The sequence below is a fragment of the Myxine glutinosa genome, chromosome 11 (genome assembly GCF_964187855.1).
Source record: "Myxine glutinosa chromosome 11, kmMyxGlut1.1, whole genome shotgun sequence".
NCBI lineage: Eukaryota > Metazoa > Chordata > Myxini > Myxiniformes > Myxinidae > Myxine > Myxine glutinosa.
In genome coordinates, this window is record NC_136271.1 from 49251268 (window position 1) to 49539625 (window position 288358).

Sequence of the window (288358 nt, forward strand, 5' to 3'; positions counted from 1 at the left end):
CTAGTTGTATACATAGAATGAGTACAACAGCTTGACATTTGATCACCAATTTAGAGTCAACATTATACTCTCCCCATCATGGAAAAATTGATGAACCATGTGAGCAGCCATCGGGGTTTATACACACGCACCGTCACCTCTCAAGATAGCTAACTCGGAAAAGCTATTGCTTTGATAATTTAAACAATACAGTACGGTACGAGAGTGTGCTGTCTCAAAAAAGAGTGGAACCCCAAACCAGCTCATTTCAAGCCACCACAAGACCAAGGCCTCCCGTACCTCCTGATGAGGGGGTGTTTGGCATAAATCAACACACTTACAAAAGTGCAGGTTGGTAAGAGCAAGCATCATGGGAATCAAACCCATGGCTCGAGCACAGAAAGAAACAAGTCTTGGAGAGAAAGGCCACAACCTCCCCTCCCATACACTCCAGAAATTAAATAAACGTCAGCAGCCCAAACTATTCACACATTATTTTGGGGTCAGCCTGGGAATGTTTTTAGACCGAGTCTTTTGCGAACCAACTGGCCAAGCGTGATGTTCAACTGGAGTCGATTTGGCCAGGAATTTGTAATTTGTCCATTGTGCCAGCGATAACTCGCCTAATCTTCGTAAAGGACACTGTGAGATCTTTAATGTCCAACTGATGTTAGCAAATGGGACGCCCAGCTTAACGTCCATCCGAGGGACGGCACACCGAGGCCTTGCTCTGCAATGTAAAACACCAGCACGACGGTTTATAGTCTGGTCAGGAATCAAACCCACACCGGACAGCTCAAAGGTAAGTGTGTGTCATCTCAACATCCCGTCTGCAACATCTCATCAAGATGAAAATTCTCGTCACAAATGCAAATAAACAAGACCGGTCTAACAACGGTGTAGCCTGAGTTGTTTGATACTTTAGTTGAAGAGGATATATGATCTGGGTGGGGATACCAGTTAGCAGGTAGCAAATAATGTGAGTATTAAATTTGTTTGACTTCAGGCATGGACAGCTGGTTCGTGAATGACTTGGGGGGAAAATGGCAAACGATGAACCAATAAATTCCACGTTCCTGTGCCACCTTTAGTCGAACGTCAGGCATTGACAGCACATTCTCTATATTTTCATTCCAAACAGCATCATTCATCATTCCGATTACAAATTAATACTATAGCGTTAACATATCAAAATATAATATTAAATCACGATTGTATCGAGATATTATCAAACCAGTGAACCATTGTCATCTGCTCACTTCCGGATTCGAAAGCAAGATCCATGTGGATCGCATTTCAAAATCATAATTGTATCGAGGAATTTCTGAAATCTCCCTGCCTTACGACACCCGCTGGGACCACAAAACGTTCCACGGAAGGCTAATATATTTCCTTTTCGTAAAATATGCAGCTGTGATGGTTACTAAACGTGTGCCTCTGTCATGTGACCAGATCCCCAGCTCTGATTGGTGTATGTTTGTGGTGACATATGGACAGACAAACGCTGTTCTAGACGACATAGCCCTAAGGAATACGCCTCAAAAAACCCACAAAACGGTGTCATGTTACACAGGTTTATTAACTTTTTGTTGTATTGCTGTATTATAAGGAAGCATTAATAAATTAAGGATATTTTGGGATTTCTTTGGGGCTGAAAGAGTACTTAAGACTGCAATGTGCCATGTAAGTTTGACAAACATCGTACAGAGCAGAAACAATCGCCGCCATTTCTAACCCTCAAAGAGATGGCTTAAAAGGCAAGTGCTGGGTAATTCCACAGTACAGTTAACACAAAAATCCAAAGGCCCTAATCCCCCAGTGCATCCAACCACGAGGTGCAGTAGTTGGGGTGGGGGAGGGAGAAGGTCTTTGTCATACAAACAGAGCATCGAGACAATACTTTCATGCTTTTGCCAACACATGAGTAAAATACAATTTGGACAACACAACAACCTTGCCTGCAATTATATAAATATGTCCGGAGAGACAACTAAAGGACACACCAAGGTGAGAAATGTACACAGTGCTAAGTACATAGTACAAAACAAATGACTACATTCAGGTTGCTCGAATGCAACGAAACGGCAAAGATTAAAAAAAAAAAATCCTCATTCTGGGAGGACGATATATGTGTTACACAGAACACAACATAGGGGCTAGTGCTGGCATGATGATAGTTATACAAGTGTTCGAATAGAAAGAATGTTTAACACTCAATTTCAAGTTAAGTGAAATCGGACACAATACGTGGCACCGAACGATTACGCGTGGCAATATTCTAAAAATCAACCGTAAAAGAGGTTCAAAGGATAACCCGCATTACCAATGGAGATTTGCACCCCAGACCCGACGGTGTATCGCTCGAGTACCCGCACTGGCCGAGCGCATGGCTCGGAAGTGGTCTCGGTTCACCAAACCGTAACCGCCGAGCTTGGAGTGAAACCACAAGGTCACAGAGTCGATCAATCGTCACGAATGATCAAAATTCGTCACCGAGAGGGCTTAACAGTACTTGCCTGGAGCATGCATGCTGGTAACGAGGTCTGTGACAATGTTACATTTCAGTAGGGAAGGGCAACACACCCGAAATGTGAACACATATGGAGAAACATAAATATTCGGGGCACACCATGGATATTGCAATGTGTAACACTGAAGTCATATTGTTCGAGTTGGAAGGTACAATATGGTACTACAATGAGTTGTGGCAAAGCTTCGCACAGCTAGCACAACAACAAATTCAAGGGACGATAATATAATGGAATTGGTTTAAGATCTTTACCTCAAGCTTGGATGAAAGACGTTTTATATCAGCATCGACTTCATAACACAAGAAGACGTCAAAAGTGAGGATGTCAGATGGTACATGGCGACAAGATCATAATCAGACCTTGGTGCCATATGCCAACGGGTTTCGCCGCATTGGATGAGGCGAGTTGTAACGAAAGTTTATGTGTGAACGAGATACAACCCTGAGGTCCAGTTCCGTGCGCAGTGCACGGCGGTAAAGCTCATATGAGCGAACCATGGCCTCCAACTCACGCATAAACAACAGCAGCAGTAGGTTTTGATAAGTATCCAGCTCTGGCAACCGGAACAGCTCCCAGCGAAGCTTATAGTCAAACCTAGAGAAGGACCAAACAAACAACATAAAATTTTGATTTGGAAAGTCGTATATTGTCCAAAGAGCTATCATCTTATCAGAATTATTAATACAGACATCCCAGTAAGGACTAAGAGGAATAAAGAAGAAGAAGAAGACGAAAGAAGAAAATGCAAAATAAAAAAGAAGAGCTACATTCTAAGTACACCACCCCCATACCAAATAAATTAATAACATACCCTCCAGTGCGCGACATTGCCGGGATGCCTTCAGTGCCTGGCAATGCCACAGTGCAGCACATGAAGACAGAATTGGGAGGGAGCGGTGTACAATAATTGATTTATTAATTGTGTAGTTAAAGAAAAAAAAATCATAAAATAATTAATTTCTTAAGCAATTGGCTAATAGCATACCTAAACCTCATCCCAATCTGTAACGTTTTGAAAATTAATCAAGTAATTAATCGAGTAATTGAATAAATAATCGATTAATTGATTAATCAATAAATCAAGAATACCCTTTACAGCAAAATCACTTGGTCACTGTCGTGTTCAAAATTCAGCTTCCGAGCTCAAAAGGTGCCTGAGATATTGCCCAAATGAGAAAGGAAATAAATAAATACTAAATAAATCGATAATAATTCAGTAATTAATTGATTAATCAAAAATACTGTATTTGCGAAAGCACATGCTCACAATTGTGCCCAAATTTCAGCTTCCGAGGTCAAAGGATGGCTGAGATATCGCCCTGACAAACAAACAGGAACTAGAATGGCACTCAGTAGAGAGCATACCTCCGCCTGGTGAACAGTTTATGTTTTGGATCTCAGAATAGACTAGAGAATCACAATACAGAATTTATCTAATGTTTTTCAAATTATCTAATGTTTAAATTATCTAATTAATATCTAATGTTTTTTTCAATTGCACTTTTTTCAAATAATTCAAATAGTTCAATTTAAACTCTAAAAATAAGTTGAAAATGACAAAAGTATTTGGTCTCCATATTTCTTTATTTCACTGTTAATATTACAGAACCTTTGTTTTTGATTCAGAACTTAATATATCCTTTTAAATCAGAAAATAAAAAGAAATGGCATTGACAAAATTATTGACACCCGAGAATTGATATTTGGTAGCACAGCCTTTGGACAAAATAACTTCAGTCAAACGATTCCTATAGCCATGAATGAGCTTCCTCCACCTCCCGACTGGCAGTTTGGCCCACTCTTCTGGTGGAAACTGCTCCATTTTCCCCAGATTTGATGGGTGCCTTCTCCCAACTGCTGTTTTCAGATCTCCCGACAGGTGCACAATGGGATTTATATCTGGACTCATTGCTGGCCACTTCAGAACAGGTCAACGTTTTGTCTTGAACCATTCCTGGGTGCTTTTTGAAGTGTTTGGGGTCATTGTCCTGCTGCAAGACCCAAGACCTTCGACGGAGACCCAGCTTTCTGACACTGGGTTGAACATTGCACTCCAAAATGCCTTGGTAATCTCCTGATTTCACAATGCCATGCACAAATTGAAGGCACCCAGTGCCAGAGGCAGCACAGCAACCCCAAAACATCACTGAACCTCCTCCATGTTTGACTGTAGGAAAGGTGTTCTTTTCTTTGAAGGCTTCATTTTGTTTTCTGTAAACATAGAGATGAGGTGCTTTACCAAAAGCTCTAATTTGGTCTCATCTGTCCACAGGACATTCTCCCAGAAGGATTTTGGCAAACCCCAGTCGTGCTTTCTTATGTCTCTCTCTCAGCAGTGGGGTCGTCAATAGAACCCCCTTTCATCGAGTTGGCGACGGATGTTGCGAGTTGAAACTGTCGTACCTTGTGTCTGAAGGTCAGCTTGAATCTGTTTGGCAGTTGATCGAGATGCTTTCTCCACCATTCGAACAATCCTTTGCTGCGATCTTAAATCGAGTTTTCTCTTGCGGCCACGTCCAGGGAGGTAGGCTGAAGTACCAGGGGCTTTAAAACTTCCTGAGAACATTGCGTATGGTGGACACATTAACATCAAGGTCTCTGAAGATGGACCTGCAGCCTTGAGATTGTTCATGTTTGGCTACAATCTTGTGTCTGACCTCCTCAGACAATTCTCTGGTTTTCTTTCTTTTCTCCATGCTCATTGTGGTACACACAGTGACACAAAACAGCAGAATGACTCCTTTTCTCCATTCAAACTGGTTGCATGAGTGACTTTTATATTGCAGGCACCTGCAACTCACCATAGGGGAGTTGAATTCCAAAGTAAAGGAGAATCACCTGCTTGAAATGTAATTCTTTCTAACAACTTCTAAAAGGTGCCAATAATATTGTCCGGGCTATTTTAGGATTTCTGTGTGGAATAAGCTAAGTTTTAGTAATTTTTTCAGCTTTTTTTGTTTTGTTCCACTGCAATGCAAAGAAATACATATGTGGATTCCAAAATATTTTTTAATTTCAACAATTTTCTGGAAGAAATGGTGCATTATTTGAAAAAAGGGCAAGGCTGCCAATATTTTTGGCCACGACTGCATGTATCGTTTTTGGCCATATCTCCCAATGGTGAAGAATTACTTAAAAAACTAAATAATTTTCATATCCAAATCCATGTTCAGATTTTCACCAAAATCGAATCGATTCTTGGCTTGATCCAGTTGGCTGCGACACGCTTTAGGCCTCCATTAATCGCTAAGGTTTAAATAGGCTGATCTGGTTGGCCTAGATGTGATGTCCGCCATTCACCCGCATGGATCCATATCATGGCGACATGGGCAACAAACACGGAGCTTGCGAAACACCCTCGGCCAAACACAGATGTCCCTGCATGTTGGCATAGGGACACCGACACACACAACCTGTCCACAAGGTTTCGTCGAAATCCGTCCAAAATTTTTGAGATATCCTGCTATGTATCATTTTTGGCCCCATCTCCCAATTGTGAAGAATCACTTTAAAATTCTAGTAGCCGGATCTAAATCTGGATATTCACCAAAATCTAATCATTTCGTCCTTGTCGCATACGCTGCATCTCTGCCAAATATCGTCCAAATCCGTCCACAACTTTTTGAGATATGATGCTATACTATATATTGTTAGCCTTATATTAATGGTGAAGAATCACTTAAAACATTGTCACATCCCAATCTTCACCAAAATTGAACTGATTGATCCTAGTCAAACGCACAACCTATTCACCAAGTTTTGTCCGGATCCATCCATAACTTTTTGAGCTATCGTGCTATATAATTGGCTTTAGCCCTATCACGGAATGATGAAGAATCACTTTAAAAATTCTCTGATCCAGATCCAAATTATAATCTTCACCAAAATTGGATCAATTCTTCCTTGTCACAACCAACCTGTCCACCAAATTTTGTCCGAATCCGTCCACAACTTTTTGAGATATCCTGTTCACAATCAAACAAACAGAGACAGACAGACAAACAGACAGACAGGCGTGAAAACATAACCTCCATTCACCTTCAGTGGCGGAGGTAAAGAGCAGAGTCGGTCTCAGTCAACGTACAACTTGTGATCCCACAAGCTTTGCGGTGATGCCGATACTTTTCATTCTACTATATTTACTCGTAGTAAGGTTGCTTATAGGAAATATTGTTACAGGCCGGACATTTCTTGAGGGTAGTAATTTTTTTTTTTTTTTTTTTTTTTTTGTATACAAGATCGAGGCTCGTGAAAGAGCGAACATTAATCACACATGAAAGACAAACAGACACATAAAACAAATAACATCGGGAGCGGTAGACAAGATGGGGAGAGAGGGGGAAGGACACAAACACAACATTTGAGACCAGGGACCGAGAGACATGGAGACATCGAGAGATCTGTGGGAGGGAGAGGGCTTTGGGGGGGAGGCATGTGAAGGGGGGGAGGCATGTGAAGGGGGGGGGGGGTGGGAGAGGTATAAACATATGGACACTGCCAGGATTTCCAGGAAAGAAGTTTAGTATGATTAATTTCAGAAGGTTAGCCATCAAAAATGGGAAATAAATAATTTCCAGAAAATGATACTGCTCGTAATTGTATGTGACGAGCTGAAGTACCCGAAGTTGCCTGGGTAGGGGGGAGGTGACGGGGTGGGGGGAGGGAGGGGTGGGGGAGGAGGATGGTGAGTGAGGAGGAGAGAGGAAGGAGGGAGGGGAGAGGAGGGGTGAGAGGAATGGAGGAGAGGAATGGAGGAGAGGAATGGGGGAGAATGGGGGAGAATGGCAGAAGAATGGCAGAAGAATGGGGGAAGAATGGGGGGGAATGGGGGGGAATGGGGGAGGAAAGGGGGAGGAAAGGGGGAGGAAAGGGGGAGGAAAGGGGGAGGAAAGGGGGAGGAAAGGGGGAGGAAAGGGGGAGGAAAGGGGAAGGAAAGGGGAAGGAAAGGGGGAGGAGGGAAGGGAGGGAAAGGGGTGAGGGAAAAGGGACAGGGGGGCGATGGAAGAGAGGTGGATCGGGGGTCAGGGGGATGGGGGGTGGGAAGGGAGAGAGGAGGAGGCCAAATTTAACCATGCAGAGTGCCTTAAACTCAGCGTTGTCCAGGTAAAAAAGGAAATGGTAATATGGTGGCGCTACACGGTACACATTTACAGAGAACTTACCACCACCCCCCCCCCCCCCCCCCCCCCCCTCAGCCCACAACATGCCCACGTGAGGCCATGGTCACATAGCCTATGTTATATCCCCAAGACAAAGTTGTATTTGTACCCCGAGTTTGGAGTTTGTAACTTAAAAGATGTAGCCACGCCTCAAACACATACAAACAAAGCGAGAGAGAGAGATGTTTTTGCCTTTTATAGGTATAGATTTATTGTTTCTATATGATTACTTCATACATATTATAAATTACATAGTTATTACTAAAGGTCCAAAATTTGCCCAAGATAATTGAAATATTGAAGAGCAAGTATGAATAAAACTGTCCAAAACATTAAGACTACAAGTTGTTATACTATCGGTCTTGTATTCCAATAACTGTTGTTATAAAAAGACCTACTGAGGACATGTGTCATATCTGTGGATATATAATATCGTATGTTGAATTTCAGTATAAAACCACCGTTTAGAGGCCATTTTTCCCCGCAAAGCGGGGATTGGCCTTTTCGGGGACCGTGGTAGTTGTTGTTTTTTTGGTCCCCTTTTTGAAGCAATGTTTTACGGCCGGATGCCCTTCCTGACGCCAACCCTTTTTGCCGCCTTCAACGACAAACAGGGAATTACCAGTGAACTGGTACTCAATTAGCCGACCTCGGAAGGATGACAGGCTGAGTCAACCCCCCTGGCGTTAATTCGGCGATCGACCGGGATTCGAACCCAGGATCCTAGGATCCTAAGCCGGCACCCTAGCCGCTAGCCCAACACCAGGGATTGAATTTCAGTATGCCCTACTGAAATCTCGATGTACTATTTCTGGGCGGCTACCCTTCTGAAATTAATCAATATGACGTGAGGAACACATTCATGGAAAATTTGCCACTTTTGTCCACCAGGTAACGGTATTTCCACCAAATTTTGGTGGAAATACCGTATCGGTGGAAATACCATACGGTGGAAAATATAATATGGTGGAAATACAATATCCCGGTGCGGTGGAAATACAATATCCCGGTGTAGCTCTGAATATACACACTACGTACATTCATGGAAAATTTGTTACTTTTGTCCACCAGGTAACGGTATTTCCAAAATATTTTATTAAGCCACATTACTAATCACAGAGAAATGGCGTATTTTAGAATGAGGTTTACAACTTCCGGGAGGTTGATTTCTTGTTTTTCAAATTATTCTGTCCAGCGGTGCACGCTGGAGTGCATTGGCATGTATGATAATTGACACATTTATGATGTCTTTGGTTTTATGACAATTCCCCACTTTCACACAAAAGTAAAAACACAAGTTGGGGGTGGCCATCTCAGCTTAATAGAACATTCCAATACACACCCTAATGAAAACTACCATGTTTCAACACATTCATCCCACAAACGAACAAACAAAGACGTGCAAGTTTCAATGCATTCCCCCTACATCCATGATGACTATAGTTTTCATTGTACTATAACAGAGAATTGGCGTATTTTACAATGACCTAGGACTTGCAATACACTCTTCCACCGTGAGTGGCGCTCCATGATACACCTTTACGGAGAAAATTTGCATCCAGACCTCCTCCCCTCACGCCCCATCCTCTCCTTCTTGACGACAATTTTTTGTTAATGCCTAAAACCCCTCTGGATACACCCCAAGTAAAACCACCGAATATCAACTCATTCTGTCTCATGGTTTAGAAATGCATACAAAAGGCAACACCAAACAAAACAATCAAACCATCTCATCCGAAACGGGTGTGGCTAACAATAATAATAATTTTGTGAGTATTCAAAGTTGTTGGAGAAAAGAAAGAAAGAGGAAGCCTAACAAAATAAAAGAGCACAAAGATATTTAAAGAAAATTAAACATAAGATAAAACTCTTACTGGCAAGGTGCTTGTGCATAGACGCGGAGCCACTCAGGTGGAGACACGCCACGGTAAGGGTTTGCAGGGACAATAGGCGCATGTACAGCCCTGCCAGGCAGTGCTGCAGCATCAGCCGTGGACCTGGGAGGCTGTGCAGCATGGGATTTGTCACAGTGCACAATGCTGGATGAAGAAAATGAGGAAAATGCATGCTAAATATCATGGATATCAATATCAGAGCCAATAGTCGGGTAAAAATGTCCATGGTGGTACCTGTGTTTACAAGCAGGCATTCTACGATCCCCATGGTCAGCTCGCTCGTGATCTCTTACGTGCCCATCCCATCCAGCCCAGCATGCATCTCTCGCCAGCGGATGCGTCCAGTGTGTCGTGTTGGTATTGTGGTCAACATAATATCGCCGCCCACGCTCCGTCCATGCTAGAGACCAACCAGAAGGTAGAGGGGGCTCATCTGTGTTGAAAGAAGTGGAACGCAATGGGCGGGGAGTAGGAGGACGACCTGGAAAAGCAATGGTAAAGCGGTGAAAGGGCAAAATAGGATGCGTAAGGGGCAATCGACACACTACGTACCATTTTTTTTTTTACTCCATGTAGGAGACAGCACAGTCTCATTGAACACACAGCATAGTTGTCATTGCCATCTAGGTATGTATCAGAGCAGGAATTGAAATTTTGCCTGGGTACCAGCACACAATGGCCGACTCAAAAGAAAGGTACCATGGGATCTCAAACATGTGTGAGTATATGCTATGGTCGGCTTCATATCGTCTCGAAAAGGACAATGTACTCATATGATATGATATTGGAATGGTCGCTGGTCGTTCCAGTTGCCAGGTTTGAATGTGTAGGGTTACGTCAAAGTAACCGCAACAGTCGACCGCTTCAAAGGCTTCCTTGTGTCTAAAAGCCATGAGACCATGCAAATTGGAAGCCCCAAAGCAGTCCAGCGTCATGCCGATAGGCTCCACACGTGACTGGATCTAATCTCAGGCCGAGCAACCTGAGTCACGTGACGCACACCGCGACCAATTATCCCTTCACGGGTCTTTATAAAACCATGAAATGAACCTGTACCTCAAGGCCAAACGAATGCTAAAAGAGGACATTTATGACGGTTTCCAAAGGGTAGCACATTAAAAAAAAAATAGCCAAAAGTGGGCTGACGGTCATCTCTTGAGGTTGTAGTTCAGATCTCCACTGATTTTTGGGGACACCCGGTATGAAATCGAAAAAGCGAAGCCTGAGCAATTGTGCAGGCCATCGAGTAGAAGGGCTGTATCTGGTTTTAGAGCAATTGGTTTATAAACAAGAGATATCCATTTTTAAAATATTTTCGTTTAATTAACAATATCTGCCAAACCACGTGACCCATCGCAAATTCCAAAAGGACATTTTAGTAGATTGACATGCTGAACAGATCTGTGAAGTTTCCCCTCGATTGGATCAAAAATGAGGGAGGAACTCGGTTTTAAAGGTTCATGCCTAAAAACGTCATAACTCTGAAACCATGTAACGCATGACATCATGTTCTGTGACTTTTTTGTTCGTCATGGGTATGCGATTCTGCCTGCAAAGTTTGGCCTCGATCTGTTCAGTCGTTGCAGAGAAAAAGGGGTTTTCGTGTTTTCACGAAAAACAATATGGCGGCCGAACCACGTGACCTGTGACGTCATAATTACCATTAAAATATTCTGCAGATCGAGTCCCCCCTACGGTGAAAATTTGATCTCAATCGGTCCAATTATTGCAGAGAAAATCTTTTTTTAAAGGAAATTAAAACTTAAAATGGTACTGAGTTAAGGATCATCAGAATTATCAGAATTACCAAAGTTCAAAGTGCCATAACTTTGTCAAAAATTATTGAAACGTCGTGAAGTTCGAACTTGATCTGTAACTTATCATGAGGAAACCATGTACCAAGTTTGAAATCATTAGCATTAAGAGTTTAGAAAAAAAGTCCGGAAAACTGTTCTTTGCGTGATGGACTGACGGACAGACGGACAGACGGAGGGACGGAGTGCAAGCCTATAGTCCCCTCCGGTGGACGGACAGACGGAGGGACGGAGTGCAAGCCTATAGTCCCCTCCGGTGTACACCGGTAGGGGACTAATAAGGGATGGGTAGGGATCAGAATTTTGAAGAGTGACCACCACTCTCCTCCCTCCTCCGCCCCCCCACCCCCACCCCCTTATTAGTCAAGTTATTCCGTCATAAATCAAATGTGGACTTGACAACCCAAATGGTGTACAACAGAAATAAACATGCTCTCCATTGTAATAGTACTCAAAATTAAAACTGCACTCAGTACCCATGGATGTTAAATCGACCGACTTAAAGCGTGAGCACACCTGAACTCTGCCACTTCGAGCGTCCATCTCCACATCCAAATTCTTGGTTCAAGACAGGATCTGGTATCTCTTGTCCAGGAACATCATACACTGGTAAAAGTAGTGAGGTAGGAAGACATGCATCGATAACATTGAGGAACAGGGGACAAGTCACAGAGAAATGAGGACAAGTTACAAACACTTATGTACAGCTTTACGCAGAGTAAACTGGAACGGCACTCGGTGGAGCGCATACCTCCGCCAGGCTGAACAGATTACGTTTTGTATCCCACTGATGGGCCGGATCTGCATCCAAATCTTCACCAAAATCTAATCAATTCATCCTTGTCACACACCCAACATGCCCACCAAGTTTCGTCCAAATCCGTCCACAACGTTTTGAGATATCCTGCTCACAGACAGACAGACAAACAGACAAACAAACAAACAAAATAGACAGACAGGGGTAAAAACATAGCCTCCGCCCATCTTCGGTGGCGGAGGTAGCAAGGTGCAAGACAATGACATTGGGGAACAACAGTATATGAGGGGGTTTCAAAAAGTAATGGGATGCTGCTGATAAAGGCCAAATAATTATCAAGTCTCTGTTTGTGACACCCTCATACTTTACATGTAAACTACAAGCTCATTAACAGAGCATCAACAAAGTTACCTAATCCCACATCACAAAGTGAAAATTCAAAGCAATTCATCCTACCCTATGCCAAAAGGTCACCATTATATCAACCAGAATCAATGTTATCATGTTGAGATGTTTGCGAAAGACTACCAACCCAATACCATACATAGAGCATGCAAACAGAGGACGAATTATCCGATTAGATAAATGCAACATGGATGATTTCCTGTCCTTACCATCCCCAGACCTTCCCACCCCTATTCCTGACCCGATTAACCCAGCGTACCTTGCCCGTGGCAATACGTCCTTGATGGGCCGTGCCGTGGACAAGCACCACGCCTTTCACGCCGAACCAGATCATGTCTCAGCCCCGAGACCAAGTGACCTCCTCCGGTCTTGTTCTCCGCAGATACTGGTCTGCAAGTCTGAGCGGTAGCTTGAGGAGCCGCCGCCACAGATCGACGAGGAGCACATACGCTGGGCCGAATGAATGAGGGGACGAGAGCTGAACAAGAAAATGATGGATAAACATGAGAGGGAAGCATGTCCGACAAAAAGCAATACAAGCGAACAAACTTACAAACTACAACAGCACTCGGTAGCGAGAATACCTCGGCCAGGATGAACAGTTTACGTGATGTATCTCACTGACAGATTTGCATCTGGACCTTAACCAAAATCGAATTGGCTTGGTCTCGTCACCTACCCAACTCAACCACCTATTTTTGTCATAATCCCTCCACAACGTTTTTAGATATCGTGCTATACATCATTTTTGGTCCTATCTCTCTCAATGGTGAACAATCACTTTAAAATTATAGTATCCGGATCCGGATCTTCACCAAAATCTAATCAATTCGTCCTTGTCGCTCAATTTGTCAACCAAATTGTCCAAATTTGTCCGCAACTCTTCAAGAGATATCTTGCTCACAGACAGACAGGCAAATGGATGAAAACATAACCTCCGTCCACCTTCGGTGGTGGAGGTAACAAGAACTGAGATTTCATTTTTAAGCTTAGGGCGTGTTGGGAGAAGGAAGACAAACCTGTGATTGGTGGGTTTTTACCTGAAAAAATAAGTGGGAAGTGTTTCAAGGAAGTGCATTGAAAGCTGCAGCAGAGGTTAAAGAAAAGGAAGGTAGACGACATTCAGACTGGCTCCAAGAGAGTATAGGATTGTTGGAGAAATGTGGTTTTGGGAGTTACGTGAATATTAAGGAATGCATGATGGGCCGGAAATGATGAGGCGTAACCGGTAGTGATGTGGGAGAAGACGTGGTGAGGAGATGGAAGAGAGACGCCATTGAACGGTTGAGCTGAGGAACCTGTGCGTCTGCTGCCTTACTATACACCAAGAAGCTAATCCAGAAGCGTAATATCCTTAATCCCGATTGGTTAATATCACACCAACTAACATCCACCACTAACTAATGCTGGCAGACAGGACACCCTGCTTAACGCGTATCCGAGAGACGGCACACACAATGATGAATCACCCCGACGAGGAAACACCAGGATGACATTTTATAGCTGGAGGTGGTTTCCAACCCAGGCTAGACAGCTCATCATAGGCGATTGTGCACAACTTTAGCTTTAGGATATCCTGCCAACCCTCAACGCTGCAGCAACAACTTAAACGTTTGCCACAACTCAGGTCAAGCCACCTGTAATTTCAAACCCTGTGACGTCATGACATTCCCTTTGACTTGTGAACCCAGACATCCACATTAAAGAGGGGCTCGTGCCCCAAACATCCCTTCCCTTTCTTTCTCATTACGGTTATCGTACCTCTCTCAAAATTGTTTTGAGAACATTAATTGCCCTCATTTTAGTCTATACAGACTGACTGTAGTCTCAAACACAAGACACTTAGAGGAGTACTTTAACCTAGGTTGTGCAACATGAGTGTTGTGAAGTTTGACATAACATCCCCGACATCATAAATCATCCGTAATGAGTACCACTTTAAAAGACGATCGCAAACAGTCCGCTAAACAAGGTTAATGTTATTTGTGCTACAACCAGAGTTGGAATTCTAGGGTCTGGAGTTGAGGTGACCCCCCACCATTAGGACCAGTTGAGGTAAACCACACAAGGACCGGTTGAGGTGACCCTCAACGAGGAACGCTTGAGGTGACCCCCACAGCGAGGACCAGTTGAGATGACCTCCACAACGAGGACCAGTTGAGGTGACCCCCACGAGGACCGTTTGAGGTGACCCCCAAAGCGAGGACCGGTTAAGGTGACCCCCACAGTGAGGACCGGTTAAGGTGCCCCCAACAGTGAGGAACGGTTGAGGTGACCCCCACAGTGAGGACCGGTTGAGGTGACCCCCACAGCGAGGACCGGTTGAGGTGACCCCTACAATGAGGACCGGTTGAGGTAACCCCCACAGCAGGGACCGGTTGAGGTGACCCCCCACGAGGATCGGTTGAGGTGACCCCCACGAGGACTGGTTGAGGTGATCCCCACAGCAAGGACCGGTTAAGGTGACCCCCACAGCGAGGACCGGTTGAGGTGACCACCATAATTAGGACCGGTTTCGGTAACACCCATAACGAGGACCGGTTTCAGTAACACCCATAACGAGGACCGGTTTAGGTGGCCCCCATAATGAGGACCGGTTTATGTGACACCTACAACGAGGACCGGTTGAGGTGACCACCATAATGAGGACCGGTTTCGGTAACCCCCATAACGAGGACCGGTTTAGCTGACCCCCCATAACGAGGACCGGTTTAGCTGACCCCCCATAACGAGGACCGGTTTACGTGACCCCCATAATGAGGACCGGTTTAGGTGACCCCCATAACGAGGATCGGTTGAGGTGACCACCATAACGAGGACTGGTTTGGGTGACCACCATAACGAGGATCGGTTGAGGTGACCACCATAACGAGGAACGGTTTAGGTGATCCCCATAACGACGACCGGTTAAGGTGACCCCCACAGCGAGGACTGGTTGAGGTGATCCCCATAACGAGGACTGGTTTAGGTGATCCCCATAACGAGGACCGGTTTAGGTGATCCCCATAACGAGGACCGGTTTAGGTGACCACCATAACGAGGACCGGTTTAGGTGATCCCCATAACGAGGACCAGTTTTGGTGAACCCCATAATGAGGATCGGTTGAGGTGATTCCCATAACGAGGACCGGTTTAGTTGACCCCAATAACGAGGATCGGTTTCGGTGATCTCCATAACGAGGACCGGTTTCCGTTTAGTTGACCCCCATAACGAGGATCAGTTGAGGTGACCACAGGCACAATAAGGAGGACTGGTTTAGTTGACCCCCATAACAAGGACTGGTTTAGTTGAACCACATAACGAGGATCAGTTGAGGTGACCACCATAACAAGGACTGGTTTAGTTGACCCCCATAACGAGGACTGGTTTAGTTGACACACATAACGAGGACTGGTTTAGTTGCCCCACATAAAGAGGATCGGTTGAGGTGACCACCATAACTAGGACTGGTTTAGTTGACCCCCATAACGAGGACTGGTTTAGTTGACCCTCATAACGAGGATCGGTTGAGGTGACCACCATAACGAGGACTGGTTTAGGTGATCCCCATAATGACGACCGGTTAAGATGACCCCCAAAGCGAGGACCGGTTGAGGTGATCCCCATAACGAGGACCGGTTTAGGTGATCCCCATAACGAGGACCGGTTTAGGTGATCCCCATAACGAGGACCGGTTTAGGTGATCCCCATAACGAGGACCGGTTTAGGTGATCCCCATAACGAGGACCGGTTTAGGTGACCACCATAACGAGGACCGGTTTAGGTGATCCGCATAACGAGGACCGGTTTCCGTTTAGTTGACCCCCATAACGAGGATCAGTTGAGGTGACCACCATAACGAGGACTGGTTTAGTTGACCCCCATAACGAGGACTGGTTTAGTTGACCCCCATAAGGAGGATCGGTTGAGGTGACCACAATAACGAGGACTGGTTTAGTTGACCCCCATAACGAGGACTGGTTTAGTTGACCCACATAACGAGGATCAGTTGAGGTGACCACCATAACGAGGACTGGTTTAGTTGACCCCCATAACGAGGACTGGTTTAGTTGACCCCCATAACGAGGACTGGTTTAGTTGACCCACATAACGAGGATCGGTTGAGGTGACCACCATAACTAGGACTGGTTTAGTTGACCCCCATAACGAGGACTGGTTTAGTTGACCCTCATAACGAGGATCGGTTGAGGTGACCAAGATAACGAGGACTGGTTTAGGTGATTCTCATAACGAGGACCGGTGTCGGTGACCCCCAGCCCCACTGCAGGTATCCTCACCCTTCAGGAACGGCTGTGGCTCCTTCTTCAGAAATCTTCCCCGCACTTCCCCTTCCCGCGTCGCATCTGCCTTGCTCTTCCTCCGCGACAGCATTGTACTGTACGTTGATGTTTAAATACAGTGTAGTGCATATACTATCATTGTTACCGCGAAAACACAATCAATAGCGCACTAACCCTGACGCAGCCATGACTGCATTTAAAAAAAAATCTGTTCCCACTTTTTTAAGATGACTGGGAAATAATATCTTTCCATCCTTTTTTTTCGTTCGTAACATATATTAATAAGCATTTTAATCAAAGGTGTCAGAAGCTCGTAAGCGCGCCGCCAAATCGCTTGCTCGCCGCCACAAGACGCGCACACCGACACCATGGGATTGTAATAAATCCTTCACTTGTTCATCAAAAGGATAAATGCGAACTGTTTACACTCCCAATATGTAAAAGGTGTCACGTTCTTTCGGGTACAAAATCGTGGGATTAAAGGGTCATTTTTATTAAACTACATTATATTGGCCTATTTCTTCATTTAAACCCCCAAAAAGGTCATTCATATCAACAGGGGAAATTGTGAAATTTTATTTGAGGACTTCCTCTATAAATTATTTTGTTGATAACAAAAAGATCGCAAATTACCATCGAATGCAAACGGCAGTTTGTAAAAAAGTGAAAAAGAGAAAACGCTCACCGAGCTACTTCAACGTAATATACACCAACCAAAGGAGTTGCACCAAAGTGTAAATTCACCATAGCATAGCATTACATGTAAGCAAGCTACAGTGGAAGCCTCAAAACTGTAGAGGAGAAAACGATCCATGAATTGTACAGCACAGTAATTATAAGAGGACCAGTCAATAAGTAACCTTAAAATGGCGATATAAATTCGAGAATGTAATGTGGGTAGTTGTAGACGACATACCGTATGTTATATCTTTGGGTAAGAGTCATGTTTTGCCTGTTTTAGATCTGGAAACATTGAGCATGTGACGTCACGTCAGGAGGGAGTTCCAAGATGGCGGCTCCCTTAGAAGCATGCACCAGGGAGGAGCAACATTCTGTCATCCGTTTCTTGGGAAGTGAGGGTGTGAATCCCAGTGAAATCCATCGCAGAATGAACATGCAATATGATGACATGTTTATCACTGCAGCAGGTGTACGACTGGGACAGGAAGTTTAAAAGTTGAGGCCGGCCCGAGCGAGTGTCTGCCACACGGAAGCCTCTCCTCAGTGAAAGACACATGAAAGCCCGCTTGGAGTTTGCAAAAAAGCACCTAAAGGACTCTCAGACTTTGAAAAACAAGATTCTGTGGTCTGATGAAACCAAGATTGAACTGTTTGGCTTCCGTCTGGCCACTCTGCCATAAAGCCCATATCGGTGGGGTGTTGCAGTGATGGTTGTCCTTCTGGAAGTTTCTCCCATCTCCACACAGGATCTCTGGAGCCCAGCCAGTGACCATCGCGTTCTTGGTCACCTCTCTTATCAATGCCCTTCTCCCCCGATTGCTCAGTTTGGCCATGCGGCCAGCTATAGGAAGAGTCCTGGTTGTTCCAAACTTCTTCCATTTAAGAATAATGGAGGCCACTGTGGTCTTGGGAACCTTCAATGCAGCAGAAATGTTTTTGTAGGCTTCCCCAGATCTGTGCCTCGACACAATCCTGTCTCCGAGCTCTGCAGGCAGTTCCTTCGACCTCATGGCTTGGTTTTTGCTCTGATATGCATTGTCAGCTGTGAGACCTTATATAGACAGGTGTGTGCCTTTCAAAATCATGTCCAATCAATTGAATTTACCACAGGTGGACTCCAATCAAGGTGTAGAAACATCTCAAAGATGATCAAGAGAAATGGGAGGCACCTGAGCTAAATTTCAAGCGTCACAGCAAAGGGTCTGAATACTTATGTCAGTGATATTTCAGTTTTTTATTTTTAATAAATTTGCAAAACTTTCTAAAATCCTGTTTTCTCTTTGTCATTATGGGGTATTGAGTGCAGATTGATGAGGGAAAAAATGAATTTAAACGATTTTAGCATATTATACCTCTCCCCCCCCCCCCCCCCCCCACTCCCCTTCCCACGCCTCCTGCCCCCAAGCCCTCTCCCTCCCAACACTTTTCCCTGCTCTCAAATGTTGTGGTTGTGTGCTTCCCCTTCTCTCCCCATCTTGTCTTCCACTCCCTCTTTTTGTATATTTTGTTTGTTTGGTTGATTTGTTTGTGAAATAAATGTTAGCTCTTTCACGAGCCTCGATTCAGTATACAAAAAAAAGAAAAAAAAAAGGCCGCAACATAAAATGTGAAGGGGTCTGAATACTTTCTGAATACACTGTATGTGTGCAAGATAAGGATCGTTACCTAGAATGGCTCACAAAGCTTCTAAAAGAACTCAAAAATACTTGGAAAATTATCTGAGAGAAAGGGGTGTGCCTCTCAATCAGTGTGTGAAATTAACACCAGCCCGACAGCCCGTGGCTGGTAACTTTTGTCCCGGGCTGGTATCTTTATTGAGTTGCCAGCCCGGTGGTCTGGATAGATTTTGCCCTACACTTTCCTGTGTGCCCCAACATCCTGGCAGTCATTGACCTGATATTGACACTGCCAGCCAGCTCGGCCGAATGTGAGTGAGGATTCTCACAAATGAAGATCATGAAGAATGATCTCAGGAACAGGCTCAAGTCAACAACAATGTCGGATTTGCTCTGCATCCAACTAGAATCTGCGGACATCACCGACTTTGAGCCTAAGCCAGCAATCAACTTCTGGAACAGCTGTTCCAAGAGAACGAGAAGGCCCAACTTCACCCGGAGCGGAGCAGGGGCCAGCTTGTTGCCAGAGCTGGTGCGGGATCAGGTCACGGAGATAGATGCTGCTGCTGTTGCAGGTGGTGAACCTGAGGGAGCTGGTCTGCCGGAGCCAATATCAGCAGCTGACAAACAGTCGGATTATGAGTCCGGCCTTGACACTGACTGCGAAGACGTGGTTCTGGATGACATTGAGGACTTACAGGCTGCCGTGGAAGATATGTAAAACTAACAAGAAGTGTGATAGATCATAGACCGACTACTAGACCACAAGTTTTTCTCAACTTTGTATTACTTTAACTCACCATCAAGTTATCAACTGTGACTGTCCTGCACATGTTGATCGATCTATGCACAAACATTTTATAAAATTTCCTCTTTTCTGACAATAAAACGTATTTGGTGTCATGAAAATATTATTCACTGGTGTTTTTGTATTTAATTATTCGAGAAGACCTATAGTTGCTATTAGGTTTTTAGGGAGTTTATTCCTGAACACTCCTAAAATGCACCAATTTGAGTCCTTATTTTCATCTGTTCTTCGGGCTGGTAACTTTTTCTTCGGGCTGGTAACTCTCAAAAGTTACCAGCCCAAATGGCTGGTAACTATATGCCCCAATTTCAGACACTGCTCTCAATTGCCCGAACTGCAGACTCTCAACAATGTAACAATGTGGTCAGGTGCAAGGCTCGAAGAACTGTGGATGGGCGTGCTCTACCCAAACCCTCGACCATCGCTACCAGTGAATGAACGATGAACCTTGCGTGAGTGCCTCCTGTGAACATGGGAGGCTTGGTGGTTTAATTAATGGACGTCGGCCAATTGGAACGACAATGCCGTGCGTCATTTCTAACAAGTAATGGTTACCAACTCTCTGACAAAGGGCATCTTCGCAACGTGGAAATACAGAGCTTTGCCAACTATACCAGGTAGACTTCCCTGAGGGAGACGCCGTATCTGTAACAGCAATGGGAAGGTCATATGTGGGGTTTGTGAATGCATAGGGGGGCAACGTATGGAATTGGGTTCCCATGTTAATTTCACATTAAGTTCTGGCAACCATTATAAATGCATTTTTACGACTCCTAAATTGAAAACTGCTGTTGCCATTTTTTATAATCAATTTTTGGTGAACTTGGCCTGAGATCAAAGGTCATGGGTAATTCTTCGTTTGGGTGACAATTTTAATCAAAACCAGCATATAATGCATTTGCTTGTGAGCTTCTTCATTGTAATAAATCTTTTATAAATGTATTCATGCTTTTTGCAGGAAAACAGAGTGAGGTGGTTTCTTGTGGTGAGGGTTGATACAGGATGGAATCTTCAGTCATGTCCCCAGTCTTTAATTCAGCTCTCATTTCTTACCATCCGACATCCCTTAAAAAAGTGTACAAACAAAAATTAGAATATTTATAATTAAAACCTGCTGGAAACCTTCAGAGATTTTGTTTTGTTTGTGACATCCATTTCTGTATTTTATGGTTTATGTAGAGATTGGAAAACCTCTATGGCCAAAATCCTCAAAAAATAGAAGAACCAAATACATCTGGTGCAACCAAGTTAGGAAGACGAGACTCAAATTTCAAGCTCTGCATAAAAAGCCAACATTCAGATCGTAGAAGACTCGTCACCAAGCCATCGTTAGACGTTTATACAAAATTTCTGACTTTCATTCAGAAACTATGGCAGTATGGCGATGGTGTCTTTCCAGAGAGCAGCTGCCGACTGGGTCAAGTGACAGATACCAAGCTGTGCTTCTTCTGCCAGGCAGACACCCTTGGCCAAGATAGACACGAGATGTCCAGCTTAAATGCAGGTGATCAGCTTCAAGAGAAAGAGAGAGATATCACAATGAAACATGGAAGGTTAAAGGTTCACCTCAGTGCAGCCATCAGCGCAAATGATGCTCATGCCATTGATATCAAGTACTGCTGAGTAAAGCATGGACAGCGTGCACCAAAGAGAGGCACGGAGGATACTGGACAGTCTCATTTGGCAGAAACAAACATTGGCGTTATTGCATTAGACATTGAGTTTATTACCTCTGCCAGTGAAGGTGGATGGAGGATATGTTTTCACCCCTGTCTGCTTGTTTGTCTGTTTGTGAACAGAATATCTAAAAATGTGGATGGATCCGGACGAAATTTGGTGGAGAGGTTGGGTATGGAACATGGACGAAATGATTAGATTTTGGTGAAGACCCAGGTACGGATCTGGGGATTTTATGAGCGATTCTTCAACATTGAGTGACACGGCCAAAAACGATGTTGCATGTTGTTTCAAAAAGTTGTGGATGACTTATGACAAAATTTGGTGGATGAGATGGGGTCAGTCACAAGAAGAAGCCGATTAGATTTTGGTTCATGTCGGATCCAGATCTGACCTAACAGTGGGATACAAACGGTAAACTGTTCAGCCTGGCGGAGGTATGCTCTCTAGTAAGTGCCGCTCTAATATTTCCTATATTTTTATGAGTCTGATTTGCATCTGGGAACGCAATTATGGTTATCCATTTTGAAATTGCCACTCTTTCATCGAAATAATGAAAATTGTGTTTAAAAGACTATTTCATTGAGATGTTGCCCAAGCTACGGTAGGTTAAAAGCACCCTGCTCGCCGAAGTGAGTCGCTGAAAATGCGCTCACAGCCCATGTGTGAAAGGCATCGTTTGCGTTCAAACGTCATTCTGAAAGTCCCGTATTGCTGCCATGTTTTCACATCGCAAACAAATATGTGGAACAAAAAGCAGTAAATGGAGACAAGGTAATACAGAGCGACTGTTATCACGTGTTATAATGCTTAAAAACCTCCTTCCTCCATTATACAGATGCCTTTGACAAGCAATCACCAACATGCTGAAGAGAAAATAACTTGGAAATCTTTAAACGTTATGTTTTCACACATTAGAAGTTGCACATTTAATCTACCTTCTTTATCATCCCACTTACCACAATTTTGATTTCCAGCACGTGCACCAAAACAGGAAACAGGTATCTGGGTATCAGTTGCAAACAATATGGGCTGACAGGATGGCCTCGGGGTGCGCATATTAGCCTCTAATCTGTCTAGCTTGGGTTTGATTCCTGACCAGCTATAACCCGTCAGTCCAGTTTTTCAATGACGGGCAGGGTGAATCATCAATGTGTGTACCCTCTTTCAAATTGACATTAAACGGGCGTCCCATCTGCCGACATTCGTCGGTGTATGTTAAAGATCCTATGGTCTTCTTTGTGAAGAGTAAGAGCTATCGCCGGCACCAGGGGCAAATTCCAAATTCATGCCCTACCTAGTCAAATGTCAGGCCTGGCCAGCCGGTTTGTGAAGACTCTGGCCAAGCTTCCCCCGGCAGACTCCACAAAAAGGTGGGATAATGGTCGCCTTTAAAAAAAAGAAGAAGAATCACAAACAAAATAAAAATTTCCTCTCAAATGGTTTGGATACATCACTCAAATGTTTTGATTATTTTTAACAAGTAAAAGTCTTGGTCAAATTTGAAAGCCAACCCAACAACTCCATCAGCCAAAACAAAACTGTAAAATACAAGAAGCCACGTTCTCTTTGCAGCAATGTAGACAATCTGACCATCCAGCTGTCATCATTCTGAAAATTGCATGTTTTAAACTTTAAAGAACAAAAAAATTGCTCCAAGATGACAAACGACAAATCAAATCAATAATTGCTGTTTACTGATGAACAAACATGTAATATACAAAATAAAAAACCCGATCCATAGAAATGAACCCGAGGCAGAAGGGGAAATTAAAAAGTATACAAATTAAACACTAAAACGCGGAAGAACTTGAGCTGGATGGAGCAGGAATGCTCGAATGGACACGACTGAAGAAGCTTGCAGCGATCTACACAAGATCAGCAACTGTAAGAGATGGCAGGGCACAAACGAGCAGGTTACATAGGTTCAGCAATTTGAGTCTGTCAACCACTCACTTTGCTTTCACAGCGACTCAGGCCATACAGAAATGTTCAAGGATGTGGAAAGTTCAAGAAGCAGGATAAATTAAAGTTGGGGGAAAGGGGTTAAAACAGTGAGAGAAAAAAACAAACATTGAGGGGACAAGTACCATTCATGGGCATTTCATCGATCTGTGTGGAATAGTATTGCTCAATGTCACGCAGAATGCGGATGTCATCGTTTTTCACGAAGTTGATGGCAACACCCTTGCGACCGTAGCGACCCGAACGGCCAATTCTGAGAATGGAATCAGTACAGAAAACAACGTGAAAATAAGGGCACAAATATGGATTTGATTCAATCACAAGTACATACCATGGGCATGGGCATGTATCAAAACAAAAAAGAAAACATTTGATGGGATGGCAGATATCTATGACTGCAAACTTGTTAATATGAAGTGCTGTGGCAGATCTCAACATGCATTTTGATCAAGTAGTGTCATGTCAGAATATTCAAAATGCTTAAATAAAATAAACAATCAAGAATAAGAAATAGATATGCAGTATACATATAAATATATCAATGTGCGAGGCAAGTTGTGGGTACCCCCACTCCCCTTGTATTGTAAATAATGTGTTTGTATATCTACTTGGGGAATTATACATACGTGGTCCAAATATTAATTGAAAGACTGTTAGTCACGTTCACTATGTCAATAAATTATATTTCCTTCAAAATCATGGTAGATTAGCAAACCTATACATGTTTGGAAAGGTTATAGCATAAGGAAACTAAAAATCAATGTTTACATTTGGAGAGATACCTGTATGGCGGCCATTTTGGATTTTCAAAATGGCCACTGTAAAATACATATTTTGTTCTATTTCTGCCTCTAATTACCCTAAAAACTTTTAAAAATATACTAAACCTATATTTTCAGGGACAAGGAATCCAATGAAAGTATCAAATTAGTGCTATGGGGAATGGTAAGACAAAGGTTTTGAATTGCAAAATACTGTCTTTATATTCGCGATAAGTTGCATAATCAAATACATGTTATCATTTTGTACAGGCAGTTAATAACATAAAAATGTGTCACAATAATTCATATCACCAACATACACAGGCAGTCAGTATAACTTTACATCTACACAGGCAGTCAATGACAAAATATACACAGGCAGTCAATGGCATCAAACGTACACGATTACAGAATATGCCATTTAGAGTTCGTCATCACTGTCCTGTGTGTCGTATCCGACAATATAGTCCGCATCGTTTTCACAGTCCGTTCCACACAAGCAAAGGTCGGTCAAATTGATTGGCAAATCGAATTGGTCGAATGGTCGATCAAATCGAATTCGATGAATCGAATCGAATCGAATCGATCGAATTGGTCGAACGAAGCGATTGGTCGAATGGGTCGAATGGAATTGGTCGGAATTGGCAAATGCAAACATTGATTTTCAGATTTTCCATGTAATAACGTTTCCAAAAATGTATAGGTTTGCTAATCTACCATGATTTTGAACGAAAAAAACATAGTGAACCTGACTATGTTTAGCTTTGTGGCCACATTTGTCCCATAGATCCCATTTACCGTATACACTATATCCTATTAATCGTACTGCCCGGTTATGTTATACACAATCGTGAATCTCGATCGGGTCAGCTCTCGCTCCCGAACGTCCCGCTTATCAGCACCAGTGGTCATGCACGATCAGACTACTTGCACCTAAACCGAAGAACACCCCTACTTATAAAGACGGTGACCCGAATTACAATTCAGTGTAGTTGGGAGAGTTCCCCAAAGCAGTTTTAATGGCAGTCAAAAGTTGAGAGTTGAGCTGAGCTGCAGACAAATGGGAAGAGTGCAAGCTGGAGATTGTACCAGTGAGATTTCCATCACACTGAGGGGGAAGTGGTCAGCCCACGTGAGGTACGTGATGGCGGCGAAAGTACCGCCCCATCACAGTCACCGGACAGGCTCGTTACACCCGGTGGTGATCAACACTAACTTTTGTTATCCTCACTAATACATCGCCCAGGCATCGATTTGTTCCATTGCTTCTCCCACCATCATTCCCAACCAAACTCAGTCAGATATTTGGATCTGTGGCCCAGGTGAGGAACTTAATTTTATTGTTTAATAGGTAAGTATTCTGTATGGTCTGCTGTTGAAACTCCATCCGGATTTATGCCTCATGTCTCTCCTAGTTGCGCAGTATTATGTGCTATTTATTCCTTCTCGTTCATTTTTGTCGTCACCATTATTTTTTTACCAAATCATTAATAGTTGCATGAGGTTGCTATTTTTATTTTCCACTTGGGCATGGAGATCTGTCAGCATAGCAAATGTTAGGATTTCTGCAGCTTTCAGATTCAAAATGCTACATTTTAGGGCGCTGTCTTTGTAAAGGAAATAGACGTATGGTTCCAAACACCAACTTCATCCAATTTTCACATTAAACTCGCCTAAGCCTCAATATGTCTACCAAGTTTCATGACATCTGGCATTCATCAAATCAGCAAAACTAATAAGGCAGCAAAGTTTTCATCCCTGGCAGATCCCATCAGAGGTTAAGTGCTATGTGCCGGGCTGCGTACTGTAGTGCGAAACAAAGATTACCTGTGTATGTACAACTCTCTGTTGTTGGGAAGATCATAGTTTATGATGAGGGAAACTTGAGGCACATCCAGACCACGAGCCCACATGTCTGTAGATATGAGGACACGACTGTGGGGAAGTGAAACACCCAACTGAGATCCTTTTAATTATGTAAAATTGTAAAGGCAAAAGAAAATAATAACAATAAACAGTCATTAACCCCTAAACTCCTGGGCAAAGCAAGCAGCAAGGACATGAAGCCTTTACCTTGAACCAGAGCGGAATTCTTTCATTATACTCTCACGTTCTTTCTGGGGCAGGTCTCCATGCATTGACGACACGGTGAAGTTTGCCTCCTGCATCTTTTCAGTGAGCCAGTCCACCTGGCAGCCAAAAGGGCAATACGACCAAACTTAAAGATCCCAACAAACGATTATATTAGCAAGAGAATTCAAAGGAAAAGGACGTTTGGCTTATCATGCATTTCAACACAGTCAAACCTGTATAGAAAGACTGCTCAAGGGAGAGAGATAAATGGCCTTTATAGACAGGTGGTATTTTGTACAGGTTTGCGGCCCCCATTGTTCTGCAGTACAGTGACGGTATTCAAGCACAAGTACGGAAATGTATACAGTAAGCAAACTTTCCCTGGTGACCTTTATCACCTCCACCACCAAAGGTGGACAGAGGTTATGTTTTCACCCATCTGTCTGTCTGTCTACAGGATATCTCAAAAAGTTATGGATGGATTTGGATGAAACGTGGTGGACAGGTTGGGTGAGTGACAAGGACAAATTAATTAGATTTTGGTGAAGATATGGATCTGGATTCAATAATTTTTTCAGGTGATTTAAGAGATAAAAATGACAAATGACAAAGCACTATAACCTCAAAAAAGTTGTGGACGGATTCAGCTGAAATTTGGTGGACAGGTTGGATGGGTGACAAGGAAAAATCGATTCAATTTTGGTGAAGATGCAAATCTGGATCCAAGAATTGTTTTAACTGATTCACCATTGAGTGTTAGGGTCAAAAACAATATGTAGAATTAAATTTCAAAAAGTTATGTACAGATCATGACAAAAACTAGGTGGATGTGTTGGTTAGGCGACTTGAACAAGCGGCTTATATTTTGGTTCAGGTCCGGATCCATATCTGACCCATTAGTGGAATACAAAACAAACTGTTCACCCTGGCAGACGAATGCACTCCACAGAGTGCCGTTCTCATTTACTCTTTTAATTATTTTCTCAAATGATTAATTAATATCTCACTCGTTCAAATTTAAAGTTTTTTTTATCACACTGAAAACCGAGTCAAATTTGGAGATTGTAACCTCAATCCAAATCAGAGCAGACAATAGTATTGAGCGTGCAGAATTGATGAATGATAAAACGTAAATGCAATGAAACATGGAACTCGGAAGTTCTATTCGGCTCACCAAAACACTTTTTTTTTTTAAAGATCTATGGCTCGTAATGGAGCTGCCACTCACACATCTTACACACATGGACATACAGACAAGACATGACAAAGGACTTTTAAACAAGACATAAGCCATTGAGCTTCGAGAAAGTGACGTGACTTCGTGACTGTGATTTCGAGAAAATGTCCTAAGATACTCGGGATACCAGCGACGTCAACAATGATGCAACTTTTCCCACCGGTTATACTGGGTGGTTTGCCATTGCCTTCCCAGCGGTGGTTGTCTGTGCTCTATCCTTTTAACTGCTGATAATCAAGCAAGGGAGCAGCACGTACCATTTTTTAGGTTTTTAGTATGACAGCCTGGTTTTTAACTACCGACTGCCCAGACACTCCAACCATTACACCACAGAGTTTGGTATCGTCCCCGATATGGAGCGGACACTCAAGTAACCATTACACACCCGAGTGTGATATCTCTTGCAGAGATCTGTAAGAGATACGTCGGTGTGTTTTGTGTGTAAACTGTGTTATGCATGGAAAGATGACCGAGTTTACAGAGTTACAATGGAATCAATGAGCATTATATGCAGGTTTGAGCTTACGAAGGGGAGCAATCGGGTGGTCGACGGTTGCGTTAGATAGATGATTGTTCTGTATAGTTTGACACGTTTTATCTGCGGGGGAAATTGAAGTGGTCGCTATGAACAGGTGGTCGCTCTGCAAAGGTGGTTGCTGAAGGCAGGTTTGACTGTACTTTCATTTATGTATACAAAACATTTTTCACCCATCAGTTCATTAATCAAAAATGTTGGAACCTGGGATTTTGATCCATGACCTCTTGGTTGCCACAGTCATACTCAAATTTATATGCCTTGAACCTCCCGTACCTAATCACATAATCACAAACGCGCTCCACAATTAAATTTATGATAATGTTAAACTCCAGGCTTGAACAATTATTAACACCAAGAGACACAAGGACGGGAATTCTGATGCATCACCTTGCGCTTTGTGTTGCAGAATATGACCGCTTGTGTGATGGTCAGGGTATCGTAGAGGTCACAGAGTGTGTCAAACTTCCACTCCTCACGTTCCACTGCCACAAAGAACTGCTTGATTCCCTCCAAGGTCAATTCATCACTGTAGAGGAGACAATGCTATTCCTCTGGTTTCCATATCAGCAAGGCAAAAAGGCTGAACAAAATACCTTTACATGCATCAAGACTATAAACGAGCAATATCAAATCGTCGTAATCATCAATTATTAGTGCACAATTAGCTATGAACTAGGCCTCAATCTTTTTTTTCAAAAATCGTTAACGGATATACACTTTATTTATACGAGGTAAAATGGAATAATTACTGCATATAAAATAGCAACATGGCCACAAAAAAAACCACGCAAGTCAAAAAAATGTAGTTGATAATTCCAGCAAAAGAACTAGCGCATTGGCATCACAATCTAATAAAAACATGATAATACTAGAGAGTTCATCGAACACCTTGCCCCACGCAATGTTCACGTATATAATGAAATTGAAATAAAATGATGATTTAAATTGAAAAGGTCATATAGAAAAAAAAGAATGCGGAAGTTTATCGCCGTTGAAGCAGTCTTTTTCACCGCCTTATTTAACATGTCCAAGTACTGCAAAACTGCAGGTTTTTGGAAGCGGTAGGAAGGTGATTTGTATTCTACAGCGTTCAACTATATAATTGAATTGTAATAAAATAAAGATTGTGAAGGTTCTACAGAAAAATTATTTCGGAAGTTTACCGCCATTGATGCAGTGGCTATTTATTACATCACCTTATTTACCTTGTCCAAGTACTGCAAAACTGGAGGTTTTTGGAAGCGACAAGAAGGCGATATGTGTAAGTATGTAACTCAAACGAAATAAAATAAGATTGTAAAAGACATTTAAAAAAATTATTCCAGATGTTTACCGCCATTGATACAGTGGTTATTATTACACCACCTTACCCAACACGTTACATTAGTTCTTCATGCCTGTTGCTTTTTTATGACGTCCTCAAAAACAGCAAGTTTCCTGTTGGAAATGATTTTCAATCTTGTTTCATTGCCAGACAGGCAGACAGAGTAAAAATATTATCTCAGTCCCCTCTACACATGTGTGATCGGGACAAATTCAGAGCCAAAATGCTATTAAACGGCAGGTTTGTTTTCTGATTATTCTTCAAAATATAACAAGTTAAATAAGTTGTTCTTCAATCATAAACTGTTGTTTGTGGTTGGACAGACAGAAGTGAACCTATTGCTTAACCCCACCCCCAGAGAAGGAAATGGATTGAAAAGACAGAAAAAGGATAAGGAATGAGTGTTTGTTAGTTCTAGTACACCCGCTCATGTATGGGCGCGGCAGGAAGGGTCATTCCTCTTTGGGGTATATCAATGACAGTCGATCTATGGTCAGGTCTCAAGAACATTGGGTGTGTTCATTTTCCAAGTTTCTGATGGAGAGATCGCCAAGTGGTTTAAGGATTTGAGCAAGCACTGCATTCAAAACCGTCAAGGAACGGCTAGCTTGGCAAGCGCTGGCTAGCTGCTTGGTAAATGAGCATAACCCGGGCTTCCTTCCTTTCAGTTTCGTGTAAGACAGCAGGAATAGTGGGTTTAATTAGTGGTTTTCAAAACAAAACCTTAATTGGTGAGTTTCAAAAGGCCGCTACGAAAAACGGCACTTTAGCGGCAGGAAGGGTCATGTTATTTTTACCCAACCCTTGTGGGGTATATAGATTACAGTAGATATTCGCTCAGGAATGGGCATTGAAGAAGTTAGGAGTGGAGGAATGGTTGATCAGAGTAGTGATGGCAATGGACAAAAGAGCGCGCACAGCTGTAAGGACGAAGGACGGGAACAGTGGCGAGTTTGAGGTGAAGGTGGGAGTGCATCAGGGGTCGGTACTAAGTCCACTACTATTTGTAGCTGTGATGGAGGTGCTGGCTCAGAACGTAAAGGAGGGTTTACCGTGGGAGTTGTTGTATGCAGATGATCTGGTGTTGATTGCGGAAAGTATGGATGGACTGAAGGAAAAGATGAACAAGTGGAAGGAATGTATGGAGACAAAAGGTCTGAAGGTGAATATCGGAAAGACGAAGGTGATGGCAAGTGTTAAGCATGTGGTGAGGTGGAAAGAACTGGGAAGTGGCCATGTGCTGTGTGCAGGAAGGGTTTCGGAGTGAACTCCATTCAATGTACAATGTGCGCTGAGTGGGTTCATCAAAAATGCAGTGGTCTGAGAGGGTCATTAACCAGTGTGGCAGCTACATTCAAATATAAGGTGTGCACAGAGGGAGCTGCAGATGAAGGAAATGTTGAGTTGGATCTTGGAGACGGCGTGAAGCTGGAAGGTGTGAACACATTTTGCTACCTCGGAGACATGCTGAATGGAGAAGGTGGATCAGACTCGGCAACGGTTGCTAGAGTGAGATGTGCATGGAAGAAGTTTCGGGAACTGAGTGGCGTGCTGATGAGGAGGGGAGTGTCGTTGAAGGTGAAGGGAAAGGTGTATGCTGCATGTGTGAGAAGTGTTATGATTTATGGGAGCGAGACATGGGTAATGAACGTAGAGCAGCAACGAAGGTTGGAAGGGGTGGAAATGCGAATGGTTCGGTGGATGTGCGGAGTATCATTGAGAGAGAGGAAGACAAATGATGAATTGCGAAAGATGATGGGAATAGAGCCTGTGATGGATGCTGTGAAGAGGAACAGGTTGAGATGGTTTGGTCATGTGTTGAGGAAGGATTAAAGTGACTGGTTGAGAAGAGTGATGGAAATGAATGAAGAAGGAAGTAGAGGACGGGGAAGACCGAGAAAGACTTGGCTAAAGATGGTGGAAGAAGAAATGTGGGCAAGGGGGTTAACAAGGAGAGATGCAGAAAATAGGGCAAAATGGAGAAGACAGTCATGGGGACCACAAGGCTAACCCCCGCTATAGCAGGGAAAATGGCCTTAAAATGCATGTTGTTGTTGTTGTTGTTGTTGTTGTTGTATTTGCTCAGTTCTGCAAGTAAAACTTACCTCACGGATGTCAGGATTCCTCCAAATTTCTTTGTTTAATGTTATAAGCAGCATTGACGACTGGTTAAAAATCGAAGCATATGTGTTTGTGGCTTATAATATTTTTACTTCTGGTAGAGGCCGTTGCTCCTCCGAAAATGCCATGATTAGCCATTTATAAATGTTATGCTATGATCATTCGCTTTGGAAAAACGTCACGATAAAGCTAGCTTAACATGAATATACACCTCAACACACAACCCCATTGGCAGCAATGGTGGGGAAAACCCGCTCGGGGAGAAAACCCTTTGGGGAGGGGGGCAAATGAATGCGCTACAACGTTCATTGTGGAACCATAAGTCATCCTGTCAAGTTTGGTTGAGATTGGATAGGTAATGACGGAATGTATCACGGTCAAAAAATCAAAACAGACAGACGCAAAATTGCATATTTTAGTATGATGACAGTAAAGGTCCACCGCAAAAAAAATAAATCAAATGTGACTATTAATTTTGAAGCAATAAACAAGTAACTGAATGTGGTTTTTAATTGCAATAGTTTTTTGAGGTGCTACAGTTTAAAAAAGCAAACCAATCAGGTACCTCCCCTAAAAATAGCGATTGTCATGATGTGATCTGTGTGAGGTAATCAAAGGCAAGGTTGTCTCAGCACGCAAAGGATAATGGCTGCACAACTTTCTTCAGACTCGTCAGAAAGTGAATTTGACGAAGATTTTTCTGATCTAAAATGCTCTGTGTTACGTGCTCCTCCCCAAACTCCGGTCACGGTGTACCTCCGAGCCCCGAGAGGAGCCACAGCAGAAAGATGTGTTATTCTGTATGTCAAAGATCAATGGTGAAACCACACCAATTGTTACCAACAAACAAGTATTATATTAAGATCACACAAGAATAACAGTACAACAACAATAGTAATCAATTGTACAACCAATATATATTTCCTATGATGGTACCATCAGGTTCGTACAATATAACTCACTGTGCTCCAAGTGAGCGAAAAGAAGAACATTCCCAATGTCTCTTTCCCGGCTTCCAGCCAAAGTTGATTCCGGCTTCAAGCCAAAGTCGATCCACTCCAGTGATCGTCCGTACGATGTCGTATCGAGACCAGAATCCCGTTGGGTTGGCAGTTACACTGCCAAAGATGGGCGAAGGTGTCCTCGAGAAGCGAATGGGAAATCACACCTTCAGGTATGGACGTTTGACGGCTCTCAATCGGCGAACCACAGATTTCCCACTCAAAAGCCACGTTACACACACACACACCAAATTAACGTCTGGATGCGGTGAGAATGGTTGAAGCGAAGTGAAAAACCTTGAGCGATGCGCAAAGCGCACGAGTCAAAATGGCCGACGGCCCGTTCTCGTGGCGTAACGGCACTCCGATGATTCTCGTCTGAATCAACCGCAAAACCTGTCACGCAGGTTTATCTGTCACAGCGATAACAACTCTGTCGCAGGAATCCCTTTCCCAGGAAACCCAAAGTTGACACGTGACCCTCGTTCGCCAACGTTCGCTCAGGACCTTGAAGCAGCTCGGCTTCTTGTCCGACTCACTCGCTCTGCCTTCTTTTCCTCCTCTTCCTCTTCGTTGTCATCCGGTTCCGGTTTCATTTACAACATTAACTTTTTTACCTTTTGAAAATAGTAATCTCTATTGTCCTTAAACGACAACAATAATAGTACATGGAATCAAAAATGTTTACAGTGGATGAAAACCACAACAACGGAAGAAAACCACAACAACGGAAGTGACGAATCCGTAGCATCTGATAGTCAAAATCATTATAAAAACTACCAGCAGCAAAAAACATTCTCGAGATGACCTAGTGGGTCACACGGGTAATCACATCACCTTTTTAGGGGGGGGGGGCAGGGTCAATCGAGCATAAAAGGACACCGAAAAACATCAATATCTTCTTTCCACGATATTTATTCAAAAAAAAAGAACAATTAAGTGTCAAATGATGATGATTATGATGATGACCACTCCTATTGCGTGCAGAGGGCTACCGAAGCAGTTTCCTTGGCTATTGGGCACAATCCTGGACGCGTCGCCACTCCGACGCAGGATACTTGAATGGCTCATTAATCCCAGCAAGATGGCACTCATTTTGCCGAATGACGTGACAGGCCAAGTCAACCCCTCTAGGTGTTAATCCAACGACATGGCAGGGGCTTGAACTCAGGACCTTGCGATCTCAAGCCGGCAACCTTAACCCTTAAGTCAACAACAGGCTTCCAAGTGTCAAGTGAAGCAATATCTATCAATTAAACCAAAAAATGATTTTCTGTGTCTGTGTCCCTTTAACAGAAAGACAACGTTTCATTCAAGCCGTTTGGTGCTATGTTCTGAGTTTGTTGATGAAATGCTGTTCTTTGAGTTTCCGGGAGTCATTGCTGTCGTGCAATTGCGTCAAACCACAAACACATGACGGATAGAGCGTTCTGCAAGGTTACAATAAGGGACCGGTTTACGATGTCATTGTTGTTAGATCTGACATCTGCAAGTCGTCAGGAAGTTTCAATAATATAAAGTTTATTGCAAAATGAACGTGAAATGCAGTACGTTACGTTGGAGGAGGTGTAGGTAAAATGATCGGTAATACTGATTTTGTGATTCGGTCCTGACATTAATGTCGAAGGATTGATAGTCACAGGTATGTAGTTGACTTTATCTTTATCAACCCCAGGACACATCATGACACTCACCGTATTCGAATAAGCATTGCTCACCTCTAGCATGTCAATGGTGAATGATTGGTGAAGTCACACACCCCATATCAACCACTTCTTGTTTGCAGCCCCTCTCTTTTGCTTCGACGAAGGGTAAAGGCCCAAAATGTAAACAACTTACGAACCTTCCCAGCAGATAACTTTTAACAATTTTTTTCAGTTTTTAAGTCTAATAAAGGTTGGACAATTAGTGTACCCATCTGAAGCCCTGCTTCCGATATCCGATACACATTTGTCCATTGTCTACTAATCCCCTTGCAATTTAGGGTAAAAAGTCCACTGATATCTACTAAAGTCTGTTCTGCAGGCTGCATGTGATATGTGTACTCGTTCCTTAAACCAGTACAATAAATAAAATAAATAAAAAGCATTCGACAGCTGGTTCAACAAACTATATTATATCCTGTTCACCACTCTGGTCAATAAACAGCTTCACACATATACACTGTCTTCGATTACAGGATTATGAGACTCTTTTTTGTTGTCGTCTAATAATTCTGTGCGTGTCGAATAATAATCCTTTGATTTGTTGTTGTTCCATTTCTGCTTCTGCCCAAGTTTTCCTTGTATTGTTCCTCATCTGTGATTGAAAATTTGCACCTGTACACAGCTTGTTCACCCCATATCCTCCCACTCTCCTTGCTCTCATTCATCCCAGTGACCTTTCTTCTTCCAGGTCTCCTTCTATCCTGCCTTCCCATCTGCACCCCCCCCCCCCCCCCAATTCCCACTGTTTGTTCTGTTATGTTCTGGGTCCGCTCTGTGTTCCAGCTCCTCCACGACACTCGACTCGTATATGCCTTGTGCAATGAAAACCAGGTTTGTGGGATTTTACCAGAAACTCGATAGTCCACGCCGATCATTTCATGCAGTTTGTACTTTTAGGGAACTTCACGAGAAAAATACAGAACTCAGCATGTGACACTTGCACATGTTTGCATATGCGATCTGGCAACCTTTCAGTAATGACGGCAATTTTCAAAGCTCGAAAAGCGAGTGCACTACTCACTTTTGTTTCAGAACAAACACGATAGCAATACAGCAATGACATCATACGATGCTGACTTTTGATGTGACTGTTCCAACAGGCCTTTTGGTTAAATTATGAATGTTCTGTATGGGGTTTGCATGCAATTCCAGCGACTGTACACCATTAAAACCGAGCACTTATGTGGTGTGGTGTAAATCCCCGAGTCAAATGGCGACATTCAAACCCGAAACAAACAATCACCGCATAAAAGGTGTTATACGGCCATCATCTTACCGCTTCACAAGGATGCGAATGGGATCCGTCATGAATTTGTTGGTCATCTCAAGGATCTCATGAGGCAATGTGGCACTGATGAGGACTACTTGAGTAGCAGGTGGAAGGTAGCGGTACACATCATAAATCTGCTCCTTGAAACCTGGAAGTCAGCATCATAGCAATAACAAGTGAGCCCAATGCATCCTTTGCGTGTTGTATATTCAGGTCAAATGGTGGGTACACAATCCTTGTTACACAAACATATTCATGATTGATGTTTCTCTATCACCCTTCACTCACCCCAGGAGGAGTAAATAATAATAATAATAATAATAATAATAATAATAATAAAAAATTTATTGACACAAAAATCTATTTTCCCAGGCTTAATCCCCTTTTTTATATATCTATTTTTATTTTTTACAAATCCGACATGGGGAGAATTATTTTTTTACCTTTGTTTAGCATTTCATCAGCTTCATCCAGCACCAACATTTTTATAGCACGAGTACGCAGGTTTCTCCGACGGATCATGTCTTGGAGGAAAATGTAAGCACAATAAGATAGAGCAAATAATTAACGTCATGAAAACATGTAAGGGTTGGATAGGAGAGTTGAAAGGAGACATGAGGGAGGGGTAGAGAGAAAATAGGAAAAGGGTTAGAAAGTGGACAAGGTATATGAATGTGTGCACATTTAAGATGCAATGGCAATGCACAAGGCGACATTCAAACCCTAAACAAACAATCACCGCATAAAAGGTGTTATACGGCCAAATGTTATATAGGTTACCAAAGACTCGGCCTGGCGTGCCAGAAACAACATGCTGTCCATAGTCCAGCTTGCGGATATCCTCTCCAACATTGGTTCCACCTATACACGCGTGGCACTGTACACTCATGTAGTCTCCAAGAGCTTTCAATACCTGCACACACATTACCCAAATCATACCACCAACTCAAACCTGAAAACAAAACCAGCAACTGGCACACAAAGCTTCTGCTTAACAAGTGACGTATGAAAACTAGAATTATGTTTGTTTAATACTTACCTACCGTATATTCACTGCTAAAATTAAAAATATTGTTATGTTTGTGGGGGTATAAACGCATCGGAAAGTTAGGAATGCGCAAGTTTTAGTATAGACAGTGTGACACGATGAAGAAGCCCACCTCGACGTAACTAAGTAGGGAATCTGTATAGAATAAGATCGTATAGATGTCGCCATATGGAGGGTGGTTTGTGCTAATAAATTATAGGGTCTGTAAGGTTAAATTCCCCTGTACATGATTGCCTCCCTGTGATTTTTCCCTCATGTACGAATGACATTCGGTCAGCCAGGGAAATAGAGGGCTCAGTAAAACAACAACAACGATAACAAATGGACTCGTGCACTCACGGCGCCGTCAGGGCCGACAGGGACAGCATTTGCCAATCGGCAAGGGAACAATGTCATCTGAACATTCCCGGACGACGACGAGACTCCGCTCCCAGACGACTAGACTCCGCTCCCAGACGACTAGACTGCGCTCCCAGACGACTAGACTGCGCTCCCCGACGACTAGACTGCGCTCCCCGACGACTAGACTGCGCTCCCCGACGACTAGACTGCGCTCCCCGACGACTAGACTCCGCTCCCCGACGACTAGACTCCGCTCCCCGACGACTAGACTCCGCTCCCCGACGACTAGACTCCGCTCCCCGACGACTAGACTCCGCTCCCCGACGACTAGACTCCGCTCCCCGACGACTAGACTCCGCTCCCCGACGACTCGACTCCGCTCCCCGACGACTCGACTCCGCTCCCCGACGACTCGACTCCGCTCGGCTCCCTGACGACTCGTAACGGAGAGGCCACGCCCCGGACTTCGTGATTGAGTAGCGCTCGATGATTGGACAGAGTGTGACGTCAGCAGTCGAACATTCGAGAGCTGGAGGAAAAAAGAAAGAAAGACGTCTCTCGCCATATTTGCTCTCTTGGGTGCTGGCGGTTGTTGGAGGCGGTCAATTGGTTGTTTTGCATGGGAGGACGATGGGTGCTTGTCTGTGTGCGCCAGAGAGATCAGCGGAGCCATGTTAGTAGCAAAGAAGGATCCTGCCTGCTTGCATCATGCCGGCGGCTGGCTACGGGCACAATTACGTGCCATCTTGTGCGTTTCTCACGCGGTGGTTCAAGGCGACAATGAGCAAGCCTTACCAGCCATTTGAGGACGCAAAGCTAAGTGCCGGCACTATTAAAAGGCCATTATTTATTTACTTTTACTTTTGTTTCCCCTCTTGTTTGTATACGAGTCTGAGTGGAGACGTCTCAATTTAGGAAATAGTTTTTTACCTCAACATTTTAATTGTCTTTTACATTACTGTAAATAAATTTATATTTATTGAATTTTACTTCGTCTTCATGTTTTGTGGGATCGGATTAACTCTGTGTGTTACTGATTAGATAAGGCTCGGGCCTTTCCCCCGCGTGCCAAAGACAATCCCGCCAAATTTGAAATACGCCTCAAAGTTAAAGTTCGTTTCGGTCATTCTTCCTCTTGGGGTCTTAACCCCGGGGACATGACAATGTTTTTTTTGGAAACTTAAACAATGTGAACTTTCCATATTTGAGGAATTAGAAAAACTTAATTTCCCACTCATCTCAGCAAGAGTACATTCAACATGGCATGGATTATAATACATTACCCATGTGGTATTGATGGGATTCTGATGTATTATCGACATGGCATGGATTCTGACATACATGTCGATTTTCTTTGCCACTTCTGAGACACCTCTGGCTCTCTATTACTCCCTCATCATGTCACTCTCCGCCTTGCGGCTGGTGTGGGGCACTGTCAGTCATCCCTTTTCACAGTCAATTAACCATGCTGTTCTGCACCAGCCTTGCATACCAGTAATACTTCGCTTAGCGTTCAGGATGCATTCCTGGAGAGGAGAGCGTTAAACGAAGAAGCGCTAAAAGGGGTCATTAAACCATTGTTTATATTGAGATGCGTTTCCAACACATTATTTCTTACACATGTGCTTGCGGTATACGAGGACATAATTGGGGAATTGATAATTGCGCTAATAATAATATAGAAGGTAAACATATTTTATAAATAACATACTGCAATAAAGATGGTAAATAACAGCTCGGATAATTCAAGGGCTGCCCTGGTTGTCAGCCCTCACAGCGTCGCCACTGATACGTATGCTGTGCAAGTGACTGCGGTGCTTAAACCTGTTGAACCAAGCTTAACCGGCTCTCAATGTTCTCCAACAAACTACTCCTTCAACGAGTTAACTTTGTTTTAGTTTAACAAAGTGGTGGACTGGGCCGAAGCTTTTATCTTGCCTGCATTGAGAATTGTTCTAATGGTCGACATAGCCAAATCTAACACACGAGCCATTTCCACCTGGCCCAGAGTGTGTGCATACACGTTTACTCTATGAGAGCTGCGTGTTACGGGTTTTGTTACTTTATTTAGTAAAAAGGTTCTCCATGACAAAGCTTTTATAATGAATCAGCATTCTACTGAGTAGTGCCTAGCAAGGTATTACTGCGCTTTTCCCATTTAGAATTACTTCTATTTCGCTGGAGTACTACGGTAAAGATGATTCTCACCATGCTCCAAGGTTTGGAAAATATTCATCTATGCAACCAACATCTGTTTTACCTCTGTTCAAAGCAGGTTTGACAACAAAGCCCTTAAATTAATCTCAATCTCAACTTAGTTTTGCAAAGCATTCTCCCACCTCACATTTTAAAACCAGAAGATCTCACCACACACCTTTTGAATCTGAACAGCAAGTTCTCTTGTTGGAGACAGGATGAGGGCTTGGGTTTCACGAACCTATAGAAACAACACAAACAACAAAACAAATTTTGCACTATTCATGACATAAACCTCGAATTGAAGGCACAGTATTTCAACTATCCTCAAAATGGCTCTGACGATCAAGAAAATTACATGAACAATTCCCTCTGTAATGGTACATTAAAGTCATCCCATGACCTCCCCACAATTAAGCATCTGTTAATGTGCTTCAACATACCAGAGGAGCCTGGAAAAAAACTCAGAACCTAAAACAACCATTTACTTTTTGTGAAAGTTACATTTTGTTAATGAAATCCCAGAATAATGCAGATTGTGATGATTTTCCTGGAAACGTCCCGTAAACACGCACATTGGGGTCTAACAAGACCCCGAGAAGTGTGGTAACATTTACCCCCGCAGACGAAATGAGCGGTAATAAAACCGAATTTCTGAAGGGTTTATAAAGAAATACAAAAAAAAGAAGGATTTATTAAGAAATAATAGGAAAGTAAGCACAGCAATGAACAAAAACGAGAAGTCAGCAGAGCATGATACTTGCAAAATCCACCCCTCCCCAAAATAAAAGGTGCCATGGATACATCAAATTGTCCACCAGATTCACCAGAAGAATGCACACAGATAAAGAACGAGGGAAGACAAAGAAGAGAATTAAAAAAAAAAAATGGCAGGGAAAAACCCAGCCGCCTACTGATTGCACAAACGGTGGCATGGAGAACTTGGGGAAGCTGACAGATATCGTTGCTTGGAACTCAGGCGATGTCAAGATGCCCCACCTCAAATTCCAATTCTTCGGTGCACATCCTGATGACGTGTTTCTGTGTGTGCCTCTGCCAGACCACTAAGGCAGCCTTCACAAATTGCCTCATGGCAAAACCCTATCTACCTCCATTGGATCGATATATGCTGGCACAGACTGAAAGCATTTACAACATTCTGCCACACAATACAATTCATGACTTCTTATTGGTCCAGCACACTGCTCACCCATACCACTTGATCGGCAACAACGTAGCATTCAAAAACGAACAATCGGAACGTGGCCAAAAGCTCAATGACATCAAGAGGCTTGCATCACCGGTGAATGAGGGGAGTAAAAACAAATAATCAGATAAATTGTAAAGGGATGAGAGGAATAACTAAAATCTGCGAGACACCTGGTCATTGGTACACAAAAAGGAAGTTGGCATAACAGCTATTTGAAGCACATAATAAAGATATAACTGACTACCACAACTACTTGTCTGACCCTACGGGCATTTTCATTACAATATATGTATGTACATTGTACGTATAAAACAGACAAGGACTGGTACATACATACCTCGAGTCAAAACGTATACATATAAAGTACTGTGCAAAAACTTGGGTTTTCCCATTGATATTCATACTTTCAAGTAAATTCATCAAATTATCAGTGATAAGTCATAATAATAATAATAATAATAATTCATTTATTTTGTATAGCGCTTTTCAAGAAGCCCAAAGGCGCTTAAATCATATGTGTTTATTCTTGTAAATGAACAGCCTTTATAAATGAGAATGAAAACAAACTGCTGAAATAAATAACAAGAACAGTGTCATTTTATAGTATCAATCAATACTTTGTGTGTCCACCCTTTGCCTTCTTGAGTGCAATCACTCTTTTACCCATACTTCCTGTATACAACTGAAGCACTTTTATAGTTCGGGAAGGTTAGTTGGGTGTTCTTGTTCTTCCCTGTTTCCAGGTGATCCCCTATGGCCTTAATGGGACTCATGCCCAGACTCTGAGATGGCCATTCTAACACTTGGGAGCACACCAGCTGTTACCCTGTTCTACAAATACTGTTTCACTCTATTGAAAGTGTGTTTTGGATCATTATCTTGTTGGAAAATGAATCCTCTTCCGATGAAACCATCTCCATGACGGAACTGCATGGTGATGCAGTATCTGCTTGAACTTCTCTTTTGTTAACATCCCATTGATTTTAACAAGTTTTCCGACACCAAAAGCTGATATACAACCCCAGACAGTCACAGATACAACCCCAGACAGTCACAGATATAACCCCCATGTCTAACATTAGGCTGCAAACGGTGTGTTGTAGCGTTCTCCAGTTTTTCAGCCAACAAACTGGCATCTCTTAGATCCAAAAAGTTCAAACATCGATTCATCAGACCAGAGTAGCTGATTCAATTGTTCTGACACCCAAACTTGGTGTTGCCTTGAAAATTTCAGTCTTTTCACCTTATCCTGTGGTCTCACAGTTGTTTATTTGCTGTAACTCTGCCATGGGGACCTGCTGCAAAGCAATCAGCCTCCTGCACACAGTGCTGCACAAGACGTTGATGCTCAGGCCTGCTCTCATTTCATTTATCAGCTGCTAATTTGACTTTCTTCTATCACGCAAGCTGAGCAACTTCAAGTGTCTTGCCTTGGGGAGGTTCTTCTCGGCCTCCATGGTCTTTTCTTGTCTTGTACCGCCAGTTTCTGTAGAGCCAGTTGCAGAGCAAGATCCTTTCAGGCATTGCAAAGTCTATCTCACACCAGTGGAGGAGATCTTCAGCCTTTCTGCTATTTTATTCATAGTGTTCCCTTCTTGCAAGTTTGGATATTCACAAGCTGTTCTGTTGAAAGTTGAAAGATTCCTTGGTGCCATTATGAATGCACCAAGCTGATAAAAAAACTGATTTCACATATTCATTAATTTAAAACTTTTATTGAGGTTTCTTGTAATTTGCATTAATGTAACTGGTGTTGATTACTTCAGTAAATTATTTATATTATTTACTGTACAAAAATCCACAAACTGTTACATGCATGTTTTCTTTGTTGGAAATGGATATTAATGGCATAAAAAAAATATATATATATATAATATGCATATGCTATATGCATATATGCATATGCAGCATATGATAATATAATATGCATCTCAAAAATATAACCGTTTCAATTTTCTAATTTATTTTATATACTTAAAAAACGTAATTGTGATATTAAATTGACGTTCAGATATTTTACTACTTATTATGAACCTTTATTGCACACTTCAAAATGCCCACAAATCTTTAATGGAGAATAGCATCACAAAAGTGAAAATAACCCAAAAGTTTGCACAGCACCATATATTGGTATACTAGCAAATGTACCCGGCGTTGCCGGGTAACAACGAGTTGCTTCCTGATGGGAATATAACATACGCAATCTGGGTCCATCATCGAGAGGGAATTTAAAAAACAGATCTCAAGTACAGTGGAGCAGTGGGCGTATCGAGGAAACAGGGACAATACCCCTGGTGCTCACCTGGTAGAATTTAAACAGTATACTGCACTGACGAAAGGTATTTTAAACCAATTTCAATGGTTGCTAGAAGACAGGGCAGCATGTAGAATCATACAAACATAATCCATAAAACTTTAAACAAACAAACAAACAAACAGTCCCTCAGCTCTGATTGGTATACATTTGAGGGGACATACATACATACATACATACATACGGACAAACTGTTCTAGATGGTTCTGCCCAATGGGCTATGCCGTAAATATCATTTTGGGGGGCAAGCCCTCCCCTCCCAACCTGTGTACCTCCTCAGACCCCAATCTTCCCAATGCCTTGAACAAACGTTGGTACATCACAGATGATGAAGGTTGTGGTGAAGTTTCATCGAAAGTGTGTGCAGGTTCTGAGAATAAAGCAAATACCTCTTTAAGGGGGGGAAGCCACGTCATCCTCCCCCCCCCCCCCGCCCCCCAGCCCCCTTTAGACCACCATAGACCTGATTTTTTAAATGCCGGAAACAAACTTTCGTACAACACGGGTGATGAAGATTGTGGTCAAGTTTCATCAGAATTGCATGTGTAGTTTCTGAGAAAAAAGCAAATACCTACCTACTTTGGGGGGCAACCCCACGTACACCCTCTCAGGGCCTGATTTTTTTGTTAATGCCGTGAACAAACCTTGGGTCATCACAGGTGGTGAAGGTTGTGGTGAAGTTTCATCGAAATAGTGTGTGTAGTTTCAGAGAAGAAAGCAAATATCTATTTTGAGGGGTCAAACCTGGACACACTTTGACCCCCCCATAGACACCCTCAGACTTCGATTTTCTCCGTGTCGTGAACAATCTTTGTTACATCACAGGTGATGACAAATTAAACCCAGGTTTCTTAATACAGTGATATCATTTCAGTTGTATCGTTTTCATAATAATAATAATATTATAGTAAATATAACCATAACACTTTAATCCCAATGTCGTGAATGGAAAATTGATGGATTGAAGTGGTGTAACCGCGGAAGTAAGGAATTCACCTCGGTTTTTAAAAAATAATATAATTTTCGTAATAATAACGTAACGTTATTATTATAGTAAATCTAATCATAACACTAATCCCTTTGTAGTGACTGCAAACGTACTGGAGGTTAAATATATATCTTATATATATTAAAGTAGCGGCAGTTTTGTGCCCGGCCATCATGCTACGTCATTAAGTATATGATGTCATTACGGTATAAGCACCCGCTCACTTCGAGAGCAGCAGGAAAGGTCATTCCTCTTTGGGGTATATAGATTACAGTCTCTCTTTGGTCAGGTCTCAAAAACATTGGACGTGTGTTCATTTACCAAGTTTCTTGTGGAGAGATCGCCAAGTGGTTAAAGCATTCGAGCAAGCACTCCATTCAAAACCCTTAATGAACGGCTGGCTTGGCAAGTGCTAGCTAGTTGCTTGTTAAATGAGCACACCTCCAACCCTTGTGGGGTATATAGATTACAGTATATCTTACCTCATGGATGTCGGGATTCCTCCAAATTTCTTTCTTTAATGTCACAAACAGCATTAGCGACTGTTTAAAAAGCTAATCATGTGTGTTTGTGGTTTATAATATTTTTCAAGCCTGGCGACGCCGCTTAGACTTTTGGTCTTGTTTTCTTATGAGCACCTTGTCAATAATCTTCAAAAAGGATGTTATAACACACCCAAACACCCAGTTTTCATCCTTGCAATTTGTTGGAGGTCCAGGTGTATGCATGGAAAGTTTGGGGCCGGTTGGTTTCATATTTTGGAGTTATGGAGGAGACAGATGGACAGAAGGACGGACGGACACTGCCTTTTATTATTATAGATGTACAGGGGTTGCATTTGCAATTGCAAAATTTGACCAAAAATGGTGGTGATTTGTGTTTGAGATTAAACGATATTAAAAGTGAATTTCCAATGTACAATCAATTAGGCCAATCTCCAATCAGTTCATGCTCTCACATCCATATCTGTATCCTGTTAGCATCTAATTAAAATGCAAAAGATAATTTATTGGTCTTGATTTGGCAACAAGCAGATTTCTCATTTGCCTCAATTCAGCAACAAGTGTAATTAATTCCATAACACAGGTTCCCCTAAAATATTTTTTCCAATGGATAAACTTTTTTGCATTCACCCACAAGTCCATGAGATTTTCACATCTTTTACCACCCACACATTGTCAGTGACCAAATTAATTCTCTCAATGGGATGGCAGAGTAAACTGTTAGAAAAGTATGACATCAATCAAAATGCTATATCTGGCTTATTTGAAGGTACAAATTCCAAACCTACTAATGGATTGCTCCAATTAAAAAGACCCCTGTTGCCAAGTGGAGAGGAAATTGAAAACGAGAGGAAGAAATCCAATAAAAAAAAAATTATGGTGAATATGAAGCTCGTTTGGTAAACATTTAAAAACTAGAACGGCACTCAGTAGAGAGCATACCTCCCTCCGCCAGGTGAACAGTTTACGTTTTGTGTCCTAGAGTAGACCAGAAAATCACAATACAGAATCACATTTAATCAAAATCATCCATCCACAACTTTGAGATGTCCTGCTTTGTATCATTTTTGGCCCTATCTCCCAATGGTGAAGAATCACTTTAAAAATTCTAATAGCTGGATCCGGATCCGAATCTTCACCAAAATTGAATCGATTCTTCCTTGTCATACACACAACCTGTCCACCAAGTTTAGTCCAAATCCATCCATAACTTTTTGAGATATCCTGCTATGTATCGTTTTTGGCCCCATCTCCCAATGGTGAAGAAGCACTTCAAAAAATTATAGTAGCCGGATCCGAATCCGGATCTTCACGAAAATCGAATCATGTTGTCCTCGTCACATACGCTACATCTCTGCCAAATTCGTTTGATCCGTCCACAACTTTTTGAGATATATTGTTCACAAACAAACAAACGGACAGACAAAACACACAGGGGTGAAAACATAACCTCCATCCACCTTTGGTGGTGGAGGTAACTAGTTGGCTGGAATTATTTTTCCAGTGCAACCCATAAGTCCAAAGTGTGTCATACGAGGGTGAGTGCATGTGAATCAATCATGGGTCTACCCGGTCCCAAAATTTAAGGACAAATACTTGTTGCAATGCTTGCCTTTGCCCTAAAAGAGCGCATATGAGTCTTGCTTAGACAAGTAAACAATAGTCACTGTTTTTCAAGATACCAAAGGTTTTTTAGGTAGCCTCAAGGTATACACGCACCTGAGTATCCAAGCACTGCAGCACTGAGACACAAAAGGTGGCAGTCTTTCCAGTTCCGGACTGTGACCTGCGAATGTCAATGCGAGATGGAGAACAGAGTGTAATTAGGGAACTACACAATTTTATCTGTTAGGAAAAGTATGAAGTCATTGCAAATAAAAAGTAAAAACATTCAGGAGGGAATCAATCATAAATCAGAATACTAATAATAATAAAACAAAAAGGTGAACGGTGCGTTGCGATGCATTAGCCACCAAGTGTACGGTCAAGCTTTTCTTTCCATTCAAATAATATGGGAGCAAGAAAATCTTCCAACCATATTTGTTTGGCCTTTTAACCATTTCCAATACTTTTAACAAACAAATGCAATTTTACAAAACCTTCTCACGACTAAATACAATGAGTTCACTAAATGGTGCATCTGTATGGAGTTTCAATTGAACAGGAAAAATAGTTCGGAGTATTTCCACGTCGATCACGCAATCACCCCAATGCGCGCAGGGCTGGTAACTCTTCACAAGACAAGCTCAGGTTAACTGAAAAAAGCGGGGCACTCGATCGTGCGTCAAGTATAATCTACATTGTACAACGTTGATTAATCGTATTGATTAGCAAAGTGCAGAATCAATTATTAATCGGATTACAGTAATCATGGGGAAGTATAAAAGGTGCACCAGCATTTTTTTTGGGGGGGGGGGAGGGGGGCAAAACTGGACCCACTTTGACTCGCCCCCCCCCCCCCCCCCATGGACCCCTTTAGACGTCCATTTTCTTAGTGCCGTGAACAAACTTCGGTACATCATGGGTGATGAAGTTTGTGGTCAAGTTTCATCAAAATAGTGTTTGTAGTTTCATCCACCTTGACCCCTGGTAGACCCCGACTTTTTTAATGCCATGAACAAACTTTAGTCACAACACAACAAATATAATTTGTGCCAAGTTTGTTCACAAAACAATCAGCGTTTTCGGACTGATGGACTGGCGGACGGACGACGCGCCATCGCTTAAGCTCCCCTGAACTTCGTTCCAGGTGAGCAAAAGAACCGAAGAAAGAACCAAATCAAAGTAGATATCTGCGACCACAAAGCGGTCGCCAAGGGTAAGCCTCCCCAGCTGTGGAAAAGGTCCTCGTTCATTGGCAGAAAAAAAAGGGAGAAAATCTAACTGGTGGTTTAATCCTTCCGGAGGTGTAAGATCTTGACCCTTAACCCGGAGGTGTTTGATGTAAAGTAAGCTTAACTTTGGCTTGCTCTAGGGCCGAGGCTATCTAATTAGTCGAGTTATGGTGCAAAATGTTAAAATGTCTATAATTAGGTGATGACGTTAGAATTAGGCCAAGGCAAAAAAAAAAGTATGCCTCCACCTACAAAGTCGCCGAAGGCATTATGTTTTCGGGTTGTCCGTCCGTCCATACGTGCTAAACCTCGTTTTTCTCAGGAACCATATGTCCGATTGAGACGAAACTTTCAGCGTAGGAGTGACACCCATGCAGAATGTTTTTATGATAAATGTGACGTCATAGGTCATGTGGTATGGCAGCAATCTTGGATTAAAAGCAAATAATTAAAAAAATTATTTCTCGCAAACCGCTGAATGGAAGAAATTGAAACTTGGCACATTGTAAAGTACTCCCAATGGGGAATAAAAGCATGACAATGATGACATCATAGGTGAAGTGGTATACCAGCCAAAAATGTTTCAATACAATTCCTTATTCTAAAAATCTGAAATTTCATGCACATGATCTATGACCCATTTGTATTGAAATATTAAATTTATGACATCATAGGTCACATGGTTTGGCAGCCATATTGGATTGAAGGAAAATATTAAATAATTATATCTCTGAAACCGCTCAACCGATCAATGCGAAATTTTACAAATATCATCTAACAGCGCTGTTGCACATTGTTTGAAAATGATGTCATAGGTCATGTGGTTTGGCAGCCATCTTGGATAGAAAAACGAACCTTGTCTGATCAACACGAAACTTCACAAACGTGATCCCCTAAGGCCTAAACCATACATATGCAGAGTGATGGCATCTACCCGTTGTGGGATTATACGGAGGCATATTGGAGACAGAGTCGCATTGTTCTAGTTTTTAGATCAACCCTGCCTACGATGTATTCATATTATTGATGCAAAATTTAATTCCGAAAGTCCCAGCTGGCTCCGAGATACAGCTTGGAAATTTGGAGTGTTTAAGAGTGCAGGAAGATTTTTTTTTCTTTTTCTAAATGGTAGTTTAGTACTCCTAGGGGGCTCCAGTAACTCTGCGATACTATAAAAATGTGATATAGTTGTTTCTAACTCTATACTATAAGACTGATACTATAAAAATTGAGAACGCCAATTGTAGAAACAACCCGTACAAAAGATGAAAAGATACAAACAGGAATAGCATATGGTTCATTTAAATTGCCAACAGACGGTGCCAATGCCAACGTGAGCACTTACTGTGCTATGACATCCCGTCCTTTGATTATCTGCTTGATAGCCCGCTGCTGGATAGCGGAAGGCTTCTCAAAACCTGGAAAGAGCACGTAGGCAGAATAGCATATGTACAAACATTATTGATCAACAATGCAATATCCTCGTGTTACACAAGGTCCTTCTCCAATGGCAAAAATACCAAAGGAAGACAGTGATGGATGAAATTTGAATGACGAAGAGGAAAACAGACATGGTCAGAGACTCAAGAATATTCCTTGTGTGATGTGGGGCTCTCCACACAATGCGAGTGGAACAGCTCACACCAATAAGTGTCAACACGAGTTATACTATTCCATTTCAAAAAGGATATACAACACATGCAATAAAGGGAAATGCATGGAATGGACGATACATACAAAGAGAGAAATGAACATGTAGTTTACTTTGCAGATCTTTGAGATCCTGTAAAGCTTGTTGGACAAGACATTTTAAGGGCAAAATATGAACAAGTCAGCTGTTTGGTTTGCCAGTTTTCAGTTTTGTCCACCAATTACTTCTGTTTTGTAACCCTTTTGTAGTGTGGCATTGTTAATATGTGCGTCTGCATTGTGTCCGTGTGAGTGTGCCCGCCTGCCTGCATCCCTTTGCATGCCTGCCTGCCTCCCTTCGCATGCCTGCCTGCGTCCGTCCGTCCGTCCGTCCATCCGTCCGTCCATCCATCCATCCATCCATCCATCCATCCATCCATCCATCCGGAGGGGCAAACGTTCGTTCACATGCCCGCCTGCGTTCACCCGTCTATGTGTGCCCGCCCGAATCCATCAGTCTACGTGTGTCCGTGTACCAGTCTACGTGTGTCTGCCTGCGTCCACCCATCTGCCTGCGTCCGCCCGTCTGCCTGCGTCCGCCCGTCTGCCTGCGTCCGTCCGTCCGTCTACGTGCCCGCCTGCGTCCGTCCGTCGACGTGTGCCCGCCTGCGTCCGTCCGTCGACGTGTGCCCGCCTGCATCCATCCGTTCATCCTTCCGCCCACGTGTGCACACCTGCATATGTCCATTGTGTGCCCGCCCGTGTCCGTCCGTCCGTCTACGTGTGCCCGTTCGCGTCCGTCCGTCTACGTGTGCCCGTTCGCGTCCGTCCGTCTACGTGTGCCCGTTCGCGTCCGTCCGTCCACGTGTGCCCGCCTGCGTCCGTCCGTCCGTCCACGTGTGCCCGCCTGCATCCGTCCACGTGTGCCCGCCTGCGTCCGTCCGTCTACGTGTGCGTCCGTCCGTCCGTCTACGTGTGCCCGCCTGCGTCCGTCCGTCCGTCTACGTGTGCCCGCCTGCGTCCGTCCGTCCGTCTACGTGTGCCCGCCTGCGTCCGTCCGTCCGTCTACGTGTGCCCGCCTGCGTCCGTCCGTCCGTCTACGTGTGCCCGCCTGCGTCCGTCCGTCCGTCTACGTGTGACCGCCTGCGTTCGTCCGTCCACGTGTGACCGCCTGCGTCCGTCCGTCCATGTGTGACCGCCTGCGTCCGTCCGTCCGTCCACGTGTGACCGTTTGCGTCCGTCCGTCCACGTGTGACCGCCTGCGTCCGTCCGTCCGTGTGTGACCGCCTGCGTCCGTCCGTCCGTCCACGTGTGACCGCCTGCGTCCGTCCGTCCACGTGTGACCGCCTGCGTCCGTCCGTCCACGTGTGACCGCCTGCGTCCGTCCGTCCACGTGTGACCGCCTGCGTCCGTCCGTCCACGTGTGACCGCCTGCGCCCGTCCGTCCACGTGTGACCGCCTGCGTCCGTCCGTCCACGTGTGCAAACCTGCATATGTCCATTGTGTGCCCGCCCGCCCGTCGACGTGTGCCCACGAGTGTGTGTGTGTGTGTGTGTGTGTGTGTGTGTGTGTGTGTGTGTGTGTGTGTGTGTGTGTGTGTGTGTGTGTGTGTGTGTGTGTGTGTGTGTGTGTGTGTGAAATCGGATCACAGTGCTGCTTTTAGAGCTATTCAGACTCTAATGTTTATATCAATATGGCTATCGGAAAGACAGAATAATTTTGATCAAATTACTATCAGTATCAATTCATTCACAGAAAATTTTGAAAACCAGGAATACAAAACGCGTCCACTCAAAGTCAAAGCACTCTTCACACATTTAAAGAAAAAATATACATCAAAGAAACCAAGAAAGAAAAAGGAAAACGTCCTTTGTAATAAGAGCACGACATCTCATTAAATAAAGCAAAAAACGTCTTGTGCTTTAGTTTGAGCCGAGGGGCAGGTGTACGGGACACGCACCGTACGCGTAGATGCCGCGTAGCAGATCTTCCCGGAGCCCCATGGAGTCAAAGGTCGGGGTCACATCGACCTCCTCACTAGTCTCAAAATCTACCTTCGAAAAATCTTCCTCCACCAACAACCGCTTCACACGTAAGCTTTGCGGCCCACCACCAGCACCAACAGTAGTTACAGTTGCCATGTTTCCTAGGCCCAAGAGGAAGAATGTTAGCGTACCTACGCATAACTATTACACGCAAACGTTTTTCGATTCTTCTTCCTTATTACTTATAAAATAGTGTTTACAGACTCAAACAATGTATATCCAGCAAATCATACCATTAGTAAGGAAAAACACAATCTGAGAAAATCTTCACAATACCGGCGCGAACGATAGCGTCATGGCCAATACCTAGTGTTGAGAATGCGGATATTCGACCAAAAGAGGTAATTTGGCCCATCATGCCTGTGTCCACTCAACGCCATGTATGAATCCAATGTATTAGTTCATCCACTTAATTTCACTGGGGCAGGCACAGCTGGGGGCATCACCAGATTTTGTTGGGAGGGGATATAATCCACTAGAATAACATAGGATACCGTAGGGCAATCTATTTATGATGGTACTGTGGCGGGCACAACTATCAATAATCCCGCGCACCAGTGGGTGGCGCGAGCCGCTAGGCATGGAACTGGATTACATGCCCCGCCCTTCGGCCGACCGACCACGCCCGGGGGCAAGGCGTGGCCTCGGGACATATACGCGGGCTCTAAGCTCGAGCCCGCCCAGTGCTGATGTGCGAGCTTGTAATAAAGACTATTGTTTGTATCCACGCGTTGTGGCCTACCTCTCTGGCAATCGAGTCGTGTGTGCACAGCACCACACTGGTGACCCCGATTGGTTCAGCCGTTGCTGACCCCCGAACACGCCATGGCTACCAACGCCGTCGCAATCAAACTCCCGGAGTTTTGGGAAGCGTGAGCCGACGTTTGGTTTGTGCAGGCCGAAGCTCAATTCCAACTCCGGGGCATCACGGCGGACGAGACCAGGTACTACCACGTGGTCGCCGCCCTCGGGCCCGGCACTGCCACCCGCATCGTGTCCATCCTTCGGCGCCCGCCAGGCGACCACAAGTACGAGGCACTCAAACGTCTCCTCCTCGCCACGTTTGGGCTCACGGAGGTCGAACGCGCCGACCGCCTCCTGGACCTTCCCGCCCTCGGCGACACACGACCATCCGTCCGGATGGATTTCATGCTGTCCCTGCTTGGAGACCAGCGCCCGGATTTCTTATTCCGAGCACTTTTCCTATGCCAGCTACCTGTACAGGTGTGCCTCGCGCTGGTCGGTTCTAAAATAACGGAACCCCGCGCCCTGGCTGGAGAGGCCGACAAGTATTTCGCGGCCTGCGACACGCGGTCGGTTTACGGTGCTGCCGTAGTGGATCCCGGTGCGGAGGCTACAGCGCCCCCGGCTTCCCTCATGGCCGCTGCTACGCCCCGCCCACTACCGCCGCAAACCTGGTGCTACTACCATGCCAGGCTCGACCGCAAGGCTAAAACGTGCCGCCCGCCATGTTCTTTTGATGGGTCGGGCCGGCGCTCACTTGCGGCCATGAGCGTCGGCCATTCCGGCAGCCTCCTGTTCATCACGGACACCTCGTCCGGGCGCCGTTTTCTTTGCGACATGGGAGCGCAGGTAAGCGTCCTCCCTGCCTCCGCGTCCGACAAGCAATCCGCGGGCCGGGGCCCCACTTTGCTTGCCGCCAACGGTACACCCATCTGCACATTCGGGAAGCGTTGCCTCTCACTGCGGTTCGGAGGGCAGCGCTTCCCATGGTCGTTCGTCACCACCAGCGTGCCAATGGCCCTGCTCGGTGCGGACTTCCTATGTGCGCATGGGCTGTTGGTCGACGTTAAGCGCAGACGTCTCGTCCAGGCCGAAACCTTCAGCTCGCTCGCTTGTTCGCTGAGCGGCTCGTTGAGCAGCTCGCTGAGTGGCTCACCGAGCGGCTTGTCAAGCGGCTTGCTGAAAGGTTCCGTCCCGGCGAGATTAGTTTGTACGCTTCCGGCAGCGGACGAGTTTACCCGCCTCCTCGCCAGTTTCCCGGCCCTCACGCGGCCCACCTTTTTCACCCGGTGGCCGGAGGCCGTGCCCTTGGCGGCGACGACTGCGGCTGACATCGCACACGCTTTCATCGCCACGTGGGTTGCCCGGTTTGGTGCCCCCTCGGACATCTCGTCCGATCACGGCCCCCAGTTCACCTCGGAGCTCTGGGGCGCGGTGGCGCAAGGGCTCGGCGTCAAACTGCACCACACCATGGCCTACCACCCCCAGGCCAATGGCCTGTGCGAGCGCTTTCATCGCTCCATGAAGGCCTCACTCCGGGCCAGCCTCCACGACGGCAGCTGGGCCGACAGGCTCCCCTGGGTCCTGCTGGGCCTCAGGACGGCGCCCAAGGACGACCTGCGCGCGTCCTCGGCGGAGCTGGTCTTCGGACAGCCACTGCAGGTGCCAGGCGAGTTTATCCCCGACTCCACGGCTCCTTGGTCCGTGGCGCAACAGCGCTCCACCCTGCAGGAGGCCGCCAGGAGGTTCGCCCCGGTGCCCACGGCACACCACGGTTGCCCGCCCTCCAACGTCGCCCCGAGCTTTGCACGGCGGAGTATGTTTTCATCCGACACGACGCCCACCGGGCACCGCTGCGGCCCCCGTACGACGGGCCTTTCCGCGTGCTGGAGACCGGGGACAAACATTTCACTGTGGACATCGGCGGTGCTCCGGAGTGTATCTCCGTGGACCGCCTCAAGCCGGCCCACCTCGATCTTGACCACCCCCCGCAAGCAGCTCTGCCTCCGCGTCGAGGCCGCCCCCCGGCGGTCAGACCCCCGGCACCCCCCAGCCCCGCCGTCCCGCTACCCCCCAGCCCTGCACGCATCGCCAGAGGGCGTTTCGGCCGGGTCATCCGGCTTCCCCACAAGCTCACCCTTCAGGTGCGCGGGAATTCTGGGGGGGTGCGTGTGGCGGGCACAACTATCAATAATCCCGCGCACCAGTGGGTGGCGCGAGCGGCCAGGCGTGGAACTGGAATACATGCCCCGCCCTTCGGCCGACCGACCACGCCCGGGGGCAAGGCGTGGCCTCGGGACATATACGCGGCTCTAAGCTCGAGCCCGCCCAGTGCTGATATGCGAGCTTGTAATAAAGACTCTTGTTTGTATCCACGCGTTGTGGCCTACCTCTCTGGCAATCGATTCGTGTATGCACAGCACCACAGTACCATATATATTATTATGTTGTGGCCATTGTTGCTTCTCGGGGTTAGAAGAGTGCATCTATAGTAAAACGAAATAGTTATTTCAAAGTATCTGTTTAGATAAGTAGGTAAGCATATTGAAATGCATGTGGATAAATATCCATTACAGAAATATATATGTGATTGGCAAGGACTTGGACCAATCCATGACGTGAACCGTCCCCAACGGAACTTAACGGTTAACATAACACTCAACGCCTCTGAGGAAGAGAACTAGTTTGTTCTCGAAACGTCAGGCTATGAACAAATAAATTTTAATTATTTTTACTGCTCAGTGTGCTATCATTTACAATACGGTATGTATATATAATTATATATACACACACACACACAACATAATCTAATTTCAAAACACACATGTGTGCCTCACTGACCACAAGTGTGCCTTACTGACCGGGTCCTCAGTCGAGGTCCTCAGCATCATCCCGTTTCGGCCCTTCAACCTCGATACAGTCAGCGAAGGTGGGCCAGCAGGGGCACATATGCCTCCACATGCAGCAGCTGCACCTGGATGCATACATACCCCCACCCCCAGCCAGTGAGACCACAGACTACAACAACAAAACCACCTCCACTCCCAGAATCCACAGTCCCTAATCCACTAACTCACACGCTAAAAAAACAAAAAGCATCCGACCACCTACCCTTTTGTATGCAGTTTTGAGGCTTTTGTATGCAGTTTTGAGGCTTTTGTATGCAGTTTTGAGGCTTTTGTATGCAGTTTTGAGGCTTTTGTATGCAGTTTTGAGGCTTTTGTATGCAGTTTTGAGGCTTTGTGTGCAGTTTTGAGGCTTTTGTATGCAGTTTTGAGGCTTTGTGTGCAGTTTTGAGGCTTTTGTATGCAGTTTTGAGGCTTTTGTATGCAGTTTTGAGGCTTTTGTATGCAGTTTTGAGGCTTTTGTATGCAGTTTTGAGGCTTTTGTATGCAGTTTTGAGGCTTTTGTATGCAGTTTTGAGGCTTTTGTATGCAGTTTTGAGGCTTTTGTATGCAGTTTTGAGGCTTTTGTATGCAGTTTTGAGGCTTTTGTATGCAGTTTTGAGGCTTTTGTATGCAGTTTTGAGGTTTTTGTGTGCAGTTTTGAGGCTGTTGTATGCAGTTTTGAGGCTTTTGTATGCAGTTTTGAGGCTTTTGTATGCAGTTTTGAGGCTGTTGTATGCAGTTTTGAGGCTTTTGTATGCAGTTTTGAGGCTTTTGTATGCAGTTTTGAGGCTTTTGTATACAGTGTTGAGGCTTTTGTATACAGTTTTGAGGCTTTTGTATGCAGTGTTGAGGCTTTTGTATGCAGTGTTGAGGCTTTTCTATGCAGTTTTGAGGCTTTTCTATGCAGTTTTGAGGCTTTTCTATGCAGTGTTGAGGCTTTTCTATGCAGTTTTGAGGCTTTTCTATGCAGTTTTGAGGCTTTTCTATGCAGTTTTGAGGCTTTTCTATGCAGTTTTGAGGCTTTTGTATGCAGTTTTGAGGCTTTTGTATGCAGTTTTGAGGCTTTTGTATGCAGTTTTGAGGCTTTTCTATGCAGTTTTGAGGCTTTTCTATGCCGTTTTGAGGCTTTTGTATGAAGTTTTGAGGCTTTTCTATGCAGTTTTGAGGCTTTTCTATGCAGTTTTGAGGCTTTTGTATGCAGTTTTGAGGCTTTTGTATGCAGTTTTGAGGCTTTTGTATGCAGTTTTGAGGCTTTTGTATGCAGTTTTGAGGCTTTTGTATGCAGTTTTGAGGCTTTTGTATGCAGTTTTGAGGCTTTTGTATGCAGTTTTGAGGCTTTTGTATGCAGTTTTGAGGCTTTTGTGTGCAGTTTTGAGGGTTTTGTATGCAGTTTTGAGGCTTTTGTATGCAGTTTTGAGGCTTTTGTATGCAGTTTTGAGGCTTTTGTATGCAGTTTTAAGGCTTTTGTGTGCAGTTTTGAGGGTTTTGTATGCAGTTTTGAGGCTTTTGTATGCAGTTTTGAGGCTTTTGTATGCAGTTTTGAGGCTTTTGTATGCAGTTTTGAGGCTTTTGTATGCAGTTTTGAGGCTTTTGTATGCAGTTTTGAGGCTTTTGTATGCAGTTTTGAGGCTTTTGTATGCAGTTTTGAGGCTTTTGTATGCAGTTTTGAGGCTTTTGTATGCAGTTTTGAGGCTTTTGTATGCAGTTTTGAGGCTTTTGTATGCAGTTTTGAGGCTTTTGTATGCAGTTTTGAGGCTTTTGTATGCAGTTTTGAGGCTTTTGTATGCAGTTTTGAGGCTTTTGTATGCAGTTTTGAGGCTTTTGTATGCAGTTTTGAGGCTTTTGTATGCAGTTTGTGGCTTTGGTATGCAGTTTGTGGCTTTTGTATGCAGTTTGTGGCTTTTGTATGCAGTTTTGAGGCTTTTGTATGCAGTTTGTGGCTTTTGTATGCAGTTTTGAGGCTTTTGTATGCAGTTTTGAGGCTTTTGTATGCAGTTTTGAGGCTTTTGTATGCAGTTTTGAGGCTTTTGTGTGCAGTTTTGAGGCTTTTGTGTGCAGTTTTGAGGCTTTTGTGTGCAGTTTTGAGGTTTTTGTATGCAGTTTTGAGGCTTTTGTGTGCAGTTTTGAGGCTTTTGTGTGCAGTTTTGAGGTTTTTGTATGCAGTTTTGAGGCTTTTGTATGCAGTTTTGAGGCTTTTGTATGCAGTTTTGAGGCTTTTGTATGCAGTTTTGAGGCTTTTGTATGTAGTTTTGAGGCTTTTGTATGCAGTTTTGAGGCTTTTGTATGCAGTTTTGAGGCTTTTGTATGCAGTTATGAGGCTTTTGTATGCAGTTATGAGGCTTTTGTCTGCAGTTTTGAGGCTTTTGTATGCAGTTTTGAGGCTTTTGTATGCAGTTGAGGCTTTGGTATGCAGTTGAGGCTTTGGTATGCAGTTGAGGCTTTGGTATGCAGTTTTGAGGCTTTTGTATGCAGTTTTGAGACTTTTGTATGCAGTTGAGGCTTTGGTATGCAGTTGAGGCTTTGGTATGCAGTTTTGAGGCTTTTGTATGCAGTTTTGAGGCTTTTGTATGCAGTTTTGAGGCTTTTGTATGCAGTTTTGAGGCTTTTGTATGGAGTTTTGAGGCTTTTGTATGCAGTTTTGAGGCTTTTGTATGCAGTTTTGAGGCTTTTGTATGCAGTTTTGAGGCTTTTGTATGCAGTTTTGAGGCTTTTGTATGCAGTTTTGAGGCTTTTGTATGCAGTTTTGAGGCTTTTGTATGCAGTTTTGAGGCTTTTGTATGCAGTTTTGAGGCTTTTGTATGCAGTTTTGAGACTTCTGTATGCAGTTTTGAGGCTTTTGTATGCAGTTTTGAGGCTTTTGTATGCAGTTTTGAGACTTTTGTATGCAGTTTTGAGGCTTTTGTATGCAGTTTTGAGGCTTTTGTATGCAGTTTTGAGGCTTTTGTATGCAGTTTTGAGGCTTTTGTATGCAGTTTTGAGGCTTTGTATGCAGTTTTGAGGCTTTTGAATGCAGTTTTGAGGCTTTTGTATGAAGTTTTGAGGCTTTTGTGTGCAGTTTTGAGGCTTTTGTATGCAGTTTTGAGGCTGTTGTATGCAGTTTTGAGGCTTTTGTATGCAGTTTTGAGGCTTTTGTATGCAGTTTTGAGGCTTTTGTATACAGTGTTGAGGCTTTTGTATACAGTTTTGAGGCTTTTGTATGCAGTGTTGAGGCTTTTGTATGCAGTGTTGAGGCTTTTCTATGCAGTTTTGAGGCTTTTCTATGCAGTGTTGAGGCTTTTCTATGCAGTTTTGAGGCTTTTCTATGCAGTTTTGAGGCTTTTCTATGCAGTTTTGAGACTTTTGCATGCAGTTTTGAGGCTTTTGTATGCAGTTGAGGCTTTGGTATGCAGTTGAGGCTTTGGTATGCAGTTGAGGCTTTGGTATGCAGTTTTGAGGCTTTTGTATGCAGTTTTGAGACTTTTGTATGCAGTTGAGGCTTTGGTATGCAGTTGAGGCTTTGGTATGCAGTTTTGAGGCTTTTGTATGCAGTTTTGAGGCTTTTGTATGCAGTTTTGAGGCTTTTGTATGCAGTTTTGAGCCTTTTGTATGCAGTTTTGAGGCTTTTGTATGCAGTTTTGAGGCTTTTGTATGCAGTTTTGAGGCTTTTGTATGCAGTTTTGAGGCTTTTGTATGCAGTTTTGAGGCTTTTGTATGCAGTTTTGAGGCTTTTGTATGCAGTTTTGAGGCTTTTGTATGCAGTTTTGAGGCTTTTGTATGCAGTTTTGAGGCTTTTGTATGCAGTTTTGAGGCTTTTGTATGCAGTTTTGAGACTTTTGTATGCAGTTTTGAGGCTTTTGTATGCAGTTTTGAGGCTTTTGTATGCAGTTTTGAGGCTTTTCTATGCAGTTTTGAGGCTTTTGTATGCAGTTTTGAGGCTTTTCTATGCCGTTTTGAGGCTTTTCTATGCCGTTTTGAGGCTTTTGTATGCAGTTTTGAGGCTTTTCTATGCCGTTTTGAGGCTTTTCTATGCCGTTTTGAGGCTTTTGTATGCAGTTTTGAGGCTTTTGTATGCAGTTTTGAGGCTTTTGTATGCAGTTTTGAGGCTTTTGTATGCAGTTTTGAGGCTTTTGTATGCAGTTTTGAGGCTTTTGTATGCAGTTTTGGGGCTTTTGTATGCAGTTTTGAGGCTTTTGTATGCAGTTTTGAGGCTTTTGTATGCAGTTTTGGGGCTTTTGTATGCAGTTTTGAGGCTTTTGTGTGCAGTTTTGAGGGTTTTGTATGCAGTTTTGAGGCTTTTGTATGCAGTTTTGAGGCTTTTGTATGCAGTTTTGAGGCTTTTGTATGCAGTTTTGAGGCTTTTGTATGCAGTTTTGAGGCTTTTGTATGCAGTTTTGAGGCTTTTGTATGCAGTTTTGAGGCTTTTGTATGCAGTTTTGAGGCTTTTGTATGCAGTTTTGAGGCTTTTGTATGCAGTTTTGAGGCTTTTGTATGCAGTTTTGAGGCTTTTGTATGCAGTTTTGAGGCTTTTGTATGCAGTTTTGAGGCTTTTGTATGCAGTTTTGAGGCTTTTGTATGCAGTTTTGAGGCTTTTGTATGCAGTTTTGAGGCTTTTGTATGCAGTTTTGAGGCTTTTGTATGCAGTTTTGAGGCTTTTGTATGCAGTTTGTGGCTTTTGTATGCAGTTTGTGGCTTTTGTATGCAGTTTGTGGCTTTTGTATGCAGTTTTGAGGCTTTTGTATGCAGTTTTGAGGCTTTTGTATGCAGTTTTGAGGCTTTTGTATGCAGTTTTGAGGCTTTTGTGTGCAGTTTTGAGGCTTTTGTGTGCAGTTTTGAGGCTTTTGTGTGCAGTTTTGAGGTTTTTGTATGCAGTTTTGAGGCTTTTGTATGCAGTTTTGAGGCTTTTGTATGCAGTTTTGAGGCTTTTGTGTGCAGTTTTGAGGCTTTTGTGTGCAGTTTTGAGGCTTTTGTATGCAGTTTTGAGGCTTTTGTATGCAGTTTTGAGGCTTTTGTATGCAGTTTTGAGGCTTTTGTATGCAGTTTTGAGGCTTTTGTATGCAGTTTTGAGGCTTTTGTATGCAGTTTTGAGGCTTTTGTCTGCAGTTTTGAGGCTTTTGTATGCAGTTTTGAGGCTTTTGTATGCAGTTGAGGCTTTGGTATGCAGTTGAGGCTTTGGTATGCAGTTTTGAGGCTTTTGTATGCGGTTTTGAGACTTTTGTATGCAGTTTTGAGGCTTTTGTATGCAGTTTTGAGACTTTTGTATGCAGTTTTGAGGCTTTTGTATGCAGTTTTGAGGCTTTTGTATGCAGTTTTGAGGCTTTTGTATGCAGTTTTGAGGCTTTTGTATGCAGTTTTGAGGCTTTTGTATGCAGTTTTGAGGCTTTTGTATGCAGTTTTGAGGCTTTTGTATGCAGTTTTGAGGCTTTTGTATGCAGTTTTGAGGCTTTTGTATGCAGTTTTGAGGCTTTTGTATGCAGTTTTGAGGCTTTTGTATGCAGTTTTGAGGCTTTTGTATGCAGTTTTGAGACTTTTGTATGCAGTTTTGAGACTTTTGTATGCAGTTTTGAGGCTTTTGTATGCAGTTTTGAGGCTTTTGTATGCAGTTTTGAGACTTTTGTATGCAGTTTTGAGACTTTGTATGCAGTTTTGAGGCTTTTGTATGCAGTTTTGAGACTTTTGTATGCAGTTTTGAGGCTTTTGTATGCAGTTTTGAGGCTTTTGTATGCAGTTTTGAGGCTTTGTATGCAGTTTTGAGGCTTTTGTATGCAGTTTTGAGGCTTTTGTGTGCAGTTTTGAGGCTTTTGTGTGCAGTTTTGAGGCTTTTGTGTGCAGTTTTGAGGTTTTTGTATGCAGTTTTGAGGCTTTTGTATGCAGTTTTGAGGCTTTTGTATGCAGTTTTGAGGCTTTTGTGTGCAGTTTTGAGGCTTTTGTGTGCAGTTTTGAGGCTTTTGTATGCAGTTTTGAGGCTTTTGTATGCAGTTTTGAGGCTTTTGTATGCAGTTTTGAGGCTTTTGTATGCAGTTTTGAGGCTTTTGTATGCAGTTTTGAGGCTTTTGTATGCAGTTTTGAGGCTTTTGTCTGCAGTTTTGAGGCTTTTGTATGCAGTTTTGAGGCTTTTGTATGCAGTTGAGGCTTTGGTATGCAGTTGAGGCTTTGGTATGCAGTTTTGAGGCTTTTGTATGCGGTTTTGAGACTTTTGTATGCAGTTTTGAGGCTTTTGTATGCAGTTTTGAGACTTTTGTATGCAGTTTTGAGGCTTTTGTATGCAGTTTTGAGGCTTTTGTATGCAGTTTTGAGGCTTTTGTATGCAGTTTTGAGGCTTTTGTATGCAGTTTTGAGGCTTTTGTATGCAGTTTTGAGGCTTTTGTATGCAGTTTTGAGGCTTTTGTATGCAGTTTTGAGGCTTTTGTATGCAGTTTTGAGGCTTTTGTATGCAGTTTTGAGGCTTTTGTATGCAGTTTTGAGGCTTTTGTATGCAGTTTTGAGGCTTTTGTATGCAGTTTTGAGGCTTTTGTATGCAGTTTTGAGACTTTTGTATGCAGTTTTGAGGCTTTTGTATGCAGTTTTGAGGTTTTTGTATGCAGTTTTGAGGCTTTTGTATGCAGTTTTGAGGCTTTTGTATGCAGTTTTGAGGCTTTTGTGTGCAGTTTTGAGGCTTTTGTGTGCAGTTTTGAGGCTTTTGTATGCAGTTTTGAGGCTTTTGTATGCAGTTTTGAGGCTTTTGTATGCAGTTTTGAGGCTTTTGTATGCAGTTTTGAGGCTTTTGTATGCAGTTTTGAGGCTTTTGTATGCAGTTTTGAGGCTTTTGTCTGCAGTTTTGAGGCTTTTGTATGCAGTTTTGAGGCTTTTGTATGCAGTTGAGGCTTTGGTATGCAGTTGAGGCTTTGGTATGCAGTTTTGAGGCTTTTGTATGCGGTTTTGAGACTTTTGTATGCAGTTTTGAGGCTTTTGTATGCAGTTTTGAGACTTTTGTATGCAGTTTTGAGGCTTTTGTATGCAGTTTTGAGGCTTTTGTATGCAGTTTTGAGGCTTTTGTATGCAGTTTTGAGGCTTTTGTATGCAGTTTTGAGGCTTTTGTATGCAGTTTTGAGGCTTTTGTATGCAGTTTTGAGGCTTTTGTATGCAGTTTTGAGGCTTTTGTATGCAGTTTTGAGGCTTTTGTATGCAGTTTTGAGGCTTTTGTATGCAGTTTTGAGGCTTTTGTATGCAGTTTTGAGGCTTTTGTATGCAGTTTTGAGACTTTTGTATGCAGTTTTGAGACTTTTGTATGCAGTTTTGAGGCTTTTGTATGCAGTTTTGAGGCTTTTGTATGCAGTTTTGAGACTTTTGTATGCAGTTTTGAGACTTTGTATGCAGTTTTGAGGCTTTTGTATGCAGTTTTGAGACTTTTGTATGCAGTTTTGAGGCTTTTGTATGCAGTTTTGAGGCTTTTGTATGCAGTTTTGAGGCTTTGTATGCAGTTTTGAGGCTTTTGAATGCAGTTTTGAGGCTTTGTATGCAGTTTTGAGGCTTTTGAATGCAGTTTTGAGGCTTTTGTATGAAGTTTTGAGGCTTTTGTGTGCAGTTTTGAGGCTTTTGTGTGCAGTTTTGAGGCTTTTGTGTGCAGTTTTGAGGCTTTTGTGTGCAGTTTTGAGGCTTTTGTGTGCAGTTTTGAGGCTTTTGTATGCAGTTTTGAGGCTTTTGTATGCAGTTTTGAGGCTTTTGTATGCAGTTTTGAGGCTTTTGTATGCAGTTTTGAGGCTTTTGTATGCAGTTTTGAGGCTTTGTATGCAGTTTTGAGGCTTTTGTATGCAGTTTTGAGGCTTTTGCATGCAGTTTTGAGGCTTTTGTGTGCAGTTTTGAGGCTTTTGCATGCAGTTTTGAGGCTTTTGTGTGCAGTTTTGAGGCTTTTGTATGCAGTTTTGAGGCTTTTGCATGCAGTTTTGAGGCTTTTGTATGCAGTTTTGAGGCTTTTGTATGCAGTTGTGAGACTTTTGTATGCAGTTTTGAGGCTTTTGTATGCAGTTTTGAGGCTTTTGTATGCAGTTTTGAGGCTTTTGTATGCAGTTTTGAGGCTTTTGTATGCAGTTTTGAGACTTTTGTATGCAGTTTTGAGGCTTTTGTATGCAGTTTTGAGACTTTTGTATGCAGTTTTGAGGCTTTTGTATGCAGTTTTGAGACTTTTGTATGCAGTTTTGAGGCTTTTGTATGCAGTTTTGAGACTTTTGTATGCAGTTTTGAGGCTTTTGTATGCAGTTTTGAGGCTTTTGTATGCAGTTTTGAGGCTTTTGTATGCAGTTTTGAGGCTTTTGTATGCAGTTTTGAGGCTTTGTATGCAGTTTTGAGGCTTTTGTGTGCAGTTTTGAGGCTTTTGTATGAAGTTTTGAGGCTTTGTATGCAGTTTTGAGGCTTTTGTGTGCAGTTTTGAGGCTTTTGTATGAAGTTTTGAGGCTTTTGTGTGCAGTTTTGAGGCTTTTGTATGCAGTTTTGAGGCTTTTCTATGCAGTTTTGAGGCTTTTGTATGCAGTTTTGAGGCTTTTGTATGCAGTTTTGAGGCTTTTCTATGCAGTTTTGAGGCTTTTCTATGCCGTTTTGAGGCTTTTGTATGCAGTTTTGAGGCTTTTCTATGCAGTTTTGAGGCTTTTGTATGCAGTTTTGAGGCTTTTGTATGCAGTTTTGAGGCTTTTGTATGCAGTTTTGAGGCTTTTGTATGCAGTTTTGAGGCTTTTGTATGCAGTTTTGAGGCTTTTGTATGCAGTTTTGAGGCTTTTGTATGCAGTTTTGGGGCTTTTGTATGCAGTTTTGAGGCTTTTGTGTGCAGTTTTGAGGGTTTTGTATGCAGTTTTGAGGGTTTTGTATGCAGTTTTGAGGCTTTTGTATGCAGTTTTGAGGCTTTTGTATGCAGTTTTGAGGCTTTTGTATGCAGTTTTGAGGCTTTTGTATGCAGTTTTGAGGCTTTTGTATGCAGTTTTGAGGCTTTTGTATGCAGTTTTGAGGCTTTTGTATGCAGTTTTGAGGCTTTTGTATGCAGTTTTGAGGCTTTTGTATGCAGTTTTGAGGCTTTTGTATGCAGTTTTGAGGCTTTTGTATGCAGTTTTGAGGCTTTTGTATGCAGTTTTGAGGCTTTTGTATGCAGTTTTGAGGCTTTTGTATGCAGTTTTGAGGCTTTTGTATGCAGTTTTGAGGCTTTTGTATGCAGTTTGTGGCTTTGGTATGCAGTTTGTGGCTTTGGTATGCAGTTTGTGGCTTTTGTATGCAGTTTGTGGCTTTTGTATGCAGTTTTGAGGCTTTTGTATGCAGTTTTGAGGCTTTTGTATGCAGTTTTGAGGCTTTTGTATGCAGTTTTGAGGCTTTTGTGTGCAGTTTTGAGGCTTTTGTATGCAGTTTTGAGGCTTTTGTGTGCAGTTTTGAGGCTTTTGTGTGCAGTTTTGAGGCTTTTGTGTGCAGTTTTGAGGCTTTTGTATGCAGTTTTGAGGCTTTTGTGTGCAGTTTTGAGGCTTTTGTGTGCAGTTTTGAGGCTTTTGTGTGCAGTTTTGAGGCTTTTGTATGCAGTTTTGAGGCTTTTGTATGCAGTTTTGAGGCTTTTGTATGCAGTTTTGAGGCTTTTGTATGCAGTTTTGAGGCTTTTGTATGCAGTTTTGAGGCTTTTGTATGCAGTTTTGAGGCTTTTGTCTGCAGTTTTGAGGCTTTTGTATGCAGTTTTGAGGCTTTTGTATGCAGTTGAGGCTTTGGTATGCAGTTGAGGCTTTGGTATGCAGTTTTGAGGCTTTTGTATGCGGTTTTGAGACTTTTGTATGCAGTTTTGAGGCTTTTGTATGCAGTTTTGAGACTTTTGTATGCAGTTTTGAGGCTTTTGTATGCAGTTTTGAGGCTTTTGTATGCAGTTTTGAGGCTTTTGTATGCAGTTTTGAGGCTTTTGTATGCAGTTTTGAGGCTTTTGTATGCAGTTTTGAGGCTTTTGTATGCAGTTTTGAGGCTTTTGTATGCAGTTTTGAGGCTTTTGTATGCAGTTTTGAGGCTTTTGTATGCAGTTTTGAGGCTTTTGTATGCAGTTTTGAGGCTTTTGTATGCAGTTTTGAGGCTTTTGTATGCAGTTTTGAGGCTTTTGTATGCAGTTTTGAGGCTTTTGTATGCAGTTTTGAGGCTTTTGTATGCAGTTTTGAGGCTTTTGTATGCAGTTTTGAGACTTTTGTATGCAGTTTTGAGACTTTTGTATGCAGTTTTGAGGCTTTTGTATGCAGTTTTGAGACTTTTGTATGCAGTTTTGAGGCTTTTGTATGCAGTTTTGAGGCTTTTGTATGCAGTTTTGAGGCTTTGTATGCAGTTTTGAGGCTTTTGAATGCAGTTTTGAGGCTTTGTATGCAGTTTTGAGGCTTTTGAATGCAGTTTTGAGGCTTTTGTATGAAGTTTTGAGGCTTTTGTGTGCAGTTTTGAGGCTTTTGTGTGCAGTTTTGAGGCTTTTGTGTGCAGTTTTGAGGCTTTTGTGTGCAGTTTTGAGGCTTTTGTATGCAGTTTTGAGGCTTTTGTATGCAGTTTTGAGGCTTTTGTATGCAGTTTTGAGGCTTTTGTATGCAGTTTTGAGGCTTTTGTATGCAGTTTTGAGGCTTTGTATGCAGTTTTGAGGCTTTTGTATGCAGTTTTGAGGCTTTTGCATGCAGTTTTGAGGCTTTTGTGTGCAGTTTTGAGGCTTTTGCATGCAGTTTTGAGGCTTTTGTGTGCAGTTTTGAGGCTTTTGCATGCAGTTTTGAGGCTTTTGCATGCAGTTTTGAGGCTTTTGTATGCAGTTTTGAGGCTTTTGTATGCAGTTTTGAGGCTTTTGTATGCAGTTTTGAGGCTTTTGTATGCAGTTTTGAGGCTTTTGTATGCAGTTTTGAGGCTTTTGTATGCAGTTGTGAGACTTTTGTATGCAGTTTTGAGGCTTTTGTATGCAGTTTTGAGGCTTTTGTATGCAGTTTTGAGGCTTTTGTATGCAGTTTTGAGGCTTTTGTATGCAGTTTTGAGACTTTTGTATGCAGTTTTGAGGCTTTTGTATGCAGTTTTGAGACTTTTGTATGCAGTTTTGAGGCTTTTGTATGCAGTTTTGAGGCTTTTGTATGCAGTTTTGAGGCTTTTGTATGCAGTTTTGAGGCTTTTGTATGCAGTTTTGAGGCTTTGTATGCAGTTTTGAGGCTTTTGAATGCAGTTTTGAGGCTTTTGTATGAAGTTTTGAGGCTTTGTATGCAGTTTTGAGGCTTTTGTGTGCAGTTTTGAGGCTTTTGTATGAAGTTTTGAGGCTTTTGTGTGCAGTTTTGAGGCTTTTGTATGCAGTTTTGAGGCTTTTGTGTGCAGTTTTGAGGCTTTTGTATGCAGTTTTGAGGCTTTTGTATGCAGTTTTGAGGCTTTTGTATGCAGTTTTGAGGCTTTTGTATGCAGTTTTGAGGCTTTTGTATGCAGTTTTGAGGCTTTTGTATGCAGTTTTGAGGCTTTTGTATGCAGTTTTGAGGCTTTTGTGTGCAGTTTTGAGGCTTTTGTGTGCAGTTTTGAGGCTTTTGCATGCAGTTTTGAGGCTTTTGCGTGCAGTTTTGAGGCTTTTGCATGCAGTTTTGAGGCTTTTGCATGCAGTTTTGAGGCTTTTGTATGCAGTTTTGAGGCTTTTGTATGCAGTTTTGAGGCTTTTGTATGCAGTTTTGAGGCTTTTGTATGCAGTTTTGAGGCTTTTGTATGCAGTTTTGAGGCTTTTGTATGCAGTTTTGAGGCTTGAGGCTTTTGTACGCAGTTTTGAGGCTTGAGGCTTTTGTACGCAGTGTTGAGGCTTTTGTACGCAGTTTTGAGGCTAGAGGCTTTTGTACGCAGTGTTGAGGCTTTTGTATGCAGTGTTGAGGCTTTTGTATGCAGTTTTGAGGCTTTTGTATGCAGTTTTGAGGCTTTTGTGTGCAGTTTTGAGGCTTTTGTATGCAGTTTTGAGGCTTTTGTATGCAGTTTTGAGGCTTTTGTATGCAGTTTTGAGGCTTTTGTATGCAGTTTTGAGGCTTTTGTATGCAGTTTTGAGGCTTTTGTATGCAGTTTTGAGGCTTTTGTATGCAGTTTTGAGGCTTTTGTGTGCAGTTTTGAGGCTTTTGTGTGCAGTTTTGAGGCTTTTGTGTGCAGTTTTGAGGCTTTTGTATGCAGTTTTGAGGCTTTTGTATGCAGTTTTGAGGCTTTTGTATGCAGTTTTGAGGCTTTTGTATGCAGTTTTGAGGCTTTTGTATGTAGTTTTGAGGCTTTTGTATGCAGTTTTGAGGCTTTTGTATGCAGTTTTGAGGCTTTTGTGTGCAATTTTGAGGCTTTTGTATGCAGTTTTGAGGCTTTTGTATGCAGTTTTGAGGCTTTTGTATGCAGTTTTGAGGCTTTTGTGTGCAATTTTGAGGCTTTTGTGTGCAATTTTGAGGCTTTTGTATGCAGTTTTGAGGCTTTTGTATGCAGTTTTGAGGGGCTATACCACATAATACAGTACCACTACTTTCGAAGCATAATACCACTATAGTACCAACTTTGAAGAGACATACCACTACCAGATTGTCACTGACCGCTCGCTCACTCACTGGCTATTCACTAATTCACTTCTGTCCACCTGCAGTGCCTTCAGAAAGTATTCACACTCCTTGAATTTTTTCACATTTTGTTGTGTTGCAGCTTGAATTAAAAATGGATTAAATTTAGATTTTTTTTTGTCACTGATCATAGTGTTTGTTCATATAGAGCACATTCACAGTTCACACATTATAACCCATAATGTCAAAGTGGAATTTTATTTTTAGAATTTCTTAGAATTATTAGAAATTCATATTCGACGTATCTTTGGTCATAACAGAATGATTCATAAGTGATGAATCCTGACTGATATAAGATCGGGACATATGCAAGGGGTCAAAGGTCTTGAATTCCTTTGCTCTATATGAACACGTTCTTAAAACACTATAATCTTGTTTATAAAATTGGCTGCCTTGTATGATCAGGAAAAGGCTGTGTTACTATCTCGTTACCAAGAAGGGCTTCTTGATCAGTTTCGGGTGATGTTAAATCGTTCTTACATGGTAGATTCTGCATGATATGAGATTGGAGGATATTTTGTCCTGAATTTCATGCTTGGGCTCAAAAGTCTAATTAGACCGCTAATTTGGACCACTAGCGTGACTCGGCGCGCTCCGTGTGCCTCACCACACGTCGTTTCAGAGGGGTAGGCATCTTTGACCATTTCGGTGTCTTTTGGGTCTTCATGGTGTTTTGGGTCTTCGGGGCCATTTGGGTCTTCAGGGTCTTTTGGATCCTCTGGGCTTTTAAGGGTATTTTGGGTCTTTGAGGTGTTTTGGGTCTTCAGGGTCTTTTGGGTCTTTGGTGTCTTCAGAGGTTTTTGGTTCTTAAGGGTCTTCGGTGTCTTTTGGGTCTTCAGGGGCTTTTGGGTCTTAAGGGTCTTTTGGTTCTTCTTGGTCTTTAAGTGTCTTTGGGTCTTTTTGGGTCTTCAGGGTCTTTTGGGTCTTCGGGGTCTTCGGGGTGTTTTGGGTCTAGGGGTGTTTTGGGTCTTCGGGGTGTTTTGGGTCTTCAGGGTGTTTTGGGTGTTCAGGGTGTTTTTGGTCATCGTGGTGTTTTGGGTCTTCAAGGTGGTTTGGTTCTTTGTGGTGTTTTGGGTCTTCAGGGTGTTTTGGGTGTTTTGGGTCTTTGGGGTGTTTTGGGTCTTCGGGGTGTTTTGGGTCTTCGGGGTGTTTTGGGTGTTCCGGGTGTTTTGGGTCTTCGTGGTGTTTTGGGTCTTCGGGGTGTTTTGGGTCTTTGTGGTGTTTTGGGTCTTCAGGGTGTTTTGGGTCTTCGGGGTGTTTTGGGTCTTCGGGATGTTTTGGGTCGTTGGGGCGTTTTGGGTCTTCGGGGTGTTTTGGGTATTCGGGGTGTTTTGGGTTTTCTGGGTTTTCGGGGTGTTTTGGGTATTCGGGGTGTTTTGGGTGTTCGGGGTGTTTTGGGTATTCGGGGTGTTTTGGGTCTTCGGGGTGTTTTGGGTCTTCAGTGTGTTTTGGGTCTTCGGGGTGTTTTGGGTCTTCGGGGTGTTTTGGGTCTTTGGGGTGTTTTGGGTCTTCGGGGTGTTTTCGGTCTTCAGGTATTCAGGGTCTTTTTGAGCCTCAGGGCCTTGAAGGGTATTTTGGGTCTTTTGGGTCTTTGGGGGTCTTCAGGGTATTTTGGTTCTTCAGGGGTCTTGGTGGTCTGAAGGATCTTGGGGGAATTAAAGGGTCGGCAAAGGTCTGAGGGGTCTCAGCAGTCTTAACGCAATTAAGAGGGTTAATTAAGAGGGTGGTAATTTTCTTTGACGAAGAAGAAGACGTTTTCGTCGCATATAAACATAGCGATAAACATAGCGGCATAACCATATACGTTTGCTCTATTATAATAAGATAATAAGATATGATACGATATGAATAAGGCTTACGATATCGTGTCATCCCTTGAACACGATCAATGGACTCCCCAATATGAATATTCGCTGTGTTCACGGTTTGAATTACGCTGAGGTAATGTGGAGGCGTTTCATGGATACGAATAAGGCTTACGATATAGTGTCAGTGTACCCAGAGGTAAAATGTCAAGTGTACCCAGAGGTAAAATGTCAAGTGTACCCAGAGGTAAAATGTCTAGTGTACCCAGAGGTAAAATGTCAAGTGTACCCAGAGGTAAAATGTCAAGTGTACCCAGAGGTAAAATGTCAAGTGTACCCCGAAGTGATGTGAACCGAGTCGGCAAGCACGATATGTTCCTGGGTGTCATGAGTTATCCACCGATTGCGTTTCACGTCACAACCAGTGAGGTCGAAAGAAAACGAAGCGTATCCAAAGGTGTGCGACAATAACGTTAGACTGGAGACCAAAGCTGAAATTGGAAAAACAATATAGCCTATTTTACTCCAGGGGGTCCCAGGAATACCCACCCAAAATTTCGTTGCGATCGGTTCAGCCGTTTTTGCGGTACCTGGGAATGGACGGATGGACAGACAGACAGACATTTGGTGAATTATAGTAAGATTCTTGAACCCCTTCGATCTACAGTAATACATTCTTATGACACTTAATTTCTAACCTGACGTCAAGATCTATCATGTGGTGAGAACTATATCCTTGTGCACGAAACACTATTTAGCATCGTTTTCGGTGCCGCTTTGTCAAGCTTTTGTCAAGACCCCTTGAGTGTCAAGACCCTCCTGACATACAAGAATCCACATTTTTGCATTGGACAATCACCATTTATACCCTGGGTAGGTCAAGCTTTTTGTGCGCAAGAGTCTAATTAAAAGCCTGTGTGCTCTCGGACTATTGATTGTAGAGTGCAGATCAATGGAGCCTTCTTGCAGTCTCTCTATGTTGTACAGCTCAGTTGATGTTTGGCCACGTGACTTTGTTGCAGTCATGTCCTTGGTTACCTTCTGAATCACAATTACACCAGAGGAAATGTGTAGGAGATGCTGGCTGGTTTCTTCGAATGGGTTAATCATGCTCTCTATAGTGTCACAGACAGCTTGCACATGTTCATCATCCTTCTTTACGCAGGAGACTTGCAGGTCTTTATTTTTAATAAAAAAAATTCTGATTTCTTTTTAAGCAATTTTGGGCAAGGTTTTAAATATTTTGACATCGAGTGCAAGAAGTATGCATGGCAATAAGTCATTATTATCAACATCTACATTTGAAAAAGAGGTGGTTTGCCTTGGTGACCTACGAAAATGAACATGTTGATTGGGTCAAGTGGGTTAAGACATCCCTTAGTCTCATACTCTAGTAGGTCGAGTTTGCAAATTACTTGCTGAGAAAAAGTATAGTCTGTGTTTTTCAAAAAGACAATAGATGTTAGCGTGGTGTGCGCTTAAAAAGTTATAGATGGTTTAAAGGGTATGTTACAATAGTAGTTAGTGTCTAAGGGTCGAAAGGGTCTCAAAAGGTCCAAGTGGTCTAAAGCTCTAAGTCTAAATGGTCAAGGGTTCAAGCTGTCTCATCTGTCTGAAGAGTATAAGGGGTCTAAATGGTGTTTAGGTTAACAGGGTCTAAAGGGACTTAAGGGGTGTCAAAGTCTATAGGTTCTAGGGATTTAAAGGATATAAAAGGTCGAAAGAGTGAAAGGAACTAAGGTGTCAACATGGTCTTAAAGGAAAAAGGGGTCTTAATGACCCCTTTGGAGATCTCGCGAGATCTTTGTCGGCGAGTCACGTCTTTTCGAAGATGTCCACGCTCTCACGCTTTCGAAGTTAAGTAATTGTTCCCAATTGTGTTTTTGTCGAAACTGTATTTATCTTTCGGTCGGTGTGTGTACCTATAGTGTGTCCTTAGGAATATTCTCGGTGTTAATCTTTCATACCTGTATAGAAAATCGTCGGTTAATTCGTGTCGCGTCTTTTGAGGCATTGTAGACTACCGTGTCCTACCTTGAGGCTTTGTTTTTCTCCAAGCGGTCCGTCGATTGTGCTCCAACTACTTTCGTTCTCTGTTTTTCCCAGTCTTTTCACCCCATACGTCCTTGTTTAAAATCTCAGCTCAAAAAAAAATAAAACCAAACAAAAATATCCTTCTTTATTCTTATTCGTTGATCTTATTCGTTTATTCGTTGTTCTTATTCGTTCATTCGTTCTTCGATCACGTGTTTCACCTCCATTTCCCCAGATAGTTTTCACTGTTAAATTTTAAAATGTTTAAACTTTCCCCTGAAGTACTGTATTCTGTCGTATATTATAACACCTTTTTCTTCTTCTTCTTTAGGAGGGTGGTTTCGACTTGCTCACCAAATCTATTCATTCCAAAAAAAAAATCCATCTCTTACAGTTCCTCTTTCCTACATTCCCTAAACTTACCTGCACTCCATCCCCCCTCCAGCGTCCTTAAACATATTTTTGACTCGAAGGTCACAAGAAACTCATTTTGCAAAAAATGTTCTTTCCCATAAATCGTACACTTTCTAAAATCCAATCTCACCTCTCCCCTTCTAATCTTCCCCATCACCCCTCCCCTCCAAAACTTCCCCATCACCCCTCCCCTCCAAATCTCCCCCCTCGCCCCTCCCCTCCTAGACTCCCCCCTCCCCTCCAAATCTCCCCCATCTTCCATCCCTTTCAAATCCCTCCCACTTGTCCCATCCCTCCTAAACTCCCCCCTATCCCCTCCCCTTCAAATCTCCCCACCCTAATTTCTTCTCCATTTCCCCCCTCTCACCCATCCTCCTCAAAGCGTCCTCCCCACTTCTTCCCCCCTTCCAACTCTCACTTCCATCTCCCCCAACCTTTTGCCTCACTCTTCCCCCTCCTCAAATAACACCTCACAATGCCTCACCCAATCACCATCAAACCTTTTGTCCACCCCATCCTTCCCTTTCTCTGAGCTATTCTGAAATCTCTGACACACCTTCAACAGCTCTCCCTACCTCTTCCTCCTCTTCCACATCTTACCCTCCCCCTGTTCTGTATCCGATGCTCCCCCTTCCTCTTCATTAACGGTATGGACCTCAAACATCCAGGGCCTTCGCTCAAACTTGACTGATATCTCCATACAGGTTGCTTCTGACAAACCAGGCATGATCTGCTTAACAGAAACTTTCCTCGTTCATGATGTCTCCGATTCCTTAGTATCTCTCCCGGGTTACTCCCTCCTCCGGTATGATAGACCTGAGCCTCGTCCTGGAAGTGGGGTTGCTATCTTTATCAAAAACTCTCTTCCTCACTCGCCCTGCACTGCCCTCTCTCCACCGCTTTACACAAAAAAGGTGCAAGAACAGATCCTTGCAACTACAGCCCAATGAGCCTTCTCCCAATTATCAGCAAAGTCATGGAATCCATCATTGCTTCGGATGTGAAATCTTTCCTCTTCTCCAATGGCTTGATCTCTGATCATCAATTTGGTTTCAGACCAGGTCACTCTACTCTGGACATGCTGCTTCTGCTGTCTCAACAATGGATGGAGGTCTTCAATGCCAAACAGGAAATTAGAGCTGTCTCCCTTGACATATCACATGCCTTCGATACGGTCTGGCACCCCGCTCTGCTCACCAAACTCTCCTCCTTTGGTATCCATGGAAATCTCCATGCATGGCTGGCGGACTTCCTCTCTAGTTGCAGCCAACGTGTGGCCCTGAATGGGTTTCTCTCATCTCCTCTTCCTGTACAGGCTGGAGTTCCCCAAGGCAGTGTTCTGGGCCCTGTGCTTTTTCTGGTCTTCATCAATGATCTCTCTGACTCTCTTGAAAATCCTCTCTATCTCTTTGTTGATGACTCCACTCTCTGCCGCTCCATATGGAGTTCTTTACAATGAGCCACGTTAAAAAAAAATTCCATAGAGCGGTTTTGAAAATATATAGAGGTGCAACGTTTTTCGGTTTTTCTAAGATGGCGCCTGTACCGCATGACCTATGACGTCATGATTATCATTAAAATATTCTAAAGGGAGAGGCGCTCCTGTGGTGAAATTTTCGTGTCCATCAGACCAACAGTTGCTGAAGTTTTGAAAATAATGATCGGATGGATGTGTTGTATTTGTCGAATTATGACGTCATAACGAAGGCACCGATGACATCATCATTAACATATCTTATTCCCCATGGGGAGTAGTTCACAATGAGCCAGGTCTCAATTTTTTTCCATGGAGTGGTTTCAGAGATAGAGGTGCGAAGTTTTTCCAAGATGGCGCCTGTACCACGTGACCAATGATGTCATAATAATGATTAAAATATTCCACAGGAGAAGGCCCTCCTTTGGTGAAAATTTCATGGTAATCGGACCAACGGTTGCCAAGAAAATGATTTTTTTTAAATGCAGACACGCACGGCACACGACACGTACGCAAATGAATGCTTAAGACACACTCCCACCCGCAACCTCCGCTCTGCTGGCACCAACCTTCCCCCCCCCCCCCCCTCCATCTGGACCAAATTCAGATCCTGGGGGGACAGGGCCTTCTCCATCGCTGCTCCCACCCTCTGGAACTCACTACCTCACACCATCAGAGACTCCTCCTCACTCACCACATTCAAAACATCAGTCAAGACCCACCTGTTCAACACTGCATTTAACATTTAACCCACAGCATTTAACCCCTGACTATCTCTTCTCCTTCTCCTTCCTTTGATTATTTACCTATTTATTTTTGTCTTTTTGCACTTGTTTTTTGTACTCTGTCAAAGCGTCTTTGGGCTTCTTGAAAAGCGCTATATAAAATAAATGTATTATTATTATTAACTCCGCTTTTTGCTTCGCGAGCGCAGGGTAACAACGAGAGAGAGATAGAGAGATAGAGATAGAGATAGAGATAGAGAGAGAGAGAGAGAGAGAGGGAGAGAGAGAGACACACACACTTGACATTTCGTTCTCTTTATTACTGAGAAGTCAGTGTACATGATGAAAAGTCATACGACACATTTCATATAAATAAAGATGGGGGTTACATGAGAGAAAGGACTAGAATTTACAAATGAACTTGGAGGACACCATCAACCAAGCTGCAAAGGGATTCCTTCACACACCATCGCTGTGAGAAAAGTGTACATTCAATGAATTCAAGCTCCAGATCTAAACGAGACGTAACTAGACCTTTGAAAATCATAAAAACATCATCATCAGATCAAAGTAGTGCACAAATGGTTTGCATTTTGTGCTTTCTTGATAAATAAATAGCAAGTTTTGCCTCCGCAAACAGATAGTTGGCTAAAATACATTCCTCTTTACACCGGTAAGAAATATTAAAGCCAAATATAAAAACACAATGTGTGAAAACCAAGCTTAGCCCTTCAATCACACGTGATAAAACTGAAAAAAGAGGAGCCAACCTCGTACATTCAATAAAAGCATGAAAAACAGTTTCAGGGACATCGCAGAAGGGATACATTTCCGAGTTGTCAGGGCATATGCGGTGAGATAAAACGTTTGAAGATAAAATATAATGTGCCAGTCGCCATTGCAGGTCCCCAGTGCGTTTGACAATGGGTGCCCTATACATGGTGAGCCATTTGATTCTTGTGGCAGCACCAATTTGGAGCATAGGTCTCCAGTGTGTTTGTGGTTCTGTCGGTTTACAGGGAACAAGAATTCCAACACACATGGAATAAACAGAGGATTTCTCCATTGTATTAAAAGGAATAAGACATTGGAAAGAAATTAAAAGTTTTGGAAAGGGGCATTGGGACAAAGGAGGGTTAGCTTCCACCAGTGTGTCCCATTTTAGCCCGGTTTGTTTAAAAAGGTGTAAAATCAGAGAGAAGATCCTCCCAATGACTGATAGAACGAACACCAGTAGCCACAGCAACGTCAGCTGCTGACTTCCATTTATGGAGAAAAGGGTCTCGAAAGTTTTTGACCTTAGTGCAATCAATATCAATGAATTTTTGCATAAAAGATCGGTCACTACAGACCCCTTTTAAAACTGGGTTTAAAAAGACTGGCTCATTTAAAAACATTGGGAGGGAATAATCACATGTATCACGCTGAAACTGAATCGCCTGCCATGCTTCCAGCATGCTCCTGTAGAACAGGGGGACCAAAGTTAAATCAACGCTCTTGATGTTGATGAGAAAGAGTTGCTGGTCAAAACCAAGTTTCCCGGCTTGCCTAAGTAGGCAGTGAGCAAAAGCTTTCCACGGGACATCCGTGTACAGAAGCCAGCGTAGTGAGAGGAGGCGAAAAGCCATCACCTTACTGTTGACATCGACCAACCCCTGTCCACCTTCAGCAACGGGCAGGCTTAGCACGCCTGACCGGAGCCAGTGTTTCCTCCCTCCCCCCCCCCCAAAAGTCAATAAAAACACGAGAGTTTTTTAAGAATAAAAGCTGGGGCTTGTAGTGCCTTAAGCTTATGCCACAGCATTGATGCCGCAAGATTGTTTATTATCAGGGTGCGACCCCGATAAGAGAGCTGATTCAGTAAACCTTTCCATTTTAGAAGCCGCTGCTCAGTTTTAGTTATGAGTGTTTCCCAGTTCTTCGAGACGAAGTCCGGAGTGCCAAGAGAGACCCCGAGATAATGTATCCCGTCTCGTGCCCACACAAGCTGGCCGGGCAAGGTTGGAGGAGGGGTGTCACTTTGCGGACCCAAGTAGAGAGCATTGCTCTTGAGCCAGTTGATTTTTGCAGAGCTTGCTGAGCTAAACTCCTGGACACAATGAACCAAGAAAGAAACATCTTCATCAGAGCGAACAATTACGCACAGGTCATCTGCGTAAGCAATTGTCTTGACCGGGTTTACTGCTGGAAGGGGGGCGAAACCAAGAAGGCGCGCACGCATTTGAATAAGCAAAGGCTAAACTGAAAGGGAGTACAAAAGACCAGACAAGGGGCACCCTTGGCGAATTCCTCTACAAACAGAGAAAGGCTGGCATAAGATATTTACTTTTAACAAACTAAAAGTATTATTATACAATAATTTAGTGTAAGAGATAAAAAAAATTCCCCGATACCAAAGCCCCGTAAAACAGAAAAGAGATAAAAATGATCAATTGCATCAAAAGCTTTTTCCTTGTCGAGGAAAACCAAACAAACATTCCTTTGTTCAATGGTACAAATATCGATAATGTCGCGAACGATAAAAAATACTATCATGTATAGTCCTTTTGGGAATGCAGTAGGATTGGTTGGGGTGTACAATCTCCCCAATCACCGGCTTGAGGCGGTTTGCAAGAGCTTTGGAAAATATTTTATAGTCAGTACAAAGTAACGAGATTGGACGCCAGTTTTTCAAGTTCTGAAGGTCTCCTTTCTTGGGAATGAGGGCGAGTACAGCCCTGCGACAACTGAGGGGTAGCGAGCCAGATCGCAAGCTGTCGTTTAAAAGACCAAGTAGTTCAGGACCCAAAAGGTTCCAAAAGGCCCGGTAGAGTTCCATTGGGATCCCATCTAAGCCTGACGCCTTGCCAGTGGGTAAAGTTTGCAATGCGGAAAAAAGTTCTTCCAAAGTAACTTCCACATCTAACTGTAGGCGTGCCGTTTCGGACAAGGTGGGCAAAGAGGCAACCAGAGAGTCAATCATTCCGTGATCAATGTTCTTGGTACGGTACAAGTCAGAGAAGTATTCCTTGGCGGAACCTCTGATACATTTTTGATCGTATGTCACTCTCCCTTCTTTTGTCCGAAGCGAGGTTAGTTGCTGGCTTCCTTTGGTTCGGGTTTCCAATCCAAAGAAGAACTTGGAAGAGGTATCTAGAAAACACAAATTTTCCATTCGGAGCCGGACCAAAGCTCCTCTAGCTCGCTTTACACACAATTCAGCAAGAAGGGCCTTTTTCTTAGCCAACAAAAGGTTAGTCCGTTCAGCATTAGAAGCTGAGAGGTTGGATTGTAAAGTTAGAATCTCCTTGGTAAGCAGGGATTGAAGAGCAACATCATTCTTGGTATGAAAGGACCCGTACTGCTGGCAAAACATTTTTATCTGAGCTTTTGCATTGTCCCACCACTGTCCGAGGAGAGGGAAGGAAGCTTTCCGCAGGAGTAAAGTCTCCCATTTTAAAAGCATCAATAAAACATTTGTCTTCCAGAAGACTAACATTGAATGTCCAATAAACAGCACCACGATTACAAATCGGGGAGAAAGTGCGAAACACAACCATGTGGTGATCTGAGAAACCACTCGGGACAATACCAGTATGGGTCACAATATTTTAAAAATCACTATTAATATAAAACCGGTCTAACCTTGCGAGGGACAGGCGGCCATTTAAACACCGACACCATGTATACTGGCGTGTGGATGGATTTCGAGTTCTCCAGATGTCAACAAGGGAGAAGGTTGTCAAAGTCCTAGTCAGAGGCACAATACTTGCTGGATGAGGATCATTCCCATTGCGATCAATGGTAGAGTCCATCGTACAGTTAAAATCCCCTCCTAAACAAACAAATCCATTAAAATCAAAACGTGCAAGAGAAGTTTCTAACTGTGTGAAAAAGGCAAAAAAATCCGTGCTGTCACTGGATGCATAGATGTTCAGTATCGTGTGTTTAAAACCATTAAGAGTGAAAGTGAGAGAGATTAAGTACCCTTTAATTATTTCATTAAAATCAACAATGAGATTACAGAGAGAAGGATGCAAATAGATGGCTACCCCAGCCCGAGGACACTCTAAGCTACTGAAGAGCCACCTTCCTTTCATTATTCTTTCCCATTCACTCATACAGGAGGAACTACATCTGGTTTCTTGTAAGAGTAAGATATTGTTACAGACGCGGTTTTAGATGTTATTTTACCGAGCGGTTTGGTATTACCGCGTCCGAACAGTTACTCCCCGATTAGAACCCGATCCCGCCCAAACGTTGGCCGGATCGCACCGCAGCTGCTCAATGAGGGAAAAGACTAAAACGACGCAATGCAAAGAGGAAAACGAAGGCAAAGAAAGGTTTGGAAATACTACTGAATTTATTGACTATTTACACACATAAGCAAAAAGAAAGCAGTCACGTTTATTTACAAGCACATAAGACGCAGGTGACACAGTGAAATCTTTAGCTTACCTACACAAGCTTAATTAACCCAGGACAGAACAAACTCACGTACACAAGAAGGGTGGAAAGGCAGGAGGTGGATGGCTGGAGGGAGAGGGAGGTCCAAGGGGGTCCCGCAGCACAACCGGCGCGTTTAGCAGCCACCGTTCAGGCCCCACGCTGCTGTTTTGGCTGCTGTGGACGTCGCGTGCTTTGCCAGGCCTCGTCGGACGCGTCTGGTCCAAACCCTCCACTCGTTCTTGGTCCACTCACTCTTTACCACCGACTCCTCACCGCAACCAACGCAACCAACTGACCACCACCACCGACTCCTCACCGCAACCAACGCAACCAACTGACCACCGACTCCACTGACTGACTCCTCACGACTCTCTTGGCGACCAACTCACTTGCTTCTTGCGTGCGTGCCTTTTATAGCGCCTCCGGCGATTAAGCCGCCGGCCTTTTGGACACGCCCATCGGGGTGCTCACCTCGGCCCTGGTTGGTCGCGCGACCCTCTGGCTCCGCCCTTGATGACGACGGGCGGGCACGCCTTTCTTCTCCGATTCGAGCACATGTTCAATGGCGGTTATTGGAGGGGAGGTAATTCGGCAATCGAGGCCCGGCAATGACGGAAGGGGGTGTAAAAGGAAATGGAGATTTTGGGGATGGGAAGGAAAGGGGATCTATTCTCTTTCACTGGTGCAATGGAGTACTTTAATTAATAGGAGACACAGCCTTACCCTAAAACACAGAATAAGAGATAACTATCAAACAGGGGTTTTCTATTGTTTGGCTGATGTGTATGCTTGTGGACTAATTATGGGATGCCCTTTCACCTTTACACAGCTCCGGAGGTAGGGGGGCGCAGAATAAACAATAATAATAATAGTACAGCACACAATCAAAAAATATACAGTCCTCATCTCCGCAACACTGCACCCTCCTCCTCTTAGGCACGTCCCGGGCCTACAACTTTTACTTTTAGTGTGACACGTAGGTGTAGTTCCCTCTACTTTTAACCTGACCCTCAGTGCGACAGTTTTAAAACATAAATAAATGTGTCCCGCTGCTCCATTGCACCCTGCCTAACAGACTTACGCCCACAGTTAACCGAATTGCGGAATGGTCTTCAAACTATACACTGACGGTGGGAAGCATTATTTACAATGACGCTATTTTTATTTACAAAACTAACCCAGGACCTGTGATTGTTCTTTCTGGGGGGGAGACAGTCTGCTCTGCATCAATGCACCATGAAAGCACCCAAAACCGCACCAATACACACCCAAGCACCAATCGGTGCAGTCACCATTGTTCAAGAGTGCTCAACAAAAATAAATTCAACAACCCCTAACCCTGCAGGTGGTCTCTTGCTCTTCGGCTCCCTCTGCTGGTTATTATTATTTTCCTGGTGTTGTCATCTTCCCTTGCTGGCGGCCTATTTGCAATAAAAGAATGCACCTAACGTGTCCGTTTTTATTTTATTTATGGCCCACAGGGGCCGACTACGTGTGGTTCACCTGTGTGGCATCGGTGCCCTGTGGCCAAGGTCCGCCAGCAAGATTTCGGGCCCTCATGGCCGGTTCCAGCAGAGGGGCCATGCCCCAACCCATGGGGTCCATAAGTGGTGCTCGGCCACAGACATGTGGTCCATAATGTGGTGCATCGATGCAGACAGCTGGTTCTGGGAATTTCGGGCGCACAATGGCCGACCCACGCACGCTCCCCTCGGCGCCCAACGGCGCACAGGTCATGTGGGAGACAAAAGGGGAAAGACAAATGAGCGAGGGGTAAGGTCACAAGGGTACACATCAATAAGGCAATGCAAGGCGAAATGGTACGGAGAGCGAAATGAGAAAGCTCGTCCCTACCGTACGTCACCCCCCTGTCACCTACACTACCCTTGCCCTTACCCCATATTTACAAAATCTACACATTACCAATCCGTCGCTACTGTCACGTCTTCCCCATATTTCCTCTATACCAAATTCGTCACCACAATCCCTCTACTTCAAAATTTGCCATCACCAAATTCATCATCAATCCTCATAAGGAGGAAGAGATGGAACAACAAAGCACAATGTCACACCCACGTCATGATGCGTCTCACAATCCAACATTTGCATCATAAAAAATAATCAAAACATGGCATGGTGTGGAGTACCTGTCACCTCAGGTGAGTGGATGCAGATGGTGCGAGGAGACTTCATCCTAACTACTTCCTAAATGACATTAACACACTTTACACTACCCGGGGTCTCTCCCTGCCAATCCATTGGCCAACTTACACTATGGGTTCTAAAAACCAATTCCCATTGACCAAACTGTGGTGCTTCTCAATTTGGGGTCTCACTCCCCCGATTCATCTCCCGGTGCCCTCGCACAATTTCTGGGCTGTGACGTGTAGCTCTCCCAGCAGGTCTACCCACCTGCACACCTCCACCACTGCAGTTGCCACCCGAGCTTACCTAGCTCCTCACCCTAACCTAACTAACTGGGGAAGGCCCTCTCCTGGCTCTGTCACCCCCTGGTGCCCTCTGGCACTGGGCTACCCGGGTCCGTCCTCCGGATCCTCGGGCCCCATCCACAACTACCGGCTCCCAGAGCCCACCTGCGGCCTCACCTGGCCAACATCCTCACAGTGGTGGAGTGCCCAACCAACTACACACACTAACAGGCTACACGCCCAGCCATTTCCACAACACTAATGCACCCATCCAAAGACCATTCTTTCACCCGCACCACAGATGCCAATATCCAACCACAATTTACCTGTACCCTCTACCTAACACTTACACTACCCGCCCCGGGTATCCGTGATGGGGGTCCACTCTTCCCCCATTCACACCTTCGCACCATCCACTCCACTCCACAATTTCCACCATACTCACTCCACGACCATCCATTCCAATACTCCATTTATTCCACACTACCATTTATTCCACACAGCCACATACACCTGTTGTCGCACACCTGTGCAATCACCTGGTGCCACCTGCACCCTCCTCCTCTTCCTGGACCATTGGGTCAGCACAATACACAATCACCTTCACTCACTCATACCCTGCTCCACACACCTGTTCAGTTGCACACCTGTGCAATCACAACTGTTCAATCACACCTGTTCAATCTTCAAACACACGGCATCATCTCAGCTAACTACTCCCCTCTGAAACTTGCGCTTCCCAGTCGTCCCTTTAAACTATTGCGCTCCCTCGTCATTATAATCCACACTAATCTACCTGCGTCCCCACTACAGGTATCAGTCACTAACTAACCTTAACGTCACCTAATGTCATCTTCGCTAGATCCCTACACACGATATATCCTAACCCACCCGGGCTAGTTTTCACTGCCATCACCCCATAAGCTATAGCGCATTTGCCCCCACCTTACTGTGAGGGATGGTGGATTTGCCATCCCTCCACATCGGGGAGGTCCCACTATCAATTTTGCACATCCAAATTCCACAAATCAAAAATTTTCCATTTACTGCCAATTCTACCCACTATTATAAATTTCGTATCAAATCACTACTATCATCATCACAGTCCACTATATCCTAGCCTCGGTGCGTCGTGACATCATTAAACTCGGTTCGTAAAGCCGAGCAATGAATTCGGGTGGTTTGGTCGCCTGCAGGTTGAATCCGTCCGGCTTTCGGTTCAAGGGAGGTGGTTTGGTTGGACCGAGGTTCCACGCACCATCTCGGCGCGGCACCTTGCGGTCCCGGGCCCGATGGCTCAATCTCCCCCGGTCGGAACCCCATCCCCACGAGGGGGCACCGTTCCGCTTCCTCCCACTCGCCCTTGAACCGGACCGGTCGCCTCGCCCTACAAGGCCCGGACTCCACCGTGCGTGGCGGGGCCAAGCCCGAATCGGCAACGACGCTTCGAAGAGAAGCGACGCAGCATCGATCCGCGCCGGGCCTCGCACCCAACAAAGCACCCCTCGCACCGAGTGCTCGCATCGGCTATCCGTCGCCCTAACCGCTAACCCGGTTACCGTCGATGCTTTACTTGCATGCTCACACGCATACGCTACCCCTTTCACCCTCACAAAACCCGGCGTTCCAACGCCGTCCGTACATTCCACCAACGCTCTCCCTGTTACACACCACACCTCTCGCGCACACTCTTGCGCACACTTTGGTCCACACCTCTCCTCCGTTACGTCCTCCGTAACACTCACCATGGGCGTGCACTCTTGCATCCACCCACTAACGCGCTCACCTGGGCTCTCCCACACCCGCGCTACCACCAACCCAGGTGTGCTTCCTCGCACACCCTCTACCATTCCAAGCGTGCATTCTCGCACCCGCTCCACCACCAACTCACTCCTCGTGTCACTCTCACCCTCGCACGTACACTCCGTACACCCCGACGTGCATTCTCGCTCGCACTCGGGTTCACTCCCACACTTTATAACACACCTACTCGCCGACGCACACTTTTTCCTCCCACGCGTGCCATTTCCACTCACACGGGACCCTTCACCAACGCCCGGATGCCTCCTCGATCCCAAGCGCGCGAAAATTCTTTTGTCGCCAAACATCCTCTTACAAAATCTCCCCGCACAATACACAGCATGTCTCACCTTCGGGGTTCTTCTTCCTCCCTGCACCAAAACCTGCAAACTTCCATTTGGGTTAAGCACAGCATCGTGATGTGAGCAGGGACTTTGTACACAATCCATTTCTCCCTGCAATTCCCGGGCTACCTCCGTCATCTCTTCAATTTTAATTCCCAGCACTGCTTTTTCTTTATTAACCTCGGCGACCGCTGGCTTTAATAAAACACCCTCTACCTCATCGGTCGCCGGCTTTTCCAAACCCCGTGTCGCGATTTCTACCCCCGTCATTGTACCCGTGCTTTCCTCCGCTTCGCTCAACCGGCGCTTCTCGCCCCGCTTTACCTCCTCGTGCACCCCTGGGACCCTTTCGCCCAACTTGCGGTCTCTGTCCCTCTGCTCCCTTTCCTTCCTATCGGCCCTCATTCCGTTTATTGTTGCTTCAATTTGCTCACTCTGAGCCTCCATCCGGTTCCCCATTTGTTCCATTCGCTCACCCTGAGCATCCATTTCATTACTCAATTTCTCCCCGTTTATTCTCAGCATCTCGGCGAATTGCGCCATGAAGTCCCCCACATCAAAGCCCGCTGCTACGGTCACGGGCGCGGCAAAATTTGGTGCCGCTGTAACCACGTGCGCGAGAGCGCCATTTTGTGCACCTGATACCCCCACGACCGCAACTTCTTTACTCTCCTCCACCATTTTCCCCACTTCTTCCCTGGGGTCCTGGGTCGATTCTACCCTGTCTATCTCTCCCACCGGCATCCCGTCGCCTTGACCAGCCATGGCGCGATTTCAAAGTTCAGGTTTTGTAAAACAAAACAAATTTCGGCCGCTCCAAATTTTGACCAAATTTTTTTCTAGATGTTTTAAAAATTTGGTTCGGGCCCCGAATCTCACTCCCAGACACCAATTGTTGCTTAATAACACAATTGGTGTTCCAAAATTTGGGCCTAACAAATTTAGTCCCAGGTCCGAATCCAACTCCTGACAACCAATTGTTACAGACGCGGTTTTAGATGTTATTTTACCGAGCGGTTTGGTATTACCGCGTCCGAACAGTTACTCCCCGATTAGAACCCGATCCCGCCCAAAAGTTGGCCGGATCGCACCGCAGCTGCTCAATGAGGGAAAAGACTAAAACGACGCAATGCAAAGAGGAAAACGAAGGCAAAGAAAGGTTTGGAAATACTACTGAATTTATTGACTATTTACACACATAAGCAAAAAGAAAGCAGTCACGTTTATTTACAAGCACATAAGACGCAGGTGACACAGTGAAATCTTTAGCTTACCTACACAAGCTTAATTAACCCAGGACAGAACAAACTCACGTACACAAGAAGGGTGGAAAGGCAGGAGGTGGATGGCTGGAGGGAGAGGGAGGTCCAAGGGGGTCCCGCAGCACAACCGGCGCGTTTAGCAGCCACCGTTCAGGCCCCACGCTGCTGTTTTGGCTGCTGTGGACGTCGCGTGCTTTGCCAGGCCTCGTCGGACGCGTCTGGTCCAAACCCTCCACTCGTTCTTGGTCCACTCACTCTTTACCACCGACTCCTCACCGCAACCAACGCAACCAACTGACCACCACCACCGACTCCTCACCGCAACCAACGCAACCAACTGACCACCGACTCCACTGACTGACTCCTCACGACTCTCTTGGCGACCAACTCACTTGCTTCTTGCGTGCGCGCCTTTTATAGCGCCTCCGGCGATTAAGCCGCCGGCCTTTTGGACACGCCCATCGGGGTGCTCACCTCGGCCCTGGTTGGTCGCGCGACCCTCTGGCTCCGCCCTTGATGACGACGGGCGGGCACGCCTTTCTTCTCCGATTCGAGCACATGTTCAATGGCGGTTATTGGAGGGGAGGTAATTCGGCAATCGAGGCCCGGCAATGACGGAAGGGGGTGTAAAAGGAAATGGAGATTTTGGGGATGGGAAGGAAAGGGGATCTATTCTCTTTCACTGGTGCAATGGAGTACTTCAATTAATGGGAGACACAGCCTTACCCTAAAACACAGAATAAGAGATAACTATCAAACAGGGGTTTTCTATTGTTTGGCTGATGTGTATGCTTGTGGACTAATTATGGGATGCCCTTTCACCTTTACACAGCTCCGGAGGTAGGGGGGCGCAGAATAAACAATAATAATAATAGTACAGCACACAATCAAAAAATATACAGTCCTCATCTCCGCAACAATATCAATGTGGTTCTTCAAAACAAGCTCCTTAACTTTAGCTTTTCGTAAATACGAGCGTCCTCCGTTTATGTTTAAAGTGGCTATAGAAAAAGCCATAGTGTGGAATTTGGGGAAAGGTATCAGTTAATTTGGTCAGGATATGCCTGCAGCTGCTTCCTTGCTTTCAGAACCCATTTCCTGAGACGAAACATTTGTGGTTCAGTCATAGCAAACTGCTCGGACTGCAGGAGCAGTCGCTTTGCGGAGGTGATAAAACTGTGCAGATCAGGGAAGGAATCCTGAATTTTAACATTTCTCTTACAGAAAGCGTGATGTAAAACTTTAGGATCTCCTGGAGGGGCACATTCGGACCACTCTCCGGTTCCTGGGATAAGCCTGGATCATTCCAGACCTCGGTGCTACCACCAGAGGCAAGCGACGACGCGCCATCAGAATCGTAGTTTGATTGGGGATCTGCATTAATACCGTGCTCCCCCGGTGGAGCAGGTATTTCCATTTCTGCGGGGAGGGGAAAAACTATTTCCGAAGCAGAACATACACGCTCTGCTTCCATCATGTCCGGGGTCGTCTGTGGCGCAGACATCTTAGACACTTCACCTTTAGCAGGGAGAGGGACCAAAACAGGTTTCTTACTGACGTCCATGGTTGTAGTATCGGCAACCACAGGGGTAGTCACAGCTACCTCTTGGGGCACGACACTACCTCCTTGTACCTCTTGGGGCACAACACCACCTCCTTGTACCTCTTGGGGCACAACACTACCTCCTTGTACCTCTTGGGGAACGACACTACCTCCTTGTTCTGCTCGTGTTTGTCTTGCTCGTTATCAGGAGCGTAATTATTATCCTCCGGAGCTAACACGGCAAATCTGTTTTCCGTTTCCATGGCAGCAAACGGGGCAGCTGCATCCAAATGGGAGCCATTTAATTTGCCCGATGGCGCCAGTTTTTTCGGAACGCTCACCGTTACATCGTGACCATTGACGTTTGGGCGCTTGTTTCTCCGAGATTGACCGGTGATAAAACCCTCGTCATCCGCTTGAGGTCCCTTTCGTTCTGCACTCGCACCGCGGGGCTGATTATGGGAGGTGTCTGTACACTCCTCCACTCTAGATGTGCCACTCGTGCCTGGCTTGGGCTCTGCGGCTCTAGATGTGCCACTCGTGCACGGTTTGGGCTCCGCGGCTCTAGATGTACCACTGGTGCTTGGTTTGGGTTCCAGGTGTTGAGATTCCCGGTTAGGTTCCACACGTTGAGATTCGTCACCGGGAATGTTTGGTTTCTGACAAGCGTTCTTTAAATGTCCGTGCTCGCCACAAATAAAGCACGTCATTGCCTCAGTAGCGATATAAATTTGGTAGCTGCGATCTTTGTGCTTCAAAGTCACAACAGCACTAAGCGATTGTGCATTATTCTTTAAAACAATATAACAGTGACGCCGGAAAGACATGATGTGTCTAACCGAAGCGCCAGAACGCAAACGTAAGGGGATCATTGAGATCCGTGACACGACCGTTCCAAACCGATTTAAAGCACAGGTAATCTCCTCGCTTTTAAAGAAAGGTGGTAAATTCGAAATAATAATTTTAACGGCAGGTGTGTCCAGGACACACAGTAAGAAAAAGATCCGGCGCGACAGACAAGCCGGTTTCGACTGTCTGAGCAACGTATCGCTCTTCGGACAGGATTCATTTTCACGTTGATTCATTTTCGACGCTGCGAGAATGTTTTCGAGCCCAATTTGTTCTCCGAACCCCATTACAACGTCGTCAACACTAACTCCGTCCGGCGGACAAACTATGACCCCGTTCTTTGGAGTAAGTGCCTCGTACACACTATTGTGCAAACGTACGTTTGCCATAGCGTAAAATTAACAAATGAAGTAAATTGAAAAAACAAAAACAAACCTGCCACAAGCAAAACTAGCAAGTGGAGGAAAAGGAAAAGTAATAATATGGGTGAAGTATTTAGCCAAGAAAAGGCTAAACGTATAAACACGGCAAATGGAAGAGCAGGCCCAAACCAGGAGGTCCTGAACAGGCCTGCAAATCACCTACCGTGCGCGCTCTCTTTCTCTCTCCTGCCTCAACAAAGAAAGGAAACACGGGGAAAACTTCACAAACACGTACAAGGACACAAAGGGAGTGAAATGCAGGATGGGAAAAAAACAACACAACACAGTACTCACAGCTCAGCGCACATAGCCGCCGTGATGCCACACCCAAAACGTAACAGCCGGCAGGGGGCGAGAGAGCGAGCGAGAGAGACAGAGACAGAGACAGAGACAGAGACAGAGACAGAAGAGATATATGGGGGGGGGGGGGGGGGAGGGGAGTGTAATGGAGAAATAGAGGGAGAAATAGAGGGAGCAATGGGAGGAGGAGTGGAAGAGAGAGCGTAATGCAGAAAGAGAGCAATGGGGAGAGAGAGAGAAAGCGCAAGGGGTGAGAGGGACGATTGGGGAGGGGAAAGGGAGAGAGAGTAATGGAGAAATAGAGTGAACAATGGGAGCAGGGTGGAAGAGAGAGCGTAATGCAGAAAGAGAGCAATGGGAAGAGAGAGAGAAAGCGCAAATGGAAGAGAGGGACGATCGGGGAGGGGAAAGGGAGAGAGAGTAATGGAGAAATAGAGTGAACAATGGGAGCAGGGTGGAAGAGAGAGCGTAATGCAGAAAGAGAGCAATGGGAAGAGAGAGAGAAAGCGCAAAGGGGAGAGAGAGAGGATTGGGGAGGTGGGGTGAGAGTAATGGAGAAATCGAGGCAGCAATGGGAGGGGAGGAAAAGGAGGCAATGGGAGGGGGTGGGGAGAGAGCATTGGAGGGGAGGGTGAAGGAGAGAGAGAGAGCAAGGATAGGGAATGGAAGAGGGGTGTTGGAATTGAAGAAACGAGTGGAGAGAAAGAGAGAAAGAGAGAAAGAGAGAGAGAGAGAAAGAGAGAAAGAGAGAAAAAGAGAAAAAGAGAAAGAGAGAAAGAGAGAAAGAGAGAAAGAGAGAGAGAGAGAGAGAGAGAGAGAGAGAGAGAGAGAGAGAGAGAGAGAGAGAGAGAGAGAGAGAGAGAGAGAGAGAGAGAGAGAGAAGAAAGTGAAGGGGATCATCGAGTCAATCACGGATATCAGAATTATAATTATTTGTACATGTTTTCATGTAGAAAGAAGACATGTGGTGATGGCTCCTCTCCTCCCATCCCGTTTTCTGTGGAAAAACTTCTGCAATGGTCTTTGCATCAACACCAGAGATCAGCCTCAAAGCAATTCGCTAGTATTGGGGCTGCATCATGGAGCACGCCGCTCTTTAGAACGAAGTACAGTAAGTACAGTATAAAAACAAATACCCTACCGATACCAAGTACATTTGTATAAATAAGATTGTATGAAGATGGGAAAAGTACGAATATATTCGGTATAAAATATTGTTCGACATTAAAAAGTTATGTAAATTAAATAATACGTTATAATCGTCGTATCATCAGCTCAACCCAAAACGGCAAAAGGTGTTTTTTTTAGACCTTTGGCGGTTCTCACATGTTATTTACTCTTGTGTTGGAGACAATTTAATAGAGCTGCCTGTATCGAGACGGTGATCTGTGGCGCAAAGCACCTTCTGAGTTCTGAGTGCGGGAAGGGAGGAGCCTTGCTGTGACGTGCTCCTTGACGTGGCCCCGTGACGTGTAGGGCGTGGGTTGTGAGCGCCACTCCCTAGTTTAGAATCGACTGGTATATGTTCTCGAGCGCAGTTCACTCCCCCACTAACCCTCACACACGTTAATCTCTTCACGGTCCGCTCTCTAACTGCAGCCATGAGTATCGGGTTCGCCAAACGTTTGGCCCAAGGGGTGTTCGACGTTGTGAGGTGAGTGAAGAGTGAGGCTCAGGCCCGTCCATGTTGTTTAAGCTTTTGAGGTCCCCCGTTGGTGGTGCTGGTGGTGTGCCTTTTCCTGTTAGTGTTAGTGCAATTTGGAAAATTCAGATCATATGTCTTTTTTATATCTTCGATTTGACGATCGTAGTCGACATTGGGCGGTTTGAAGTCGAGCTCCACTCAAAATTGTTACGTCACCAGATCCGTGACGTCATATATACGAAGCATTTGAGAGCCGTTCCTCCTTATCCAATTAAGTTCTCTTTTTCTCCACATTTGATCGACTGACAAATGGGAGTAAAAACGATTCTTACGTCATACTATAGTGTGACGTATCACAATTCTTGCTCCTGTATTGCACAGCTTTTGTATACAAAGTCGAGGCTCATTGAAGAACACAGGTCATCCATTTAATCTGATCATCTTGCCAACGATGATCTGTTGCCGCATCAGCCACGAAGCCTGTAAACCTGCTCGGCACGTTTGGTGGAAGAGAAATGTCACACCTGGGATGAAGATATTTACCTGCCATTAGACTAGTTGGCATAATATGATAGGAAACTCCTCTGACGTTTTCCTTCCAGTCTGAGGATTCCGTATCTTGTTTCATGAGGGTGCACACCCACCAAATAAATCAGTTTTTCCAGGTGTGAACTGCACAACGAGCTCCATTTTTGATCATGAATTTCATTTTTTCGAGCTGTTGATGTTGTGACGTGTTCCTCAACTTTTCTTCCCAATGAAATTTGATTACTATATAGTGCAGCAGATATGTGAATGGATTAAGGTTTGGTGGAAAATTTCCAAGATGGCCACTATCCCTTTATCATTTTCCAAGATGGTCACTATCCCTTTATCATTTTCCAAGATGGCCACTATCCAGTTAAATGTTCGAGAAATGTGGTGGAATGCGTCAACTTATGGGGTTGGAAACTTGATTAGGTTGTACTATTTCAACTTTATTTACATTTATGATGATCGTGAAAGGATCATATGGAGACTATTTATATATTTATTAACTCAACTGGACTAACGTCCAGTTGAGTTCATCACATACTGAACCCTCTGGCGTCCGTCGTCTGTCGTCGTCTGTCGTCAGTTAACTTTTCGACGTTCACACTCCAGCGTCCACAAATATCAACCGATTCTGATCAAACTTGGCATGCAGCATCCTTACCCCAAGGACCAGGTTGGTATTACATTTCAGCCCGATCCGTTGAAAAATGGCGGACTTAGGCGACCATTTTGTTTTTGGTCATGAAAACGTGCACTCTAGCGTCCACAAATATTAACAGATTTTGATCAAACTTAGAATGTTTAACCCTTACCACACAAAGTAGGTTGGTATTGCATTCCAATCCGATCTGTCACAAAATGGCCGCCTTAGGCCGCCATATTGTTTTCAGCTCCAAAACCACGTTAAGACTTTAACGTCCACAAATATTTATGGATTTTGATCAAACTTGGTGTGTGAGACTCTTACCACACAAGGTAGGTTGCTATCTTAAGTCAAATCTAGTACAGACAACTGACCTACTTTAAAGTTGTCCAGTCAGTTCAGTTGAGTTCTGCTTCCCTGGAAGCTCTAGTTATTATAAGGTTTAAACATATTAAAACCTGCCTCACATGGTCCAGCCATTTGTATTCCTTCTACATGGCCTGAGGATGATCTGACTCTCTGCATTGTTCAGACCTTCTATCTTCGGCACAGGTGGACCTTTCCTACACGTCAACAGAGGGCACAATGGTGTCTGACCCGAGTATGTCTCATTTTTATTCTTCTGTCGTATGCAGCACATGGATGCAGGTAGCATCATTTGTTGGGGCCACTGGTGCAGCTGATACAGTACCCCCTGTAGGTTAGAGTAACCATTTGGCATTTGGTCAGGTTGCTGGCGAAAGCTCGCCCACTTTGCAAAGTAGTTGGGATCTCTAACGTCTACAAACTAATGCTGGCAGATGGGACGGCTAGGTTAGCGTTCAGCCGGTACGCACATTGATGAATAGTGCCTGGATGACAGTTTGTAGCTGGGCCGAGATTCAAACCCAGACTAGACAGTTTTGAGGTGAGTGTCCATACCTCTAGGCTATCCTGTCAACCCACTCCAGTAAGTGGGCTACAGTCCCTTTGTCAGCAACTTGAGTGTGGTCACGATTGGTGCTTACAGCCCATTGCACTCCACTGACTTGATCACTTGGATATGGGAACTTGGATATTCCAGTTCCATGGAAGGAGTCGTGTCTACTTGCTGAACTGAGATTATGGCCGAAAACATACTCACTGACACAGCAATTACAATGGCCTCTCCCATCCCTTTAGGGATGGGCAAGGCAAATAATGCATCATTTTTGCACAGATTCTGGATAATTCATTCAGTGATGAAACTAACCTGCCATTTTCTTTAGTGGAAGACCAAGTTTTTGCAATACAAGTTTTTTTTTTTAATACTATTTTTTAAATCTATATTTGGGCCGAATACCATGTTTGCAATGATTTCTGGCAGATATGAAAGCTGAATGCGAGTCGGAGGAAGAGTTTTTCCATGTCCGATATGCCACATCCTTGCACGAATGGCTGCAGAGCAAAATGATTGAACTTGGAGTTGGTAAGAGAGATAGACTTGAAAGAGAAGGGGATATAAGCCTCCATTCCTGAAACAATAACTTCAGCTATATGTTCAGCAGAGATAGAGGCATCGCTTGATGAGAGGAAATGAATAGTCTTTCCAGGGAAAATCAGAAAATAAGTTTCGTAAACTAGTCCAGTCAACAAAACAAACAACAACATGCATTTTAAGGCCATTTTCCCTGCTAGAGCGGGGGTTAGCCTTGCGGTCCCCATGACAATCTTCTCCATTTTGCCCTATTTTCTGCATCTCTCCTTGTTAACCCCCTTGCCCACATTTCTTCTTCCACCATCTTTAGCCAAGTCTTTCTCGGTCTTCCCCGTCCTCTACTTCCTTCTACATTCATTTCCATCACTCTTCTCAACCAATCACTTTCATCCTTCCTCAACACATGACCAAACCATCTCAACCTGTTCCTCTTCACAGCATCAATCACAGGCTCTATTCCCATCATCTTTCGCAATTCATCATTTGTCTTCCTCTCTCTCAACGATACTCCGCACATCCATCGAACCATTCACATTTCCACCCTTTCCAGCCTTCGTTGCTGCTCTACGTTCATTACCCATGTCTCGCTCCCATAAATCATAACACTTCTCACACATGCAGCATACACCTTTCCCTTCAGCTTCAACGACACTCTCCTCCTCATCAGCACGCCACTCGGTTCCCGAAACTTCTTCCATGCACATCTCACTCAAGCAACCGTTGCCGAGTCTGATCCACCTTCTCCATTCAGCATGTCTCCGAGGTAGCAAAATGTTTTCACACCTTCCAGCTTCACGCTGTCTCCAAGATCCAACTCAACATTTCCTCCATCTGCAGCTCCCTCTGTGCACACCTTACATTTGAATGTAGCTGCCACACTGGTTAATGACCCTCTCAGACCACTACATTTTTGATGAACACACTCAGCGCACATTGTACATTGAATGGAGTTCACTCCGACACCCTTCCTGCACACAGCACAGGGCCACTTCCCAGTTCTTTCCACCTCACCACATGCTTTACCACTTGCCATCACCTTCGTGATGTTCACCTTCAGACCTTTTGTCTCCATGCATTCCTTCCACTTGTTCATCTTTTCCTTCAGTCCATCCATACTTTCCGCAATCAACACCAGATCATCTGCATACAACAACTCCCACGGTAAACCCTCCTTTACGTTCTGAGCCAGCACCTCCATCACAGCAACAAATAGTAGTGGACTTAGTACCGACCCCTGATGCACTCCCACCTTCACCTCAAACTCACCACTGTTCCCGTCCTTCGTCCTTACAGCTGTGCACGCTCTTTTGTACATTGCCATCACGACTCTGATCAACCATTCCTCCACTCCTAACTTCCTCAATGCCCATGTCAATACTTTGCGTGGAACCCTATCGAATGCTTTCTCCAGATCAACAAACCCAAGAAACAACTTCTTCCTCTTCTCCATGTACTTCTCCTGCAGTCCAGTCAGCACTATTGAAATGCCAATATTGACATTTAGTCGGAGCAGAGGAGGAGTGGTGGAAAGTAAAGTGATGTTCACAAGATTGTGGTCAGAAGAACCAATTGGAGGTGAAATTGTGTAGCTGTAACACAACGGATTAGAGGTGAAGAACAAATCCAAATTATTGGAAGAGTGGTCATGACGATCTGGGATATGGGTAGGGTGAGTGATAATTTGTTCCAAATCATTGAGAATGGAAAATGTAAGAGCTTCAGCTCCACCAACATCCGTGTTGGAAGATTTCATCCACTCCCTGTAGTATACATTGAAGTCTCCTAAATAGAGGAATTATGCTTGAGGGTATTTGGATGTCATGGCCTCATGGCAGGAATGAAGATAGTCAAAGAAAGCTATAACGTTTGGAGAGTTGGGAGAGCAGTAAGCGAAACAGAGAAAAATAGTGATGGTCGGGAGACAAATCTTAAGCCAGATGACATCAAAGTTTGGAGATTCGAGGTCCACAAGGTGTACACCAGATGTGTTGTTGATGGAGTAGATGCACACTCCTCATTTGAAGCAGAATCAAGAGTGAAAGTGTAATTATGTACTGTAGTAATTCTGTATGACAGAATTACAATTTTTACACAATCCCCTCCTTCCTGAACTTGGTTTCCTAAAATGACTGCATTAGTCTGTAGATTTCCACGAAAACATCTTCTGTTTTGTTGTCCGGGGCATGCACAACTATCGTGTAAGGGTCGCGAGTTTGAGGCCGTTTATTGCTGATATGTGAAACACCCTGCAACCCATGCCTGCAGAAAACAGACTTTTTGGAATGCTGGCCACATTTTCCATCCAATCATCATGTAACTTTGTTTAAACGAATCTCCATGGGTAGGCACTCCTATGTTGAAAGTTGTGTCAATCGCTCAAGCATTTGTGGAGAAAACAAATATAAAAGCGAACAAGAAATAGCAATCAGTGATTGCAAACCCTCACCAGGATGTTTTGTTAGTGATTTTTAAGGCTTTAGTGTTAAAACAAACATGGCAGCCGAACCACGTGACCGATGACGTCATCATTTTTTTTTTCTCCACCAATTTATCCATAGATGACGCTCAAGAAATTTCATCTTGATCGGATGAAGTTTTGTACTTGTCGAATTATGACGTCATAAAGGAGGAACCTATGACATCATTAACATAGATTATTCCCCATGGAGAGTTCTTTACAATGAGCCATGTCTCAATTTTGTTCTATGCAGTGCTTTCGGAGATATAGAGGTATAAAGTTTTTCGGTTTTTCCAAGATGGCACCCATACCACGTGACCTATGACGTCATAATTATTTTAAAATTATGCAGGAGGAGATGCACCGATGGTGAAAATTTCCTGTCAATCAGGCCAATGGTTGCAGAGAAAATCATATTTATTCTGTGGACAAACAAACAAACAAATGAAAAATCGATCAGAAACCAAGGACGACTTGCCGGAATGTACTTTTTTATCGGCCATTTTGGACAAATATGGCGGCTGAACCACGTGACCAATGACGTCATCATTATTTGTTTTCTAAACTAATTTATTCCTTGATGATGCTCAAGAAATTTCATCTTGATCGGATGAAGTTTTGTACTTGTCGAATTATGATGTCATAATGGAGGCACCTATGACATAATCATTACCCATAATCATGGGTAATGACCCATAATGACCCATAACCCATAATCATTATCCATGACATAATCATATGACATATGACATGACATAATCATTGACATATTTTATTCCCCATGGAGAGTTCTTTACAGTGAGCCATGTCTCAATTTTTTATATTCAGCACTTTCGGAAATATGGAGGTGCAAAGTTTTTCGGTTTTTCCAAGATGGCGGCCGAACCACGTGACCGATGACGTCATCAATTGGGCACAGTCTATTCCAGGGCAAGACGAATACGTGTGCAAAGTTTGGCGGCAATTCTACATGCAACGGTGTAGACGTAGTGCTGCAAACAGGCAAACAAACAAACAGACAGACAGACAAACCAACCGATCAACATACTTGCCGGAATCTTTTCCGGAAAGTAATGAAAAATTGGTCAGAGACCGAGGACTTGCCGGAATGTACTTTTTATCGGCCATTTAGGACAAATATGGCGGCCGAACCACGTGACCGATGACGTCGGCATTAACATATTTTATTCCCCACGGAGAGTTCTTTACAATGAGCCGTGTGTCAATTTTTTCTATTCTGCACTTTTGGAGATATAGTGGTGCAAAGTTTTCCCGTTCTTCCAAGATGGCGGCCGAACCACGTGACCGATGACGTCATCAATTGGGCACAGTATATTAGAGGGCAAGACAAATACATGTGCAAAGTTTGGCGATTCTACGTGCAACGGTGTAGACGTAGTGCTGCAAACAGACAGACAGACAGACAGATCAACATACTTGCTGGAATCTTTTCCGGCAAGTAACAAACAGATCAACATACTTGCCGGAATCTTTTCCAGCAAGCAACAAACCAACCGATCAACATACTTGCCGGAATCTTTTCCGGCAAGTAACAAACCAACCAACCAACATACTTGCCGGAATAAAAGAGAAGTTAATATAAGAAAGTTGTTGGATAAAAAATTAAGGTGGTCAACTTTTTAGCAGCAGCAAAATAAATTGCTGGTATTTAAGTAACAAACGGACTCAAATGCAATACCCTCTCCTCTGGCGAGAGTAATAAAGGTGGGAAAGTGAAGACCTAGGCCGATGTTGCAGAACATGGCCAAGGATGGGTGTGGACATTTATTAGTAGTAATCTTTGTCTGTTATCTAATTTACACTTTGTGAGCTATCTATGCCTGTGATATAAAAGAGAAGTTAATATAAGAAAGTTGTTGGATAAAAAATTAAGGTGGTCAACTTTTTAGCAGCAGCAAAATAAATTGCTGGTATTTAAGTAACAAACGGACTCAAATGCAATACCCTCTCCTCTGGCGAGAGTAATTAAGGTGGGAAAGTGAAGACCTAGGCCGATGTTGCAGAACATGGCCAAGGATGGGTGTGGACATTTATTAGTAGTAATCTTTGTCTGTTATCTAATTTACACTTTGTGAGCTATCTATGCCTGTGATATAAAAGAGAAGTTAATATAAGAAAGTTGTTGGATAAAAAATTAAGGTGGTCAACTTTTTAGCAGCAGCAAAATAAATTGTTGGTATGTCAGCACATCAGGGAACAGTCACTGGAGATTCAGTTGCATTTTGGCTTTTGCTCGAACTTGGCATCACCAATGTTGGTGTGTATCATTGGCTCCTTGTATAAGACGCACTCATCTAAGTGCATTAGGTTTATGATGTCAGAAGCATTAATCATTTACTTTTATTGATGTAAGGGGGAAAAAAAACTGAATTAATGTAGCATCATAACATTAACTCAGCCTTGAAATAATGTTTTTGCATTTGTGAGATGTTTGCAAAAACGAGATGATGTAAGAATTTTTTTTTAAGGAGGCAGTCATCTGAATTGCGTTGAGAAGTTTTATCGACCACCACTTCCACTGTCCTTCCAACAACATTGCTGGAGTTGATAGGAAAGTCGATTCTGTTTGTCCCTTGCTTTCACTCGCAGCGGCAATTCATTTATAAGTCTTTGGTGGACTGAACTTTAAACTTTATTCTGTACTAGCAACGGTACCCGCCTTATGGATGGGGCTTCAATTGGGAGGCCCAAATGAAAAGGCAAAATATCAGACATTGAAGGCTTTTTTTAATTTTAAACGATTCATACAAACATCCGTTGAATCATATCACACGCAAATCATCAAAATCTAAACAGTACATGGTGCCCATTTTGAAAAAAAGATTGAATTCTGCAAAACGGAAGTGGCTGCTACACGTCTTTCTCAGTCGCACGTTTATGTGTGAAAAGTGCGCGCCAAATCTGTAACACGCCATGAGGTCGAAGGAACTGCCTGCAGAGCTCAGAGACAGGATTGTGTCGAGGCACAGATCTGGGGAAACCTACAAAAACAATCTCTGCTGCATTGAAGGTTCCCAAGAGCACATTGGCCTCCATAATTCTTAAATGGAAGAAGTTTGGAACAACCAGGACTCTTCCGAGAGCTGGCCGCCCGGCCAAACTGAGCAATCGGGGGAGAAGGGCCTTGGTAATAGAAGTGACCAAGAACCCGATGGTCCAGAGATCCTGTGTGGAGATGTGTGGAGAAAATTGGGTCGCTCAGCTTGGCTGAGCTCCAGAGATCCTGTGTGGAGATGGGAGAAACTTCCAGAAGGACAACCATCACTGTAACACTCCACCGATCTGGGCTTCATGGCAGAGTGGCCAGACGGAAGCCAAACAGTTCAATCTTGGTTTCATCAGACCTCAGTCTTGTTTCTCACAGTCTGAGAGTCCTTTAGGTGCTTTTTTGCAAACTCCAAGCGGGCTTTCATGTGTGTTTCACTGAGGAGAGGCTTCTGTCTGGCCATTCTGCCATGAAGCCCAGAATTTTTTTTGTAGGCTTCCCCAAATCTGTGCCTCGACACAATCCTGTCTCTGAGCTCTGCAGGCAGTTCCTTCGACCTCATGGCTTGGTTTTTGCTCTGATATGCATTGTCAGCTGTGAGACCTTATATAGACAGGTGTGTGCCTTTCCAAATCATGTCCAATCAATTAAATTTACCACAGGTGGACTCCAGTCAAGGTGTAGAAACATCGCAAAGATGATCAAGAGAAATGGGAGGCACCTGAGCTAAATTTCAAGTGTCATAGCAAAGGGTATGAATACTTATGTCGATGTGATATTGTGATATTTCAGTTTTTTCTTTTTAATAAATTTGCAAAACTTTCTAAAATCCTGTTTTCTCTTTGTCATTATGGGGTATTGAGTGTAGATTGATGAGGGAAAAAATGAATTTAAACGATTTCAGCATAAGGCTACAACATAACAAAATGTGAAAAAAGTGAAGGGGTCTGAATACTTTCTGAATGCACTGTTTTATATATATATATATATATATATATATATATATATATATATATATATATATATATATATATATATATATATATATTATATATTATATATATATATATATATATATATATATATATATATATATATATATACATACATATAAAGCGCGGCGTTACGCGCGCTGCTTGTGAGCAAGGAGGAAGCGGACAAGCGGTAACATATAAACGTCTTTATTGTAAGACTACACTGAACTCCTCCGGGCTGGTCGCCCGGTGTATATCATGAGGCCACGCCTACCCCTCGGGCGTGGCCACCGCCCACTTGGTGCGTGGAATGATGTCACCACGCCAGTGGGCTTTTGTGTCCGCCACACGCGCCCCCCCAGAATTCCCGCGCACCTGGAGGGCCAGTTTGCGGGGCAGACGAATGACCCGGCCGAAGCGCCCCCTGGCGATCGGCGGCGTCCGGGGTGCAGGGATACCAGGTGGGATGCCCCTGGCTGCCCCTGGGATGGGTGCAGGACCGGGGGGCGCCATGGCGGCGGGGCTGGGCGGTGCCGGGGGTCCGCCCGCAGGAGGGCGGCCCCGACGTGGGGGTCGGGCCACTGGCGGTGGATGGTCCACATCGAGGTGGGCCGGCTTGAGGCGGTCTACCGAAACGCGGTCAGGAGTACCGCCGATGTCCAGGGTGAAGTGCTTCGCCCCGGTCTCCAGCACGCGGAAAGGCCCGTCGTACGGGGGCCGCAGTGGTGTCCGATGGGCATCGTGGCGGACGAAGACGTACTCCGCCGTGCGAAGCTCCGGGGCGACGTGCGTCGGTGGGTGCCCGTGGCATGCCGTTGGCACCGGGGCGAACCTCTGGGCGGTCTCTTGCAGAGCGGAGCGCTGCTGTGCCGCGGACCATGGTGCCGTGGAGTCGGGGAGGACCTCGCCCGGCACCCGCAGCGGTTGCCCGAAGACCAACTCCGCCGCGGATGCGCGCAGGTCCTCCTTGGGCGCCGTCCGGAGGCCCAGCAGGACCCAGGGGAGCCTGTCGACCCAGCCGCCGTCGCGGAGGGTGGCCCGGAGCGCGGCCTTCAATGAGCGGTGAAATCGCTCACACAGGCCGTTAGCCTGGGGGTGGTAGGCCGTGGTTCGGTGCAGCCGGACCCCGAGCCCCTGCGCAACCGCCCCCCAGAGCTCCGAGGTGAACTGGGGGCCGCGGTCGGATGAGATGTCTGAGGGGGCGCCGAACCGGGCGACCCAGGTGGCGATGAAAGCCTGCGCGACATCGGCCGCCGTTGTCGACGCCAAGGGCACGGCCTCCGGCCACCGGGTGGTGCGGTCCACCATGGTGAGGACGTAGGTGAAACCCCGCGAGGGGGGCAGAGGTCCCACCAGGTCCACGTGGACGTGGTCAAACCAGCGTTCCGGCACCGTGAACGGGGCCAACGGGGCCTGGGTGTGCTGGTGCACCTTGGCGCGCTGGCACGCGAGGCACGTCCTGGCCCAGCCGCGGACGGCCTTCCGGAGGCCATGCCAGACGAACTTGTCGGCGATCAGCCTTTGGGAGGCCCTCGCGCCCGGGTGGGACAGGCCGTGGATGGCGTCAAACACCTGGCACTGCCAGCCCGCGGGCACAATGGGGCGAGGACGCCCGAGGGAGACGTCGCACAAGAGGGCCGCGCCCGCGCCGTCGAACGGCACCTCGGTGACGCGGAGGCCCGTGACGGCGGTCCGCAAGGCCTGGACGTCGGGGTCAGCGGCCTGGTCCGCTGCCATCCGGGCATAGTCGATGCCGAGGTGGACTGCGTGGGCGACGGCCCGGGAAAGGCAATCCGCCACCGGGTTGTCCTTCCCCGCGACGTGCTGGATGTCCGTCGTGTACTCGGACACGGCCGAGAGGTGACGCTGCTGCCGGGCCGACCACGGCTCGGTGACCTTGCCCATCGCGAAGATCAGCGGCTTGTGGTCGACGAAGGCAGTGAACGCCCGGCCCTCGAGCAGATGGCGGAAGTGCCTGACCGCCAAGTGAAGTCCGAGCAACTCGCGGTCGAAGGTACTGTAACGGCGTTCGGGCGGGCGAAGCTGCCGGCTAAAGAACGCCAGCGGTTGCCAAGCTCCACGCACCCATTGCTCGTGCACCGCGCCCACCGCGTAGTCCGAGGCATCGGTGGTGAGGGCGATCGGTGCATCGGGCGCCGGGTGCGCGAGCATGGTGGCGTTAGCCAAGGCGAGCTTCGCGCCCGTGAACGCCGTGTCCATCTGCTCAGTCCAGGTAACGTCGCCTTTGCCCGGCTTACCTCGGAGAGCTTCGTGCAGGGGGCGCAGGAGCTGGGCGATACGGGGCAGGAACCGATGGTAAAAGTTCACCATGCCCAGGAACTCCTGCAGCCCTCTGATCGTGCGGGGGCGCGGAAACCCCTTCACCGCCTCCACCTTGGCCGGCAGGGGGACGGCGCCGTGCCTGGTGACACGGTGCCCCAGAAAATCGATTGTGGCGGCGCCGAACCGGCACTTTGCGGGGTTCACAATCAGGCCATGCTGGCCCAGGCGTTCGAAGAGCGTGCGGAGGTGGCGTAGGTGCTCTTCGCGGGACGCGCTGGCGACGAGGATATCGTCCAGGTAGACGTAGACAAAATCCAAGTCGCGCAGGACGCTGTCCATCAGTCGCTGGAACGCCTGAGCCGCATTCTTCAGACCGAAGGGCATGCGCAGGAACTCGAAGAGTCCGAATGGCGTGATGACCGCCGTCTTCGGGACGTCCTCCGGCCTGACGGGGACCTGATGGTAGCCGCGTATGAGGTCCACCTTCGAGAAGAAGGACCTGCCCGCCAAACGGGCGGAAAAGTCCTGAATGTGGGGGACGGGGTAGCGGTCGGGAGTCGTGGCGTCATTGAGACGGCGATAGTCCCCGCACGGTCGCCATCCCCCGCCGGGCTTCGGCACGATGTGCAGCGGCGACGCCCAAGCGCTCTCTGAGCACCGAACGATGCCGAGTCGCTCCAGGGTAGCGAACTCCGCTTTTGCCACCGCTAGCTTCGTCGGCTCGAGGCGGCGTGCCCGGGCGTAGACCGGTGGCCCGACGGTGGGGATGTGATGGGCCACCCCGTGCTTGACGGCCCCCGCCGAGAAGGTGGGCCGCGTGAGGGCCGGGAAGCCGGCGAGGAGGCGGGTGAATGCGTCCGCTGCCGGAAGCGTACAGACCAACGTGGCCGGAACCGAATCGTTCGGCAAGCCGCTTGGCAAGCCGCTCGTTGAGCTGGGCAACGCACACGCGAGCGAGCTGAACGTCTCGGCCTGGACAAGCCGTCTGCGCTTGACGTCGACCAGGAGCCCATTAGCGCACAGGAAGTCCGCGCCAAGCAGTGCCATGGGCACGTCGGCGGTGACGAACGTCCATCGGAAAACCTGCCCTCCAAACCGCAGAGAGAGGCAGCGTTTTCCGTACGTACGGATGGGCGTCCCGTTCGCGGCAAGCAGCGCGGGGCCCCCACCCGCGGCGTGCTTGTCTGACGTGCCGGCGGGAATGACACTCACCTGCGCTCCCGTGTCGCACAGGTAACGGCGCCCGGAGAAGGTGTCCGTTATGAACAGCAGGCTGCTCGAACGGCCGGCGCTCATCGCCACAATTGAGCGCCGGCCCGGGCATTTCCCGACCCGTTGAAGGAGCACGGCGGATGACACCGCCGAGCTTCGTGGCCGAACTTGGCGTGGAACCAGCACCAGGTGGTGGAGCTGGAGGAGCGCGGCTGGCTCCGCCAGGCCGGTGGAGTCGACGGGTTTCCCCGCGGTGGCGGTTTTCACCGCGGCGGTGGGCGGGGCGTGGCGGCGTTCACGAGGTGCGTATCAGCATGCTGCTGAACCTCAGCGTGCTGTAGAAGATGATGCTGTGGAACATCAGCGTCGAAGGCCGTGACGGCCACGCCAACGCTCGCCCGCGTGTCCGAAGCGGCGAAGTACTTGTCCGCCTCGGCCGCCAATGCTCGGGGTTCCGTTAGCCCGGTCCCGGCCAACGCGAGGCGAACCTGCGCTGGAAGTTGGCGACGGAAAAGCGCCCGGAATAGCGAACCGGGGGCTTCGTCGCCCAACAGTGACAGCATATGGTCCATTCGGACCGACGGGCGCGTCTCACCGAGCTCGGGGAGATCCAGGAGGCGGTCGGCCCGTGCGTCGTCCGTAAGGCTGAACGTGGCTAGGAGTAGCCGCTTGAGTGCCTCGTACTTGTGGCCGTCCGGTGGGTGGCGAAGGACGGACACAACTCGAGCGGCCGTGCCGGGCCCGAGGGAGGCGACGACGTGGCAGTAGCGCGTGTCATCGCCGGTGAGGTGCCGAAGCTGAAATTGGGCTTCGGCCTGGACGAACCAGACTTCGGCCTGAGCCTCCCAAAATTCCGGAAGTTTGACGAAGGCGGCCATGGCGATGGCGTCGCGTGTGGAAGGATCGCTCCGGCAGATCCAATGTCGAGGGTCACCAGTAAAGCGCGGTGTTACGCGCGCTGCTTGTGAGCAAGGAGGAAGCGGACAAGCGGTAACATATAAACGTCTTTATTGTAAGACTACACTGTAACACTGAACTCCTCCGGGCTGGTCGCCCGGTGTATATCATGAGGCCACGCCTACCCCTCGGGCATGGCCACCGCCCACTTGGTGCGTGGAATGATGTCACCACGCCAGTGGGCTTTTGTGTCCGCCACACATATATATATATATATATATATATATATATATATATATATATATATATATATATATATATATATATATATATATATATATATATATATATATATGAATAATTGCAGTAAAAATATATTTACATTGCTCAAACATTAATATTGATGAACAATTACTTTTTTATTTAAAAAGAAAAGGTTTTGTCACTTGTCATATTATGGCAATCAACCCAATAAATGTATTACCCCTTTTTTTTTTCTTTTTTTTTCATTTCTGCAAAATGCGAAAATGGCAATTGATTTGTCATATAATAATAGAAACAGCAAGTGCCTGTGCATATCTAGGATTGCTGTTCCTGCCAGTTTGGGATCTTTACTAATATTCTTCAATCTGTGTCTTCATCCCAACACAGTCAGGCTGGAGGACAGATTGCAGCGCAGGCATTGCAGGTGAGATGCGTGCGTGTGTGTTGGTTGTTATCGCCATATTTGGGTTCAGAAGGTGTAACTGAGTCCTCCCAGCTCTCGATGTATCCAACTCCGTTTCAGTAGGGGGATAATGATTTGTGGACCAAGTTATGAAGTTTTCTTGTTCTGAAAGTTTAGTGCCGAGGGCTTTATTCAGTATTGTCACTGAGCTCCAAACAGCTTCCAACTGTAGTTTGTTTGTAGTACTGTATATTCCCAGGAATGGTTTTTAATATCTCAGTGAGTTTCTTCTTTATCATTCCCATTGCTCCAATTATCACTGGTACAATTTCAGCGTTCTTCAGCTTCCAATATCTTTTCACTTTATTTTTGAGATAAATCATTTTTATTGATTTCTGTGTTGTTTAAGCCAAAATCTATGGGTACTGAACCCTCAATTAGTAATGCTGTTTTTATATTTTTTTGTACCTATACTATATCCGGTTGTATAAGTACTATATCCAGTTGCAATGCTTTATTTTCTATGTTCGGGCTGGATGGGATCATTAGGTCTTGCGTGAGTGTTAGTTCATCGTTTTCAGCTATTGCTTTTGGTTCATGGTTTACATGAGTTTTCTGGGACTGGGATATTGAAATTTTTGCAGATGTGTCGGTGGATTGCTCAACATACTTTGTTGTGCCTTGATGTGTACAGCTGTTCTGACATGAGTTTTTTTACATCCTGATAGTAGGTGCTTGTGCTTTCTATTTTGACCTTGCAGAACCTACACTTGTCCGATTGATTCAGTCCCACCATATTTTAAAGCCATTGGTAAAGTGTCCATGACATGTGGCATTTATTGTCCCCCGTCGCACCGCGGAGCGAAAGGGGGACTATGGTTTTCCCCTCCGTCCATGTGTGCGGGCATGCGTGCGTACGTGCGTGCGTGCATAAGCACGTGCGTAAGCGAAGGACCGAATTCTAATTTGGTGTGTGGGTGCAACCCATGTCAAAATCCAAGATGGCCGCCGCCATGTATGTCTGATGCCATGTATGTCTGAACCTTGTGAGTGGAATATCTTGAAAAATAAACGAACTACTAACTTCTATTCTGGTGTGTGGGTGTATCTACGCATAAGGAAGAATGCTATTAAAAATTGGGTCGCCACGTCAAAATCCAAGATGGCTGCCACCATATATATGTCTGAACCTTGTGAGCGAAATATCTTGAAAAATAAACGAACTACTAACTTCTAATCTGGTGTGTGGGTGTATCTACGCATAAGGGAGAACGCTATTGAAAATTGGGTCGCCACGTCAAAATCCAAGATGGCCGCCTTGCGTCTTCCACTTTGTCAACTCGCATCACTTCACCGACGGGGGACCTAGGCGTAACGCTTGTTATGATTTGTTCTCCATCCATCCCAGTTGAGTTGACCTCTTCTTAGCCAATGGGCCTTCTTTGTCTATGCTGAATGTGTCCATCTCTTTATTATTATTATTATTTTTTTTTTTTGTATCTTACTGCCCTTTTGTCATTTTCTCAGTTATCGGTGTATGTCTATTAATATTTCACTTTATATTTTTCTTTTGTCATTTCTTTGCTATCATTGGGGCTGTATCCATTGCAGTTTTGGTTTCATGTGTGACATCTGTTCTTCTGCTTGCACCTGTCTTTGAAATTGTTTTGGTATGTGGGTTACCTTCTCTGGCTTGTTGTCTTGTTTGCATACAACTTGGATTTGATAGTCTGTTTGACTTTTCATGTACTCAACCAGTTGTACAGTTGTCATCCTGTGCGTTTGGTTGAGCTTTAGCAGGCCACTACCTCCTTCTCGTCTCGGTAGTACATTCTTGGGATGCATTTTGTGGATAGTGAGAAGTTTCCTTGTTTTGATATCTAGTTTGTTGATTTCTGCTGGTGGCCAGTTTATTTTTCCACAACTGTATTTGGATACGGCTATTGTGAGTTGGTTTATGGCTGTCTCATTCTGCGTAGCTATTCTTTGGTAATTGTTTTTGCACATTGGTTTGTGACATATCTGGTGGCCCTCTTTTACTCTGACGTATTTGTATGATGCTTCATTTTGTAGTTCCTGTATTATTGTCATGTATTTTTTAATGTTGTCCGGTTTTGTCGGTCTACCTTGTATGAATGTGCACTTGTCACACTTATCTCGGGCAAATTACATGTGAATGTCACCGGAGTACTGTTTTACTAATTTCAATTGTTCTGCCAATTTTTCATCATTTGGTGCAAAGGCTTTAAAATCGTCTATGTACAGCAGATGTGTCACCTTCCCTGTCTCTTTGGATGATAGGGTGTATCCCTGTCCTTGCTAATTAAATGAGGTTGTTCAGTGGGTCCAGAGTCGGGCAAAACAGGAGGGTGGAAAGGCTGTCTCCATGGAAGATCTTGTGACGTATCTTCCTTCACTCCTAGTATTTCGATCTTTCCTTCCGAGTGCTGTAATATCAATGTGGTATTCGAAATTTCCATTGCTTTCTCAATCAGGTTGATTATTTGTGGGTTGATCTTGTAGATTTGCATGCGTTTTATCATCCATGAGTGTGGAACACTATCAAAAGCTTTGTTGTAGTCTATCCAGGCTGTGGATAATCTGGTTCTTCTGGTTTTGCAGTTTTTGAGTATAGCCTTGTTTAGTAGTAGGTGGTCTAATGTTCCGTAGCATCCTTTCTTGCATCCCTTCTGTTCTGCCTGTAGGCCTCCTTGTTGTGTTAGGTGGTGGTACATAATTTCTGTGATGATTCCTGTTAGAAGTTTGTATGGTGTTTGTAGATATGTTATTGGTCTATATGTGTGAGGTAGTTTGGTTTCTCCAGATTTTGGGATGAGGAATGTGTGTTACCTTATGTGAGCCACTCATTCTTTAACTCTTCCCCTTTGATAAGTTTGTTGAATGCTTGAGCGTGGTGATTGTGGAGGGAATCTAGTTACTTCAGGCAGAAATTTCGAATTCCATCTCGGCCAGGGCTAAGTTTGGCATTTTTTTCAAGTAATTAATTTTTTTCTTCATCAATTTATCACTGGCAGCATTTCCCTTTGATGTTGCTTTTTCTTCTCCAAGTATTGGATCCATCCATTCTGCCTCCTTGTTGTGTTCATTTGGATCTTCATAAACTTATTTCCAGACATTTTCTAGTTTTGGAAATACATGTGAAGGTAAAGAGTTCCAGAGCTTGGCAGTAGAGGGGAAGAAACAAACATAATGGATGGCCCACCCTTGAGTTGCCAGTGGCCACACAATAATCATGCGTTGTCGTGGCTTGTCGAGTATTTTGTGGTCTCACTAATGGCGGAGGTACACAAAGCAGCAAGATCTTGGGAGCAGAAACCGAAGTAATATTTGTGGAAAAGATAAAGTGAGCCAACTTTGCAGTGTAATTTGAGTGGGTTGAGTTTTGAGTTCAGATTGGGAGAGCTTATAAGTTGGATTACTTTGGATTCACTTCTGTCCAGTAAGTATGTGGAGGTAGAACCTCCCCAGATGTGAGAGCAGTACTCTATACGAGGAAGAATCAATCCTTTATATAGTTGAAGCAACTGTTTCAGAGGAGAAGAATCTTCGACATCTGAACAGGACTCTCAATTTCTTCGAGGCAGACTTAGCTATTTGTGTAATGTCTGGATTCCAGGATAAATTTGATGTTAGGGTAATACCTCGTAGGTTTATTGAATCACATGGTGCAATTGTGGAGCTTTCAAAGGAGATTGGAGATTGGAGAGTTGAGAGGAGTTTTAGAGAGATGGGAAGAAATTGAGTTTTAGAAGCATTAAATTTAACCTGATTACATTTGACCCACTGGGAAATCTTGTTCAAATCCCTTTGAATTTGGGTGGCTGTGATCAAACGAGATGTAGATTGAGTGAGGGAAGATGGGGCAGATGGGAAAAACATGGAGGAATGTGATGTCCAGTCATCAGCATGCGTGTTTATAGCTGGGTCGGTATTCAACCCAGGCGAGACTGCTCAGAGGATATTGTGCATTCCTGAAGGTTGGCCTGCCACAGCCCAAAGTGTTGCCTTACTAGTCCGTTGTTTGGGTTTTTCCTTTTGAGTTAAGTGTCACTTCTGGTGTTGGTAAGACAGGCAAATGAGCCAAAAGATGCATAACTTGGTTTATTCTAGAGTCCCTGTATAAAGAGAGTTGCGCCATGCGCTGACCCGAGATTTCTGGTCACGTGATTTCGTGGTGCCATTTTGTGTCTAACTTCACCGTGCGTGAACGTCAGCTTGGTACGGGAATGTTGTTTATTGCCAAACAAAATGACTGGTTGTTCTGCTTTTGGTTGTTCAAACCAATCTGGGAAATATAAGATGTATAGATTTCCAAGTGATAAAGTCAGAAGACAATTTGGGAAGCGAAAGTCAGACGAAAGAGCTGGAAAGCGATCGACTCCTCGAGACTCTGCCAGGTAGGCCCACGCCGCTTGATGATCGATGTTCAAAAGCAATTCTATCTGCTCGGTTTTTTTTTGGTTGTCTGTCCGTTGAAAACCCTTTTAAAGGGAAGTGATTTGTGTTTGTTTATAATCTTCAAGGAGCTGACCAAAAATGCATTTCCGTGGGAAGAACCCTGCTCAATTTTTTTCGGGTAGTCCTCGCGGACCGCATATTGTCATTGATTGATGAAATGTCCCGGTACAGTGACATTGCCTGGTCTGCGGTTGGGTAGTCTGCGGGCAATGTCACTGTATTTTTTCAGAGGGAATTAATTTTGATTTTATAGGGGCGGGAAACCCATGGTCCGTTTTGTTTTCAGTTGTCTGTCCGTCCATTCAAAACCTATTCCGAGGCAAGTTATTTTTTTGGTTTAAAATCTTTAGCCTAATCGGCAATCATAAAAGCAATTTTAGGGGGGGACTTGCTCAATTTTTTTGCGGGTTGTGCAGCCATCCATACGTCCAAAATTTGACGAGTTATTGTTTGCTTTGTACAGTGCTCATGCGTCTTGTGGCATATTTGCTCAAATATTTCCCACCCCGGGATTTATGGCCAAATTGTAGTGATGGAAGATTTTGCACATTGGACAATCCCTATATATTTAACCTGGTGACAGCTATCGTTCCCAAAACATACAATATTTCTAGGTGATTAATGCAGTAAAACAGGTGTATTTGTGTACCCACAAATTGTGTACCCACAAAAATATTGGATATGCCCACACTCCTTTCTAAAAGTTATTAAAATTCAGAGAACGACAGCATTGGTTTGTCTTACTTATAATGTTAGCTCTTATATGCAGTGTTGGCTTGTAATATGCATTGCCATACCACTTTTAATATCACCACACAGCTCTTTTTCACGGCAATAGCTGAGTTTTTGACAAAACAAATATCACCTGTATGTAATAATAAGACGAAATATGTGTAGTAAAATTTTTTTTAGCAGGTTTAGAATATATCAGTCCCATATCGCGAATGTACATGTATATCTAATCCGACACACTTAGACACAAAATGGCGTCAAAATTTGAGTTGACACAACTCTCTATATACAGGGACTCTAGTTTATTCTATTTAATTGATCGTCTTAATGTGAGTTCCTGCATATGTATTTATCTGGGTGTGATCTTGTGGTGGTTTGCTGATCCTCCTTGGAGCCTGCTAAGTGAGTTTTTTTTTTTTTCTCTTCACTTTTATGTTTGCACTGCGTTGAACGCACCCTGGGAGGGGTTGGAATCTGGGTAATTTTTCTCCAGTGTCCCCTGCAGCATGGAAAGCTACAGCTGTCTATCTAGGATGAATAAAAATGGGGTATTTAATTGATTTCCTGCTGTTTAGTGCTTTTCTAAAGCATTGGACACTTTTCCAATCACAATTGGGGTAAATCTACCTGACCATAAACATACTGTATATGTAAAGGGAGCAATGGAATACTAGTGACGTCATTAATTAGGCCAGTATTGATATTGTTACGTGGAAGAGGGAATCCATAGTTAGAATGTAGTAAGTCTCTAGTATTGACCGTCTGTTTTGATTAGGTTAGAATGCCATGTAACAGGGACCTGTTAGGCTAAGTTGTACATCATTTGTGCACTGGTGGGAGGTCAGTGAGTGTAACTTTTAGGATAGACAGGGTAAAGTTGTATGTGTGAAACCTTTCCATATAGTGGGCAGGGCCAAATGAGTACTTTCCACCACAAACCGTTGCAATGGAAGCTCTTCTTTTTTTTTTTGTATACTTAATCGAGGCTCGTGAAAGAGCTAACATTTATTTCACAAACAAATCAACCAGACAAACAAAATATATAAAAAGAGGGAGCAGAAGACAAGATGGGGAGAGAAGGGGAAGCACACAAACACAACATTTGAGAGCAGGGAGAAGTGTGGGAGGGAGAGGGCTTGGGGGGAGGAGGCGTGGTAAGGGGGTGGGGGATAGGTATAAAACACAAGGGGACCGAAATTAGCGGGGGTAGAAAAGATCATTTTTTTTGTGTACTGAATCGAGGCTCGTGAAAGAGCTAACATTTATTTCACAAACAAATCAACCAGACAAACAAAATATATAAAAAGAGGGAGCGGAAGACAAGATGGGGAGAGAAGGGGAAGCACACAAACACAACATTTGAGAGCAGGGTGAAGTGTGGGAGGGAGAGGGCTTGGGGGGAGGAGGCGTGGGATGTGCCTCAATGGACCAATTTACTAATTGTCTGGCTGTTGTGAGCAAGCCATGATGGTGAGATGGGAAGCGGAGCAGGTTTGCCAAATTCTGCCAACACCAGACTGTGATAAAGTAACCTTAGAGCTTCGGGAATATTCTGGATGAAGGGTGGGATGAACGTTGGGGAAAGAGCGCTGCCCCCATCCTGAGCAGCAACCAATGGGGGCCAAACCTTAGGTGGTCCTGGGGGCGGTAAAACTGGCGCACTCGCTCGCGCTCTCGCCCTCTTCGTCTCCTTCTCTCCATCTCTGCCATGGACCAAGGAGGAGGAGAGCACCTTCGTGTTGCGTGCCCCAATCCTGGACGGGACTCGTGCTGCAATCAACGTCTTTGCCCCACTGGTCATGCTCATGCTCCTGTTCCACCAACCACCATCGAGCAATTGGAAAGTCATCGCCTGCTTCCCCTTTGTTAATAAAAAAATCTGGTGTGCGGCACCTAGGTTAGGTTTTAGTGTTTTATTTCTTTTAATTGAATACAAGTTTGTATATTGCCCCCTCCCTATACTACTGTGTTCAAAAAGTATCCGACCTTTATTTTTCGTGCGTAAAAAAAAAGAAGCTAGGGAGGCGTTGATTGGTGCACGTATGTAGGCGATCCTAATGCACACGCGTGAATTTTTTCCCACCTGCAGAAGCTGTCATTCGACGGCAGACTGCCGATGAGTGAGAACATGTAAGTGAGCGCCGTCGGATTTTCGTTTTTGACAAAATGACGGAAAAACTTGAACAACGCTACTGCATCAAATTTTGTGTAAAGCTTGGCGATTCCCAAGTGGAAACGATCCGCAAGATTCAACACCGTTCATTCCATTATGAAGGAGTATTTGGGCTTCAGGAGAATCTCAGCGAAGTTCGTACCAAAGCTGCTAACGATTGAGCAGAAGCAACTCTGTTTGGAGATCGCACAGGACATGCTGGAGACTGTGAACAGCGATCCCAGCTTCCTCAACACAGTGATCACTGGCGATGAGTCCTGGGTTTATGGGTACGACCCAGAAACCAAGTTGCAGTCATCACAATGGAAGCATCCAACATCCCCGAGGCCAAAAAACACAAAATTTGATGCAGTAGCGTTGTTCAAGTTTTTCCGTCATTTTGTCAAAAACGAAAATCCGACGGCGCTCACTTACATGTCCTCACTCATCGGCGGTCTGCCGTCGAATGACAGCTTCTGCAGGTGGGAAAAAATTCACGCGTGTGCATTAGGATCGCCTACATACGTGCACCAATCAACGCCTCCCTAGCTTCTTTTTTTTTACGCACGAAAAATAAAGGTCGGATACTTTTTGAACACACTACGTACACATCTGTCATGTCTCTAGGTGTGTTCCATTCACCTCTTCTCCACTATCTCTTTTCTTTTATTGTTCCCATCTTTCGCCTCGCTCGTGCGTTCCATTACGAAATTCAGTTTAATTGGCAATAACCTTGGGGAAGCATAAGGTGAATCCGAGCGCAGGGTAAATCTTATTTGAAAGCAGTTTAGCTTACCACCTTTCGGCTCTTCCTGGGATCAAAGATCCTAGCACTGAGCCATATCGCCTTTTGCGAGCCTCTGACCTGACAATATATATTGGTGGACAAAATAAACAATGGATTTTATAGTGGATAAGATGATATGTTTGTTTTATAATTGTGGAAATTGAGATGTAGCTGTTGGGGCTGCTAAGGTAGTTTGGAAGACATATCGCCTTTCACACTCGCCTTTCAGGTATCTAATCTGGGTTAGGTTATTGCCCTGACTGTAAACGGTCAACTTGGTGTTTTTCAAACATGGCGTTGCATCATTGAGCATGCGGTCCATCAGATGGATGTAATAAGCTGAATGTCCCGTTTGCTACGATTAGCTGATGGACGGGAAAGATACATTCAACACCCTGAATAAATTGCAAATTCCTGCCCTGACTATGCCTGTGGTCCAACAACACATGAGCCACCTTTATGAAATAATCGATGGACCCTTCACTTGACTCGGTATAAAAGGTAGCTGCAATAGCCAGATAGCCAGAGGTGGCCAGCCAGATGGTAGGGCCAGAGTATATAGTGACTTTCCACATGGAAAACGTATTAGTCTCCTACCCGGAGGGGATTGTAGGTTTGCTCTCCTGTTTGTCTGTCTGTGTGTGTGTCCATCTGTCCATCCCACCCGTGGTTTTCTGCACTTTTTTTCCCATACCCTTTAACATAATGAACTGAAACTTGGTACATGGCTTTTATTTATTATGATGATAAGTTACAGAACAAGTTCGAGTTTTGGAACGTTTCGCCAATTTTTCACGAAGTTATGCCCTTTTTGCTTGGAACAAGAACATTAATTGGGACCGGTGTGGGGACAAGTATTGCAAAGTAATCCTCCCTCTTATTCCACATGACTTGGTGTTTGGAAATTTGCCCGTTGATAATGCATGTTCTTCCCTGATTTTGAATAAGTTACAAATCTTGTGCCAATTGCTGTTTTATTTCTCTTATGCCAATTGCTTTTTGTGAGATGTTCTTCAAGTAGATTCTGTGATTACAATCGAGGAACCCAATTTGCTTTTTCCCAGTCATACAATCACTTACTCTTATTTATTACTTGGGAAAATTGAAGATTTTAAAAGTATATTGGTTGTTCGCATGTGTTTTTTCTGTCTGTTTGTCTCAATTTTCATCCGATTGATTGACTTGAAATTTGAACAGGATTTGCATATCACTGAATTCAACCACAAAATTATTTTTGAGGTCAACATAGGTCAAAGGTCAGCAACTTAGGTCGAATTTATAAAATCATCCATTTTTATCCAATTGACTTGAATTTGCATATATACTATATAGTCATTATATTCAACCACCAATTATTTTTAAGGAGTCAAATTTGTTTTAGGGATTTCGCAAGTATCGTGCTCTGCATGCCATCTTTCTTTTTATTCAATGTTTGAGGGTAAATGACCTAGATTTAGATGGTGAAACCCCCAGATCCATGCATTTGTGACATCTCCTGGAGTAACTATTCTTGGCCAATGATATTGTTGTAGCGGCTACCGCTGGGTTTTCACAATCGCTTTGCACCTATCAAGGACGCGGAGCGATCACCATGCCGGGCTCGTCCAGGACGCCCGGGCAGGCCCGTGCTCAACTTGCCAGGCCTCGGTCGGAACGCCCGGGCAGGCTCGCCCTCAACTTGCCAGGCCGCAGCCAGGACGCTGGGCCACGCCCCCTCTCGCCTTTCCTGGGCAAACGCTCCGGGATAATATGTATATATATTGCTGCCCGATAAACGGGCTTTTCAGAGTGCCTGAGTGTTTGGTTTGATTAAAGCAACTCGGATGAATTCCAGCTTTTTGTCGCGTCCATTCTTCCGATCGACGTGGGAGCCCCAGCTCCTTCATTGGTGACCTACCGACATGGACACGGCAGTCGCCCTTAAACTGCCTACCTTCTGGGAGGCTCACGCGGCGGTTTGGTTCGCACAGGCGGATTCCCTGTTCGCCCTGCGAGGCATCACGGCCGACGACACCCGCTTCAACCATGTGGTAGCAGCGCTCGGTTCGGCCACCGCGGCCCGCGCCCTGAGCCTCCTCGAGAGCCCGCCAGCCGCTGACAAATACGGCGCGATTAAGAAGCTTCTCCTCGACGCTTTCGCCCTCCCATCGGCGGAACGCGCACGGCGCCTGCTCGACCTGCCCGAGCTCGGCGACACGCGCCCTTCCGAGTGAATGGACTACATGCTTTCACTGCTCGGCGAGCACTCTCCGGCATTCCTGTTCCGGGAGCTGTTCCTCCGTCAGCTGCCTAACCCGGTACGCCTCGCCCTGGCAAGCACGACGATCACAGATCCCCGGGCCCTTGCCAGAGAAGCTGACAAGATCTCCGCCGCAGGACAGCGCATCGCAGCGGCGACATGGGACCCACCGCCGTCCGACGCAACACCCATGGCGCCCGAGCACCTGGCACGGTCGACGAGCGAACTGCCGACGCAATTGGCGGCCGCTACAACGAGCCGACCACCTCCAGCACGACGACCGGGGCCTCCACCTGACCAAGCGTGGTGTTACTATCATGCCAGGTTCGGACAGAAGGCCCGGACATGCCGACCCCCGTGCACCTTCGGCAGGCCGGGAAACGGCCGGGCCGGCGTTCATTACCAGCCATGAGCGCCGGCCACACGGGCAACTTACTGTTAATCACGGATAAAGCGTCCGGACGGCGCTTCCTGTGCGACACCGGCGCCCAACTGAGCGTCATACCCGCCTCTGACCAGGACAGGCAATCCGCGGTTTGCGGCCCCTCCTTGGTTGCGGCCAACGGATCGACCATCCGCACCTTCGGCCCGCGCAACGTCACCCTCTGCTTCGGCGGCCAACGCTTTGCTTGGACGTTTGTAACCGCAAACGTGCCCATGGCTCTGCTAGGCGCCGACTTCCTCTGCGCACACGGACTGCTGGTGGACGTCCAACGGCGTCGTTTAATCAACGCCGAAACCTTCAGCTCCCTGGTATGCACATTGAGCAGCTCCGCGCCGACCGAGCTGGCATGCGCCGTCCCGGCGGCGAACGAGTTTGCTCGCCTGCTCACGGAGTTCCCGGCCCTCACGCGGCCAACGTTTTCGGCCGTCGCAGTATGGCATGGGATCGAGCACCACATACCAACCACGGGCCCGCCGGTCTATGCCAGGGCCCGCCGCCTCGACCCAGCCAAGCTCGCCATGGCGAAGGCCGAATTCGACGCGTTGGAGCACCTCGGCATCGTGCGGCGCTCCGATAGCGCGTGGGCCTCGCCACTGCACATCGTGCCAAAGCCGGGGGGTGGATGGCGCCCGTGTGGCGACTACCGCCGTCTCAATGACGCTACCACCCCCGACAGGTACCCGATCCCGCATATCCAAGACTTCTCCGCCCGTCTGGCGGGACGGGTCATTTTTTCGAAAATTGATCTCATACGGGGATATCACCAGGTACCTGTCAGGGCGGCCGACGTCCCTAAAACGGCAGTCATCACGCCGTTCGGCTTATTCGAATTCTTGCGGATGCCGTTTGGTCTCAAGAACGCGGCTCAGGCGTTCCAGCGCTTGATGGACGGCGTGCTGCGTGACCTGCCGTTCCTTTTCGTTTACCTGGACGACATCCTCGTCGCCAGCACGTCCCGGGCCGAGCACCTCCTTCACCTCCGAACACTGTTCGGGCGCCTCAGCGAGCACGGCCTCATCGTCAACCCGGCCAAATGCCACTTCGGCACGACGGCCGTTGATTTTTTGGGCCACCACATCACCAAGAACGGGGCCGTGCCGCTGCCAACCAAGGTCGAGGCCATCACCACGTTCCCGCGTCCCCGCACCATAAAGGCCCTGCAGGAATTCCTGGGAATGGTGAATTTTTATCACCGCTTCGTGCCCCGTGCTGCTCAACTCATGCGGCCCCTCTACGAAGCCCTCCGGGGCAAGCCGGCCAAGCACGACATCGCCTGGTCCGCAGCAATGGATGCGGCCTTCCAAAGCTCAAAGCGGGCCCTCGCCGACGCAACACTGCTCGCTCACCCGGTGCTCAACGCTCCCATCGCCCTCACCACGGATGCCTCCGACTACACGGTGGGCGCCGTACATGAGCAATGGGTGAACGGGGTTTGGCAGCCACTCGCTTTTTTCAGCCGGCAGCTCCGGCCGAACGAGCTCAAATACAGCACGTTTGACCGGGAGCTCCTCGGTCTACACCTGGCCGTCCGCCATTTCCGCCACCTCCTGGTGGGCCGACCTTTCACGGCGTTCGTCGACCACAAGCCGTTGGTTTACGCCATGGCCAAGGTCACGGAGCCGTGGTCGGCCCGCCAACAGCGCCACCTCTCCGCCGTGTCGGAGTTTACCACGGACATCCGGCACGTCGCCGGCAAAAACAACGCCGTGGCCGACTGTCTTTCCCGGGCCAGCGCGAACGCGGTCCACCTGGGCGTGGACTTTGCGCTTATGGCGGCGGACCAAACCACCGACTCCACGGTGCAAGCCCTCCGGGCGGCGGACACGGGCCTCCGCCTGGCCGACATCCCCTTCGCGGACACTGTCCTGCTCTGCGACGTCTCCCAAGGCCAGCCTCGCCCCATCGTGCCCGTCACCTGGCAACGCCGCATCTTCGCCTCCCTCCACGGCCTTTCCCACCCGGGCCGGAAAGCTTCCCAGAAGCTGGTGTCGGCGCGATTCGTCTGGCACGGCCTTCGTCGGGACGTCCGCGATTGGACCAGCACCTGCACGGCCTGCCAACGGGCCAAGGTCCACCGACACACCCAGGCCCCGCTGGCACCTTTCACCGTGCCCGAACGACGTTTCGACCACGTCAACGTGGATCTGGTGGGCCCCCTCCCCCCGTCACGGGGGTTCACACACCTGCTCACCATGGTGGACAGCACCACCAGGTGGCCGGAGGCCGTTCCCCTCATCTCCACCACCACCGCCGACGTGGCGCAGGCTTTCATCGCCACCTGGGTCGCCCGCTTCGGCGCACCGGCGGACATCTCATCAGACCGCGGACCACAGTTCACCTCCGAGCTGTGGGGCGCGGTCGCCCGCAACCTGGGGGTCAAGCTCCACCGTACTACGGCCTACCACCCCCAAGCAAACGGGTTGTGCGAGCGATTCCACCGCTCCATGAAGGCCGCGCTCAAGGCCGGCCTTCAAGACGGCGGTTGGGCCGACCGGCTGCCGTGGGTCCTTTTGGGCCTCCGCACGGCCCCCAAGGAGGACCTCCAGGCATCCACCGCCGAGCTTGTCTATGGCCAGGCGCTACGCGTCCCGGGCGAATTCGTGCCCGACGCTACCAGTCCCTGGTCTGCAGCTCACCAGCGCTTGGACCTCCAGGAGGCCGCCCGACGGTTTGCCCCCGTGCCAACATCCCACCACGGTGACCCCCAGTCCTACGTCCCCCCAGCACTTCGCACAGCGGAGTATGTTTTTGTGCGTCACGACGCACATCGGGGGCCACTCCGGCCGCCGTACGACGGGCCCTTCCGGGTGCTGCGACGGGACGACAAGTCGTTCGTCATCGACATCGGCGGCAGGTCGGACCGGATTGCGGTGGACCGCCTCAAGCCGGCGCACGTGGACGTCGACCACCCACCACGGGTGGCCCTTCCGCCGTGGCGAGGCCGCCCCCCGTCCACGGTGCCCCCCACTCGACCGCCCACCACCACACCGGACCCCCTCCCACGACCCGCCAGGGGTCGCTTCGGCCGGGTCATCAGGACCCCCCTCAAATTGACCCTGCCGGTGCAAGTCGATTCTGGGGGGACGTGTGTAGCGGCTACCGCTGGGTTTTCACAATCGCCTTGCACCTATCAAGGACGCGGAGCGATCACCATGCCGGGCTCGTCCAGGACGCCCGGGCAGGCCCGCGCTCAACTTGCCAGGCCTCGGTCGGGACGCCCGGGCATGCCCGGGCATGCCCGGGCAGGCTCGCCCTCAACTTGCCAGGCCGCAGCCAGGACGCTGGGCCACGCCCCCTCTCGCCTTTCCTGGGCAAACGCTCCGGGATAATATGTATATATATTGCTGCCCGATAAACGGGCTTTTCAGAGTGCCTGAGTGTTTGGTTTGATTAAAGCAACTCGGATGAATTCCAGCTTTTTGTTGCGTCCATTCTTCCGATCGACGTGGGAGCCCCAGCTCCTTCATTGTTATCTTTCTTTGTCCATCGACTCCTCGTGTCCTTATGCTTCATGTAAAAGTACAGTGATGTAGTGTTGGTGTTCTTGTCCTGCATATACTGTATATACACGAACAAGCCCATGGGCCGCAGGTCCAATTTTTGCTGCGTTGTTTGTCGCAAAAAAAAAAAGTAAGTGCGAAATTCAAAAAATGTAGAAACCATGTATGTGTGTATATATACCACTTACATACAAACATTGGGGAGGGGAACCTCATACATGAGCACAAAATTTAGATTGATCTAGATTCTAGATAGAGACCCAGGATACCAAAGACAAATAAGTGATGGTTGGCCCAGGCCGTGAAGCTATAACCTGACAATCGGGGTTTTTTTTTTGTTTTGTTTTCTGAATTGGCGTCGCCCTTTTCCCTGCCCTCAATAGCCCCTCCCTTTGGCAGGGATCAGTGGTTAAACAACTTGCACTATGCCACGTGTAAAAAAAACAAAAAAAACCCCCCACCGTTTAGAGGCCATTTTTCCCGCAAAGCGGGGGTTGGCCTTTTCGGGGACCGTGGTAGTTGTTGTTTTTTGGTCCCCTTTTTGAAGCAATGTTTTACGGCCGGATGCCCTTCCTGACGCCAACCCTTTTTGCCGCCTTCAACGACAAACAGGGAATTACCAGTGAACTGGTACTCAATTAGCCGACCTCGGAAGGATGACAGGCTGAGTCAACCCCCCTGGCATTAATTCGGCGATCGACCGAGATTCGAACCCAGGATCCTAGGTATCCTAAGCCGGCACCCTAGCCGCTAGCCCAACACCAGGGATCCCAACCCAACACCAACTATGCCACGTGTACAGGTAAAAATTGTAAGTCGTCTCCTCTCCCACAAGCGTGGGGTTATGGAGGTGGTATTTTGTGCCCATGACCTGATGCTGGGTATTCTGAGCATTTGTGCAAAACATGAGGGAAATTGCCAAGCAGTTTTAGATTCTATGAGGTTCAGAGAATTGCAGAATTTTGGTGTGTTGAGAAGAAACAACGCGTTAAAAGTCAAGTGAACGATCAGCACTGCATGGCAAATCGGCAGAAAAATAGGTACAGCAAGGGTGGATGATGTCACTAGCAGGAGTCAAAGTGCACCTAGCCTCCCACAGCCAATCAGCAGCATCTCACGACTTGTCCACACGAAGGAAAATCCACATTTGTTTTGTTTGGGCATTTATCGAATTAGATATATGAAACTTTTTTTTTTTTTGTCCAAATCAAAAAATCCTTTTGACTGCACATCTCTGCACGAAGAATATGGTACCTTTTTTAGGTCATCTCATCTCGATTCTCGAAAAGATGAACTTATAAAATGAGTCGTGATGCCCGGATGTCTGTTCGTCCGTCCGCCTATCCATTCGTTAACTTTTTGCTATCTTTACACTCCTCCCATATCACCAGGCTGATTGTTCCGAAACGTAACAAATGGATACAAGACAGTAGCCCGCACAATCGCTCGGGCTTCGATTTTTCGATTTCGGATCATGTAGGCTTAGAGGAGGTTTACCCTACAAACTTCGGATCCCCACTCGTACCTTATTTACCAACTGATTGCTCTGAAATCTGATACAGTCCTTGTTCTCAATGGTCCACAGGATCGCTCGGTCTTACATTTTTCAATTTCAGATCATGGGGGCTCAGACTGGAGGGGTGAGGTTACCCTCCAAACTTCGGATCCCTACTGGTCCCATACTTACCAACCGATGGCTCTGAAACCTGATACACCTATTCTTTTATATTCGATGGCCTGCATAATCACTCGGGCTTTCATTCTTGAATTTCAGATCATGGGGTTGAGGGGGGAAGTGGGAAGGGAGGGGGAGTTACCCCCTGAAACTTCAGATCCCTACTCGTCCATTATTTACCAACTGATTGCTCTGAAATCTGATAGTCCTTGTTCTCAATGGTCCACAGGATCGCTCAGTCTTACATTTTTCAATTTCGGATAATGGGGGCTCCCAGGGGTGTTATCGCCTGAAACATCGGATCCCTACTTGTCCCATATTTACCAACCAATTGCTCAGAAACCCGATTCAGCCCTTCGACACGATGGTCCACAGGATTGCTCAGTCTTGGATTTTTTCGAATTCGGAACATGGTTTGGATCCCTACTCGTGCCTAATTTACCAACCAATTGCTCAGAAACCCGATTCAGTCCTTCTACTCGATGGTCCTCAGGATCGCTCGGTCTTGGATTTTTAAAATTTTGTATCAGGGGGGCTCTCAGGGGATCAAGGGGCTCCCAAAATCAGCAGAGGTCTGAACGACATACAACCTCAAGAGATGACCGTCAGCCCACTCGGGGCTATTTATTTAATTTGTGCGACCAGTGGTTTGGGATGAGATGTCAAACGGGCACACACACACACACACACACACACACACACACGTCAACAGAGGTGGATACTTTGAGACCCGGTAGATATCCTTTCCATCTCCTGAGGCCCACCCACGTGTGGGGATAGCAGGCAAAAACCACTTACACGCACGTACACGTACACGTACACGTACACAAACTCGTACATACACATACACACAAAGGTGGCAACATCGGAGGGTTCCATTCCACCTTCTGAAACCCACATTTGGAGATGACAGCCAACAATATTCACACAGGAAAACACAGACAGGCACATGCACACACAAACCTATCCAGACAGAGACGAGCATTGAATCTTGTATCGACACTTCTTCATGATCCTTAGGTGCCATATAAAGTAACATGAATATGTAAGGGGCCTGTCCCATCTGGTTTTTGTTTTCTTAAACATATCTCAGCTGCTGACACAATCAGGTGAGAGACAGAAGAGAAGTTATTGTTATTTGGAGAACACCTGAGAAACGTAATCAACAAACTCCAAAGAGACTTTCGTGCGACGAAGTGATCGGAATGCATTTGTCAGCTTTTGGAAGAAGTGGTATAGCGATTTTATAGGAACAATTGTGAAGTGTTTCATCTTCTATTACTCAGTTACAGATGTACCATGGCACCCTTTCAAAGAGTGTGGCTGGGTTGGCTTGTTTCATGTTCCCATGTGAACCCAGGTTCAAATCACATAATACTACATGTATTTGTCCATGGTCTATACTTTAGGTATGTCCTTGTAATTTGCACTGAATGTGTTTTGTGTACAAGCTATGAACCTTTGATCACTGTTAAAATACGATACATAGATAATGGTATACCCGTACCCTGGTGGAAGTTCTAAATTCCTGCATCACTGGCACAGGGAAGGAAATGGCAAACCACTCTGAGTATTCCTTGCCATGAGATTACTTTGGCAGTAGATGAATCACAAATCTGCAGCAAAATTTGGTGTGATGAAGGTGCTTGCTCCTCACCCTTATTATTTGCGGTAATTACCTCCGCCACCAAAGGTGGATGGAGGTTATGTTTTCACCCTTGTCTCAAAACGTTGTGGACAGATTCGGACGAAATTTGGCAGAGATGTAGCGTATGTGACAAGGACGAAAGGAGTAGATTTTGGTGAAGATCTGGATTCGGATCCGGCTAGTATAATTTTTTAAGTGATTCTTCACCATTGGGAAATAGGGGCAAAAACGATACATAGCAGGATATCTCAAAAAGTTATGGATGGGTTTGGACGAAACATGGTGTACAGGTTGTGTGTGTGTGACAAGGAAGAATCTATTTGAGTTTGGTGAAGATCTCAATATGAAATCGGATATGAGAATTTTTTTTTTTTTAAGTGATTCTTCACCATTTAATGATATGGCCAACCAGGCGGAGGTGTGCTCTCTACTGAGTGCCGTTCTAGTTGCTAATTGAGTTCTTATGTTCAACAATTATGTGAATACATCTCATCTTGTTTATCCATTAACAATTGGCCATTAAGGTGTTTGCATTTGGCCATGATGATGTTTCTGCGCAAGCACGTTGTACCCAATGATTCCAATGCCGTCCAGTGGTGCCATCTGGTGGGCATGGGAATGGCAACATCACCTTTGGCCTAAAGGTCACAGGATAATGAAGCGTGCCATCATCCTCTGAAGATGTCGAAGCGGTCGTTACCTCCACCACCGAAGGTGGATGGAGGTTGTTTTCACCCCTGTCTGTCTATCTTTGTCTGTCTGTGAGGAGGATATCTCAAAAAAGTTGTGGACAGGTTGGGTGTTGACGAATTGACACACTCGATTCTGACGGGGATGAATTGATAATAATTTGGTGAAGATCTGGATCCGGATACTGAAATTATTTATGTGATTCTTCACCATTAAGAAATAAGGCCAAAGCGATTATATAGCACGATATCTCAAAAACTTTGTGGACGGATTATGACAAAACTTGGTGGATGACTTGGGTAGATGAAAAGAACAAGCGGATTAGATTTTGGTTGAGGTTCGGATCCAGATCCGGCCCATCAAACAACACAACATGCATTTTAAAGGCCATTTTCCCTGCTAGAGTGGGGGTTAGCCTTGCGGTCCCCATGACAATCTTCTCCATTTTGCCCTATTTTCTGCATCTCTCCTTGTTAACCCCCTTGCCCGCATTTCTTCTTCCACCATCTTTAGCCAAGTCTTTCTCAGTCTTCCCCGTCCTCTACTTCCTTCTTCATTCATTTCCATCACTCTTCTCAACCAGTCACTTTCATCCTTCCTCAACACATGGCCAAACCATCTCAACCTGTTCCTCTTCACAGTATCAATCACAGGCTCTATTCCCATCATCTTTCGCAATTCATCATTTGTCTTCCTCTTTCTCAACGATACTCCGCACATCCACCAAACCATTCGTATTTCCACCCTTTCCAGCCTTCGTTGCTGCTCTACGTTCATGCCCCATGTCTCGCTCCCATAAATCATAACACTTGTCACACATGCAGCATACACTTTCCCTTCAGCTTCAACGACACTCCCCTCCTCATCAGCACGCCACTCAGTTCCCGAAACTTCTTCCATGCACATCTCGCTCTCATCTCATCTCATCCAAACCATCACTGGAATACAAAACGTAAATTGTTCAGCCTGGCGGAGGTATGCGCTCTACCAAGTGCCGTTCTAGTTACCTCTGTTGATGCTTGCTACAATTGATCCCACAGTATTTTTCTCAAGACCTTTGGATTGTAAACTGTGGATTTTATTTGTCATCATGGCAAATGAGGTGTTGCTGATGTTTCACGTGTTAATCCTTCGTCAGAGCAAAAGGCCTTTGGCCTGTTACTCTGGTGAAATCCCAGGTTCCCTGTAAGTGGAGTGTAGGTTTGTTGTTGTTGTTGTTGTTGTTCTATAGCCCCGGACAGTTCTCTCGAACAAGCCTGTGACACGGAGACAGCCAATCGATCTCCCAGGAGCAACCCAGAGATCCCCCACATCCAGGATGGTGTACCCCCGCCTTCACAAAGTCAGGGCCACAACAGATTTAGGGAGAAAGAGGGAGAGACACAGACAAGAGGGAAAAGGCCAGTCCATGGGGACCTATTGGTACTCTGACCGTGACCGCGCTGCCCTGACTAATCCGGGCAGCAGGGAAGAATGGGGAAGATTTGGCCCCCGACTTGCGTTGACTTGCAGTGGGTTAAACCACCACAAAAGAGGCGTCCCCAATAGTTGTGGAGTGTAGGTTGAGCAATCTGCTTATTTGGAACCTTTACTCATCTATAGCTTCTCCATTGATCTCTTGAGGCTGTATTGTCAAAGGGATATAATTATTTGGTGAATGAAAATTTGCGATCGTTTTGCAACAAAAGATGCCAAACCAAACCCCCATCTGCCAACGTGGCTCCTCTCACTGCTTCAACTTGAAAGGTTTTTAAAGTCAACACAGCTGCCAAACTTGAATACCTCACCACACAGCATTTTACTGAATCCAACCCTACCCAGAGGCAATGCAGTTTATTAGCGTGGAGAGAACAAAAAATATATAAAACAATCAGAAGATTACATTCTCCACAGCTCATGTGACTCCCAACACCGGCCATGTTCATGATTGGCCAGCAACACCATATACTCGTATATGTTTTTATGGCACCTTATTTTAAAGTAAATTTCTCCCGAACTAAAGCCTTGTATTGCTGCTGAAGGCAATGTCTCATTCACTCCCTTAGTATATTTTTAGCACTGAAATCTAGTTTTTACAACACTGTTGATTCGCCTCTTCATAATAAACGTTGCACCCTTTTAAGCCTTTTAACCATGGTGTTGGGCTAGCGGCTAGGGTGCCAGCTTAGGATCCTAGGATCCTGGGTTCGAATCCCGGTCGATCGCTGAATTAACGCCAGGGGGGTTGACTCAGCCTGTCATCCTTCCGAGGTCGGCAATTTGAGTACCAGTTCACTGGTAATTCCCTGTTTGTCGTAAAAGGCGACAAAAAGGGTTGGCGGCAGGAAGGGCATCCGGCCGTAAAACATTGCTTCAAAAAGGGGACCAAAAAACAACAACAACCACGGTCCCCGGAAAAGGCCAACCCCCGCTTGCGGGGAAAAATGGCCTCTAAAGGTGTTTTTTTGTTTGTTTTGTTTTTACACGAGCCTCGATCTTGTATACAATAAAAAAAAGCCTCGCCCTCGGGTGGGGGAGGCTGGCAGGATAGCTTAGTGGGTTTGAACCCCGAACCAGGTATAAACTGTCATTCTGGTGTTTCACAGGCAATTCATCAATGTGTGTGTCGTCCCTCGGATGGACATTAACGGATGACCTGTCTGGAAGCATTAGTTGGTTGATGTTAAATACCCCATGGTGTCCTTCGCGAAGAGTATGCAAGCTTATTTGATCCCACAGTATGGGATCCGCCACTGCCGGCACCATTAACAAATTGCAAATTGTTGTCCTGACTACTACTGGGAAGGCAATGGCGAACCACCCAGTATAATCCTTGCTCAGGATGCTGCTTATGTGTCACCGATGCTCTGAAAAGTATGTAACATCAAATAGATATGGAAGCTTATACGTATTGTTTAAGTTGGCTGACTTGAGATCTCAGGGTCCTGAGTTCAAGCCCCTGTCATGACGTTCAATTTAACACCAGGTGGATTGAGTCAGCCTGACATCCTTCCAAGGGCGGAAAAATGAGTACCTGCTTACTGGGAAGAATGAGCCATTCGTATCCTGCATCAGAGTGGTGACCCGTCTGGGATTGTCCCCAATAGCCTGGGAAACTGCTTTGGTAGCCCTATGTATCTGAAGATGCAAAAAGTAGTGGTTTTATGTTCTTCATACCTATTGTAGGGTTTGTTTCTACAATTGGTGCCCCCAATTGTTAATGGTACCGCAGAGTTTATTAGACTCCCTAGGAATCTTAAACCACTATGTAGGTTTTTTATTTTATTATTTTCTTCCTGCACTCCCAATTTCCAAGCTGTATCTCATTTCCGGCGAAGACTTTTGGAATAAAAATTTGCATCAATAATGGGAATAGAAAGTATGTGTGGCCATGACCTAATTTTAAGGTCTTGACCAAATTATAGACATTTTAACATTTTTCACCAAAACTGTCTGATCTGATCTAAGGTCTGTCTAATCAGAATGAAATTGCCCTCTATAGATAGTCTAGAGCATTTATGCTTAATTTACAACATGCTCCTCTGGGTTGAAGGTCAAGTTCAAATGGTGGTCTGAAAAAAAAAAGAAGCATTTTCGTCATCACTCAATTTTGCCCATGCGGAATCTCAAAGACCGCTTGGCCGTTCAAGATGCTCTTGCATCATAATCGTGTCCCTACATTGATGGTGTGCACCTGTTATTAGTCCCCTGCCCAGAGAGGACTGACTATAGGTTTGCTCTCCGTCTGTCAGTTCTCCCACCTGTGGTTTTCTGTACTTTTTTTTTTCTATATCCTTTAACATATTCAACTGAAACTTGGTGTATGGCTTTATTATGATAAGGTACAGAACAACTTTGAGTTTTGGGGTGCTTCGCCAATCCTCCAGTTATGGCATTTTTTGACTTGGAAAAGATCACATATTTATAGATGGGTCAGATTTTTTATTTTTTTTATTTTTTTGTATACAAAATCGAGGCTCGTGTAAGAGCTAACATTAATGACAAAAAAAAACAAAAACAAACGGACACATAAGACGAAATAAAGGGAGACAAGATGGGGAGAGAGGGGGAAGCACACAAGTACAACATTTGAGAGCAGGGACATTGGGAGATCTGTGGGAGGTAGAGGGCTTGAGGGGAGGAGGTGTGGGAAGGGGGATGGGGGTGGGAGAGGTTAAAAAAACACATGGACACTGCTAGGACTTCCAGGAAAGAGGTCGGTATTTCAGAAAAGTGGATCTGGGGTGAATTAACAGGGGTAGAAAAGATCAAGGTTTTGGATGGGGGAAGATAAGAGATGGTGGTGAACAGCTGTTTTAAAGACCTGGAGGGATGAGTGGGATTGAAGCGAGTGAGGGAGTTTGTTCCAGAGGCGGGATAAAAGAGGAATGAAAGGGCGAAGGTGAGCAGAGAGTCTTGATTTTGGCAGTTTCACCATAAGAGGGTTGCTGGCAGATCTTGTGCGACCTGTAGGAGTACTTGAGGGACAGAGCACAGACAGGGCTGGGGTGGCCTAGGCCAGATAGGAGTCGGTAGAAAACAGAAAGACCACCAACCTGCCTACGGTGAGTGAGTGAAAGGCCCTCACAATAAACTCCCCCTTACCCTTTAACATATTGAATTGAAACTTGGTATGGGACATGTCTTGCAAGGCAGTTCTCCCTCTTGTTGTATTTGTGGCCTTGGCCTACCTTTTTTTTTTTGAATTGACAGAAAAGACATTTTTGATCATAACTTGACTAATTATCTTCCATTTTTCACGATATTGAGTTTTATGGATAGGTTGCAGATGGGGATACATTTTCTTAAGTTATAGTCTAGTAGGAAGACTAGGTCCCCCTGCACCCCCCGGAGATATACTTCTAATCAGTGTTTCTAGATTGGAAAAAATGTGTAGAAAATGACTAGCTATGGCCCCAAGCTGAAAAAATGTCCCACATACCATTTTTATGCAAATTACTGCTGCCATTATCAAAAAAACGATTTTTGACATATCTCAGCCAATATTGCAGATAATTGAAAAATGAAGGTGTCTAGACCCATGTTTTGAAGGGCATAGATCATGATAGAACTATTCATAACATGATTACATGTGTCTATGGTATACTAGTATGCATATTAATGCTGTAATTACAAAATAATCAGTTTTACAAATGATAAGGATACGTTAATACTGCAGATAACTTAACATGGTACATAAGGGGTCTAAACCCAGGTATTTTCAAGGTTAAATGTCAACAAGATGCTCCTGAGTCTTGCATAGGGGCGGGACATTGGCAGTAACATTGGTACCACTCAACTTTTCTTCCCACCATTGACTTTGTATTGCGAGAGATTTTCACTTGCTTATTTAAAGGTTTCTCACCCAGCCCACGTAAAATCTACCAACTCCTGCTGTTAACTCCCAAACATATTTTTTTATGTTATCCAATCACAGTGCAGAAATGACAGACTAGAGATCCAAATTAGTGCTGCTATAGCTGCCATTTTACATTTCCATCCATGTAACATGCGCGCTCGCGCGCTCGTATCAATTGGTAATGTCGCGCGCTCGTATCAATTGGTAACGTTGATGTTATTGAATACCTCAGTTGAAAGTTCAGTCTTCCATTCCATCTGTGTGTTGTTCTTGGTATTCATCCTCCAATCTAGCCAGGTAAGATGCTAACTATAATGTTACTCACACTCTTGACTTCAGTTTCTGCATGAAATCATAAACAGGCAGAATAACAGCTGAGCCAGCTAGCACCATGTTAGCTAACGTTAAAGCTAGCCTCATCTATGTACAGTATGTTCCTAATGTCGGTGTAACTTAAACTTTTGTTAATGCCAAACATGAGACATATCTGTTGACTTCTGTATATGAATTGAACCAGAAAGAGGCACGACAGCTGAGCTAGCTACAGTAACTTAGCACAATGTTTCATTGGCCTAGATAGCTAACGTTAGTGTGGAAGAATTTAGATGTTTTAGCTATTAGCACTTTTGATGCCACTAAACATGGTTTAGTCAGCTAAAAAGTACCCTAGTGTAGAACATGACTCAGAACCTCTGTTACCTCACTGAAAACTCAGAGCCTCCTTTCACAGGCACTTTTAACATCATTCGTGATTTCTTATTTGTCATTTAACAGTGATGGTAGACATCGACAGCAAGCATGCCCAAAAGAAAACGGAGTGTAGAACCTGCAGCCCAAAGCTCTCCTCCTACATGCATCCTTCATGTACCATCCATGTCTGATCATGGGGATTTCACGCCCCTCCGTAAAATTAAAGGATCTGCTTCAGAAAAACTGCAACTGCTTCAAAAGATCCGGGATAGACGTCTCAACCAACCGCATGACTCCCCATGTCGTATGCAATCAGTATGTGATCAGATCCCGGCAACTCTTCCTGATGACCTAGAAAGAGTAGGATATCACAGCAAGTGTTATAAGCACTTTGTCCGCCACTTTCATCGTCTGGGAGATGATACAGAACCAGGGCCATCAACCTCATCATGGCATCACTCTCCTCGTAAACCAGGAGGTTCTGCTGAACCCATCTTCCCGCCAGAGTGTATATTTTGTGAGAAAGTTGAGACCAAAGATGCTCATCGCAATACTGAGAGGCCTACAACCTTCCCATCCTTTAAAAACAAAGAAAATGCATGGGAGCAAATCGAAACACGGGCTGAGAAAATGGGTCTCTATCGACTCCATCGAAAGGTGAAAAACAAAGACCTCTTTGCATGTGAGGCCAAACACCATCCGTCATGTTTTAAAGCTTTCCGCACAGCATTCTACAACTATGAGCGTGCGATTCACAGAGCCGAAGCACCAAAGGAGCAGGCTTGCATGTCAGCCGCCCATGAAAAGGCATTCAACTCAGTACTGGAACACATTCAAACCCAGGTCATCCAGCAGAATAAAGTTCTACAGCTTTCTTCCTTGCGCTTGCTCTATGTCGAGGAACTGAAACTGAATGGATATGAGAACTCAAATTATCGGTCAGAGAAACTACTGAAACGCCTACAGAATGACCCAATCAAGGAGCATATCCACTTCACGAAGGTTGATCATGACAAATGTGATGTCATTTCTTTCTGGCTTGTGCACAGCTCAAACATAACAGTTTCCAATGCTCTCGCACGAGCATTCACACTCGGAAGCACAAACAAGAACCAAAATGTTGCCCTCCAACTTCGCCAGGGTATTCTACAGGCTTTCAGAGAGTGTAAAGACCAACCATGGCCACCAACAGCTGAAGACATGGAGCTCAATCCTGAAGACATCCTACCTCCAGACCTTGTCCGCTTTCTCAGCGTGCTAATGACTGGCAAGGAGGGCATCGAGACAGAAAAGGTGAAGCGTCTGGTCTTCTCCATTGGACAAGATCTGTGCCGTGCAGTGTCAGATGGAAAATGGAAGTTACCAAAGCACATTCTCCTCTGTGTGACTGTAAGGCACCTGTTCCGAAGCAAACAGCTCACCACAATACTACACAGGCTTGGACACTCTGAGAGCTACGATTTCGCCTTGGAGTTGGAAACTGCTCTCGCCAAGGTCCTGGATGAAGTCTCAACTTATCGTACACCACAAATTGTGACAGGAGAGGGCAACCTTGTATTCCACTGTGAGTGGGACAACTTGAATAAAACCACTACCAGTGTGCACGGCAGCAACATTGTAAACAGTGCTGGAGGAATCATGGTGCAGGAGGTCAAGCCCGGGTTCGAGAGCAGCAAGGACCGAATGCTACCTACCATCAATACCTCCCCACGATCTACAGCAACCAGGAAGAGACTGATACCAGGGTGGTTCTGTACCTCCATCATGCTGCTACCATCGGATACAAGAACGCTGTAGTCAGAACACCGGACACAGACATCCTCCTGATCCTGCTCCACCATGCCCACAACATCAAGCTGACGGTGTACCTGGATACAGGGTCAGGGAAGCATCGCCAACTTGTCAACGTCTCTGAGCTGGCAGAATCCCTGGGAGAGGACTACTGTGCCACTCTCCTGGGGTACTATGTGTTCAGCGGAGAAGACTGCACCAGTGCCTTCAAAGGGAAGGGAAAAGTCGGGCCCTTGAAAAAGCTGGAGAAGAATCCCAGGTTTCACAGGGCATTCGGTGAACTGGGTGACAACTGGGATGCCAACCCTGAGGTGGAGAGGCAGTTAGAAAAATTCACCTGTGTGATGTACGGCCAGAGTCGCGAGTCATCAGTGGACATTGTCCGTGCCAAGCTGCTACGAAAAATGGTGGGAGAGGACAAGACCCTCACATCCAAGTCCAAGGTTGATCTGGCTCGCCTTCCTCCATGCCAGTCTGCCCTGAAGCCGCACATCCAGCGTGTGAACCACCGCGTAGCATTGTACAAAAGAGCCGATCAACCTATCATCGAAAAGCCAAAACCTTATGAGGAGCAAGGATGGATAAGGACTGATGAAGGACTGTTGAAACCAATGTGGTCCAGTGGTCCCATCCTACCAACCTCACTGGTGGATCTTCTGAACACAGGAGAGCACGAAGAGGAGGAGGAAGAGGAAGGAGAAGAAGAGTTTGACTCTGACGATTTCGATGAAAATGATGATGACTGACTCAGTGTAGAATCACTAATGCTAATGATGTTTATCTAAAACAAGCAAGAGAAGAGTGGTCACATTGAGTGCTAGGACTATTTTGACAGTTGTAATATTTAGAAAAATAAAACTTTGTGTTAACGTCTGTGTAGACGGACCTTAATATGAGTCTATTATTTCGTAAAACTGTGATTATTTTGTAAATAAAGCACTAATTAGCATACTAGTATACCATAGACACATGTAATCATGTTATGAATAGTTCTATCATGATCTATGCCCTTCAAAACATGGGTCTAGACACCTTCATTTTTCAATTATCTGCAATATTGGCTGAGATATGTCAAAAATCGTTTTTTTGATAATGGCAGCAGTAATTTGCATAAAAATGGTATGTGGGACATTTTTTCAGCTTGGGGCCATAGCTAGTCATTTTCTACACATTTTTTCCAATCTAGAAACACTGATTAGAAGTATATCTCCGGGGGGTGCAGGGGGACCTAGTCTTCCTACTAGACTATTACACTCTATCTCTAAATGTTGAACGTCATGGTCATATGGTGGTCTGAAAAAAATATGGCCATCATTGGATGGTGATGGCCAAGGGTAAGCCTCCCTTGGTTTACTGATTGCTTTGTGATCGCAGATATCTAGTTTTGTTTTTTGCACAAAAACAAAAATGTACATGATGTTGATGTCATTGACCACATGATGTTCAGCTTTATTTCTGTTTCCATAAGAGGAGCACTATCTGTTTACTTAATGTATGGTTTGTTTAAAAAAAAAAAAAAAATCAAACTAACCATTTTCCTTCCTGGAAATCTGGAGCAATATACGATCCCTAATCACCAAACATCAATCTTTTGTTTGTGAGCAGCCAGAAGCGCAGGAGGCACACCGACGCCCAATTTCAGCGAGTGAAGACGAACATTTCAGAATGATCTTCAAGAAGCTGGCAGGAGAGGTGAAATTTATTTTTAAATCTCAACCTCTGAATGTTTTTCTGGTAGAAGTAATCAAATGATCATCGTTTGCCATCAACTGCTTGGCACTTTATCATAAATTTTCTTTCAAATGCATTATGTCATCTTGCGCCTTCATTTGCTCCTCTCTATACAATGCCGTCCCTCGTTCTTTGTATTGTGCCCTAATGTATGCAGGACATGGAAATCAGTGCTGCAGAACTGCAGAATATTTTGAACAAAGTCATCGGCAATCGTGAGTGTATAACTTACACGAATAACGATCATTTTCTGGGAATACTCTGGTCACAGCACCAATGTATGAGTAGCATAATATTGTGGTTGGAATTACCACCTTTGTAACTCTCGTCAAAAGTCATTGGGTCACCAAACTTTTAATAATTTTTGAATCAATATTGCCATCTGTGTCGCATTCCAATTTCAGTCACAAAATTGGTGAGAATCATAATTTGAGGGTTAGTGTATAAAATGGTGCACATACTTGTCAACATACGTCACATAAGATTGCAAATGGTATCAAAATGTTGGGAAAAGGCTCGTGGGACAAATTATTGATGAATGATGCTATTTGGGTGCATAATGTCTTTAAATAATTACATGTAAAATTGTATGATTGAAAAAAACCTCATTTTGAGCAGGTTTGGGCACTTATTTCTATCACATTTGAAAGTTCATTCTGGCCATTATGTTTATCACTGGTGCAAAATTTTATACCATTATATATGAAAATGAATGAATGAATGAATGAATGATCGTTTTAAGGCCATTTTCCCCACTAGAGTGGGGGTTAGCCTTGTGGGCCCCATGACGATCATGGTTCCCTTTTTGAGGCAATGTTTTTATGGCCGGATGCCCTTCCTGACGCCAACCCTTAGTCGCCTCTAACGATGCGCAGGGAAACGGTGTACCTATTCTAAACCGGGGTACACACCGGGAATGAGGACTTTAATATCCTCGCCAACAAGATACAAAGCTTTGGTGAAAATACTTGCATACATTATTTATACACCGTAAACTGACAATGACCCGATACATTTTGGATGAAAAATCTGCAACCAGTAACCTTAGGGGTAGGATTGTATATCGAGTGACAAAACAGAGAAGGCCAAGAGCTACACACTACTATCACATATTTTCCATCTCTAGGGACCCTAGTCTTACTAAGGTTCACAGATAGCCTTGCTCCATGTGACTGATACCGGTTGAAAAAATTTGGGGGTCTGGATCAAGGGCTATATCAAGGGGGTCCAAAACATAAACTGTTCAGCCTGGTGGTATTAATGAGGTATGTGTTAAAATTAAACGGACATCATTTTTTGTTCCAAGTATATTGATCATTAGCTTTCCAACAGTACGATTTTTATTTTTCGACGACAGCATGAGGAAACCTTTAGAATAACTAGTGGGCCCGTTGGTCCATTGGACCAAATTTTCATTGCTCTTCACGGCCTTTTGGCATACCTGCCTGCTGTACTGCTTGAGTATTAGCTTGTCTTTCTCAAAGCCCAGATGTGCTTGGACCAGGGTGGGGGAAAGGGGATTATACGTACATTCGTTCCTATTATTATTGCCAAATTGTACTCGTATGATTATCGTGGTTACTATTATTAGTATTAATTAATATATGCCTTGTTACAATGTTATCATTATTTTTATTTTTTTGGGGAATTAGAATGCCATGCCATGGAAGGACCTATTAAACTGCTTCATACACCTTAACCTGGCATGCGTTTCAAAACATGGGCATTCTTCCGGATTATTTGTAGTTAATTATCAACTCAGGAGATCATGACGATCATTTGGGTGTATCACATTCCACATCGGGAAGCTCCAGTATTAATTACTCAATGCTGTGTTGCAATTTTATCATTCGTTTTGTTATTTATTTTGTAATTGGAATGCATGCCATGGAAGGACCTATTATACTGATCTATACGCCTTAACATGGCGTGCGTTTATAAACATGGGAATTCTTCCGGATTCTTTGTAGTGAATTAGCCTAATCCACTCAGGATATTATGATGATCTTATCAGTGTATCACATGCCACATCAGAAATCGCCAGTAGAACTTCACAAAAAACATTACACACACACACACACACACACACACACACACACACACACACACACACACACACACACACACACACACACACATCTCGTTTTTTCATTTCTGTTCCTTACAATCACAATTATCAGCAAAGTCATGGAATCCATCATTGCTTCAGATATTAAATCTTTCCTCTTCTCCAATGGCTTGATCTCTGATCATCAATTTGGTTTCAGACCTGGTCACTCTACTCTGGACATGCTGCTTCTGCTTTCTCAACAATGGATGGAGGTCCTCAACGCCAAACAGGAAATTAGAGCTGTCTCCCTTGACATTTCACGTGCCTTCGATACGGTCTGGCACCCTGCTCTGCTCACCAAACTCTCCTCCTTTGGTATCCATGGAAAGCTCCACGCATGGCTGGCGGACTTCCTCTCTGGTCGTAGTCAACGTGTGGCCCTGAATGGGTTTCTCTCATCTCCTCTTCCTGTTCAGGCTGGAGTTCCTCAAGGTAGTGTTCTGGGCCCTGTGCTTTTTCTGGTCTTCATCAATGATCTCTCTGACTCTCTTGAAAATCCTCTCTATCTCTTTGCTGACGACTCTACTCTCTGTCGCTCCATTCCTCATCCCTCAGATCGGCAGTCTGCAGCCTCCTCACTTTCTGCAGACCTGGACAAAATCACAGACTGGTCAAACAAGTGGAACATGTCTTTCAATCCTGACAAATCTCACACTCTTACAATGTCTCTCCGAAAGGACCGACTGGACAACCCTCCCATCTACTTTCTCAACAATCCTCTCCAAGAAGTTCTGTCGCTCAAGCTTTTGGGTCTCACTATCTGCCATGATCTTTCTTGGGAAAACCACATTTCCAAGCTGGCCTCCAAAGCCAGTCGCCGACTGGGCATCCTCCGTCGTGCGAAGTCCTTCCTTGGCACACCTGAGCTCCTCACCACATACAAGGCTTTCATCCGCAGCTCAATGGAATACTGTTCCCCCCTCTGGGCTGGTGCTCCTGCCTCACACCTTGCTCGGCTTCACGCTGTTGAGGCCAAAGCTTTCAGAATCATTGGAATCTCCTGCGATGTAGTCAACACCGAGGGCCTTTCACTCACTCACCGCAGGCAGGTTGGTGGTCTTTCTGTCTTCTACCGACTCCTCTCCGGCCTTGCTCCCCCAGCTCTCTCTGTGCTCTGTCCCCCCAATATTCCTTCAGGTCGCACAAGATCTGCCTGCAACCCTCTTATGGTTAAACTGCCAAAGTCTAGGCTCTCTGCTCACCTTCACTCTTTCATTCCCCTTTTCTCCCGCCTCTGGAACAAACTCCCCCACTCCCTTCAATCCCACTCCTCCCTCCAGGTCTTTAAAACAGCTGTTCACCACCATCTCTTATCTTCCCCCATCGAAAACCTTGATCTTTTCTACCCCCGGTAATTCACCCCAGAGTCCTTGCAGTGTTCATATGTTTTATTCCTCTCCCACCTCCCCCCAAGTCCTCCCGATGTCCCTGCTCTCAAATGTTGTGTTTCTGTCCTTCCCCCTCTTCCCCCTCTCTTTTGTGTCCTTCCCCCTCTCTCCCCATCTTGTCTGCCACTCCCCTTGTTTTTTGTTTTGTGTGTCGGTTTTGTGTGTCGGTTTGTCTTTTTGTGTGATTAATGTTAGCTCTTTCACGAGCCTCGATCTTGTATACAAAAAAAAAAAAAAAAAAAAATTCGATCCCTTTTTCATTCACACACACACACACACACACACACACACACACACACACACACACACACACACACACACACACACACACACACACACACACACACACACACACACACACACACACACACACACACTCAATTAATTGTACAGTATCGGTTGTTCCTAAACTTAAATAATTTAAAGGATTGTTGTAAATGATGTTAATTTTACAACATCCCATATTCAACTTTATTTAAATTGTAAACCTCAAACATAGTTCCTCCACCTAAAGCAAGAACCTTAACCCGTAAGCAACTGACTAGTTTCCCGACTGCATGGATCATCAGCTGGGCACCGAACACACACACACACACACACACACACACACACACACACACACACACACACACACACACACACACATATATATATATATACACACACACACACACAGTTGCTTCTCCTTTTTGTAATAAACTAGGGCATGCCCGTACTATATCTATATCTAAAATTATATCCCCCCCCTCTATTTACATGAAATGGTTTGGTCCAAAGCGAACGGCTTGCGAGTGGTGACAATCCCCCCCCTCTATTTACATGCAATGGTTTGGTCCAAAGCGAACGGCTTCCGGAGTTTGGTAAAGAAATCGCCATCGCGTGCACAAACGCGCAGGAAAGCGAATGAATCGCAAATTCGTTTTTATTAGTTGTAAAACATAGTTTAACGGCAACATAGTTTGCAAACGTGAAATAAATGAATACGCTCTCAAATGTGCCATCCGAGGCAGAGTGTGCCCGCCACGTTCGGCACACGCGATCGTTCGCTGCTCTCTGATTGGTTGAATCGTTTTTTGGACATAGCTCGGTAAGTAATTGTCCGATTAATATGAAACCTTGAAAAGGCACATCCTCGGGTCCCCAGCAATATACCTGGCAAGTTAAAAGTATATCGGACCCGTGGTTGTCGAGAAACAGCGGTCACAGACAAACAAACGTACAGACAGACAGAGATTACTGGAATTATAGATAGATTACATGTGGGGGGAAAGACGCACGGAGACAATGGGCAATTTAATATAATACATGGGATTTGAACCAGGGATCCCACCAATATAAAACTGGAGTCTTCATGAGAACGTCAAACAAGTGATTCCAGTTGTTGTGCTGTTAAAACATGATCTTTGCCTACAATTGAGGATAAGAAAGTGAAGGCAATGAGGTTTGTAGAAAAGTTGCATGAGATGTTCAGTAAATGGTTAATGAGGTACTGTATCCCTACTAAGCCTCCTCCTTGTGTCTATTTGCAGACGAAGACCTGAAGACTGACGGCTTTAGTCTTGAGTCAACTCGTAGCATGGTGGCACTTATGGACGTATCCTTGTTTTTTCCATGATCTGCATGAGTCCTTATAGAAGAGTGCATGGTGTAGTCACTTTCTTCAGCCTTTTAACATATTTTAGTTGTTCCACATCGCAACAAGATAAAATGTTTTTACATATTTGCATCCTTCTGATGATAGTTCTTTGGGCATTGGCTTGTTTATTTCAAAATCTGTTGGCGGGTCGGATCATGTTCGTACTGTACTGACTGTTCATGATCCTTTGTACTCTGTTTTGTGGAGGAAATCCCATACAGTGTGCATTCTGCTCGTTTCAAATGTTAGATTTGAAAATACATTTAACAGAAGATAGAATGTTTGCTAACCTCTGATCTGAGCCCTTCCTTTCCAAGTTAGATCTCTCTTGGTCATTATTGTTCTGAAATCAAATAAGGCCCCAAATGAATGTTATAGAGGTGTCCCTCGATTTACGAAAGCGATGCTTTCCTGGAGAATGGAACGTAAACCGCAAACGCTTTCCCCAATATTTTAAAGATAAAGAATAGGAGAGGTGTTCCCATTTACTTTAACCTAAAAAAAAATTTGGCCTCCCTTACGTAATCTTTTCTTTCACTACAATGTAAGAAAAATACTGTTACAAACAACACGAACAAAAATCAAAAATGAAAGACATTTGCATTAACAAATCCGAGATAATCTTCTATGTGTGTGTGTGTGTGTGTGTGTGTGTGTGTGTGTGTGTGTGTGTGTGTGTGTGTGTGTGTGTGTGTGTGTGTGTGTGTGTGTGTGTGTGTGTGTGTGTGTGTGTGTGTGTGTGTGTGTGTGTGTGTGTGTGTGTGTGTGTGTGTGTGTGTGTGTGTGTGTGTGTGTGTGTGTGTGCGCGCGCACGCGCGCGCCCGTCCGTCCGTCAGTGTCCAGTTTTTGTGTCCGCGTTTTATTCAGAGATGGCTGAACAGATCTTCATCAAACTTTCAGAGGTTCATCAGTGAGTGCCTGGGAGTGTTTTAGGCAAAAAGATTTTTTTTTTTTTTTAAAGTTCGTTTTTTTTTGGAATAAAAAAATGATAATAAAAAACACTTGATAGTGCCGAAGGCTTTTTAAATTAATGACAGTTATATACAAGTACACATTCGCATAAATAAATACAAAACAATCACCAGACATTTGAATACAAATAAATCGAACAATTCTGGAAGTGTACGAAGTTGGTAGTACGGCATGTTCTAAAATCCTGATCGGCAACACACTTAACTCAGAAACGTGATGAACGCCACATTCCCCACCAGCATATATACACAAAGAATTAAGTTAAGCACCCCCCCCGTTTTTTTACAACCTCGCACATTACAAGTTTGTTGTCGTCAAAACAGTGTAATATACCCATGATATTGCTATATTTTCTGGAGAAGTGATATTATGGTCACATAAAAACATAACAATCATGCCGTTTTCAATATTTTATTCTGAATAATTTAAGGTGAAATTTTTTGGGAATTGTAGGCATATTTTCACCTCAATTTAAGTATGGAGCTATAGGTCCATCACGGACAGTGTGGATGACGTTTATGTTTTCTAACGTACAGTCATTGTTCTGAGAAGACCTCTAGCGATCTTTGCGTCAATAACGTGTGTAGGACCCACGTGATCGGATCACTGACTCAACCCTACGTCTCATAGACCCTGTAAGCCGTCGTATGCGTTGCTGTGGCAGGTTGTTCCATTCCCGATGTAATGCACGTTCCAATTCATCCAGATTGGCTATTGGAGGGACCATCTTCGCAATTTGTCGTCCCAACATGTCCCAAACGTGCTCGAGGGGGTTCAACCTGCCACAGCAACGCATACGACGGCTTACAGGGTCTATGAGACGTAGGGTTGAGTCAGTGATCCGATCACGTGGGTCCTCCACACGTTATTGACGCAACGATCGCTAGAGGTCTTCTCAGAACAATGACTGTACGTTAGAAAACATAAACGTCATCCACACTGTCCGTGATGGACCTATAGCTCCATACTTAAATTGAGGTGAAAATATGCCTAAAATTCCCAAAAAATTTCACCTTAAATTATTCAGAATAAAATATTGAAAACGGCATGATTGTTATGTTTTTATGTGACCATAATATCACTTCTCCAGAAAATATAGCAATATCATGGGTATATTACACTGTTTTGACGACAACAAACTTGTAATGTGCGAGGTTGTAAAAAAACGGGGGGGGTGCTTAACTTAATTCTTTGTGTATATATGAACCCCCTTCCTCTCCTGCCTCCCTTCCCCTCCCCTTTCCCCCCTTTCCCTCCCTTTACCCCCCTCCCCTCCCCCCTTCCCCCCTCTTTCCCCCCTGCTCCCCTTTCCCTCCCTCCCCTTTCCCTCCCTCCCCTTTCCCTCCCCCCCTCCAACCCCTTGCCCCCCCTCCCCTCCCCACCCGGAAAGGCCTGGTACTTCTGCTAGCCAAATAAATACGAAATCCTTAACATTTTGAAGGTGTATGTATGTACTCAGCATGAAAGGGCGATGACGGTGAGTTTCTTGCCCTTCTCATTACGTTTTATTATGCCCATCGTCATGTCCAGCGTTATAACCTGGTGAGAACGTTTCGCTGGGGCAGCAGTTGAGCTTGAGGAAGGTCTTTTCCTTAACATATTGAAGGATGAATGAGATTACGGTCGATTTTAAATGATGGAGCACTTCACAACGAGAGGTAAAAGGTGGTGAACTGCGCAACCTGTTAGCAACAAATGTTGCACATTGTCTCTGTCCTGCTGATCCCCAGTTAGAAGGTTTGCAGTCAGGAATAATGAATAAATCGTAAGGAGCACACTGACCCTAGATGTGACACGACACTGATGTCATGCACATAAATTATGCTGATGACACATCACCTCCAAACTAGGATGGCGTCTGCACTGAGGTCTTTGCAGACTGAGATTTAGGCCTTCATGGTCATGAATAAATGAAAGGAGAGCCGCCGATCCAGATTGCGCCCTTATTTGCTCATCATGACAACATACTGCAAATTGTTTATTCATGACCATATTCATGACCATTTACTGGAAATCTCAATTCATGGCTCGTTACTAAATACATATTGAACCCCCTGATTAATTTATGTGCATGACGTCAGTGTTTTGTCACATTTAGGGTCAGTGTGTTCCTTATGTTTAGTATATCTTCTCCCTTTTTCTTCCCCCATTTTCCCAAACCCTATACCACCCTCAACTTTAGCTTTCCTATTTTACCTCTTTACTTTGCATACGAATATGTAGATGGCCTTTATATTATTGATTGCTGTGACTTTTGGCCACATTGTATTGAATGAGTCATAATATCTTTGCTATTTTTAAGCATATTCATTTTTTTCCTTTGTGGCTATTTCTAATGATTAGAGCATGCTGTGAATTGTCTGAGAAATATTTAAAATGATTGTGGCATTTGATCATCTATCAGAAGGATCAAAAATGTAATGGACTGTACTGCACTTCAATGCCACTAGGGAGCAGGTGAGCTCAAGTTTATCTCATCGATCAAGCTTTCTTTTCACCTGGATTACTTGGCAGTCATTTCACTTGATGCAACGATAAGGCAGGTCTTTCCTTGATCACCTTCAGTCTGATGGAACCGGAAAGTTGGGATTTGAAGAGTTCAAAATCTTGTGGAACAAGATCAAAGAGTGGCAGGTATTCAGCATACCTTTTCCTTGGGTTGTATTTAAATACAGTACTTGAGCTAATCTGCTAATCTAACATAAATGTACCAAATGTCACTGTCGCTCTTTTCTGCCTGACTATGAAATATATTGAAGTGCAACCACAGTCAAATTTTTTTTGTAACTCGAGATGACCCATTTAAAGTGATATTTTGGGGACAGGTTTTTATACCTCTTCTTTGTGGTCCAAAAATGAATTTCATCACCAAAAGTTTTGAGATGTGATGTTTTGCATCCACGTATAGGTTACCAGCTATAAATTACCATACTGGTGTTTCACGTGCGGGGAGAGGCGTCAGCGTGTCTGTGCCATCCCTCAGATAGATGTTAAAACTGGGTGGCCCATCTGCCAGCATTAGTTTGTGGCCATTAAAGATCCGTGTCCTTCAATGTTTAAGCAAGTTATTGCTGGCACCATGAACAAATTCCAAATTCCTGCCTTAACTGGCTGATGCAATGGTAATGAAAACCACCCAGGATAACCCCTTCACTCTAACTCTTGCCGAGGTACGCGTCCGTTTGTTTGTTCCAGTCCCAAGTTGTTTCCTCAGCACCGCAATATCAGTATTTTATCTTTTATACTCCTTATTCTTGTTTTTACTCCTTATTCAGTATTTTTGTATCAGTATCAGTATTTTTTATTTTTTTATTTTTTATTTTTATACTCCTTATTCTTGTTATTTCTGTAGCTTAGGTTTTGTGTCCAAATAAATAATGTATTTGAACTAGTGCTGGGCGATCATCGCGATAGGCGATAATCATGCTTTCGATTTACTATCGCGATAACGACGATCCATATTTGTTAATGCGATATGTGCTGCACGGTAGAACCGAAGAACGCACCTTGAACCCGGATATTGACGGCGTATTGACTGCTTTGAGCGGTTAATGTGTTTAGTTTCTCTCAAAGGATATACCTGTATTAAATGCAGTGCCATAAAATAAAGGAGGTGATCTAATATGGAATGTATATTCTCCAAGATGTAATTTAAATGGTATATCATTAAACAATAAACATGAAAACAATATATATGTCGTGCATAGCACGATACATGCGAAATCCATAAAATAAGTTGTTGGCTTATGCTGACCTAAAATATAATTGGTGGTTGAATTCAGTGACCAGATATGCAAATCCTCTTCAAATTTCAAGTCAGTTGGATGAAAATTGAGGATTTTAGAAATTTGACTGTTTGTGACCTTTGGCCTATGTTGACCTATTGACCTTTTGACCCCAAAAACAATAGGCTTCTTCCTTATGACCAACTCTACCATTTGGTGAAGTTTCGTGAAGATCATTGGAAAATTGTGACCTGTAGGCGACTGACATACAGTCAGACAGACAAACAGACAGAATAACGCACAAGACCAACCGATATATTTGAAAAATCTTCGATTTTCGCAAGTAAGAAACAACCAATTAATGAAGCTGCTGAAAGTGCTGCCGGTGTTTAAATCGCCGATTCGTTTGAATTTGCTTTGGCTGTGCACGAAATTGGGCACTAAAGGTAACATCTTGTTAAAGATCGAGAAGGTAAGCGTACTCAGTGTTTGGAGTTTTGGCTTTGAAATGGAGGACAAGGATAAGGAGGTAATCTCGTTCTGCTCCTCTCACCGTTCGTGACGGACCAAACGAGAGGCAAACATGGCGACAAGAGGCAAACATGGCGACGTTGTTTTGTTCATTTATTTGTTTATTACATTTTTGGCACACCATGGGATTGCTTGGCATTTATTATTCGTGAAGTTCAACATCAAAGTTTTTGTTCTTTAACGGCCACTATTATCCCGCCTTGTGGGGTGGACTGGGGGAAGCTTGGCCCAAGTCATTCAAGAACCGCTGGCGAGGCCTGACATTCGCCTAGTTAGTTTGCCTAGTCTTTGTGCCGCCATACTCGCCTACTCTTTGCGAGGACACCGTGGGATCTTTAACGTCCACCCCACCCATGCTGGCAGACAGGGCCCCCCAGTTTAACATCCATCCGAAGGACGTCACACACATTGAATCACCCTGCCTGTTAAACACCGGGATGACAGTTTATAGCTGGGTCGGGATTCAAACCCAGGCTAGACAGCTTAGAGGCGGCATGTGTGTACCTCTAGGCAATGTCAGCCCGTGAAGTTCAACATCAAAGGCATCTATCTATAATTCCAGTAATCTCTGTGTGTATGTTTGTATGTTTGTATGTCTGTGACCGCTGTTTCTCGACAATCCACAATACAATCAATATCTCAAGATGGTACCATCTATTAAAGTAATAAAACTCACTGCTCTCCCAGTGAATATGACCGAACACTCCTCAATGTCTCTGTAACTCAATGGTGCTCCCTGCGAAGAGGCGATGATGCGCGTAAGGAGGTGTAGGCAAGGTGGGGACCGTCACGTGGTCCCAACCAACAGCAAATTAGCGGTGGAAGGAGGAATCCCAAAGACGCGATCCAAACGTGCACATTCACCATTCAACCGGCGAACCACACCGTATTCTTCAAACGCCGCTGTCGCGCACACACATCCCCGGCAAACCACAGGAGGGCGAGATCAGCGGACGCGCCAAACCGTGTTCCGCGAACGACGCGCGAGGTTCCCAAAATGGCGGACGGCTCTTACTCGAGCCGCAGCCTCTAGGCGAGGATTCTCCGGAATCTCACGCCTGTACCTGGCTATGCAGGCTTTTTCAATACTCCAGCGATAACACCAATCGCACGATTCTTTTCACGGACTCAAAGTTCACTCGCGATGTACGCTCGACCACGCTAGGTACGGAGCTTCTACAAACGCATCTTTCCACTTCTTCCTCTTCCCCTCTTCTTCTTCCTCTTCTCTATCGTCGTCGTCCGGTGCTCGATCCTGTTTCCTGTCTCGTTTTCCATGAGCGCTTTTAACCTTTTAACCACAATAACCATTTCCTTTAAACAACAATAACCATAATCGCCGTTTCCTTTAAACCCCAATAATAATAATACTACATAGAACCAGAAGGGGTTCAAGTGGATGAAAACCACCACAGCGGAAGGGACGAATCCGTAACACTATTGAGTTTGTTTTTATGTGCATTGTTATTGTATGCCACATGGTTCTCAAGGCACTAATTACATTATTAACCCACATTGGACTTAGTCCAAAACAGGGCTTATGGATTTAGTCTCGTGCGTCTGTGTGACTGCAACGATATCTCAGAGATGTATGGACCGATTTTGTTCATACTTGGCACACAGACAATACATGATGATATACATGTGCACATCATTTTGTTTCGCGATGCGATTAAAGATGGCCGACTAGCGGCCATTTTAGTTGGAAAAAAACCCGATGTTGAACATGTCCTCAACCATTTCTCGGGCAGGCATTTGCCGATGTTGTTCAAAATTGGAACACAGATAATGAATGACAGCTTACATATGCACATCATTTCTTTTCGAGATCAGATCCAAGATGGCCGACTGGTGGCTATTTTGTTACTTAAACGTGTCTCCAACAATTTCTCGGACATGCATGGTCCGTTTTTCTTCAAACTTGGCACAAAGACAACACATGAGTATGCATATGCAGAAGATTTTGTTTTGTTGTTTGACCAAAGATGGCTGAATGATGGCCTTTAACTCAGTACAGAAAAATTACTAAAACCACGGCGGGGGCTATGACATTTTATGTCTTTTCCTTCTTTTTACGGCGTAGCCCATCGGGCAGAGCCGTCTAGAACGGTGTTTGTCCGTATGTATGTATGTATGTATGTCCCCTCAAACGTATACCAATCAGAGCTGAGAATCTGGTCACATGACAGGGTGATGTGATTACGTCTGATGTCATTACGGCAGTGCAGTGGCTGACTCTCCACACACCACCATTTTGATTTATATGCCATTCAGGCCGAACGTATTGTCGCACAACTCCGATTAACACCAGAGTCACGGATGGCCTAAACGGTCTTATTCGGAGGCAACTACCCAAACACGGATTCGGCTATGGCCGCGTGGGAGGAAGAAGGAAAATGGAGGCTGCGCAAGCGCTTAATTGCAACACTCCGACCCGGTCGGGGCAATCGACTCAATCCGGCACAGGTTTAACAGGGGATAGAAAATAATACAAGGGTTTATTCAATGAAAGCAAGGACAGGAAAAAGCACGTGCCGGTAAATCTAATGCCTAATTTGGGATCCCACACACACAGATATCAGAGACAAGATGAGGGGATATGAATACCAAAGAAACACGTCTTTTATGTCAAGTGTCAAGTGTCTTTTATGTCAAACACGTCTTTTATCCCACATTCTACAACCACACTCTCTCCTCCTGCCTTGACCAACTTGCGCCTATAAAAACCAAAACAGTTTCTTTCACCCATTCTGCTCCCTGGTTTACCCCTGAACTCCGCCTGATGAAAACTCGTGCTCGCCAACTTGAAAGACTCCGCAATAAAACAGGTCTCACAGTTCACTCCCAGGCCTACAAGGACCACATACAACACTATAAAGATGCCTTCTCCCGCGCCCGCTCCGCCTACTACTCTCAAATTATCCACTCTGGCTCCGGAAACCCAAAAGCACTCTTCTCTACAATAAACAAACTCCTCAGCCCCCTGAACACCACCACCCAGTCATTCACAATAGACAACTGCATCTCCTTCCTTTCATTCTTCCAACGCAAAATTGAAAACATCTACAACAGCTTGACCACCGCCGCACCCGCTCCCCCTCAAACCACCTGCCCCCCCTTATCCTGCCATCCCCTGTCTCAATTCTCCCCAGTCTCCCCTACTGACCTCTCTGAACTCCTCATCGGAATGAAAACTGCCACCTGCACTCTTGACCCCATCCCCTCCGGCTTTGTCAAGGCCTCCCTTCCTGCTCTCTCTCCACTTATCATTGCAACAATAAACTCCTCCCTGTCTACAGGCATCGTCCCACCATCCCTCAAAATTGCTGCTGTTACCCCCATTCTGAAAAAACCTGGACTAAACCCTGACACCCTAAATAACTTCAGACCCATCTCCAACCTACCCTTTCTGTCAAAGGTTTTGGAACACGCTGTAGCCACTCAACTCAAACATCACCTCTCTGCCAATAACCTGTATGAAACATTCCAATCCGGATTCCGCTCCAACCACAGTACTGAAACTGCTCTCCTCAAAATCACCAACGACCTTCTCCTCTCCTCTGACGCTGGCAACCTCAACATTCTCATCCTCCTCGACCTCAGCGCCGCCTTTGACACCATCGATCACACCATCCTCCTCACCCGACTTGAAACCACCTTTAACATTACCGGCACTGCCCTCTCTTGGACTAAATCATACCTCTCTGACAGACGTCAGTTCATCTCCATCAATAACTGCAAATCCCCCACTGCTCCCCTCCCCCAAGGTGTCCCCCAAGGTTCAGTTCTTGGCCCCCTCCTCTTCATCCTTTACCTGTCCCCCCTCGGTCACTTAATCCGCCGTCATGGTCTCCAATTCCACTGCTTCGCCGATGACATCCAGCTTTTCATCTCCACCAAGTCCATCTCCACTGCCACCCACTCTATCCTGACAAACTGCATCACTGAAATAAAATCCTGGCTTCAAATCAACTTCCTCAAACTTAACTGTGATAAATCTGAAATAATCATCATTGGCCCAAAAACGCTCACCAAGTCCACCCATAACTTTGCCCTCAACATCGACGGTTTCCCAGTATCCACCTCCCCTCACATCCGGAATCTTGGCATCATCTTTGACCAAACCCTCTCCTTCGACAAATACACTAAACAGATCACAAAGACAGCCTTCTTTCACCTGAAAAACATCGCCCGTCTCCGTCCATCCCTCTCCTCCGTGGCTGCAGAAACCCTCATCCACGCCTTCATCACTTCCCGTCTGGACTACTGCAATAGCCTCCTCTATGGTTCACCCTCAACAATCACCAATAAACTCCAATACATTCAGAACTCCGCTGCCCGTCTACTCACCCATTCCCGGACCCGTGACCACATCACCCCCGTCCTTTACAAGCTTCACTGGCTCCCCATCTCCCAGAGAATCCAGTACAAAATCCTCCTCTTGACCTACAAAGCCCTCCATAACCTGGCCCCATCCTACCTGGCTGACCTCCTCTCCAGACACACTCCCACCCGCAACCTCCGCTCTGCTGGTACCAACCTCCTGACCCCCCCCCCCATCCGGACCAAATTTAGATCCTGGGGGGACAGGGCCTTCTCCATCGCTGCTCCCACCCTCTGGAACTCGCTACCTCACACCATCAGAGACTCCTCCTCACTCACCACATTCAAAACATCACTCAAGACCCACCTGTTCAACACTGCATTCAACATTTAACCCACAGCATCTAACCCCTGACTATCTCCTCTCCTTCTCCCTCCTTTGTGCTTTGAATATTTCCCTATTGATTCTTCTTTTTTTGCAATTGTCTTTATGTTTTGCTATGCATTATGTTTTGCACTCTGTCAAAGCGTCTTTGGGCTTCCTGAAAAGCGCTATATAAAATAAATGCATTATTATTATTATTAAGTGTATTCGCGGATGCTGCCTTAGCTTGTCTTTGTCATCTTGGTGGCTGCCGTCCAACACTGCTCCGTTCGCCCCGACCGCACACCCGAGGTCCTCCGCTCCAAGTTTCAAAGCACCGAGCACCACGCACCGATCACCACGAGGTCGACCCTCATACACGGTCGACAAGCCAACTCGGATCTCACCGGGACGGCCAACTCAGGCAGTGAATCTTCCAGGCATCTGCTAGATTCTGCGAGCCAACGCAACCAGGGATCTCACGAAACTGCCAGGGCCAGGAATCTCACTTGTCGCAACTGCGCTGAACTGCGGACTGCCCACTCGTCTCAGGATCTCCGATCTGAACTGCAACTCGTGCGCACCTCGTCTCAGGATCTCCGATCTCAACTCCAACTCGTGCGCACCTCGTCTCTCAACTGCCAACTCTCAACCACGAAAAGTCCAACTCCCTCCACTCGACTCGCACCGGGACTCAACTCGTCTGCCAGTCCTCCTGCTCAACTCGACTCTGAACTCATCCTCACAACTCGAAATCTCCGACTCCACTTGAACTCTGGACTCTGGCACTGCCTGAACTCTGGTTATGGTGCTCGTCACTCAGTAATATTCCCGGCCGGTCACGTCAGCATTGACGCACTGCCAACCAATCAGAGCCTCCCCCGGCTCGCCCCGGGGCACGCCCACTGCGCCACTCCCACTCTCGTCCTCTGTTCTTTGTGTTGTAGCATGTGCTATGTGAGGTGGATAGGCCTCTCGGAGGTGTAAATGGTGGCAGCCATTATCGGCGGTGTCCTGGCCTGATTTCTTCCTCGGTCATGTCGGGGGGGAAGGGCGTTATTAGTGTTGTACTAAGGGGTCCTTACTAAGTGTCTAAGTGGTGTGCAGTGCCAAAATGGACAGAGGTTTGGCTAGCCAGGTGAGGACACACAGGGGCTTATTGTCCCCCGTCGCACAGCGGAGCGAAAGGGGGACTATGGTTTTCCCCTCCGTCCGTGTGTCCGTCCGTGCGTGTGTGCGTGCGTGTTTGCGTGCGGGCGTGCGTGCGTAAGCAAAGGACCGCATTCGAATTTGGTGTGTGGGTGCAACCCACATCAAAATCCAAGATGGCCGCCGCCATGTATGTCTGATGCCATGTATGTCTGAACCTTGTGAGATGAATATCTTGAAAAATAAGCGAAGTACCAACTTCTAATTTGGTGTGTGGGTGTATCTCGGCATCAGGAAGACCGCTATTGAAAATTGGGTCGCCACGTCAAAATCCAAGATGGCCGCCGCCATGTATGTCTGAACCTTGTGAGATGAATATCTTGAAAAATAAGCGAAGTACCAACTTCTAATTTGGTGTGTGGGTGTATCTCGGCATAAGGAAGAACGCTATTGAAAATTGGGTCGCCACGTCAAAATCCAAGATGGCCGCCACCATATATATGTCTGAAACTTGTGAGCGAAATATCTCGAAAAATAAGCGAAGTACCAACTTCTAATTTGGTGTGTGGGTGTATCTCGGCATAAGGAAGACCACTATTGTAAATTGGGTCGCCACGTCAAACTCCAAGATGGCCGACACCATATATATGTCTGAACCTTGTGAGTGAAATATGTTGGAAAATAAGCAAAGTACCAACTTCTAATCTGGTGTTTGGGTGTATCTAGGCACAAGGAAGAACGCTATTGAAAATTGGGTTGCCACGTCAAAATCCAAGATGGCCGCCTCCATGTATGTCTGAACCTTGTGAACGAAATATCATATCATAGCATGTTTTCTGCGTCTTCCACTTTGTCAACTCGCATCACTTCACCAACGGGGGACCTAGGCGTAACGCTTGTTCTTAATCCCTACACTACCTATCACTCGAATCTCCTGGTAGATTCACAATCATACATCTTAACCGACAAAACGCCTACACATGAAGAACTTATTACAGGTAGTGTTCCTTACCGTGACATCCCGAAGCATGGTACCTACTCAGACCTACTCTGCTCTACATATATCACTACCCAAATTCATAACAGTATCATCGAACCTGTCGTATATCACAATCACCATGCTATACCTTTACGTTTTTCATTCAGTGTGAAACGCAAACAAACCGATTGTTAAAATGACCATCAAATGAAGCTAACTCCGAGGGCCTTTCACTCACTCACCGCAGGCAGGTTGGTGGTCTTTCTGTCTTCTACCGATTCCTCTCCGGCCTTGCTCCCCCAGCTTTCTTTGTGCTCTGTCCCCCAAATATTCCTACAGGTCGCACAAGATCTGCCAGCAACCCTCTTATGGTTAAACTGCCAAAATCAAGGCTCTCTGCTCACCTTCACTCTTTCATTCCCCTTTTCAAACTCCCCCACTCCCTTCAATCCCAATCCTCCCTCCAGGTCTTTAAAACAGCTGTTCACCACCATCTCTTATCTTCCCCCATCCAAAACCTTGATCTTTTCTACCCCCGCTAATTTTCACCCCAGATACACTTTTTTGAAATTCCAACTTCTTTCCTGGAAGTCCTTGCCGCAAACATCCGAAGGTGTCGCATGTTTTATACCTGTCCCACCTCCCCCCAAGCCCTCTCCCTCCCACAGTTCTCTCGATGTCCATGCTCTCAAATGTTGTGCTTGTGTCCGTCCTTCCCCCTCTTTCCCCATCTTGTCTACCGCTCCCCTTATTTTGTGTTTTGTGTGTCGGTTTGAATTTTTGTATGATGAATGTTAGCTCTTTCACGAGCCTCGATCTTGCATACAAAAAAAAAAAAAAACAAAAAAAAAACAAACAAACATCGAAAGCATCGGTGCTACGTATAGGCCTTAGGCGTTATGACTCGTCTTCGGACCGCTTCAGACAAATTAAGCCCAGGTTTCTTAATACAGTAGTGTATCGTTTTCATAATAATAATAATAATAATAATGATAATAATAATAATATAGTAAATGTAACCATAATACTTTAATTCCAATGTCGTGAATGGAAGGTTAATGGATTGAAGCGGTGTATGGTTCATGATCAATGATCTAAGCGGTGTTCGGAACTAATATTAATAACCGAGGAAGTAAGGAATTCACCTCGGTTTTTTGATAGTAATATCATTTTCGAAATAATGCTAACGTAACGTTAATATTATAGTAAATCTAATCATAACACTAATCCCTTCGTAGTGACTGCAAACGTACCGGAAGTTTAAATGTATCATCTTCTACATATTAAAGTAGCGGCAGTTTTGTGTCCGTTAGGTCATTACGTCTATGATGTCATTACGACGGCTGCTCAACCGACCGACATTTTAATTTATAAGTACACCCGCTCACTACGGGAGCTGCAGAAAGGGTCATTCCTCTTTGGGCTATATAGATTACAGTCGATCTATGGTCGGGTCTAAAGAACATTGGGTGTGTTCATTTACCAAGTTTCTTGTGGAGAGATCGCCAAGTGGTTTAAACATTCGAGCAAGCACTCCATTCAAAACCGTTAAGGAACGGCTGGCTTAGTGCTAGTTAGCTGCTTGGTAAATGAGCACATATCCAAACCTTGTGGGGTATATATATTACAGTAGATCTTTGCTCAGTTCTATAAGTAAAACTTACCTCATGGATGTCGATTCCTCCAAATTTCTTTGTTTAATGTTAGAAACAGCATTAGCGACTGTTTGAAAAGCTAATAATGTGTGTTTGTGGTTTATAATATTTTACAAGCCTGGCTACGCCGCTGTTAGACTTTTGGTCTTGTTTCTATTATCATGATATTATTGCGATAATCGTGATAATGAGGTCCATTATCGTGATGTAGGTTTTTCCATTATCGCACAGGCCTAATTTGAACTAATTGTATGCATAGTGAGGGGGGGAAGGAATGAGTGGGGAGACCATCCTCTGCTGACGTTTAATCACTGTGTTTTGCAGAATGTCTACAAAACTCATGATGTTGACTGCACCGGTACCATGTCCTGTGAGGAGCTTGCAGATGCTATTTGTAGCGCCGGTAAGACAATAGTCTAGCGGGAGAAACCTTATAAAACCTGTTTCTCTTAACTAGTGTGCAAAGGCTATTTTGTTCACTAAATCTGCATCGTGCCGCCAGGTTTCCAACTGAATGATCCCTTGTACTCCGCCATTGGGCTTCGCTATGCTGACGAGTCTAATAGCATCGACTTTGATAATTTCATCTGCTGCCTTGTGCGCCTTGAAGCCATGTTCCGTGAGTGGACCATACACAGGAACACACATTTACATTAACCGGCGAGTGACGCCAAATCCATTTGTTGTGTGTGCTTTATGCGGCATTCATTATTTCATTTGACGCATTCATTATTTGTGCAGGAGCCTTCAAAGCTTACAATCGCGATGGAGATGACACCATCAGCTTGAATATTATGGAGGTAACTTCAGCTTTTGGAATATTAACGACGTAATGATGCACTTCCAGTTTTTGCATACATGACTCGTCGTACATGGCTGGTGATAAAATGTCGCATCGTGCATCGAGGACGCCGTCGACCTCAGCGCAGGCCCCCCACCCCCCTCCCCCCCCCCCTAGGTCCCCCTGTGACATCCCATGCTGCGGAGCATTTTTCCTAGGTCCCGTGAAGTGCTCTTTCATTGCCTTTTCTTGTCTTGATTCAGCCCTTTCTGAGATGTCTGAAGGGCTGTGTTCGATCATTGCTTGCATGAAAATTGGGTGAATGTTTGTGGTGCAGAGCGTGTTCTTTGTGCATAGTGTGTTGTAAAGCATGTATGGATGTGCTGTAGAGGTGTAGAGAGACAGACAGACAGACAGACACAGAGACAGAGACACAGAGAAAAAAAAGAATCACAAGGTGGTTCAGTCTACTACAAACGCAACATATTTTCCCTTCCCACTGAACACGGAGGAGGTGTGGGGGAGAGAAATTTAGCTGTACAATATATACTACAGCAATAACTATACTCTGGTTCCTTTATTGGTCTTGGTATGTACTTCCCCTGGATCTCCGAAAACAGAGTATTTAAAAAAATAATTAAAGGGGGGCCATTTATCAACATCCACCTCTGGAGGGGATGGGTGCTAGAATTATAATGGAGGCTACAGTCGAGTAGGAAAATGTGGGAGTGCGGAAAGAACGGAAAAGATTTAGGGGTTGATCATTTTGGGACATTCTGGTCATCAATCAGCAGGGCCGCCTGGGTTGACCTGCTGACGATTACATCAAGACTGTTTCCATTAGTCCTTTTAGAACTCCAAATAATTCCAAAATGTATTTGTCCATTGTTCAATATTGTCCTCGTGATTCACATGTTAAAGTACATTATGGGTTTGTCCTGTGTGATTTATGGATAAGCTCCACTGTGAGCCTTCATTTGGTGTAAACTATAATTTAAAATCTATCCAGGATTGATCATTTAAATAATAATAACTTACCAACCTCACAAGCCTCTTACATTACACACTGTCTTCCCTTTAAACCTCTCTTCCACTAACTTCCCAATTATTTTTTCAAACACTTCCATTCATGATGCACAGTTTTTAATCAAGGTTCAGTCCTGCAGACCATTTTTGAGTATGTAACTTGTTGCTGCTCCTCTTGCTTTTCCAATTAAGTGGAAATTTTAATAAAATCCATATTGTAATATTCGAAGGGGGTCCATTTCGTGCCCGTTTCTTTTGATGCGCTGTTATCTATGTTCCCTGGTGCGGTCTCATAGGCTTCATGGAAATTTTGCCTTTTGCCATCGACAGTTTTGAACTTTCCTCAATTTTATTTCGGTTTTTTTTTTTTTAAAGAAAAATTTGTCCATTTTGCTTGGCGGATGATGCCATCTTGTTGCTCTAAAGCCGTAGTTATAATGCTTTTGTTGCTTCAGCTGTACAGTATAGTTGTCATACTGCGGCATGTAACTGGAAAGCTGGTGCTCACGTTGGTATTTGGTTATTTTTTTCCAAGTGTTAATTAAAAAAAAAAAAATCCACGGGGCAAACGTCGTAACCACAGCATGTGTAATGCTGGATGATACCTCATTTAAGAGTTCTTGGTTCCAGACAGTGCATGCGAAGGTTTACATTATCGATATCGATGTTCATGCAATTTCGAGTTATGTGCATTATTTTCCCTACGTTGTGCATATGGGTAGTGTATAGTGTCTTTGGTCCACACACCAATAGGAATATATGTGTGTATACACTATTGGTCAAAAGTTTTAGAACACCTCAATTTTTCCAGTTTTTATTGAAATGTACGCAGTTTAATGTCTCAATGTACTCTGAAATTAAGCATAGAACAAATAAACAATTGGAGATAAAAAATAAATCACAGAATCATTTTGTTTAACACAATTTAATTTAATTTTTTGATTCAGCAAAGTAGCCACCTTTTGCAGATATAACCGCCGAACACACTCGTGGCATTCTTTCTACAATGGAAATCAAATATTGTTCGGGAAGTTCTTCCCAACACTGTTGCAGAAGTTCCCACAAATGTGTTGCACTTGTAGGTTGCTTTGCTTTCACCCATCTGTCCAGTTCATCCCAAACCAGCTCGATGGAGTTTAAGTCTGGAGACTGTGCTGGCCATTCCATGATTTGAAGCCTATCGTCTTGTTCTTTTCCTCGAAGATAGTTTTGACATAGCCTGGAGGTGTGTTTAGGGTCATTATCTTGCTGTAGGTTGAACCCCTGACCAACTAGGCGTACACCAGAGGGTATTGCATGGCGCTGAAAAATGCTGTGGTAGCCCTTTTCGTTCAGGGTGCCAGTCACTCTGTGCAAGTCGCCGACTCTGGATCCAGCAAAAGAGCCCCAGACCATCATGCTTCCTCCTCCATGTTTGACAGTTGGTGTCACACACTGAGGAACCATCCTTTCGCCTACTCGACGATGTACAAAAACCCTGCGTGATGAACCAAAGATTTCAAATTTTGATTCATCGGTCCATAAGACCCTCTTCCAGTCTTCAGTAGTCCACTGGCGGTGCTTCATGGCCCAGGCAAGCCTCTTTTTCTTATTTTTCCATCTCAGCAATGGCTTTCTTACTGCCACTCGACCTGTCAAACCTGCAGCTCGAAGTCTTCTCTTCACAGTTGAAACTGAGACTTGCTTATTTCGACCAGTGTTAAGCTGTGCTTGAAGCTGTTGTCCTGTGAGCCGCCCATCACGCAAGCTGTTGACTCTCAGAAACTTGTCTTCTGATTCTGTTGTGGCTTTGGGTCTGCCAGACCTCTTCCTGTCAGAGTTTCCTCCAGTTTCCAATATACTACTTCCTGCAGTGCAATATTGTCCAAATAATGCTTCAGAGGGTGTAATAACACTCTGTTCCAATACTGCTTTTACACAGACAGGGTGTTTGTAATCAAGTAATCAGCAGAGGTTGGGACACCTGTAGGAATTGTTTGCATCAACTTTCAAGGCCTAATTTAATTGCATTACTGCAGAACAGCTGTAAGTTGTTAACCCATTACTTGTTCCCTGAAGAAGGCCTTTTTTACAATATAACTGTGCAATTTACATTATTTTCCCGTTTTTGCTAACCTAAACTTTTCTTTTTTTTTACCTCGAGCAGTTTACTGCTTACCTTTGTACCATTTCAGGTTATTCACTGGACTTGAATTGCTTAAATTTCAATAAAAACTGGAAAAATTGAGGTGTTCTAAAACTTTTAACTGGTAGTGTATATATTGTTGCGAATATGGAATTTGGCCTCCATATCCGCTTGTAAATATTCCCCTATTTCCCCAATACTCCCCAACTATCCCCAATCCCCCATTCCCTAGTCCCATTGTCTGTAAACAACAATCAGTAGAGCCGACCTTCCCCTTTTTCCCCCATTAAATGTCGTGCCCAGGTCCACCGCATCACACGTAGACAACTTTCGGACATCTTGCTAGTTATTCTTAGTCTATGTCAGTTAAGGACTCCTTTCCATTAATTCTGACTCTTCGTTGCACCAGAATGTGATTATATGGCACCAGTAGTGAGTTTAGGACCTTTCCCATACCTCCTTCCATCTTCTTCCCCAAACAACAACAACAACAACAACTACAACTACAACTACAACTACAACAACAATTACAACAACAACGACGCTGCGCGGGGGGAGTGTGCGTCCTCCCACCAGCTCGGTTAGCCGCCATGACTATGCGCTCCACGGGGTTACCACGAAGGGGCTGGCTGTCAGCTCCTCGTCAAGGGCGGAGCCTGGTAAAACCCCCGCACGCACCCAATGAGAAGCAACGTGCCGATTCCACGAGGCGGAGCTAACGAGCCGAGGGCGTGTCACTCCCCGCGGGATACGAAGGACTCACCGGATGTGAGGTCAGATGCGCCCCCAGCCTGGAGAGAGAAGTTGCCACGTACGAGCGCTGAATACCTCCCCGCATCTCTGGACCGGACCGAGTCGATTCTGACCTTTGAGCCCAGGTGCACCTGGAGCCATCGATCCTGCCTTTCCTAGCCATCAAACCCCGTGTGAGTCAGCCTTTTGTCCCGTTTATCTGTCGTCTGTTGGGAATAATATAAGAGTGTGTCTAAGTGCTTGTCTTTCTATGCTGTACCTCTCGTCCTTGTAATCTAACCTTCCGTAACAATATAACCTCCTCCGGAGGTCTTGAGAACTGAACCCTGGTGTCGTGTCATTTGAATCCCAGCTGTGTGTCTTTTCCTTCATTGACCTAGCGTAGCGCGATTAGTCAACGTTCGGGTATAATCGGGTAACTTGTGCAGACGTGGTCATACCAAAACCGCTCGGTAAATAACATCTAAGCCACGTCTGTAACAATTGGTGTCGAGGAGTGGAATTCGAACCCGGGACTAAATTTATTAGGCCCAAATTTGTAACAATTAGAATCGATTCGGAGCGCGTTTCCCGCGCGAAATTATAACGGCGAAATTTGAATTTGTTATACGGAAATAAAAACCCGAATTTTGAAAGTCGCGCTATGGCAGACCAAGACAGCTGGGGTCCGGTAGGGGAGAGTGAGGCAGGGTCGGTCCAGGACCAAATTGAGGGACGCGAGGAGAGCGAAGCAGCGAGGGTAGCAGACGCACAAATTAGCGTCGTTGCGCCCGACATGGCGGGCGCGCGAAATGGCGCCTCGCTGGTCACGGCGACCGCGCCCGCGACCGTGGCAGCGCCCCTGGGGGATTTGAACCTTTTTTTAATACAAATGAAGGCCCTTATGGCCCAGAATAGCGAGAAATTGAGGGAGGACATGGGGGCCAATAGCCAACGGTTAGAACAAAGGATGGGGTCCAATAGCGAGAAATTGAGGGAGGACATGGGGGCCCAGATCGGAGGGTTAGGGAGTAGAATAGAGGGATTAGACAATAGGTTAGGGGAAATACAGGAGGGGTTAATGGGGGTAGAAAACAGAATGGCCGCGCAAGAGAATCAGATAGAGGGAGTGAAACATGGGTTAATGGGGGTAGAAAACAGAATGGCCGCTCAAGAGAATCAAATGGAAGGGATGCAAAAAGGGTTAGAGGGGTTAGAAAACAGTATGGAAGGCAAATTGAGGGACATGAGGGACCAAGCGGAAAGGGAAGTTAACCAAATGGGGCAGCAGATAGAGGGGGTCAGAATGGGGGTAGAAACCAAACTGGATGCTCACAGGGAGGAAATGGAGCAGATGAGGGTGGCATCTGGGCAGGAGATGCAAGTGATGGGAGAGGAGATCAGAAGAGGAGTGAGTGAGGAGGTCGGAGGAGTGCACGAGGAGGTGAGGCACTGTAAGGAGCGCATGGAGAAGGAGGTGAGAAAGGGGACTGTAAAATTGAAAGGGGGTATAGAGGAGTTGACGCTGGGAGTAGAACAACTGACAGTGGGACAAAAGGAGTTGGGGGACCAGGTAAGGAAGAACACAGCGGTAATAGAGGGTTTAAAATCGACACAGAAGGAGATGAAAAAGGACGTAGGGGTAATTAAAAAAGAGTGTCAGACGGTACATGAGGACCTGACGAGGAAAATGGACAAGGTGGTAGAGGTGATGGAGGTTAAAGAGCGGGAGGTGCGGGAGCACATAGAAAAAAATAAAGTGGAGTTAGAGGAAGAACTTAAAGGGGCGCACGAAGAGATGAAGGAGGTGAAGCAGAAATTAGAAGAAGTGGAAGAAGGGGTGAGCGAAATTAAGAAGCGACGGAGAGAGGATAAGAAAGAGATAAAGGAGGAAGTAAAAGAATTGGTCCAAAGTCTGTGTTCGGATCGTGATGATGTGCTCATTAACCGGATGAGGGATTCGCAGGTGATGGAGGAGAAGCGAAGAGAAAGAGGACCCGGTGTAAGTGGTGACCAATATGGTCGTGCGTATGATGCGCCAGGTGATTTAATAAGCTTGGGGGTCGAGATAGACCCGGATGTTCGTGAGAGGCCACGAGTGAGGTGTATGGCTGGTCCGGAGGGTATGGAACAAGAGGTGCGAGGTGTGGGTGAGCAAGGTTGTGGTGGTATGGAATGGGTAGCGGGTTGCGGAGGTGTGACCCATGCATCGACACCAACAGGGGTAGTTGTTGGAGGGACCGGGGAGGCACGAGAGCCCCTTGGGGGTAATGTACTGTGGGGGCCCGGCCGGTTCGGCCCCGCGCTGACCCCGCAAGGGGCGACGCACGGGGTCCGGCAGGCGGGCAACGACTCGCATGCGAGGTGGTCACACAAGGTCCCACTCGCGCCGTATGACGGCAAGAGTGATCTACGCGCGTACCTGGCGCAGTTCGACTGTGTGTGTAAGGGCAACGGTTGGGGTGAGGACGAAGGAGGAGTACACCTGGTGGCCGCATTGCGTGGCGCGGCGGCGGAGGTGCTGACGGCATTACCAGCGGGTGCTCTCACCCTGCCAGCCCTCCGCGACGCCCTAATTAATCGATTCGGCATAGAACAGCAGAGCGAGCTTGTTAAAGCTCAGCTCGCGCTGCGAAAACGCAAGCCCCAGGAAGCCATCGGGGAACTTGCCCACGACATTCGCCGCGCAGTGGGGATCGCACATGCTAGCATGGCAGCGGATTCCCGGGAAAGCCTGGCGCTGGACCATTTTATCCAGGCCCTCCCGGACATTGAGCTCCGGCAACAGCTCGCCATGTGGCGCCCGCAGACTCTGAGCCAGGCGGCTGACGCTGCGGCCCGTTGGGAAGCAGCGAGGCCCCTGGCCCGGGGGGGCGAGCGTCTCGCAATGGCGGTCCGCCAGGTGGGACCCCCGATGGAGGGCGGACCCCTTAGGGGGCCCGCCCACGACGTGGGTCCTGACCTGGCGGGCATGGTCCGGAGGCTGGTGGACCAGCGCCTGGCAGGACCTGGACCATGGCAGGCGGCCCCGGAGGTGGCCCGCGGTGGACCACGAGCGGGTAATCCAATTCGGACCTACAGGGGGGGGGAATTTGGAATTCCGGAGGCAAGCACCTTATCAGGTGAGGTGCTATTCCTGCAACCGCCTGGGTCACCTGGCGCGGCACTGTCGAAACGCGCGCCGGGATGATCCCCGGCAGTTGAGGTCCTCAACTCCGCCCAGGGGGGAGCGGGTTAGCCGACCCCAGACACCCCCCCGCCAGACCCCGGGAAACTAGAAGGTGTCGGGCACGTAGGGCGGTGTTCGGCAGCAGAGGATGGAGGAGAGCCCTCATTGACGCGACAGGTCATTTATTGTGGCCAAATTGGAACCGGTAGCCTGACAATTAGATGCAAAATTGCCGGCGTGGGGGTAGACGCCGTAGTGGACACAGGAGCTAGCGCCACGATCATCAGCCCTGTGGTCCTTGATTCGAGCGCAGGTGGCTGGGATAAGATCCAGCGCCTGCAAAATTATAGTTTGCAGCTTGCTACCGGGGTAACGGCCCCGATCATAGGGCGTGGTTCTGTAACCCTCAAGTTAGGGTCGGTAAGGAGGGAGATAGATGTTTGGGTGGCGGAGGTGTGCGACCCATGTTTAATAGGGTTGGACCTGTTGACTGCCAGCAGTTGTAAAATCGACTTGTGCCGGGGGATCCTGCAGGTGGGAGTAGAAGAGCTGCCGTTAGGGGGAGTGAGCACGGCCGAGAGAGCGGAGCTGGAGGCTTCCGAGGCCGTGACCATCCCCCCAAGGGCCGAGGCGATAGTGCCGGCCCGGTGGGCAGCTCGCCCAACATGGCAGGAGTCCTGCGGCCTGGTCGAACCGGTGGCAGCGCAGTCCATACCGGGTTTAATCGTGGGCCGCACCCTTGTAAAAACGGACGGACCGGTAGTGGCCGTCCGAGTAATAAATATGAGTACAGAACCCCGCACTATAGTAAGGGGCACGAGGGTAGCTGGCTGCACCCCAGTTGAGGAAGTCGCGACAGTGAGGGGCGAGAACGTCCAGCCGAGCCGACCCCGGGGGGAGCCTTCAATAACAAGTAGGAATTGGCCCGATCCCATTTGCGAGATGGTAAATCGTAGCAGCGTAGAGTTGGGAGGTACCCAGAGGGAGGCCTTACACAAACTGGTTGGGTCCCATTTGGACCTCTTCTCCCTGTCCACCGAGGATATTGGACGTACGGGCCTGGTGAAACATCAGATCCACACCGGTGAGGCCCGGCCTATTCGTCAGGCCGCCCGACGGCTCCCTTGGAGCAAGAGGGCGGAAGCTGACGAGCAGGTTGAAAAAATGCTCGACGCAGGTGTGATCGAGCCCTCGGGAAGTCCTTGGATGTCACCTGTTGTGCTGGTCAAAAAGAAGGATGGGACCACGCGGTTCTGCGTGGACTATCGCCAGCTAAACAACGTGACACTCAAGGACTCATATCCCCTGCCAAGGATTGATGACACCCTCGATGCCGTTGCGGGCTCAAATTGGTTCACAACTTTGGACCTCAAGAGTGGGTATTGGCAGGTGGAGATGGATAGGGCAGGGAAGGAGAAAACGGCATTTTCCACAGGTAAGGGACTGTATCAGTTTACTGTGATGCCGTTTGGTTTGTGTAACGCCCCCGCCACCTTTGAAAGATTGATGGAGCATGTACTAGGCGGCATGCCATGGCAGTCATGCCTGGTGTACCTGGATGACGTCCTGGTACATGCCCAAACGTTCCCCCAGGCAGTAGCTAATTTGGACCAGGTGTTCGGGTGCCTCAGACAGGCAGGGTTGAAGCTGAACCCGAGTAAGTGCACTTTGTTTGCAAGAGAGGTGGCCTATCTAGGTCACGTGATTGGCCGCGAGGGGGTAAAAACGGACCCAGACAAAATTAAAGCGGTAGAGGAGTGGCCCGCACCACGTACCATCAAAGAGGTGCGGGGATTTTTGGGACTCTGTTCCTACTACCGGCGCTTTGTGGCGAAATTTGCGGAGTTGGCCCGTCCCCTCCACCGGCTTACGGAGAAGGGGACGCGATTTAATTGGACACGGGAGTGCCACGAGGCCTTCCAAAAATTGAAGGGGTGTCTAACATCCGCACCCCTTCTAGCTTACCCCACTAGTGACGGGACATTTACCCTGGACACGGATGCGAGCCAGGAAGGATTGGGCGCAGTTTTGTCTCAGACACAGGAGGGCGTGGAGAGGGTGATTGGTTATTATAGTCGGGCCTTAAGTAGACCCGAGAGAAATTATTGCGTCACTCGCAAAGAGTTATTGGCTATGCTGGCTGCCATGAACCATTTCCACCCGTACTTGTACGGGCGGAAATTTTTGGTTAGAACTGACCATTCCTCCTTGCAATGGCTCCTTCGGTTCAAGGAACCGGAGGGCCAAATTGCAAGGTGGTTGGAAAAGTTGCAGCAGTACGATTTTGATGTGGCCCATAGGGCCGGGAAGGCCCATGGTAATGCGGACGCACTCTCTCGGCGTCCTTGTCTGGGGGAAAACTGCAAATTTTGTGCGAGACACGAGGAGAGGGAACAATTGGGCGATTCGGACCCGACCCTCGTTGTCCGGGCAACCCGGGTGAGAGGGCCAATTTTGCCACTAACCGCAGATGAGGAATTCGGAACTTTGGCATGGAGCACGGCCCAGCAGGAGGATCCTGTCCTGGGGCCAGTGTTCAATTGGGTCAAATTGGGGCAAAGACCAAAGGGGGAAGAGGTCACCCCCCTCGGGGCACAAACAAAGGCATATTGGGCTCAGTGGCAGACCCTGGAATTGAAAGGCAACATCTTGTATCGCAAGTGGGTGGAGGTTCCCTCTGATCGAACTTCCTGGTTGGTGATAGTCCCTGACAAATTCAAGAACGTCATATTGCAACAGGTGCATGGTACCCGCTCCGGCGGCCATTTGGGCAGGACAAAGACAATATCTCGGGTCCGCCGGAGGTTCTATTGGGTGAATATGGGGCGCGACATACAGGACTGGTGTCGGAGATGCGACGCCTGTTCTGCCAAAAAGGGACCAGCACGGAGGATGAGGGCCCCCCTTCAATTACATCAGGTGGGGGCCCCCCTTGAGCGGGTGGCTATGGATATTCTAGGACCGCTGCCCCGCACCCGCCAAGGTAATAAGTATATCCTCGTTGTAATGGACTATTTCACCAAGTGGCCGGAGGCCTACGCCCTCCCCAACCAAGAAGCAGGGGTGGTAGCGCAGGCCTTCGTGGAAGGATTTGTGTGCCGGCATGGGATTCCACAGGAGTTGCACACCGACCAGGGACGAAATTTTGAGAGCAAATTGCTAAAAGATGTGTGCAGTCTCCTGTCAATTCGGAAAACCAGAACAACGCCTTTAAGACCTCAATCTGACGGGATGGTGGAAAGATTTAACCGAACTTTAATCCAACAACTGGCACTGTTCACCGCCACCCGTCAGGATGACTGGGACGAACATCTCCCTTATTTGCTCATGGCCTACCGAACCAGCCAGCACGGGGCCACCGCATGCAGTCCAGCGTTGCTTATGTATGGGCGGGAGTTACGGGCTCCCGCCGACTTGCTATGCGGTCCCGTGCCAGACACAGTGGTTAACCCGCCGAGGGAGGGGTACGCACGTCACCTAGAGGAAGGCATGGAGCTAGTCCATGCCTTCGCCCGCCGCCAACTCCATCTGGCGGGGGAAAAGATGAAGCGCAGGTACGACGACCGGAGCCAGGGGAGTCAATACGCTCCGGGGATGAAGATTTGGTTCTTTAATCCCCGGAGGCGGAAGGGAAGGTGCCCAAAGCTCACCTCCCCCTGGCAAGGCCCAGGAGTCGTCCTGTCGCAAATCTGTGACGTGGTCATTAAGATCAAAATGGGGCCACGAGCCCTCCCTCGGATCGTCCATGCCGACCGGATAAGGCCTTACACCGGCGAGCAGGCGCCCCCGTGGATTGCCTCGGCTTTAGATGCCGAGGCGGGACCCAGTACCTCTGAATAAGGGGGGCTTATTAGTGCCAGAGGACTGGGGGATTGAGGAGCGATAGGCCCGGTGGGTAAGGGTGGCATCCCTGCCACCCTTCCCATGGTGGGGGCAAAGGAGCAATAGATTATGGGGTGTATGGCAGTGAAAACTAGCCCGGGTGGGTTAGGTTATATTGTAGGGATCTAGAAGAGATTGACATTAGGTGACGTTAAGTTTAGTTAGTGACTGATACCTGTAGTGGGGACGCAGGTAGATTAGTATGGATGATAATGACGTGGGAGCGCAATAGTTTAAAGGGACGACTGGGAAGCGCAAGTTTCAGAAGGGAGTAGTTAGCTGAGATGATGCTGTGTGTGTGTGAGAATTGAACAGGTGTGATTGCACAGGTGTGCAACTGGACACGTGTGTGGAGCAGTGTGTGAGTAGTGAGTGTTGTGGATCAGCGCGAATGCGCTTGGGGAGAGAAGGGTGCAGGTGGCACCAGGTGTGAGAGCACAGGTGTGCCAGTACAGGTGTGTGGAGAGAGTTGGAGTAAGTGGTACGGAGTGGTGTGCATGGTGCGAAGGTGTGGATGGGGGAAGAGTGGACCCCTATCACGGATACCCGGGGCGGGTAGTGTAAGTGTTAGGTAGAGGGTACAGGTAAATTGTGGTTGGATATTGGCATTTGTGGTGCGGTTGCAGAATGGTGTTGTGAATGGGTGCATTAGTGTTGTGGAAATGGCTGGGCGTGTAGCCTGTTAGTGTGTGTAGTTGGTTGGGCACTCCACCACTGTGAGGATGTCGGCCAGGTGAGGCCGCAGGTGGGCTCTGGGAGCCGGTAGTTGTGAGTGGGTGCCTGAGGATCCCGGGTGTGGATCGGGCAGCCCAGTGCCAGAGAGGGCACCGAGTGGGGAGAGCGCCAGAGGGCCTGCCCCAAGTAGTTAGGTTAGGGTAAGGAGCAGGTAAGCTCGGAGGCAACCGCAGTGGTGGAGGTGTGCAGGTGGGTAGACCCGCTGGGAGAGGTACACGCCACAGCCCAGAAATTGTGCGAGGGCACCGGGAGATGAATCGGGGGAGTGAGACCCCAAATTGAAAAGCACCACAGTTGGCCAATGGGAATTGGTTTTTAGAACCCATAGTGTAAGAGGGCCAATGGTTTGGCCGGAGAAAGACCCCGGGTAGTGTAAAGTTGTTAAAGTCATTTAGGAAATAGTTAGGATTGATGAACCTGTCGCACCATACGCAGCCACTTACCTGTGGTGATGATGATGACTCCACACCTGTGTTTTCTTTGTTTTGTTGCAGGAAATGAAATTGCTGTGTGGATTGTGAGACGCATCACGACGTGGATGAGACATTGGGGTGATTCCATCTCTCCCTCCCTAGGAGGGACTGATGATGAATTGGTAATGGCAAATTATGATGTTGAGTTGAAAATGGCAAATTTGATTGGTTAGGAGGGAGAGAAGACGAATTTGGTATATGGGAGGAACGGGGAAGACAGTAGGGATGTTTGTTGATTTGTAAAGTAGATGTTTATGGGTAGTGTTGTGTTTTGTGGATACAGTAAGGGGTAAGGGAGGGGCCATGTAGGTTACCTGGTGGGGGGGGGGGGCGTACGGTAGGAACGTACCTGTCTCACCTGGTTCCCACGTGCCCCCAGTGTGCATTACCTTGCATTGCGTGCACTTTTGCGCCCTTACCACCTTACTCACTTGTGTGCTTCTTTTGTCTCCCACCTCCGAGGATCTGGCTTTGGGGTAGAGAGAGAGGAGAGAGAGGTGCTGGCTACGCAGTTGTGGGCCTGCACTTTCGCTGTTTGCTGCTTGGATCGATACACCATATGGACCGCAATGTTTGTGGCCACCCACAATGGACCGCAGCTCTTTTGCGGCCAAGCACCACCCGTGGAAGGACCTATGGGTCAACGTGGCACCTATGCCAAACAGGTGAACCACTAACAGTTGGCCCCCTGACGGCCACAATAAAGAAATGGACGCGGTTGGCGCCTTTCTTTATTTTGTTTAAAAGAAGTAAGAAGGCCAAGTGCACCACATGAAGGCAAGACCAGCGGCAGAACATCGGCCGGCTGCGACACCACCGGTGATTTGTAGACACTTTATTGGTGCACCGGATGGTGCTCACTGTGTGATGGGGTGGTGCTTGATGCTTGGAAGGGGTGCTCTGCACATTATTAAAGGCCGTAGGCCACAGAGCACTCGTGGGTTGGTGTATCGATGCTAGCATGCGTGCTCTCTCTATGCATAACATCTGCATGTGTTCCTCCAAAAACAGGTCCTGGATCGTAGTGTAAATATCAGCGTAGTCTTGTAAATAATGCTCCCTACCGGCTGTATGTTTAGTTTGAGGATTCTTTCCGGATTCGGTTATCCTGTGGGTGTGTTTCTGTGAGGAGAAGGGTGCAACGTCGCAGGGGGACATATTTACTCATTTGTGAATATCTGTAAAACTGTCGCACTCAGGGTAGAGTTAATAGTAGAGGGAACTACATTGCGTGCCACACTAAAGTAGGTAAAAATTTATCGGGTCGGGACGCCCCGAGGGTAGAGAAGGGTGCAATGTTGCGAATATGGAATTTGGCCTCCATATCCGCTTGTAAATATTCCCCTATTTCCCCAATACTCCCCAACTATCCCCAATCCCCCATTCCCTAGTCCCATTGTCTGTAAACAACAATCAGTAGAGCCGACCTTCCCCTTTTTCCCCCATTAAATGTCGTGCCCAGGTCCACCGCATCACACGTAGACAACTTTCGGACATCTTGCTAGTTATTCTTAGTCTATGTCAGTTAAGGACTCGTTTCCATTAATTCTGACTCTTCGTTGCACCAGAATGTGATTATATGGCACCAGTAGTGAGTTTAGGACCTTTCCCATACCTCCTTCCATCTTCTTCCCCAAACAACAACAACAACAACAACTACAACTACAACTACAACAACAATTACAACAACAACGACGCTGCGCGGGGGGAGTGTGCGTCCTCCCACCAGCTCGGTTAGCCGCCATGACTATGCGCTCCACGGGGTTACCACGAAGGGGCTGGCTGTCAGCTCCTCGTCAAGGGCGGAGCCTGGTAAAACCCCCGCACGCACCCAATGAGAAGCAACGTGCCGATTCCACGAGGCGGAGCTAACGAGCCGAGGGCGTGTCACTCCCCGCGGGATACGAAGGACTCACCGGATGTGAGGTCAGATGCGCCCCCAGCCTGGAGAGAGAAGTTGCCACGTACGAGCGCTGAATACCTCCCCGCATCTCTGGACCGGACCGAGTCGATTCTGACCTTTGAGCCCAGGTGCACCTGGAGCCATCGATCCTGCCTTTCCTAGCCATCAAACCCCGTGTGAGTCAGCCTTTTGTCCCGTTTATCTGTCGTCTGTTGGGAATAATATAAGAGTGTGTCTAAGTGCTTGTCTTTCTATGCTGTACCTCTCGTCCTTGTAATCTAACCTTCCGTAACAATATAACCTCCTCCGGAGGTCTTGAGAACTGAACCCTGGTGTCGTGTCATTTGAATCCCAGCTGTGTGTCTTTTCCTTCATTGACCTAGCGTAGCGCGATTAGTCAACGTTCGGGTATAATCGGGTAACTTGTGCAGACGTGGTCATACCAAAACCGCTCGGTAAATAACATCTAAGCCACGTCTGTAACAATATATATATACAGTGCATTCAGAAAGTATTCAGACCCCTTCACTTTTTTCACATTTTGTTATGTTGCAGCCTAATGCTGAAATCGTTTAAATTCATTTTTTCCCTCATCAATCTATACCCAATACCCCATAATGACAGAGAAAACAGGATTTTAGAAAGTTTTGCAAATTTATTAAAAAGAAATATATATACTGTGTATATATATATATATATACATATATATACTCAGAGGCAAAAGTTATTGTGACATGGAATTTTTTCATTGGTAATCTTGTGAATGAATTTTTGGATTTGAACCAGAGAAAGAGTGTGTTAAAATGGTCGAAGAAACGCAACCAAGCAGTTGTTGTTCGAATTGCACGAAATTTGCAAGAAGCATGACATATTCGAGAAAAATGGCCAGCAATGTTCACTTTAAAAGGCCAGACAACCAGACGCTTATCATTTCCACTCAATGCAGTCTTAAGAAGTGCAGAAGTCAGAAAAACACCTCTATTCATCGTTCTGGAAGAAGTTCGACATGCAACGCCTTGGGGAAAATGACAGATGGAGAGCTATAGGTGTGCTTCAGTCTGGTACCTCGCAGCGTGATGTTGCTCGTCGATTCAACGTCCATAGAAACACCATTTGGCACAGCTTCACCGAGCTGACGGTAGGACACGTGTCTACAGGTGCACAGATGAAAGTTACATCAGGCCATGTGTTCTGGAAGGGGATCGTTTTGGAGGTGGGGGCGTTATGATCTGGGGTGGGATAACAGCTGCAGCAAGAACGCCAATGATTGTGATTGAGGGGAACTTGAATGCTGTGAGGTACCGAGACGAGATTTTGCAAATGGCCGCTTTACCGTTTTTGCAACAGAACGGCCCTAGAGTGACGTTTCAACACAATAACGCCAGACCACACATTGCTCGAGTTGTACAGCAGTATCTTAATCAGAACAATGTTAATGTGTTACCCTGGCCTGCAAGATCCCCTGATTTGTCACCCATTGAACACGTCTGGGATGAAATGGAGCGACGTTTACGACATCATCCGAATCCTCCAAAAACGCTGCAGGAACTCCGCCAAATCCTTCCTCGGATATGGAATGATCTTCCCAAGATCTTTCATCGACGTTTAGTGGCCTCAATGAGGCGGAGGTGCCAGGCCTGCATCAATGCACAAGGTGGACACACTCGCTACTGACCGTGTGAACTTGCTTGTGAACCCCCTCTTGTGTTGTGGCTCATTTGCATATGCCAGGTGCACTGTTCTTATGGACTGTTGATCGTTCCCATACCTTGAAACATTTGTCTTTCCATGTAATAACATTTCATCCGTGGCAGTAAAAATTTAACACTGATTCTGTTTGTTGTTTGTGTGTCACAATAACTTTTGCCTTTGAGTATATATATATATATATATATATATATATATATATATATATATATATATATATATACAGACTTGGCATTTAATATGGAATATTTTTTTTTTCTTGACTTGGGTTTACTTTCTTAACTCAGTATATTAATCTGGTGAGTTTCTTTTACACTTTGGTGGTTTATTTGTTAAAAGAACCATGTCACTGATTGTCTGTCGCAGCAAGAAGTCAACAACAGGATTATATCACAGGTGGCATGGCAAAATGTACGGACAGGTGCATTTGATGATTGGCTTCACAGTCGGGTATACAAGGGTTGTTGCGTTCTGTATTAGTGGAAAACAACTGCTGCACGTCTCCAAAAGTTATTGCCGCTTCCTCTGGAGATGGTCCGTCAACTCGACAATGCTGTTTGTCATGGAGTGGTGGCTTTTCGAAATTACGGCATGAAACAGTGTGCTATTGCTCGGCAATATGGCATCACTCAAGGTCAGGTGTCAAAGATCCTGGAGCGAAATGCTCAGAGGGGTGTCCCTACTCCAATACCGAGGCCAGGACGTCCCTGCAGAACCACAAGGAGGGATGATTGCCAGCTGCACCGGTTAGTCCGCAATGGCCGTACCAAGTCAGCTAATCGGCTTAGGGCTGAGTGGCAGCAACTGACAAATGTGCCTGTATCCAGAAGGCTAGTCAACCAACGACTGGTTCAAGCAGGCTATCGTACCAGGCATCCCCTGAGAAAGCCACACCTGACCAGACAACACCACCAGCGCCGATTGCAGTGGGCCAGAGAGCACCGTCAATGGCAGCCAGAACATTGGAATCACATGATCTTCAGTGACGAGTCTAGATTTCTGGTCTATCGTTAAGATGGCCGCGTCCGAGTGCGCAGACAAGTGCATGAAGCCTACAACAAAGATTGTATAGTGCCAAGAGTCCAAGCTGGAGGTGGTGGGGTGACCGTTTGGGCTGCTTTTCATGCAGGGGGCAAAACTGACCTGGTTGTTCTGAATGGAAACCTGAACGAGTTCAAGTACAGGGCCATTCTGGAAGAAACATTGCTTCCATTTGCTAGTGCAGCCTTTCGAGGAAACTTTGTCTTCCAAGATGACAATGCATGGCCTCATCGTGCTCGCATGCTCCATCACTTTCTTGCTGACCATGGTGTAGAGCATATGGAGTGGCCTGCCATGTCCCCGGATATGAATCCGATAGAGAACTTGTGGGCAGAATTACCGCGTCAAATCGACCACTTGAACCAGCAGCCGACCTCTGTGCGTGAATTGCAGCAGGCTATTGTCACTGCATGGCAAGCGATTCCTGTCCAAACCTCGGCAAATCTCGTGAACAGCATGCCTCAACGTGTACAGCATGCCTCAACGTGTACGTGCTCTCCTGAATGCTCGTGGGGGTTACACGAAGTACTGAACTGTAATTTTACTGTCCGTAATCCCAGTCGTAATTTAACTTTTGTTTTTGTTAAAAAAAAATTGGCTAATGTGCAAAATAAAGAGATACTTCTGGAAAACGTACAGAGGTTTAACACAGTACTGTCCATGAATTGAGTTCGATATCAGTTTACATCACTTTCAAGGATCAAGTAATTTGTTTCGAAATGTCAAATGTGGTTTTTGTTTATTTTAAAGGTCACATTAACAAAATCTAGAATAATTTCAACATAATTCCTATGAACTTTTGGTTCTAAGACATCTTGAAAAGTAAGTTCACCCCCACAAAAAAAATATTCCATATTAAATGCCAAGTCTGTATTTATATATATATATATATATATATATATATATATATATATATATATATATATATATATATATATATATATATATATATATATATATATGTATATATATATATAGATAGATAGATAGATAGATACACACATATATATATATATAGATAGATAGATAGATACACACATATATTATATATTGTTACGTTTGTGGGGGTAGGGATGAAATACCATAGTGGAGATAGGAATGTATCCTTTAGCATGGACCGTGTTACATGAAGAAGAAGAACCTCAATGTAATAAGTCGGGAACCTGGCATGGTAAGAGTGTTTGCATGTTGCCATAAGGGGCGTTGCTTTTGTGTTAATTTGGTCTAGGGCTTAAGATTAATAATTCCCAGTATGTCATTGCCACTGTGATTTTCCCTTATGTTTTATTTCATCTAAAAGGGCCGCCATTACAACAACCATAATCGCTTGACAGTACCAGGACATTGCGATCGGCAGGTAGACCCTACCCAGCCGAACATTCCCAAAGGATGGTTAGACACCCCCCTCGAAGGATTGTAACTGGCAGGCCACGCCCCTACCTTCGTCATTGGGCGTCAAGCAGGCAGTGAGGCCCCGCCCCAAAGGAGATGATTGGTCGTGGAGATGGGCTGATGTAAAGGGACATCTGAATTGGTCGGGGTGTAACGTCAGTGATGGAAAAAGGAGGGTGCGTCCTTCCCTCCCTCTCACTCACTCTCTCTGTTCTGGCTCTGGTGGGAGTGGTCGCAGAATTTGTCTCTCTCATTCTGTTGCTGGGCGCGGGTGGTCACATTCTTTGGCTCGTGTGCGCTTGTGGAAAAAGGCTCTCTCTCTCGTTCTGGCCTGGGTGGAGGACTGCTGCGCTTTGTGCCGTGTGCGCCTGAGAGATTCATTGGAGCTTGGTGGAGCGTGGAACGACCAGAGAAGGAGGGCGTTTTGCGCTGCTTCACGGATCAGTGTGCCGCATGGCGATAAATGCCATCTTGTGCACCCCCGCGCTTACGACCGCTTACAAATTCCCTTACAACAGCCCAGTGGAACCGAGTCATCTGCTAGTAAATATATGAAGGCAAAATGTCTGTCAGCCAATCGCGCAATAACCGCTTTATGTACATGGATGATCAAAGTACATCACATTTAATGAATATTGTCAAGTCCGTGGCAGATGAACACCGGCCGCAGACGAATAGCGTTGTTACTCTGAGGTGTATACCCGAACTTGGTTGGATTTTCTTTTCATGCGTGCGGAAAGAACCCAAAGCCTTACCTGAATGGACGGCCGCACGGGGTTTATTCCTCGAACCCACAAACAAATAAACACACGACAAGGAAAATTCACAATACAAGAATGAAATGCCAAAATAAGGGATTTAATGAAAATACACTACATGGCCAAAGTATGCAGACACCCCTTCTAATTAGTGGATTTGGCCGTTTCAGCCACACCCATTGCTGACAGGTATATATAATCAAGCACACAGCCATGCAATCTCCATAGACAAACATTGGCAAAGTAGAATGGACCATACTGAAGAGCTCAGTGACTTTCAACGTGGCACCATCATAGGATGCCACCTTTCCAACAAGTCAGTTCGTTAAATTTCTGCCCTGCTAGAGCTGCCCCGGTCCGTACGGGCCTGGTGTTGGCTTAGCGGTTAGGGTGCCGGCTTGGGATCCTAGGATCCTGGGTTCGAATCCCGGTTGATCGCTGAATGAACACCTGGGGGGTTGACTCAGCCAGTCATCCTTCTGAGGTCGGCAAATTGAGTACCAGTTCACTGGTAATTCCCTGTGTGTCGCAAGTGGCGACCAACAGGGTTGGCGGCAGGAAGGGCATCCGGCCATAAAACATTGCTTCAAAAAAGGGGCCACGGTGCCCAAAAAAGGCCAACCCCTGCTCTGCGGGGAAAAATGGCCTCTAAAGGTGGTTCTTCTAGAGCTGCCCCGGTCAACTGTAAGTGCTGTAATTGTGAAGTGGAAACGTCTAGGAGCAACAACAGCTCAGCCGCGAAGTAGTAGGCCACACAAGCTCACAGAACGGGACCGTCGAGTGCCGAAGCGTGTAGCGCGTAAAAATCGTCTTTTCTCGGTTGCAACACTCACTAACAAGTTCCAAACTTCCTCTGGAAGCTGCGTCGGCACAAGACTGTTCGTCGGGAGCTTCATAAAATGGGTTTCCATGGCCGAGCAGCCGCACACAAGCCTAGATCACCATGCGCAATGCCAAGCGTCGGCTGGAGTGGTGTAAAGCTCGCCGCCATTTGACTCGGAGGCAGTGGAAACTCGTTCTCTGGAGTGACGAATCACGCTTCACCATCTGGCAGCTCGACGGACAAATCTGGGTTTGGCAGATGCCAAGAGAACACAACCTGCCCGAATGCATAGTGCCAACTGTAAAGTTTGGTGGAGGAGGAATGCAGGTCGCAGAACCAATCGTCACTCCAGACTATGGTCTGGGGCTGTTTTTCATGGTTTGGGCTAGGCCCCTTAGTTTCAGTGAAGGGAAATCTTAACGCTACAGCATACAATGACATTCTAGACGATTGTGTCCTTCCAACTTTGTGGCAACATTTTGGGGAAGACCCTTTCCTTTTTCAGCATGGCAATACCCCCGTGCACAAAGCGAAGTCCATACAGAAATGGTGGTTTGTCGAGATCGGTCTGGAAGAACTTGACTGGCCTGCACGGAGCCCTGACCTCAACCCCCATCAAACACCTTTGGGATGAATTGGAACGCCGACTACGAGCCAGGCCTAATCGCCCAACATCAGTGACCGACCTCACTAATGCTATTCTGGCTGAATGGAAGCAAATCCCTGCAGCAATGCTCCAACATCTAGTGGAAAGTCTTACCAGAAGAGTGGAGGCTGCTATAGCAGCAAAGGGGTGTGGGGGAGGGGGAACCAACTCCATATTAATGTCTATGATTGTGGAATGAGATGTTGGATGAGCACATACGGGTGACACATACGGTGTCTATATACTTTTGGCCATGTAGTGTAAAGCACGGAAATAAAATCGATGGTGAGGTAAAAACTATAATTCCGATATTGAGAAACTAGAATTCCTATATTGAGGATCCTCCAGTCAGACACAATTACACGACAGGGGAATGATAAAAGAAAAGAAATGACTTTCTTTTTTATATCGGCCGACATTCAGCTTGTGTCTCAAAATGCGTCTGGGAGTTTGAAGGTCACAGCAATCCGTGCACTGACCCGCACGGGAAACGCTCCCACAAATGGCGCGAAAACGCCCAGGTGTGAGGAAGCAGCCAAGCCTGCCCCTCCTCATCTCTACCACCAAGCGAGATGTGGCTCTCTTCCCCCGAAAAGTACCGCAGTCAAACGACTCTCCCTCCCTCAACTTGGCAAAGGCTCCACAAAGCCCCGAATGTTCTCTTTTCGGCACACACGAGAAGAGCGATCGTCCACCACAAAGCCAGGACCAGAGAGCGAGTGGGAGGAGGGACTCGCCCTCCTTTGTCCCTCGCTGACGGCACACCCGACCATCCCCGTGCCCCAGTGCATCATCCCATCTCCATGACCAATCATCCCCTTCGGTGCGGGGGCCTCACGACCTGCTTGACGCCCAACGATGAAGCTCGGGGCGTGGCCTGTCAATTACGGTCCTTCGAGGCGGGGTTTAGCCTTCCTTCGGGAATGTTCGGCTGGGTGGGGTTCCCTTGCCGATTGTAATGTCCGGTTATACTGTCGGTGACTATGGTTTAATGGCCGTTGTAATTGTTGTTGTAATGGCGGCCCTTTTTAGATGAAATAAAAATTTAGGGAAAATCAGAGGCAATTACACACTGGGGATTATTAATCTTACGCCCTAGAACAAATTAACGCAAAAGCCACGCCCCTTATGGCGACATGCAAACACGATTAAGCTCAACGTTTACCCATCCATGATGTTTCTTACTTTTAAAAAGGAATACTGCATTGTGCCTTTAACATTTAATCCGACAATCTCTATCTATTTCACACAAGTGAGGTCATGCGGCAAATACGGCTGATACAACTGGTTTGCTCATAGTAGAGAGACACTCCAAATAGTCACGTGGTAAAGCCAAAACATTAGTCATTTGGGACTTTTGGAAATGCTTTGAAAAACGTTTTCAAACCTAAAGGCTTCCACTTCAGGAATGTGTATATATATATATCGACTTGAGGAATGCAATTATACTGCTTTCTTATGCCTTAGTATTGAAAACATTTTTGTGTTTGTGTCGAATATTATTCTATCAGTGGGATTGTTTTAAATACTAGATAAACAATTATTGCTCCATAGACTATTCGAGCAGAAGAACTGTATTCCAAATGCAACAATTTTAAATAGCAGTGGATCTTCTTGATTGGAAAATTATTGAATGAAAGGTATAAGTATCCTTTTTTAATGTAATGCAGGCCTTGCAGCTCCTGTTCTCAATCCTATACAAATGTTCAGAGATGTATGACTGCATGCTGATAGATTTGAAGTTTTTTGTTGGGTTTGGGACATAGTTGTGGGCTAAAGCCCACTACCTCATGCCATGTTTGCCTCACTCCCGATCTCCCTGCCATCTCTTACAGTGGCTGGAACTCTCGATGTATGCGTAAGGAAGCCACGAGAACCCTATGCAGCAAGGAGATGTCTGGATCCTTGGCGACCTCGCTCACGGACTCATCATGGACCTGGCTTTAATGTTGATCTATTTTGCTTTTTGTTATTCATTCAGTGCTTTTGGTGTGCGCGGCTGCATGCGTTTACATTTACTACTGCCATTTTGGTGGACAGGGATCAACGAGAGATTTGGGAATTGAGAAAGGGGTTGGTGAGAAATTGCAAGATTGTGTTTAGATGTCTTGTTTGTAAATTGATACCATAAACTGTGCAATACTTTGCCTGTACAGATGGGGGTGGTGGGGTGACTGATATATATTTGGAAAAATATTCATGATGTGAATGAGGGCCTTAGCATCATTTGTGAAATAGTTTTGGGGGTGGGGGGGAGTGCGCAACTCCATTTCTGGGCTGAATCATCCAATAATTATTTTGATAGTGAACCAGTCTTTCCCAGCTTTCTCTTTGGTTCTTGCTGAGGCTTGGGAGAACCATCTGTGCCTTGGGATGATGCAGCGGCTCCACTGCATGCATATTGACTGAGGCATATTCCACAAACGCTCGCCATCTGCTCTTATTAAGCATTCTCTTTGCTACATACAGCATTATCCTTGTGTTTGTTGGCATCCATTTCTGCTCGCTAAGGGAAACAAGCCGGAAGATGACTATAAACATAAAGCTACTGAATGTGTAGTCAACGGTCCTTGAATGGAGTTCGGTCCCATGTTTTTGACAATAAAGTATACTCTTAACTATCTTTCAACGTTCTAACCTTATAATTTTAAGAAGTATGTCGTAATCTTGTGTGTCGTGGTCATGTTTGCTCTCATCGTGAGAATGCTGAATCGTATTGAAGGTGAACTAAAGATGTGAGCAAGCGCAGCTGAGGTTTGATGTACCAATAGGCTAGTGTATCCGGTTTACATGATGCAGATAATTGTTTCGCATAATATGGATTCTCTGATTCTGACTCCACAGACTCTCTCACAGAGCGTCGGTGCTGCCGAAGCAGATTCTTGGGTAGTGTCTGTTATACCGGGTGGTTTGCCATTGCCTTCACAGTAGTAGTTATGGGAGGAATTTGGAAGTTTGTTATGGTGCTGGCGATTGCTGTCCTAATTTGGCCAAGATGTAGGCCATACCTCACCTAATTTGCCCATGATGTAGGCTATAACCTCACCTAATTTGGCCATTGTATAGGCGATACCTCACCTAAATTAGCCATGATGTAGGCGATACCTCACCTAATTTGGCCATGATGTAGGCGATACCTCACCTAAATTCACCATGATGTAGGTGATAGCTCGTCTAATTTGGCCATGATGTAGGCGATACCTCACCTAATTTGGCCATGATGTAGGCTATACCTCACCTAATTTGGCTATGATGTAGGCGATACCTCACCTAATTTGGCCATGATGTAGGCTATACCTCACCGAATTTGGCCATGAGGTAGTTGATAGCTCGTCTAATTTGGCCATGATGTAGGCGATACCTCACATAATTTGGCCATGATGTAGGCGATACCTCACATAATTTGGCCATGATGTAGGTGATAGCTCGTCTAATAATTTGGCCATGATGTAGGTGATACCTCACCTAAATTGGCCATGACGTAAGCTATACCTCACCTAATTTGTCCATGGTGTAGGCGAAAACTCCCCTAATTTGGCCATGATGTTGGTGATACCTCACCTAATTTGGCCATGGTGTAGGCGATACCTCACCTAAATTAGCCATGGTGTAGGCGATACCTCACCTAATTTGGCCATGATGTAGGCTATACCTCACCTAATTTTTTTTTCTTTTATTTTTTGTGTACAGAATCGAGGCTCGTGAAAGAGCTAACATTTATCACACAAACAAATCAAACAGGCAAACAAAATATATATAAAGAGAGAGCGGTAGACAAGATGGGGAGAGAAGGGGAAGTACCCAAACACAACATTTGAGAGCAGGGACATCGGGAGATGTGTGGGGAGGGAGAGGGCTTGGGGGGAGGAGGCATGGGAAGGGGGGGGGGGGTGGGAGAAGTATAAAACACAAGGACACCAAGGACTTCCAGGAAAGAAGTTGGTATTTCAAAAAAGTGGATTTGTGGTGAAATTAGCGGGGGTAGAAAAGATCAAGGTTTTGGATGGGGGAAGATAAGAGATGGTGGTGAAGAGCTGTTTTAAAGACCTGGAGGGAGGAGTGGGATTGAAGAGAGTGAGGGAGTTTGTTCCAGAGGCGGGAGAAAAGAGGAATGAAGGAGTGAAGGTGAGCAGAGAGTCTTGATTTTGGCAGTTTAACCATAAGAGGGTTGCAGGCAGATCTTGTGCGACCTGTAGGAATATTTGGGGGACAGAGCCCAGAGAGAGCTGAGGGGGAAAGGCCGGAGAGGAGTCGGTAGAAGACGGAAAGACCACCAACCTGCCTGCGGTGAGTGAGTGAAAGGCCCTTGGAGTTAGCTTCATCGCGGGAGATTCCAATGATTCTGAACGCTTTGGTTTCAACAGCGTGAAGACGAGCTAGGTGTGAGGCAGGAGCACCAGCCCAGAGGGGAGAGCAGTATTCCATTGAGCTGCGGATGAAAGCCTTGTATGTGGTGAGGAGCTCAGGTGTGCCAAGGAAGGACTTCGCACGACGGAGGATGCCCAGTCGGCGACTGGCTTTGGAGGCTAGATTTGAAATGTGGTTTTCCCAGGAAAGATCATGGCAGATAGTGAGACCCAAAAGCTTGAGTGACAGAACTTCTTGGAGAGGATTATTCAGAAAGTGTATGGGAGGGTTGTCCAGTCGGTCATTTCGGAGAGACATCGTAAGAGTGTGAGATTTGTCAGGATTGAAAGACATGTTCCACTTGTTTGCCCAGTCTGTGATTTTGTCCAGGTCTTCAGAGAGTGAGGAGGCTGCAGACTGCCGATCTGAGTGATGAGGAATGGAGCGACAGAGAGTAGAGTCATCAGCAAAGAGATAGAGAGGATTTTCAAGAGAGTCAGAGAGATCATTGATGAAGACCAGAAAAAGCACAGGGCCCAGAACACTGCCTTGGGGAACTCCAGCCTGAACAGGAAGAGGAGATGAGAGAAACCCATTCAGGGCCACACGTTGACTACGACTAGAGAGGAAGTCCGTCAGCCATGCGTGGAGATTTCCATGGATACCAAAGGAGGAGAGTTTGGTGAGCAGAATTGTTGAGAAAGCAGAAGCAGCATGTCCAGAGTAGACTGACCAGTTCTGAAACCAAATTGATGATCAGAGATCAAGCCATTGGAGAAGAGGAAAGATTTCATATCCGAAGTAATGATGGGTTCCATGACTTTGCTGATAATTGGGAGAAGGCTGATTGGTCTGTAGTTGCTAGGATCTGTTTTTGCACCTTTTTGTGCAAAGCGGTGATGTTGGCTGATTTCCAAGCAGATGGCTGATGACCTTGAGCAAAAGAGAGGGTGAAGAGAACAGAGAGAGGGAGTGAAAGAGCGGACGAACAGGATTTTAGGACCCGTGGGCTGATGCCGTCAGGTCCAGTTGCAGAATCAGAGTCGAGGGTTGACAGAAACTTTTCCAGGTTGTCAGGAGGAAAGGACACAGAGTCCAGGAGCAGCTGGGTACGGTGGGTACAGAGAGGGATGGGTTTGGGACACAAGATTTAGAGGCAAACACAGAGTTGAGGCATTCAGCTTTTTCACGTGCGGAGTCAGCTGTGTAGCCGTTTGAGGTAAGGGAGGGGATGGAGGGGGAACAAACACCAGAAACAGATTTGACCAGATGCCACCAGGATGTGGAAGAGGGAGACAGATAAGAGAGTTCGGTCTTGAGAACGGAGAGATATTGTTTCCTGGCTCTCCTGAGGGTGGACACACACTTGTTTCGGGCTTTGTGAAAGGAAATGAGATTTCCTTCCATTGGATTTGCTTTCCAGGAGACGAAGGCAAGTTGTTTCTGGGAAACAGCCTCACCACAAGATTCCGTGTACCATGGACGGGAGGAAGGGTATGACAACTGAAGACTAGATGGGATAAATCTGTGCATGAAAGAGAGCAATTTACTTTGGAAGAATTCCCAGGATGAGTTGATGTCAGAGGCGGTAGAGATGGGAGACCAGTCCAGATGATTGATGGCTGCTTGAAGACCGTGCCAGTTGGCCTGAGTGAAATGCCAGACTCGTCGACGCTGAGGAGGTTCTCAGAGAATGGTCAGAGAGATGTCCTCTTTAACAAGCACATGATCAGATGAGCCGATTGGAGCAGAAGAAGAGCAGCAGACATTTTCAGGGAAGTTAGTCATAACCAAGTCCAGAAGAGAAGATGCTCCGTTGACTGAGATCCGGGTCGGGAAATTGACAGATTGTGTCAGTCCCAGTTTGTCGCAGAAGTCCTTTGCTGAGGAGCCATGGCTGGTGAGAGAGGTAACCACACTCAGCCAACTGGCATGGTGACAATTGAAATCACCACATATGAGGAAGAGAGAGTTGGGATGGGTAGATAGAAGTTGGTCCATGTTATCAGACAGTGAGGTGTAGATGGAGTCATCACTGTTTGGTGGACGGTACAGCACACATATGAACAAAAGGTGGGAGCGAAGGGGAAGCCGTAGCCAGAGGTATTCCTGGGGGTGACGTGGAGAGGGGGCAGTGCAGGGTGAGTGAGGAAGAGAGTTTTTTTTTGTAAAGATAGCAACCCCACCTCCAGGACGAGGCTCAGGTCTATCATACCGGAGGAGGGAGTAACCTGGGAGAAATACCAAGGAATCAGAGACATCATGAAGGAGGAAAGTTTCTGTTAAGCAGATCACGTCTGGTTTGTCAGAAGCAACCTGTATGGAGAGATCAGTCAAGTTTGAGCGAAGGCCCCGGATGTTTGAGGTCCATACCGTTAATGAAGAGGAAGGGGGAGCATCGGATACAGAACAGGGGGAGGGTAAGATGTGGAAGAGGGGCCATAAGATGTGGAATTTGGCCATGATGTAGGCGATACCTCCAATGATTTGGCCATGATGTAGGTGATACCTCACCTAATTTGGCCATGATATCGGCTATACCTCACATAATTTGGCCATGATGTCGGCTATACCTCACCTAATTTGGCCATGATGTAGGCGATACCTCACCTAATTTGGCCATGATGTAGGCGATACCTTGCCTAATTTGGCCATGATGTAGGCTATGCCTCACCTAATTTGGCCATGGTGTAGGCGATAGTTTTGCGCGCAGGGAAAAGCATCAGTGTGTGCACCGTCTGTCGAATGGACATTGAGCTGGATGTACCATCTGCAGGAATTATTTTGTGGACTTTAAAAATACCATAGTGGATTTAGACAAATATTAGGCAAGTCATATCTGGCACCATGAACAAATTCCAAATTCCTGCGCGAACCAACTTGCGTCAAACATCAGGCTTGGCCAGCTGGTTTGTGAAATATAAGATAATTGTACACACCCTATGAGACGACCCCAAACTAAGTGTATATGGCATTTGATGAGGACCACAGTGAGCTCTGAGGCTCTTTCGTCACTCTGAAATTTGTGCCGCTCCCATTTGGTGTTTTCAGCATTTCCACTTGTCTGAGTCTTAACTGAATCACACAAACCAGGCAATCGTCATGCTTCTATTTTGTTTACCAGGATTTTGTTATGTTAATGCTTACATCTGTTTTATGCTCACAAATGCTGGAGAGCAAGAACGATACAAGACGTTTCCCTTGGCCTCGGTTTTAAATTCCTTGAAGCATCACACAGTTAACGAGGTTTCTGAATTGTAAACAGGAAAGAGTTCAGTACACTTTTGCTTTCTTTGCAGTCCATGAAAGACAGACAGCCACCCAATGTTATATGCATTTGTCAACTGCTCCTATGTTAGTCTTTGTTGCAATGCCATCTAACCCAACCACCCTTCACCCTCATATATCCTTGTACCCTTTGGGGGTCATGAGTCATAAGGGGTGTTGCAAAACATTTGACCTTTTTTCCCGGTTACGTGCACAACCGTAACGGTTTCTCGGGGGGAAAAAAGGTAAAATGTTTTGCAACACCCCTTATAGCCCCTTCAGCCCCAGGTGGTTGCATTCATTCTATCAACCTATAACCCACTCTTCAACTTCCTTAAGGTGAAACTCCACGTTCAGCTCCACTTCTTCATAAGCCATTCATCCTGCTTCTGGGATTGTGGCCTGGCCAATCCTGCTTTTCACTCCAGTTCAAATTGTTCGTACATATCTAAATATCTATAAAGCTCAGTTGACTTTTTGCTCCACCAAATAACAGCGAAACGGAGTTGAGTAAAAGGGTGAAAATTCTACAGATGCTGTGATAAATAACTACCTCTGTCGGTTTGAATGTTTGAAAGAGAATAGATGTCTGGATCAATTTTTCAATTAAATTTAAATCCCGATTTATTTTTATATATATATATATATGCAGACTTGGCATTTAATATGGAATTTTTTTTTTTTCTTGACTTGGGTTTACTTTCTTAACTCGGTATATCAATCTGGTGAGTTTCTTTTACGCTTCGGTGATTTCTTTGTTAAAAGAACCATGTCACTGATTGTCTGTCGCAGCAAGAAGTCAATAACAGGATTATATCACAGGTGGCGTGACAAAATGTACGGACTGGTACATTTGACGATTGGCTTCACAATCGGGTATATAAGGGTTGTTGCGTTCTGTATTAGTGGAAAACAACTGCTGCACGTCTACAAAAGTTATTGCCGCTTCCCCTGGAGATGGTCCGTCAACTCGACAATGCTGTTTGTAATTTAGTGGTGGCTTTACGAAATTCCGGCATGAAACAGCGTACTACTGCTCGGCAGTATGGCATCACTAAAGGTCAGGTGTCAAAGATCTTGAAACGAAATGCTCAGAGGGGTGTTCCTACTCCAATACCGAGGTCAGGACGTCACTGCAGAACCACAAGGAGGGATGATCGCCAGCTGCACCGGTTAGTCCGCAATGGCCGTACCAAGTCAGCTAATCGGCTTAGGGCTGAGTGGCAGCAACTGACAAATGTGCCTGTATCCAGAAGGCTAATCAACCAACGACTGGTTCAAGCAGGCTATCGTGCCAGGCGTCCCCTGAGAAAGCCACGTCTGACCAGACAACACCGCCAGCGCCGATTGCAGTGGGCCAGAGGGCACCGTCAATGGCAGCTAGGACACTGGAATCACGTGATCTTAAGTGACGAGTCTAGATTTCTGGTCTATCGTCAATATGGCCGCGTCCGAGTGCGCAGACAAGTGCATGAAGCCTTCAACAAAGATTGTATAGTGCCAAGAGTCCAAGCTGGAGGTGGTGGGGTGACCGTTTGGGCTGCTTTTCATGCAGGGGGCAAAACTGACCTGGTTGTTCTGAATGGAAACCTGAACTAGTTCAAGCACAGGGCCATTCTGGAAGAAACATTGCTTCCATTTGTTTGTGCAGCCTTTCGAGGAAATTTTGTCTTCCAAGATGATAATGCACGGCCTCATCGTGCTCGCATGATCCAACACTTTCTTGCTGACCGTGGTGTGGAGCATATGGAGTGGCCTGCCATGTCCCCGGATATGAATCCGATAGAGAACTTGTGGGCAGAATTAACGCGTCAAATCGACAACTTGGACCAGCAGCCTGCCTCTATGCGTGAATTGCAGCAGGCTATTGTAACTGCATGGCAAGCGATTCCTGTCCAAACATTGGCGGAACAGCATGCCTAAACGTGTACGTGCTCTCCTGAATGCTCGTGGGGGTTACACGAAGTACTGAACTGTAATTTTACTGTCCGTAATCCCAGTCGTAATTTAACTTTTGTTTTTGTTAAAAAAAAAATTTGGCTAATGTGCAAAATAAAGAGATACTTCTGGAAAACGCACAGAAGTTTAACACAGTACTGTCCGTGAATTGAGTTCGATATAAGTTTACATCACTTTCAAGGATCAATTTATTTGCTTCGAAATGTCAAATGTGGTTTTTGTTTCTTTTAAAGGTCACATTAACAAAATCTAGAATAATTTCAACATAATTCCAATGAACTTTTGGTTCTAAGTCATCTTGAAAAGTAAGTTCACCCCCACAAAAAAATATTCCATATTAAATGCCACATCTGTATATATATACAGTATATATATACAATATATATATGTATATATATATATATATATATATATATATATATATATATATATATATATATATATATTGTTACGATCCGCGGATTAGGATGTTATTTTTATCGAGCGGAGGTATAACAGCGGCCGAACTGTTCTTCCCCGATTCACCCGATTTACCCAAACGTTGGCCGTATCGCGCCACAGCTACTCAATCTGGAAAACTCTAAAGCGACCGAATGCAAAGAGGAAGAAGACGTACAGAAGAGTAACTGGGTTTATTATTATTTACACACATAAGCAAAAATAAAGCAGTCACGTTTATTTACAGGGGACATGAGACGCAGGTGACACAGTGCAAATTACTAGCTTATACTGACTTAGTTTACTACCCAGGACAGAACAAACAAAACAAACTCACGTAGGCAAAATGGGGATCTTGCAGGCAGGAATGGCTGGAAAGGATGAGCAGGTGGGATCACAGGGCACAGCGAGCGGGTCCACTCCGGGCGGGAAGCGGGGGGGCCGGCGGCTCCTTGTAACCCGCTTTACAGCGCACACCGTCAGGGCTTCACGCGGCTGGTTGAAACGGGGCTGCACTCCTCTGCTGTATCTCTCGTGTAGCTTGCTTCGTAAAAGCTCCTCGGCTTTCTCTTGGACCCTTCCTTTTCGTGTACCTCTCCACGCAGCTCAGCTCAGCCTTTCTCTCACTTCTCTCCAGCCCATCTGCTTGGGGGACACCCCGTGGCGGGTTATATAGGCCCCGCCCCTCAACCTTTGCGAACCTCCCCCCAAACGCTCTTCCTCCGCCCTCTCAAACCAAACCCCTCGTGCTCGGTTGGTTGTTCGGGGCTGGCTCACTCCTCCCCTCTATGACGAGGTGGAGACACGCCCTTCTTTCCCATCCCTGCCTCGTGGCCAATGGTGGTTGAAGAAAACCGCCCAAAATGCAGTTGGCCATTGAAATGAAATGAAAGGGGATCTACTCTTATTTCACTTGGTGCAATGGAGTATTTAAATTAATGGGAGACACAGCCTTACCCTAAGACACATAATAAGATATAAGCTACTGAACAAGGTTTTTATCGTGTCCTGCAATGTGGTGTTTATGGAATAACTACCGAGACGCCCTTTGACCTTCACACTACGGAGGTATTTACAAGGAATCATTACATTTTACAGAGGGTGATATTTACAATTTACTATACAATACAACACAATAAAAAAAACACAATCCTCATATCCGCAACACTGCACCCTCCTCCTCTTAGGCACGTTCCGGGCCTACAACTTTAATTTAGTGTGACACGTAGGTGTAGTTCCCTCTACTTTTAACCTGACCCTGAGTGCGACAGTTTTAAAACATAAATAAATGTGTCCCGCTGCTCCATTGCACCCTGCCTAACAGACTCACGCCCACAGTTAACCGAATTGCGGAATTGTCTTCAAACTACACACTGACGGTGGGGAGCATTATTTACAATTGACGCTACTTTTATTTACAAGACTAACCCAGGACCTGTGATTGTTCTTTCTGGGGGGGGGAGACAGTCTGCTCTGCATCGACGCACCATTAAAGCACCCTAACGCACCAATACACCCTCAAGCACCAATCGGTGCACAGTCATCATTGTTCATCAGTGTTCATGAATAATCAAAATAAACCAACATCCCCTAACCCTGCAGGTGGTCTCTTGCTCTTCGACTCCCTCTGCTGGCTATTATTATTTCTCTTCCAGATGTTGTCTTTTTCCTTTGCTGGCGGCCTATTTGTAATAAAGTAAAATGCACCCAACGTGTCCCTTTTATTTTCTTTATTTATGGCCCACAGGGCCGACTAGTGTGGTTCACCTGTGGGGCATCGGTGCCCTGTGGCCAAGGTCCGCCAGCAAGATTTCGGGCCCTCATGGCCGGTTCCAGCAGAGGGGCCATGCCCCAACCCATGGGGTCCATAAGTGGTGCTCGGCCACTGACATGTGGTCCATAATGTGGTGCATCGATGCAGACAGCTGGTTCTGGGAGTTCCGGGCGCACAATGGCCGACTCACGCACGCTCCCCTCGGCGCCCAATGGCGCACAGGTCATGTGGGAGACAAAAGGGGGAAGACAAATGAGCGAGGGGTAAGGTCACAAGGGTACACATCAATAAGGCAATGCAAGGCGAAATGCGTACGGAGAGCGAAATGAGAAAGCTCATCCCTACCGTACGTCACCCCCCCCTGTCACCTACACTACCCTTGCCCTTACCCCATATTTACAAAATCTACACATTTACAAATTCGTCGCTACTGTCACGTCTCCCCATATTTCCCTTCTACCAAATTCGTCTCCACAATCCCTCTACTTCAAAATTTGCCATCACCCAATTCATCATCAATCCTCATAAGGAGGAAGAGATGGAACACCAAGCACAATGTCACACCCACGTCATGATGCGTCTCACAATCCAAAATATTTGCACATAAAAAATAATCAAACATGGCATGGTGTGGAGGTACCTGTCACTTCAGGTGAGTGGATGTAGATGGTGCGAGGAGACTTCAATCCTAACTATCCTCTAAATGACATTAACACGTGTTACACTACCCGGGGTCTTTCCCTGCCAATCCATTGGCCACTTACACTATGGGTTCTAAAAACCAATTCCCATTGACCAAACTGTGGTGCTGCTCAATTTGGGGTCTCACTCCCCCGATTCATCTCCCGGTGCCCTTGCACAATTTCTGGGCTGTGACGTGTAGCTCTCCCAGCAGGTCTACCCACCTGCACACCTCCACCACTGTAGTTGCCACCCGAGCTTACCTAGCTCCTCACCCTAACCTATCTAATTGGGGAAGGCCCCTCCTGGCTCTGTCACCCCTTGGTGCCCTCTGGCACTGGGCTACCCGGGTCCGTCCTCCGGATCCTCGGGCCCCATCCACAACAACTCTACCGGCTCCCAGAGCCCACCTGCGGCCTCACCTGGCCGACAGCCTCACAGTGGTGGAGTGCCCAAACCAACTACACACACTAACAGGCTACACGCCCAGCTATTTCCACAACACTAATGCACCCATCCAAACATCATTCTTCCACCCGCACCACAGATGCCAATATCCAACCACAATTTACCTATACCCTCTACCTAACACTTACACTACCCGCCCAGGGTATTCGTGATGGGGGTCTATCCTTCCCCCATTCACACCTTCGCACCATCCACTCCACTCCATTGTTTCCATCATACTCACTCCACGACCATCCATTCCAATACTCCATATACTCCACACTCCAGGTAATCCATACAATCATTCTCCATTCACCTGTAGTTGCACACCTGTGCAATCATACCTGGTGCCACCTGCACCCTCCTCCTCTTCCTGGACCATTTGGTCAACACAATACTCATCACCATCACTCACTCAAACACTGCTCCATACACCTGTTCAGTTGCACACCTGTGCAATCACACCTGTTCAATCACACCTGTTCACCATACACTTCCAATCCTCAAACACACGGCATCATCTCAGCTAACTACTCCCCTCTGAAACTTGCGCTTCCCAGTCGCCCCCTTAAACTATTGCGCTCCCACGTCATTATCATCCACTCTAATCTACCTGCGTCCCCACTACAGGTATCCTTGTCACTAACTAACCTTAACGTTACCTAAATTCAATCTCTAGGGCCCTACACACGATATATCCTAACCCTCCCGGGCTAGTTTTCACTGCCATCATCCCCATAAACTAGTGCTCCTTTGCCCCCCGCTGTGAGGGATGGTGGATTGGCCATCCCATCACATGGGGCATCTCTTACTATAAATTTTGCTCGTCAAATTTCAACCAATCAAAAATTTGCCAGTCACTCTACCAATCCTCTGCCAATCATCACTCTGCCAATCCTTTGCCAATCATCAAATTTTGTTTTTCTAATTTCGGGGCCAAAACACTATTCTCGTCATCAGTCTTCTCACTAGTGCCTCTCGGTGCGCCAATTCACTTCCAAAGCTCGGCTTCGTAAAGCCGAGCAATGAATGCGGGTTGTTTGGTGCCAGCGGCTGGATACGTCCCGCATTCGGTGCAGGGACGGGGGCTTACCCGGGCCGAGATCCCACGCACCACCTCGGCACGGAGCCATCCCATGGCCCGATCTCGACCTGCCGGAATGCCTTAACAAAAAGGGGTCGCCATGACGACCCTTCCTATCGGGCTGCCCGCTCCGCTTAGTGGAGCACGGACGCGGCCGTTCAAAGCGATGCCCAGCGTGGATCGCGTACGGCGGTCCTTTCGAACCCGCCGTGGTTCGGATCCCCGCTGGTCCTCGCGGCACGCGAAGCTGCCCGACGCGCACCGAGGGCCCGATTCGGCTATAAGTCGTTCTAACCTCTAACCCGGTTACCGTCGATGCTTCACCTGCATGCTTACACCCCGCAGCCCGTTCCTTGCTCAAACATCCAGCTGTTCCCATGCTCCTCGTCATTGCACCTTCTCTTACACACCCAGGTACACTCAATCCACTTACAGACTTGGTCACACACCTGACCACCGAACACCTTGGCACACATTCGTTGTTCGCACACCTCACCAACACACCTTTTCGCGCCCCCTCCTCGGTCACCTCCTCTGTGACAATCACAGGTGTGCTCTCACTCGCACACCCAACCACGTGCCTCACTACTAATTCCAGCGTGCATTCCCACACACGCTCTACCATTCCAGGTGTGCTTCCTTCCATTCCAGGTGTACATCCTCTCTCACCTGTCACAACCAACTCACGCTCCGTGTCACTCTTACTACTCTCACCTCCACTCTGGACAGCGCCCTCACCCTTACTCTCGACAGCGCACTCTTTCCTCATGCACCTGTCCGTTACACACCTTTCTCGTGCACACTCTTGCGCACACTCTCCCGTTACACCCTCTGTAACACTCACCACAGGTGTGCATTCTTCCTTACTTTTGACAGCGCACTCTTTCCTCATGCACCCGTCCGTTACACACCTTTCTCGCGCATCCTCTTGCGCACACTCTCCCGTTACATCCTCTGTAACACTCACCACAGGCGTGCATTCTCCCTCACTCTTGACAGCGCACTCTTTCCCCATGCACCTGTCCGTTACACACCTTTCTCGCGCATCCTCTTGCGCACATTCTCCCGTTACTTCCTCTGTAACACTCACCACAGGTGTACACTCTTTCGTTACATCCTCTGTAACACTCCTCACTACGCGCTTCCATGTGCTCCCTCGCACACGCGCTACGACCGACTCACTCTCGACAGCACACTCACTCCTCGGCGCGCACTTTTTCCTCACACACCCCAGAGTCGGACATTCTCGCACACCTCCTCTTTCGCACACCAGACCTGTCGCACACTTCACCAACGGCCTCTCATGAACACCCGGGTCTAAATCAACCCCCAAGCTGACTGAAGCTCCCCTCACATCATATACATTTCCTCGTATATCGCCACTCACCTCCGTACCTCGTCGTCGCACCTCCTTCGCCACCTGCAAACTCTTTATTTGGTAAGTGAGCACATCATTATGAGTTGAGCACCGACCTTGTACATATTCCATCACCTCCTCCTTTATCTCCCTCTTAGTTTCTGTCTGTCCCTTCTTAATTTCACTCACCTCTTCTTCCACTTCCTCTAATTTTTGCTTCACCTCTTTTATTTCCCGGTGCGTCTCCTCAAGTTCGTCCTCTAAGGCTATCTTGACCGTCTCTATGTGCGTCCTCACCTGCCGGTCCTTCGTCTCCATTATCTCTGTCACCTCGTCCAACCTCGTTGTCAGTCCCTCACGTACCATCTGACATTGCCTCTGTGTCGCTATCAAGTCATTTTTTATGTCGTTTTGTGTCGCTTTTAACCCTCCTAGTACCGCAGTGTTCCTTTGAACCTGCTCCGTTAGTTCTTTTTGTCCCTCCGTCAGCTGTTCCACCTCCTCCGTCAGGTCCTCTATTCCCCCCTGTAACCTAGCCGTATTATTCCTCACCTCTTTCTCTATACGCTTTTCACCTCGCTTTACCTCCTCACGTACCCCCGAGACCTCCTCACTCACACCTCGTCGTATCTCCTCTTTCATCTCCTCCATCTCTTTTGTAGATGCCACCCTCATCTGTCCCAATTCATCCCTCTGAGCATCCAACTTACTTTCTAACCCGATTTTCACCTCCTCTATCTGGTTCCCCATCTGTTCGATTTTCCGGGCGGATTGCTCCCCTATTTCCCGCAATTTGTCTTCCATCCTATTTTCTAACCCCATTAACCCATTTTTCACCCCCTCTAACTGATTCTCCTGGGCAGCCATTCTATTTTCCACCCCCGTTAACCCATTCTTTACCTCTTTTATCCCGTTGTCTAACCCCTCAAATTTAGCTTCTAGCCGTTCCCCCATTTCTCCCATTTTGCCCCCCATTTCGCCCCCCAATCGCTCGCTATCAGCCCTTGCTTCGTCCCTCATTACCCCCATACTGTTTTTCAAACCTCCAATTTGGTCTCCCATTTTGGCTTCTAGCCTGTCCATAAGGGCCCCCATTTGTAACATAAAAAGGTCCGAATCCCCCAGCGGCGCTGCTACGGTCACGGGCGCGGCTAGATTTGGTGCCGCTGTAACTGCTTGCGCAAAGGCGCCATTTTGCGCGCCTGAAACCTCGTGCGCAAGAGCGCCATTTTGTGCACCTGATACCCCCTCAACCACATCCTCCATATACATTTCCCCGAGGTCCTGGGTCGATTCCACCCCGTCTATCTCTCCCACCGGCATCCCGTCGCCTTGACCAGCCATGGCGCGATTTCAAAATTGGGTTTTCCTTTAAAAACAAAACAATTTCCAGCAGCTTGTAATTTTGAGCGCGTTAAGCGCGCTTCGGGCCTCGTATCTCACTCCCCGACACCAATTTGTTACGGTCCGCGGATTAGGATGTTATTTTTACCGAGCGGAGGTATAACCGCGGCCGAACTGTTCTTCCCCGATTTACCCAAACGTTGGCCGTATCGCGCCACAGCTACTCAATCTGGAAAACTCTAAAGCGACCGAATGCAAAGAGGAAGAAGACGTACAGAAGAGTAACTGGGTTTATTATTATTTACACACATAAGCAAAAAGAAAGCAGTCACGTTTATTTACAGGGGACATGAGACGCAGGTGACACAGTGCAAATTACTAGCTTATACTGACTTAGTTTACTACCCAGGACAGAACAAACAAAACAAACTCACGTAGGCAAAATGGGGAACTTGCAGGCAGGAATGGCTGGAAAGGATGAGCAGGTGGGATCACAGGGCACAGCGAGCGGGTCCACTCCGGGCGGGAAGCGGGGGGGCCGGCGGCTCCTTGTAACCCGCTTTACAGCGCACACCGTCAGGGCTTCACGCGGCTGGTTGAAACGGGGCTGCACTCCTCTGCTGTATCTCTCGTGTAGCTTGCTTCGTAAAAGCTCCTCGGCTTTCTCTTGGACCCTTCCTTTTCGTGTACCTCTCCACGCAGCTCAGCTCAGCCTTTCTCTCACTTCTCTCCAGCCCATCTGCTTGGGGGCCACCCCGCGGCGGGTTATATAGGCCCCGCCCCTCAACCTTTGCGAACCTCCCCCCAAACGCTCTTCCTCCGCCCTCTCAAACCAAACCCCTCGTGCTCGGTTGGTTGTTCGGGGCTGGCTCACTCCTCCCCTCTATGACGAGGTGGAGACACGCCCTTCTTTCCCAACCCTGCCTCGTGGCCAATGGTGGTTGAAGAAAACCGCCCAAAATGCAGTTGGCCATTGAAATGAAATGAAAGGGGATCTACTCTTATTTCACTTGGTGCAATGGAGTATTTAAATTAATGGGAGACACAGCCTTACCCTAAGACACATAATAAGATATAAGCTACTGAACAAGGGTTTTATCGTGTCCTGCAATGTGGTGTTTATGGAATAACTACCGAGACGCCCTTTGACCTTCACACTACGGAGGTATTTACAAGGAATCATTACATTTTACAGAGGGTGATATTTACAACAATTTACTATACAATACAACACAATAAAAAAAACACAATCCTCATATCCGCAACAATATATATATATATACATACATACATACATACATACATACATACATACATACACTATATATATAAACGTGAGTTGTCTGTGTGTGTGTCCGCGTTTTATTCAGAGATGGCTGAACGGATCTTCATCAAACTTTCAAAGGTTCATCAGTGAGTGCCTGGGAATGTTCTGGGCCAAAAAAAAATTTTTTTTTTTTTAAAAGTTCGGTTTTTTGTAGTTATAAAAACAAAAACAAATCGCTCTCGTGCCAAAGCCTTTTTAAATGAATGACAGTTATATACAAGTACACATTCGCATAAATAAATACAAAACAATTACCAGACATTTGAATACAAATAAATCAAACAATTCCGGAAGTGTACGAATTTGGTAGTACGGCTTCTTCTTCCTGATCGGCATCACACTTAACTCAGAAACGTGATCCACATTCACTCAGAAACGTGAGCCACATTCACTCAGAAACGTGAGCCACTGCCCTTCCTCTCCTGCCTCCCCCCACCCCTCCCCTTCCCCCCTCCTCCCCCTCTCGCCCCCCTTCCCCCTCATTCCCTCCTCCCCTTCCCCCCCCCTCCCCTCCCCTCCACTTTAAGATATAAATTCTCTGTAAAAGAGCTTCCACTTCTGACTGCTCCCCTTCCCCCTCTCCCCACCCTTCCCTCCACCTTCCCCCCTCCCCTCCCCCCTCCCCCCGCCCCGCCCCTTCCCCCCCTCCCTTCCCCTTTTAGATATAAATTCTCTGTACAAGAGCTTCCACTTCTGACTGCTCCCCTTCCCCCCTCCCCTCCCCCGCCCAGCAACGCCGGGTACTTCTGCTAGTACAATATACATCCCATGTTAATCCCCTTGCGATATAAGCAGGTCCTTGCGATAAAAGTGGTTGCTCTAGATTGCACTCTTCTTTTTTCATCCTTATTATTGAGGACAATTTCTTGCATTATTTAAGCTGAACAACGATCTAATTTGCATACTGTAGTTCCCAGCCACAGATGCAATATCTGTGCATGTCACCACTTAATCTTCTCAAACGCCATGAGCTAATCTCAACTCCTTCAACTTATTAATTTCCACCTTCAGAATTACTTCTGTGTCTGTCCAATCTCTTCCTCATCTTACTATAATTCACCAAATGTCCGTCCGTCTGTCTGCCTGTCTGTCTGTCCATCCGTCCGTTCGAAGGTACCGCAAAAACGGCTGAACCGATCGCAACGATATTTTGGGTGGGTAATCCTGGGATCTCCTGGAGTAAAATAGGGTATATTGTTTTTCCAATTTCAGCTTTGGCCTCCAGCATTTTCAGGTTTGGACTCCCGCATAACGTTATTTTCAAGGGTGCCGCACAAATGGCTGCACCGATCGCTGCACAGCTGCACCGGCACCGATCGGCTGCACCGATTGGACTCGGTGACCTCGGACAAAGACCTTTTATCAGGACATGGGTTGAATCCCTGCTTGAGAGAATGCCAACCCCCTCCCCGCCGTCACGGTCTCTCCAACTCACAATCCCACGAGATATGCGGAAAGGACGACCCAAAACCAATTATCTTCTTTTTGATTCATATATAAACATCATTAAAAGTAAATAATGACCTCGGCCAAAGTTCAAACAACGTGAGTTTAATCTCTACATGAGAGAATTCCACATAGCTATTTGGGCGGTGTATACGCTAACAGATTGCTGTCTCCATCGATCTTGCCAAGGCCGTAACACCTATCGGCTCAAAATCCTTTTAACTGTTGACTTGGTAGTTTTTACAATGAAGGAAACATTAACAATGTTGTTAAAAGTTTATTTTGTGATTAATTTGTGATTGGAGTTATGCTGTTTGAAATGAAAAAATAGATATCTAGTTCAAGTAAATGACGACATGTCGTGATGGTTTCTACCTTCTAAACGTGAACTTCGCAGATCGCCATATGCAGATTCGCCACGGACCTATGATCGATGTTTCTATACGTGAACATACCCGTTTGTTTGCGAACGGGTACGTTTTTCATGGACGTCCTTCACGAACTTGCTGTCCATGTCTGACGTGCGACTGAGGATGATACAGGAATGTGGAATTTATTGGTTTCATGCTTTAGCATTCGTCGTATCTGCATTGCGTGTTTGCTTCCGGCCTCCCACCTGTGCATAGCACGGGTATCTCACTAGTTTATGAAAGTCGAGCCTCTCATTTATGAAGGAATGGCTGGCTCTTCCTTGTCGTTCTTCAATTATTACATGCAGTTTTCTTGTGGGAATCTTGCCAATGTATCATACAGACAGTGGACAAAAAAAAAATGGAAACACCATGGTACACCGGCCATACAACATATGTGCAAAGTATGGGGCCGCCACAATTACGCGTCTTCTCATCGTGTGGTCAAACTGTATGTGGAGTTTGTGGGTCGTGAGCATCCTGTATCATCGAGAACTGTCAGAAGAGAAATTCACATGATGGGATACAATAGATGGGTTGCTGTGCACAAACCATTCATAACACCTAGCAACACCCGTTTGTACAGTGATGCAAGGAGCATAGGCAATGGATTGTGGAGCAGTGGACGATTGTGATTATGGTCTGATGTCCTTCACCATGTTCTCGACTTATGGTCATTTGTATGTGTGACGACAGCCCAGGGATATACGGTATATAGCCCTGAGTGCCAGGTTCCAACAGTAACAGTTTCTGAGGTTTCCATAATGGTGTGAGGTACATTTTCCTGGCATGATCTGGGCCGACTCATTCCATTAGAAAGCAGGGTTGATGCACCGCTCTACATTACCATCCTCTATGATGATCTGCATCCCATTATACAGCATTTCTTCTGTGTTGGGAGGGGTGTCTTTCAAGACAAAGACGCTGCAGTTCGCCTGGCACGTGTTGTGAACGGGTGGCTTGAGGAGCGCGAAGATACCCATCTTCCATGGCCCAATCCCCCGACCTCAATCCCATAGACCATTTGTAGGAATGTTTGGAGAGGCGCCCAAGACCGCTGTTTCCGCATCCATCAAACTGACGTGAATTGGAGGACTTCCTTGTGGAAGAATAGTGTCCCTTCCCAGTTCCAGATCCTTGTTGACTCCATGCCATGTCATCCTGGATGCAGGTGGTGGCCCAGCAAGCACCCTACTAAGTGACATCTTGTTGATGTCTCCATTTGTTGGCCATTACCTGTATAACCACCTGCTCCTTTCCACTCATTTGCCAGTACTTTAATCTTGTGCTCTTTGTTTATTCAAGTGCCTGTGTTGTTGAAGTGTGTAAGAAGAATTTAACAAAAATCTTGTCAAGTCTGCAGCCAATGAAGACCAGCCTTGAACAGATAGCCGAACGTTGCTTTAACTCCGAGGTGTATTTCGAAACTTGGTGGGATCATCTTTGGCGTGTGCAGGAAAGGCCCGAAGCCTAATCTGATTGGACGGCCGCCACGGGGTTTTTATTCCTCGAACCCGCAAACAAATAAACACACACGACAAGGAAAATTCACAATACAACAATGAAATGCCAAAATAAAGAATTTAATCATACTAAAATACACCATTTCTGTCTGTCTGTCTGTCTGTCTGTCTGATGATTTTTTGACGCCAATACATTCTGTCGTTACTTATCCAATTTCAACCAAACTTGACAGGATAACGAAGGGTTACATAATGAAGGTTGTAGCGCATTCATTTGCCCCCCTCCCCAATGGCGGGTTTTCCCCTCCATTGCCGTCAATGGGTTGCGTATTGAGGTGTATATCAATGTTAATTTAGTTTTATCGTGGCGTTTTTCCAAGGCCCCTTTGAATAACAAAACTAACGACAATAGCCGGCAAAGCCTGTGTTGTGAATGAACGTGTACGTATTATGTTGAAAAGCCAGATGTTGCTGGATCCTTTGAGAATTTCGAAGCTTTGACGCACCAAATCGCTCAATGGAGGCCGCCATCTTGCGGATGCGGAAGTATGCATAAACAATTGCGAAAAAGTTAAATAGGAGTTTGTTTCACCTGTCTTTTTTTGATTCACAATCTTATGTTGAAAAGCCAGATTTTTCAGGATCCTTTGAGAATTTCAAAGCTTTAACGCACCAAATCGCTCCATGGAGGCCGCCATCTTGCGGATGCGGAAGTATGCATAAACAATTGCGAAAAAGTTCAATAGGAGTTTGTTTCACCCGTCTTTTTTTGATTCACAATCTTATGTTGAAAAGCCAGATTTTGCTGGATCCTTTGAGAATTTCGAAGCTTTGGCACCAAATCACTCCATGGAGGCCGCCATCTTGCGGATGCGGAAGTATGCATAAACAATTGCGAAAAAGCTCAATAGGAGTTTGTCTCACCCGTCTTTTTTGATTCACAATATTATGTTGAAAAGCCAGATTTTTCAGGATCCTTTGAGAATTTCGAAGCTTTGACGGCACCAAATCGCTCCATGGAGGCCGCCATCTTGCGGATGCGGAAGTATGCATAAACAATTGCGAAAAAGTTCAATAGGAGTTTGTTTCACCCGTCTTTTTTTTGAATCACAATCTTATGTTGAAAAGCCAGATTTTGCTGGATCCTTTGAGAATTTCGAAGCTTTGACGCACCAAAATCGCTCCATGGAGGCCGCCATATTGCGGATGCGGAAGTATGCATAAACAATTGCGAAAAAGTTCAATAGGAATTTGTTTCACCCGTCTTTTTTTGATTCACAATCTTATGTTGAAAAGCCAGATTTTGCAGGATCTTTGAGAATTTCGAAGCTTTGACGCACCAAATCGCTCCATGGAGGCCGCCATCTTGCGGATGCGGAAGTATGCATGAAAAATTGCGAAAAAGTTCAATATGAGTTTGTTTCACCCGTGTTTTTTTGATTCACAATTTTATGCACCTCTAATTTGTAATTAAAATACTTTCAGACCAGGCCCGCACGGCCCTGGTTATCTTCAACGAAAATCGTCACCAAACACCGGAACCAATGAGATTCGAGCATTTGAAAAAATATTTCCAAAAAGCTTATTCCCGCGTTTCGGAGGCTGAAAACGGCGTCAAATATTCTAAAATTGAAGAATTTTTTTTATTTATCTCGCGGCCGTAGGGGATAGTTTTTCACGGCCGGAAATATCCGAATTTGAGACGGAATTCACCTAATTATTCAAGAAGGAAATTTTATAAATTTTAATCTCATCCAGAATGCAAATGGTGTCATTTTGAACTAGGTATGGTACCTACTACACCTACCAACTACCTAACCCACTGATGCCATAGTGATGGGTAAAATAGTGGCAAGAGGCTTTGGCTTCGCCGGCTCATTGCGGCTTTGCAGTAGGGTACTAGTAGCGTAATATTAATGTTATTACAAAACAATATTAATACCAATAATATCCCACCTCCTCAAGGGTTTTTTCCGGCGAGTCAATGACAATGTATATAAATAGCTTATCATGGCGTTTTCGTGGGAGCAACGGCCTCTACCAGAATAAACAGTAATGAATATTATGAACCACAAACATGTATGATTAGTTCTTTAAACAGTCGCTAATGCTGTTTTTTACACTAAATGAAGAAATTTGGAGGAATCCCGACATGCGTGAGGTAAGTTTTACTTACAGAACTGAGCGAAGATCGACTGTACTCTAGGTACCCCATACGTGTTGGATTAATAACATGACCCTTCCTGGCGCCAATGTGGCGTTTTTCGTAGTGAACTTTTGAAACTCGCTCCTTCTGTTTAACACAAAACTGAAAGGGAGAAGCTCGGGTTGTGCTCATTTAGCAAGCATCTAGCTAGTGCTTGCCAAGCCAGCCGTTCCTTAACGGTTCTGAATGGAGTACTTGCTCGAATGCTTAAACCACTTGGCGATCTCTCCACAAGAACCTTGGTAAATGAACACACACCCAATGTTCTTGAGACCAGACCATAGATCGACTGTAATATATGTACCCCAAAGAGGAATGACTCTTTCTGCCCCTCCCGTAGTTAGCGGGTGTAGTCGTGAAAATAAATGTGGTACGATAAAAATGAAAGGTGAGGTAAAAACTATATCCTAACTTGAGACGTCTCCACTCAGACAGGAAAACACAGACAAGGGGAAAAATTAAAGAAAATAAATTAATGTTCTTTTCACCCCTCAGCCCAAATTGGACTAATGGGTATTGTCGTCACGGGCGGGCGTCCGGGCATCCGTCAATTTCAAGGAGAACGGCTTGTCTGATTAAATCCATTTTTGCAGTGTGTGTTGGGGTTGGTAGAGGAAGGTTCCCTTCGAAAATGGGCGCGCTGCGATTTTCAATATGCCTGCCACGGTAGCCATCTTGAAATTGGTTTCCGTCAATTTTGAACAGAATGGCTTGTCCGATTAAATCCATGTTTGCAGTGTGTGTTGGGGTTGAGTCGAGGAAGGTGCCTTTCGAAAATGGGCGCGCTGCGATTTTCAATATGGCCGCCATGGCAGCCATCTTGAAATTGGTTTCCGTCAATTTCGAGCAGAACGGCTGGTCTGATTAAATCCATTTTTGCAGTGTGTGTTGGGGTTGAATAGAGGAAGGTTCATGGGCGCGCTGCGATTTTCCATATGGCTGCCACGGCAGCCACCTTGAAATTGGTTTCCGTCAATTTCAAGCAGACGGCTTGTCCAATTAAATCCATTTTTGCAGTGTGTGTTGGGGTTGAGTAGAGGAAGGTTCCTTTAGAAAATGGGCGCGCTGCAATTTTCAATATGGCCGCCACGGCAGCCATCTTGAAATTGGTTTCCGTCAATTTCAAGCAGAACGGCTTGTCCAATTAAATCCATTTTTGCAGTGTGTGTTGGGGTTGAGTCGAGGAAGGTTCCTTTCGAAAATGGGCATGCTGCGATTTTCAATATGGCCGCCACGGCAGCCATCTTGAAATTGGTTTCCACCATGCATGCGCTGAGGGGTTACGCCCGCATTGCGGTGCTATTTATTATATCGGCCGACACTCAGCTTGCTCAACGAGATCGTTGAAAGATGTCGGCAGTGCTGCGACTGTGGCCCAAAGCCGCTCACGTGGGAAGTGCTTCAACAATTGCACCGGTGCTGCACGTCAAATGCCTGGTGCGAAGCAAACAGCCAAGATGGCCACCTTTGAGATTGGCCCTCCTCGTCCTGGTGTCGAACTGCACAGCCTTGAGCCCTCCACAAGCCCCGCAGGCACCGAACCACTACCAACGCAGTCCAGAGCTCCTTGGTGAGACCCACACGACAAGATGGCCCCCTTCTTCAGCTCATGAAGGACAAGATGGCCCCCTTCGTGTTCGATGAAAAACCCGAGAACTCCTATTGAGAGAGACCCGAGAGGCACGCTCTTCTTCTTCTTTCCCTTTCCTCCAAAGCGCACAACTCCATGACCCAGCCAAACATACAATGGCTAGCATCCTGTTCCAGCACACGAGCAAACGGCAGCTGAGAGCCACCCGAGACAAAAAGCGACCGACCGGGGCGAAAGCCAGAACGAGCAAGAGCGAGGGAGAGGGATGCACCCTCGTTTGTCCTTCGCTGACATCACTCCCCGACCAATCCTGACGTCCCATTACATCATCCCATGGCCCCTTACCAGTCACGAAGCTTGGGGCGTGGTTTCTCCATTACGAGTCCTTGGAGGCAGAGTCTAGCCGTCCACGGGAATGTTCGGCGAGGCGGGGTTCCCTTGCCGACCGGCAAGTGTTCGGGTCTCTGTCGGCATGACGGTGCTGTGTGATGGCCATTGTTGTAATTGTTGTTGAAGCAATGGGGCCGATTGCATGGCTGGCCGAGATTTTGTAAGAACGTTAGGGAAAAATCACAGGGGGCCAATTACAGACTGGGTTTATTAATCTTACACCCTAGAACTAGTTAACACAAAAGCCACGCCCCTTATGGCGACATGCAAACCCTCTAGTTCTTAACCTCCACGTTTACCCTGCCTATGTACATCGAAATGGGCTTTCTACGTGTCACACACACGGTCCATTCTAATTTACACAATCCTGACTTCACTAAGAGATTTCATCCCTACCTCCCACAAATGTAACAATATCTTGTGAGTAACATGCGAGTGATATTTCATTATTTTTGCTTAACAATATCCCATCTGTTCCTTGAACCTCCCCATTGTATTTCAAAATAATGTCCTTTTTGTTCATTCATTATTGTAAGAAATTTGTTCTGGTCCCAGAAATGTTTTCCAGTCATGAACGTTTTAATTATATTTGAGCTAACGCAAGCTGGAATGGTCCTTTAATTATTCCTGCCAGCAATGGACATCGAGTTATTCCTCCACCTGGGAATGCTCGGTACTTCTGGAATCCCTTTGAAATCATCCCAGGAGTTCTTGATCTAATTAACTCTGAACATCCTCCTTGTTCTTTGGCTATGCATCAGCATACTTTGTGACAAGATTTCCAGTTTAAACCCATATGCCTTAAAACGAGCCAAACAAGCCTGGAGATGTATGTGAGGGAGTGCGATGGAAAACCCTTTCCTTGCTTGGAAAGAATGCGTTCCACCGAGGGTTGCAGCACATAAGGCAGGGCATCGGCAGGAGTGGTGGTGGTAAATGTGCAAGCCTGGCTGTGTGCCCAGAATCCTCTCCCCGAGCTTCTAATACACTTCAATTGTTTAAAGACTAGTCATTTGTGTTACTGTTTGTTTTCCCCACACACCTTTTGGAAGTCTAGAGTCCACCAAAGTTATTTAATGCAAAATAAGTCATGTGAAATCGTGTTTGCAGAGTCGAGTCTTATTAGTACTTGTATTGGAGACCTATGAATCAAAAGCCAGATGGATAGATTTGGGAGCGCACTCGCCTCTGAGTTGTCTGGTCAAAGATTTGTTCCCCTGCGTGGAATTTTCAAACGAAGACTGCCATCCATATGCAATACTGGCAGAAGTGCTGCATCTCAGACAAACTTTCAGCGTGTTGATTAATTAACAACAAAAAAATATTTGGTGCCAAGCCTTGAACTCCTATGTGTGTGAGTGTGTATGTATATATATATATATATATATAATATTAGTGTGGTATGCTTACACATTGTGTAAGCGATAACAAACCGTGCTTCATATGTCGGTACATAATAAATAGAAGCTTTATGATTATAGGCAATCACCACCGACCTGCTGCTAGATATCAATTTAGGTTTTTGTGTTTGTTACTTGCAAAATCGAAGATTTTTCAAGTATATTGGTCGGTTGCGTTTGTGGTTCTGTCTGTCTGTCTGTTTGTCTGTTTGTCACCGGCCGACAGGTCACAATTCAAAACCGATCGTCACGAAACTTCACCAAGTTGTATAGGTCGTCCCAATTGAGAAGCCTATTAATTTTGAGGTCAAAGGTCATCTGGAGGTCAAATTCCTAAAATCACCATTTTAAATCCGATTGACTTGAAAATTGAATAGCATTTGTATATTGTCACTAAATTGGGAAATGAAGTATTTTTGAGGTCAAAAGGTCACAAGTCAACTCGAGGTCAAATTTAGAAAATCATCAATTTTCATCTGAAAAGCCGTCAATTTTCAACCGATTGACTTGAAAATTCAAGAGCATCTGCATATCGAGTCACTAAATTGGGAAACATACTATTTTTGAGGTCAAAAGGTCAAAGGTCAACTCAAGGTCAAACTTCCACAATCATCACTTCACATCTGAAAAGCCGTCAATTTTCATCCAATTTACTTGAGAATTGAACAACATTTGCATATTGCCCCACTGAATTGGGAAACCAACTATTTTTGAGGTCAAAAGGTCAAAGGTCAACTGAAGCTCAAACTTCCAAAATCATAAATTTTCATCTGAAAAATACCCATCAATTTTCATCTGATCGACGTAGAAATTGAACAGCATTTGCACATTGTGTCACTAAATAGGAAAACCAACTATTTTGGAGGTCAAAAGGTCAAAGGTAAACTCTAGGTCAAACTTCCAAAATCATTAATTTTGATCTGAAAACCCATCAATTTTCATCTGATTGACTTGAAAATAGAACAGCATTTGTGTATTGCCTCACTGAATTGGGAAACCAACTATTTTTGAGGTCAAAATGTCAAAGGTCAACTCAAGGTCAAACTTCTAAAATCATCATTTTTCATCTGAAAAATCGCCACTTTTCATCCTGTTGACCCGAGCTCTGATCAAGATCGTAAATTTTAATCTTCATGAAAAGGACAATTTGCTGTTAACTTTGCAAATTAACTTTGCAATTTGTTAACTTTGCAATTTGTTAGCAAATAACAAATTTGCCAATTTGGTTAACTTTAAATGCAACCGGAAACCGGATCGGGAACCAGATGACGATGAGAAGACGAGGAGGAAGAAGAGGAAGGCAAGGGCGTGGCGAGTGAGGTCGGACAAGAAGCGAGTCGTTTCCAGCTCCGTAGCGAGCGTTGTCGAACGAAAGTCGCGAGTGAACTTTGAGTTTCCTTGAAAGGAATTCCTGCGATAGGTGTTATCGCTGGGATTGAGAAACCTGCGTGGTCAGGTTTGGCGTTGGGATTCTGACGAATCATCGCCAGGTCCTTTCGGCTCCAGTACGAGCAGTCGGCCATTTTGACCCTCGCGCTTTGTTCATCGCAAAAGGTCTTTGCTACGCGGTATCTTTTCTTCACCATCCTGTCGTCTGTCGGGGATGTGTGTGCGCAACGCTGAGTCTGGAGATTAAGTGGCAGTTCGCCGACTGAACCAGGGAACGTTCATACCTGGAGGAACTTTGGGATTTCCCATTCCGCCGCGAGTTTGCTTGGTTTTGGACCATGTGACTTTTTGCGTCACTTCGACCGCCTACGCCTGAGAGCTGCTTCACTTCGTCTTGAGGAAGGGAATATAGAGACATTGGGGAAGGTTTTTTTCCACTCACCTGGAACACCGTCCATCATAAGATGGTACCATCATAAGATGTATTGAGTGTACTTTTGATTGCTATTTGTTGTACCGTTATTCTTGTGTGCTTTTTAATACAATATTTGTTTGTTGATTAATCATTGGTGTGGTTTCACTATTGATTTCGGACACAGAATAACATATTGTTACGGACATGGCTAAAGATGTTGCTTGACCGAGCGGAATGGCCGCCGTGTTCGCACAGTTTACCCGATTACCCCCAACTCACCCGATTCCACTCGAACGTTGGCCAAATCGCGCTACGCTAAATCAATGATGGAAAGGACACAACGACTGGGATAAATGAAACGACGCAAGGGGTACAGTTCTCAAGACCTCCGGAGGAGGATATAATTAGTGGTGGAGAAAAGGGGTAGATTACAAAGTAGAGTGAGGTAAAAGACACAGAAGAGATGGGCACTTAGTTACAGTCTTATCTTATCCCCGACAGACCACAGACAAACGGAACAAGACTGACTTACACAGGGATTGATGGCAGGGAAGGACAGGTAGTTCGATAGCACAAGGTGCACCTTGGCTCGGGGGCAGGATCAAGCACGGTCCAAAAGATGCAGGGAGGCCTCACAGCGCTCGGAGGGTACGTCTTGCTTCTCCAAGCTCAGCGCGCATCTGACGTCACCTCCCTCTTGGCTGCGCATGCTCAACGGGGAGTGACACGCCCTCGGCTCGTTGGCTCCGCCCCAGATGGGACCGGTCCGCCGCTTCTATTGGGTGCGGGGGTTACCGGGCTCCGCCCTTGACGAGGAGCTGACAGCGAGCCCCTACTTGGTAACCCCGTCGAGCACATGTCCGATGGCGGCTCGTTGGAAAGGCCTGGTGCCCTCCCAACACCCCCTACCAACCAAGCCGGAGTGAGGACGCACACTCCCCGCGCCGCCGCCGCTGTTGTTGTTGGTGTTGTTGTTGCTGAACCGTGAGGAAGAGCTGCGGGGAGGTATTGGGAGGTCCTAAACTTCCTAACGGTGCCATACAATCACATTCTGGTGCAACGAAGAGTCAGAATTAATGGAAACGAGTCCTTAACTGACATAGACTAAGAATAACTAGCAAGATGTCCTATAGTTGTCTACGTGAGATGCGGTGGACCTGGATGCGACATTTAATGGGGGAAATAGGGGGAGGTCGGGTCTACAGAGTGTTGTTTACAGAAAATGGGACTAGGGAATGGGGGATTGGGGATAGTTGGGAAGTATTGAGGAAATAGGGGAATATTTACAAGCGTATATGGATGGATCCAAATCCCATATCCGCAACAATATTTTTCTGCCGTGGCTCCTCTCGGGACTCGGAGGTACATCGTGACCAGGGGGTCTGGGAGGAGCACGTAACAGAAATTGGGGGCTCGTCCGGGATAAAATTCCCTAATAACATCCGTTCGGGATTGACCCAGATTGAAATTTGGGGCTCATACTGTGGAGAAATTGGAGGCTCGGCTTTGCTGATTAAATTCCCTAAATCTCATACTGTGGATTAAATTCCCTAAATTTCGTCCAGGAATGAATTCCCTAACATTCCCAGAATTCCCAAATTTGGAATTTTTTCCAACATTCCCAATTTTTTCAGAATAATTGGAAAATTTTTGTGTGAAGGTTAACAGGTGTTAACTGATAGTCACCATGGTGTTTGACGCAGAAAAGTTTGCGGCGTCTCCTAATGAGGCACAGTTCCAGGCGTTAAAAAGATCGGAACTCTTGATATTGGCCAGACATTTTAACTTGGAGGTCCGAGCTAATATGAAGAAAGCGGAGATGCAGACATTGGTGATAGAATCTTTGGTGGGGCAAGGAACATGGAAAGAGGTAGCCTTGGATTGGTTACCCGAGGAACAAGAAAATGTGGAGCTCCGGAAAATGAAGATGCAATTGCAGAGCCAGGAAAGGGTAAAAGCACAGGAAAGAGAACTCGAGGAAAGAAGAGCAGCACAGGAAAGAGAACTCGAGGAAAGAAGAGCAGCACAGGAAAGAGAACTCGAGGAAAGAAGAGCAGCACAGGAAAGGGAACTCGAAGAGAAAAGGGAAAAGCAGAGGAGAGAAAAGCCGAAAGGGAGTTAAGCGAACGTGACATGGAGCTTCAGAAGGAAATTAAATGCAAAGAGCTGGAGTTAATGAGAGAACGGGGAGAGGTACCATCCATGCCGGCTAGTTCGACAACTAGTCAGAACACCTGGGATGTTGGTAGGCATGTGAGGCTGGTTCCACTCTTCAATGAAAAGGAGGTAGCCAAATTTTTTTTACACTTTGAGAAAGTGGCTCGAATGCTAAAATGGCCTGAGGAGTCCTGGACCATGTTAGTGCAAAGTGTTCTGGTGGGTAAAGCTCAAGATATGTATTCGGCTTTACCGATTGAACAATGTGCAGATTATGAGATAGTGAAGAAAACCATTCTCAAAGCCTATGAATTGGTCCCTGAAGCTTACCGGAAAAATTCCGGAATGCCAGGAAGAGGGAGAGTGAGACCCATGTGGAGTTTGCCAGAATGAAAGAAACCATGTTTGATCGGTGGTGTGATTCAAAAGGGGTTGGGAAAGACTTCGAACTATTGCAACAATTGATCCTGGTGGAGGAATTCCAACAGTGTGTCCACGAGGACATTAAAGTACATCTGGAGGAAAGGAAAGTACCAAAGTTGTATGAGGCAGCAACCATGGACTATGCCCTCACACACAGGATGGGGTTCCACAAACCTAACGTCTCACCTAGAGTTCGCCCGGAGAGTTATGATACATCAGGTGCGGAGAACGAAGATTCATGGAGGCGGCCTAGAGATGACTATGAGGACAGATCTGATACCGTGACTCTTAGGGATCAGAGGTCTACAGTTCCAAGACGGACTTATCCTCCGGGGGGCTCGAGGCAAACCACGAGTTTCTCCTCCGGGCCTACTTGCGCTTTTTGCAAGAAACCTGGACACTTGATGTCCCACTGTTATGCCCTGGAAAGGAAAAATCAGGAGCAGAGTCAGACTAGTACAACTCCGAATGCAATGGCAAATGTGAGAAATCGCCCTCAAAAGGGTTACCAACCATTTATTTCAGAGGGGTTTGTGTCACTGGATGGAGACTTGACTAACCAGAGACCTGTTAGGGTGTTGAGGGACACAGGAGCACATCAATCTTTGATGCTTGAGGGCATTTTGCCATTGTCCGAGAAGATGGCAACTGGTGTTAGTGTTCGTTTACAGGGGGTTGGTGGCTGTGTTAAAGCTCCACTTCATGTCATCCATTTAGAGTCTGATTTGGTGTCAGGACCGGTCACCGTAGGTTTACAAGCCACTCTTCCTGTAGAGGGAGTTTCTTTTGTTATCGGGAATGATTTGGCCGGTGGTCAAGTTTCTGGTAACCCGATGTGTGTTAAAAAGCCTAGTATGGAAAGTAACACGACACAAGTCAGGGATGGTGGCAGTGTTGGCAAGCTCTTTGTAGGTGGACTGAACTTCAAAACAAGGAAAGATGTTCTGGCCTCTGTCTTCGGCAAATATGGCCCACTTTTGGAAGTGCTGCTGATAAAAGACAAGGAGACACAAAAGTCAAAACGGGCTTTGTCCCGTTTGAAAACACAAAGGACGCCAGAGATGCAGAAAAGGATCTGAATAGCAAGGAGTTGGAGGGTCGGACCATAACAGTAGAGAAGGCATTTCATAGGTGTCGAGGGGGCTACAGAGGAGGACAACGTGGAGGTAGTTTTGGTGGTGGCCGCAATCGATATTACTATGGAGGCTCCCAGAGTTACGGCAGCTCCCGAAGGAATGATTATCAGGGTAGTGGCCGAGAAGGAGACATAGCAGTTGTATATTGCCTCATTGAATTGGGAAACCAACTATTTTTAAGGTAAAAAAGTCAAAGGTCAACTCAAGGTCAAACTTCCGAAATTATGAATTTTCATCTTAAAACCCATCAATTTTCATCCAATTGACTTGAAAATTGAACAGTATTTCTATAGTGCCTCACTGAATTGGGAAACCAACTATTTTTGAGGTCAAAAGGTCAAAGGTCAACTCGAGGTCAAACTTCTAAAATCATTTTTCATCTGAAAAATCGTCACTTTTCATACCGTTGACCCGAGCTTTGATCAAGATCGTCAATTTTAATCTTGATGAAATGGACAATTTGCTGTATCAATGGAAAACGTTTGGGGGGGGAGGGGGTGGATTTTGCAAGTATCGTGCTCCGCATGACGTCTTCTTGTTTGTCTGTTTGTTTGTCACTGGCCTACAGGTCACAATTCTAAACCGATCGTCACGAATCATCACCAAGTTGTATAGGTCATCCCAATTGAGAAGCCGATTGTTTTTGTGGTCAAAAGGTCAAAAAGTCAACATAGGCCAAAAGTCACCAACTTTGCCAAATTTGTAAAATCCTCAATTTTCATCCTCTTGACTTGAAATTTGAAGAGGACTTGCATATCTGGTCACTGAATTCAACCACCAAGTATATTTGAGGTCAACATAGGCCAAAAGGTCAACATAGGCCGAGTTTCTAAAATCACCAATTTTCATTTGATTGACTTGAAATTCTAAGAGGATTTACATATATGGTCACTGAATTCAACCACCAACTATTTTTGAGGTCAACATAGGCCAAAAGGTCAACATAGGCCAAGTTTTTAAAGTCCTCAATTTTTATCCGATTGATTGAAAATTGAACGGCATTTGCATAGCGCCTCACTGAATTGGGAAACCAACTATTTTGAGGTCAAAAGGTCAACTCAAGGTCAACCTTACAAAAATCATTTTTCATCTGAAAAATCGTCACTTTTCTTCCTGTTGACCTGAGCTTTGATCAAGATTGTCAATTTTCAATGGAATTTCAATGGATCAATCAATGGAATTTTTTTTATTGGGGGTGGGGGGCGGATTTTGCAAGTATCGTGCTCCGCATGACGTCTTCTTGTTTATTTATTTTATGGATGTGTTTACTGTTGTTATGTAAATTTTTATTGAGATTTTTATTTCAAACTTTACAGTTATAGAAATTGCAATTTTCAAATGCTAGATATTGATCGATATATATATTTTCTGTTTAAGTATGCATTCGTGGAGGTTTTTTTTAAACGTAAATTGTCATTTATGAATGTTTTCTGATGGTTCTGGGATTTATTTTCCCCGAAATACTGGCTTCGATGTCTGTTGGCACGCAAAATTTCAGCTTTCTACAACACCAGGAAGGTACCGAACATTAATCAGTCAGTCCGTGGTTAGAAACAGCTTTGTACATATATACATATACATACATATGTATATATATATCTATATATATATATATATATATATATATATATATATATATATATATATATAGTATATATATATATATATAATATATATATATTGTTACGGATCTCGGCCGTCGGTGCTCCCCTTATTAAGGGGGGGGGGGGGGGTTAATCCTCTTGTCTTCTTATCTGGCCGACCCAAGTCCTGGGGGTTATAACGTCCTTCCCGGCACGGCGTTAGGTAGGGTTTGCTAGGCCTAGGGGTTTGCTGCTACCTAAATACTAACGCCAGCCGGAAACGAGGGGATAACTCCCGCTCGAACCACGGATATGGTGGAAAATGCCGAGCGGATAGCAATCCGCGATCCGAGCTATTAACAAAGTGACTAAACCCGATTCTAGCGGTTCCAATCGTGCCACGTTTACCCAATGGAAGAAAGGACGGATGCGATCGGATGGAGAGGAAACCAGAAGGTAGGAAGAACAAAGATGGGTTTATTACAAATGTACAGAAAGAAGAGGAAACGAAAGAATGTACATTAAAGGAAGAGGAAGAAGCAGCACACAGGGTAGTCTTATAACAGTCTTATTCTAATACCCCAGACAAACATACACACTCACACGGGGATTGTAGCTGGTAGATGGTCAGGTAGAGGGTCCAGGCTCCAGTCGACTCCAGTGCAGCGGCGAAACCCGGCAGGCAGCTCCGCGCATAGTTGGACGCGAGCGGACAGTTCATATAACGGGGGAAACTGGTGTCCTTCGTACGTAATGTTTGCACGTTCGTGCTAAACGCCCCCTCTCCACAGTCCTTTTAATCAGCGCCAGCGAGTGAGTCTTTAACAAGCGCTGCCGTATCTCTCCAACAATCGCGCCTCCGACAAGTCATCCAAGTTATTTGATCAGCGCGCGCTCCCGACAAGTAGTTCGTTACAATGGTGCGCTCTGTATCAGACCCGTTACAACCAGCGCTCTCATCAAAAGTCCGTGTGCGCAGTCTTCTCGGTAATGCGCGCGCCTCCAACTCCGCGTAAGTCTTGTGAAAGGGCTTTGCGTTCGCGCTTATATAATGCGAGCAAAGATCGCTCCGCACGCCTCAAAACCATGCCCGTCGGCGATCTCACCTCAGCCCTGGTTGGCTGGTGAGGGCTTACCGGCCACGCCTTTGACGGCTGGTTGACATGCCACACCTTCTTCTCGCCGTTCCGCCCCTTTTCTCAGGCCTAACCGCTTGTCTTATGGCGGCGTTTGAGCGAGCTATGAGGCACCGACTGTAGAGGCGCGTAATGGCGTCGCTTGGAGAGGGAGGTCGCAAAATTGACGGAACGGGGCCCACTCTTATTTGATCGACGCAACGCAGATTCAACTATTCGAAACACGGCCTTACCTAAAACACATATTAATGAAATAACTGAGTTCTATGGTGTCCTACGTGTTGCTTGTGGACTAACTAGGGGTGCTGCCTTTAACCTTTAATGTCATATTTACAAGTGATGTCATATTTACAAGTGTGGGCTCTAAAACTGCAACAATATATATATATATATATTGTTGTGGATCTGCCGCCAGCCTTCTCCCCTTACCAAGGGGGGATTAGTCCCCTTGTCTTTGACTGACCTGGCGCAACCCGGGACCTATTACGTCCCTCCCGGACAGCGCGAAATAGGGTTTCAGGACCAAATTCGCTGTTACCTAAGTGCTCGCGCTGCCCTGGAAGTGAGGAAATAAGCCCCACATGAACCACGTGTGTTGGTGAGACACCGAGCAGTTGCGTACACGTGATCCGCGCCGTTATTACTTACTAGACCCCGATTCAAGCGGTTCTATTCATACCACGCTTAGTCAATGGCGAAATCACAAAGACGATCGAATTGGGAAGAAAGGAAGAACCAATGGTTTAATTACTATTACACGTATGTACAGTAAAGGATGAAGAGACACAGCGCAGCTCATACAGTCTTATTATTAATACCCAGGACAAACGGGCCTGTCTCACACACACTCACACGGGGATTGCTGATGAGCAGGATGATGTTCACCAGCTCGCCCAGGGATGGCTCTCGTGCAGTTCTCTCCGGTCCCCGGCACGTCCCTTGGAGATGGAAGTAGGTGAAAGCAGGAGCTCGCCGCGTGTCGTCTGAACGGAGCGGGTTAGCACGGGGCGAATGGTAGGGGGCGGACTTTGGCGCGGCTGGCGGTTATTCACTTGCGGCTATGGCCGCGCTTACTCGCGTGGCTGGAATTGCGCTATATGCGTTACCGGCGCGTCTGGCTGTGCCCGCGTACTTGTACGGTTCAACGCCTCTTCTTCTCTCTCTCAGCGCAACTCCTCAAACAATGCGCGTATCCTCTGCAAGTCCTTTCGCCACTGCGCTTATCCTCTGCCAGTCCTTCTCAATCAAGTGTTCCCACGCTAGTCCTTAAGCAAAAACCCTTCAAGTCCTTTAACGCTCTCCACTTGCGAGTCCTTCTGAGAGCTTTGCGCAGCGGGTTATATAGGCACGCCCCGCGAACCCTCTGGAACTCACCAGACGCGCTTCACCACGCCCTCTCACGCCATTCCGCTCGATCTCTGATTGGCTGGTGGCTCTTACCATCATCGCCTCGCCGCTCCCGACCTCAATGCCACCCCCACCTTTTAAGGCCTACCTCGTGTTACTTGACTAGTGGTCAGCCGAATGGGGCGCGGGCTGGATTACGCCCATAGAGGTAGAATTGGAGGTGGGAGCAAAATGAATGGGGCCTACTCTCCTGTCTTTACACAACGCAGGCACTAAGAGGGGGAAATGGCCTATTCTTACACATACTAAGACATAACTATACTACAAATGGGCCTTTATGTTGCTCGTGTGAATAACTATGGGGGGCAACCCTTTAACCTTTAATGACTTCAATGTGCCAATCTCAAAACTGCAGCACTGCCCCCCTCCCTTGCCAGACTCGTCCCCGAGTCGAACCCACACAAGTGAGAACGACTGGTTTTGAGAAAGGTTTGGGACTAGTTTTTAAATTACGTGTGACACTTAGATGTGGTTCCCCTCTAAAATTTAATCTAACTCCCTGTATGTGACAGTTTTACAACACTAGATATGTCCCACCTACTGCGTTGTGTAACTAACTCGAACAGACTCACACCCACAGCTAACCGAATTGCGGAATTGTTTTGAAACTAAACATAAAGCCGGTGGGTAGCATCTTATTTACAACACTAAACCTAATTATTTACATTTCTATAACCCAGGACCTGTTCTTTTTGGAAAGAAGTTTGGAGGGGAGAAACCACAGCAATGCACCAATGCACCAATACACATTTCACAAAAAGTTCACATTTCAGATGTCATATATGCTGCTTGGCTGCATCTTCTTGCTTCCTGCTTTATCTTCGGTGTGCAATAATAAAAAACTTAAAGGTCTTCTTTCCTGGCACACCAGAATACAATGTACAAACCGTGTCCGTTTTTATTGCCAGCAGGGCCAATCTCATGTGGTCCGACTGCGTGACATCGACGCCACTTAAAACCAGTGGTCCGCAGGTGCAAGGTAAGTTTGCAGCGAATGACTGCTCAGCAAAAAGGCAAGGCCACAGAATGTGTGGTCTATAAGGTGTATTGTGGTGCAGCAAAATGCAGCAGGGGTGCCGCACCGATGCAGCCAGGTGCAGCTGCACAGTTCAGTGTTCCTGCACACTCCCCTCCAAAATGGGTCCATGGGTGGGGAGGAAAGACAAAGCACAGTTAGCAAAGGAAAGGGCGCATGGGTACACGTCAATCAAGGCAATGCAACATGAAGGGCGCGGGAGAGCGAGCAGAGCAAGCTCGTCCCTAACCGTCCGTACCCCCCCCCCCCCCCCATGTCAGCTTACACTACCCTTGCCCCTCCCTGTATTTACAAATTACAAATTTCGTCACTACGTCCTGTCTCCCATATCCCCCTCTAAACCAAATTCGTCTTCCAATCCCTCCCAAGAAGAAAGGAATGGAATAAACACATTGTCAAATCACGTCGATATGCGTCTCACCCACTCAAATCGTTCACAAAACCTGGTGTGGAGTTCCGTCTCCCTTGGTGAGTGGATGTGGATGGTGTGAAGAGATTTCTCATCCTACCTATCCTCTAATAACATTAACTCGGTTACACTACCCGGGGTCATGCCCTGCCAATTGGCATCTTTAAACTATGTGGTTCTAAAAACCAATTCCCATTGACCATCCTGTGATGCCATCCAATTTGGGTCTCACTGCCAAATTTTTCATACTGTGCCTTTGCACAATTTCGGGGCTGGGTCGTGTGGCTCCACTAGCAGGTCTACCTACCTGCGCACCTCCACCACTGAAGTCGCCACCCGAGCTTACCTTGCTCCTTGCGACTACCCTAAATTGGGGAAGGCCCCTCCCGGCTCTCTCACCCCCTGATGCCCTCTCTGGCATTGCTACCCGGGTCCTTCTCCTGGATCCTCTGGCCCCACTGAACACTACTCTGACTGGCTCCCAGAGCCTACCTGCGGCCTCACCTGGCCGACAAACTACCAGTGGCAGAGTGCCCCAATAACCACATGCACCAACAAAGCCCACACGCCCAGCCATTCCACAGACTCATGCACCCATCCAAGCACTACTTTGCCACTACCTGCACCACAGGTGTCAATATCCAACAATTTACCTAAGCCCTCTACCTGACTTTAAACTACCCACCCCGGGTATCCGTGAAGGGGTCCATCTTCCCCCATCCACTCCTTTGTACCATGCACTTCACACCACTCATTCCACACACCATTTATTCCACACCACTCAGTATTCTTACTTGCATCCCATGCAAGCCATCACTCAATTCACTTACACTTGTCCACAATACTCTGCTCATACACTTTCACACACACACACACACACACACACACACACACACACACACACACACACACACACACACACACACACACACACACACACACACACACACACACACACACACACATCATTCTCGACCATTGCCTCATTTCCTCACGCTCACCACCAAGAATCTCATTCACAATTCCTCATTTGCGCCTAAAGCACATCCTCATACTCACACACACAGCATCATCTACCTAACTCCTTCCCTCTAATACTCGTGCGTCCCCGTCTTCCCTTTACACTAAACCTACGTCCCTGCACCTACGACCAACCACAACATCCTCTCACTTCAAAGATCATTGACCTCTTTTCTACTTTTAGTCTGTCTCAGTCTGTCTCCCAACCTACACACGTTAAAGGACACATCCTGGATTGGTTAGTGCACAGATGCGATGATCAGTTGGTGCAGTCCACGTCAGTGACCTGTGCTATCACCTCGGACCACTTCTGTGTCACCAGCCGCCTGACTATTGCTGTTCCTCGTCTTCAGCCCACCTTCTTCACTGCCCGCAACATTCGTGCCATCGACCGTTCCGCCTTTAAAGAGGACTTTCACACCCGTCTCTCTGGCCGTTCCTATGTCACTGCAGAAGACCTCGACTGTTGCCTCTGCACAGCGTTGGACTGTCACGCTCCAGCGACACGGCGCGCCGTTCCCAGACGCAGGAGTACTCCGTGGTTCAGCGCAGTCAGCGACGAAGTCAGGGCTGCCAAAAAGGAACGACGACGTGCCCAGAGACAGTGGCTGAAGGCTGGCCTCACAGTCCATAAACAGTTGTATAACATAGCTAAAAGACTCGTCATAAAAATCATTCTGAAAGCAAAAACGTCATATATTTCTGATCGGATTACTAGGAGCTCCTCCTGCAAGCAACTGTTCAGCATTACCAACCGCCTGTTTGCCACCAAAAATAAATCCGTTCTTCCCACTGTATTTCCTCAAAACGAACTACCCCAACGCTTCCTGCATTTCTTTCACAATAAAATTCAGTCAATAAGAAACAATCTTGACAAGCAGTCACTCCTCTCCTTCGATGATGCTGAACACTGCTTTCATGGACGACCTCTTAGTTCGTTTACTCCTGTTACTGAGGAAATTGTCAAATGTACAATCCTCAAGTCAAACACAAAAACATGTGATCTCGACCCCCTTCCCACCGATTTGTTTATTGAGTGTTTGGACACCCTCCTCCCATTTATTACTGCAGTTATCAAAAAATGATCAATATCAATGATCAAGCGTCTTTGGGCTTCCTGAAAAGCGCTATATAAAATAAATGCATTATTATTATTATTATTATTCTCTGACTACGGGTTCATTTCCGCTTCTCTTTAAACAAGCTCTTGTTAAACCACGTCTTAAAAAGCCCACCCTTGACCTTAACGACATGAAAAATTACCGTCCTATCTCCAACCTGTCTTTCCTGTCAAAGATCACAGAAAGAATTGTGCTATCACAGATGAATGACCATCTAGTTTCAAATAATATTTTCAATTCTCGCCAGTCAGCATATAGACCAGGCCATAGCACCGAGACCGCTCTCCGAAGAATAACCAATGATCTTCTGACCTCTCTTGACTGTGGTAAGGTTTCCGTTCTTGCTCTTTCGGACTTGTCTGCCGCCTTTGACACGATTGACCATAGTGTCTTAATTCGTCGTCTTGAAATCACATTTGGTAAAACTGGTACTCCCCTTTCTTGGCTGATGTCCTATCTTACTGATAGAGTGCAAACAGTTGTTGTCAATGGCCAGAAATCAGCCCCTTGTCCGCTTTCCTTTGGCGTTCCCCAGGGCTCAGTCCTGGGACCTATCCTCTTTATTTTGTACACTCAGCCTCTATTTGATCTTGTTGCCAGACATTCAGTTGATCACCACGCCTTTGCGGACAACAATCAGCTGTACAAAGGAAGCACGATTCAACAAATCGTGCCCACTGTTGAAGTGTTAGAAGGCTGTATTGCCGACGTGAAGGCGTGGATGACCCAAAACAAACTTCAGCTGAACGATGCTAAAACAGAGTCTATGATTGTAAGATCGCACAGATGTCCTCTACAATGTTCACGTCCTACCATTATTCATGTTGGTGAAACCGATGTAAACTTTGTTTCGTCGGCCAAGAACCTTGGTGTGGTTTTCGACTGTAACATGACATTTTCCAAGCAAGTACTTCAAACTTGCAAATCAGCATACTTTCAGCTGCGAAAGATCGCATCCATTCGCCACTTTCTTACTCCTCAAGCTGCTCTAACTCTGGTCTGTGCCCTTGTCCTCTCAAGGCTAGACTATTGTAATTCTTTGTACTAGGGCATGCCCGTACTATATATATATCTAAAATTATATCCCCCCCCTCTATTTACATGAAATGGTTTGGTTCATTCGCAAAGCCAAAGCGAACGGCTTGCGAGTACGGTGACAATCCCCCCCCTCTATTTACATGAAATGGTTTGGTCCATTCGCAAAGCCAAAGCGAACGGCTTGCGAGTACGGTGACAATCCCCCCCCTCTATTTACATGAAATGGTTTGGTCCAAAGCGAACGGCTTGCGGAGTTTGGTAAAGAAATCGCCATAGCTCGGTAACTACTTCTCCGATTAATATGAAACCTTGAAAAGGCACATCCTCGGGTCCCCAGCAATATACCTGGCAAGTTTCAAGTATATCGGACCCGTGGTTGTCGAGAAACAGCGGTCACAGACAAACAAACACACAGACACACAGACACACAGACACACAGACACACAGACACACAGACACACACACACAGAGATTACTGGAATTATAGATAGATGCTGGCTGCCCTCAGTTTCTCTTGGATAAGTTACAAAAGGTTCAAAACTCTGCCGCTCGTCTTGTCTATAAGGCGAAGAAGTCTGACCATGTTACTCCTCTTCTTGAATCTTTACACTGGCTGCCTGTCTCTGCTCGTGTGCAATACAAAATTTGCACACTATGTTATAAATCATTGTGTGGAGCGGGACCTCACTATCTCTCCGATTTGCTCACTCTCTATGAACCTCAGCGACGGCTTCGTTCAAGCAACGACTCTATGACCTTAGAGCCGCCGCGCACCAGCACCAAGTCGTTTGGCGAGAAATCCTTTTCCTTTGCTGCACCTCTGCTCTGGAATGACTTGCCTTCCTCTGTTCGACATGTTGACTCTCTTCCTGCCTTTAAAACCTCCCTCAAAACCTATGTCTTTCACAAGTCTTTCAAAGTCTAAGTCCTGTTTTCCCTTTGGTTTGAGGTGGGACAGAGATCGAGAGTATGTCTGTGTACATGTGCGGGGGAGGGAGGGGAGGAGGAGGGGGAGTACACATCTGTGGGTTTTGAATGGGGAGGGAGGGGAATAGGGCAAGAGTGAAGGTGTGTCTGTGTGTGTGTGTATGTTTGTGTGTGTGTGTGCGGTGTGTGTGCGTTCGCATGATAATGTAAAGCGCCATGAGGGTAGTTTACTCTGCTTGATGGGGCTATATAAGACTCCTTTATTATTATTATTATTATTAAACATCCCTCGTCATTAACATCCACCTAATCTCTCTACGTCCCCACTACTTGTACAATGTCTCTACTTAAATCTTGGTCTCCTATGGTCATCTTTCTAGATCCCTAACAATTATTCTAGCCCGCCCTGGCTAGTTCATCCTGCCAAACCCCATAAACTACTGCTCCTCTGCCCCAAAATGTGAGGTGAATGGAAAAGCTACCATTCGCCATCACTACTGCTATTACTATCCGTCCACTTGAGCCTCTCCGTGCGGGAATACAGCGTCCTTACAGCTCGGCTTCGCAAAGCCGAGCAATGTATGCGGATGGTCTGTTTCCTGTTGGTTGGGTCCGTCTGGCATTTTCGATTCTGGGGAGGAGGCAAACCGAGGTTCCAGGTGACATCCCGGCGCGGAGCCTTTTGGTCTCCGCCACGATGACCCAACCTCCCCCGGTCGGAACACCGCGCCCGCCAGGGGGCGAAGGTCCGACCTACCCCGGAATCGTGCCGGTCGCCTTGCCTATGAAGGCGCGGCACCTACCATACAGGGCGGAGCCCGGCCCGAATCATGCACGGCGCTCCTTGCGAGAGCGCCGCGGCAACGATCCCCGCCGGCTCCCGCAGCACACAAAGCACCCCACGCACCGAGGACTCGCGTCGGCTATCCGTCGGCCTAAACGCTGCCCCGGTCTGCGTCGATGCTTGGATCGCATTCTCACATCCACACGCGACCCTTTTCTCACTCGCACATCCCATACACTCCGTTAACTCTGCCACCGCACGCTCTCGTGCACCATCCTCTGCTCCACACCACTCAGGCACATTCATTCCTTCCACACACTCCATTACGCACTCCTCTCGCGCACATTCTTGCGCACACTTCTCTGTTACGTCCCCTGTAACTACCATGGGTGCGCACTCCTGCATACACCCATTCAGCGCACATCTACCCACGGGTGTGCACTCTCTGGTCGCACACCCAATCCGGTGTGCACTCCCACACACGCTCTACAACACGCTCCGGTGTGCATCCTCGCACACTCTCTCCATCCATCTCACACTCTGTCGCACTCACTCTCACTTTCACACTCTGTATCACACTCCGTTCCACACTCCGTTTCACACTCGTGCTTCGGTGCACACTTTTTTCTTACACGCGCGCCATTTCCTTTCACACCGCGCACCACAGACCTTTCACAAGCGCCCGGTGACGTCGGGATCCCAAGCGCGCGAAAAATCTTTTCGCGCCAAACACTTTCGCGCCGAACCTTTTCGCGCCATATACAGCCCTGCTTACCTTCGGGATCCTTTTCTTCTCACGCAGCTGCAAACTTCCATTGGGGTTAGCAAGTACGGCATCACGATGTGAGCACAGACTTTGCACAAATTCCATCTCTTTCTTCAATTCATGTACTATCTCTGCCGTCTCCTCAACCCCAATTGCAACTATAATTTATTTTTCCTTATTCAGCTCGACGACCGCTGGCGCACATAAAATAAGATTTTCCAATTCAGCGGCCGTCAGCTTTTCTATACCCCGAGTCGCGATTTCTACCCCGGTCCACCCGGCCGTGCTTTGCTCAACCTCGCTTTTCCCGCACTTCTCAAGTCGCACTACCCCGTCGCATACCAGTGTGCCTTTCCTGCTCGACCTGCGATCTATGTCCTTCCCCATTGTTTTTATTTGGCCACCTATTCTGGTTCCAAACCCCGTTAACCCGTCCTTCATTCCTTTCATTTGATTTTCTCGGGTGGCCATCCTGTTTTCCAACCCCGTTAACCCCTCATTCATTTCTCCCATGTGGCCACCCACGTCCTCCAATTGGCCCCCCAATTGGCTTTCTAATCCCCCCCCCATTTGCTTTCTAATCCCCCTAATTTGCTTTCTAATTGCTCTCCCATTTTGTTTTCCAACCCTTTTATTTCCCGGGTGCATTTGTCCCCCAATTCTCTCATTTCTGCCCATGATTTGTCCCCCTCTATTTTCATGTCTTCACCCGTCTTGACCATAAAGGCCCTCATTTGTGCCATAAATAGGCCCCAGTCCGTTGGCACAGCGGGCTCGGCTCTCGCCGCCATGTGCGAGGCGCCGCCATTTTGTTCGCCTGCAACCCCGACTGCTGCAACCTCATTAACTGCATCCTCCATTTCTTCCAATTGTCCCAATTCCTCCCGTGGGTCCTGGGTCGATTCTAAGTCCTCCTCATCTACCCCCACCGGCATCCGACCGCCTTGGCTATCTATGGCACGATTTAATTTAGATGTTAATTAAATTAATTTCGGCCGCTCGTAATTTGGAGTGCGTTAAGCGCACTTCGGGTCCAAATCCCACTCCCCGATACCAATTGTTGCGGATCTCTAAACGTCGGCCTTCCCCTTATCAAGGGGGGATTAATCCCCTTGTCCTTATACTGGCCGACGCGATCCCGAGGCTATCACGTTCCTTCCGGTCGGTGTTAAATAGGGTTGTTGGTCGAATTAGTCCTATTACTTAAGCACTAACACTGACCGTGAAGCAAGGAAATAACCCCACCCGAACCACGGCGTTGGTGGACACGCCGAGAGAAGCGAGCCGTGATTTGGGCCGTTAACAGGTACTAAACCCGATTCGAGCGGTTCTTAATCGTGCCACGCTTACCCAATTGAGGAAAAGACTGATACGGTCAAATTGAGAGGAAACCAAGAAGAACAGGTGATTTATTACAATTTGTACAAATAAGAAGAGGAAGGAAAAGAAAGAATGTACAGGGAAGAGGAAGAAGCAGGTACACAGGGCAGCCTTATACAGTCTTATACTTATCCCTGGACACGGGCCCGTTCACTCTCAGACTCACTCTCAGACTCACTCACACGGGGTTTGAAGATGGTCAGGTTGAGGGTCCAACGATGGCGTCCACAGCTCGTCCGGTCCCCGACTCGTACCGTGCAGATGGTGGAAGACGGCAGGCAGCTCTCCGCATGACGTTGGTGCGAGGCGGACAGTTATATATCGGGGAAAGGTCGGCTGGCGATTATATGGTGTATGTAATACTTGTACCGGCGTTATTCGCGGCACGCATTGCAGAGGACTGCAGCGTTGAGAAGGGAACGGCGTATTGTACCCCGCGATACCGGGCGCGCGGATAAAGGCGCCGCCTTTATCCGCCTTTATCCGCGCGCCCGGTATCGCGGGGTACAATACGCCGTTCCCTTCTCAACGCTGCAGTCCTCTGCAATGCGTGCCGCGCGCCAGCCCTTTGTAAAGCGCAATCAATCAATCAAGGCTTGTCACCGCGCGTCTCTCCCTCTCGTAACTCTGCACACGAACCAAGCGCCTCTCCCTTCTCATCTGCACAAGAGAACTCACGTCTCATCCCTCAAGTTCGTAACTCAGCGCCTCTCCCATCATAACTGAGGTGGGGGCCTCGTGCGAAGGGTTATATTGCCACGCCCAGCGAACCCTCTGGAATGTCCAGCCACACCCTGTCAGGCGATGTCGCCTCAGCCCTGATTGGCTGTTGAGGGCTTACCGGCTCCGCCTTTGACAGCTGCTTGACGTGGCCACACCCCCCACCCTTGTGCTCCGCCCCCTTTTCGGGCCTTACCTCGTGGCCTTTGGGCTGGTTTGAGCGAGCAAGAGCAGCAAACGCTGCTGGCAAGCAAGCATAACAAACTGCGAGGGGCGATGGGGTGCAGACAGGATAGCGCTCAATGGCGTCGGTTGGAGGGATGCTGCAAAAATGGACGAACGGGGCCTACTCTTATTTGTTTTACACAACGCAGATGCAACTATTGGGAATGGCCTTATCCTAAACACATACTATGAAATAAATAACGTCCTAAGGTGACTTACGTGTTGCTTGTGGCCTAACTATGGGGTGCAACCTTTAACCTTTAATGATGTTACCTGTGTGGGTTCTCAAAACCGCAACAATATATATATATATATATATATATATATATATATATATATATATATATATTGTCACGCAACCGCGATTAGTACCACAGTTGCGGATGGCCAATTGCGAGGCTTTAACTCCCGAGGCGAGAACTCAATAGCGGATTCCAAATCAAACACTTAAAGTTAAACGCGCGGAATGGCGGACACGGCGAAGCTCCCCCCCGCCGCCTTATCTACTAAAATCAAACACCCAGGAAACTGCGTTCAGATATATACAGAAAATAATACAAGGATTTATTAATGAAAAGTAATGACAGTGAAAAAGCATGCACCGGTAATACTAATAACTCTAATAAGCCTAAATTGGGATCCCACACACAACAGATATTAAACACGATACGAGGGAGATTAATACGAAAATAACACGTCTCGTCATGTAAAGTGTAAACGCGGAGATCGGGCTTATCTGGCTCCTTTCGTCTTCAGTGTAACACGGCCCCGCGGCCCTCTCCGTCCGCCTCCAAGCGCCACCAGGCCTCGTCGGTTCAACGGCACACCCACACCACAAGCTCCCTTGCTCCAACGGTCCAACGCAGGGCTGCACAAAGCAAACGAACTCCACTTGACCAGGGACAGGCAGGACTCCTTTGAACTCCACTCGACTCGACTCTCTGCGGGAGTGCTGGCAGCCAAGTGCCAACTGTTCAGTGCCAACTGTTCAGTGCCAACTGCTAGTGCCAACTGCTCAGTGCCAACTGCTGAATGCCAACTGCTCAGTGCCAACTGCTGAATGCCAACTGCCAACTGCTCTAAAATGGCGTCCGACCGTCGATAATATCTCTCGCCGATGATGTCACATTGGCGCACTCCTCAGCCAATAATAGCCTCCCAACTCGCCGGCTCGCCCAGGTCACGCCCTCTGTGGCATCGCTCCACTCTCCCGTCCCCGACCCCACGGTCCTTGTGTTATAACACGTGCCAGGCGAGGTTTGTAGGCCTTGGAGGTGTAAACGGTGGCGGCCAATTGTGGCGGTGTTTTTGGCCTGGTTTCCTGTCCATTTGTTCCGAAGTCATTGTCAGGGAAAGGAATTATTTAATGTTGCGCTAAGGACCCAACTAATGTTTATGTGGTTTGCAGTGCCATAATGGACAAAGGTTTGACTACTAGGTGAGACTCACAGGGGCGTTACCTTTAATCCCTCACTACTTAACACTCGAATCTCCAGGTAGATCCACAATCATACATCTTACCCCGACAAACGCCTAAACATCAAGAACTTATTACATGTAGAGTCCCTGTCACGACAGTCGAATACCTACCTATACAGATCTACCTAGCTCTAGATGTTGCTCTACCAAATTCATAACAATATATATATATATATATATCTATATCTTAAAAGCTTTGTACTACAGTAATCACTACCCCACAAACATAACAATATATATATATATATATATATATATATATATTGTTACGGATCCCAACGTCGGCCTCTTTCCCCCTTATCGAGGGGGGATTAATCCCCTCTTCTATGACTGACCGACGTGGTCCTGAGGGTATGACGTCACGCCCGGTCAGCGCTGGGTAGGGTATTAGGCCCAACCGTCCTATGACCTAAATACCAGCGCCTCCCAGTACGCAAGGAAACACCCCCCCGCTCACGGCCGCAGCGTAATAGATTGGTTGCGCCGAGCGAAGCGAACTGCGGCGTGAGCCGTTTATCAAAGGGGTTAAACCCGATTCATATGCGTTGGCCGAATCGCACCACGTACACTCAATTTGGAAACCTCTAAAGCGACCGAATGTGAAGAAGAAGACAAGGTAGGAAGAACAGGGATTTATTACGAATTATTATTATTGTACACAATCAAAAAGAACCAAGGAGAAGGAAAGATAATGAAAGTAACTGAAAGAAGAAGAAGAGGAAGACACAGTGCAAATACTAGCTTATTCTATACAATCTTACTTAGACCCCAGGACAACATAAAAGACGGACGACAATCAGACTTACATGGGAGATGAAGGCAGGAACGACTGGCAGGAGGTGGATGGCTGGACAGATGAGGTGGGATCTCAGGGCGGGAAGGATGCGGGTCCGGTTGGTGTGTGCTCGAGGTGAGCAGCCGCCGTTAAAGCTCAAAGCTGCCGTGGTTCAAGCTGCGATGGTTCAAGCTGCGATGGTTCAAGCTGCGATGGTTCAAGCTGCGATGGTTCAAGCTCCGGTGGTTCAAGCTGCTGTGGTTTAAGCTCCGTCTCTGCCGCATCTGACACATCCCTCTCATCCCCGGTGGGGGCGTTGCGTGACGGGTTATATAGGCCACACCCTCGAACCTTCGCGAACCTCCCCGATCGTTCTCTCTCCGCCCTCTCAAGCCAAACCCCTCGTGCTTGGTTGGTCGGCAAGGGCTCTCCTGGCTCCACCCTCTGATGACGAGGTGGAGACACGCCTTTCTTCTCCGAGCTAGAGCACATGGCAATGGCGGCAAATGCAGAAAACCGCCCAATGCAGTTGGCAATGAAGGCTGGCAATTGAAAGGGGATCTATCTTATTTAATTGATGCAACGCAATGAATTAGTGGACCACAGAGCCTTATACTGACATTTACTAAGGACATAACTACTGAGGGAAACTTATGATTGGCTACTTGTGTGCGATGGCTTAACTAAGGACGACCTTTGACCTTTACAATTGGAGGTATTTACAAGGAATATTTACAGCACACAAAAGGGTATATTTTACAGCAAATTACACACACAGTTCCCAAATCCTCAACAATATATTGTTGCGGATCTCTCCGTTGGCCTTTTTTCCCCTTATCAAGGGGGGATCAACCCCCTTGTCTTTGACTGACCGACGTACGTCCTGAAGTTGCACAGCTACCCCCGAAGAAGCAGGTACACAACCTCGTTCCTACCACGGACAGATGTTAATTGCCGAGCGGTTTAGCAACTGCGGCACGAACCATTAACAAGAGACTAGACCCGATTCCGAAACGTTGGCCAAATCGTGCCACAGGTGTCCAATGAGGGAAATCACAAAGACGACGGATGTAAGGGAAAGAAAGGCAAGGTAGGAAGAACAAATCTAATTTATTATTATTATTTACAAGACCAAAAGAACCAAGGAGAATGGAAAGATAAGAAAATAACGACAGAAAGAGGGACGGACCAGAAGGACACAGTGCAACACCAGCTTACCTATTGCAGTCTTACTTAACCCCAGGGACAAGACAAAAGACAGACTACGAGCACACTTACACGGGGGATGATGGCAGGAACGAATGCTGGAGGTGGATGGCTGGAGGGAGAGGAAAGTCCAACGGGAACTGGGTCACGGTCGGGCCAGGAGCGGGCAGCCGCCGTTCCTCTGCGGCCACGGTCGGCACCGCCGTCAACGCCAAAGCTGTGGTCGTGCAAGCTGCCGCGGTACGAACTCCGCCGGTTCAAGCTGCTGCTGCTGTTCGAGCTCCGCTGGTTCAAGCTGCTCCTGCGTACCGCTGCATCGCGTGCTCTCCAAAGGCTTATTATTGCTCATCCGCCACGTCCTCCCCAAAGACTCATTTGCCGTCTCTCCTCTCTCTCGTGGGGGCGTTGCGTGATGGGTTCTCTCTCTGACGCATCTCCTGCGCAATCCTTCCCCACACACTTTTATAAGGCCCGTCGCGATCAAGCCACGCCACGCCCATGATGGTGTCTCACCAGCCCTGATTGGCTGGTGGGGGCTCGCTGGGCTCCACCTTCTCATGACGAGTGGAGGGCAACGCCCTTCTTCCCCGAGACAGAGCACATGGCCAATGGCGGCAAATGCTGAAAACCGCCCGATGCAGTTGGCAATGGAGGCTTTGGGAATGGGGGCTTTGGGAATGGAAGGGAGCTACCTTATGTCATCTGGTGCAATGCAGTGTCAACTAGTGGGAACAGAGCCTTCAACTACATAGAATAAGGAGATAACTATTTAAGAGGGTATATGATTGGCTACGTGTATGTATGTGGACTAACTAAGGGACGACCTTTGACCTTTACACACAACACGGAGGGTGATATTTACACACAAAAAAAACACAATTCTCAAATCCACAACAATATATATCTGTGCAGTGTCTGTGTTGTGTTGTCCTGTGTTGTGTTGTCCTGTGTTGTCACTGCACTAATTTCTCAAACTTTTGTGAAATCGTACCAAACTTCTGGTATGCACATATCTCTCCTGTCGGTATGTCCTAAGGGTATTCTTTTTGAAAAAGTTTCAAATTATTATTTTTTTTTTTGGGAATTTTTTGGAGGCAAACATTTTTTTCAACTTAAGTTTTCAACTTCAATTGTTTATAAAATATAATATCACGTATATTACAAATACATTTAAATATTGAATATTTTGAATTATTGTTTGAATTATGATTGGTTTAAACCATGACAAAACGGCAACTTGGGTACAGTCATTTATCTATGCATCTACACATCTGGGCAGTGTCTGTGTTGTCACTTAACGACTCCCTCAAACTTTTGTTTCCGTGGTTGTGAAGTGTTTTTAATAACGTTGTGGTGGTTTTGAATCACGTGGTGGTGAGGTATTTTGAATTATGTAGTGGTGAAGTGTTTTTAAATGATGTGGTGGTGAGGTGTTTTTAAATCACATGGTGGTGAGGTGTTTTTAAATCACATGGTGGTGAGGTGTTTTTAAATCACATGGTGGTGAGGTGTTTTTAAATCACATGGTGGTGAGGTGTTTTTAAATCACATGGTGGTGAGGTGTTTTTAAATCACATGGTGGTGAGGTGTTTTTAAATCACATGGTGGTGAGGTGTTTTGAATTACGTGGTGGTGAGGTATTTATAATTACGTGGTGGTGAGATGTTTTTAATTATGTGGTGATGAGGTGTTTTGAATTACGTGGTGGTGAGGTGTTTTGAATTACTTGGTGGTGAGGTGTTTTTAAATGATGCGGTGGTGAGGTGTTTTTAATTTCGTGGCTGTGAGGTGTTTTTATTACGTGTTTTATGGCTGTGAGGTGTTTTTATTACGTGTTTTATGGCTGTGAGGTGTTTTTAATTTCGTGTTTTATGGCTGTGAGGTGTTTTTATTACGTGTTTTATGGCTGTGAGGTGTTTTTAATTACGTGTTTTATGGCTGTGAGGTGTTTTTATTACGTGTTTTATGGCTGTGAGGTGTTTTTATTACGTGTTTTATGGCTGTGAGGTGTTTTTATTATGTGTTTTATGGCTGTGAGGTGTTTTTATTACGTGTTTTATGGCTGTGAGGTGTTTTCAATTTTGTGGTGGTGAGGTGTTTTTATTATGTGTTTTATGGCTGTGAGGTGATTTAAATTACTTGGTGGTGAGGTGTTTTGAATTATGTGGTGGTGAGGTGTAATCGTCCCAAACTTCCAGTCTGCACCTGCCCCTCCCCTTTGTATGTGCTGAGGGGTGCTTTCTTGAAAAAAAAACATTCAACCTGAATCTTCAACCTAAATTGCCGATAAAAATGTAATATCACAAACACAACAAATACATTTGTGCAAAATAATTGTTTGTATTATGATTGGTGTAAATCATGACAACACAGCAACTCAGGTACAGTCATTATTCTCAGCTAAAATAAGCCCGTTCCTCAGTAATGACGCTTGGTGAGGCGATCGCAGTGAGCCAAGCCAAGCTAGTATATATATATAAATATATATATATATATATATATATATATATATATATATATATATATATATATATATATATATACATATGTATATGTATATATATATATATATATATATATATATATATATATATATATATATACATATGTATATGTATATATATATATATATATATATATATATATATATATATATATATATATATGTATATATGTATATATATATATATATATATATATATATATATATATATATATATATATATATATATATATATATATATATATATATAATATATATATATATTGTTGCGGTGTTAGAACCCACACTTGTAAATATGACATCACTTGTAAATATGACATTAAAGGTTAAAGGTAGCACCCCTAGTTAGTCCACAAGCAACACGTAGGACACCATAGAACTCAGTTATTTCATTAATATGTGTTTTAGATAAGGCCGTGTTTCCAATAGTTGAATCTGCGTTGCGTCGATCAAATAAGAGTAGGCCCCGTTCCGTCCATTTTGCGACCTCCCTCTCCAAGCGACGCCATTACGCGCCCCTACAGTCTGTGCCTCATAGCTCGCTCAAACGACGCCATAAGCCATGCGGTTAGGCCCGAGGAAAAAGGGGGTGGAACACCAAGAAGAAGGTGTGGCCTGTCAACCAGCCGTCAAAGGCGTGGCCAGGAAGCCCTCACCAGCCAACCAGGGCTGAGGTAACATCGCTGGCAGGCTTGGCTTTGTGGAGCACGGAGTGATCGCGTGGCGCGTTATATAAGCGCGAACGCAAAGCCCTTTCACGGATTTGGTCGGGAGAGTGCATTGAAAAGGGACTACTTGTCAGGAGCGCGCGCTGATCAAAGAACTTGGACTTATTTTGATGAGAGAGCGCTGGTTGTTTCAAAAGACTGATACGGAGCGCACATTTGGGAGAGGATTCACTCGCTGGCGCTGGTAAGAAAACTTGGAGAGGGTGCGTTTAGCACGACCGTACAAACATTATGTACACAGGACATCAGCCCCCCCCCCCCACCCCCGCTATATATAAGGTCCGGTCACATTCATCTTCGCGCGGAGCTGCCTGCCGGGTTTCGCCACTAGACCGGAGCCTGGACTGGAGTCGACTGGAGCCTGGACCCTCTACCTGACCATCTACCAGCTACAATCCCCATGTGAGTGTGTATGTTTGTCTGGGGTATTAGAGTAAGACTGCAATAAGACTGCCCTGTGTGCTGCTTCTTCCTCTTCCTTTCCTGTACATCCTTTCTTTTCCTCTTCTTCTGTATATTTGTTAATAAACCCATCTTTGTTCTTCCTACCTTCTGGTTTCCTCTCAATCCGATCGCATCCGTCCTTAATTCCATTGGGTAAACGTGGCACGATGGAACCGCTAGAATCGGGTTTAGAGTCATTGTTAACGGCCCGAGTCGCGGCTCGCTTCGCTCGGCGTATTCACTAACGCTGCGGCTCGGGTGGGTCCTTGCTTCACGGTCGGTGTTGGTAATTAGGTAACAGGACCAAATTGCCCAGCAACCCTAACTAATACCGACCGGAAGGAACGGGGTAACTTCAGGATCACGTCGGTCAGTCACAGACAAGGGGATTAACCCCCTCTTGGTAAGAGGAGAAGGCCGACGTTTGAGATCCGTAACAATATATATATTGTCATGCGAATCCCTCCGGTTAACACCTGGGACCGCGGATGGACCAAACGGGTTTACTGGCGGCGATGACCAAACACGGATTTTGCTTTGACTCGCGGGAAGATGAAGGGAAGAGGAAGATGCGGCAAAAGAGCTTACCTTGAGCGAACCGACGGCAGCTCCGATCCTGCAGGGAATTAATGAACTTGAACACCGAATTAGAATGTACAAAAATAGAGATTTATTCACGGAACCCGATAACAAGGAACGCGACGGTAATCAAATAAACTAAATCCTATGTTGGGATCCCACACACCAGACTCAACAACAGGACACAAGAATGAATGAAAGAAAAATAAAGCGTATGGCGTGTATGAAATGTGAAATGTGGTGCGTCTTAACTGTCCATCGTCTTGTCGTGTCCGCCGTCCAAACGCGGCTCCGCTCGGCCCCGCTCGTGCGCCACCAGGCCTCGAACGACCCGCTCGCCCCGGCCTCGTCTGTTCAGCTGCATGCCTCGCTCCAAGCTCCAAATCGATCGCACACGAGGTCCTGCCTGCTCGCAGCACCAAAAGCACTGAGCACCCAGCACCGAGCACCGCTCCAAGCACCACGAAGATGGCGAACCAATGACCACCAGGGACCTCCCAAGACCAAGAAGGGAAGCGCAGAGCCAAGAGACCAGCGAGGAAAGAGAGAGACAGAGCCCAGACGAGTCAGAGAGGGACGTGCAGCGCAAGAGGGAAAATGTCGTCCGGCACGCCCTTTTAAAAGCTGCCTCGACTCTCCTCCACTGTTCTGTTTTGCTGGCACCCTCTCATTGGCCGAGTGCTTCCCGCACCGGTATTGCTCGCCCTGATTGGCTGGAGGTTCGCGCCTTCCGTGCCAACCAATCACACGTTCCCTGTAGCATGGTTATAGCTCGTGTCACTCGATGTTGCTAGGCCTGCCGGAGGTGTAGCTGGCGGTGGCCATCCAGCAGTGCCCTGATCTGGCTTCCTGCCTGTTTTCCAAAGTCGTTGTAAGGGAAGGGGATTTAATTACTGTGTGTACTAAAGGGCCTATCTAAGTGTTTATATGTGTATGCATTGCCATAAGGGACAAAGGAATGATTACCAGGTCTGATGCACAAGGGGTGTTATCTTATTCCCTACACTATTTAACACCCGAACATCCTGGTATGTTCACAGGTATACTCTTATCCCGACAAACCGCCTAAAAACACAGAACTTATTACAGGGTAGATTCCCTATCGCGACAGTCGAATACCTACCTATACAGATCTATCTGGCTCTAGATATTCCTCTACCCAAATTCATAACAATATATATATATATTGTTGCGGTTTTTAGAACCCTCCACTTTGTAAATATTGTAATATCCCTTATAAATAATCCCCTGTAAATATTCCCATTTTGGTGTAAAAGGTCAAAGGTCGCACCCTAGTTAGGCCACGAGCAACACGTAGCACACCATAGGATCTTCTTTAGTTATTTCATTAGTATGTGTTTCAGGTAAGGATCTGTTTCCAATAGTTGAATATGCGTTGTATTAATTAAATAAGAGTAGGCCCCCTTTTTAAGTCATATTCATATTGCGGCGTAGCCTTCCTCCAAATTGGGCTCCCTTGCTTGCCAGTAGCGTTCGCTGCCTGGCTCAGCCGCCATTACGCACGCGGTCAAGCTGGAGAGGAAGGGCGGAGCGCCAGGAACGAAGGCGTGGCCCCTCAACGCCCCATCAAGGGGCGGACCGGTGAGCGCTCGCGACCACTCAGAGCCGAGGCCAGCTCACCGGTAGGTGGATCCAAAAGGCAAGTGGCTTGATACGCGAGTGGGCAATATAAGCGGGTGCATGGGACTACTTCCAGAGATGCGCAGGAGATGCGCGAGGGAGATTTTTTTTTTTTTTTTTGTATACAGAGTCGAGGCTCGTGAAAGAGCTAACATTTATCAAACAAACAAATCAAACAAACAAGCAAACAAAGTATATAAAAAGGGGAGCAGTCGACAAGATGGGGAGAGAAGTGGAGGAAGCACACAAACACAACATTTGAGAGCATGGACATCCGGAGATGTTTAGGAGGGAGAGGGCCTGGGGGGAGGCAGGATAGGTATAAAACGCAAGGACACCAAGGACTTCCAGGAAATAAGACAAAAGTCACCTCAAAAAAGTGGATTTGGGGTGAAATTAGCGGGGGTAGAAAAGATCAAGGTTTTGGATTGGGGAAGATAAGAGATGGTGGTGAACAGCCGTTTTAAAGACCTGGGGGGAGGAGTGGGATTGAAGAGAGTGAGGGAGTTTGTTCCAGAGGCGGGAGAAAAGAGGAATGAAGGAGTGAAGGTGAGCAGAGAGTCTTGATTTTGGCAGTTTAACCATAAGAGGGATGCAGGCAGATCTTGTGCGACCTGCAGGAATATTTGGGGGACAGAGCCCAGAGAGAGCTGGGGGAGCAAGGCCGGAGAGGAGTCGGTAGAAGAAGGAAAGACCACGAACCTGCCTGCGGTGAGTAAGTGAAAGGCCCTCGGAGATAGCGTCATCGCGGGAGATTCCAATGATTCTGAACGCTTTGGTTTCAACAGCGTGAAGACGAGCTAGGTGTGAGGCAGGAGCACCAGCCCAGAGGGGAGAGCAGTATTCCATTGAGCTGCGGATGAAAGCCTTGTATGTGGTGAGGAGCTCAGGTGTGCCAAGGAAGGACTTCCCACGACGGAGGATGCCCAGTCGGCGACTGGCTTTGGAGGCCAGCTTGGAAATGTGGTTTTCCGAGGAAAGATCATGGCAGATAGTGAGACCCAAAAGCTTGAGTGACAGAACTTCTTGGAGAGGATTATTCAGAAAGTAGATGGGAGGGTTGTCCAGTCGGTCTTTTCGGAGAGACATCGTAAGAGTGTGAGATTTGTCAGGATTGAAAGACATGTTCCACTTGTTTGCCCAGTCTGTGATTTTGTCCAGGTCTGCAGAGAGTGAGGAGGCTGCAGACTGCCGATCTGAGGGATGAGGAATGGAGCGGCAGAGAGTGGAGTCATCAGCAAAGAGAAAGAGAGGATTTTCAAGAGAGTCAGAGAGATCATTGATGATGACCAGAAAAAGCACAGGGCCCAGAACACTGCCTTGGGGAACTCCAGCCTGAACAGGAAGAGGAGATGAGAGAAACCCATTCAGGGCCACACGTTGACTACGACGAGAGAGGAAGTCCACCAGCCATGCATGGAGATTTCCATGGATACCAAAGGAGGAGAGTTTGGTGAGCAGAGCGGGTGCCAGACCGTATCGAAGGCAGGTGATATGTCGAGGGAGACAGCTCTAATTTCCTGTTTGGCATTGAGGACCTCCATCCATTGTTGATACAGCAGAAGCAGCATGTCCAGAGTAGAGTGACCTGGTCTGAAACCAAATTGATGATCAGAGATCAAGCCATTGGAGAAGAGGAAAGATTTCATATCCGAAGCAATGATGGATTCCATGACTTTGCTGATAATTGGGAGAAGGCTGATTGGTCTGTAGTTGCTAGGATCTGTTTTTGCACATTTTTTGTGCAAAGCGGTGATGTTGGCTGATTTCCAAGCAGATGGCAGTTGACCTCGAGCAAAGGAGAGGGTGAAGAGAACAGAGAGAGGGAGTGAAAGAGCGGAAGAACAGGATTCTTCCTGTTCAGGAACAGGTCCAGTTGCAGAATCAGAGTCGAGGGTTGACAGAAACTTTTCCACCTTGTCAGGAGGAAAGGACACGGAGTCCAGGAGCAGCTGGGTACGACTGGGTACGGTGGGTACAGAGAGGGATGGGTTTGGGACACAAGATTTAGAGGCAAACACAGAGTTGAGGCATTCAGCTTTTTCATGTGCGGAGTCAGCTGTGTAGCCATTTGAGGTGAGTGAGGGGATGGAGGGGGAACAAACACCAGAAACAGATTTCACAAGACACCACCAGGATTTGGAAGAGGGAGACAGATAAGAGAGTTCGGTCTTGAGAACGGAGAGATATTGTTTCCTGGCTCTCCTGAGGGATCTCCTGAGATGATCAGAAGATGCGGGGGATGAGCCAGATGAGTGAGAGAAGAGAGGTGCCCGGGAGAACGATTTGAAAGGAGTCCTTGCTTGCCGTTTATGAACTATTGGAGGCGCACAACTGGCGAAGACTAAGGGACAATTTGTTGCATACGCTGCATCCCAGTCTTCCCCCCCCGCGATACAATTGTCCGCTCACGTTAAGCGCCACGCGAAGCTGCCGGCCGCTTGCCGCGGTACGAATGAACACCCGGAGTGTGGACCGGAGCGGAGCGAGAGCTTGGAGCGGGACCTCGACGCCTACCACCTGCCCGGACCCTTCTCTTCCTTCCCACCACCACCACCACCACCACCCTTTTCGTGTAAGTGTGTTTGTTCTGTCCTGGGAGTGATAATTAAAAGTGTATAAGGTTTGCCCTGTGTATCTGCTTCTTCTTCTTCCCTGTACATACCCTTTCGTTTCTTCCTTGGTTTTGGTTTTGTACATAATTAATAAACCTGTGTTCTTCCTTCTTATTCTTTGGGTTTCCTCTCATCCGGTCGCTTTAGTGATTTCTCCATTGATATACGTGGCACGATTTGGCCAACGCTCAGGATCGGGTTAGTTTTATTGCTAACGGCTCGAGCTTTGGATTACTAAACCGCTCGGCAATCTTCCATCTTGTCCGTGGCTCGAGCAGAAGTATCGCCCTGCTTTGCGGAGAGGGGGGAAAAGGTATCTGGGAACCCGTTGACCAGTCACCCTGGTCAACCTCAACCCCGCAAAGGAGCGCGATATCTTCTAGGACTCGGACGGCCAGCTTAATAGACGAGGGGATTAACCCCCCCCCCCCCCATCGGTAAGGGGAGTGCCGTAATCTGAGATCCGCAACAATATAAATATATTTATATATATATTGTTATGTTTGTGGGGTAGTGATTACTGTAGTACAGGTATAATGTATAAATTAGCATGCTCCGAATGTTGTGAAGAAGAATCACCACCATGTAATAAGTAGGGATTTTGTTTAGCCGTCTGTCGCGTAAGATTGAACAATTGTGGCCATACGAGGATGGCTCTTGTGTTGACTAGTTGTTGGGATTATGTTAACTTCTACCTTGTTCGTCAAACCCCTGTAATTTACATCCCTTATCCCTTATGGCACCGCATTAGACACGTAGAGCAGGAATTGCCCATTAACTGCTTTAAATAACAATAAAAACCAACCGGAAGCCAGTTCTGAGCACTGCCGATGGTACGGCAACCAGCTACATCACCACATGGTCAGGCAGGTCGAAAGCCACACCTCGAGGAGACACCATTGGTCAGAGTTGTGATTGACAGGCAGACTGCGGGTTGTGTGGTGGAGAGCTGAGCCTGTGGTGTTGGCCTGCGGGATTGGAGGAGAAGCACCGATGACATGAGAGATTGTCCGAGAAAAGAATGAGCTGACAGACATTTTCCTGCTTGGTTCCGGACTTTGGTGGGAGACGGCTGTGCGCTGACATTTCTCTCTTAATTGGGCTTCATCGCAGTGGCCATGTTCCGGGACCTTGCTGGTGGTCGTAAAGAGGCAGAGCGCCAAGAACGAAGAGCCACGGTTTCTGTGCCGAATTCTTGAGGACGGGCACGGCTGGAGAGCGGGCTGCACGCCTACTCATTCGCCTCGTGTGGGAGGCCTTCATAGAGGCCTTCTTCCCCGCCAAGGCAGAAGTGGCATCGGGCCTGCGCGCTCGGGGCCTGACATTACTGACGAGACACCGATCCGAGTTAGGTTCTCACAATTAAATTACACCATTATTTTCCAGTTCTTTTTACATTCCCCTTTGTCCGTGTTTAAGTCTGGTATCGAGGATCCCATAGGAATTTAGTTGTACCGTCGCGGTTTTCTTGATGTCGGTATTTTTTTTAAATAAATAATTTTGCTATTTTTGTACATTTTAAATCCGGTTCGTTTGAGTTTATTTATTGCAGGTTTGAGGACTGCTGGTGGGATCCATGCAGGTAAGCGCTCTTCAGCATCCTCCTCATCCTCCTCCCCTTCCCTTCCCCGCATGTTTTAACTCCGCCACATTTGATGAACGCCTTGGAGTAACAGCTTGTTCGGCTATCTGTTCCTTGGAAAGATTTTAATCGCCAGAAAGTTTAGTTTAAGCAGGTTTCTCGTATTGAGTACAAAGGTTGTCATATTTAAAGGTTCTACAAGTGAAAAGGGTATACCTGTACTGATTTAAAATGCCAAAGCATTGTCTATATGCAAAAAGGAATGACCATCTTTCCTGGTAACTGTATGGAGCGTCCGGTCATCCGTGGATAAACACTTGAGATGTCTCTGTCTGTCCTTAAGAACTAGGACCACTGATGAGCTGAGGCTTTATTATGGCCAAACATGGTATTCCACCTCGTTTCTTGAATTATCTTCAGTCTTCTCACTCTTGGCGGAATTATCTGTGGGTGCTGGAATTGACCCTGGAACTACTGTGCTCTATTTAGATGATGCAGCCAGGAGTCTTGGACGTGGTGGTGAACACCTCCAAATTCCACCAGCAATTGACACAAATACATTGTGCGGAGGAGGCAATACCCTGCAATTTTCCACCAAAAACGTGCGGTTTCAGGAAGCCCAACTTGGGGTCGAGCATAGACCTGAACCACCAGGCCAATGTAATTCCTAGCACGAGCACAGTGAGGCCGTTCGTTCACTCTGACCTCAATGCACAAGACTGCACCGGCCAAACTCTTCTTTTGATTGGCTGATCTAGGTTGTCCTCTCACGATGAGTCACTTGCTCTGTCTTTCATTTTCATGGTCGCTCTCAAAAACTCCTGTGTTGTAAACCGAGTCCATTCTGGAAGGAATTCCAAATTGATTGCTGCCCCCATGATGAGCTGTTTCATCCATTGCCAACTCTCAAAAGCAGCTCCAGGTAGAAATGTAGCCCTATTTATTTTGACGCATGCTTCCTGAACTTTCTCTGCAAGAACATTCCTTCGTCCAACCTTGGTGTAGGCCCACGCGATACCACATCCACTCGGAAGCTCGGTACAGCCACGTGATTCCTTACCTCATCGTCTATCGGCTTCCTGACCCTTTTCCTCACAGAATCCCAAAAGCCACATTCATCGTTTTTGCCCTCAGATTTCGATTCCTCCCTGATTTGTCGTATACCACTCTAACACTAGTGAAGCTCTTTCCACAGGCCGGGTTCTTCTCCACGAGTGGAAGACTAGATTGAAGACTCGGGTAAACATTACAACACCAAAACAGTTAAATTACTTTTCTTTACTACTTGTTCACAGCATCAGGTACACAGATCGGCCAACTTTCCCCAGTCTCACTCCCAGAATTCTCCTTTATCTCAGAAGGCTTTGCTCCCCTTTTTAACCTCTAGACAATTGCAAATAAATCCCTTTCTTGAATGCTGGAGCTGAGTCGCTCCTTCTGTATGTTTGTTTGTTGGCCAAAGATATAATTCTGCAATGTTACAATGTGCACTTAGCAGAGGAGGTGTTTGGACTGGTGAGTAGAGGGGAAGGAGGAGAAATGGGAATTTCATCAAAAATTCCTCCATCTTTATTTATATAAAATAAATGTCACTTTTGTCAAACCTCCAATATGTGGTTTTTCCATCCCAAGCCAAACATTCTAGGCATTCCTACATCATAAGCCATATATCGATAAATCGACTTGATGTTCGGATGCATCCCCGGGGTATTTTTTTACCATTCATGAGCAGGTGCATTGACAAGTTGCTTCGAATTACATGGATGTACAATGTGAATGAGGTATGTGTACGATTGATCATCTCATAGTTCATCGGTTGGTTCCAAGTCACAAGTCAAGTCTGGCTTGGATAGCACAGGCATGTTATTTTGTCTTTAGGTATTGATTTATTTTTTCTACCCTCTCAATTCTCGACTCAACCTCTGCTCTACCTTCCCTCCCCATGTTGCATGCGTTCTAAAAGAAACCCTTACCTCGTTACCTTCATGACGTCTAACCTTGACATAAACCCCCCTCCATTCCTCTTGTCTGTTGAACTGTCTTCCTGAGTCTGTTGTTATGGGGTCTTTTTCTTACAATGCTTAAAGTCTCTATTGCCTGCTGAAAGTCTCTACCTCTGGGATTTTCTTCACAAACTAACAATCTGTCCTCCTTCACCTGTACCTCCTCTACGCATGCCGTGGTGCGTCCGTGCATTCTCCTCTACCTGTCTCCCTTTCTGCCCACTCTTTTGATCTGCTCGAGCATGAGCCTGTTTACCTTTTGTTTAAAAAAAATTGATTGCAGACACTGTCAGCATGGATTGTGAGTAGAAAATGATTGTATTCGATTCGGTACGTATTATGTCATTTGAATGAAAGTTCCTGGATTTTCCAAACTCCCATGCATTGATACTCCTGTATTCCATTTCAACATCTGGCATAATCATTCCAACATTCCTTTCATTTCAGATCTAAATACCCAGCCATTCAGGCAATTCAGGCAACTATGGATGACATTTCCATGACAGGAACCTGCAGAAAGGAATACTTTTGCCGAAGAAGAATGAGTGTGAAATTGACTGGGATATTTCCAAGTAAATTTTCCGAGCATTTGTCCACGCCTGAGAGCTGTCCAAAGACAGACTTCATCCTGAATAACAACTAACTGATGTGTATGATGTTTTGGTCCTATCTCTCAACGGTGAAGAATCACCTAAAACATTCGAGTATCCGGATCTTCACCAAAATCTAATCAATTCTTCCTTGTCCCATACCAAATCACTCCACCAAAGTTCATCCGAATCCATCCACAACATCCTCCCTCCTCCCACAAAGGTACCTGGCGTTGCTCAGGATGTAACGTACAACTATTGGACTACCACAATTAAGCACATGTTTAAATACACATTTTATTTATCAAGCTGCAAAAGATTGAATAGAAATATCAGCAAAATTGAACATATTGTCGCGTCGCCGGGGATTAAGATCCCCAATGACGGATAGCCGATCGCTGTTACTCCCAAGGTGTCCAACCGAATTAATGGCAGTTCCTTTTATGGCGCGTGCGGGACCGAAGGTCACGTGGTCCTTACCTGGGCCGATCAGCACGAGGGGGCTTATCCGATCCCCATGAACACAGAAATGACAAGACGTAGAAAATCCAACAAATAATGGGTTTAATGAAAATAATTGTGAAGCAATAAAAATGATTGTGAGGTAAAAACTATAAGACGAAAGTGAGGGACCCTCTACGTGGACTCAATTACAGACACAGGAAAGATAAAGAAAACAAAATGCACTTATAATCGGTCGGCACTCAGCTTTGCGGTTCAACCGAGGGCTTGTAGACGTTTGGTGGTGGTTGAACGGGTCTCGCAGTGGCACGCGCCCACAAAATTACCACATTTGGCATGGCCACATTCGTGGCCGATCGACCTATTCCGTTGGCTACGATTGTGGCCTGGCGTATTTTATTGGTTAAGACCCCTGCGAGGGATAGTGGGCTGACCAAGGATAAAGCCTCTTTTTGTTTTAAAAAATCCGGTTAATTATCTTCAAAAGGGGTGTTTAAATTTACGCAAATATCCACTTTTAATTCATGCACTCCTTTGGAGTTCCATATAGTTTGCATGCAAAGTTTTGGGCCGCTAAGTTTCATGGTTTTGGGGTTATGGAGGAGACACACACTAACTGACTGACACACATTCTCTTTTATTATTTTATGATATCAGTGTGGGGCTGGCAGTGTAGCCTGGAAGGAAGTACTGTATGTGCATTTTCTGTAAGCAGTCTACCCTGGATTTCAATACCGACCCAACTATAAACGATCATTCTGGTATTTCATGTGCAGGGCGATACATCAATGTGTGCACCCACCATCGGAAGGATGATTGGATGGTGGACCTGTCGGCAAGCACTGGTTGTTGGTGGACGTTAAAGGTTCAATGGTGAATTTCTCGAACAGTAGGTGAGCTATCGCTGGCATCCTGAAGGAATTATAAATTCCTATCACCTTCAATGAGTATCTGTGTTGGAGTAGAGATCTGGATTGGTTCTAGCCTCGAAACGTTTCTAAACTTTTTTTTTTTGGGGGGGATACTGAATCAAGGCTCGTGAAAGAGCTAACATTTATTTCACAAACAAATCAACCAGACAAACAAAATATATAAAAAGAGGGAGTGGAAGACAAGATGGGGAGAGAAGGGAAAGCACACAAACACAACATTTGAGAGCAGGGAGATGTGTGGGAGGGAGAGGATTTGGGGGGAGGAGGCGTGGGAAAGGGGGGGGGGGTGGGCGAAGTATAAAACACAAGGACACCAAGGACTTCCAGGACAGAATTCGGTATTTCAAAAAAGTGGATTTGGGGTGAAATTAGCGGGGGTAGAAAAGATCAAGGTTTTGGATGGGGGAAGATAAGAGATGGTGGTGAACAGCTGTTTTAAAGACCTGGAGGGTGGAGTGGGATTGAAGAGATTGAGGGAGTTTGTTCCAGAGGTGGGAGAAAAGAGGAATGAAGGAGTGAAAGTGAGCAGAGAGTCTTGATTTTGGCAGTTTAACCATAAGAGGGTTGCAGGCAGATCTTGTGCGACCTGTAGGAATATTTGGGGGACAGAGCCAAGAGGAAGCTGGGGGGGCAAGGCCAGAGAGGAGTCGGTAGAAGACGGAAAGACCACCAACCTGCCTGCGGTGAGTGAGTGAGAGGCCCTTGGAGTTAGCTTCATCGCGGGAGATTCCAATGATTCTGAACGCTTTGGTTTCAACAGCGTGAAGACGAGCTAGGTGTGAGGCAGGAGCACCAGCCCAGAGGGGAGAGCAGTATTCCATTGAGCTGCGGATGAAAGCCTTGTATGTGGTAGGGAGCTCAGGTGTGCCAAGGAAGGACTTCGCACGACGGAGGATGCCCAGTCGGCGACTGGCTTTGGAGGCCAGATTTGAAATGTGGTTTTCCCAGGAAAGATCATGGCAGATAGTGAGACCCAAAAGCTTGAGTGACAGAACTTCTTGGAGAGGATTATTCAGAAAGTGGATGGGAGGGTTGTCCAGTCGGTCTTTTCGGAGAGACATCGTAAGAGTGTGAGATTTGTCAGGATTGAAAGACATGTTCCACTTGTTTGCCCAGTCTGTGATTTTGTCCAGGTCTGCAGAGACTGAGGGGGCTGCAGACTGCCGATCTGAGGGATGAGGAATGGAGCGACAGAGAGTAGAGTCATCAGCAAAGAGATCGAGAGGATTTTCAAGAGAGTCAGAGAGATCATTGATGAAGACCAGAAAAAGCACAGGGCCCAGAACACTGCCTTGGGGAACTCCAGCCTGAACAGGAAGAGGAGATGAGAGAAACCCATTCAGGGCCACACGTTGACTACGACTCGAGAGGAAGTCCGCCAGCCATGCGTGGAGATTTCCATGGATACCAAAGGAGGAGAGTTTGGTGAGCAGAGCGGGGTGCCAGACCGTATCGAAGGCACGTGATATGTCAAGGGAGACAGCTCTAATTTCCTGTTTGGCATTGAGGACCTCCATCCATTGTTGAGAAAGCAGAAGCAGCATGTCCAGAGTAGAGTGACCAGGTCTGAAACCAAATTGATGATCAGAGATCAAGCCATTGGAGAAGAGGAAAGATTTCATATCTGAAGCAATGATGGATTCCATGACTTTGCTGATAATTGGGAGAAGGCTGATTGGTCTGTAGTTGCTAGGATCTGTTTTTGCACCTTTTTTGTGCAAAGCTGTGATGTTGGCTGATTTCCAAGCAGATGGCAGATGACCTTGAGCAAAAGAGAGGGTGAAGAGAACAGAGAGAGGGAGTGAAAGAGCAGAAGAACAGGATTTTAGGACCCGTGGGCTGATGCCGTCAGGTCCAGTTGCAGAATCAGAGTCGAGGGTTGACAGAAGCTTTTCCACCTTGTCACGAGGAAAGGACACAGAGTCCAGGAGCAGCTGGGTACGACTGGGTATGGTGGGTACAGAGAGGGATGGGTTTGGGACACAAGATTTAGAGGCAAACACAGAGTTGAGGCATTCAGCTTTTTCACGTGTGGAGTCAGCCGTGTAGCCGTTTGAAGTGAGGGAGGGGATGGAGGGGGAACAAACACCAGAAACAGATTTGACCAGACGCCACCAGGATTTGGAAGAGGGAGACAGATAAGAGAGTTCGGTCTTGAGAACGGAGAGATATTGTTTCCTGGCTCTCCTGAGGGTGGACACACACTTGTTTCGGGCTTTGTGAAAGGAAATGAGATTTCCTTCCGTTGGATTTGCTTTGCAGGAGACGAAAGCAAGTTGTTTCTGGGCAACTTGTGAATTGTGAATTTCCCAAAGGATATCTAATTATTAACTCGCACACGAAGTTAAAAGCGAGGTGAAGCAATTATTGGTTTACTTTGTCTGTCTTTAAACGTCAGTGTATGATGGAGGAACCAACCATTTGATTTCAATTGAATTTTATATTTTGGATACTGTCGAACATGAATCGGAACAGGACCTGCAGTTTAACGGTATTTAGGCTCTGAATTTAGCAAATTGTACGGAATCTCATCCCGAGCCAGAGGAGTGCGGTAAATGTTTTTAGTCTGTCTGCCTCTGGAATTATTTTCAATTTTGTTTGACTGCCAAACAGGAAACTTACTCCTTTAAGGACATCATAAAGGACACAAACAACAAGCACGAATAACCAATGGAATGTGATAGAAAAGGTGAAACTTCTGAAATAAGTTCTTTTTTATAAACCTTTATTTTAACCTTTATTTTTAACCTTTATTTTACAATAATGTTTACAAATTACAATGTGGAACTTTATTTTTTAACCTTTATTTATTTAACCAGCCTTAAAAACCTTTATTTTATTTCAATTGAATTTTACATTTGTACCACATAGAACACACATTGCCTTCCTTTCACTTCCAAAAACCTCCAGTTTAGCAGTACTTGGACAAAATATTACACCATTTTACGCATCTCGACCAATCAAATGTGCCGCTCGCATGCTTGTCACGGGGTAATATTGAACGTCAGCCAAAATGACGGCTAATAGGAAATATAGATCGTGTCCAGAAACACAAAGCAAAGGTTTAAAACACCTTTCCTACTGTATGGCCTTTTTCCGAAGACTCTGTGGGGGTAAGGTGTTCTATGAACTCTATAGTTCGAATAATAATAATCGTCCTTATTATTATTACTCGTATTGGTATTATTATTCTATATCACTGCCGCAAAAACATTTTTTCCTTTTGGGCTATTCGTTGTCTGATGTTGGTGCTGTTGAAACCTAGCGAGCAGGTATGATCCTGTCCAAGAATCTCACCTGGCTCCGAGTAGAAGCCGTCCGACTACATTTGTGAAACAATACCAAATTCCTGCCTCATGATACAGAGACATGTTCACGGATCCCGGGCCAGTTCTTCGTCAAAAGTTAGTACGGTATCGTGTGGCACCAGTAACATCAGCTAATGCATACATCTCATTGCACACAATGTACTGGCATACAAAGGCCGACAGTTTTTGAAACAGTATATTTAAAGTCGCCACGATTGAATACATGGACACAGTACAGCCGGCTCAAGGGATGGACGACAGTCCATCCTTCAGAAAGTATTCACACCCCTTGACTTTTTCACATTTTGTTGTGTTACAGCCTAAATGAAAAATGGATTAAATTTAAAAGAATTTTTGTCACTGATCTACACATAATACCCAATAATGTCAAAGTGGAATTTTATTTTTTAGAATGTTTTACAAATTAATTAAAAATGAAAAGCTGAAATGTCTTGAGTTAATAAGTATTCAACCCCTTTGCTATGACACTCCAAATTGAGCCCAGGTGCATCCAATTTCCTTTGATCATCCTTGAGATGTCTCTACAACTTCATTGGAGTCCACCTGTCGTCAACTCAATTGATTGTACGTGCTTTAGAAAGAAACACACCTTTCTATATAAGGTCTCACAGTTGACAGCGCATGTTAAAGCAGAAACTCTACCATGAAGTCCAAGGAATTGTCCATAGAAATCCAAGATGGAATTGTTAGGAGGCATATATCTGAGGAAGGGTATAAAACAATTTATAGAGTGTTGAAAGTTCCCAAGAGCACAGTGAGCTCCATCGTTAGGAAATGGAAAGAATATGGAACAACCCAGATTCTTCCTAGAGCTGGGGATCCGGCCAAACCGAGCAACCGGGGAAGAATAACCTTGGTCAGGGAGGTGACCAAGAACCCAATGACCACTTTGACAGAACTACAGAGTTCCTTGGCTGAGATGTGAGAAGGACAACAGTCTCTGCAGCATTTCACAAATCTAGGCTTTAATGGGAGAGTGGCCAGACGAAAGCCACTCCTGAGAAAAAGGCACATGATAGCATACCTGGACTTTGCAAAAAGGCATGTGAAAGACTCTGAGAGCATGAGGCAAAATATTATGTGGTCTGATGAGACAAACATTGAACTCTTTGGCCTGAATGCAAAGCACTATGTCTGGTGGAAACCGAGCACAGCTCATCACCCATCTAACACAATCCTACTGTAACATGTAACACAGCATCCTCATCACCAATCTAACACCATCCTACTGTAACATGTAACACAGCATCCTCATCACCCATCTAACACCATCCTACCTAAAGCCTGGTGGTGGCAACATCATGCTATGGGGATGCTTGTTAGTGGCAGGGACTGGGAGACTTGTAAGGATGGAGGGAACAATGAATGGAGCCAAATACAGGCAAATCCTTGAGGAGAATCTGCTTCAGAGTGCAAAAGACATTAGACTGCGGCGAAGATTTACGTTCCACCAGGACAAAGACCCCAAGAATACAGCCAAAGCAACACTGGAATGGCTTCAAAACATGAATGTGAACGTCCTTGAGTGTCCCAGGCAAAGTCCCGACTTGAATCCCATTGATAATCTGCCACGGGTGCTTCTACGAAATATTGACTCAGGGAAATGAATATTTATGTAAATTAGATATTTCTAAATTTCATTTTCAATAAATATGTATGAATTTATAAAAAAATAACTTTTCTCTTTGTCATTATGTAGTATTTTGTGTGGATCTGTGCTAATTTTTTTTTAAATTCATCTATTTTAAATTCAGGCTGTAACAGAACAACAAGAGAAAAATGACCACAGTGTGGTCAGCAGCTGCGACGTGTAGAATCATGAGGATATCCGTTGCAATATGCGCTACCAAATTCGACCAGTCATTAAATTATATGCATGCACTAGCGTCTTTTTGTCTTTCAGTTCTGGTCTTGTCCTTTGTTTTGTGACGCAACATGCTTCATCAACTGATTACATATAATGTATGGATGAAAGTTATTTCTGTTAATGTTAATGTTAATTCATCAATGTTATTTATTAATGTTAATTCTGGGTGGCAGAGGGATTATTTGAAACGGGCTTGGTTGGTAGGGGAAGTCCGAGTGTATGCGCATGCGCTATTCAATAATTACACCTAATTTGTGTCAAGTTCTGTGAAACGAGATTGATATGAAAACATTCATGTTGTCTTTGTTGCTAAATTTATTCTGGTTTCTTCAAACAAATTGCGATTTTAGGCCGCGATGGTCTTACCTCATACCAACGCACGTCCGAGTGTATGCGCATGCGCTATTCAAAAAGGCACCCCAACAACAAGAACAACAACGCGGTCCTCTCATAGAGCTGCTCGTCGCAGCTAAAAAGTGAAAAAGTCAAGCAAAGGGTGTCAATACTTTCTGAAGGTGCTGTACCTGTATTCTATGATTCAATGCACCATCAATAGAGCACCAAGATGGTGGTTTGAAGTCAGAAGCAATTCCATTGGGAATCAAACTTAGACTAGATGACCTATAACCTCTATCTTATCGTATGATCACAAACTTGTTTGTTTTAACATCTTAACATCTTAATGTAGCTACCAGTCTTATGAGGCCCCGTTTGTTTGGTATTTTTAAAAATAGACAACAAAAGCCAATTTCAATTGTTGTTTGAAAAGGTCAAATAAGCCCTTCCTTGCTGGTAAAAAATAGAACTGGGCAGTCCATCCTTTTGTGCACATCTTTTGGAATCCGACATCCCACTGAAATTGCATCACTTTGTTGCATCAGCATTTATTTTCATTTTACGTAATCTACATATACAAAGTTTTCTATAAAACTTGGCTCCTGTATAAGTAAACTATCCTTGTCCTGATCTGGCTTCCACAATAGCCATAACTCCAACATTCCATTCATCACCCATGATGGCTAGTCCAGCTCGCACTTGGCAGACAACAAACCGGCCAAAGAATGAATCTCTTTGGAATTGTGTGTAACGTATCCAGTTTTTATTTTCACCATATTTGTATCATCAAACGTTACCATTGTGCTCTGCCTTGTTTATTGGACATATTTTGTCCTTTATATGTAATAGTTTAATGGATGCTATACGCTCGACTTCATGACTCAGATTTCAATGTCCATTAGTCTGGGTCAAAAGGACTGGAAGCTGAGGATTAGTGTCATCTAAGTTTGGCCGAAGAGCAGACGACAGAATAAGATGTAATATTAAGCGATTCTCAAGGACAAAATGGTTCTTGGAGCAGCTGTAAAGTTTGTATGATGTGTTTATGAGGATTTGTGGTGACCACGACAACACTACATGGGCACTCGGTAGAGCGCAAACCTCCGCCAGACTGAACTTAGATCGAATCGGCTTGTTCTGGTCATCTAACCAACTCATCCACCAAGTTCTTGTCATCTAACCAACTCATCCACCAAGTTCTTGTCATCCAACCAACTCATCCACCAAGTTCTTGTCATCCAACCAACTCATCCACCAAGTTCTTGTCATCTAACCAACTCATCCACCAAGTTCTTGTCATCCAACCAACTCATCCACCAAGTTCTTGTCATCTAACCAACTCATCCACCAAGTTCTTGTCATCTAACCAACTCATCCACCAAGTTCTTGTCATCTAACCAACTCATCCACCAAATTTTGTAATAATCAGTCCACAACATTTTGAAATATACTATATATATATATATCCAGAGGGGGGTGCACCAGGGGCACGTGAACCCTCCCCCCATCCCACGTGAACCCCCTGCACTAATCCCCACCTCTCCCTCCCATATCTACCTCCGCCATATCTGCAATAGATGGAGGTAATGTTTCCAACTCTGTCAGTTGGTTTGTGTGCAGGATATTTCGAAAAGTTATTGACGGACTTGGGTTTGATTTGGTGGGGCGGTTGTGTGTGCCGAGGACAAATTGATTCAATTTCAGTGAAGATCCGAGATGGATCCGGATAGGAGAATTAAAAAAGTGATTCTTCACTTTCGAGAGTGATATGGCAAAACCGATATATAGCATGATATTTCAGAGTTATGGACGGATTCAGACGAAACTTGGTGGACAGGTTGGGTGTGTGCAGGGTTGCCAACAAAAATATCCCCAAGGCGCGAGAGGTCACGTCAAGGCGCGAGAGGTCACGTCAAGGCTTGGCAGGTCACGTCAAGGCGCGAGAGGTCACGTCAAGGCGCGGCAGGTCACGTCAAGGCGCGCCGGTCACGTCAAGGCGCGGCAGGTCACGTCAAGGCGCGGCAGGTCACGTCAAGGCACGCCGGTCACGTCAAGGCGCGGCAGGTCACGTCAAGGCGCGGCAGGTCACGTCAAGGCACGTCAAGGCATGGCAGGTCACGTCAAGGCACGCCAGTCACATCAAGACGCGGCGGGTCACGTCAAGGCGCGGCAGGTCACGTCAAGGCACGCCGGTCACGTCAAGGCGCGGCAGGTCACGTCAAGGCACGCCGGTCACGTCAAGATGCGGCGGGTCACGTCAAGGCGCGGCGGGTCACGTCAAGGCGCGGCGGGTCACGTCAAGGCGCGGCAGGTCACGGCAGGTCACGTCAAGGCGCGGCAGGTCACGTCAAGGCACGCCGGTCACGTCAAGACGTGGTGGGTCACGTCAAGGCGCGGCAGGTCACGTCAAGGCGCGGCAGGTCACGTCAAGGCACGTCAAGGCGCGGCAGGTCACGTCAAGGCACGCCGGTCACGTCAAGACGCGGCGGGTCACGTCAAGGCGCGGCAGGTCACGTCAAGGCGTGGCAGGTCACGTAAGGTCACGAGGCCGACACAATAATGTCGGCCTCGTGGAAAATTGCCCCCCCCTTCTAAATTGGATTGTGCCAGGCAGCTGGGGAGCTGCGCTGGCGGAATTTGGATGTGGGGTCCGACGATGGTTGTGGCACGACCCGGGCCCCACGGGGAGCTAAATCGTTTCAGAGAGCCAAATCGTTTTCGTTTCTCTGATCAAGGACTCATCTAAACACGTGCTCAACCAATCGGATTATAGGCTGTCTGACACGGAAAAGTTCACTCTGGCACATGGTTTTGACTTTGGCATTCCAAACCACAATATCAAGAGGTAAGAAATCTTTGCCGAGTTTGAACTCCTATATGCTCAACTGTCAATGCATCAACCCGTATCGGAGGAAGCAGACGAAGCATTGAGGGCCAGGCTATCGGACCTCGCGCATGCGCACTGTGGAACCCCGAATGACGTCACGGACTTTCACATGCAACGAGACTGTCTCTTGGCAATACGAGGATTTAGGAGGAATGGTGACATTCACATTTATAAACCTGATAAAGGCACCGTATTTGTAATTTTGAATAACATAAGAGAGCCATTGGTCTGTGTGTCTGTCTGTGTGTCTGTCTGTCTGTGTCGCTATTTTTCTCAGATAGCTGAACGGATCTTCGTCAAACTTTCAGAGGTTCATCAGTGAGTGAGTGCATGGGAGTGTTTTAGGCAAAAGAAAAAGAAAAAAAATTGAAGAAAAAAAAAGTTGGTTTTTTTGGATTCCAAAAAAAATTAATAATAAATAAATAAATAAATAAATCGCTTGATAGTGCCTCAGCCTTTTTGATTAATGACAGTTATATACAAGTACACATTCACATAAATAAATACAAAACAATCACTAGACATTTGAACACAAATAATAATAAACAATTCTGGAAGCGGTCGAAGTTGGTGGCAAGGCTTCTTCTTCCTGAACGTCATCACACTTAACTCAGAAACGTGATGAACGGCATATTCAGCAGCATATATTCAACGAAAAGGTAAAATGATGATTTGACATTTGTGATGGATTCTGATTTGGATGTAATTGCTTTTTGCATTATATTTGCCCTTATTTCAAATATGTTAATGTTTCTTTTTTGCTTGAGCAACGCCGGGTACTCCAGCTATAAACACGTTTATACTTAACTCGGGGCACAAATACAACTTTGTCTGGGGGGTAACATAGGCTATGAGGCCGCGGCCTCATTCGGGAGTGTGGGGGAACGGGAGAGGGGCGCAAATTCTCCATGTAAATGTGTGCCATGTAGCGCCACCTGGTGATGGTGACAGAGGATATTGTGGCGGACACAAAAGCCCACTGGCGTGGTGACATCATTCCACGCACCAAGTGGGCGGTGGCCACGCCCGAGGGGTAGGCGTGGCCTCAGGATATACACCGGGCGACCAGCCCGGAAGAGTTCAGTGTTACAGTGTAGTCTTACAATAAAGACGTTCATATGTTACCGCTTGTCCGCTTCCTCCTTGCTCACAAGCAGCGCGCGTAACGCCGCGCTTTACTGGTGACCCTCGACGTTGGATCTGCCGTAGCGATCCTTCCGAACACGACGCCATTGCAATGGCCAACGACAAGTCAATGGCGATTAAACTTCCCGAATTTTGGGAGGCCCAGGCCGAGGTCTGGTTCGTTCAAGCCGAAGCCCAATTTCAGCTTCGGCGCCTCACCAACGACGACCTGCGCTACTGCCATGTCGTCGCCTCCCTCGGGCCCGGCACGGCCGCTCGAGTTGTGTCCGTCCTTCGCCACCCACCGGACGGCCACAAGTACGAGGCACTCAAGCGGCTACTCCTAGCCACGTTCAGCCTCACGGACGACGCACGGGCCGACCGCCTCCTGGATCTCCCCGAGCTCGGTGAGACGTGCCCGTCGGTCCGAATGGACCATATGCTGTCACTGTTGGGCGATGAAGCCCCCGGTTCGCTATTCCGGGCGCTTTTCCGTCGCCAACTTCCAGCGCAGGTTTGCCTCGCGTTGGCCGGGACTGGGCTAACGGAACCCCGAGCATTGGCGGCCGAGGCGGACAAGTACTTCGCCGCTTCGGACACGCGGGCGAGCGTTGGCATGGCCGTCACGGCCTTCGACGCTGCTGTTCCACAGCATCATCTTCCACAGCACGCTGAGTTTCAGCAGCATGCTGATACGCACCTCGTGAACGCCGCCACGCCCCGCCCACCGCCGCGGCGAAAACCGCCACCGCGGGGAAACCCGTCGACTCCACCGGCCTGGCGGAGCCAGCCGCGCTCCTCCAGCTCCACCACCTGGTGCTGGTTCCACGCCAAGTTCGGCCACGAAGCTCGGCGGTGTCATCCGCCGTGCTCCTTCAACGGGTCGGGAAACGCCCGGGCCGGCGCTCAATTGTGGCGATGAGCGCCGGCCGTTCGAGCAGCCTGCTGTTCATAACGGACACCTTCTCCGGGCGCCGTTACCTGTGCGACACGGGAGCACAGGTGAGTGTCATTCCCGCCGGCACGTCAGACAAGCACGCCGCGGGTGGGGGCCCCGCGCTGCTTGCCGCGAACGGGACGCCCATCCGTACGTACGGAAAACGCTGCCTCTCTCTGCGGTTTGGAGGGCAGGTTTTCCGATGGACGTTCGTCACCGCCGATGTGCCCATGGCACTGCTTGGCGCGGACTTCCTGTGCGCTAATGGGCTCCTGGTCGACGTCAAGCGCAGACGGCTTGTCCAGGCCGAGACGTTCAGCTCGCTCGCATGTGCGTTGCCCAGCTCAACGAGCGGCTTGCCAAGCGGCTTGCCGAATGATTCGGTTCCGGCCACGTTGGTCTGTACGCTTCCGGCAGCGGACGCATTCACCCGCCTCCTCGCCGGCTTCCCGGCCCTCACGCGGCCCACCTCGGCGGGGGCCGTCAAGCACGGGGTGGCCCATCACATCCCCACCGTCGGGCCACCGGTCTACGCCCGGGCACGCCGCCTCGAGCCGACGAAGCTGGCGGTGGCAAAAGCGGAGTTCGCTACCCTGGAGCGACTCGGCATCGTTCGGCGCTCAGAGAGCGCTTGGGCGTCGCCGCTGCACATCGTGCCGAAGCCCGGCGGGGGATGGCGACCGTGCGGGGACTATCGCCGTCTCAATGACGCCACGACTCCCGACCGCTACCCCGTCCCCCACATTCAGGACTTTTCCGCCCGTTTGGCGGGCAGGTCCTTCTTCTCGAAGGTGGACCTCATACGCGGCTACCATCAGGTCCCCGTCAGGCCGGAGGACGTCCCGAAGACGGCGGTCATCACGCCATTCGGACTCTTCGAGTTCCTGCGCATGCCCTTCGGTCTGAAGAATGCGGCTCAGGCGTTCCAGCGACTGATGGACAGCGTCCTGCGCGACTTGGATTTTGTCTACGTCTACCTGGACGATATCCTCGTCGCCAGCGCGTCCCGCGAAGAGCACCTACGCCACCTCCGCACGCTCTTCGAATGCCTGGGCCAGCATGGCCTGATTGTGAACCCCGCAAAGTGCCGGTTCGGCGCCGCCACAATCGATTTTCTGGGGCACCGTGTCACCAGGCACGGAGCCGTCCCCCTGCCGGCCAAGGTGGAGGCGGTGAAGGGGTTTCCGCGCCCCCGCACGATCAGAGGGCTGCAGGAGTTCCTGGGCATGGTGAACTTTTACCATCGGTTCCTGCCCCGTATCGCCCAGCTCCTGCGCCCCCTGCACGAAGCTCTCCGAGGTAAGCCGGGCAAAGGCGACGTTACCTGGACCGAGCAGATGGACACGGCGTTCACGGGCGCGAAGCTCGCCTTGGCTAACGCCACCATGCTCGCGCACCCGGCGCCCGATGCACCGATCGCCCTCACCACCGATGCCTCGGACTACGCGGTGGGCGCGGTGCACGAGCAATGGGTGCGTGGAGCTTGGCAACCGCTGGCGTTCTTTAGCCGGCAGCTTCGCCCGCCCGAACGCCGTTACAGTACCTTCGACCGCGAGTTGCTCGGACTTCACTTGGCGGTCAGGCACTTCCGCCATCTGCTCGAGGGCCGGGCGTTCACTGCCTTCGTCGACCACAAGCCGCTGATCTTCGCGATGGGCAAGGTCACCGAGCCGTGGTCGGCCCGGCAGCAGCGTCACCTCTCGGCCGTGTCCGAGTACACGACGGACATCCAGCACGTCGCGGGGAAGGACAACCCGGTGGCGGATTGCCTTTCCCGGGCCGTCGCCCACGCAGTCCACCTCGGCATCGACTATGCCCGGATGGCAGCGGACCAGGCCGCTGACCCCGACGTCCAGGCCTTGCGGACCGCCGTCACGGGCCTCCGCGTCACCGAGGTGCCGTTCGACGGCGCGGGCGCGGCCCTCTTGTGCGACGTCTCCCTCGGGCGTCCTCGCCCCATTGTGCCCGCGGGCTGGCAGCGCCAGGTGTTTGACGCCATCCACGGCCTGTCCCACCCGGGCGCGAGGGCCTCCCAAAGGCTGATCGCCGACAAGTTCGTCTGGCATGGCCTCCGGAAGGCCGTCCGCGGCTGGGCCAGGACATGCCTCGCGTGCCAGCGCGCCAAGGTGCACCGGCACACCCAGGCCCCGTTGGCCCCGTTCACGGTGCCGGAACGCCGGTTTGACCACGTCCACGTGGACCTGGTGGGACCTCTGCCCCCCTCGCGGGGTTTCACCCACGTCCTCACCATGGTGGACCGCACCACCCGGTGGCCGGAGGCCGTGCCCTTGGCGTCGACAACGGCGGCCGATGTCGCGCAGGCTTTCATCGCCACCTGGGTCGCCCGGTTCGGCGCCCCCTCAGACATCTCATCCGACCGCGGCCCCCAGTTCACCTCGGAGCTCTGGGGGGCGGTTGCGCAGGGGCTCGGGGTCCGGCTGCACCGAACCACGGCCTACCACCCCCAGGCTAACGGCCTGTGTGAGCGATTTCACCGCTCATTGAAGGCCGCGCTCCGGGCCACCCTCCGCGACGGCGGCTGGGTCGACAGGCTCCCCTGGGTCCTGCTGGGCCTCCGGACGGCGCCCAAGGAGGACCTGCGCGCATCCGCGGCGGAGTTGGTCTTCGGGCAACCGCTGCGGGTGCCGGGCGAGTTCCTCCCCGACTCCACGGCACCATGGTCCGCGGCACAGCAGCGCTCCGCTCTGCAAGAGACCGCCCAGAGGTTCGCCCCGGTGCCAACGGCATGCCACGGGCACCCACCGACGCACGTCGCCCCGGAGCTTCGCACGGCGGAGTACGTCTTCGTCCGCCACGATGCCCATCGGACACCACTGCGGCCCCCGTACGACGGGCCTTTCCGCGTGCTGGAGACCGGGGCGAAGCACTTCACCCTGGACATCGGCGGTACTCCTGACCGCGTTTCGGTAGACCGCCTCAAGCCGGCCCACCTCGATGTGGACCATCCACCGCCAGTGGCCCGACCCCCACGTCGGGGCCGCCCTCCTGCGGGCGGACCCCCGGCACCGCCCAGCCCCGCCGCCACGGCGCCCCCCGGTCCTGCACCCATCCCAGGGGCAGCCAGGGGCATCCCACCTGGTATCCCTGCACCCCAGACGCCGCCGATCGCCAGGGGGCGCTTCGGCCGGGTCATTCGTCTGCCCCGCAAACTGGCCCTCCAGGTGCGCGGGAATTCTGGGGGGGCGCGTGTGGCGGACACAAAAGCCCACTGGCGTGGTGACATCATTCCACGCACCAAGTGGGCGGTGGCCACGCCCGAGGGGTAGGCGTGGCCTCAGGATATACACCGGGCGACCAGCCCGGAAGAGTTCAGTGTTACAGTGTAGTCTTACAATAAAGACGTTCATATGTTACCGCTTGTCCGCTTCCTCCTTGCTCACAAGCAGCGCGCGTTTTGGATGTAATTGCTTTTTGCATTATATTTGCCCTTATTTCAAATATGTTAATGTTTCTTTTTTGCTTGAGCAACGCCGGGTACTCCAGCTATAAACACGTTTATACTTAACTCGGGGCACAAATACAACTTTGTCTGGGGGGTAACATAGGCTATGAGGCCGCGGCCTCATTCGGGAGTGTGGGGGAACGGGAGAGGGGCGCAAATTCTCCATGTAAATGTGTGCCATGTAGCGCCACCTGGTGATGGTGACAGAGGATATTACAATTTCCTTTTTAACCTGTGCAACACTGAGGTTATGAATCACTCTTTGCATGGGAAAAAATTTCCTCCTTCCCTTCCTCTCTTCCAAAACGCAGGGGCCTGTCAAAGTCACCCCACCCCCCAAAATATGTATATGGAGTATATCTTTCCCCTCCCTCTCCCCTTCTCCACTCCCCCAACTCCCTTCTTCACCCCTCCCTCCCCCCCCCCCCTCCCGGTGGTGCCGGGGGTACTCCTGCTAGTCTTGAATAAGATCGATTACATCGACGAAATTATGGATATCTTCAAAGATGAAACAAAATTCCAACAATTGGGAAATGCAGACAAACACTACGGTTGGAAGGAGGTACGTCACGGTTGGAAGGTCAGATCACCAAACGGTCGTTGCAGCTCCACAAGCGTGGGGAACTACCAAAGGAGTTGTACAACAGAATCAAACCTGTTGGAGCCCAACGTCCAAGAATGTACGGCTTACCTAAGACCCACAAAGAAAATGTCCCACCAAGACCGATATTTCCCAGGGTTGGTTCGGCACAACATGAAATGGCCCAGTGGTTGGGAGAGGTCCTGCAACCAGTATTGCAGTCACTTTCACAATTCGTGATCAAACATTCTTTCACTTTTGCAGAAGCAATTTGTGCTACAACACCGACAGGTGCAGACAACACATAATCGCCTCCTTTGATATACAAAGTTTGTTCACGAATGTCCCGCTGATGGAGACTTTTGATATAATGTGCACATCTGCTATATCACAGTGATCTGGAACATCCGCAGATCTCAGAACAAGTCTTTGTGGAGTTGATGAACACAACAATGAGGCACATTGAATTTAGATTCAACAACATTATGTATGTCCATCCCTGGTGTTGGCTTAGCGGTTAGGGTGCCGGCTTAGGATCCGAGGATCCTGGGTTCAGAATCCCGGTCGATCGCTGAATTAACACCAGGGGGGTTGACTCAGCCTGTCATCCTTCCGAGGTCGGCAAATTGGGTACCAGCTTGCTGGGATGAATGATACACCTGGGAATAGGTACACCGTATCCCTGCGCATCGTAAGAGGCGACTAAGGGTTGGCGCCAGGAAAGGCATCCGGCCATAAAAACATTGCCTCAAACAGGGAACCATGATTGTCATGGGGCCCGGAAGGCTAACCGCCGTTTTAGCGAGGAAAATGGCCTTAAAACGATCATTCATTCATTCATTCAACATTATGTATGTCCAAACTGATGGAGTTGCCATGGGTCCCCCATTAGGCCCAGTGCTTGCAAATATCTTTGTGGGTTATCACGAAATGCAGAAACTTACTGGTCGGCAAGGTGTGGATGCTCCCATCATATACTATCGGTAACATTTTTGCTTTGTTTGAGTCTCAGATGGCATGTGACGCATTCATGACGCAGCTCAACACTCTTCATCCAGACTTTTGTGTCCTTCCCCCTCTCTCCCCATCTTGTCTGCCACTCCCCTTGTTTTTTGTGTTTTGTGTGTCGGTTTGTCTTTTTGTGTGATTAATGTTAGCTCTTTCACGAGCCTCGATCTTGTATACAAAAAAAAAAAAAAAAAAAAATCACCATGGAGCTGGAATCTTCAAACACTTTACCATTCTTGGACGTGGTGGTCGAAAGATCCGCACGTGGTTTCACTACATCCATCTACCGGAAGCCTACCTTTACTGGGCAGTATACTCGTTGGGATTCCTGCAGCTCCACGAGATACAAAATCGCCTTGATCAACATCCGTGTGAACAGAGCTTGGAGGATTTGCTCACCTTGTAATCTTCCTGCTGAAATAGACAAAATCATGAATATACTCGGTAACGATGGTTATCCGGAGTTTATAATCAAGAGATATGTGCACAAGTTTCTCAACATAACAAAGGAACACAAGATCGGTTCTGACAAATGTCCGGTACATATCAGGTTGCCATGGAAAGGACAATCATCACAAAGGTTTGAAGAACAAATCAAACATATGGTATCAAACACGTACCTGGCGGTGCAACCTCGAGTAATCTTCACCTCTCACCATCTGCTCATGTCAGTCAACAAGGATGTTCTGCCCACCTCACAAATCAGCAATGTCATCAATGAGTTTAAGTGCCGATGTGAAGCTCGGTACGTGGGCCGTACACCCCAAAGGTTGGCTGATCGTATCAAACAGCGTGTCCCCCTGGCGATCTGAAGAAAGAACTTGGGAGTGAGGACTCAACCGTTACGAGCATGCAAGAACGTTCAAGGACCGTCGACCATTTCTTCTTCTTCTTTTTCTGCCATTGCACTGCACTTGGATGCCAACCCTGATTGTGCAGACCAGTACAATGCAGATATGTTCAAGATATTGAGCCGAGGTCAGAGTACGTCACATCTACGTATGTTAGAAGCAACCTTCATCCATAACATGGACCCTGTGTCATCAAAAGGAATTTGTACATTCTCTCATTCTCTTTCAACATGGAACGATTAAAGATATTTCCCTGATCGCTGTCCAAGATAATGATGCAAATGGTGCGTCATTGCTGACAACTACGCTCCAGCCAATCGGAGCCCAGGACAGTGGTGAGTCAACCAATGGGCGTTCAGAACACCAATTATGTCATGACTGAAGAACCAATCGGTGTTGCTGTTACTTAGACATCTATCTATAATTCCAGTAATCTCTGTGTGTGTGTGTGTGTGTGTGTGTCTGTGTGTGTGTATGCGACCGCTGTTTCTCGACAACTACCAGTCCGATATACTTGAAACTTGCCAGGTATATTGCTGGGGACCCGAGGATGTGCCTTTTCAAGGTTTCATATTAATCGGACAAGTAGTTACCGAGCTATGGCGATTTCTTTACCAAACTCCGCAAGCCGTTCGCTTTGGACCAAACCATTTCATGTAAATAGAGGGGGGGGATTGTCACCGTACTCGCAAGCCGTTCGCTTTGGACCAAACCATTTCATGTAAATAGAGGGGGGGGGATTGTCACCGTACTCGCAAGCCGTTCGCTTTGGACCAAACCATTTCATGTAAATAGAGGGGGGGGATTGTCACCGTACTCGCAAGCCGTTCGCTTTGGACCAAACCATTTCATGCAAATAGAGGGGGGGGATATAATTTTAGATATCTATCTATAATTCCAGTAATCTCTGTGTGTGTGTGTGTGTGTGTGTGTGTGTGTGTGTGTGTGTGTGTGTGTGTGTGTGTGTGTGTCTGTGTGTGTGTGTGTTTGTCTGTGACCGCTGTTTCTCAACAACCACGGGTCCGATATACTTTAAACTTGCCAGGTATATTGCTGGGGACCCGAGGATGTGCCTTTTCAAGGTTTCATATTAATCGGACAAGTAGTTACCGAGCTATGGCGATTTCTTTACCAAACTCCGCAAGCCGTTCGCTTTGGACCAAACCATTTCATGTAAATAGAGGGGGGGTTCTGTGGTCGTTGCGAATGGACCAAACCATTCATGTAAATAGAGGGGGGGGGGGTTCTGTGGTCGTTACTGCCACGTGGTTTCAAAGTTTTTTTTTGTTGTTGTTGTTTGCACGCATGTTTTTTTGCACCCACGTACGGGCACGCCCTAGGATGTTTACACACACACACCCTCTACACAAATTTTTTTTTTTTTTTTTGGCAAGGAACGGGCACCCACGTACGGGCACGTCCTAGTATATATAGTACGGGCATGCCCTAGTGCATATAAATGCACGAGTTATTATCTCGACCGGTCTCTTTGCTGTGAATCGCCTTGAAGAGTACAGCACGGAAAGCTTCGGTGTTATTATCATTATGCCGTGTTTGTTTTCCTGTATATTAAAGTTTTGTAGTACCAAACATCTGTTTAAACAGTGAATTGTGAAAAAATTGGCATGGAAAATTTGAGGGTTAGATGTAAAATTGAGGGTGAATTTTGTGAGTCCGTGGTTGACACTGGGGCCAGTGACACCATTATTAATCCAAGTGTGTTAGACCAAAGTGTTGGAGGCTGGCACAAAATTGATGGAGTAGCAGGACACAGCTTTTAACTGGCTACGGGGGCGACGGCCCCAATATTGGGATGCGGGGTAGTAAGGATGGAGTGGGCAGTCTGGAGGTCACTGTGGTGGCATGGGTGGCCGAGGTGTGCGACCAGTGCCTTCTGGGATTGAGTTTCCTGGGGATACATGACTGTCAACTAGACCTTGGCCGAGGTCACGTGCTTGGGTACTGAGGGGCTGCAATTAGTCGGACTGGGGGATGACGTGGAGGCGCAGTGGACGTGGTTTCGGATTAAACCCATGTGCCCTGTTCAGGTAAACGCTTCGCCTTCCTTCATTCTGCGCACGACAAAAATACCGCCATTTTTTCGGGCTACCGCCTCGGGAGTAAACTGTCTCGGCTATCCGTCATCCAGCGGTCTTAATCGCTGGTGACAGGACAATATATATATATATATATATATATATATATATACATATATATATATATATATATATATATATATATATATACATACATACATATATATATATTGTTACGGTTCTCTCGCCGGCCTTCTCCCCTTATCAAGGGGGGATTAATCCCCTTGTCTTTACTGGGCCTAGCGGAACCGGGGCTTGCAACGTCCCTTCCGGACAGCGCAAAATAGGGTTTCGGGACCAAATTCTCGCTCGTACCTAAGTACTCGTGCTGCCCTGGAAGCGAGGAAGCAAGCCTCGCACGAACCACGTGAGGTTGGAGTATGCCGAGCGGTTTGCGTACACGTGATCCGGGCAGTCTTAATTAATGGAACCCGATTGGAGCGATCTTATTCGTGCCACGCTTAGCCAAATGGAGAAATCACGGGAACGATCGAATTCAGAAGAAAGGAAGAACAGATAGGTTTAATTACACGTATATACAGTTCAGGACGAAGAGACACAGGGCAACTTAGACAGTCTTATGCTTAATAAGACGTGACAGCACGTGACCTCGGCCAATGACTCTACTCTCTGTCGCTCCATTCTTCATCCCTCAGATCGGCAGTCTGCTGCCTCCTCACTCTCTGCAGACCTGGACAAAATCACAGACTGGGCAAACAAGTGGAACATGTCTTTCAATCCTGACAAATCTCACACTCTTACGATGTCTCTCCGAAAAGACCGACTGGACAACCCTCCCATCCACTTTCTGAATAATCCTCTCCAAGAAGTTCTGTCACTCAAGCTTTTGGGTCTCACTATCTGCCATGATCTTTCCTGGGAAAACCACATTTCAAATCTGGCCTCCAAAGCCAGTCGCCGACTGGGCATCCTCCGTCGTGCGAAGTCCTTCCTTGGCACACCTGAGCTCCTCACCACATACAAGGCTTTCATCCGCAGCTCAATGGAATACTGCTCTCCCCTCTGGGCTGGTGCTCCTGCCTCACACCTAGCTCCTGCCTCACACCTAGCACCTAGCCCTTTTAGGGTGACATAGTCACAATTTCGGTCTTCGAGGCCAGCCGATAGGCACAGTGTGACCAGAAGGGACGAGGTTCTCCTGACCACGTGGCCCTCGACTTGGTGGGGTTTGTCCGCACAATGTGGGCGCTTTCAGGATGAACTTTAGCCGGGGAGCGTTTGGGCGCCCCGGTCTGATACTGCCGCCCACGCGCAGAACAACGTGTGAGTGCACGTGGGTCCCGGCGGTCCCACTGGCCTAGCGCTACCATGTTTAGACAGCGAACTCCGTCCCTGGGCACCGGCACCTACTCCCGGAAGTTTGAGAGAATAGCGGCGCCGGGCACGGTAGGACACCCGCGGAGCCCCGGCAGACCAGGGACGTGCGAGCCTACGCGTTAGCGTGCTATGGCGGAATCAACGGCTTCGGCCACGGCCGGGCCGATACTCGGCCCGGTCGCACCGGAAATGGACTGGTTCGACGCCCGCGCTGGAGAGGTCGCGGGCGACTGAGATGTATTAACAAATTAATTAATTAATTTGAGACGTTTGAGATTTGAGACGATCACGCTGTTGAAACCAAAGCATTCAGAATCATTGGAATCTCCCGCGATGAAGCTAACTCCAAGGGCCTCTCACTCACTCACCGCAGGCAGGTTGGTGGTCTTTCCATCTTCTACTGACTCCTCTCTGGCCTTGCCCCCCCCAGCTCTCTCTGGGCTCTGTCCCGCAAATATTCCTACAGGTCGCACAAGATCTGCCTGCAACCCTCTTATGGTCAAACTGCCAAAATCAAGACTCTCTGCTCACCTTCACTCCTTCATTCCTCTTTTCTCCCGCCTCTGGAACAAACTCCCTCACTCTCTTCAATCCCACTCCACTCTCCAGGTCTTTAAAACAGCTGTTCACCACCATCTCTTATCTTCCCCCATCCAAAACCTTGATCTTTTCTACCCCCGCTAATTTCACCCCAATTCCACTTTTTTGAAATACCGAATTCTGTCCTGGAAGTCCTTGGTGTCCTTGTGTTTTATACTTCTCCCTCCACCCCCCCCCCCTCCCCTTCCCACGCCTCCTCCCCCCAAGCCCTCTCCCTTCCACACATCTCCCTGCTCTCAAATGTTGTGTTTGTGTGCTTCCCCTTCTCTCCCCATCTTGTTTTCCGCTCCCTCTTTTTGTGTGTTTTGTTTGTCTGGTTGATTTGTTTGTGAAGTAAATGTTAGCTCTTTCACGAGCCTCGATTCAGTATACAAAAAAAAAAAAAAATACCCCAGGACAAACGGGCTCGTCTCACTCACACTCACACAGGGATTGCAGATGGGCAGGATGATGTTCACCAGCGCCGCGGTGGTCGTCCAGGATCGGCCCCGTCTCACTCTCCACGGTCCCCGGCACGTTCCGCGAAGATGAAGGTAGGCGAAGGCAGGAATTCGTATCGTGTCGCTCGAACAAAGCGGGTAATCTCGGGGCGAACGGTAGAGGGCGGACTTTGTGCGGCTGGCGGTTATTCAGCCGCGTTCACTCGCTTTCGCTGAACCCCGCAAGTTATAACCGCCCTGGCTGCGCTCACGTATCTCTCGTCACCAAGTTCATACAGCGCGAATGATTCTCTTCAAGCGCGTCTCCTTTCTCCGAACTCAGAACTCCTCGACTCAACTTTATGAGCGCCTGCCTTCCCTTCTCATAACTGAGGTGGGGGCTTCGCGCGATCAGTTTTATTGCCACGCCCTTAGCCCGATCGATGTTCCAACCACGCCGTGATGCAGTGCTGCAGCCACACGCTGTGAGCCCTGATTGGTGACTCATGCTTACCGTCCCCACTGCTGCTGCGCCGGGCTCAACCCTCCTCCACCTGCCGAGGCCTACCTCGTGTTAACTCGACTTGTGAGCAACCAATGCTTAACAAACTGGATCGAGCCTGTAGAGGTGGAATGGTTTGTAGAAGTAGGGCCTATCCTCCTGTCTTTACAACAACGCAGGATTAACATTGGAAGGGGCCTACTCTCACATATACTAAGACATAACTATACTACAAATGAGGCTACGTGTTGCTCGTGTGACTATCTATGGGGGGTAAACCTTTAACCTTTATTGAGTTTACTGTACAAATCTCAAAACCGCAGCAATATATTATACAGTAAAACTTCCTCCAATGCGGATGTTTGGGATACGTTCTGGGATAACCTCGTTTTGGAGGAATTCGCGTTGGAGGAATCATTAAGCATATGGGGAAATTGGGGATATGTTCCAGGCTCCCAAAACACTGACCCTAAAACAGACTTTCTTGCTTTTTTTTACATGTTTCTTTGTGTGGAATGGTGCAGCATTATTAAATATACATTAAAATAAGTGTTAGTATCATAATAGTACTACTGTATTATTGCAAAATAACTCACCTTATTGTGAGGTGGTTGTTGGAGGTTTGGGTGATGATGATTGACGGTGGGAGCCATAATGATCGACGTAAGCTCACTTGATGGCAGCCACTGATCTCTATACTAACAGAGATCAGTGATGGCGGCAGGTTTGGAGATGGTGACAGGAGGCAGCTCGAGCTCGTGCCGTGCGTGTATATGAATTAAATAGTATTTAAGCAAGGTAATAAGGAATAAGGAAAAAGAATAAAATCTTTGGGGAAACGCCGGCCGTTTTTATCGCAATTAATCCAGAATGTAAAATCGAACTGCGATCGCCGATGACAGCAAATGGCGACTCGCATCATCGTATGTATAAATTAAATATTAATTTGTGGTGCTGTGCACACATGACTCGATTGCCGAAAAGGTAGGCCACAATGCGTGGATACAAACGAAAGCATTTTATTACAAGCTCGCTCATCAGCACTGGGCGGGCTCGACCTTCGAGCCCGCATATATATCCCGAGGCCACGCCTTGCCCCCGGGCGTGGCCGATCGGCCGAAAGGCGGGGCATGTATCTCAGTTCCACGCCCGGACGCTGGCGCCACCCACTGGTGCGCGGAATTATTGATCATTGTGCCCGCCACACGCGCCCCCCCCAGAATTCCCGCGCACCTGAAGGGTGAGCTTGTGCGGAAGCCGGATGACCCGGCCGAAACGCCCTCTGGCGATGCGTGCAGGGCTGGGGGGGTAGCGGGACGGCGGGGCTGGGGGGTGCTGGGGGTCTGACCGCCGGGGGGGCGGCCCCGACGAGGAGGCAGAGCTGCTTGCGGGGGGTGGTCCAGATCGAGGTGGGCCGGCTTGAGGCGGTCCACGGAGATACGATCCGGGGCACCGCCGATGTCCACGGTAAAATGTTTGTCCCCGGTCTCCAGCACACGGAAGGGCCCGTCGTATGGGCGCCACAGCGGTGCCCGGCGGGCGTCGTGCCGGACGAAAACGTACTCCGCCGTGCGAAGCTCCGGGGCGACGTGGGAGGACGGGCAACCGTGGTGTGCCGTCGGCACCGGGGCGAACCTCCTGGCGGTCTCCTGCAGGGTCGAGCGCTGTTGCGCCGCGGAAAAAGGAGCCATGGAGTCCGGGATAAATTCGCCCGGCACCCGCAGCGGTTGTCCGAAGACCAGCTCCTCCGAGGATGCGCGCAGGTCGTCCTTGGGCGCTGTCCTGTGGCCCAGCAGGACCCAGGGGAGCCTGTCGGCCCAGCTGTCGTCACGGAGGCTGGCCCGGAGCGCGGCCTTCATGGAGCGATGAAAGCGCTCACACAGGCCGTTGGCCTGGGGGTGGTAGGCCGTGGTGCGGTGCAGTTTGACGCCGAGCCCTTGCGACACCGCTCCCCAGAGCTCCGAGGTGAACTGGGGGCCGCGGTCGGATGAGATGTCCGAGGGGGCACCGAACCGGGCAACCCACGTGGCGATGAAGGCTTGCGCGACGTCAGCCGCAGCCGTCGCCGCCAATGGCACGGCCTCCAGCCACCGGGTGGTGCGGTCCACCCTGGTGAGGAGGTGGGTGAACCCCCACGAGGGAGGCAGAGGTCCCACCAAGTCAACGTGGACGTGGTCGAACCGACGCTCGGGCACCGTAAACGGGGCCAACGGGGCCTGTGTGTGGCGGTGGACCTTTGCGTGCTGGCACGCGAGGCACGTCCTGGCCCAGTCGCGGACGTTCTTTCTGAGGCCATGCCAGACGAACTTCGCCGCGATGAGCTTCTGGGAGGCCTTCGTGCCCGGGTGGGACAGGCCGTGGATGGCGTCGAAAACCGGGCGCTGCCAGCCAGTGGGCACGATGGGGCGAGGCCGGCCGAGGGAGACGTCGCACAAGAGGGCCGTGCCCGCGACGTCGAACGGCACCTCGGTGACGCGGAGGCCCGTGACGGCGGTCCGCAAGGCCTGGACGTCGGGGTCGGCGGTCTGGTCCTCCGCCATCCGGGCATAGTCGATCCCGAGGTGGACCGCGTGTGCGACGGACCGGGAAAGGCAATCCACCACCGGGATGTCTTTACCCGCGACGTGACGGATGTCCGTCGTGCACTCGGACATGGCAGAGAGGTGACGTTGTTGCGGGGCCGACCATGGCTCGGCGACCTTGGCCATCGCGAACACAAGGGGCTTGTGATCGACGAAAGCCGTGAACGGGCGGCCCTCGAGCAGATGGCGGAAGTGTCAGACCGCCAGGTGGAGCCCGAGCAGCTCGCGGTCGAAGGTGCTGTAGCGGCGTTCGTGCGGGCAAAGCTGCCGGCTAAAAAACGCCAGCGGCTGCCAAGCACCACGCACCCACTGCTCGTGCACCGCGCCCACCGCGTAGTCCGACGCGTCGGTGGTGAGGGCGATTGGTGCATCGGGCGCCGGGTGCGCCAGCATGGTGGCGTTGGCCAAGGCCAGCTTTGCGCCCGCAAACGCCACGGCCATCGGCTCCATCCAGGCGATGTCACCTTTGCCCGGCTTCCCCCGGAGGGCCTCGTGCAGGGGGCGCAGGAGCTGGGCGACGCGGGGCACGAAGCGGTGGTAAAAATTCACCATGCCCAGGAATTCCTGGAGCCCCTTGATCGTGCGGGGGCGCGGGAAACTCCTGACGGCCTCCACCTTGGCCGGTAAAGGGATGGCCCCGTGCCTGGTGATGCGGTGCCCCAAGAAGTCGATGGCGGTGATGCCGAAACGGCACTTCGCGGGGTTGATGATCAGGCCATGCTGGCCCAGGCGTTCGAAGAGCATGCGGAGGTGGAGCAGGTGCTCCTCCCGGGACGTGCTCGTGACTAGGATGTCGTCCAGGTAGACGTAGATGAAATGTAAGTCGCGCAAGACGCTGTCCATGAGCCGCTGGAACGCCTGGGCCGCATTCTTCAACCTAAAAGGCATCCGCAGGAACTCAAAGAGGCTGAAAGGGGTGATGACGGCCGTCTTTGGGACATCGTCCGGTTGTATGGGGACCTAGTGGTAGCCCCGGATGAGGTCCACCTTGGAGAAAACGGTCGTGTTTGCCAACCGGGTGGAAAAGTCTTGAATATGCGGGACCGGGTAGCGGTCGGGGGTGGTGGCATCGTTGAGCCGGCGGTAGTCACCGCACGGCCGCCATCCGCCGCCGGGCTTGGGCACAATGTGCAGAGGAGAGGCCCATGCGCTGCTGGAGCGCCGTACGATGCCCAGCCGTTCCAGCGTGGCGAACCCAGCTTTTGCCACGGCGAGCTTCGTGGGGTCGAGGCGGCGCGCCCGGGCGTAGACCGGTGGGCCGACGGTGGGGATATGGTGCTCCACCCCGTGTTTGACGGCCACCGCTGAAAAGGTGGGCCGCATGAGTGCCGGGAAACTGGCGAGGAAGCGGGTAAACTCGTTCGCTGCCGGAAGTGTACAGACTAACCTCGCCGGGATGGAACCACTCAGCAAGCCGCTTGGCAAGCCGCTCGGTGAGCCGCTCAACGAACAAGCGAGTGAGCTGAAGGTTTCGGCCTGGACGAGACGTCGACGCTTAACGTCCACCAACAGCCCATGCACACAAAGGAAGTCCGCCCCGAGCAGGGCCATTGGCACGCTGGCGGTGACGAACGACCATTGGAAGCGCTGCCCTCCGAACCGCAGTGAGAGGCAACGCTTCCCAAATGTGCAGATGGGTGTTCCGTTGGCGGCAAGCAAAGCGGGGCCCCGACCCGTGGCTTGCTTGTCGGACGCGGAGGCAGGGAGGACGCTTACCTGCGCTCCCGTGTCGCACAGAAAACGACGACCAGATGAGGTGTCCATGATGAACAGGAGGCTGCCGGAATGGCCGACGCTCATGGCCGCAAGTGAGCGCTGGCCCGGTCGTTTCCCGACCCGTCAAAAGAACACGGCGGGCGGCACGTTCTAGCCTTGCGGCCGAACCTGGCGTGATAGTAGCACCAGGTTTGTTGCGGTGGCGGCCGCGTCGGCCGTGCTGGCGGCGGTGGTGGTGGCGGCGGCGGTAGTGGGCGGGGCGTAGCAGCGGCCACGAGGGAAGCCGGGGGCGCTGTAGCCTCCGCACCGGGATCCAATACGGCAGCACCGTAAACCGACCGCATGTCACAGGCCGCAAAAAATTTGTCGGCCTCTCCGGCCAGGGCGCGGGGTTCCGTTGTTTTTGAACCGGCCAGCGCGAGGTGCACCTGTACAGGTAGCTGGCGGAGGAAAAGTGCTCAGAAGAGGAAATCCGGGCGCTGGTCTCCGAGAAGGGACAGCATAAAATCCATCCGAACGGACGGTCGTGTGTCGCCGAGGGCGGGAAGGTCCAGGAGGTGGTCAGCGCATTCAACCTCCGTGAGCCCGAACGTGGCGAGGAGGAGACGTTTGAGCGCCGCGTACTTGTGGTCGCCCAGCGGGCGCCGAAGGATGGACATGACGCGGGCGGCAGTGCCGGGCCCGAGGGCGGCGACCACGTGGTAGTACATGATCTCGTCCGCCGTGATGCCCCGGAGTTGGAATTGAGCTTCGGCCTGTACAAACCAAACGTCGGCATGCGCTTCCCAGAACTCCGGGAGTTTGATGGCGACGGCGTTGATAGCCATGGCGCGTTCGGGGGTCAGCGACGGCTGAACCAGTCGGGGTCACCAGTGTGGTGCTGTGCACACACGACTCGATTGCCAAAAAGGTGGGCCACAACGCGCGGATACAAACGAAAGCACTTTATTACAAGCTCGCTCATCAGCACTGGGCGGGCTCGACCTTCGAGCCCGCATATATATCCCGAGGCCACGCCTTGTCCCCGGGCGTGGCCGATCGGCCGAAAGGCGGGGCATGTATCTCAGTTCCACGCCCGGACGCTCGTGCCACCCACTGGTACGCGGAATTATTGATCATTGTGCCCGCCACAAATTAACCATTGTCCACACAAGGGGGGTCTTTTTAGCCTTGTATTCAGCCTAAGAACACCTGCCTTGTGTCTACAAGGGTTAAGTAAAGTACAGTATAGTAACAAGGAATAAGAATAATATAAATCTTTGGGAAAACACCAGCCACGATTGCGTAAATGCGAAACACACCCTCGCGTTGGGGAGGTTTTGACGCATTTAATTCAGCGCGTAAATTGGAAACCGCGTTTGAGGAAGCTGCGTTGGAGGAAGTTTTACTGTATGTATTTATACATATATATGTATATAACAGTAAGTCCTTTAAATAGTCTTCTATAAAAGTGAAAATCAAGCAGGAAATAAGTGAAATGTGCAAACCAGATCGTGCAAACAAAATGTCAGACTTTCACTTGTATTTGTAAAGCTTCAGTTCAACATGGCGGAGATCCAAACATTATATTTGATTTAATGTTGTTTAAAAAAAAATTTCTCGTTATATTAATATAACTTATTGATATAATGAAAGTAGATCGCATAAAAATGCGAATCAATGTGATCTCATGTAATAACAAACTGCGTACAGAAAAAACAAAAAGGGAGCACTGTCTCCTGTATCGCCAGGACTTGCAAAAGAAGCCTGAAGAGCGCTCGCCTTGCAGGAAATAAATAAAGGCACGGACACTGGCGTTTATAAGCATTGCGATGTATACAGGAATGCAGCGATTCGTAGGTATGAAGATCAGCCATATTACCATTCGTATATATGAAGCTTTATTATACACTAGCTGAATGCACCCGGCGTTGCCCGGGTTCTTTTTGAATGAATTTAATCTTCTGTACATAGGTCTGACGCGAGCCCAGTATCAGTTAGTGCTCAACGATTCCTTGTTCTTTCTTCTGTCGGGCCCCGCGAGAGAGAATTTTGAAAGCATGTGTTGCAATCAGTCAGATATTCCTGCATAAGTTGTACTTCAAGAGCATTTTGAAAGAAGAAGAAGAAGATTTATTGCGAAATGGGACCAGCCCGGCCGAGGCGGCCTTGACTGGCCTTGCCCCCTAGCCTATAACCTTCCCGGGGCCCATCTCGACATTTTTAGTTTCAGAGGTTTCCTCCTATCTTTCACCGTTCAGGAGATTAGCGCGTGCAGACAAACAAACAAACAAACAAAAACTTTATTTTATATATATATAGAAAAAGAAGAAGATAGATAAATAGAAGAAAAAGATAAACCGACCTATTCTGAGGCAAGGCATACTTGAGCTGAGCTGACAAAATGGCAGAATTAAGACCGAGTTGAGCGACCTGAATGCAGGCTGACCAAAGGTAAGCCTGTTAGCCTAAATTGTCTTCAAAAACACATCCAAACACCTATTTTCCATTTATGCAATCTTTTGGAGGTTGAGAAGTATGCATGCAAATTTTGGGGCCGCTCAGTTTCATGGTTTCGGAGTTATGGAGGACACGGACACACACACACACACACACACACACACACACACACACACACACACACACACACACACACACACACACACACACACACACACACACACTGCCTTTTATTATTGTAGATTTTAAAGCAATACTAATTCTAGAAGATGAGAATGCCAGTTCATACAATTGTACTTGTACTGCTGCCTCCAAGTAGAGTTGACCCTTCAACTTCTGATTTTTGATTGACAACAATAAAATGGTGATGATGCTTATTATCAGTATGGAGATTATAACGATTGTGATGATGACGATCACAGGGGCGGATCCAGGAATTTCAAGACGGGGGGGGGGGGGGTGCATTAACCTATAGCGCTGGGAAGGGGGGGGATAAAGGGGGGTCTAGGGGTCCTTCCACAGGAAATTTAAAAAAAATTGATCGTCAGAAACGGTATTTCGTGCGTTCTTGGAAGTTTCTGCAGTTCCTTGTGTTCTTCCCTGGTCCAAAAGTTCAGCAGATTCGCACCGCCTGCGCCCTCATCCTGGATCGAAGGGGGGGGGGTGCGCACCCCCTGCCCCCCTCCCTCCAAAGAGGTAGGCCACAACGCGTTTGTTAAAACAAAAGAGTCTTTATTTCGAAAGCTCGAACTGCAGCACTGAGCGGGCTCGAGCTTAGAGCCCGCATATATATGCCGAGGCCACGCCTAGTCCCCGGGCGTGGCCGATCGGTCGAAGGGCGGGGCATGTGCCATCGGTCCCCGCCTGGGCGCTCGCGCCACCCACTGGTGCACGGAATTATTGCCCCTTGTGCCAGCCACATTATAGTATATGACAGAATACAGTTCTTCAGGGGACAGTTGAAACATTTTTTAACGACGTGAACACGTGATCACGAACAACGTGGTCGAAGAACGAACGAACAAATAAGAACGAACAACGGATAAGAACAGAGAAGGGAATTTTTTTTTTTTTTTTTTTTTTTTTTTTTTGAGTTGAGCTGAAAACAGAGACAGAGACCGAACGTGAAACGTGAAAAATAGAGACCGAAAGTAATTGCGAGCGCAATCGAAGAACCGCTGAGACAGAAACAAAGCCTTAAGCCAAGGTCAGACACAGTAGCCTACTAGTACTACACTAGGCCTCAGAATACGCAACACGAACTAACTGACGATTCTGTACACAGGTATGAAAATTCTGTACACAGGTTTGAGGGTGAGAGACCGGTGAAGCTGATGGTGTTTGAGTGTGAGTGACCGGTGAAGCTGATGGTGTTTGAGGGTGACTGACCGGTGAAGCTGATGGTGTTTGAGGGTGAGAGACCGGTGAAGCTGATGGTGTTTGAGGGTGAGTGACCGGTGAAGCTGATGGTGTTTGAGGGTGAGAGACCGGTGAAGCTGATGGTGTTTGAGGATGAGTGACCGGTGAAGCTGATGGTGTTTGAGGGTGAGTGACCGGTGAAGCTGATGGTGTTTTGAGGGTGAGTGACCGGTGAAGCTGATGGTGTTTGTGGGTGAGTGAACAGTGAACCTGATGGTGTTTGAGGATGAGTGACCGGTGAAGCTGATAGTGTTTGAGGGTGAGTGACTGGTGAAGCTGATGGTGTTTGAGGGTGAGTGACCAGTGAAGCTGATGGTGTTTGAGGCTGAGTGACCGGTGAAGCTGATGGTGTTTGAGGGTGAGTGACCGGTGAAGCTGCTGGTGTTTGAGGGTGAGTGACCGGTGAACCTGATGGTGTTCGATGGTGAGACTGGTGAAGCTGATGGTGTTTGAGGGTGAGTGACAGGTGAACCTGATGGTGTTTGAGGGTGAGAGACCGGTGAAGCTGATGGTGTTTGAGGATGAGTGACCGGTGAAGCTGATGGTGTTTGAGGGTGAGTGACCGGTGAAGCTGATGCTGTTTGAGGGTGAGTGACCGGTGAAGCTGATGGTGTTTGTGGGTGAGTGACCAGTGAACCTGATGGTGTTTGAGGATGAGTGACCGGTGAAGCTGATAGTGTTTGAGGGTGAGTGACCGGTGAAGCTGATGGTGTTTGAGGGTGAGTGACCAGTGAAGCTGATGGTGTTTGAGGGTGAGTGACCGGTGAAGCTAATGGTGTTTGAGGGTGAGTGACTGGTGAAGCTGATTGTGTTTGAGGGTGAGTGACCAGTGAACCTGATGGTGTTTGAGGGTGAGAGACCGGTGAAGCTGATGGTGTTTGAGGGTGAGTGACAGGTGAAGCTGATGGTGTTTGAGGATGAGTGACCGGTGAAGCTGATGGTGTTTCAGGGTGAGTGACCGGTGAAGCTGATGGTGTTTGAGGATGAGTAACCGGTGAAGCTGATGGTGTTTGAGGGTGAGAGACCGGTGAAGCTGATGGTGTTTGAGGGTGAGTGACCGGTGAAGCTGATGGTGTTTGAGGATAAGTGACGGGTGAAGCTGATGGAGTTTGAAGGTGAGAGACCGGTGAAGCTGATGATGTTTGAGTGTGAGTGACCAGTGAAGCTGATGGTGTTTGAGTGTGAGAGACCGGTGAAGCTGATGGTGTTTGAGGATGAGTGACCGGTGAAGCTGATGGTGTTTGAGGGTGAGTGACCGGTGAAGCTGATGCTGTTTGAGGGTGAGTGACCGGTTAAGCTGATGGTGTTTGTGGGTGAGTGACCAGTGAACATGATGGTGTTTGAGGATGAGTGACCGGTGAAGCTAATAGTGTTTGAGGGTGAGTGATAGGTGAAGCTGATGGTGTTTGAGGGTGAGTGACCAGTGAAGCTGATGGTGTTTGAGGGTGAGTGACCGGTGAAGCTGATGGTGTTTGAGGGTGAGAGACCGGTGAAGCTGATGGTGTTTGAGGATGAGTGACCGGTGAAGCTGATGGTGTTTGAGGGTGAGTGACCGGTGAAGCTGATGCGGTTTGAGGGTGAGCGACCGGTGAAGCTGATGGTGTTTGTGGGTGAATGACCAGTGAACCTGATGGTGTTTGAGGATGAGTGACCGGTGAAGCTGATAGTGTTTGAGGGTGAGTGACTGGTGAAGCTGATGGTGTTTGAGGGTGAGTGACCAGTGAAGCTGATGGTGTTTGAGGGTGAGTGACCATTGAAGCTGATGGTGTTTGAGGGTGAGTGACCAGTGAAGCTGATGGTGTTTGAGGGTGAGTGACCGGTAAACCTGATGGTGTTTGAGGGTGAGAGACCGGTGAAGCTGATGGTGTTTGAGTGTGAGTGACAGGTGAACCTGATGGTGTTTGAGGGTTCGTGACCGGTGAACCTGATGGTGTTTGAGGGTTCGTGACCGGGGAACCTGATGGTGTTTGAGGGTGAGTGACTGGTGAACCTGATGGTGTTTGAGGGTGAGTGACCGGTGAAGCTGTTGGTGTTTGACGGTGAGTGACCGGTGAACCTGATGGTGTTTGAGGGTGAGTGACTGGTGAAGCTGATGCTGTTTGAGGGTGAGTGACCGGTGAAGCTGATGGTGTTTGAGGGTGAGAGACCGGTGAAGCTGATGGTGTTTGAGGATGAGTGACCGGTGAAGCTGATGGTGTTTGAGGGTGAGTGACCGGTGAAGCTGATGCTGTTTGAGGGTGAGTGACCGGTGAAGCTGATGGTGTTTGTGGGTGAGTGACCGGTGAACCTGATGGTGTTTGAGGGTGAGTGACCGGTGAAGTTGATTGTGTTTGTGGGTAAGTGACCGGTGAAGCTGATGGTGTTTGAGGGTAAGTGACCGGTGAAGCTGATGGTGTTTGAGGGTGAGTGACAGGTGAAGCTGATGGTGTTTGAGGGTGAGTGACAGGTGAACCTGATGGTGTTTGAGGGTGAGTGACCGGTGAAGCTGATTGTGTTTGAGGGTGAGTGACAGGTGAAGCTTATGGTGTTTGAGGGCAAGTGACAGGTGAACCTGATGGTGTCTGAGGGTGAGTGAACGGTGAAGCTGATGGTGTTTGAGGGTGAGTGACAGGTGAACCTGATGGTGTTTGAGGGTGAGTGACCGGTGAAGCTGATGGTGTTTGAGGGTGAGTGTCAGGTGAAGCTGATGGTGTTTGAGGGTGAGTGACAGGTGAACCTGATGGTGTTTGAGGGTGAGTGACCGGTGAAGCTTATGGTGTTTGAGGGTGAGTGACAGGTGAACCTGATGGTGTCTGAGGGTGAGTGACCAGTGAACCTGATGGTGTTTGAGGATGAGTGACCGGTGAAGCTGATGGTGTTTGAGGGTGAGTGACCGGTGAACCTGATGGTGTTTGAGGATGAGTGACTTGTGAAGCTGGTGGTGTTTGAGGGTGAGTGACCGGTGAACCTGATGGTGTTTGAGGGTGAGTGACCGGTGAACCTGATGGTGTTTGAGGGTGAGTGACCAGTGAAGCTGATGGTGTTTGAGGGTGAGAGACCAGTGAAACCGATGGCGTTTGAGGGTGAGAGACCGGTGAAGCTCATGGTGTTTGAGGGTGAGTGACCGGTGAAGCTGATGGTGTTTGAGGATGAGTGACCGGTGCAGCTGATGGTGTTTGAGGGTGAGTGACAGGTGAACCTGATGGTGTTTGAGGGTGAGTGACCGGTGAAGCTGATGGTGTTTGAGGGTGAGTGACCGGTGAAGCTGGTGGTGTTTGAGGGTGAGTGACAGGTGAAGCTGATGGTGTTTGAGGATGAGTGACCGGTGAAGCTGGTGGTGTTTGAGGATGAGTGACCGGTGAAGCTGGTGGTGTTTGAGGGTGAGGGTGTTTGAGGGTGAGTGACCGGTGAAGCTGATGGTGTTTGAGGGTGAGAGACCAGTGAAACTGATGGTGTTTGAGGGTGAGTGACTGGTGAAGCTGGTGGTGTTTGAGGGTGAGTGACCGGTGAAGCTGATGGTGTTTGAGGGTGAGTGACCGGCGAAGCTGGTGGTGTTTGAGGGTGAGTGACCGGTGAAGCTGGTGGTGTTTGAGGGTGAGTGACTGGTGAAGCTGGTGGTGTTTGAGGGTGAGTGACCGGTGAAGCTGATGGTGTTTGAGGATGAGTGACCGGTGAAGCTGGTGGTGTTTGAGGATGAGTGACAGGTGAACCTGATGGTGTTTGAGGGTGAGTGACCGGCGAAGCTGGTGGTGTTTGAGGGTGAGTGACCGGTGAAGCTGGTGGTGTTTGAGGGTGAGTGACTGGTGAAGCTGGTGGTGTTTGAGGGTGAGTGACCAGTGAAGCTGATCGTGTTTGAGGATGAGTGACCGGCGAAGCTGGTGGTGTTTGAGGGTGAGTGACCGGTGAAGCTGGTGGGGTTTGAGGATGAGTGACCAGTGAAGCTGGTGGTGTTTGAGGGTGAGAGACCGGTGAAGCTGGTGGTGTTTGAGGATGAGTGACCAGTGAAGCTGGTGGTGTTTGAGGGTGAGTGACCAGTGAAGCTGGTGGTGTTTGAGGATGAGTGACAGGTGAACCTGATGGTGTTTGAGGGTGAGTGACCGGTGAAGCTGATGGTGTTTGAGGGTGAGAGACAGGTGAAGCTGATTGTGTTTGAGGGTGAGAGACAGGTGAAGCTGATTGTGTTTGAGGGTGAGAGACATGTGAAGCTGATGGTGTTTGAGGATGAGTGACAGATGAAGCTGATGATGTTTGAGGGTGAGTGACCGGTGAAGCTGATGGTGTTTGAGGATGAGTGACCGGTGAAGCTGATGGTGTTTGAGGGTGAGTGACCGGTGAAGCTGATGCGGTTTGAGGGTGAGCGACCGGTGAAGCTGATGGTGTTTGTGGGTGAATGACCAGTGAACCTGATGGTGTGTGAGGATGAGTGACCGGTGAAGCTGATAGTGTTTGAGGGTGAGTGACTGGTGAAGCTGATGGTGTTTGAGTGTGAGTGACCAGTGAAGCTGATGGTGTTTGAGGGTGAGTGACCATTGAAGCTGATGGTGTTTGAGGGTGAGTGACCAGTGAAGCTGATGGTGTTTGAGGGTGAGTGACCGGTGAACCTGATGGTGTTTGAGGGTGAGAGACCGGTGAAGCTGATGGTGTTTGAGTGTGAGTGACAGGTGAACCTGATGGTGTTTGAGGGTTCGTGACCGGTGAACCTGATGGTGTTTGAGGGTTCGTGACCGGGGAACCTGATGGTGTTTGAGGGTGAGTGACCGGTGAACCTGATGGTGTTTGAGGGTGAGTGACCGGTGAAGCTGTTGGTGTTTGAGGGTGAGTGACCGGTGAACCTGATGGTGTTTGAGGGTGAGTGACTGGTGAAGCTGATGCTGTTTGAGGGTGAGTGACCGGTGAAGCTGATGGTGTTTGAGGGTGAGAGACCGGTGAAGCTGATGGTGTTTGAGGATGAGTGACCGGTGAAGCTGATGGTGTTTGAGGGTGAGTGACCGGTGAAGCTGATGCTCTTTGAGGGTGAGTGACCGGTGAAGCTGATGGTGTTTGTGGGTGAGTGACAGGTGAACCTGATAGTGTTTGAGGGTGAGTGACCGGCGAAGCTGGTGGTGTTTGAGGGTGAGTGACCGGTGAAGCTGGTGGTGTTTGAGGGTGAGTGACTGGTGAAGCTGGTGGTGTTTGTGGGTGAATGACCAGTGAACCTGATGGTGTGTGAGGATGAGTGACCGGTGAAGCTGATAGTGTTTGAGGGTGAGTGACTGGTGAAGCTGATGGTGTTTGAGTGTGAGTGACCAGTGAAGCTGATGGTGTTTGAGGGTGAGTGACCATTGAAGCTGATGGTGTTTGAGGGTGAGTGACCAGTGAAGCTGATGGTGTTTGAGGGTGAGTGACCGGTGAACCTGATGGTGTTTGAGGGTGAGAGACCGGTGAAGCTGATGGTGTTTGAGTGTGAGTGACAGGTGAACCTGATGGTGTTTGAGGGTTCGTGACCGGTGAACCTGATGGTGTTTGAGGGTTCGTGACCGGGGAACCTGATGGTGTTTGAGGGTGAGTGACCGGTGAACCTGATGGTGTTTGAGGGTGAGTGACCGGTGAAGCTGTTGGTGTTTGAGGGTGAGTGACCGGTGAACCTGATGGTGTTTGAGGGTGAGTGACTGGTGAAGCTGATGCTGTTTGAGGGTGAGTGACCGGTGAAGCTGATGGTGTTTGAGGGTGAGAGACCGGTGAAGCTGATGGTGTTTGAGGATGAGTGACCGGTGAAGCTGATGGTGTTTGAGGGTGAGTGACCGGTGAAGCTGATGCTCTTTGAGGGTGAGTGACCGGTGAAGCTGATGGTGTTTGTGGGTGAGTGACCGGTGAACCTGATGGTGTTTGAGGGTGAGTGACCGGTGAAGTTGATTGTGTTTGTGGGTAAGTGACCGGTGAAGCTGATGGTGTTTGAGGGTAAGTGACCGGTGAAGCTGATGGTGTTTGAGGGTGAGTGACAGGTGAAGCTGATGGTGTTTGAGGGTGAGTGACAGGTGAACCTGATGGTGTTTGAGGGTGAGTGACCGGTGAAGCTGATTGTGTTTGAGGGTGAGTGACAGGTGAAGCTTATGGTGTTTGAGGGCAAGTGACAGGTGAACCTGATGGTGTCTGAGGGTGAGTGACCGGTGAAGCTGATGGTGTTTGAGGGTGAGTGACAGGTGAACCTGATGGTGTTTGAGGGTGAGTGACCGGTGAAGCTGATGGTGTTTGAGGGTGAGTGTCAGGTGAAGCTGATGGTGTTTGAGGGTGAGTGACAGGTGAACCTGATGGTGTTTGAGGGTGAGTGACCGGTGAAGCTTATGGTGTTTGAGGGTGAGTGACAGGTGAACCTGATGGTGTCTGAGGGTGAGTGACCAGTGAACCTGATGGTGTTTGAGGATGAGTGACCGGTGAAGCTGATGGTGTTTGAGGGTGAGTGACCGGTGAACCTGATGGTGTTTGAGGATGAGTGACTTGTGAAGCTGGTGGTGTTTGAGGGTGAGTGACCGGTGAACCTGATGGTGTTTGAGGGTGAGTGACCGGCGAACCTGATGGTGTTTGAGGGTGAGTGACCGGTGAAGCTGATGGTGTTTGAGGGTGAGAGACCAGTGAAACCGATGGCGTTTGAGGGTGAGAGACCGGTGAAGCTCATGGTGTTTGAGTGTGAGTGACCGGTGAAGCTGATGGTGTTTGAGGATGAGTGACCGGTGCAGCTGATGGTGTTTGAGGGTGAGTGACAGGTGAACCTGATGGTGTTTGAGGGTGAGTGACCGGTGAAGCTGATGGTGTTTGAGGGTGAGTGACCGGTGAAGCTGGTGGTGTTTGAGGGTGAGTGACAGGTGAAGCTGATGGTGTTTGAGGATGAGTGACCGGTGAAGCTGGTGGTGTTTGAGGATGAGTGACCGGTGAAGCTGGTGGTGTTTGAGGGTGAGGGTGTTTGAGGGTGAGTGACCGGTGAAGCTGATGGTGTTTGAGGGTGAGAGACCAGTGAAACTGATGGTGTTTGAGGGTGAGTGACTGGTGAAGCTGGTGGTGTTTGAGGGTGAGTGACCGGTGAAGCTGATGGTGTTTGAGGGTGAGTGACCGGCGAAGCTGGTGGTGTTTGAGGGTGAGTGACCGGTGAAGCTGGTGGTGTTTGAGGGTGAGTGACTGGTGAAGCTGGTGGTGTTTGAGGGTGAGTGACCGGTGAAGCTGATGGTGTTTGAGGATGAGTGACCGGTGAAGCTGGTGGTGTTTGAGGATGAGTGACAGGTGAACCTGATGGTGTTTGAGGGTGAGTGACCGGCGAAGCTGGTGGTGTTTGAGGGTGAGTGACCGGTGAAGCTGGTGGTGTTTGAGGATGAGAGACCGGTGAAGCTGATGGTGTTTGAGTGTGAGTGACCGGTGAAGCTGATGGTGTTTGAGGGTGAGTGACTGGTGAAGCTGATGGTGTTTGAGGATGAGTGACCGGTGAAGCTGGTGGTGTTTGAGGGTGAGAGACCGGTGAAGCTGGTGGTGTTTGAGGATGAGTGACCAGTGAAGCTGGTGGTGTTTGAGGGTGAGTGACCAGTGAAGCTGGTGGTGTTTGAGGATGAGTGACAGGTGAACCTGATGGTGTTTGAGGGTGAGTGACCGGTGAAGCTGATGGTGTTTGAGGGTGAGAGACAGGTGAAGCTGATTGTGTTTGAGGGTGAGAGACAGGTGAAGCTGATTGTGTTTGAGGGTGAGAGACATGTGAAGCTGATGGTGTTTGAGGATGAGTGACAGATGAAGCTGATGATGTTTGAGGGTGAGAGACCGGTGAAGCTGATGGTGTTTGAGGGTGAGAGACAGGTGAAGCTGATGGTGTTTGAGGGTGAGTGACAGGTGAAGCTGATGATGTTTGAGGGTGAGAGACCGGTGAAGCTGATGGTGTTTGAGGGTGAGTGAGAGGTGAAGCTGATGGTGTTTGAGGGTGAGAGACCGGTGAAGCTGTTGGTGTTTGAGGGTGAGTGACCGGTGAAGCTGATGGTGTTTGAGGGTGAGTGAACAGTGAACCTGATGGTGTTTGAGGATGAGTGACCGGTGAAGCTGAAGGTGTTTGAGGATGAGTGACCGGTGAAGCTGATGGTGTTTGAGTGTGAGTGACCGGTGAAGCTGATGGTGTTTGAGGATGAGAGACCGGTGAAGCTGATGGTGTTTGAGTGTGAGTGACCGGTGAAGCTGATGGTGTTTGAGGGTGAGTGACTGGTGAAGCTGATGGTGTTTGAGGGTGAGTGATCGTTGAAGCTGATGGTGTTTGAGGGTGAGTGACCAGTGAACCTGATGGTGTTTGAGGATGAGTGACCGGTGAAGCTGATGGTGTTTGAGGGTGAGTGACCGGTGAAGCTGATCGTGTTTGAGGGTGAGTGACCAGTGAAGCTGATGGTGTTTGAGGTTGAGTGACTGGTGAAGCTGATGGTGTTTGAGGGTGAGTGACCGGTGAACCTGATGGTGTTTGAGGGTGAGAGACCGGTGAAGCTGATGGTGTTTCAGGGTGAGTGACAGGTGAACCTGATGGTGTTTGAGGGTTCATGACCGGTGAACCTGATGGTGTTTGAGGGTGAGTGACCGGTGAAGCTTATGGTGTTTGAGGGTGAGTGACAGGTGAACCTGATGGTGTCTGAGGGTGAGTGACCAGTGAACCTGATGGTGTTTGAGGATGAGTGACTGGTGAAGCTGGTGGTGTTTGAGGATGAGTGACCGGTGCAGCTGATGGTGTTTGAGGGTGAGTGACAGGTGAACCTGATGGTGTTTGAGGATGAGTGACCGGTGAAGCTGGTGGTGTTTGAGGGTGAGTGACCGGTGAAGCTGGTGGTGTTTGAGGGTGAGTGACTGGTGAAGCTGGTGGTGTTTGAGGGTGAGTGACCGGTGAAGCTGATGGTGTTTGAGGATGAGTGACCGGTGAAGCTGGTGGTGTTTGAGGATGAGTGACAGGTGAACCTGATAGTGTTTGAGGGTGAGTGACCGGCGAAGCTGGTGGTGTTTGAGGGTGAGTGACCGGTGAAGCTGGTGGTGTTTGAGGGTGAGTGACTGGTGAAGCTGGTGGTGTTTGAGGGTGAGTGACCGGTGAAGCTGATGGTGTTTGAGGATGAGTGACCGGCGAAGCTGGTGGTGTTTGAGGGTGAGTGACCGGTGAAGCTGGTGGTGTTTGAGGATGAGTGACCGGTGAAGCTGGTGGTGTTTGAGGGTGAGAGACCGGTGAAGCTGGTGGTGTTTGAGGATGAGTGACCGGTGAAGCTGGTGGTGTTTGAGGGTGAGTGACTGGTGAAGCTGGTGGTGTTTGAGGGTGAGTGACCGGTGAAGCTGGTGGTGTTTGAGGGTTAGTGACCGGTGAAGCTGATGGTGTTTGAGGGTGAGTGACCGGTGAAGCTGGTGGTGTTTGAGGGTGAGTGACCGGTGAAGCTGGTGGTGTTTGAGGGTGAGTGACTGGTGAAGCTGGTGGTGTTTGAGGGTGAGTGACCGGTGAAGCTGGTGGTGTGTGAGGGTGAGTGACCGGTGAAGCTGATGGTGTTTGAGGGTGAGTGACCGGTGAAGCTGGTGGTGTTTGAGGATGAGTGACCGGTGAAGCTGGTGGTGTTTGAGGGTGAGTGACTGGTGAAGCTGGTGGTGTTTGAGGGTGAGTGACCGGCGAAGCTGGTGGTGTTTGAGGGTGAGTGACCGGCGAAGCTGGTGGTGTTTGAGGGTGAGTGACAGGTGAAGCTGGTGGTGTTTGAGGGTGAGTGACTGGTGAAGCTGGTGGTGTTTGAGGGTGAGTGACCGGTGAAGCTGATGGTGTTTGAGGATGAGTGACCGGTGAAGCTGGTGGTGTTTGAGGATGAGTGACCGGTGAAGCTGGTGGTGTTTGAGGATGAGTGACAGGTGAACCTGATGGTGTCTGAGGGTGAGTGACCGGTGAAGCTGATGGTGTTTGAGGGTGAGTGACAGGTGAACCTGATGGTGTTTGAGGGTGAGTGACCGGTGAACCTGATGGTGTTTGAGGGTGAGTGACAGGTGAAGCTGATGGTGTTTGAGGGTGAGGGACCGGTGAACCTGATGGTGTTTGAGGGTGAGTGACTGGTGAACCTGATGGTGTTTGAGAGTGAGTAACCAGTGAAGGTGATGGTGTTTGAGGGTGAGTGACAGGTGAACCTGATGGTGTCTGAGGGTGAGTGACCAGTGAACCTGATGGTGTTTGAGGGTGAGTGACCGGTGAAGCTTATGGTGTTTGAGGGTGAGCGACAGGTGAACCTGATGGTGTCTGAGGGTGAGTGACCGGTGAACCTGATGGTGTTTGAGGATGAGTGACCAGTGAACCTGATGGTGTCTGAGGGTGAGTGACCGGTGAAGCTAATGGTGTTTGAGGGTGAGTGACCGGTGAACCTGATGGTGTTTGAGGATGAGTGACCGGTGAAGCTGATGGTGTTTGAGGGTGAGATACCAGTGAAGCTGATGGTGTTTGAGGGTGAGAGACCGGTGAAGCTGATGGTGTTTGAGTGTGAGTGACCGGTGAAGCTGATGGTGTTTGAGGGTGAGAGACCAGTGAAGCTGATGGTGTTTGAGGGTGAGAGACCAGTGAAGCTGATGGTGTTTGAGAGTGAGAGACTGGTGAAGCTGATGGTGTTGGAGTGTGTGAGTGACCGGTGAAGCTGATGGTGTTTGAGGGTGAGTGACCGATGAAGCTGATGGTGTTTGAGGGTGAGTGACAGGTGAACCTGATGGTGTTTGAGGATGAGTGACCGGTGAAGCTGATGGTGTTTGAGGGTGAGTGACAGGTGAACCTGATGGTGTTTGAGGATGAGTGACCAGTGAAGCTGGTGGTGTTTGAGGGTGAGTGACAGGTGAACCTGATGGTGTTTGAGGGTGAGTGACAGGTGAACCTGATGGTGTTTGAGGGTGAGTGACCGGTGAAGCTGGTGGTGTTTGAGGATGAGTGACCGGTGAAGCTGATGGTGTTTGAGGGTGAGTGACAGGTGAAGCTGATCGTGTTTGAGGATGAGTGACCGGTGAAGCTGATGGTGTTTGAGGATGAGTGACCGGTGAAGCTGGTGGTGTTTGAGGGTGAGTGACCGGTTAAGCTGGTGGTGTTTGAGGGTGAGTGACCGGTGAAGCTGGTGGTGTTTGAGGGTGAGTGACCGGTTAAGCTGGTGGTGTTTGAGGGTGAGTGACCAGTGAAGCTGATGGTGTTTGAGGATGAGTGACCAGTGAAGCTGATGGTGTTTGAGGGTGAGTGAAGGGTTGAGGGAGAAGTTTGTTGAATTGAGTAATGATGCCGCGCACTCTCTCACGTCTGTGGAATTTGCCTGCGGTGCGGAGGGAGCGAGGGCTGGGGGGAGGGGGGGGGAAGGGCAAGGCAGAGAGAGAGAGAGAGAGAGAGAGAGAGGAGGGGGGGGGGCAAAAGGACGGGTTGGGAAAAACTGCAGAGGCATTTAGACGGACGAGAGTGACCGAGTGATTGCAGGAACCCAAATAGTGCTGCGGAGACCGGTTTGTGAGACACGAAGGGAAAGACCACAGAGTCGTCCGGTTCAGCTCCGTCGTCCTTCCGTATCCAACGTCATCGATGCAGCGATAATCAAGAAATGGGTAAATCTCATTTAATACCACACTTTTCATTTGCGATGTGTTGTGCATTTTTTTATTGTATCAAACGAAAGGGGTGTGGGTACAGCACAGGCATGGTGGGTCAAATGGCCCCCTCTGGTGTCCAACTTCCTTACATATCCTTGGAATGTACTGTCCCGGTACCTTCAGGTTTTCAATTTATTTTATTATTTTTGCAGCAAAAGCATCATTTTGTGTGTGTGATTCCTTGTATGGAACACGTTGATGAGGGAGGAAAATGTTTATAATTTCATCCAACAAATTTGCGTACGTAATAAATAGATGGTTTCTTACGGAATCAAACAGACAACACTTGTCGTTAAGAAGTGTAAATGGTGTCGCTTGCCTTTTTTTTATGCACACAAGATAGCGGGGCGCATGGAAGAGCGAGGACACGAAGATTGAAAAGGTAACGAACTAGCGACTGTGGGGCCAAAGTAAGACAACAGCTGCAAGGACAAGCACGTCTCAAGCAAGACAAGGTATATAATATAGCGAGCACATCTCGGTTATTCCATCGTGATCTGATATCCTCATTTGCCATACAAGACCAACTTCATTTCTCCATTTCTGACTTCCTCCCCTCCACTCATTGCCATCAATGGAATCCTCTCGTCCCCTCTCCCAGTGGAGACTAGAGTCCCTCAAGGCACTGTGTTGGGCCTAGTCATTCTTCATCTATATTATGACCTATACGATGCCCTGGAATACCCTCTCTTCCTTTTTGCAGATAGCTACACATTACTTTTGTACAGTACCCCATCCTGCTGACTGACAGCCTCTCCGATGTAGCTTCCTTTGCTATCTCAGTCCTCCGCCACCCTCCTCAACACCTCTGGGATGCACACGTTCTTCCAGGAAGCCCTTTCCAGCTTGTGCAGTATTTCTAAAATCCAGGCTGACTGCATACCTCAACCTTTTGTTGTCGCCGGGTGGCATCATTGGCTGGGGTACAGCTGTGCCGGCTGAGAAATAAGGGAATGAACGAACAGGAAAAGAGTCGAGCGAGAAGTGGAATAATCTGAGTAACCTGCAAGTTTATAGGGTTGGGTTGTTGGGGTAGAAGAGATCACGGGCCAGGTTCATGGTGCGGGTCAGTTGAGATGGTAGTATACCACCAACTTGAAGCCATCGACGGAAGAGTGAGATTGAATAGCTTCAGGAAAGCAGCTCCACAAACAAGAGAAAACAAGATGGTGAAGGTGAACGCTAAACCTGGATATTTAGAGTTCAACCAGGAAGGGTTTACTGGAATTTCTATCCTAAAATTGCTGTATAGGGTCGGAAGGGTGGGAGAGCAGAGGGACTGAGATTGGAGGTGACATCATAAAACCTCTCCTCCAGTCTAGCTCTCTCTGTCTTACTCCCGTGAATCCAGTTTCCGGGTTTGACAGCTTTTCTTCTCTTTTCTTAGTGACCTGCATCCAAAGAGTTGGCCTCCAAAGTCATTCTCCGACTTAGCATTCCACATCATACAAAATCCCTCCTTGGCACACCTGAACTCGTATCCACCTACATGTCCTTCTTCCGCAGCTTGATGGAGTAATGCTCTCCCCTTGGGCTGGCTCTCCTGCATCACACCTTGCTCAGCTTGATGCCGTGGAAACAAGGCCCTCAAGATTCTTGGAATCTCCCGAGTCTATAGGCCTATCACTTTCACAACGCAGACAAGTTGGTGGTCTCTGTCTTCTACCGCCTCTTTTCTGATCCAGAATCACTGCTCACCTCCATTCATTTGTTGCTCTTTTTTCCCACCTGTGGAATCAACTTCCACATTCTCTTCAATCTCATTCTTCCCTCTAGGTCTTCAAGGCAGCTGTTCACAACCGTCTCAGATCATCCCCCATCCAAAACCATCATCTTTACTGCACCTGTTAAACCACCCTATCCCTATCTCCCACAAATTTTGCTTCTGTATCCATCTTGTCCACCCCTTGTGCTCTCCTCTACCCTTCATCATTACCCGCACGTCCCTTGTTCGTCCTTCGGCCTTGCTGTTGGCATTTCCCCCTTCTCATTCTGCTGTTCCTTTTGTCCTGTTGCGTCGTGATCCATTCTGTGTTATCGCTCTTCCATGAGCCTCAACTCTGTATACAAAAAATACACATCCTCTTTTGTACAGACCTATTAGTTTACTTCCAATCATCAGCAAGGTCATGGAATCGATCATTGCAGTTGACATCAAATCCTTCCTGTTCTCCAATGGCCTGATCCCAGATCACCAATTCGAATTCAGACCAGGTCACTCTTCCTTAGACCCTACGCTTCCCTACTGCTTCTACTCTCCCACCACTCTTCCATGGCAGAGGCCCAGAATCTCAGCAAGGGATCTGGGCCATCTACCTACACATACCTGGAGTATTTGACACAGTGTGGCACCCCACCTTGCTCTCCAAACTCTCAGCCTACGGACTTCCAAGGCCCTCTCCTCTGATGGCTCACGTACTATCTCCACTCATGCTCTCATAGTCAGCTAGTGGCTCTCAATGGGATCCTCTCAACTCCCCTCCCTGGTCAGACTGTCAGGTTACTCATCTTCGTCAACAATCTTTCTGAGCCTAACTTCCTCTGCGCACCTTTTCATTTCTTTATTTTTACATTTTTTTTCAATTACTGTTTCATTCAGAAGTTTTCCTTCCTCTTCTTTCACCCTCCTTCTGGATGTGAGCCTGTGTCCAGCTCATTCGCCCCATGTCCTTCTCCTCTTGCTCTCATTCTTCCCCTCATTCTTTGTCCAAGGGTCCTTCTGTTGCGTTCCGCTATCATGCTGCTGGTGTGTTTCCCACTTTCCAATGCGTTCTTTCTGTTATGTGTTCTCACTCTTCCATGAGCTTCGACTTTTTATGCAAAAACAAATAGAGAGGCCAGGTACCTGCCGGTGATGTGGGTACAACAGGCCTCGGCTTCGGCTTCATCACAGATGATGCCAATAATGTTTGCTGCTAATAACAATTTGTATACAAAGTCGAGGCTCGTGGAAGAGCGAAAATTCAATTGTTCTTTAATTTTCAACCTTCAATTGTGAAATAGTGAAAATATTAAAATATTGTGCACATTCCACTGTATTTTCACGAGATGAGTGAGCGTGTTCGGTGTTCCCATCCAAGCAGGTAGCCAATGATGCTGGGATCACATTTACTGTGTTGATTTTTCCATTTTTTCCTGATCATAAATTCTTCGGCTTGGATGAGGTATGTTTCCGCAATTAGGCATAGATCATTGGGGTGGGGGAGAGGAGGATGGGGTTGAGAGAGAAAGATAACAGTTAATTCTAAACAGTGAATTTTGAAAAAGCAGGACGAGAACAAAATGGAATTCCAAAAGCAAGTGACTGAGGCTTCGACTGCAATGACATGGTAGAGAAATTAGAAGAGTTATGAATAAAACAAATGCATTCCAGAGCAATTTTAATTTAACAATGCATTAAACAATTAAACAATCAATTAAACAAAGACGGAGGCTCAATTAAACAACAAATGCATTTAACAATCCTCTCCAAGAAGTTCTGTCGCTCAAGTTTTTGGGTCTCACTATCTGCCATGATCTTTCCTGGGAAAACCACATTTCAAATCTGGCCTCCAAAGCCAGTCGCCGACTGGGCATCCTCCGTCGTGTGAAGTCCTTCCTTGGCACACCTGAGCTCCTCACCACATACAAGGCTTTCATCCGCAGCTCAATGGAATACTGCTCTCCCCTCTGGGCTGGTGCTCCTGCCTCACACCTAGCTCGGCTTCACGCTGTTGAAACCAAAGCATTCAGAATCATTGGAATCTCCCACGATGAAGCTATCTCCGAGGGCCTTTCACTCACTCACCACAGGCAGGTTGGTGGTCTTTCTGTCTTCTACCGACTCCTCTCCGGCCTTGCTCCTCCAGCTCTGTCTGTGCAATGTCCCCCCAACAATCCTCCCTCCAGGTCTTTAAAACAGCTGTTCACCACCATCTCTTATCTTCCCCCATCCAAAACCTTGATCTTTTCTACCCCCGCTAATTCAGCCCAGATACACTTTTTTGAAATTCCAACTTCTTTCCTGGAAGTCCTTGCAGTGTTGATGTGTTTTATACCTCTCCCACCTCCCCCCAAGCCCTCTCCCTCCCACAGTTCTCTCGATGTCCCTGCTCTCAAATGTTGTGTTTGTGTCCTTCCCCCTCTCTCCCCATCTTGTCTACCGCTCCCCTTATTTTGTGTTTTTTGTGTCGGTTTGACTTTTTATGTGATTAATGTTAGCTCTTTCACAAGCCTCGATTTTGTATACAAAAAAAACAAAGAAAAGAAATGTTGTGTTTGTGTCCTTCCCCCTCTCTCCCCATCTTGTCTACCACTCCCCTTATTATATGTTTTATGTGTCGGTTTGTCTTTCTGTGTGATTAATGTTAGCTCTTTCACGAGCCTCGATCTTGTATACAAAAAAAATTTAAAAAATGATGGTGGACAGATGTCATTGTAAGAGTTGATATGACATTGTAGTCGAGAAATGAGCAGAGTCGTTGTTGTTCTCCTCCGCTTCCCTTTATAAGGGGTGAGGTCCAATGGTGCGAAACTCCTGCCCTCCCTTGACCACAATACTCCTCCACTCTCCAACCATCCCCACCTTACTGATATCCCTCTTCACACAATCCTCCCATCTCAACTGCGGTCTACCTCTTTTCCTCCTATTTTGTTCCCTCAACCTATCCGCTCTCTTTGCCATTCTCTCTTCCTCCATCCGTACCAAGTGTCCAACCCATCTCAGCCGGCATTTCACCAATCTCACCGTCAAGCTCATCTGCACACCAATCTCCTCCCTCAGTTCATCCATTTTCCTTCTATCCATCCTCTTCCCTCCACAGTCGACTAAATATAAAGCTATAAAATAATAAATTAAGGGCCTTGTGCTACAAACCTCCTGAGGTTTATCTGGATATAAAAGTCTAATACTCTCAACTCTTGCATTCTCCAACTTGGTGACATGTGGGCAGCAGATGCTCGAACAAAATATAATTTGACAACAAAAATAAATAATTGTAAAGATGAAGAGGTGATTTTTCGCTTAAGAAGGATGTAACTCTTTAATGGGCTCTAAGGTGATGGATGACCTGCAAAAGAAGCCCTTTTTGAAATTTTAAACATTATTCACTTCAATTACAATTTGATGGAGAAATAAATGGAGCTACAATGGTCTATTAGTTTAACTGCGGCCATTTGTGATGGTCAGAAAGTCAGACTGCGGTCAGAAGTCATTAGAATGCCTTGTAATGAGAGCCTATGTTTTGTATACAATATATATATACATATACGTATATATACATATATATGCACATTTATATATATATATATATATATATATATATATATATCACTGAAAATCCTGTTGTTTTTTTTACCCCATGTTGACCTTGATTTCATTGTGAGTTGAAGAATGGCCTGCCAATGAACACCATAACCAACATTTGCGCCAAGTTTGGTTAAACTCCCACAATTGCATTCCGATAAGTTTAAAACGTTACCGGAAGGACGAACGGGTTCTGCCAATGGTCTGAAGTTTCTGGAATATAGTTTCACGTTTGCAAATCATTGGGTTTGAGGCTGCCATTGCAATTGAATGGTATTAATGGAATGGTATGTTTGTTTGTGTCTGCTATTAAGACTTCTTTAATGGCCCCAGTTATTCGAAACAACTTGTGGGGTCGACCGGTTTAGGTTTTTGGGCCACATATTTGACGAACTGCAAGCAAGGTGGGGGCAAGCAAGGGGCAAACAGTTATTTATATGGGGCATGTCATACAGTTGGCTTATTTGATTACCTTCAAGTAATCGATTGTGGTGGCAGTCCATGGATCAAATATACATAAATAAGTAACATTTGAATACATTGGGTACACAAACAATACAATATGTACAAACCCAAAGGGTGATAACACAAAAAAACAAAGGTATTAATATATCACATACATTATCATCTTAAAATACGCAACTTGGTGTCTGTCTGTCTGTCTGACCACTATACACCCGGTCGTTACTTATCCAATCTCCACCAAACGGTTGACAGGAGGACTAAGGGTCACACGATGGACGTTGTAGCGACTTAATTTGCCCCCTCTCTCAAAAGGGGTTTTCCACCTTGGGCGAAATCCGTGTTAAGGTGTATGGATAACTTATAGTGGCATATTTCTAAAAGTCCGTTTCTAATAGCAAAAGTAATTATATAACACTAGTGATATCAAAATCTTAATGTTACAAAACAATATTAATACTAATAATATCCCCCCTCCCCAAGGAGTTTTTCCTCTTTGGACAAAGGCCATGTTAACGTGTATAAATAGCTTACCTGGCGTTTCTTGTGGACACCCCTCCCAGAAGTAAAAATATATTATAAACAACAAAAACGTATGATTAACTTTTTGCAATCGCTACTGTCACTACTGTTGTTTAACAAGAAACTGAAAGGGTGGAAACCAACTTTATTGATGCATTCTATTCTTATTGTGTTATTTATGGACCAGAGCCTAGATCTACTGTAATCTATATACCCCATAGAGGGGTAATATTATGACCCTGCTGCTTCCATAGGGTACAGGTGTGCTAGTGAACTAAAGTCGACAGAAAGAACTAAAAAGCAAAGAAAAAAAAACCATCAATGTAGGAGCTTACACCAGACGGATTATTGTTTGAAAACTGCATTGACATCCGCATTTTGTGATTTAAAAAAAAATCAACAAAACCATTGAACCATTGAATCAAAAATCAGGTCATTTGTCGAACATGCATAGTTCACCAATATACTGCACTGCTTTATTTTTGATAAAACGTAAGTTTCTGAATATTTTTCTCAGTTATTGCAATGATCAGGAAAATGCAGGCCATGTTTAACTTCCTTGCATGTGTATATTGTTACGGATTCGTCACTTCCGTCGTTGTGGTTTTCATCCACTGTAAGCATTTTTGGTTCCATGTACTGTTATTGTTATCGTTTCAGTGAAATGGAGATAACTGTTTGCAAAAGGTAAAAAAAAATTAATGTTTTAAAAGAAACCGGAAACCGGATCGAGAGAAAACCGGATGAAGAAGAGGAGAAAGAAGAAGTAGAGCAAGTGAGGTGGAGAAGAAGCCGAGTTGCTTTGAGGTCTTGAGCAAACACTGGCGAACGGGGGTCACGAGCGAACTTTGGGTTTCCTGGGAGAGGGATTCCTGTGACAGAGTGGTTCTCGCTGTGAAAGATAAACCTGCGTGACAGGTTTTGTGGTTGATTCCGAAGAGAATCGTTGTTGAAGTGTAGGTACGCCTTCAGTACGGGCTCGTCGGCCATTTTGCCTCGCTCCCGATTTCGCATCGCTCCAGGCTTTTCACCTCGCTCCAACCATTTCACCGCATCCAGCCGTTAGCCTGGTTTGCGTGTGTAACGTGGATTTTGAGTGGGAATTTGAGGTTCGCCATTTGGGAGCCGTTGAACGTTCATACCCGAAGGTGTGATTTCCCAGTCGCCTCTTGAGGGCACCTTTGCGCATCTTTGGCAGCGTGACTGTCAGCCGAACGGGATTCTGGTCTCGATACGACATCGTTCTTACGATCACCGGAGCGTGGATCGACTTTGGCTTGATGCCGGGACAGAGACTTGGGGAATGTTCTTTTCGCTCACTTGGAGCACAGTGAGTTATATTGTATGAAACTGATGGTACCATCATAGGAATGATATATTTGTTGTACAATTGATTAATATTGTTCTTGTACTGTTATTCTTGTGTGACCTTAATACAATACTTGTTTGTTGGTAACAATTGGTATGGTTTCACCATTGGTCTTTGACACACAGAATAACACATCTTTCTGCCGTGATTCCTTTCGGGGCTCAGAGGTACACCGTGACCGGGGTTTGGGGAGGAGCACGTAACAGAAATTGGGGTCTCGTCTGGGATAGAATTCCCTAACATTCCCAAAATTCCCAAATTTGGAATTTTCTAACATTCCCAAATTTTTCAAAAAATTGGAATTTTTTTTGTATGAAGGTTAACAGGTGCTAACTAATAGTCACCATGGTGTTTGACGCAGAAAAGTTTGCAGCATCTCCTAATGAGGCACAGTTCCAGGCGTTAAAAAGATCGGAACTCATGATATTGGCCAAATATTTTAACTTGGAGGTCTGAGTTAGTATGAAGAAAGCAGAGATTCAGACATTGGTGGTAGAGTCTCTAGTGGGACAATGAACATGGGAAGAGGTAGCCTTGGATTGGTTACCAGAGGAAAAAGGAAATGTGGAGCTCTGGAAATTGGAGATGCAACTGCAGAGCCAGGAAAGGTTAAAAGAGTTGCAATGGAAAGCCTAGGAGAGAAGAGCAGAGGAAAGAGCAGAGGAAAGGAGAGCTGAAGAAGAAAGAAGAGCAGAGGAAAGGAGAGCCGAAAGGGAGTTAAAGGAACGGGACATGGAGTATCAGAAGGAACTTAAACTCAAGGAGCTGGAATTACTGGGGGAACAGAGAGAAGTAGTATCCATGCCGGCTAGTTCGACAACCAGTCAGAACTCTTGGGATGTTGGTAGGTATGTGAGGCTGGTTCCACCCTTCAATGAAAAGGAGGTAGCCAAGTTTTTTTTACACTTTGAGAAGGTGGCTCAAATGTTAAAATGGCCTGTGGGGTCCTAGACTATGTTAGTGCAAAGTGTTCTGGTGGGTAAAGCTCAAGATATCTATTCGGCTTTACCGATTGACCAATGTGCAGATTATGAGATAGTGAAGAAAGCCATTCTCAAAGCCTATGAATTGGTCCCTGAAGCTTACCGACAAAAATTCAGGAATGCCAAGAAGAGGGAGAGTGAGACCCATGTGGAGTTTGCCAGAATGAAGGAAACTATGTTTGATAGGTGGTGTGACTCGAAGGAGATTGGGAAAGACTTCAACCTTTTGCGACAATTGATCTTGGTGGAGGAATTCAAACAGTGTGTCCACGTGGACATTAAAGCACATCTGAATGAAAAAAAAGTACCGGAGTTGTATGAGGCAGCAACAGTGGCAGATGACTATGACACACAGGATGGGGTTCCACAAACCTAACTTCCCGCCTAGAGTTAGCCAGGGGAGTTACGGCAAATCAGGTTCGGAGAACAAATTTTCATGGAGGCGGCCTAGAGAGGACTATGGGGAGAAATCTGATACTGCGACTTTCAGGGATCAGACGACTGCAGTTACAAGACATACCTATCTTTCGGGGGGTGCAAGGCAGACTACGAGTGTTTCCTCCGGGCCTACTTGTGCTTTTTGCAAGAAACCGGGGCATTTGATGTCCCAATGTGACGCCCTGAAAAGGAAAAATCAGGAGCGGAGTCAAACTAGTGCAACTCCGAATGCGTTGGCCAATGTGAGAAATCGTCCTTGGAGGACAGTGCCTTGTGAAGGTTCCCATGCCAAAGTTATGGCATCACAGAACGACCTTGTCCAAGAGGGTTACAAAGCTTTTATTTCCGAGGGGTTTGTGTCACTGGATGGGGACTTAACGAACCAGAGACCTGTTAGGGTATTGAGGGACACAGGAGCACATCAATCTTTGATGCTTGAGGGCATTTTGCCATTATCAGAGAAGACGGCAACTGGTGTTAGTGTTATTTTACAGGGGGTTGGTGGCTATGTTAAAGCTCCTCTTCATGTCATCCATTTGAAGTCTGATTTGGTGTCAGGACCGGTCACCGTAGGTTTACATGCCACTCTTCCTGTAGAGGGAATCTCTTTCATTATCGGGAATGATTTGGCCGGTGGTCGAGTTTCTGGTAATCCAATGTTGGTTGAAAAGCCCAGTATGGAAAATAACACAGCACAGTTAGAGCAGGAGATTCTGGGTATCTTTCCATCCTGTGCCGTGACTCGTGCTATGTGTAGGAAGCGTTCTGAAGAGAAGGAGAAGGAAGGCGATGTGGATTTGGGTTCCTTAGAGGTATTGGAGGAAAATTCTGGAAGAGGTAATAGGAAAGGGAGTGACATCAAGGAACTTAAGGAAAAGGTGGCATCTGGAATAAAAGTGGAAATGGAGTGTCCGTCGGAGACATCTGGGAACGAGGCTGAACAAACGGTACTGGTCCGAAAAAGACTTGTTGAAGAACAACACGGAGATTCGGAGCTCCGGAGTTTAATTAGTTAAGCCGTTACAGAGGACGAGGCTATGAAGGTACCTGTTGGTTACTTCATGAAAGGGGAAATACTCATGATGAAATGGAGACCACCGGAGGTGCCAGCAAACGATGTGTGGAAAGTTCATTCCCAAATTGTGGTGCCACCGCCGTACCGGAAGGAGATATTGAGTTTGGCGCATGAGACACCTTTGGCCGGGCACCTTGGAGTGAACAAGACATGTGACAGAATATTTGTACATTGTTTCTGGCCAGGATTGCGACGTGATGTGGTGGAGTTCTGTAAATCTTGCCATTCTTGTCAGCTGGTGGGAAAACCTAATCAGAAAGTCCCATCTGCACCTTTAAAACCAATTCCAGCTTTTGAAGAGCCATTCAGCCGTGTCATTATTGACTGTGTAGGCCCTTAACCTAAAACTAAGGCTGGACATCAGTATTTGTTGACCATCATGTGCGCTTCCACAAGGTTCCCAGAGGCAGTGCCTCTTAGAAAAATTACTGCGGCAGTTGTTGCGAAGGCCTTGATTAAATTTTTCACTTTGGTTGGCCAAACTAAGGTCAGCCAGTCTGATCAGGGTTCCAATTTCATGTCAACGCTTTTTCAGCAAGTGGTACACCTGTTGGGAGTGGAGCAAGTAAGATCAAGTACTTACCATCCCGAGAGCCAAGGGGCCTTGGAAAGGATTCACCAGACATTGAAGAATATGATCAGAACGTATTGTTTTGAATGTGACAAGGATTGGGATGAAGGAATACCCTTATTGTTGTTTGCTACGAGGGAATCTGTTCAGGAGTCATTGGGATTCAGTCCTTTTGAACTTGTGTTTGGACACATAGTGCGAGGACCATTGAAATTGGTGAAAGAACAGTGGCTACAGGAGGAGTCACAGTCAACAGTGGTAGAGTATGTGTCAATGGTTAGGCACAGATTGGCAAAGGCTCGTGAAGTTGCAAGAAGAAACTTGAAAGTGACACAGGATAAAATGAAAGTGAGACATGACAAGAAATCTCAGATAAGAAATTTCAGTCCTGAGGACCGAGTGTTAGTGTTGCTTCCTGTTCCAGGTCAGCAACTACAGGCTAGATATTTTGGTCCTTATGCAATCGAAAGGAGGGTTAATGAAACGGATTACGTGGTGACAACTCCCGACCGAAGGAAAAAGCGGCCGCGTGTCATGTCAACCGACTGAAGAAATATTATGAGAGGAAGCCTGTGGAAAAAATGGTTCCTGTCTCACCTGTCGTACCTGTAGTCGGGGTGCAAGAGAATCCAGAGGTTGAGGCCGGTGTGAAGTTTGATAACTTTGATGACCAGGCTTGGCCCAGATTGACAAACACAGAAGTGTTGAGTCATTTAGATGAGAAATTAGGTCATTTGACGAGGGAACAACAAGGACAACTGTCCAGCCTAATTTGTGAGTTTGCACATTTGTTCACAGATGTACCTGGTCGTACTGACCTGGTATATCATGATATTGAAGTGGGGGAAGCCGCTCCTGTGAAGCAACACCCCTATCGGATGAACCCTGTGAAGATGGAGTATCTTCGGAAGGAGGTTCAGTATATGTTGGAGAATGACATCATCGAACCAAGCAGCAGTGAATGGAGCTCACCATGTGTGTTGGTTCCAAAACCCGATGGCAGTTTTCGCTGTTGTACGGATTTAAAACGGGTTAATGCAGTGACCAAGACCGACTCATATCCCATCCCAAGGATTGATGACTGTATTGATAGAATAGGCCCAGCTAAATTTGTAACTAAATTTGACTTGCTGAAAGGGTATTGGCAGATTCCTCTTTCTGATAGAGCCAAGGATATCTCGGCTTTAGTCACACCAAATGGGTTGTATCAGTACAAGGTTCTTCCCTTTGGATTGAAAAACGGGCCTGCTACATTTCAACGGCTGATCAATAAGCTTATTGCAGACCTCGAGGGGGTGGAGGCTTATCTGGATGATGTCATCATCCACACCATGACCATGGAAGATCATATTAAACAAATTCAGGCATTTTTCAAGAAATTGACCGAGGCAGGGTTGACCATAAACTTATCTAAGAGTGAGTTTGTAAAAGCACAGGTGGTGTTCCTAGGCCATGTAGTAGGTCAGGGTCAGGTGCAACCGGTGACAGCCAAGATAGAAGCCATTGATCGCTTCCAAGTTCCAAAAGGAAAGAAGGAGCTTATGAGATTCTTGGGTATGGCTGGTTGGTACCGGCGGTTCTGCAGGAATTTTTCTGATGTGGTAGCCCCTTTAACGAATTTGCTGAGGAAAGAGACCAAGTTTATTTGGGATGACAAATGTCAAGCTGCCTTTGCCCACGTCAAAGCGATATTAATGAGCTCTCCTGCTAGCGCTTCAGCATTATGAGGTGTATCTGGGAACTACTACCTTTCCTATAAAAGTCTTCACTGATCACAACCCCTTAACCTTCATTCAAAAAATGAAAAATACAAATCAGAGGTTGATGAGATGGAGTTTGGCTTTGCAGGAGTTTAACTTGGAAATTGAGCATGTAAAGGGAAGGGACAATGTCGTTGCTGATGCTTTATCCAGAGTGAACTAACTTTGGAAATTCCTGTAGGTTGTTTGGAAGTTTTGTTGCTTTATTCTGGGGAATATTAATTATTGTTGCTCACGTGAATTGATCATTTGGGTGTGAGTTTTACTTTTGTTTGTTAAAAGAGTTTTTGCATGCAAAGAAAGTTTTCACTATGTTCAAACTTTCTTTCTTGGTGGGGGGGGGGGGGGGGGGGGGTGGGGGAAGTGTTATGGATTCGTCACTTCCGTCGTTGGTTTTCATCCATTGTAAGTATTTTTGGTTCCATGTACTGTTATTGTTATCGTTTCAGTGAAATGGAGATAACTGTTTGCAAAAGGTAAAAAAATTAATGTTTTAAAAGAAACCGGAAACCGGATCGAGAGAAAATCGGATGAAGAAGAGGAGGAAGAAGAAGCGGAGCAAGTGAGGTGGAGAAGAAGCCAAGTTGCTTTGAAGTCTTGAGCAAACGCTGGCGAACGGGGGTCATGAGCGAACTTTGGGTTTCCTGGGAAAGGGATTCCTGTGACAGATAAACCTGCGTGACAGGTTTTGTGGTTGATTCCGAAGAGAATCGTTGTTGAAGTGCAGGTACGCCTTCAGTACGGGCTCGTCGGCCATTTTGCCTCGCTCCCGATTTCGCGTCGCTCCAGGCTTTTCACCTTGCTCCAACCATTTCACCGCATCCAGCCGTTAGCCTGGTTTGCGTGTGTAACGTGGATTTCGAGTGGGAATTTGCGGTTCG

General features: G+C 46.8%; 4 protein-coding genes and 1 long non-coding RNA gene across 11 annotated transcripts in view; 2 read left to right on the forward strand and 3 right to left on the reverse strand.

The window, feature by feature from the left end:
- Positions 1-1539: 1539 nt before the first annotated feature.
- Positions 1540-17230, reverse strand: LOC137413864 (protein salvador homolog 1-like). Of its 3 annotated transcripts, none has more exons than XM_068099302.2 (6): positions 16819-17230; positions 12800-13018; positions 11895-11984; positions 9799-10045; positions 9544-9708; positions 1540-3104 (listed from the first exon to the last, which is right to left on the reverse strand). In XM_068099302.2, the coding sequence occupies exons 1-6, from the start codon at positions 16910-16912 to the stop codon at positions 2864-2866; spliced, it is 1056 nt and encodes a 351-aa protein (XP_067955403.2). In that variant the 5' UTR covers positions 16913-17230; the 3' UTR covers positions 1540-2863. The 3 variants fall into 3 exon arrangements, with proteins under 3 accessions (XP_067955403.2, XP_078642770.1, XP_067955404.2); XM_078786644.1 differs by having other exon boundaries at positions 9544-9674; positions 16819-17045; XM_068099303.2 differs by lacking the exon at positions 11895-11984 and having other exon boundaries at positions 16819-17045.
- Positions 17231-22389: 5159 nt separating this feature from the next.
- EIF4A3 (eukaryotic translation initiation factor 4A3) lies at positions 22390-88296 on the reverse strand. 2 transcript variants are annotated; one of them, XM_078786645.1, is made up of 13 exons: positions 88062-88296; positions 50624-50809; positions 48380-48452; positions 45920-45986; positions 39364-39426; positions 36380-36512; positions 36043-36123; positions 35606-35747; positions 28565-28703; positions 26403-26518; positions 26157-26264; positions 23694-23821; positions 22390-23488 (listed from the first exon to the last, which is right to left on the reverse strand). In XM_078786645.1, the coding sequence occupies exons 1-13, from the start codon at positions 88294-88296 to the stop codon at positions 23472-23474; spliced, it is 1488 nt and encodes a 495-aa protein (XP_078642771.1). In that variant the 3' UTR covers positions 22390-23471. The 2 variants fall into 2 exon arrangements, with proteins under 2 accessions (XP_078642771.1, XP_067960820.2); XM_068104719.2 differs by lacking the exon at positions 88062-88296 and adding an exon at positions 50942-50990.
- Positions 73616-86771, reverse strand: LOC144894269 (uncharacterized). The gene is made up of 3 exons (XR_013624952.1): positions 86688-86771; positions 76941-77045; positions 73616-76448 (listed from the first exon to the last, which is right to left on the reverse strand). It is a non-coding gene; the product is annotated as an uncharacterized LOC144894269 (long non-coding RNA).
- On the forward strand, positions 88249-173014 carry LOC137413867 (calpain small subunit 1). Its single transcript, XM_068099306.2, has 10 exons — positions 88249-88347; positions 102454-102490; positions 130241-130327; positions 130524-130581; positions 135394-135458; positions 139038-139106; positions 149523-149601; positions 149701-149817; positions 149940-149998; positions 172227-173014. The coding sequence occupies exons 1-10, from the start codon at positions 88295-88297 to the stop codon at positions 172251-172253; spliced, it is 651 nt and encodes a 216-aa protein (XP_067955407.1). The 5' UTR covers positions 88249-88294; the 3' UTR covers positions 172254-173014.
- A 101718-nt stretch (positions 173015-274732) lies between these two features.
- LOC137413868 (thrombospondin-1) overlaps positions 274733-288358 on the forward strand; it is a 97446-nt gene continuing 83820 nt past the window's right edge. Inside the window, exons 1-2 of one of the 4 annotated variants that reach the window (XM_068099307.2) lie at positions 274733-274968; positions 275353-275468. The gene's annotated coding sequence lies outside the window, so the exon portion shown is untranslated. The remainder of the gene's footprint in view (positions 274969-275352; positions 275469-288358) is intronic. The other 3 variants (XM_068099308.2, XM_068099310.2, XM_068099309.2) reach the window with 3 other exon arrangements.

Bases quoted from the DNA above. Each gene is read 5' to 3' on its own strand.
- LOC137413864 (XM_068099302.2), bottom strand. From the start codon at position 16,912: ATGCTGTCGCGGAGGAAGAGCAAGGCAGATGCGACGCGGGAAGGGGAA. The intron at 9,709-9,798 runs GTACCACCATGG...TTCTTCATCCAG, and splicing joins ATGCCTGCTTGTAAACACAG to CATTGTGCACTGTGACAAAT. The intron at 3,105-9,543 runs GTAAGAGTTTTA...GTCCTTCTCTAG, and splicing joins TATGCACAAGCACCTTGCCA to GTTTGACTATAAGCTTCGCT.
- EIF4A3 (XM_078786645.1), bottom strand. From the start codon at position 88,296: ATGGCTGCAGTTAGAGAGCGGACCGTGAAGAGATTAACGTGTGTGAGG. The intron at 28,704-35,605 runs GTAAGATGATGG...TCTCCTCTACAG, and splicing joins ATTCGCATCCTTGTGAAGCG to TGATGAATTGACCTTGGAGG. The intron at 26,265-26,402 runs GTAAAGGCTTCA...ACTTCCCCACAG, and splicing joins GAATTCCGCTCTGGTTCAAG to TCGTGTCCTCATATCTACAG.
- LOC137413867 (XM_068099306.2), top strand. From the start codon at position 88,295: ATGAGTATCGGGTTCGCCAAACGTTTGGCCCAAGGGGTGTTCGACGTT. The intron at 149,602-149,700 runs GTAAGACAATAG...TCGTGCCGCCAG, and splicing joins AGATGCTATTTGTAGCGCCG to GTTTCCAACTGAATGATCCC. The intron at 149,818-149,939 runs GTGAGTGGACCA...TTATTTGTGCAG, and splicing joins GCGCCTTGAAGCCATGTTCC to GAGCCTTCAAAGCTTACAAT.